At 43.6% G+C, this 288,358-nt stretch overlaps 2 protein-coding genes across 2 annotated transcripts in view; both read left to right on the forward strand.

Annotated features, from left to right (window-relative positions):
- Positions 1–39,148: 39,148 nt before the first annotated feature.
- LOC309552534 (uncharacterized protein) lies at positions 39,149–195,585 on the forward strand (the record flags this gene model as incomplete). The annotated part of the gene is made up of 7 exons (XM_082253490.1): positions 39,149–39,244; positions 73,761–74,024; positions 104,728–105,126; positions 152,461–152,724; positions 163,454–163,840; positions 195,383–195,475; positions 195,557–195,585. The coding sequence occupies exons 1-7, from the start codon at positions 39,175–39,177 to the stop codon at positions 195,583–195,585; spliced, it is 1,506 nt and encodes a 501-aa protein (XP_082109616.1). The 5' UTR covers positions 39,149–39,174.
- An 86,126-nt stretch (positions 195,586–281,711) lies between these two features.
- LOC309555125 (neuronal acetylcholine receptor subunit alpha-7) overlaps positions 281,712–288,358 on the forward strand; it is a 361,838-nt gene continuing 355,191 nt past the window's right edge. Inside the window, exons 1-2 of the mRNA XM_082256959.1 lie at positions 281,712–282,273; positions 282,492–282,631. Coding sequence (XP_082113085.1) covers positions 282,219–282,273; positions 282,492–282,631 — 195 coding nt within the window. The 5' untranslated portion in view covers positions 281,712–282,218. The remainder of the gene's footprint in view (positions 282,274–282,491; positions 282,632–288,358) is intronic.

Here is a 288,358-nt window from a genome sequence, read left to right on the forward strand (position 1 = left end):
TTCTGAGGTGCTGGCGGTGCCCTGGTTGAGTTGGCGACCTCCTCCTCCTCCTCCTCTGCCTTGTGCTTCCACTGCGGCCCCGCTGTCAGATGGGAATGCCAGCAGCATCGCGTCTACCAGCGTGCGCTTGTACTCGCGCATCTTGCGATCGCGCTCCAGTGAGTGAATTAAGGACGGTACGTTGTCCTTGTAATGGGGATCCAGCAGCGTGGCCACCCAGTAATCAGCACAAGTTAGAATGTGGGCAACTCGGCGGTCGTTGTGGAGACACTGCAGCATGTAATCGCTCATGTGTGCCAGGCTGCCCAGAGGCGACGAAAGGCTGTCCTCTGTGGGAGGTGTATCGTCCGTGTCCTCTGTATCCCCCCAGCCACGCACCAGTGATGGCCATGAGCTGGCCTGGGTGCCACCCTGCTGTGAACATGGTTCCATCTCCTCCTCCAGCTCCCCCTCCTCCTCATCCTCCTCATCCTCCAGAACTGTGCCCCTGCTGGACAATTGTGTCCCTGGCGTTTGTGTGTGCAGGAACCCACCCTCGGAGCCCCTTGCGAATGACTGCCCTGAAAGCCTTTGAAATGTTACCTCTTCATCCTCCTCCTCCTCCTCCTCCTCCTCCTCATCCTGTGCCACATCCTCTTCCATCATCGCCCGAATTGTTTTTTCAAGGAGGCATAGAAGTGGGATAGTTAAGCTGAGAACGGCGTCATTGCCACTGGCCATGTTGGTGGAGTACTCAAAACAGCGCAACAAGGCACACAGGTCTCGCATGGAGGCCCAGTTATTGGTGGTGAAGTGGTGCTGTTCCGCAGAGCGACTCACGCGTGCGTGCTGCAGCTGAAACTCCACTATGGCCTGCTGCTGCTCGCACAGTCTTTCCAGCATGTGCAAGGTGGAGTTCCACCTTGTGGGCACGTCACATATGAGGCGGTGACCGGGAAGGCCGAAGTTACGCTGCAGCGCTGCCAGGCGAGCAGCAGCAGGGTGAGAACGCCGAAAGTGCGCACAAACGGCCCGCACTTTCTGCAGTAGCTCTGACATATCGGGGTAGTTTTTAAGGAACCTCTGCACCACCAAATTCAGCACATGCAACAGGCAAGGGATGTGCGTCAAACCGGCTAGGTCCAATGCTATGAGATTTCTCCCGTTATCGCACACCACCAGGCCGGGCTTGAGGCTCGCTGGCAGCAACCACTCATTTGTTTGCTGTTCCATGCTCCTCCACAACTCCTGCGCGGTGTGTGGTTTGTCCCCCAAACAGGCAAGTTGTAAAACTGCCTGCTGTCGTTTACCCCTGGCCGTGCTGAAGTTGGTGGTGAAGGTGTTACGCTGTCCGGATGAGGAGGCGGTAGAGGATGAGGAAGCGGAGTAGGAGGAGTTAGGAACAGGAGGCAAACTGAAGCGCCCTGCAATCCTCGGTGGTGGAAGGACATGCGCCAAATTGCTATCCGCCTCAGGCCCATCCGCCACTGCATTTACCCAGTGTGCCGTTAGGGAGATATAACGCCCCTGACCGTGCTTACTGGTCCACGTATCGGTAGTTAGGTGGACCTTGGCACAGATGGCGTTGCGCAGTGCACACCTGATTTTTTCCCCCACTTGGTTGTGTAGGGAAGGGATGGCTTGCCTGGAAAAGTAGTGGCGGCTGGGCACGACGTACTGTGGGACAGCCACCGACATAAGGTTTTTAAAACTGTGCGTCTCCACCAGACGGAATGACAGCATTTCAAAGGCCAATAATTTTGAAATGCTGGCATTCAGGGCCAGGGATCGCGGGTGGGTAGGGGGGTACTTCCTCTTCCTCTCAAGTGTTTGGGAGATGGAAATCTGAACGCTTCCACGGGACATTGTGGAGATGGTTGTTGGTGACCCAGGTGGTGGTGTTGCTGACAGATCGTCTGTTTGCGGGGTGGCAGGTGCCGGTATCACTACAGATGTGGCTGGAGCGGCCGAGACTGCAGCAGAAGAGGAAGCAGGATGAGCCAGAGACGTTTCTTGGTTTTGAAGGTGTGTACTCCACTGCAGCTCATGCTTTGCACTTAGATGCCTGATCATGCAGGTTGTGCTCAGGTTGAGAAGGTTTATGCCTCGCTTCAAGCTCTGATTGCACAGGGTGCAAACCACTCGTGTCCTGTCATCAGCACATTTTCTAAAGAACTTCCACGCTAGAGAACTCCTTTGAGCTGACTTTGGTGCGCTCGTTCCCTTGCTGCGTTGGGCAGTAGCGGGCGTAGTGTCTAGGGCACGGCCGCTCCGCTTCTGCACCCTGCTCCCTCTTCTGCTGTGCTGGTGGCTCTGTGCGACCACCGCCTCTTCCTCCAAACTACTCAGGTCACCTGCATGACGTTCATTCCATGTGGGGTCAAGGACCTCATCGTCCTCCACATCATCTTCCACCCAGTCTTCACCCCTGCCCTCCTTGTCGGTCTCCACAATGCTGAACGCCGCAGCAGTTGGCACCTGCGTTTCGTCATCATCGGAGACGTGCTGCGATGATCCTTGCATGTACTCATCTTGAGAAATAAGTGGTTGGGCATCGCTGCACTCAATCTCTTCCACTTCTGGGGCAGGGCTAGGTGGATGGCCCTGGGAAACCCTGCTGACAGAGTCATCAAAAAGAAGAAGAGCCTGCTGTATGGCTTGGGGCTCAGACTGCCTGCCTGATTTGCAAGGGGGTGAGGTGAAAGACGGTTGGACATCGGCTGCAGGTGCCAACTGTGACCTTTCTGCAGTAGACTGGGTGGGAGACAATGTGAAGGAACTGGAGGCACTGTCAGCAGCAAACCAATCTACTATCGCCTCCACTTGTTCTGGCCTCATCACTTCTAGGGGCGTATGATGCCCTACCAAATACTGATGCAGGTTCTGTCGCCTACTCACACTTGAGGAAGGTGTTTCACTTGTGCGTGTAGCTGGCACAGATCGACCACGTCCTCTCCTTGCAACAGGAGCTCTAGCAGCAGCACCACCACGACCCAGGCCACGGCCCCTATTTGACGCTCTCCTCATATTTCTGAAATTTAAGATCTTGCCCTAGAAAGGTCTTTATTGAATAGCGGAACAAAAGAACAACAGTATCGCACGGGTGTATCTCACAGTCAAATATGCAAACTATGCCGCAATGTAATGTTTTTTACACCAAAAGGGTGTGTATTGAATAGCGGAATAGGATAAAAAACTGTGTATCTCACACGTACAAACACAGACTAGGCCCGATTAAATTTTTTCCTACCCTAAAGGGAGGATGAGGAAGAGGAGTATGGAACAGGCAGCACCCTCAAATCTTCAGAAGTATGAGATGAACCCCAAAAACTTGGAAAGGTGGATCTCACACGTACCGACACAGACTATTCCGCAATTTAATTGAGCCCCAAAGGTTTTTATTGAATAGCGGAATAGGAAATATGATCAAAAAAAAGTGTATGTTTTTCACACGTACAGAAGCACACTAGGCTCCAATTACTATTGTTTGTACACCTAAAAGGATGGATGAGGAGGAGGAGGAGGAGTATAGAACAGGCAGCACCCTCAAAGCTTCAGAAGTATGAGATGAACCCCAAAAACTTGGAAAGGTGGATCTCACACGTACTGACACAGACTATTCCGCAATTTAATTGAGCCCCAAAGGTTTTTATAGAATAGCGGAATAGGAAATATGATCAAAAAAAAGTGTATGTTTTTCACACGTACAGAAGCACACTAGGCCCCAATTACTATTGTTTGTACACCTAAAAGGATGGACGAGGAGGAGGAGGAGGAGTATAGAACAGGCAGCACCCTCAAAGCTTCAGAAGTATGAGATTGTGTTCACTGTACCCCACAAAGATTGTGTTCACTGTACCCCACAAAGATTGTGTTCACTGTACCCCACAAAGGTTTTGTTCACTGCACCCCACAAAGATTGTGTTCACTGCACTCCAAAAGGATTGTCTTCACTGCACCCCACAAAGATTGTGTTCACTGTACCCCACAAAGGTTTTGTTCACTGCACCCCACAAAGATTGTGTTCACTGTACCCCACAAAGGTTTTGTTCACTGCACCCCACAAAGATTGTGTTCACTGTACCCCCCAAAGATTTTGTTCACTGCACCCCACAAGGATTGTCTTCACTGCACCCCACAAGGATTGTCTTCACTGCACCCCACAAAGATTGTGTTCACTGTACCCCACAAAGATTTTGTTCACTGCACTCCAAAAGGATTGTCTTCACTGCACCCCACAAAGATTGTGTTCACTGTACCCCACAAAGGTTTTGTTCACTGCACCCCACCAAAATTGTGTTCACTGTACCCCCCAAAGATTTTGTTCACTGCACCCCACAAGGATTGTCTTCACTGCACCCCACAAGGATTGTCTTCACTGCACCCCACAAGGATTGTCTTCACTGCACCTCACAAAGATTGTGTTCACTGTACCCCACAAAGGTTTTGTTCACTGCACCCCACAAAGATTGTGTTCACTGTACCCCACAAAGGTTTTGTTCACTGCACCCCACAAAGATTTTGTTCACTGTACCCCCCAAAGATTTTGTTCACTGCACCCCACAAGGATTGTCTTCACTGCACCCCACAAGGATTGTCTTCACTGCACCCCACAAGGATTGTCTTCACTGCACCCCACAAAGATTGTGTTCACTGTACCCCACAAAGATTTTGTTCACTGCACTCCAAAAGGATTGTCTTCACTGCACCCCACAAAGATTGTGTTCACTGTACCCCACAAAGGTTTTGTTCACTGCACCCCACAAAGATTGTGTTCACTGTACCCCACAAAGGTTTTGTTCACTGCACCCCACAAAAATTGTGTTCACTGTACCCCCCAAAGATTTTGTTCACTGCACCCCACAAGGATTGTCTTCACTGCACCCCACAAGGATTGTCTTCACTGCACCTCACAAAGATTGTGTTCACTGTACCCCACAAAGGTTGTGTTCACTGCACCCCACAAAGGTTTTGTTCACTGCACCCCACAAAGATTGTGTTCACTGCACCCCACAAAGATTGTGTTCACTGTACCCCACAAAGGTTTTGTTCACTGCACCCCACAAAGATTGTGTTCACTGTACCCCACAAAGATTGTGTTCACTGTACCCCACAAAGGTTTTGTTCACTGCACCCCACAAAGATTGTGTTCACTGTACCCCACAAAGGTTGTGTTCACTGCACCCCACAAAGGTTTTGTTCACTGCACCCCACAAAGATTGTGTTCACTGCACCCCACAAAGATTGTGTTCACTGTACCCCACAAAGGTTTTGTTCACTGCACCCACAAAGATTGTGTTCACTGTACCCCACAAAGGTTGTGTTCACTGCACCCCACAAAGGTTTTGTTCACTGCACCCCACAAAGGTTTTGTTCACTGTACCCCACAAAGGTTTTGTTCACTGCACCCCACAAAGATTGTGTTCACTGTACCCCACAAAGGTTTTGTTCACTGCACCCCACAAAGATTGTGTTCACTGTACCCCCCAAAGATTTTGTTCACTGCACCCCACAAGGATTGTCTTCACTGCACCCCACAAGGATTGTCTTCACTGCACCCCACAAAGATTGTGTTCACTGTACCCCACAAAGATTTTGTTCACTGCACCCCACAAAGATTGTGTTCACTGTACCCCACAAAGATTTTGTTCACTGCACTCCAAAAGGATTGTCTTCACTGCACCCCACAAAGATTGTCTTCACTGTACCCCATAAAGGTTTTGTTCACTGCACCCCACAAAGATTGTGTTCACTGTACCCCACAAAGGTTTTGTTCACTGCACCCCACAAAGATTGTGTTCACTGTACCCCACAAAGATTGTGTTCACTGTACCCCACAAAAGTTTTGTTCACTGCACCCCACAAGGATTGTCTTCACTGCACCCCACAAGGATTGTCTTCACTGCACCCCACAAAGATTGTGTTCACTGTACCCCACAAAGATTTTGTTCACTGCACCCCACAAAGATTGTGTTCACTGTACCCCACAAAGATTTTGTTCACTGCACTCCAAAAGGATTGTCTTCACTGCACCCCACAAAGATTGTGTTCACTGTACCCCACAAAGGTTTTGTTCACTGCACCCCACAAAGATTGTGTTCACTGTACCCCACAAAGGTTTTGTTCACTGCACCCCACAAAGATTGTGTTCACTGTACCCCACAAAGATTGTGTTCACTGTACCCCACAAAGGTTTTGTTCACTGCACCCCACAAAGATTGTGTTCACTGTACCCCACAAAGGTTGTGTTCACTGCACCCCACAAAGGTTTTGTTCACTGCACCCCACAAAGATTGTGTTCACTGCACCCCACAAAGATTGTGTTCACTGTACCCCACAAAGGTTTTGTTCACTGCACCCCACAAAGATTGTGTTCACTGTACCCCACAAAGATTGTGTTCACTGCACTCCAAAAGGATTGTCTTCACTGCACCCCACAAAGATTGTGTTCACTGTACCCCACAAAGGTTTTGTTCACTGCACCCCACAAAGATTGTGTTCACTGTACCCCACAAAGGTTTTGTTCACTGCACCCCACAAAGATTGTGTTCACTGTTCCCCCCAAAGATTTTGTTCACTGCACCCCACAAGGATTGTCTTCACTGCACCCCACAAGGATTGTCTTCACTGCACCCCACAAAGATTGTGTTCACTGCACCCCACAAAGGTTTTGTTCACTGCACCCCACAAAGATTGTGTTCACTGTACCCCCCCCAAAGATTTTGTTCACTGCACCCCACAAGGATTGTCTTCTCTGCACCCCACAAAGATTGTGTTCACTGTACCCCCCAAAGATTTTGTTCACTGCACCCCACAAGGATTGTCTTCACTGCACCCCACAAGGATTGTCTTCACTGCACCCCACAAAGATTGTGTTCACTGTACCCCCACAAAGGTTTTGTTCACTGCACCCCACAAAGATTTTGTTCACTGCACTCCAAAAGGATTGTGTTCACTGCACCCCAAAAAGATAGTGTTCACTGCAGCCCACACACAGAAAAATGGATGTGGATCACTGACACCTGCCTATCTCCTATCCCACACCACACAGCAATATCGATTGTAGTTTGTAGAACACAGTTTCCCTAAAATTCAGCAGACTCTGTCCCTAACAGGATTGAGAAGAGATCGTAGATCAGGAGAACTAAGTGCAGACCCCACCGCATACAGCAATATCGATTGTAGTTTGTAGAACACTCTGACCCTAAAATTCAGCAGCAGCCTCTCCCTAACAGGCAGACTTGTATAAAGTATTCAAAATATCTACTTGAGTAAAAGTACAAGTGCTCGATCAAAAAGTGACTTGAGTAGAAGTGGAAGTGCTCGCAGAAAAAGTTACTTAAGTAGAAGTACTAAAGTATTCAACATTTTTTTTACTTAAGTATTGCAAGTAGTTTTTTCAAAAAATTTGCTACTTAAGTACTAAAAGTAAAAAGTACCAGTAGTTTTGAAAAAAAATTTCTACTCAAGTACTGAAAGTAGAAGTACAAGTACTGTGTTATGTAGTTATTAAAGAAAAAAGTTAAAAGTTTGAACATCATATTGTTTTTTATTATTTCAAATGATTTATTCAAATGATTAACCTAAAGGACAATCACAATTCCTTAGGCTGTAACTTTTTGTAAACAAAAAACAGATAAAGTATGTCCCTCCCTTTCCCTTTTAAAGCATCCACCTTTTAAAGCCAGGGGTGGTCTCCATCCTGAGCTTCCTCACTCTCACAGCCAGGCAGATCACTTGAAGTTGAAGGGCCAGGGGTGGAAGGTGGTGTTTTTGGTTCGTCCATCTTTTCAGCTGATCAAAAGGCAGAACAGGAGCATGCGCAGTCTTCTTAATCGCGGTTTGATTTGATTTGCTCAATTGATGATGATGTGCCAGACCAGCTTAATCAAACCTACAACGCTTAAAGTGAAAAATGCATCAAAAACTACTAACAATGTGGCTGTGCTAAAAATGCTAATAAAGTGCCTGCAATTATATATATATATATATATTCTTCTTGTATTCAAAATCATCGCCCACAGTATCAAAAATAAAGTGACATGTCTGTGCTAAATGCAGTGCAAATTATTCCCACAATGTAAATTTAATTCATATAAAATATATATGACAATACCACAATAAAATAAGTTGTGATTGTGAATAAGTTAGGTGCAAGTTTAAGTGTGTAAACTAAACTTTATAACGAAAAGTCCATAACTGAATTCCAGTGTGCAATCTAAGAAGTGCTTGTCACTTGCTGTCAGATGCTTCCACCTTTCCTCTGTGATCTGCTCAAGTAAAGTGGTGGACTGGATAGCCTCTCTCTCTGCCTCTCACCTTAGTAGCACTGGCACTGCACTGGTTCAAAAAGCTGTCTATATTATTTTCATTATAAGAACTTGTCAGAACATGCTTCCACCACCTGTCCTTCACACTAGTATTGCTCATTTGCTTTGCTCAAGTCAAGTGCCACTGCCAGTGGCCACTGCAGTGCAGGCACAGCCGCACAGGCAGAGGCAGGCCGCAGGAAGCACAAGCACCACCAACACAACACTTATGGTCCATGGACCATGGATGGTCGGATAATCATCATAGCCGTCAGTCTCACTCTTCTTGGTTCAAAAAAGCCACCCATGACCCGTGTGTATATAATATATTAATATTTTATATTAATTATTTTATTCTCAAATGGCACATTTGCCATGGCAAGGATTAGGCCCTCTCCACGGTCCACCTCACTCACCTCATAGAGAAGAAGATGAGATAATGAAGAAAATGCTCCAAGTCCCGCCGCCCGTGTCACAACTCCTCTCAGTAAGGGCCCTAAGGGGTGGAGTCTGAGTGACACACAACACGTCTAGAGGCAGAGACCTCGAGCGGGAAGATGGCAGCATGGCTCCTCCAGTGCGGTCTTAACTTGATGATCATGACAGTGATTCCGTGGACCGTGGCGCGAGCGAGGTTGTGGGATTGATTGAATTGAGTTGTGCTGCCTACTGCTACACGCTACCTACTACTACTTTTTAGTTTCATTTTATTTCATTTTTATATATAAAAGCGGTATTGTTGAGCACTACTAGCCACTAGATCTCCTGGCTGTCACTTTGTCACATGTTGGGGAATCACAGCGGCTCGGCTCCAGAAGTGGCGGGTGTCCCCGTCATCCTGCCAGGGCCGCCAAGAAGTTCATCATCTAATCTTAAGTTATTAATATCTTATGAGGAGAGGACCTATGAGATTGAGAATTGAAATAATTAAATATATATGGCTTTTTGAACCAGTGCAGTCAGTGCCAGTGCCACAGTGCCACCCAGACGCTATCCACCAGTGCCACCACCATTAAGTGTGTTGGTCGGTCACTCGAGCACTGAAGGAGGTGGAAGCATCTGACAAGTGAAGTGACACTTTAGATTTGCACACTGGAATTCATTTATGGACTTTTCGTTATAGATATGTTTACACACTTCAACTTGTTGCACGCACCTGACCTAACTTATTTCATAACTTATTTTATTGTGATTTATTGTCATATTTTATATGAATTGAATTTACTGTTACATTGTGGGAATAATTATTTTCACTGCATTTAGGCTTTAGCACATTCATGTCACTTTATTTTTGATACTGTGTGGAGTGTGGGCAGGGCACTGGGGGCAACAATATTATTATCGATTGCACAGGCACTTTATTCGCACAGCCAAGTTGTGTTTGTTAGTAGTTTCTTGATGCACTTTAAGCGCTGTAGCACCATTTATTTGTTTGTTTCATATTTTCTTTTTATTGGAAAGATTTGGTATAGCAGCTTTTATTATACACAACCTTTATTTTCGTATGCGCTGATTTACAAATGACATTATACAAATTATTTTGAGCTTTATGTAACCTGCCATCTACTGTTCTGGCAGTGGTAATTTTTTTAAAAGTAACGAGTAACTATGCAGCACAAAAAAAAAATACTTGAGTAGAAGTATTGAAATCATCGAAAAAATGTAGTGAAGTAAAAGTAGAAGTAGGAGAAAAAAATTCTACTCTAGGAAAGTACAGATACCGCATTTCGGTACTTAAGTACAGTACTTAAGTAGTTCTACTTCGTTACTATACATCTCTGCTAACAGGATTGAGAAGAGATCGTAGATCAGGATTGAGTGCAGACCCCACCCCCCACACAGCAATATCGATTGTAGTTTGCAGAAGACACTGACCCTATAATTCAGCAGACTCTATCCCTAAAATGCCTACAACTCGCCCTGCCTAAACACTCCGACCTGTCCCTCAATTCTATCCGGACACAAATGTTTTTTTCCTGCCTATCTTTCCCTAATCAGCAGCCAGCACGTTGATGTGTGCTCTGTCCCTGATCTAAGCAGCATAATGACGCCGCTGCGGCTGCCTCGAACTTATAAAGACTTGGTCACATGTTTCAGACGGCCAATCACAGCTACTGAGACATTTGCAGGCATGGCTGGGATGGCTTAAGGCACACCAGTTAAACGATTGTTGATTGGCTGTTGAAAGCCCGCCATGAAAAGAGCGCCAAAGCATGCAAAACCCGGAAATAAAACGACCGAACACGGATTTCTACCCGAATATACAGTAAAGTGTCCGTGTTCGTGTTCGGGTAACAAAAATCCAATTATTCGGTACGAACACGAATAATACAGTCCGTGTTTGCTCAACACTAGTCGTGACGTCATTGCGTATGTTGCGCCACGTGCCTCCCTGCATTGAGACAGCTTCTGCCTTCTTAGACCGCCTCCCTCAGCCTTATCTGGAGTCGGGGAGTCTCTGGACAGTGAGCGTACAGTGCAGTGTACAGTGCACACAGTGTGTTTAACACAGCCGCCATACTTACACCCACCCACAGCTGCCCGGTGCCAGCCAGCCACCCACACACTCACGGGCATGTGCCAGCCAGCAAGCCACAGGCCCAACCTGTACCAGCTAGCCAGCCACAGGCCCTGGGCCTGTACCAGCCAGCCACCCACCACACAGGGTGCCAGCCAGCCACCCACCCACCAAAGGGTGCCAGACAGCCACCCACCAAAGGGTGCCAGCCAGCCACCCACCAAAGGGTGCCAGCCACCCACCAAAGAGTGCCAGCCAGCCACCCAGCACATGGTGCCAGCCAGCCAGCCACCCACCAAAGAGTGACAGCCAGCCACCCACCACAGGGTGCCAACCAGCCACCCACCACAGGGTGCCAGCCAGGCACCCACCCACCCACCAAAGGGTGCTAGCCAGCCACCCACCAAAGGGTGCCAGCCACTCCTCACCACAGGGTGCCAGCCAGCCAGACAGTTTATTTTAAGCCTGTATTCAATTTCAGTAGTGTCTTTCAAATTTAAATGGAGATGGATGCAGATAGAAAAATGTAAAGCAGCAGCAGTGTGCAACACGTGTGGACATGGTACAGGAGGTGGTCATAGACTGTGTGGACATGGTACAGGAGGACATGTCAGAGGCTGCGGACATGGAACAGGAGATGCAGGGGCTGCAGGCATGGTACAGGAGATGTCAGAGGCTAAAGACATGGTACAGGAGATGGAGAGGCTGCGGACATGGTAAAGGAGATGGAGAGGCTGCTGAAATGATACAGGAGATGCAGAGGCTGCTGAAATGATACAGAAGATGCAGAGGCTGCGGGCAGGGTACAGGAGATGTCAGAGGCTGCGAGCATGGTACAGGAGACATCAGAGGCTGCAGGCATTGTACAGGAGATGCAGAGGCTGCGGGCATGGAACATGAGATGCAGGGGCTACATGGTACAGGAGATGCAGGGGCTGTGGGCATGGTACAGGAGATGCAGGGGCTGCAGACATGGTACTTGAGATGCAGGGGCTGCGGACAAGGTAAAGAAGATGTAGGGGCTGCAGACATGGTACAGGGGCTGCAGACATGGTACAGGAGATGCAGGGGCTGCGGAAATGGTACAGATGACGCAGGGGCTGCAGGCATGGTACAGGGGCTGCAGACATGGTAAAGGAGATGGAGAGGCTGCAGACATAGTACAGGAGATGCAGAGGCTGCTGGAATGGTACAGGAGATGCAGAGGCTGCGAGTATGGTGCAGGAGATGTCAGAGGCTGTTGGCATGGTACAGGAGATGTCAGAGGCTGTGGGCATGGTACAGGAGATGCAGAGGCTGTGGGCATGGTACAGGAGATGCAGGTACTGCGCGCATGGTACAGGAGATGCAGGGGCTCCGGGCTTGGTACAGGAGATGCAGGGACTGCAGGGATGGTACAGGAGATGCATGGTCTGTGAGCATGGTACAGCAGATGCCTGAGGTTGCGGGCATGGTACAGGAGATACAGAGGCTGTGGGCATGGTACAGAAGAGGAAGAGGCTTCAGGCATGGTACAGGAGATGCAGAGGCTGTGGAGGGGTCTTTCTTACCGATCTGTGAGGCGCCTTACATTTAAAAATGGCCCCGCCCAGCGTCATCACATCACTGCACATGCGTTGTCTGCCCGAGAATGGCCGCACGTGTACCGGCTTTCCAGACCGGTGGCGAAGCATGCACAGTTGACCTGTCGGTCCAGTAGCAGCCATTTTTTTTACATGCCACTGCCCTTCAAGCAGCCCCAGGGCAGGGGAACCTGCCGGCCTACCTTGAAATTTCCCGGTATCCCGGTAGGCCAGCCAGGCCCTGCACAAAGCAGGTTAAGTATAACATGTTTGTTATTTTTAAGAAATACAAATTTGATGCTAGAATCACTTTAGGGGTTAAAAGGGATAAATACTGTAGTTTGCAGTTAAAATCAACTACCACTAGCTATTTTTTTTTTTGTTAAACATCTATTTCTCTTACGTCCTCCGACAGTCGCCGCCTCTCCATATTCGTCACAATGGGGTAATTGACCTTTGCTCCGTAGGAGTAGCTAGGCAACAGAATATGTCAATATTAAAGCTTTTAGCATATCCCACCCCCAGGGGGTGGTCCCCTCAGTCAATACCCTCCTGCTTCCTGTATCCATACCTCAGTTTCATTGTCTAGCTTTCAGGAGTTAGCTGGCTTTTTCTGTGCTGGGGCATTTTGTCTCAGCCTTTATCTTCTTTTTGATTTTATTTGAGTTTTTTTCTCTCTCTTTACTTAGTTGTTACTTTTGTCAGCATTAGTTAGTTCTTCTGATGAAGAGGATCATGCGGGCTGGGTCTCGGGCTGGCCCCCCTGGTCGCAGGTTGTGGGTCAGTGGCTTCCCAGCCTGCCATCGAGCGTTCAGTCAGGTATTTTTTCCTGGCATATGTGAACGACCCATCCCTGTTCGCTGCAGGGATGCTGTGGTGAGGTGGCTACCTCACTGGACGCCATGCGGTTTCGCACCGCAGTTCCACTGCGTCCTGGCTGCGACTCTCCCTGTCCCATGTGCAGTGGCTTGATCGCTTGTGCGGGTTCCCCAAGCCATTCAGAAGGTAAGTGTACTCTGTGTGGGGACCTGTCTATTTAGTGGGTGTCAGTCTGGGACTGTGTAACCACTGCATGTCTGTTCACACTAATGGGTTCCCTGTCTGGATTGATGCTGCTGTGGGCTGCAAGGAGGGGGGCTGTTATACACTGTTCTGTTTTACAACCTGTGTGACTCTCTGTGTGACATGCTGTATGTTGTAGGGCATGCTGTGGATCATGTTTTGTGCAACATGCGGCGGCCACTGCTGCGGTCCGCCATTTTATTAATAGCTGCAGGCATGTGAGTACCATTTCTGTGTACTGGGAGCGTTTTTGGCGCCAAGCGTCGCCATTTTGGCGGCGATCGCTCCGGCCTCATGTTAGCACTGCAGGATCTCTGCCTTTACTTCCTCCCCCGGCGGCCATTTTTTTGTAGCCTTCCATGGGCTTTATAGGAGGGGCTTCTATTGCATCACTTCCTTTTCCCTGGGCACACCGATCGATACGGCAGCAGCAGTGTCTCTCCAGGTTTTTACCCTCTTTATTCCTGTTTTCCTTGCCTGAGTTTGTAATTTTCCCTGTGGGGGTCAGCTTGTGCTGGTGTGTGTGAGCGGTGGGCTGCGCTCGCCGCGCTTTTAAAGGGGCAGTTACCCTTTTTTTCTCCTACACACTTCTGGGGGCATGGATTCTCAGGAAAGCAAATTTCCTCCCACTTTAATGGGAGGCCAAGGGGCTGCTGCTGCTTCCCCCGAGGGGGGCAATTTGGCTACTATTGTGGCTAACCTGGCTGCTCAGGTACAGATGCTTGTGGCTGCTCAATCCACTAAACGGCCCAGAGTTTCAATCTCCTCTGATTCAGAGGGCGATGGTGATGGGGCTGTTATGGCTGGGGTCCCCTTATCGGGGTCCCTTTCGTCCCTGGACCTTGCAGGGTCGGAAGGAGAGGCAGAGGTTGAAGGGGTTGATGATTCTCCCCCTGGCTCGTCTGAAGAGCTTGCAATCATGGATGAATTGGTTGCTTCTATCAAACAAACGCTGCATTTTTAGGATGAACCATGTCCTCCTGCCGTCCTAGCCTCTTATGGGACGCAACGGAGATGCAAAATGTCGCAGGTTTTCCCTTGCACTGAGGATTTTCAGCGCGCTGTTAGTGAACAATGGCGCAATCTAAAAAAGCCTTTTGCTGTGCCCAGTAGGTTTAAGCTGCGTTATCCTTTCACGCCTGCCAATGACGAACGCTGGTGTGTACCACCTCCGGTGGATCACACAGTGGCGGTTTTGAATAAATCCACTGCGATTCCGGCAGAGGATACTCCGGTGTTCCGGGACCCTACGGACAGGAGACTGGAGTCTCTTGCCCGCCATACTTACTCGGTTACCGGTTCCATGCTGAAAGCTATTTTTGCTTCCCTTATGGCAGCTCAGGCTGTCGCGGATTGGACGCAGGTGCTCAGGTGCTGGTGGCTGATTCTGCCCCGCCGACAACGTTGGCTATGGTGGATCAGATTCATCAGGGTGTCATGTATTTGTGTGATGCGGAATTGGATGTAATTCCTTTGGCTGCACGTGTGCACAGCGTGGCGGTGTTGACACGCCGTTTGATTTGGCTAAAATGCTGGTCTGTGGACCAATCTTCTCGCAAAACTTTAGCTAATTTGCCATATACGGGATCTCGCCTTTTTGGCGACTCCCTGGATTCACTGATAAAAGGGATCTCTGGGGGTAAGAGCACGCTCTTGCCCCAATCTCACAAAGCTAAGGGTGCTCAAGGTAAGAAGCATGCTTTGTTTAGGCCCTCTCAGGGGTCCTTTCGTGCCTTTCGGTCGCACTATAAGGGCAAGCCCTTCAAAGGTCAGGGATCCCAAAAGAAGCCGTGGACAGGTAAGCAAAAGTCCGGCCAGTCCGGGTTCGCTGCCCATAACAACGCGGCCTGAAGGGACGCCCTCACCCAGTTCTGGGGTGGGGGGACGTTTGCTCGGTTTTCTTCAACCCTGGCTGGCCCGCGTTCGGGACAGGTGGGTTCAGGAGATCGTTCGGTCCGGGTACGAGATCGAGTTCCTATCTCGGCCGGCGAACAGGTTTTTTCCCTCAAACCTTCAACTGTCTCCGGAGCGTTTGCGGGATCTGCACCTGGCAGTGCGGGACCTGCGAGCTCAGGGAGTGGTGGTTCCGGTGCCTCATCGGGACAGATTTCGGGGGTTTTATTCAAATCTGTTCACTGTGCCCAGAAAGGAGGGCAAGGTACGTCCAATTCTGGACTTAAAAGCTCTGAACCGCTTTGTGCGGGTTCGCAAGTTCCGCATGGAATCCCTGCGCTCGGTGGTGGCTGCGCCAGTTCCGGGAGAATTCATGGCCTCCATCGACTTGAAGGATGCGTACCTACACATCCCCATTTCCGAGGGTCACCAAAGGTACCTTCGGTTCGCCATTGCGGAGGATCATTACCAATTCGTGGCGTTACCCTTCGGTCTCGCTTCGGCTCCGCGGGTTTTCACCAAGGTGCTTGCACCGGTTCTGGCCTTATTGAGAGCCCAGGGTATCTCAATCCTGGGGTATCTGGACGACATTCTGGTTCGGTCTGCGACCAGTCAGGGTCTGGTGAAGGACCTGTCCGTCACGATGCAAACTCTACAGGAGTTTGGTTGGACGATAAACTTCCCAAAAGCGACGCTGTGCCCGACGGTTCGTCTTCCCTATCTGGGTATGATCCTGGATTCTGTTCAGGCAAAAGTTTTCCTGCCGGAAGACAAGCTCAAAACACTTCAGGACGAAGTCAGGTCCCTTCGGGACGTTCCGTGCTCATCCCTCCGGACGGGCATGAGGTGTTTAGGTTTGATGGTCTCGGCCTTCGAGGCGATTCCCTTCGCCCAGTTTCACACAAGGGGTCTCCAGGCGGAGATCCTGTCCAGGTGGGACGGGCGACCACAGTCTCTGGATCTTCAGATCTCGTTGAGTCCTCACACCAGAAGGGATCTTCTCTGGTGGCTGCAGTCACCGACAGTGTCGGGGGGCAAGTCTTTTCGTCCGCTTTCATGGACGGTGATCACCACGGATGCCAGCCTGTCGGGCTGGGGTGGTGTTCTGGGCGTTCTGTCCGCCCAGGGGACTTGGTCGGAGGGGGAGTCCTCCCTTCCGATCAACATTCTGGAATTGCGGGCGATAAATCTCTGCCTTCAACGTTGGACGGACAACCTTCAGGGCCGTCCGGTTCGGGTGCAGACGGACAATGCCATGGCGGTGGCCTACATCAACCACCAAGGGGGCACCAGGAGTGCCCGAGCGGCTCGGGAAGTAGCCGACATTCTGTCTTGGGCCGACACGCACCTCCCGGTGATAACGGCAGTTCACATTCCGGGGGTGGAGAACTGGCAGGCGGATTATCTGAGCCGCCAGACTCTGGACCAGGGGGAATGGTCGCTCCACCCTGATGTCTTCCAGATGTTGTGCGCGAAGTGGGGTCTTCCGGATGTGGACCTGTTCGCGTCTCGTCTGAACAACAAGGTGGGAAGGTTCGTGGCAAGGACGCGCGATCCTCGGGCAGACGCGTCAGACGAGTTAGTGGCTCCGTGGCATCAGTATCGACTGATGTATGGATTTCCACCAATTCAGTTGCTATCCCGGTTCCTTCGCAGGTTGTCCTCGGAACCAAAAACGGTGATTCTGGTGCCGCCAGACTGGGCCCGCCGGTCTTGGTACGCAGACCTCGTGAATCTGGCGGTCGACGCTCCTTGGCGTCTGCCTCTTCGGGAAGATCTTCTGTCTCAAGGACCGATATTCCATCCTGCTTTACGGTCGCTGGCTTTGACGGCCTGGCTGTTGAAACCGAGGTCCTGAAGGATAGGGGTCTCTCTCCGGAGGTCATTCATACTTTGATCAATGCTAGAAAGGCCTCTTCGGGGAAGATTTACTACCGTACTTGGAAGGCCTATTTCGCCTGGTGTGAGTCCAGGGGGTATTCCCCTCGCTCATATTCGGTATCGCGAGTGTTGGCTTTCCTTCAAACGGACGTGGACCAGCGTTTGGCGTTGGCCACGATTAAGGGTCAGATTTCTGCGCTGGCCATTCTGTTTCAACGCCCTGTGGCGTCAAATTCTTTGGTTGGCACCTTTGTTCAAGGGGTGCGACACCTGGTCCCTCCTCGGAGGGAGCCTTTGCCTCCGTGGGACTTGAACCTCGTTCTGTCCGTGTTACAACATGCTCCTTTTGAAAAGATCAGGGAGATCTCATTGCCTCTGTTGTCTAAGAAGGTCGCCTTTTTGGTGGCGATCACTTCGGCTCGCAGGGTATCGGAGCTGGCAGCCTTGTCCTGCAGGTCTCCATATCTGGTGCTTCACTTGGATAAGGTGGTCTTGCGACCTAACCCTTCTTTTCTTCCGAAAAGGATCTCGGAATTTCACCTCAATGAGGACATTGTCTTGCCTTCACTTTGCGCGAAGCCTAAGCATTCCGAAGGAGGTGGCCTTACACTCCTTGGACGTTGTTCGGGCGATCAGGGCTTACCTGTCAGCTACTAAGTCTTTTCGCAAGACGGATTCTCTCTTTGTCCTTCCTGAGGGACCTCGGAAGGGCATGGCGGCGTCGGCCTCTACCATCGCCAAATGGATCAGACAGACTATTGAGCAGGCATATGCTTTGAAGGGAAAAGTTCCTCCTATGCCTGTGAAGGCGCACTCTACCAGATCTCTGAGTACGTTTTGGGCTTGTCATCATCGGGCTTCTGTGGCCCAGGTGTGTAAGGCGGCGACTTGGTCGTCCGTTCACACCTTCTCAAAGTTCTACAAAGTGAATGTGCAGGCATCGGCAGATGCTTCCTTTGGCCGCAAGGTTCTTAGTGCGGCAGTACCTTAGGGTCCCTTGTTTTTGGGCCCTTGGCTGTTTGGGATGTTTTTGTCCCTAGGTTATTTGTTCTTCCTGGGTTGTTGCTCCTGTTGAGCACAGTTTTTTTCATGCTGCCCAGCTGGTTTCCTTCCTTTGGTAAGGTTCCTTTCTCTGATGTGGGTCCGGCGTTGCCTTAGGCGCGGCTGCGTTTTCCCACCCCTCATGTATGCACTGCTTTGGGACGTCCCCATTGTGACGAATATGGAGAGGCGGCGACTGTCGGAGGACGTAAGAGAAAACGGAATTTTTGTAAAATCTTACCTGTAAAATTCCTTTCTCTGAGTCCTCCGACAGTCGCCGCCCCCGCCCCTCTTTTGGGGTTTGTTTATGTACTCTACTGCTATTCTACTGAAACTGAGGTATGAATACAGGAAGCAGGAGGGTATTGACTGAGGGGACCACCCCCTGGGGGTGGGATATGCTAAAAGCTTTAATATTGACATATTCTGTTGCCTAGCTACTCCTACGGAGCAAAGGTCAATTACCCCATTGTGACGAATATGGAGAGGCGGCGACTGTCGGAGGACTCAGAGAAAGGAATTTTACAGGTAAGATTTTACAAAAATTCCGTTATTGCTGCTATGCCCACAGAATGTGATGATTGTCACACTATTTTATTTCCAGAGAAAAAAATATTATTATACTCCTCTTTCCAAAAATTAGCACATCGCCTTGAAAGTTCCATTTTCTGAGAAGTACTTCCCTTTTCTGTATAATTGTTTTACTGATTTTTGTAATAAAGAAATAACAGCGGAAGATACGCCCATGCAGGGGCACGGTGATGAACAATAAAGTATACACCAAAAGGTGAACAATTTGTTACAGTAATGAAAAGCAGGATCACATAGCAACCTGTAAAAAATCAAACAGCCTAAGAGAGTAGGGCCAAAGACCCTAGGTGAAAAGAAACAGATGGCTGGGTCCTGCTGATCGGCTGCGTCCAATTACAGCCCGGAGCCCTGTGCTGACTATCAATACAGGGTTCTGTACAGAGGGAATGATCTATGTACAGAAAAAACAGCACACCTTACACATTGTTGGGCAGGCATTTAACCCCTCGATCACCTTAGATGTTAACCCCTTCCCAGCCAGTGTCACTAGTACAGTGACAGTGTATAGTATTATCACTCACCACTGCATTAGTGTCACTGGTGATGTCAATGTCAGTTGGTCAGTTAGTGTCAGATTACTCTTCGCACTATCGCAGTTCCATTATTAGTCGCTGATTACCGCCATTAGTAGTATAAAAAAATTCCAATATATATACCATAGTTTGTAGATGCTATAACTTTCACACAAACCAATCAATATAAACGTATTGAGATTTTTTTTAAGACATGTAGCAGAATACATTTTGGCTTATATTTATGAAGACTTTTTTTGTTTACCTAATAAAAAATAAAAAACACAGAGGTGATCAAATACCACCAAAATAAATCTCTATTTGTGTGAATTTTTTTTTTATAAATTTTGTTTGGGTACAGCGTAGCATGACTGTGCAATTACCAGGTTGATTACGGCAGTGTTAAATAAAAAAAAAAAATATCATGAAGGGGGTAACACCTTCCAGAGCTGAAGAGGTTAAAGTGCACCATTAAGCATAATTACAAGTATTCATAAATAAACTACTGACAAGTCACAAACTTCAGCAACCATATCATGTTTCAGTAAAGGTGCCACAGACCTGATAGGACTGAGATGATGAGGGCAGCTTCTCTTGTATCTTCTGCCCAAGCACCCCTGAAGAATGTAGTTTGCAGAACCCTGAACTTGGGATGCTGACCAGGAAGAACTAACAGAATGTGTGAGCAGGAGTGTCAGACGAGAAGTTACCAGGAGAATCAGCAGAAGTTAACCAGTTCAGCCCTGCCCACCGTACATTTACTGCGGCACTCAGCCGCTGCTGGCAAAGCGGCGCTGGTCTGATTGGGTTCAGAACCGATCAGTCATCAGGTCCAGGCCAATGATTTTTGGCCTGGACCTGTTGATCGGTTCTGCCCAATCAGAGACTGACCTGTGCCTGTGTAATGTAAACACAGGCACAGGAATGACCCGCTCTCTCCTCCCAAGATCCTTTTTGGATTCATCGAGAGGAGAGAGACGATCAAAACTTTGAGTACTGCACCAAGCACCCACACACACATAGATAGGCACATTTAAACCCCTATCACCCCCCCCAGTAAACCCCTACACCCCGTGTCACAACACACACTGTATACAGTATGTAGCTGTTTCCTATATTTCTGTATTAGTGTGACTTGTGACCAATAAAGAATTAACCCCTTGATCACCCCCAGTTTACCCCTTCCTCCCTGTCACATTGCACACTATATACAGGTAATATAGTGTTTTTTTTTTTTTTTTTCTTTTAAATCTTTTTTATTGTTTTAGCATAAACAACAACATACAAACAGTTGGTGCAAGAGAATCAGCAACAGCCCACTACCGGCGACCGGCAGCAGGGATAACAATCAGGAACTTGGGGTGCCCACGCAGGGGCGGATCAATATGACATCGAGATGTAAGCACAGATCAATAAACCATATCAGTCAGAGACGTTAACCGGGGCGGCAGCTCATCCAAGTCCAAGATGTTGCTAGGTGACCCCTGGACCTCCCCCACCCAGACACTCTGCAAGCAGCGGTACTGAAGAGTCCGCCAGCCATCTGGCCCAGACTCTGTCATGTTTCTTGGGGCATCTCCTATGAAAGTAGGTGTCTTTGTTTAACGGTATCACTGAGTCCACCAGTGCTCTCCACCGCTGCAGTGAGGGGGGGGGACCGCTGTCTCCAGTGGAGGGCTACATTCTTTCTAGCGAAGAATAAGAGGAGACCCATGAGGGTGCGATCCGCCACCCTAGGCAGCAGGTCATCCAGAAGACCCAGGAGAGCTATTTTAGGCGAGGGGTCGAGCGAAACCTGCAGAACCCCATTCGCAACCGCAAATATGCGTGACCAATAGTCTGCCAGACCCGGGCACGTCCAGAAGATGTGTATAAAGTCCCCGGGAGCGTGGCCGCACCGCCAGCACTCCGGTGAGTGGGAATTGTGCATCATGTGAAGGCGGTGAGGGGTGATGTATGCTCTGTGGGCAATTTTGTATTGGACCATGCAATCCCTGATGGAGATCAGTATCTTAAAGGGGGAATCCCACATCTGGCGCCAGTCCTCCTCGTCCATGTCCGGGATGTCCCGCCTCCATCGGGCCCGAAGGCCCGAGAGCTCCGGAGAGAACAGGAGATGGGCATGCAGGACGGAGGCAGCATGGTCGGAGCAGTCAAAGCGGAGGACTCTCTCCAGGTCCGACTGCACCGCCCCCACCCCCCCAGGCGGGAACTGAGCTCTGAAGGCATAGGACAACTGCAGGTAGCGGAATAGGTACGATGGCGGTATCCCATGAGAGTCTATGAGGCCCTGGAACGTGGGAAGGGAGAGGTCCACGGACAGATCCGAGATCCTCTTGATTCCAAATTTAGTCCAAGCTGCTGGGTCAGGGATATTATATAGGTGTGGCAGGGTAGGATTAATCCACAGTGGTGCATTGGGGGAGACCGCGGCGCTCGGGTACACTTCTAATGCCAGACCCTGACGCCAGGCTTTGAGCGTCGTCCTCATGGAAGAGGTCAAGGCGTATGGAGCCTTGGGGCCCCTAAATAACAGATGCGACAGTGCCTCCACGGACCCCAGCACCGCCGCCTCCGTCACCACTGCGGAGTTGTAAGCATCGGGAGATAACCACCATACCGCAGTGACCAGTTGGGAAGCCAAAAAGTACTTATGGCAGTCGGGGAAGGCCAGGCCCCCTTGAGACTGGGGTCTCATCAGCGTGGAGAATTTGTAGCGGGGGGGGGGGGGGGCGGGAGCCTCATAGAAAGGAGGAAAAGATCTTGTTCAAGTTGGTAAAGAAAGATTTGGGGATCCACTGGGGCGAGCGGCGGAAGAGGTAGGTCAATTTAGGGAGAATCTTCATTTTTACTAAGTTTACATGACCCAGTAGGGAGGGGGGAGGTTCTCCCATGCCTTCAGACACTCTCACACCCAAGTACATGAAATTCTCGACCCACTGTAGCGAGAGATCCGACGGAGCGCCACTCCTGGCCTCCCCGTCGATCGCGAGCAACTGGGATTTTGACCAATTCACCCTCAGTCCCGTCACCTTGGAGAAATCATCCAATATAGTAAGCGCCCCCCTAAGCGAGGGACCCGCATCTTGCAAAAACAGGAGGAGGTCGTCCGCGTACAGCGCCACCCTCTCCTCCAGCCATGCCACCCGAAGCCCCCGAACCTCCGGTGAGGTCCGGAGCGCCTCGGCCAGTGGCTCCATGGCTATAGCAAAAAGGGCCGGAGAGAGAGGACAGCCCTGCCGCGTGCCTCTGGATAGCGGGAATGAGGGGGACAGCCTGCCCCCCAGTCGAATGGCCGCCACCGGAGATCCATAGATAGTCCGTAGCCACTCAATGAACAAGAGAGGGAAACCCATTCGCTTGAGGACCTCCCACAGAAAGGGCCATTCCACAGAATCGAAAGCCTTCTCTATGTCTAGAGAGGCGACCACCCTCGTACCGGAGTTCAGGTGCTGCGTTTGTAAATTGGTAAAAAGCCTACACAGGTTGACATCAGTGGACCTATGGGTCATAAACCCGGTCTGGTCCTGATCTATCACGGAGGGGAGGACGGGGCGAAGTCTGGAGGCAAGTATTTTCGTAAGAATTTTGAGGTCGTTGTTGAGGAGTGCTATCGGTCGGTACGAGGCACACAGTTTAGGGTCCTTCGGAGGTTTATGAATCAGGATAATGTGCGCCTCCGCCATAGAGGGCGGTAGCGAGCCCATCGCCAGGCAGTCGTTGTACAGCGCCGCCAGGAGAGGGGCCAGGACACCAGAGTGAGTTTTGTAAAATTCGATGGGCAACCCATCCGGGCCGGGAGCCTTGCCTCCAGGGATAGAACGAATGACAACCTCCACCTCCTCCTCCGTGACCGGCCGAACCAGACCAGCGTGCTCAGAATCCGATATCCAGCCCAGGGCCACCGGGTCAAGTAGCTGCTGTAGGTCCTCCGGGCGGAGGTCTGCGGGAAGAGTAGTGGCATATAACTTGGAATAGAAGGCACAGAACGCCCCCAAGATCTCCGCCGGGGATGTGACAGCCTCCCAGTAGGGGAGGTGAGCTCCGGTACCAGGGCGAGGGGGGCATCATGGTGAGACATCACCGCCAACAACTTCCCGTTCCGGTCCCCATGTTCAAAAAACCTTTGCTTGGATTGGTACATGGATAGTCGGGTAACCTCAGACAGGTGGAGATGCAAATCTCGCTTGGCCGACTGCATCCCCCCGAAGTTGACGGCCGAGGGGTCCCGGGCATAACAGCCCGATGCCTCCTCAACCGCCGCCTCCAGGGCAGACACCGCCGCCTGCTGCACCCTAACTGCCTTAATAGCTGAAATACAATGGCCTCTGGTAACCGCCTTAAAGGCATCCCACACCAGCCCGGGAGAGGACGTACCCGCATTAATGTTCCAGAATTCCCGAATTACAGGCGGGGTCTGGGCCACTATCTCGGGTTGGTCTATCCACTGAGCCCCGAGTCGCCACATGGAACTACTACGGTCCCACCCCGCCCTGAGGACAACCTGCAGGGGACTATGGTCCGACAAGCCGCTGGGAAGGTACGAAACATCCTCCACATCAGTCAGCATGGACGGGTTGGCGAAACCATAGTCTATCCTGGAGGACGTCTTATGAGAAGCAGAGAAGCAGGAATAAACCCTCTCCTGTGGGTTTCTCCAATGCCATATCTCCTGAAGCCCAGCGGCCTCGGACCAGTGGAGTAAGTCCCCAGAGAAGGACCTGGGAGGCGCGGGCCTATCAAGGTCTGGGGAGAGAATGGCATTGAAGTCCCCCAGGAGAAGCAACTTGGCCGGACAATAAGTGGAAATCTTCTCCAGGACGGTGTACAAGACCTCAGCCCTGAACGGCGGGGGCACGTAGACACCCACCACCACATACCTCTGCTGCCACAAGGAGAGCACCAGTATAACATATCTACCAGAGGGGTCAGTATGCACCGCTTCCACCACACAGGGCAAGGACTTTCCTATCAAAATGGAGACGCCCCTGGCATATGTGGAATAGGAGGCATGGAAGGCCCTCTGCACCTATGGTTTTTTCAAAGACAGGAGCTTACTGCCCACCAGGTGAGTTTCTTGTAGGATCAGTATAGAGGGACTGTAACGCTGTATATATTGGAAGAGCAGAGCCCGCTTGAACCTGGAATTGAGACCCCACACATTCCAGGATAGCACCGAAAAGGTAGGAGATTTATGTGATGCCATCATGGAAGGTTATAAAAATAGACACCCCAGAAGAAGCATATGCGGTCACAGTCACCTGGGGAGCAGCAAGGCTGAGCGAACCCATGCACCAAATGAAGACATGTACAAACAGTGTAGGCTCTCCAACGGGGAGAGCACAATATCCCCAACACAGAAGTCTTACCCTACCATACCCCAGCACCCCCATCAACCGGAAGGGGGAGACCAGGGCCAGTTTTGTTTTTGTCCCAAAACGTGGAAAAAAGAGCACGAGCTGGCGCCAGCCATTCAACCGGCTGGGCCTATCGTGGGAGCGAGTCCTGTGGCGGGAACTCCGCCAGGGCACCAGAGGGGCCCTCGCCGCGACCAGTCCACTCCGCAGCGAGGGACCCCCAGACATCCCCAAAAAAAAAAAAACAAACAAAAAAAATGTAGGGTCCACAGTAGTCCGACCGATTACTAGCAGTCCATTGCACAGAGCAGTGGCTGAAGAGAAACAAAAAAAAAAGCAGCAAAACCACATTCCACCTGAGCTCCGTGGTAGGTCAGCTATGGCACAAGGGCTAAACCAGGATACACATGTGTTCGGCACCCATAGGCGAGCAGGGGTAAGGTCTCACGGTCCAGGAGGGACAATCCATGGAAAAAGAAAGGGAGGGTAGATAAAGGAAGGACAAGGAAATACAGGAGTCAGCACTGGAACCATCCTACCACCGTCAGGACATCGCACGACTGAGAGGACCCAAGGACGAAGCACCGATCAGGCAGCAGCACCCAGAGCATCAATCCAGTCACTGGCATCCAGAGGGGTCTCGAAGAAGCGCACAGAACCCTGATGGGCAACCCGCAAGCGGCTGGGGTACAGCATACTGTACTTGATGTTCCTCTCCCGCAGGCGACGTCTCACATCGTTAAAGGATCGGCGGCGTCTCTGTACCTCGGCAGAAAAATCCGGGAACAGCATTACTTTGGTGTTTTCATAAGGCAACTCCGCCAGTTTCCTAGCCGCAGCCAGGATCATATCCCTGTCTCGATAGTTCAGCAGCCTGACCAGGAACGGCCTAGGAGGGGCACCGGAGGGCCGCTTGCCCGTGGGCACCCGATGGGCCCGTTCGACCACGTATGTGGCGGGAAGGTTATCCAGGTGCAAGAGGGACTTAAAGAAGGTCTCCGCAAATGTCTCAGGGTGATCGCCCTCCGCACCCTCCGGCAGGCCCACCACTCGCACGTTATTGCGGCGATGCCTGTTTTCAGCATCGTCCATCTTGGATGTAAGCGTGGCAACCAGGGATTGCAGTTCAGAGATCCGAGCTGAGTGCGAGCCCTGGCGGTCTTCCACCTCTCCAATCCTCTGCTCCGCCTCAGACAGCCTGCCCCGGATCTTATCTAAGTCGTGGTGGATCAGTGTACATTCCAACGCCACGCTGTCTATTCGGATCATGAGGGACGCCTTACAACCCTCGATGGCGGCCAGGATGGGAGCCGTGATGGCCGCAGCCTCCATCGTCGCCTCCGCTGCAGCCAGGGAGCTCTTGTCCGGAGTCTGCGAGCCTGGGGGAGAAGACATCCCTGCCGATGCTCCGGAGCCGCGGCCCGCCCGTCCGTGACAGGCAAGATGGCGCCGGGAGCACATGTGACATGCCCCCGGCCCGAGCGCTGAGGCTTCAGATCCTTGGGTACCTTCCCCTTGGGCTTGGCTGATATCACGCTCGGATCGGGAGGATCCAGGGGAGGACAGCAATCCAAACAGCTGGGTCTCGGGGACAGGATCGCCCTGTAATCGGAGGATAAAGTCGGATGGACACGGGGCTCTGCAGCCGCACGTCTTGTCCCGCTCACATCCCGGCCACGCCCCTTACACCGGTAATATAGTGGTTTACTGTATTTCTGTGATAGTGTGATTGTGACTTCAGTTAGTGCTAGCGAGTTCGTTTCCGTCCCAAGTAGGTTTAGGGTCCCTGCCACCCCCCCAGTTCGTTTCTGTTCCAAGTAGGTTTAGGGTCCCTGCCACCCCCCCAATAAAAATGGAACCCCCTGATCACCCCCAGTTAACCCCTGCACCCCCTGTCACAACACACACTGTATACAGTATATAGCTGTTTCCTATATACCTGTATTAGTGTGACTTGTGACCTGGTTTAGCGCTTGCAGACGTTCCTTTTAGGGTTTGGATACCCGCCACCCCCCAATAAAGATTTAACCCCCTGATCCCCCTCTAATCACCCCAAGTTAACCCCTTCCCCCCTGTCAATTTTACTACCCTGAATTTTTTTGAGCTTTTTTTTTTCATGGAAGATCTTTATTATTATTATTGTGGACCAAAGCAATTTGTATGCTGGTCAATTCATTGCCGTCAACCCAAATTCGCCCCTTGCCAGACCATTTGGCTGGAAACCTATAACAGTTTCCGAGTTTAAAACCTTTCTTGGCCTTCTTTCAACATGGGCATAACCAAAAGGAGTGAGTTGGTCCACTATTCCAATTCACCATATGCAAGTGTGCTCTGCTTCCATGTCCAGGGCGAGATACAAGCAAATTCTGCGGTTTATGCACTTCAACGACAATGAAATTTGTTGTCCTCAGGAGACACTGAATATGACCGGCTCCACAAAATTCGGCCACTCGTAAACCACTTCAATCAGCGGTTTGCCGCCTTGTTTACCCCCCAACAAGTTGTCTGCATTGATGAGTCACTGATTACGTTTACTGGCCACCTTGCTATGAAACAGTATCTCCCCAGCAAGCGTGCCAGATACAGGGTCAAGCTGTATAAGCTGTGTGACAGGGCCACAGGCTATACAGTTAGTTTCCGGGATTACGAGGGGAAAGATAGCACTGTGGAGCCCCCCAACTGCCCAGACTACATAGGGAGCAGCGGCAAGATAGTTTGGGACTTGGTGTCACCCTTATTTGGAAAGGGGTACCATTTGTACGTAGACAATTTTTATACAAGCATGCCACGCTTGTATAAAGGGAGGGGTGGACCTTAACGACCAGCTTTTGGCGCCGTACTTAGTTGCCCGTAAAGCCAGACACTGGTACAAAAAGGTGTTTGTTTATTTATTCCAATTGTCTATGCTGAACGCCTTTGTGCTATACAAAGCTTCAGGACGCGCTGGATCCTTCCTAGAATTCCAGGAAGAGATCATCGGAGCCTCCCTGTATCCAGGAGGTGCTCCTGCCCAACTTCCCCAACCAGATGCAGTGAGACGGCTGCATAAGAGGCATTTTCCACATGTCCTCCCAAATACCCCTACCCAAAGACACCCCCAAATAACATGTCGTGTCTGTAGCAGGCGTGGGTTTAGGCTTGACACCCGCTATTATTGTCCCTTCTGTCCTGACCAACCTGGTCTCTGCATCGGGGAATGTTTCCAACGCTGCCACACACTAGTGGAGTATTAGCGTAGGGTACAGCACGACACAGTTTAGGGCACACTAACACAGGGTCTCGAAAGATGTTCGATGGCTATCGACATTTTGAGAGACCCTAACCTGGAAAGTTGCAGTTAAAAAAAAAAGTGTAAAAAAAAAAAAACTACAAAAAAAATTACAAAAAGTGTAAAAAAATTACAAAAAAAAAACATAAAAAATTGCAAAAAAAATATATAAACAAAAAAGCCAAAAATAGTTGTCGTTTGAGTTATTTTCCTGTTCTTCTAATCTTCCTACTGTACTTTTATTGTAATTTGTTATTGTTTTTCATTCTATTGTTAACCAGTTTGCCTTACAGGTACACTCATCGGCTGCCACACTGATTTTATATATTCTGACACAAACAGCGTTTGCGCTCAGCATATATGGAAATCTCTGATGGCAGCGCTGTAGGAGGTGATTTCACCCCTGCAGTTAAAAAACCATTAGGTATACATGGAATTTTGTCATGTATACCCATCATTAAGAAGTGGGTTTGGATGTTTGGGAGGTTAATGGTGGGTATACTACACAATTTTCTTGTGGACATTTCTGTTAGGTTCTCTTTTTTTTTGTTCAATCCCCAGGCTGCATTAAAAAAAAAAAACCTACACTATATGCCAAACAAGGACCAGCAATGTACTGGTACGTTGCTGGACTTTGAGTGGTTATATCAAGATGATGCCTGCAGATTTAGGCATCATCTTGGTATCGTTTTTTACAGCCAGCGGTCAGCTTACATGTAAAAGTAATCCTAGCAGATAATTAGCTGCTAGACTGCTTTTACAAGCAGTGGGAGGGAACTCCCCCCCCTCCCGCGATTTTTCTCGGGCTCTCCTGTCCCACCGGTTAACCCGAGAGTGCAGCCGGTGGTTCAGTTATCTAGCCATAGAGCTGATTGGAGACAAGAATGGCTCCAATCATCTCTATGGCCTAAGATACCGGAAGCTAAGAGCATTTAATGACTTCTGTTTCGCCAGAAATAAACAGCGCCATTAGGAAATTGGGAAAGCATCTTATCACACCAATCTTGGTGTGGTCAGATGCGTTATGGTCAGAGGAGTGATCTAGAGTCTAAATGACCCCAATTTTTTTTTAAAAAAAGTATCTGTCACTATAGATTGCTATCATAGGGGATATTTAAATTCACTGAGATAACAATAAAAATGATAAAAAAATAAATAAATAAAAGGAAAGGAAATGTGTCAATATAACATAAAAAAGCAAAAAAAAAAAAAAAAATCAAGCCCCCCCTGTCCCCCCGTGTTTGTGTGCAAAGGCGCACGCAACCTTTGGTCTAGTGTCATATGTAAACCACAATTGCAGCATGCATGTGAGGTATCGCCGCGAACGCCAGGTTGAGGGCAGTAAATCTTGCAGTAGACCTCCTCTGTAAGTCTAAAGTGGTAACTCGTAAAGACTTTTAAAGGCTTTTAAAAATGTACGTAGCTGCTGCACAGGCGTGCACAATTTTTAAAGCATGTCATGTTTGTATCTATGTACTCGGCATAAAATCATATTTTAAATTTTACCAAACAATTTGGAATTATATAGTGTATTTGTGCATTAAATTTAAAAAAATGTATTTTTTTCGCAGAAATTGTGTTTGGAAAATCTGTGCTTAACCACTTTACCACCGGAGGATTTTGCTGTCTTCCGTCCAGGCCACTTTTTGCGATTCGGCGCTGTGCGACTTCAACTGACAATTGCGCGGTCGTGCGACGCCGTACCCAAACGAAATTTACGTCCTTTTTTTCCCACAAACAGAGCTTTCTTTTGGTGGTATTTGATCACCTGTGCGATTTTTACTTTTTGCGCTATAAACAAAAAAAGAGCGTTTATTTTGAAAAAATAACAATATTTTTAACATTTTTTTATATGAAATTCCCCCCAAAAAAGATGTAAAAACCAATTTTTTAAGAAATTTTTGGCCAATTTGTTTTCTGCTACCTATGTTTGGAAAAAAAAATCGCAATAAGCGTATTTTGATTGGTTTGCGCAAAAGTTATTGCGTTTACTAACAAAGGGAAAGATTTCTGTCATTTTTGGTGTTTTTTTTTTTAACGCGTAATGGCGGCGATCTGCGATTTTTTTTGCGGGACTGCGACATTGCGGCGGACAGACCGGACCCCTGACTGACATTTTTGACACTTTTGGGGGTACCAGTGACATTACTGCAGTAATCAGTGCTATAAATATGCACTGTTACAATAAAAACCAAAAAGTGCAGCGCTGAAATCAGTATACAATTATATAGCTGAAAAGCTCATATAAAGAAAACAAAAAAGGAGAGGGGATAATGTCCAAATGAATAGTCCCAATATTAAGTGCAGAGATGTGAATCCACGTGCAAAATAACTTTCTTCCAGTGACACCAGGGAAAAGTGTAGGAAGGGGACACCCTTGTGCTCAGGTATAACAAGCAGCTTACCGAAATTCCGTGGCTGCTCAATTTAATGAGACAGCCTCTCCCAGCTAGTAGTAAACCAGTAGGTCAACCGATATCAAGCTCAGGTGCTTCGAAAGACTCCAAAAGCCGAAAGCCGTTTCCGGTGTGTTGTTAAACCGATCACATTAATATGTGGCACACTTGGAACTTCTCATATACTCCATTGAACGTAAAGCCATATGTAGAAAGAAACAGAGGCCCATAGCGTAATCCCGTAAACCAATAGGTAAATTTATTAAAAAAACTACTTACAATTTAAAAGACAAAAACAGGCATGTAGTATGTGCCGGTCATGGATCTAACCGCGGCGTCCCGCAAGTCTCCAGATCAGCATATGGATAAACGGCCGGCTTCGTTGGGGGGCGTGTGGACGTTTATGTCTGGGATCGCCAACGTTTCGTCATAAGAAAGACTTCTTCTGGGCGTGAAGACGCACCCCCCTTTTTACCTCTGCACTATCTGTCACAGTTTCAGAGGCCCAGAAATTTCAAGATGGCACAAACCCCCCCCCAAATGACACCATTTTGCAAAGTAAACACTCCAAGCTATTTGCTGAGAGGCATTGTGAGTCCATGGAATATTTTATATTTTGCCACAAGTTTCGGGAAAATTATTATTTTTTGTTTTCTTTTGTTTTTTTACACAAAGTTGTCACTAAATTATATATTGCTTACACATGCCATGGGTATATGTGAAATGACACCCCAAAATACATTCTGCTGCTTCTCCTGAGAACAGGGATACCCAATGTGTGAGACTTTTTGGCAGTCTAGCCGCGTACAGGACCTCGAAAACCAATCACCGCCTTCAGGCTTTCTAAGGGCGTAAATTGTTGATTTCACTCCTTACTACCTATCACAGTTTTGAAGGCCATGAAATGCCGAGATAGCACAAAACCCCCCCAAATGACCCCATTTTGCAAAGTAGACACTCCAAGCTATTTGCTGAGAGGCATGGTGAGTATTTTGCAGCTCTCGTTTATTTTGGAAAATGGAGAAAAAAAAGGAAAATGCATTTTTTTTCCTCTTTTTTCAATTTCCAAAACTTTGTGACAAAAAGTGACATCTGCAAAACACTCAACATGCCTCTCTGCAAATAGCTTGGGGTGTCTACTTTCTGAAAAGGGGTAATTTGGGGGGGGGGGGTGTGCTGTCTTGGCATTTTATGGCCTCCGAAACTGTGATAGGTAGTGAGGAGTGAAATCAACAATTTACGCCCTTGGAAAGCCTGAAGGTGGTGATTGGCTTTCGGGATCCTGTACGTGGCTAGACTGCAAAAAAGTCTCACACATGGGGTATCCCCATACTAAGAAGAAGCAGCAGAATGTATTTTGGGGTGTCATTTCACATATACCCATGGCATGTGTGAGCAATATATCATTTAGTGACAACTTTGTGTAAAAAACAAAAGAAATACATTTTTCAACACGTGTGGCAAAATATAAAATATTCAATGGACTCACCATGCCTCTCAGCAAACAGTTTGGGGTGACTACTTTCCAAAATTGGGTCATTTGGGGGGGTTTTGTGGTATCTTGACATTTCAGGGCATCCTAAACCGTGATAGGCAGTGAGAAAATGCAATGAAAAATGTACGCCCTTTGAAATTCTGAAGGTGGTGATAAGCTTTCGGGGTCCCGTACACAGCTAGGCTCCCAAAAAGTCCCACACATGTGGTATTCCTGTACTCAGGAGAAGCAGCAGAATATATTTTGGGGTGTAGTTACACATATACCCATGGCATGCGTGAACAATATATCATTTCAATGACAACTTTCTGTAAAAAATAAATATATATATTTTTTTAGTCATTTTTCAAACCCCTGTGAGAAAAAATTAAATATTCAATGAGCCCAATATGCCTCTCAGGACATTCCCTAGGATGTCTACTTTCCAAAAAGTGGTAATTTGGGGAGGGGGGGGGGGGGTTGTACTGCCCTGCCATTTTAGCACTTCATGAAATGAGATAGGCAGTCAGAAAGTAAAATCTGCATAAATTTCAGTATTTACACCATAGTTTGTAGACGTTATAACTTTTGCGCAAACAATAAAAATACGCTCATTGACATTTTGGCCAAAATATATGACATAAATTGAGTATATTGGATATTTTTTAAAAAGACAAAGTTGAAAATGTCATTTTTTTCACAAAATATTTTCCCTTTTTTTATTAATATCGCATAAAATAAAAAGCGCAGAGGTTATAAAATACAACCAAAAGAAAGCTCTGTTTGTGGGAAAAAAAGGAAGTAATTTTCGTTTGGGTACAGCATTGAATGACCGTGCAATTGTCAGTTAAAATCACGCAGTGCCAAGTTGAAAAAAGGGGCCTGGTCATAGAGCAGCCAAATCCTATGGGGTTAAAGTGGTTAAAAGGGAACTTTGGCTTGACTAAATGTTCAGCATGATGTTAGCAGGACTATGCACAGAAGCAGGTAGCTGCATCAACATGTAGGGCAAGCAGGCACTCAAAAATAGCACGAAGCAGAATTGGGATTGATTTATTAACCACTTAAGCCCCAGAGGATAACGGACAATTGCGCGGTCATGCGACGCTGTTCCCAAATTAAATTGACGTCCTTTTTTTCCCACAAACAGAGCTTTCTTTTGGTGGTATTTGATCACCTGTGCGATTTTTACTTTTTGCGCTATAAACAAATAAAGATCGACAATTTTGAAAAAATAACAATATTTTTCAAATTTTTTTATATGAAATTCGCTCGCCCCCAATACCCTCGTGGGCGAGCGACGTACCGGTACATCGCTTTTGCCCAGGAGGGGCTGACTGCCGCCATATATAGTCGTGCGGCGGTCGGCAAGTGGTTAAAGGCGAATAGACTGTGCACTTTGCAAGTATAGTTGCACACTGTGAGAACAGTTGCTCCAGAGCTTAGTAGATGAGCAGAAGCTCTGCTGATTTCCATCATCCAATCATGTGCAATCAAAAATGCTGTTTTTTTTAAAGTTTTCCTTGCATGTGATTGGGTATTCTTTGCCAAATTAAGCTTTACCTCATTTATTATGCTCTGGAGCAACTGCACTTGCAAAGTGCACAGTCTGTTTGCCTTTAATCAACCCAAAGTCTCAAAACAATCTGAGGTCGGTGCTGTTTTTTGGCCTACGCTGACAAGGCCCAGGCCTAGGGTGGCACTTTGCAGGGGGGTGGGAAAATAACCACCCCGCCTCCACCTGAGACCCTATTGGCCACTGGTTGCTAGAGCCGCCTGGGGGTCTTGCAACCAGTGACGTCACACCCGTAACTCCCTGGCCCTGCCCATAATTCAAAGTGGAGGAGGATTTAACTTCCTCCTCCTGGGGCCTAAAGAGTCCCGCCGGTCCTGCAATGGGGGGGGGGGGGGGGGTGTACGGCAATGGAGCATAATCTGCCGCCGACAGCAGCTACTGCTGCTGAGCTGTGGCATCTTCACACAGCGAGCGGGCAGCCAGCCAGCTGGCCCTGGAGACTGGCTAGAACTGAGAGCCTGGGAGGGAGAAGACCCCCACTGCAACCCTGTCCTGAACAGCAGTGGGTGCAGCATCCCTTGTGCCTCCCAGAGCCTGCACTCCTTCTCAAACCTCCTCTCCGGACCCAGCTTTGACATCAACAGGAAGACAGGCTGACCGAGGGCCCAGATGAGGATGGGCGGGAGGTAGGTGCATCACACATACACCTACACACAGACAGGAGGCATAGGAGAGACTGCAAGCAGGGCTAGGGGTCTCCCAACCCCCTCTCTCTCCCACTCCCCCTCTCTCTCTCTCCCCCACCCCCTCCCTCTCCCCCCCTCTCTCCCACGCCCCTCTCTCTCACCCCCCTCTCTATCTCACTCCCTCCCTCTCCCTCATCCCCCCTCTCTCTCTCTCTCATCTCCTCCTCCTCCTCTCTCTCTCTCTCATATACCCCGGTCTCTCTCTCATCGCCCCTGTCTCTTTCTCATCCCCCCTCTCTCTCATCCCCCCTCTCTCTCTCATTCCCCCTATCTCTCTCCCACCACCCTCTCTCTCTCTCCCCCACCACCCCCTCTCTCTCTCTCCCACCACCCTATCTGCCTCTCTCCCATCACCATATCTCTCTCTCCCATCTCCTTCTCTCTCTCTCACTCTGTCTCTCTCTCTCCCCACCACCTTCTCTCTCTCTTTCTCCATCCCTTTCTCTCCCTCATCCATCTCACCCTCCTTTACCCCCCTCTCTCTCCCACCCCCTCTCACGAGATCTCAGGAGTTTTTGCTGGGACTTGTAGTAGTTTTTCAATTTTGGAGAGAGTCACATCCGTTAAACAGGAAGGGGTGGGGCAAATTTACATAGAAGGGGGAGAAGACGCACAATTTTAGTCTGGCCTAGGGCAGCACAAAACCAAAATACAGTACACCACTGGCTGAAGTGGGATATGAAGTACCATATTGGGAGCCAGATCGAGGCCAGGGATGAAGACAAGGTCAGAAAGGGGTAGTACAGGAGCAAAGAGATCTGCCCATCCACACCCCGCTCTCCTTTCTTCTACACCCACCCCCTTCTTAGCTGCTGCGGCTGGACTGCAGGCATGAAGAATGAGCTTCATCTCTCTACTAGTAATGAATCAACCAATAATGCCATACTAAGGGGAAGAGTTTGAGTAGAGTACAGTAAAGTACAATCCACGGGTTACTGTAATAAGGCAGTGGAATGTTACTGTTCAAGTTCCATTTACCGCTGTGACATCTAGAGAGTGAGTTAGGAGCATCCCTCGTGTGCCCCCAACTGAAGGATAAACTGACTATCTCCGTACCCAGGAGACATATGTCCATACCAAAAGAAAAAAACATTGCAAAACTCCTTAACATTCCAAGCTGGTATTTTTGAGTTTGAGTAGAGTACAGTAAAGTACAATCCCATGGGTCATTGAAATTAGGCAGTGGGATGCTACTGTTACAATTCCATTCACCATTGTGACATCATTCATTTATTTATTACTAGGAGGGAGAAGGGAGACTACAGTTTAAAACACAACCCAGGAAACAGACATCACAGGACAACTAACTTAAATTCCAGGCAGCTGGTGAGTGTGCATTGAATTTGGAAATTCAACATTGTAATGTTTATTAAAATAACATTCCATCCTTACCTCTCAGCAGTGCCCTTTTCTGTGGAATATCACGTTCCTACACTTATCTCAGCCACATAATGACCCTTAAAATACATAATCACTTCCCCTTATCCATGAAACAACAGTGTGGCAAAAATAGCAATTATTACCTGATGCCAACATCAGCATCTCTGTGATTTTAGAAATACTGCTCTTTCCATAGCTGACAGTGACAAGTCTGCCAGGAATATTACTCTGCCGCAATGGAATGGCCCAGCAAATTCCACTGCCAATCCCCATTCTCAGCACATGCCCATGAAGACATCAATTGCTTCATCCTTGGCTCAGCAAGGGTGTCCCTGGATGAGAGGTGGCAGGGATGCCTAGAATTCTGCTTTAATGTAAAACAGTTGAGGCTGGGTTCACACATATGCAATTTGGATGCAATCCCTGCATTCAATAAGCATGACAAGAGAGTGCGACCAGCTCTCAAAAGAGCTTGTTCACACAGTTCCAGGACGGCCGCGGTCTGGACTAGAAAAGGGTCCTGTGCGTCTTCTGGTCCATTTCAGGTGCGAATTCAGCTAAAAATTTGGACCTGAATTACACCTGAATTGGAGAACAGGGATGCACCGGACCCTCTGCTGTGAGCTGTGGCCACAGCTAGTGTGAGCCCAGCCTAAATGTAAAAGGTTTGTGCAAGTTGCAAATGATGTGCCTAAAGGGATTGTAAAGTCAGAACTTTTCCTTATCTTAATGCATTCTATGCATTAAGATACAAAAACCTTCTGTGTGCAGCAGCCCCCCTCAGCCCCCCTAATACTTACCTGAGCCCATCTCTATCCAGCAATGTTGCAGGAGTTCCTCAGCTCCCTGGGACTCCCCTCCTCATTGGCTGAGACAGCAGCGCGGCGCGATTGGCTCCCACTGCAGTCAATCAAAGTCAGTCAGCTAATCAGGAGAGAGAGGGGGTGGGCCGGGTTGCCGCTCCGTGTCTAAATGGACACAGGGAGCTGGGATTCGGCTTGGGTGCCCCCATAGCAAGCTACTTGCTATGGGGGCACTCAACAGGAGGGAGGGGCCAGGAGGGCAGAAGAGGGACCCGAGAAGAGGAGGATCCAGGCTGCTCTGTGCAAAACCAACTGCATAGAGCAGGTAAGTATAACATGTTTGTTATTAAAAAAAAAAAAAAAATCAAGACTTTACAATGACTTTAAAAAAAATTGACAATGTCAACAGTTTGGAGAGAGAAGACTGAGGGAATCCTACCTGTTGCCTGTAGAAGACTGATGACATCAGTAGTGATGTTTAGGCAGAGTCAGGAGCAGCCGGTAGTAGGAGGTCAACACAGGATTGGGCAACAGGAATTTAGGAAATGTAGTAGACCAAACGGTGATGACTCAAGGCAATAGTGTAGCTTAAATAGCCCTGCAAGCGCACCTGCAAGTTGGCCGCGGACAGGGCATCTTGGTATTCTGCGCCTGAGCACAGGAATGCGCCTTTCCTAACACTTGACTCTATGTGACTCAGAATTCGCCACATTGTAATGCCTTCTAAGTAGTTTTATAGCACAGGATTTTTTCCACCTACAAAAACCTTCATTCCATCAGCAGCCACAACAGGTGTTGCAGTACTTAGTAGATATTTTATGGCAGATGTGTTTGTAGACAGGTGCAGATTTTCTTCGGTCCAGTAGGTGGCACTGTGCCACTGTAGAGATAAAGTGGAGTCTATAGCGAAATGTGAGATCCTGGACTCTGTTAATGTCTCAAAAGGATAAGCTGTCTCACTGGATGGTGCAACTTCTGGTGACCACTGGCAGCCATCTTGGCATGGGACCTTTTAAATAGAGGTACCCGCACAGATAGGTTGTGATTGGCCCAGTCTCTACCATGTGATCACTGCAACCAATAACTCCTAGCAAGACAATTTTACACAATGGATGGCTTAAAAGGAAGCCATCTATTGTTTATAAACTTCATGTGACCTGCTGCAATTGATTACAGCAGTCATATGGTACTGGCAGTGGGCTGGTATAGTGATCAGTCATCGGCTGTGTCCCGTGGACACAGCTGGTGACAGATCGTGCCGCAGCGTGGCCCCACGGGCACGCGCTAAGCACGATCCAGGAGGACGTCATATTATGTCCACCTGGATCAATGAGTACCTCTTGGCCTTCATTTTGCTTTAGGCTGGGCGGAAAGGTGTTAAATACATCAAGGGTGTAAATAAGGTTCAGGAAGGCAGTTTTTTCAATACAAAAACGAATGCAGCCCTCACACCTAAAAATTAGTAAGATGCAATATAAAAAAAAGTTTGCTTTTGGGTTAAAGCGGAGTTCCAGCCTAACACACTCACCTGTCCAACGGTCCAGCGATGCGGCCGCCCGAAGCCTCGCTCTTCTCCCTCTCTGCTCTCCAGCGCTGGCATCACTGGTGTGGGCACTCGGCTGTGACAGTTTGCGGCTTCACAGCTGGGTACGCACTGCGCATGCACGAGTTGCGCTACGCATCGTGATTGGCCGGCAATCTTCTGGGACCTCTGACATGTCCCAGAAGATTGCAGGGAGGGAGGGGGAGAGGAGAACTTCTGCTCAGGGCGCCGTGGCGCTCTGAGCGGAAGTTGGAACGGGTACCTGTCAAACCTAGATATCCGCTTCCCCCCCCAAAAATGACATGCCAAATGTGGCATGTCAGGGGGTTAGCACTACCTAAAGCGGAAGTTCCACTTTTGGGTGGAACTCCGCTTTAATTACAGCTTTAACTTCAATGTGGTGTGTCCCTTGTGCTAAAGTCTTCCAGTTCATAGTAATCTTTCTGCTCCAATGACCCCCACCCTTATCCCTTGTTGCTGTTATCTTCTGGTGTGTGGGGGTTATCCTGTGAATGGAGGAACATGTGATCACAATGTCCACCTGGATCGACAAGACTCCCGTCTGGCCGTCATTTTGCTATAGGCCAGGCAGGATGGGGTTAAATACATCAAGGGGGTGAATAAGGTTCAGGAGGGCAGTTTTTTCAAGACGTAACCAAAATCAAGAACACAGGGACATGACCTCACACTAACTGGAGGAAAGTTCAAAACGAGTCTTAGAAAGTATTATATTACTGAAAGGGTAGTTGATGATTGGAATAAACTTCCAGCAGAGGTAGTGAGACAGTCAACAGTAAATGGCTTCAAGCATGCTTGGGACAAACATAGATCTATACTTAGTCAAAAAAGTTAAGGAAAATAAAAAAACTAAAACAAACAAAAAAACCCAAAAAACAACAGGCAGACTCGATAGACTGCTCGGTCTTTTTTCTGCAGTCACTTATCTATGTTCCTGTAACTCCTCAGTTCTTTCAACCCCCCCCCCTCCGCACCAAAAGTTTATGGCAGCAAGGATAGGGGGCTTTGGAGTCGGAGGAGGAAGATTACTACTGTACTGAACTAGAAGACAGCAGCGCAAGGGACACATCACAGAGAAAATAAGTCTCTGTCCCTTGTGGTCATTTTGCAATTTTATTTATGTAAATTTTGGCTTTAATTGTAACATTTAGAAAACAATGCAAGAGTCCTGAGAAATAATTGTGCGCAATTTTCTTAGCAACTTTCATGGTTACTAAGCAAAATACAGAGGGAAGTGGTAAGTAGGAGGAAACAGATGTTATCATGTGTTGTGCCTTCCAACAGTTCCAAAATCGTTCCCCGTCCTGTAATTCTACAACTCCACCATGATGGCTTATATACAGAAGATCCTAATAACTATTTTGCTACTGCATGCCTTTGCAGATGGATGTAAAGGTAAGGATTATGAATAAATAATGTAACTTAGAATGTCAGTGAGTTTTACACACATACAGTATATATATATGACAAGTGGACTTGGTAAAGAAACCTTTGTAATTATGTCTGACAGAACTGGATGAGTCAAAAATAAAATTCAAATATCTAAAAATAAAAAAAGTATTTTTACATAATTGGGTTATAATTTTTATTGTTAAGGGAAATCTAAAGAATTCTAATAATGTAGAATATTAATAAACATGCATTGACATAATATGTGTTTAAACAAATTAACCCTTCCCCCCTAAAGGTAAAACAAATGATATTGCCGAAGCACAAATTAGCAACTTTGAGATGTGTTAATAAAACTATACATATTGTCACACGTACTGTGTGCATCCAGATGAATTATACCTTGTTTTTTTCAGGACAAATTTAGCTTTTTTTTGGGGGGTATATGGTAACGGATATCTCCTAACTCCTGATTTTTTTTTATCAAAGGAAAACTAGCCCATAATAGTAAAAAGAAAAATTGTTTTAAATTTAGCTGTATATTTCTTGGTATTACCATAATTTATCACCAAAAGACTACCTAAAATGAATTCTCCTGCTCCTGACAATTGCAGCAATTCCACATATGTGTATTTAGTTTTTTGTATTTTTTGTATTTTTTTTTGGTTTTTTTTGTTTTGTATGTTAGTTGTTTGTACCTGTAGTAGGGCCCAGAAACAATGGTGTGCATTTTGCATTTTTATATCCTGCCTTAACCACTTGCCGACCACCTCAAGTACATATTGCAGCGGTCAGCCCTGTGCAGGCAAAGTGACATATGGGTACATCACTCGCCCGCGAGCCAACAGGGGGCGAGCGCGCACCACCGGAGGCGCGCTCCCGCCCCCGCTTGTTCACGGGCATCCCCGCGCGAGTGACCGGCGGGGGCGGGAGCGCGACATTTTTGACACTTTTGGGGGGGACCAGTCACATTATTACTAGTATTAGTAATCAGTGCTAAAAATATGCACTGTTACTGTAATAATGACACTGGCAGGGAAGGGGTAAACCCAGGGGTGATCAAAGGGTTAAGTGTGAGCCTAGGGGAGTATTTTCTAACTGTATGGGGGAGGGACTTGTGGAATGAACACAGAGACCTGTGATTCTAAATAGGAGGATCACAGGCGCTCTGTGTTCATTCCAGAGAGAACAACGGTCAGCTGTGTTTACAACAGCAGACTGCTGTTCTCTCTCCACGGGGATGGGGGATGCAGAGCTAAGCAGCTGTAGAAGAAGGCTGAACTCTGCACTGTGTGTAGCCCACCCCTGAACTCTGCACTCTGTGTGTAGCACACCCCTGAACTCTGTGTTACGTGTGTTTGAGCCCTTCACAGTCTGAGCTGTTAACTGTGCATTAAGCATTTGTGATCCCTGCACTCAGTGTGTTTCTCACCACTGACCTCTGCTCTCTCTGTGTTTTGCTCTCCAGAGCTCTGGGCTCATACTCCTGAGTCCTGTACCTGGGGGAGGGGGGAGCGTGGGGAGAAATGTGCCACGGGCACTGTGTTGGGGGTAGGGGGGCGCACTGGCTATTTGGCACTTATGCCACTCCTCACTGACAGGAGTGACTGCAGTGTCACTTCTGTCAGACAGGGCATTTGGGGTTCTCCTCCCTCCAGCCTGCAGGGGGTGGAAGAGAGCCTGTGCTGACACTGACAGCACACCTCAGTCGCAGCATGGTGCTGAGGAATGGGGGCACACTGCCCTTCCTCTTTTCCCTTGTTTTGTGACATGTCATATGACTGGAGGGGGAAAGAAGAAGCTGCGTTGATTCCAGATTGTGTGATCTGTGAGTGCAGGGGGGGGGGGGGCACCTCTGATATATGGGGAACCTGATGTATAAGGGGCACTCTGATGGGGGAACCTGATGTATGGGGGCACTCTAATGGGGACACCTGATGTAAAGGGCATGCTGATGGGAGAACCTGATCTATGGAGTTACTCTGACCGGGGTACATGATGTAGGGGGGACTCTGATGGGAACACCTTATGTAAGGGAGTACTTTGATGGGATAACCTGATTTAGGGGGCACCCTGATAGGGGTACCTGATGTAAAGGGGCACTCTGATGGGGCAACTGATCTTTGGAAGTACTCTGATGGGGACACCGTATGTAAGGGGGCACTAAGATGGGGATACCGGATATAGGGGGGTACTATGATAAGAACACTTAATGTAAGGGGGTACTCAGATGGGGGCATCTGATGTAAAGGGGTACTCTGATGTGGATACCTTATGTAACGGGTACTCTGATGGGAACAACTGATCTAAGAGGTACTCTGATGGGGACAAACTTATGTAAGGTGGTTCAACTTTCTTTTATTTGAAATTTGGATTTGATTGGCCTACGTTTATGTTTTATTAGAGAGAGATTCAGGCCTTGGCTGGAAGAAAATTTTAGCGACTGGACTTTCTTGAATCTTAATTGATTACCTCTACTCTAGGTAGACATTTGTGCAATGCAGGAATGTGCACACAATTGCATGCATTCCTGCTATGCACAAAACACACATCACTTTTACAGGCATGCACTGGTGCGATCAATGCTGGTGCAAGCATTTTTGTCTACACAGGCAAGGGTGCATTTTGCTCCCCCCCAACCACCATCCCTCTCCCCTCCACAACGGCAGTGTGTAATGAGGGGGCAGGGTTATGCATTTCCTGCTTCCCCTCACTGGCTAAGGGCAGCTGACAGGTTAGGCAAACTAAAACCTCCATAGAAAATTTGGGCAGTTTTGGGACTTTAGATGAGACACCGGCGAGCACTGCTCAGCGTCTCCATCCCTGTATATAACAAAACTAAAGAGAAAAAGGGGATTAAAGAAGGTGTGTATGTGTGGAAACCAACCGGCCCTTAGTTTGCTATACTTACCCACCAGTCTGCTGACAAACCAATTAAACCTGTCTAACATAATAGGTTAAAAACAGGGGTTTAGTTAACACACATTTGCAAACGCATGTATAAGCTGCAGGCCACTTTCCACACACACACACCTTCTTTAATCCCCTTTTTCTATTTAGTTTTAACTAAAACCTCCATGCTGTGCGGAGAGAGGGCGCAGTGTTAGGGAATGAAAGACAGCAAATGGCGTGTGGTTCAGATTTTACCTCCCCCTGTCCTGGCATCCCTATGCAACTGCCTAAGCAGCCTTATTCTGGTGCTGGTGCTGACCGTGGAACTACTACATGCCTTGCTTTTGCGCTTATTTACTAGTAACAAAGAACCACAAGTTTTGGTGCAGCACGATTTTTAAAAAGGCTCTTTTGTGTGTTTTTTTTCCACACATAGGGCAGCTAATTAAAATGAATGGGCTGCCCTATATGTGCTTCAGAAAACGGCACACGCTATGTCACACCTGCAAAGGTGTGAATGAAGAGTTAGGGCTATTTTACACTGGCAGACACCCTCTGAAGAATGATTTCCATTGGATCTCTTTTCAGAGACCACTTGAAAGACTGTGAGGATGCATTATGTCGCCTCCTCCCTGCTTGTTTTAACCCCTTAAAATTTTGCAATCCTTGCCATCTTCTCTCTGTGCATAAATGTGTCCAAGAAAAAAGAGAAAATCCACCAGATATCCATGATTAGTTAATTATTTAAGTGCTCTGTTCTTTTGATCAGCCAGATTCACATCCCTAAGATAAATAACTGATTGAATCTAGGACAATACCTGCTTTGGGAACACATCTAACAGTATACCTGCAGGCAAGGGGGAGTAAAATCTAACTTCACTGTAATCATTTGCATTTACATTTCTTTACACATCATAGATGTTAACCCATTCCCCAAGAAAACCCGGTCAGATCTAATGGTGTACCATAAAACCCAGAGGATCTATGGAATGTTTCATATTCTGTGAAATCAAATGCAGACGCCAAGGCAAAATTGCAACAATGCAATGCAGATGCCAAGGCAAAATTAAAAGTATTTTTTAAAAAATTCTGCAAACACATTACATAGCTGAGAACCTGATATATATATATATATATATATATATATATATATATATATATATATATATATATATATATATATATATATATATATATATCGCAGCAACACCATCTCTTTTATTTAGCTCACTTAAAAAAAATTAATAAAAAAAAGAAAATGAATGCAGACACAACATCTAAGAGTCGATGAACTGCAATTTAATAATATATATGTGTAAAAAGGGTGCTCCCACAATCAAAACCTAATATGTGTGAACGGTAGCATAAACTCATATACTGTATATAGACACAATATCAAAGTTAAAAAATCAGTTATTATGAACTAGCTCAGAAGAAGGTAAATTAAAAAGGTACCACATCCCAATAATGACATATGGGAAGTAGAAAGAAGTGTGGGGCATGGGGCGGGATTTTAAAGTTACCGTCTGTGACCAATAATAGCCAATATTCAAAGACATACCATCATATTTTTTATATAAAATCATAAGTTTTATTACAAAGTCAAATATAAAAAACACCGACATACATTAAAGATTAAGGACATAGGACACTCCAGATAAACAATACATATATAGCGGGTAATCATTCCCGAGGAAGTTTTCCCAGATATGTGGGTGTCGCCTGGTCATCTGGGACCTCTGTATGGTCTGCTACAATCATCTTAATGTTATAGCCTTGCTGACTTGTATTGTTTATCTGGACTGTCCTATGTCCTTAATCTTTAATGTATGTCGTTGTTTTTTATATTTGACTTTGTAATAAAACTTATGATTTTATATAAATAATACGATGGTATATCTTTGAATATTGGCTATTAAATGCCCCACACTTCTTTCTACTTCCTAAAAGTTAAAAAATCTATAGAAGTCAAAATACGGATCAATAAAAGTCCATCATATAGGTGAGAATTATTGCAGTTCCATCATATTTAAAGTGCTGAGGTGCCAAATGCTATAAACAAATTTGGTGCTGTCTGTGCTCCCCTCCTGTGTGCCCACTCACCAGCTGCCATAGACATCCATAACAGAAGTCATGCGCGCTTTGCAAAACATCAGGGATTAGTAGTCCTCCAACGGAGCTCCTTCTTTGTGGGTGCTGATTCTCTTAATGCATATTCACTCAATATTGAACCCTGCTATTTAGAGGGGATTCCCTTTCTAGAAAATTAGCCAGAAATCTAATCAAAGTAATTGGAAACAGAATAACTACTTCAACCTGCATATAACATAAACCATTAGCATATAGACCATTATAAAAATAATACAACTTTATATAAGAAATAATAACAGTACATACATTCAATATACAAACAGATATTATCAGCAAAGGGCCTGAGAGGAGTCCTGTGGATTTGTGCACATATACCCGGGTATACACATTTATCAATAGAGATATCTCCAGATGAATGTTGCAGCAAAGTTCCATTGCAGGGGCCCCTGAGGATGATGTGGTGTCTGTGTTTGTGTTGGAGATCTGAAAACAACATCTGCCACGACGAGGAGACCCTTCAGCCGTTACTCAACCAGCCTGGAACACAGTCCTAGTTATCTGGCACTGTGCAGGTGAAAGAGTAATAGGACAGAGATACTCTGTTTGTCAAAAGGATTCAGCAATACACTCAAGAATCTATGGGCAGCTGCAGTTAAAGAGGAAGTAAACCCTCCTCTGACACTTGTACCTATAGGTAAGCCTAGGATAAGGCTTACCTATAGGCACTGTAAATATCTCCTAAACATGCACCGTTTAGGAGATATTTACCTTAGATGCATCCAGTGACGTCACTGGCGCATGCGCTCTGAAGGAACAGCCGCTGGCGCCGTTCCTTCAGAGCCCCATGCCGTGACCGTCGGCTCCCGTGCGCGGGAGTGACGTCACCGTGGCTCCGGCCAATCAGATGGCCGGATGCCGCAATCCCGGAAGACGGGCAACTGGACATGTCGCGCCCGTCATGCACGTAAGCGGACAGCACGGCGGGGGCTCGTTCTAAGGTAAGTATTGCATAATGAGCTAGTATGCGATGCATACTAGCTCATTATGTGTTTTTTTTTTGCAGGTGGCAAAAAGAAAAAAAAATGTTGGGGGTTTACAACCTCTTTAAACTATTAGAACATAGAAATACTTACATAATTGTCTCTTCTAATAAGGTATTAGTAGCATTGACCGGACATGTGGCTAAGACTTTTTCTTTCTCCACGTCCTCCTTCCAGGATCTTTTCCCAACAACCCCAGAGTCAGGAAGTGACAAACATAATTATACATTATAGTGTGATACTAGCAGCTGACAGTAGAGGGCAGTGAATCCCTACAGATTTAAAACCATTTGACCAACAACTGTTTCTCATGCAAAGCACACGCTTTCTCAAGGCACTTGAATCTACCTTCACTCAAGGAATGCCTTTTTATAATACATTCTACTGCATTCTTACTCACCCCCCCCCCCTTAAGTGAGGTTCCATTAACTTAACGTATACCTCCTGCATGTTTCTTACAAGACAAAAACAATTACAGACAGGATATACTGTAAAACAAATCACTCAGAATACTACCCAAGAAACACTGGTAATTCATTTTTGTCATTTTAGTATCAATGAACCTGTTGCATTTGTGAGTGAAATTAATTTGGACTCCTCCTGTAATATCTTCCCTTGATCACATCCTCCTTTGTTTCAACTTAACAGTTTTTAGTCTTCTAACTCTAACTGCTTTTACATTGCTACTATGGACATTCTGAATATGCTTGCACTCCTGAGCCCATCACTCTATATTTTTCATACTCCTGAGCCTTGCACTCTGCATGTTATACTCTCCTGAGCTCTACATTCTGTACGTTACACATTCCTGACCCCTGTACCCTGTTATGCACTCTTTAGCTCTGCACTATAGGCACTAAGTTGTTCTTTAAAGAAATTGTAAAACTGTAATTTTTTTTTTAATACCAAACATGTCATACTGATGTAGCACCATCCTAGTTAGGTGCTAGTCAGAGAGTGTCGTTTTGGCTCTGTCTGCTTATCAGAAGAGCAGCAGGCAAAACATATGTGCACTCTGCTTATCAGGGAGCAGGATTTGTAGTCAGTTCTACTCAGTGTGCCCAGTGTGTTTTCATTTGGTCTCAGGGAGTGTGCCCAGCTGATCCAAAGGGGAGGCACGTTGGATGCTGGAGGAAACCTGACCAATGGTACACAGGTTTTTTGTACTGTCCCAGTGGGTTGGCACAGCCAGTGGTGCATTATGGGACAGGGTATAAAAAGCCATGTGCACATGAGGTAGAGGTCTTTGGGCGGGAAGCCAGGTCCCAGAATGAGGGTGGCGGCTGCCTCCTCTTTTGCAACAGTTGGTGGTGGTCACAGGCAGTCGGCCTGGTGTTGCAAGGGTGTGAGACTGAACCCAGAGGTCCCAGGGAAGCTGACTACAGGAGTTGGGGCACAGCAGAATCTGGAAAAACAGTGTCTGTGAGTACAGAGGAACTTGCCCAGGGGTCTACCAAGGAAGGGGACCACTCCGAAATTTGTATAGTTAGTGGACAGGTGTCAGCTAGCCCACTGAGAAAGGGGGAACTAGGCGAGTACCCCGAAGAGAAATGTAATAGAAACACTTACCTCATCTTCATTCAAGTGGCAGGATGAAGCAGTGGCCTTACCGCATTCTCAAGTCAGAAGTCCCCAGCATTGTGAATAGTTAACAGTTGGAGTATCACACTCATCCCTTCTCCCATCCCAATTTCAATAAAACAACAACAACAACCCCTAGACTGATCATTGACTGAGCCAAGAACTTAAAGTGATACGTTTCTGCAACCATTTGCTACGGATAACCCAAGGGAATCCTTAAAGTGTAATACTCAGCAGTCCTCTAGGGGGCAGTGCTACACTTATCTGCTTTGTGCTGCTTGCTATGGGGGCCCTTGTGCGGGCTTGCACCTCAGTGTTGCTCAGCCCCATCCCTCACTCCCTCCTCATTGGCTGTGATTGACAGCAGTGGGAATCAATGATCCCCGCTGCTGTCTCTGTGCCTATGAGGAGGGACAGAGCCAAGAGAGCCACTGTTCTCGTTTACAGCACTGGAACTTTATTGGGCTCAGGTAAGTATAAGGGGGGCGGGGGGGGGGGAGTTGCACTAAGAAAGTAAGAGGATGCAGGTGTAGCACCCTACAGGTAGGTGCTAGGTAAAATATAGTGTGCTTTGTTTGCCTAACAGCAGAGCCATGATTTCTTTTGGGTCAGGTAGGTTGTCATGGTTCCCACTTGTGTCTGCTGAGAGGGGAGTCTTCCCACTGGCCTTGTGAAAGGTTTTTCATTGTGCAGTGGAGGAAACCCAATCAGAGATACATTCAGGCTTGTATCTACCCCAGAAGGCAGATTTCGCCGCAGAGGATTCTGGGAGTGGGTATAAGTTTGAGGGGAGTGCATGGCTCAGAGTCTTTGGCGGGAATCAGAGTCCCAGGAAGGGGAGTACAGCTGTCTCTCCTCCTGTCAGAGGAAGTGGCTGTCTCTGGGTGCTGCCTGAGAATCCAGAGGGTGCTGAGCTGAGCTGAAGGGGATCCGGTGTGCCGAGAACCAGCGGAGAGAGAGAGAGGGGTCAAGTCCAAGGAAAGCCTTCAAAAGTCATGAGTACTGTGGATTGCCCCTGGGGGACTACCTAGTGTTAGAGGGGACCACTCCGGGGAAGGTTCTGGGATCTAAGAGTCAGCTAGCTGTAAAGGGGGTGCCTGGTCGGAGGACCCTGAAGTGTTAGAGGGGGTTCCTAGGTTGAGGACCCTGAAAGTGTTAAAGGGGGCGCCTGCAGTTTGGGCCCTGAAGAGTCAGTGCACAGCGTGGAGTGTACAGGTTGAGAGTTGCAGCAGCACAGGAATTTATAAAGAGCTACCTCAAGCCAGGGCAGGGCTGGAGGGAGCTATTCAGTGACTTTTGAGCAAAGCATGTCAGAAGTCAAGTATTCTACAGTCCTGGATCTTCTGAATTAAAGTCGAGGTTCCAGCACAGTTTTCAGTGTTACGGTATATCCAAGCGCCAGGAAGCGTTGGCTAGCGTCGGCTGGCGTCAAGACAGCGCTAACAGGCATTTTTGCTAGAAGAGTCCTGAAACTGTACCTAGTTGAGCCAGAGGAGTATCCCACTCATTCCCTTCTCCTATCCCCAAAATATAATAAAACACACTAACCAAAGATGCCAGAATTGTCATTGTCTCAGTTCTCACACCTGGAGTTACAGCTCAAATGTGCTGGGAATGTTACCGGTAACAATGGCAGACCCACCTCAGGCCCAATGCCTGGAAAACCTGCTGCACAAGTAAAGAGAAGTAGAGAACGCATTAAGGTAAAAGCCTTCTGCCTTTGGAAACACTTTAAGGTAGGATGGGTGCACGCAGGTAACAGAAGCACATTTTTTTTTTCCACGGTACGGCTGGACAGTACATCCATCTGACATTGAAACTCTAATTGTCTAATGAATTTATGAGGTTTACTTCAACTTGCACTGCATGCAGAAACTCCTGGCCTGACCCATATGAATTAACCAGAAGTAATTCTAAGCACATAGCCAAAATAGGAAGTGAGAATCAATCTCTCCAAATTGAGGGAATTCATGGTTGTCATAAGAATCACCAAAAATTCTTCCAAATTTTTTTTTTTTTTTAACGTTCATTTTTGGTGATGATGGTAAAAACTAGTTAAATGAATCAACGGCATATTTCTTATTGGTGGAAGCTGAAAAAAAATGTGTTTTCTGTACCATTCCTCCCTATTTATTGTACAAATTACACATTATTTGCATGGGAACAATGAAAAGCTTCTTCATATGCAAGAAATGTGTCTTTTGTACTGCTAAAAAGGAGAAATAACAAGAAAAGTTCCTTATTTTCAGCTACCACCCATAAGGATGACACCATCAGTTCATTTATTTTGTGCATTTCTGAATGTGTGGTGTGTCTTTTGCAATGTCCTTGTGGTTTACAATATGTTGGCTGAACCACACAGACACTGCATACACCATTATGGGAGCATATTTATAATAATAAAAACATAGTATGTCTTCTCATTTTAACCAGTTCTGGACTGGAGGAATTTGCCGCCTTAATGACCAAGCCATTTTTTGCGATTCGGCACTGTGTTAATTTAACGGACAATTGCGTGTTTATATGATGCTGTACCGAAATAAATTGAAGGTCCTTTTTTTTCCCCACAAATTGAGCTTTCCTTTGGTGGTATTTGATCACCTGTGCAATTTTTATTTTTTGAGCTATAAACAAAAGAAGAGCGACAATTCTGAAAAAAAAAAAAAAAAAAAAAACCCCAATATATTTCCCTTTCTGCTATATAACATTCTCAAAAAAAAAAAAAAAAAAATCTATTTTTTTGATCCTCTTTGGCCAATTTGTATTCTGCTACATAGTTCATATTTTTGGTTAAAAAAATTGCTATAAGCGTATTTTGATTGGTTTGCGCAAAAGTTATCGGGTCTACAAACTAGGGGAACAATTTATGTCATTTTTATTTTTATTTTTTTTTACTAGTAATGGCAGCGATCTGTGATTTTATTGTGTGACTGCGACATTGCGGCGGACAGATCGGACCCCTAACTGACATTTTTGACACTTTTGGGGGGACCAGTGACATTACTACAGTAATCAGTGCTAAAAATATGCACTGTTACTGTAATAATGACTTTGGCAGGGAAGGGGTTAACTTAGGGGTGATCAAAGGGTTAATTGTGAGCCTAGGGGAGTGTTTTCTAACTGTGGGGGAGGGGCTTGTGAAATGACCACAGAGACCTGTGATTCTATATAGAAGGATCACAGGCGCTCTGTGATCATTCCAGAGAGAAGAGAGAGAAGAGCGGTCAGCTGGCAATCTGTGCCGCCGGTCCCATGGATCGGCATCCCTGCTGCCTAGTGGGGGCAGGAGCGCACCGCCGGCGGCGCCACTCACCCCCAGGAACGCTCCCGCGTATATATGCGGCGGGCCGTCGGCAAGTGGGTAAACTTTATCATAATAAAGATCCTAGGGGGATTAGGTTTGTTGGCAATGACAAGATGAATCCCCAATGGAGAGCTTATAATAGGAAAAGAGTCATTTCAAAGAGGGAGACTTGGTGGATTTATGAATTACAGACTTTTAACCCTCTCAATTTGAATATAGAGTGGGATATCATTTGCTTCATTGATAATAAATAATAGTAGGTTATAGGGTAGGTATAATATTTATGGGGAAATATCATACACATATTTATGAATATGAGTAGTATTATTGCACCTTTATACAATAAGATTGGGATGTCAATTGCCTTACTGGTAAAAAAAGTTATGGGGTAAGTACATTATTTGAGGTGAATATTATACATGAGATTAAATGTTTCATATTGATTAGTACAGCCCTCAAATATTTTGCTCGCCTGCTCGCATTTTGCGAGTGGAAAATTATTTAGGGCGAGTGTGGGGCTGCTCCAGGAGCCGCTCAGGGGAAGAGAGAGGAGAGGAAGAGGAAAGCCGGCCGGATAATCACAGAGCACGGATCATCCCACTGTAACAGCTTTATTTTGAATTGCCGGGCGCTCGCCGACACACACAGTCCCGCCTCCTAGCCTGGCTTCTTTGATACACAGAACACCTGGCCAACCTGGCCAAAGGAGTCGAGTCAGGAGGCGGGACTGTGTGTGTCGGCGAGCGCCCGGTAAATAAAATTAAAGCTGTTACAGCGGGATGATCCGCGCTCTGTGATTATCCGGCCAGCTTTCCTCTTCCTCTCTCTCTTCCCCTGCACTGGTCAGTGCATTGACAGGCACAGGTAAAGCTGCATTAACAGACTCAGGTAAAGCTGCATTGATGGGCACAGGTGAAGCTGCATTAACAGGCTCAGGTTAAGCTGCATTGTCGGGCACAGATAAAGCTGCATTGATGGGCACAGGTGAAGCTGCGTTAACAGGCTCAGGTAAGGCTGCATTGTTGAGCACAGATAAAGCTTCATTGATGGGCACAGGTGAAGCTGCATTAACAGGCTCAGGTAAAGCTGCATTGATGGGCACAGGTAAAACTGCAATGACAGGCTCAGGTAAAGCTGCATTGACTGGCACAGGTGAAGCTACATCGACACGCTCAGGTAAAGCTGCATTGACGGGCACAGGTAAAGCAGCAATGACGGGCTCAGGTTAAGCTGCATTGACGGCCATAAGTGAAACTGAATTGAGGGGTACGGGTGAGGTTGCATTGACGTGCACGGGTGAGGTTGCATTGATGGGCACAGCTGAGGCTGCATTGATGGGCACGGGTGAGGCTGCATTGATGGGCACGGGGGGGCTGCATTGATGGGCACAGGGGAGGCGCCATTGATGGGCATGGGTGAGATTGCATTGATGGGCACAGGGAAGGCGACATTAATGGGCACTGGTGATGCTGCATTGATGGGCACTGGTGATGCTACATTGATGGGCACAGGGAAGGCTGCATTGATGGGCATAGGGGAGGCTGCATTGATGGGCACTGATCAGGCTGCACTTATGGGCACTGCTGAGGTTTCACTGATGGGGAATGTTGAGGCCGCACTGATAAGCTTCATTGATGATTTTGCACTGATGGGCACTGATAGGCTGCATTGATGGGCACTGAAAACGTTGTTAATATTTATTTTTGTAACTTCTGCATTAATGCAAAAACATTTAACAGTGTAATTTTATGAGATAATTTATGAGGGCGTGTTTAGGGGAGGCAGGGTAGGAGTTGGGTGGGGCAACTGGTGGCAAGTAACCCTTAAGGCCTGCCTAGTAGCTCAGGACTTGAAATTTTGAGCCCTGGAGTAGTATCACTGCTCGCTTATGCACTTCTACTATCTATCTATTTTTTTTTTTTTTTATATTTTTACATCTGAGGGCCTTATAGAATAACCCCCTTTTTACCTTGTTTAATATATAGCTAAAGGCAAAACTTTTTTTTTTTTTTTTGGATGGCGTGGCGAGGGATTGGAACACCTGTCAGGTTGTTTTTCCGGCTGTGTCCCTATTAGCGAGATTCACCCTCTCTTTATTTGTCCTGTTTACCATTATCACCTAGAGTGAAAGTGAAAGAAAATTCAAATTTTGGGTTGTCCCCAGAATGGCAATAGAGGGGAAATCTTCCAAAGGGGATACTAGTTCTGGTGAAAACCATGGATTCCATCTTTTTGAGGGACAAAAGGATTTGACTATGGGACAAGAAGTTTTAAAGATTAAAAGTTTTACAGATTAAAAAAAAAAAAAAAAAAAAAAAAAGATGACAGAGGTTATAACCCACCCTTACTCTATCCAAAATGAAAAAAAAAAAAAAAAGCGTTTTGCTTTTAGTTCTGCTTTAAGGTTAATTCTCATTTAAGGTTGATTCTATTTAAGCGGTTGCATACCGCTTGACATTTCTTTTTTTTTTCTTACCCTGCAAGGTAATGTCATAATGTGCTAGTATGCATCGCATACTAGCACATTATGTTCAACCTACCCTAAAACAAAGTTTTTCCAGCACCGAGATGTCAGAGCTGCAGATGCTCCCATCTTCACCTGCCTTGCTTCGGGGTTCATGGACTCCGGTTCCGTGATTGGCCGGAAACCGCAATGCCGTCACTCCCGGGCATGCGTGCGGGAGCCGGCGTTTTTATAGGACAGGACTCTGAAGGAATGGCACAGGTGGCCGTTCAATCAGATCGCATGCGCCAGTGATGTCACTGTAAGATTTGAGGAAGATGGGTGCGCTGATATGTGAATAGCTGCTACTAGATGGTATAAAGGTGATATGTGAAAATAAATAGTGCGCTTATTCAATTGATGAGTGAAAAATCACTGAATAGTGATATAGTGAATTAACCTATAACAGGTTAGAAATTAATTACCACATAAATAATTGCTAAGGTTACAAAACTCAAAATCTTTATACACAAAAGCAATATATAGTGACATAAAAATATTCATACAAATAGTGAAATATATGGGAATTCCAATGATTCCATAAATGAAGAAAACACTTCCAACGGTGTTTTAGAAAATAAGGGTGGTAAAAGACAGGTGATGTGAAAAGTTCAATAATAATTCAAATGAAGTAAAAGTGACTGGAATGTCTCTCCACCTGGTGAAATTCCTCCTTACCCGGCGGAAAGAGGTAAGTGCAGTAAGTATAATCCTGCTGTTCCAACATATATATCCTGATATTGTTCACCTCCACCGGTGCAAAACAAGCAATCTAAACCTCTTACCAAATGTGGAAGAAAGACAAGCTCAACAATCGCTGATGTAAAGCTGAAGTGAAGCGTTGTTCCCTTCTCCCGTAATTCTGATGAATGGCTTTGGATTCCCACGATGTGTCTCCGATATACATAAAAAATATATGGAGGCTAATGGTGCATTACCTTTGGTGATGTTTATTCATGTAAAAGATTGCACTTACATGTAACAGGATAAACACAGACGATAGATATAGACTCAAGCGGAGAGAATTTCTGAAGTAACTCGCGTCCGGCTGCAGCGCGGACTGCGAGTGACGTATTGACGGCACGCCTCCCCTGCTGACGCGTTTCCTCCAATAGGACTTCAACTGAGAATGGGAGATAGGTGCGCGTCGTCATATCCGCCTATTTATACAGGAAGGGAGGTAATTCCCTTCCGGTGTTCCTCCTGCAGACCTGTCCGCACTTTGTACTGAACCTTCACCCCCTGGGACATATCAGGATATATATGTTGGAACAGCAGTATTATACTTACTGCACTTACCTTTTTCCGCCAGGTAAGGAGGAATTTCACCAGGTGGAGGGACATTCCAGTCCCTTTTACTTCATTTGAATTATTATAGAACTTTTCACATCACCTGTCTTTTACCACCCTTATTTTCTAAAACACCGTTGGAAGTGTTTTCTTCATTTATGGAATCATTGGAATTCCCATATATTTCACTATTTGTATGAATAGTTTTATCTCACTATATATTGCTTTTGTGTATAAAGATTTTGAGTTTTGTAACCTTAGCAATTATTTATGTGGTAATTAATTTCTAACCTGTTATAGGTTAATTCACTAGATCACTATTCAGTGATGTCACTGGCTGCATGTACAGCAAATATCTCCTAAACAGGCACCGTTTAGGAGATATTTACACTACCTATAGGTAATCCATAATATAGGCTTACCTGTAGGTAAAAGTTAGTGATGAAGGTTTACTTCCACTTTAAGTCATTCTGATCTGCCATTTGTGATTTGAGAGGCAGTGAATAAAGGAGCCAAACTCCTTGTGTCTTTTTAATGGGTTCACAGTGTCAGTTATTCTAGCCCCTAAAGACATCCCATAGGGTGAAATGTGTTGGATGAAGTAAAGCTTCCTCTGTAACTTGTACCTATAAGTAAGCCTATAAGGCTCACCTATAAGTACTGTAAATATCCCCTAAACATGCACCGTTTAGGAGATATTTACTTTGCATGCATTCAGTAACATCACTGGCACATGCGCTCTGAACGAATGGCAGCCCTGTTCCTTCAGAGCCCTGTGCCGTGAACAGCGTCGCTTGCGCACATGAGCGGGAGTGACATCATTGCGGCTTCTGCCAATCAGGTGGCCAGAGAACGCAAACCCAGAAGGAAGACAGGTGAACATGTCGGCTGTGTCAGCGATGAGAGGGCGCCACTGCGGGGGCTTGGTTCTAAGGTAAGTATTTCATAATGAGCTAGTATGCAATGCATAGTAGCTCATTATGCCTTTGTCTTTCAGGTTTTTATTTATTTATTTTTTTTGGAGGTTTACAACCTCTTTAAGCGCACTGACATCATGTGCTGCTGGACGGTTTGATCCGACAGTATTCTTATGTGAGTTTATGTCGGCTTTTTATGGATGTTTATTTTAAAGTATTATTTAAAAAAAGGTAAAGTCCCATTTGAGCTTCCTCACATTTATCTTTTAGTATGACTGGGAGTTCTTTAACTGCTTTGGAATGGGGAGGACTCAGGATTCAACAAGGTTGATGATAACCTTTTTCATGCTGTGATGTCCTACATTTTGGGGAGTATTCACCTGGAGGCTATGGTGTTGGTCCTTTCACATTGATTAGCGGAACCGGGCCACAATGTTGGAGATCACTCTCCTTCTAATGGGTGTGAATTCTGGAAGTTACAGTTTCATTCCTACTACTGCAGTTTATCTTTATGCTGGTATGTTAACTGGCACAACTGAGTGCACCTAAGATGGCTCCCTCACCTCCTAAGCATTTTGAGCTCCCACAGAGAAAAACACTATAGAAATGTATCGAAAACGATAAATTTAAATAAGATCATCACAATGCTTTCCCCACTAATAAACATGTTTAAAGTGTTAACTAACAGTGCTATGACAAACAAAGGAACCTTAAGTTTACACTTCTGGGCCCGCTCACCTGGTGTGAGTGGTGCTGTGCATGGGATTACAGGGTGCTGATATGAGACAGTTTACCACTTCTGGACCGGGCCTTTTTCTGCCACTTGTTGCTTACAAGTTAAAAGTGTCTTTTAGTGTCTTTTAGCAGAGACACTAGAGAATAAAATGGAGATCGTTGCAATATTTTTTTATCACACCGTATTTGCGCAACGGTCTTACAAACGCAATTTTTTTGGAAAAATTCACATTTTTAAATTAAAAAATAGGAAAAAAATGTAAAGTTAGCCTAATTTTTTTCTATAATGTGAAAGATAATGTTATACAGAGTAAATAGATACCCAACATGTCATGCTTCAAAATTGTGTACGCTCGTGGAATGGCGACAAACATTGGTACTTAAAAATCCCCATAGGAGACATTTAAAAAAATTCTACAGGTTCCAGTTTAGAGTTACAGAGGAAGTCTAGGGTTCAAATGATTGCTCTCGCTCTAACAATCGTGGTGATACCTCACATGTGTGATTTGAACACTGTTTACATATGTGGGCGCGACTTGCGTATGCGTTCGCTTCTGTGCGCAAGCTAACGGGGAAGGGGCACTTTAATTTTTTTTCCTATTTATTTTATCTTTTATTTTTACACAGTTTTTTGAAAACAAAATTTAGATCACTTTTATTCCTATTACAAGGAATTCCTTGTAATAGAAATAAGCATGACAGAACCTCTTTAATGTGAGATCTGGGGTCAAAAAGATCTCAAATCTACATTAAAAAAGAAAAAAAAAAAATTTTTATGATGAAAAAAATGGGCTCTTTAAATCTGCTGCTAGGAAGCGACGTATGCCCTCACTCGACTTCCTGCCTGAGGGTACAGCAGACCGGATCGTTTTCCCCGCTACCAACGGGTCCAGTAAGCGAGGAAAACGACCGGGAATTGGTAGGAGGGGGCACCTCTCCCGCCGTCCATAAGGGTAATCCCGTGGCAAATCCGCCGCTGGGACCACCCTTATGTTAAAAAACCCTCATGTTATGTTTAAAAAAATACGGAGGTTATGGCAGCTATCCGCTGTTATAACCTCGGTATTTAACGTCAAAGTACCGACGTAAGTACACGGTGGACGGTCCGTAAGTAGTTAAAAAATATGTTTTTTTTTTTAATCATACTTACCTAGGTGGATGCTGCATCTGTCCCCTGGTGTCTCTACACTGGGAACCGAGCGATCAAACACCACTGATCGTTCGATTCTCACAGCTCCATGAGCAGAGAGCTGCTGACTGTAAGTCACCAGCTCTCCGCTCTGCCTTCTCCTCGCTCACTGGAGCGCTGGGCTGTGGAGGGGGCGGAGCGGCCGACTCATCCTCTTAGCGGCTCGCTGAGAGGCAGAGCCGGGTGTCGGTCCAGGGATCTAATGGATCCCGACTCCGTGGTCGCGATGACACGGTGCCTGGACCAACTTCTGTGACATCAGCAGGAAGTTTACCCTTAGCTTAGTGAATGAGGTCAAGCTTTGGTGTCTTCCATCATCTGTATGTGTGCAAGCAAAAATATTGTTTTATTTTTTCATTATCTATGCACGTAATTGGGTATTCTTTGAAAGGTCAATTTTCACTACATTCTAAGAAAAGTTCCCTTGCAAAATGAACAGCCTATTTGCCTCTGGTAAATTAAACCCCTTGAATCACTGGACCAAAATGCAGCTAATAAGAGGAATCATGGGATTCGTGATTTACAGTATATACTTGTTCTAGGTCAGAAATTAAAACAAGTATTGAGGCTTTTGAAGCAGTAAAATGGCCAGACAACTAGAGTTTGGCAATGTGGCAGCTTTTATACTTTCTCTTTGTAGATTTCCTTCCTGAAAACTGGTAATTTATACCAACATTAACCACACACAGTCTTTTGTCAGCAGCTGTCATTTCTATGCAAGTTGTGTTAAAGTGATTGTAAAGTCTTTTTGTTTTTTTGTAGCACTGTTCCCATAGGGCTTGTTGTATAGTGACTTGTTGGGCCTCCTCTGGTTACTAGCAATAAACTGCTTAATAAACAGTCCAGGGGTGTTGTTTTTTTTGTATTTATTGTGGAACTTGGATGGGAGAAGGTAACAGTGGGATACTCCAAATGGAATGATGAAAACGAAATTATGCAGCGCTAGCTCAAAACAAAGTGTTAAGTGTTGTGATATAAATACAATAATCAGTATGATCAAATATACAAAAAAAGTGCTAAGTGCTTATAAATATCTGAGCAGTAACAGATAAATATATAATTAAATATGATAGTGCACAATAAATAAGTGATTGAAAATAGTCCAAATAAATATTCAGTGCTTGAAAAAGTCCTTATAGTGATCCAATTAAGGTGCCAAGGTGCCAAATAATTAAGGTGCTTGCAGAGTGATATGGTGCCCCTCAAGGTTCCCCACTCACCAGATTGCAGATAATCATAGACCTTCAAAGTTATTGCACATTGCCCGGGATCTTTACAGGACCAGAACTTCTCCTATGTAGCCTTGGAAATTGTTTTGGGTCAGCTTCCGCTTCCACCGTTAAATCCTCTGGTTACTAGCAATAAACTGCTTAATAAACAGTCCAGGGGTGTTGTTTTTTTTGTATTTATTGTGGAACTTGGATGGGAGAAGGTAACAGTGGGATACTCCAAATGGAACTATGTACATTGGATAAGGACAACTCTCACTTGGCTTCACCAGGTTTCTTGTGGAAACAGCTGCACTGCTTGAACCATACTGCCACATGCATGGAAAGGGTTAAGTCTCCTTTCTCTTTCTCCAGCAAAATAATTGATGATCTACATTATCTTCAGGATACTCACTAGCATCCCCTTTACTGACACCCATCCGCTGATTCTTCTAGCTGCAGGGGTGGCCCCCCTCAGGTCAGGCCTCTTTACACAGATCTGTACTCACTGTACTTCAGAATCTGATCCTTCAGTGTTTCCCCTTTCATTCAGCGTCACAGGACCTTCAGGTTAAGTTCCTCTCTAGCACTCTAGGTCCTTAGGTCGACTACCTGAGGCTGCATGGCACCTCTACAGAGGAGGGGGCAGTCACCCCCTCCCTCCAGGACTCCACTATCCAGATGAAAGACCCCGAGCACATGTGCTCCTGGCATTTATACAGTATACCAGCATGCAAGGAGGCACTTTCCTCTGCCAAATCACCAGTGCTGTATCAAACACATTTGCACTCATTTGTCAGGTTTCCTCCCACTGTCCAACATGCCTCCCTATTGGACCAGTGTGAAACATTCTGTAGAAAGACTGAGTTGCACCTGAGAACATTGAGCAGACTTCACTAACAGATTCTGCTCTCTGGTAGACAGAGAACTGTTGCAGAGTGCGATCACTGGGTGCAGCGGAGTCTATTCAGATCAGACATTGTGGAGTAACAGGAACTGGCTTCTTTATTGGAACATAACCACAGATAGCAAAGATGTCACTTTCTCATTGTAAGAAAAACACAGACAGGAAAAGGTAACCAACAAGTACAGTACAATGTACAGGAAATTACAACACATCATAGAAAATGCATAGCATATCACTGAGCATTAGCGACAACTAGTGTCCTATTTGTGAACTGCAGTTAATAGGCTAAGCTTTAAAGTTGTTGTATCTCCAACACCACTTTTCAACAGCTAAGGCTTAGTCTATTAAACCCATCTTCTTTGTAAGCCTTGAGTGTCTTTCAGCGGTCAGAGGCTTTGTAAGGATATCTGCTGTCATATCCTCGGTTGGGCAATAAAGTAACTCAAGAAGACCTTGCTCTTGAAGATCCCTAAGAAAGTGGAACTTCGCATCTATGTGCTTGGTTCTTGAATTAACTCCTTCCATGTGTGCAAGTGCAAGGCATCATTGATTGTCCTCATAGATTTCTGTTGGTCCCGACTGTGGGTGACCCAAGTTTGTTAATAGCTGTCTCAGCCATATAACTTCTTGGCTTGCCTGCGCTGCAGCAACGTATTCTGCTTCAGTAGACGACAGTGAAACAGAGAGTTGCTTTTTACTAGTCCAACTGATGGCACCTCCTGACAGAAAAAATAAGTATCCACTGGTAGATTTCCTGTCGCTGGTGTCTCCTGCCCAGTCAGCATCCACATGTCCTGTTAAGGTGCTTTCATCACTTGCTGGTAACTTTAGCTTGTAGTGCGAAGTCCCTTTAAGATAGCGAATGATTCACTTTACAGCATTCCAGTCCTTTTGACTTGGCATCGAAACCTTTCTGCATAGGATTCCAACAGTTGCTGCAATATCCGGCCTTGTAGCAGTGGTAAGATACAGTAATTTCCCTATTGCCTTCCTGTATTGAGTATTAGTAGGTAATGGGTTATCTTGACAATTCATCTCCTTTAGGTAGTTGGTTTCCATAGGAGACTTTACTAGTTTGGCGTCTTCCATTCCAAATGTTTCAATTATTTCTTGTATTTTGTGTCTTTGGTTCAGAAGAAAGTTGCCATCTTCCTCTCTCTCGATCTGGATGCTGAGGTAATTCTTTATGTTGCCAAGATTTTGGTGTTGAAGTTCTGATTTAATTTTTCTAGTTTTTCTGCTATATCCCCTTCTTTCTCAAAGCAAATCAGGATATCATCCACATAAATAAGCATATAGACCCATCTGTCTGCCAATTTCTTTGTGTATAAGCAGGGGTCCGCTTTACTCCTCAGAAAGTTTTGATGTGTAAGCACTTCATTTATTTTTATATTCCACGCTCTGGCTGCTTGCTTTAGACCATATATACTCCTGCGAAGCTTGCACACTAGGTCTGGCCTTTGTTCATTCTTGAACCCTGGCGGCTGTTCCATGTAAATTTCTTCTGTTAGCTCGCCATGTAGAAATGCGGTTTTCACATCAAAATGTTTCACTTGCATTTTCCTTGTGACGGCTACTGTCAGTAAAGTCCGTATTGTAGTGTGCTTGACTACTGGTGCAAATGTCTCGTCATAGTCCTCTCCGTATTTTTGAGAACAGCCCTTGGCTACTAGTCTTGCTTTGTATCGCTCAATTGTGCCATCTGCATTGTATTTCACTTTAAAAGTCCATTTACAGCCTATGGCTTTCCTTCCGGGTGGTAGTTCTGTAAGTGTCCATGTTTTAGTGTCATGCATGGATTTTATCTCTTCATCAGCAGCCTTTATCCATTTACTTGCTTCTTGTTCTGAAAGCTGAGATATTTCTTCCCAGGTTGCAGGTTCGTTGATACTGGCAGTACTTACTTTGTATGAGAGACGTACAGGTGGTTTACCTTTGTTTTCTCTTGTTGAACGTCTCGTTTTTGTGTCTAAGCCTTCTTGTTTCAGCGCTTCAGCACTGTCTGCACTCACTTCAACTGTTTGTTCAGAAGTTACAGGGATGGGCTGGTCAATGTCAGTTTTCCCTTCTATTCTTGCTTCTACTGTTGTTATTACATTGTCTCTTAAATCTTCAACAAAAGTTATGCTGTTGCTAATGGTAACCTTGTCTGTTTTGGGATTAAGGATTCTGTAACCTTTGACATTGTCACTGTATCCAACAAAGATACCTTCAAATGCTCTGTTTTGGAGTTTGGTGCATTTTTCTTCAGGTATGTAGATGAATGCTTTGCATCCAAAAACTCTTAGGTGTTTTACATTTGGCTTTTCATTGTGCCAAAGTTCATATGGAGTTTTCTCTATTGTTCTGGAAAGAAGTCTGTTCTGCAAATATGTAGCTGTCATTGCTGCTTCACCCCAGTATTTTTGTGGAAGTCCAGAGTCTGTCAGCATACATCTGATAATTTCAGTCAGATTTCTGTTCTTTCTTTCAGCTACTCCATTTTGCTCTGGTGTATATGGGACTGTCTTTTGATGTTCTATTCCATTCTGCTTTAAGTACTGTTGTATCTTATATCCTGTGAATTCACCTCCATTATCACTCCGAAGTATGAGAGGCTTCCTCTGAAACTTGTTACTGGTATTTATTACCGTATTTATCGGCTTATAACACGCACTTTTTCCTCCTAAAAATGGAGGAAAAAACAGCAGTGCGTGTTATACGCCGATATTAAAAAAAAAAAAAAGGCCAGGAAACATCGCCGAGAGCAGAAGGGGCGGGCCGGGCCGAGGAGAAGGAAGCACGAGCTGTCATAAGAGCAGAAGGGGGCGGGCTGGGCCGAGGAGAAGGGAGAACGAGCGAGCGCACTCTTCGTAAGTCCCGCCTATGACAGATGTCACACGTCTCGGCAGAGGAGGCGGGACTTCCCGGCCTTTTTTAAAACAGAGTTGGATAGTTCCAATGGCGCTTGCGAGGCTGCATATATGGACACTGCGCTTGTGAGGCTGCATATATTGACACTGCTGATGAGGCTGCATATATGAACACTGCTGATGAGGCTGCATATATGGACACTGCTGATGAGGATGCATACATGGACACTGCTGATGAGGATGCATACATGGACACTGCTGATGAGGCTGCATTTATGATTCATGGGCACTGGTGAGATGTCATTTGATTAAAAAAAAAAAATGTTCTGAGTTCAAAGCGGTTTATTTTAAAATTTAAGCTTTTTTCCTGAAATTTCTCTCCAAATATTGAGTTGCGTGTTATACGCCGATAAATACGGTATATAGTCTTGTAATTTTCAAAAACGTCACTCTTGTGTTGCATTGGGTAGGTGACTGTATATCTTGAATAGTCATCTATGAAAGTCACTATGTACCTTTTACCTCCAGGTGTATGTGGGTTTAGGGGACCACATACGTCACTGTGAACTAAGTCAAGTGGTCTTTAAGCTCTCTTCTGACTGACTTTGGGAAGTGTTGCCCTTGTAGCTTTGGATTTAATGCAACATTCATACTTAACAGTAACTGAACAAGGGGATATTGTTAGATCCCTTGTCATATTCCTCCTCTGTAGTTCCTGTATGCATTCTGGGTGTCTGTGACCTAGAAGTCTGTGCCATATATGTATACAGTCATTGTGCTTGTGTGTACATAGTCTCACCTTTTCCTTCACTGTGTCGAGGTGATATAGATGATCATCCAGCTTGGCACTTGCTATTGTCTGTTTGCCGTTTAGAATAGAACACTTGTCACCTTGGAATTTTACAGTGAGTCCTCTGGCTGTTAGACGCTTCACAGATAAGAGTCCTCCTTCTAGATTAGGAACGTAAAGCACATCTTTCACTGGTATGGCTAGAATGTGTCCCGCATCATCAGGGCATACAAGGGTTCCATGCCCATATCCTTCTGCATATATTTTGCTTCCATCTGCAAGATAAATAATTTCTCTGTTGTTCAGATCAAGTTCTGTGAAAAAACTTCTATCACTCGTCATGTGACTGGTTGCCCCCGAATCGATGCACCAGCCTTTACATTTATGGTTAGCTGTCGCTTTAAATGTGGCATTCCAGTTTACTTCCCATGTATCATTGATTGTGGCTTTGACCTTTTGTTTAGCATAAGATGGAGCTGTCTTCTTTGCTCTGCTTTCCATATAGTACAGTCTTTCTTTATGTGTCCCTATTTATGGCATCTGAAACACACTCTGGTCTCTTTCCTGTGTAACTGTCAGGGAACTAGCCGGAGAATAATCACTCATAGACCTGGCACATTAGCCAGTTCTCAACATGGCCGCACCCGCATGAATACGCACACACGTATTGCAAACGCACGTTCGCTAGGGCAAAGACGTGTGCGTGCTGGCGCACAAAGTGGACATCCAATCCCAGCACCCTCTGGCCTTTAAAAGGATATCTGTGGCACATGAACATTACTGACTGGTCTTCAGCTTCCTGTTTCCTGCTTCCTGTGTTTGCTGCTGCTTCTGATCACCTGTTGTCAACCCGGCTTGTTCTTGGATTCCTCTTGTCTCGCTCCCAGCTCTACCTCGGATTGTTCACGGATCTTCTCTTGTCATCTACCCTGTGTACCCCGGCTTGCCTAACCACGACTCTGCTATCTGATCTCCTGACCACTGGCTTACTGACCTCTGCTTCTGTTCCCGACTACGCCTTTCAGCTGTGCCTTGTCTGCGGTGATCTGCCTTGGTACCCACCTGCTGTACCAAGCCTGCAGAACCTGCCTCCAGTACTTACCTGTTGATCCTGCCAGCTGCACTCTCCATTACACACTACTTCCAGCCGTGTGCAGTCTGCAACTTCCACAGCACCCCTGGGTCCTAGTGCTCACCTCCTCTGGTGTTCACCTGCAGAGAGATCTACCTACCACCAACCCTCATCTGGGGCACAGCTGGCAATCCCTGCTACTTTGGGCTTCGTGCTTCCTGTTACCACCTTCAGGGACACCGAGCACTCAGCCGCAAGGAGAGCCCTCTCAGCATTTCAGCTTCAGGACCAGGTACGTGACAGTAACCTTGTGTCTGTAGATTTAAGAGTGGTTCTGGTGTCGGTTTCTGTGTCATGCACCAATTCCTTTCTTCTCTGATACTCATCTATGAGACTGGTTTTTATAAATGCTAGCGTCAGATCTGTCTCAGGCCGTGTCTCCAGTGCATTGATCAGTGCAGTATATGTTTCGGGTAAACTGCATAACAACGTGGCTGTCTGTTATATTGTCCCCGATTGATCTGAGTTGCGCAATCACTTCCAGCATTGCGTTTATATGCTCCTGCATGTCCTGTTCTCTGCTAAGTCTCATTTTGTAAAGTTTCCACAGTAGAAACAGCTTGCTGTTTAAACTGGATCTTTCATGCAGTCTTTTCAGTACGTCCCACGTGCCTTTTGCTGTGTCCTCATGCCATATATATATGAGCTGATCATCCTCCACTAGTAAGCTTATGGTGGCCCGTGCCTATCTGTTTTTCTTGTCCAAGTTCTGATTATTGTCCTGTGGCCTCTCTGTGGTGGTAACCTCCCACAAGTCGTCTCTAGATAATAGCATTTCCACTTTAAACTTCCATAGCTGATAATTGTCATTGTTCAGCTTGGCCACTGAGAGTTTAAGTTCTGAGTTTCCGGACATTTTCCCCTCCTTTATATATGAACAGTCTTAATTGTCTATAGGATATGTCACTGGAAACCTTCCTTATGTCGATCTCCGCATTAGTCACACTGTCTCCCATTCGAGGCTTTGTTCTACTTGGGCCGCACCTGGTCATAAGACTTTATTCGGATCCTGGGCCCATAACCTGTTGCAGAGTGCGATCACTGGGTGCAGCGGAGTCTATTCAGATCAGACATTGTGGAGTAACAGGAACTGGCTTCTTTATTGGAACATAACCACAGATAGCAGAGATGTCACTTTCTCATTGTAAGAAAAACACAGACAGGAAAAGGTAACCAACAAGTACAGTACAATGTACAGGAAATTACAACACATCATAGAAAATGCATAGCATATCACTGAGCATTAGAGACATCTAGTGTCCTATTTGTGAACTGCAGTTAATAGGCTAAGCTTTAAAGTTGTTGTATCTCCAACAAGAACAATATAGATTTACCAGCAATCCGTCTGGTAAGCAGGCAGGATTCAAAAGTATACTTTCTCTCTCTAGCACCTACCTAGGAGGGTGCTACATCAATAACAAACATGTTATAGTTACCTTCTCTGTGCAAACTAATTGCACAGAGCAGCCCAGAATCTGCTTTTTGGGGGTCCCCTGCCAACGCTCCTGGCTCCTGTTCTTGTGTGAGTGCCCCAAAGCAAGTTCCTTGCTATGGGGGCACTTGTTGTGAGCTTGATCCTAAGCCACACTGCCTGTGTCTATAGACATAGACAGTGGGGCTTGGCCCCGCCCCCTCGTTACAGGATTTGACAGACTGCAACACGAGCCAATGGCTCCTGCTGCCTCAGCACAGCCTGTGAGAGTGGGAAGAGCTGCTACAGATGTTCAATGCACTAATCCCTACGCAAAACATTCCTGTAGAAATGGCTGTGCATATAAACGGGTGCTATAGCGACCAACGGCTGGAACCGTGTCAAGTCAAGGAATACAAATGTCACCAGCACACACCAAGGATCTCCAGAGTGGGTCAAGAGCTTTAATCAGTGATCACATCGTTACAGCAGATTGCAACATTTCGGAGCCATGCAGAACCCCTTTCACCAGGCATGTGACAAACAAAAATATTTAATTTGCATTTTTATCTTTACTTTTTCTTTGACCATTAATATACTTTTTTCTTTTTGCAAAATCTTTCGGAGTACTTGATTTTCATTTTAAACCATTTTATTTTTTTTATTTTTTTTATTTTCCTAATAATTCTTAAATTTTTTTAAATTGTTTTTTTTTTTTTACATTTTCGACAATCTTCTTGGTTTCGGTGTACTTTCTTTTCTTTTTTTCATTTTTATTTTTTTCTCTTTTTTTTTCACAATTCCTTATTTTTCTGTTTTAGTTTCAATTTTTTTTTTTGTTTATTTCTTACTTCTATTTTTGACTCATTTTGAATGTTTGATTTTTTTTATATTCATTATTATTTTTTTCATCTCTCCATTTATTTTTCCTTTTTGCACTTTTCCTCTTCCTTTTATCTTTAATATAATATCTACTCCCCTTTTACTTTTTCTTTTTTGTGCATGTGGGCAGCGGGACAGAACATTGGAGACCATTGATGACCCTCCACTGTCGCCTAAGGCCTAAGCAATCAAGTTAAACTTTAATGCCATGAGTAGGGATAGGCTGTGTGTTCAATTCGATCGCAAACACACGAACAAATGGGATGCACGATGGGAAGTTTGCCCACCAATGAGCGCCCCATAATGCACTGCTCTCTTGCAGTGCATTGATTGCTGATGATTGGCCAAAGCCTGCACCTGACCTGTATGCTTTGGCCAATCATAATACATTGTACTGTCAGAGCCATGATTGGCAAAAGGCAGAGTGCCTTTGGCCAGTCATGGCTCAGGGGCTAAGTCCACGCCCCACACTATATAAGGCTTCTGCTTACACGGCAGCCGTGTATAGTGTGTGACAATGGAGATTAGGCAGGTAGTTAATAGATATTGTGTTCAGACAGTTTAGTGCAGTCAGTGTAGTGTACAGGCATACCCCACTTTTAAAATGTGTAGATATGTTGTAGTCCTGGGTCCCCTCTCAGTGCTCCCAGAGTTTGGTGTCTCTGTTACTTATAGTTCAGGAGCAGTGCTATGCCAAGCTGGCCAAGATTTCCCATAGATGCCAATGTTAAAGACAGGGGGCAGTGCCATGCCAAGTGGACCAATATTTCCCATAGATGCCTATGTTAAAGACATGGAGCAGTGCCATTTCAAGCTGACCAATATTTCCCATAGATGCCAATGGTAAAGACAGGGACCAGTGCCATGTCAAGCTTACCAAGATTTCCCATAGACGCCAATGAACACAGAATGCTGAAAATTGGTCTGGGCATTAAGGGGGGTGAAAGTGCACTGTGTGTAAGTGGTTAAGGGGAACCCTATGACAGAATTTTAAAAAAATGGCGTAGCCCCCCCCCCCAAAAAAAAAATCTATACTAGGCCCTTTAGGTCTGGTATAAATTTTAAGGGGAAATCCACGGCAAAAAGAAAAATGGCATGGGTTCCCCCCCAAAATCCCTACCAGGCCCTTTGGGTCTGGTATAGACTTTAGGGGAACTCCAGGCCAAAAAAAATTGCATGGGGTCCTCCCAAAGATCCATACCAGACCCTTCTCCGAGCATGCAGCCTGGCAGGCCAGGAAAGGGGGGACAAGCAAGCGCTCCCGAACCATACCAGCCGCTTTCTCTCAATATGGGGAGGGTGCTTTGGGGTGCCCCAAAGCACCTTGTCCCCATGTTGATGGGGACAGGGGCCTCTTCCTGACAACCCTGGGCTGTGGTTGTGGGGGTCTGCGGGTGGGAGGCTTATCGGAATCTGGAAGCCCCCTTTAACAAGGGGGCCCCCAGATCCTGCCCCCCCTATGTGAATGGGTATCTGGTAAATCGTACCTGTACCCATTCACCAAAAAAGTGTAAAAAAGTAAAAATCAAGGAAACTGTTTTTGACAAGTCCTTTATTACAAAGCCTCCTAAGAGGCTACCCACCGTATGGTTAAGCTAGATGGACTTGTGTTTTTCAATCTGACTAACTATGTAACTATATATGTAAGACCTGTAATAATCTCTGCATATGTGATCGATCAAACATCCTCCCTGCTGCACAGCCCACATTCCCCAATTTCCCTTTGGGATTAATAAAGTATTCTGTATTCATTATTTACCAGTATGTGGCCATTAAATGGATCTATATTGTTATAAATGTTATGTGTTTCCTGATTGCTATTATTATCTCATGATGCAAAATATGCTTTTTGTTATGACATGATCTTAAAGGTTTATTTAGATGGCGGGAATATGACGTCATTTGTTGTCAGGGGGCATGGTTTAAGTTGTTTCTTGTTCACTGATTGGTGGATGGTTCTTTAAATACTTTTCATTTTGTATCATACTTTGACACATGCCTGATGAAGGTGTCCTGCGTGGCTCCGAAATGTGGAAATTTGCTAACCCATACTCTGACTCTCCTACTTTAGCAGAGTGTGTGAGGCCTTAAATAGCAACTGCAGGGGAGGGACTGTTGACAAATATGTGCCCCCTCATGGGGTATTCAGTGATGTCTCCAGAGGGGTTGTTGTCCCTGAACCAAAGGAACCTCAGAAAGTTTTGGTGTTCTTCTTTAAAGCAGTAGTATACACATTTTTTTTACTTTTACCTACAGGTAAGCCTATAATAAGGTTTACCTGTAGGTACAATTAATATCTGCTGAAACTGCATGGTTTAGGAGATATTTGCCCTGCATGCAGCCGCTGACACTAGCAGCGCATGTGCACTGAAGGTCCTGCGGACCTTCAGAGTTCCTTGCCCTGCACCTGCTGGAAAGTGACGTAATCGTGGCTCCGGCCACTCACAGCGCCGGAGCCGCCAAACCCGGGAGAGACGCCGAGGGAGCATGTCAGCTCCCACAGTGGTGTCCGGGGGTCCGTGTCGGGGCTTTGTTTCAAGTTAAGTATTTCATAATGAGCTAGTATGCGATGCATACTAGCTCATTATGCCTTTGTCTTGCAGGGTTTGCTTTTTTTTTTGTTTTTTTAGGCAGTATACAACCGCTTTAACAAGAAAGCAATGGAACATTTGTTGTATGTCTGCCATGAATGCAACTGAATCTTTGCGGGAGTGGAGGAGTACTCCTAATAGTTTGCTGTTAAGGTCAGAGGGCCAGAGAGAAGGATATACAGTAATTTAGGGGGACACCCTTATGCTTGGCGCTGGAGTCGAACACTACTCTCATCTGCCCTGGCTTCTTAGGGTGATAGATTTCAAATATAGGTAAGTACCAGCATTCCTCTGAGTCTTTGAGGTTTGGGGCTATCTTTTCTCCATGAAGGAAAATAAGTGTTCTCGCATCTCTGGTTTTCTTTGAAGATTGTGCCTTAGGGAAGTGAAGGGTCCTTGGTGAAGTGTGTTGATGAAGAGCAGCACTTGTAACAGATGTTGTTCTCTTCGAGGAAGGCCTGGCGATCCTGGATGGTCTTTGCCCTGAATGTTCTGCATTTCAGAAGAGGATGTGGCATCTTATGCAGAGGGCAGACCTAAGCAGGGTCACTGTCTTGGTCCTCTGGTTGACACTCTGCAGATCTGTGGGAAGAAATGTTAGTTTTGTGCACTGCTAATGGAGCCGAGTTGCTTAGGGCTGGAAGAAGTTACATAAGACACTAGAAAAGTGAAGCTGGGGTCATCTTTCGTTCCCACTTGTATGTCTACAAAGTCCACAAACTCTCTCTAAAGGGTGGAAAAGGTACATTGTGTTTTTTGTTTGTAGTTACAGCCATGAGCGATCCATCTTTCATGCAACTCATAAGGGAGTTTTTGTGCTAAGGAGTTTATACCTCTAGCTGAGTCAAGATAAGAAATGCCAGATAAGTCTCCTTCTGCTTTAGCAACTTGTAACTCCATACACAGGTCTCTGAATTCTCTGAATCTTTGGTAACCTCCGCTAGGTATTTTTGGGAAGTCCTCTATCCTTTTAAATAGTGTACTCTCTAAAGCCTCTGGTGAGCATAACATCTATCCAGTCTGCTTCAGATGTTTGTAAGGCCTATCTCAGGGTGGTTTATATCAATGTCTCTGATCCTTTTGGCATGCTCAGCAGAATCATTGCCAAGCTACTTCACAAGGAGATCTATCTGTTCCCTGCAATATAGATCTAGACCTTTAATGGCACTCTGGAAAGAAGATCGCCATGCTCTGTAATGCTGGGGGCAATCACTAAATTTGACAAGTCCTTGGATAACTAACTCAAGTTTTGCAAGGAACTTGGCAAGGTCTACAGTAGAATCTAAAAAGTGCTGCACAGTGTATTATATAAATAAAAATTAATAAATCATGTTTGGGACAAAAACATATCAAACAATGCAAATTTGTGCGATAAATGCTTAATCGCTAAAGCATAAATTAAAACAATTGTGAAGGGTTCTTTCCAAAAATTGTGAACTAAGGGAAATATATAGATAAATAAATGAATAAATAAACGTAATTATTAAAACATAGATGGGACAATAGTAAATCAAACGATGCAACTTCATGCGATTAGGTGCTAAATCATTGAAGCATATGTAGCACTGCCCCCTAGAGAGCTGCTGAGAATTACACTTCTTGGGTCCCCTGGGTTACCATTAGCAACTGACAGTAGATAAAACGGCATTGAAAGTTCTTGGCTCAGTCAATAATCAGTCCAGGGGATGTTGGTTTGTGGTTTTATTTAGAACTGGGATAAGAGAAGGGATAAGTGGGATACTCCAACTAGTAACTATGCACAATTCTGAGGACAACTGACTGTAGGATGCCACTGAAGTGAAGATAAGATTACTGTTCCTGCTCGAATATTCTCTTCAGGGTTAATAATTTGGCACCCCCTTTACTATCACTGCCTGTGTGCTGACACCTGTCCGCTGACTCTAGCCACTGGAGCGGTCCCCTTCCTGAGCAGACCCTTTGGCAAGCTCCCCAGTACTCACGGACACTGTTTTTTCAGAGTTGCTCTGCCTTCACCTCCACAGTCAGTTTCCACTGGACCTCTGGGTTCAGCCACACTTGCTGGTCCACTAGGCCAACTGCCCGTGACAACCAGTCACAGCAAGCAGGAGGAGAGACAGCAGTCACCCTCCTCCTGGGACCTGGCTTCCTGCCCAAAGATGCCCTGTCACATGTGCCCTTGGCTTTTATAAGAAATCCCAGGATGCACCACTGTTTGTAGCAACCCACTGGGATAGTCATAAAAGCCTGTGTGTCACTGGCTGGGTTTACTCCACTGTCCAACAGGCTTCCCTATTGGATACAGTTGGGACACTCCCTCAGCCCAGATGAATCACACCCTGAGCACATGTAACAGGCCTAACTACTGATCAGGCTCCCCTGATAAGCAGATGGAGCAGACTGCTTTTTACCTGCTCGCACCTACCTAGGAGGGTGCTACACATATATGGAATCAAATCTCTATTTTCCAAAAATGAAAAGATGTCTATAGTGCTACTAGTATTTGATAAGGTGATTAGACTACAATACAATAGGGGATCCTGTGAGCAACTATGCCTAAAAGACTGCAGCTTGCACTAATCACTCCCTAATCACTGAGTGTGAAAAATAAAATATAATCCAAAAAGTGCCACACAGTGTGCTAAAAGGTGTACATGAAATTGTGAACTAAGTGAGATATATAAATATTTTATAATAAAATAATTAATAAATCATACATGGGACAAAAATATGTCAAACAATGCAAATTCGTGTGATAAGTGCTTAATCGCTAAAGCATATATGAAAACAATTGTGAAGGGTTCCTTCCAGACATTGTGAACTAAGTGAAATATATAGATAAATAAATGAATAAATAAACGTAATTAATAAAACATAGACAATAGTCTATGCCCCTTTCACACGAACGATCCGATCAGATCCGCCTGTCAGTTTTTTTTGGCGGACCTGATCGGATGCTCCATGCATCCCTATGGGGCAGCGGATGTCAGCAGAGACATCTCCGCTGACATCTGCTGCTATCCGATTCCGATCCTGTCCGTGAAATCCAGACGGTTGGAAACTCTATTTTCCATCCTTCCAGCGGATCAGATGGGATCGGATGAGAACGGACAGACGGTCCATTCTCATCCGATTCCCCCATAAAGGACAGCGGGGATCTGACAGCTCTGTCTCTGCACAGAGAGCGGAGACGGAGCTGTCATCCGCCTGCTCAGCGGGGATCGGCGGATCGATCCCCGCTGGGCAGCACGGAGGCGGACCGTGTGAAAGGAGCCTTAATCAAACAATGCAACTTCATGTGATTAGGTGCTAAATCACTGAAAGTATATATGGAATAAAATGTGAGGAGTCCTTTCCAAAAATGAATAATCAGACAGTCCCAATCACCAGTGATGGATTCAAAAATATAATAGCGGCTTGTCAGGTGCATCACCTCCACTCTCGTGACCCCCAAAGGGTGGGTGCTCACCTCACTGAATGTGACCTTGCAATTAAGCTTGGTCCAAATATGTAGATATACCCTCACAGGGTTGTGATGTACAATCTCCTTTGCTCCTTGTTCGAACCAGACTCCCAATATTAGGTGTATAACATCAGCTGTTCTCTCGTGTAAGAGAAATAACAGACATCCATCGTGCAAATAACATCTGATGAAAACAACTTTATTAAAATAAGGAATTCCACTCACATGCTATGGGTGTTAGAGTGCACCACTTTATTCATGCAGAGTATGTTCAAATGGCATGGGATGACGGATGGCCGAGTTTCTGTATTATGCGATGCAGCGTTTTAGCTGCTGTGGTAATCCTCCGATCACCGACACTCGTCTGGCTCCTCCCCTAGGGATCATAGTAAGTGCTCTGTGCTCATCCACCACCTGTGCTTTCCAGTCAGAATGTGAGGTGAGAGGCTGGAAAGCACAGGTGTTGGATGAGCACAGAGCACTTACTATGATCCCATATACACGCAATGGTGGATTTTATTGATTGATTTGATTAAATTTTCTGTTTATGGATTTTACATTTATATATTTTGCACATGACTCAATTTTGTCACTGAGACACTTTATATGAATGCTTTTCATTTATGACTTTTATATTTATTGTGTCACTGTCTATATCTGGCACAGCATTGTTTTGAATATTCCAATAATTTGCTTTTTTTTTTTTTTCACTGGGACACTTTATATGAATGTCTTTTATGTATTTTACATCATATCTCACTACTGTTTATATTTGGCGCAGCACTGTTTTTAAGATTTTCAATTCAAACTCAGTTAGCCAATCAGGAGAGAGGGGGGAGAGGGGGGGTGAGGGGGAGGCGAACCACAGCTCCGTGTCTGAATGGTTACACGGAGTTGCAGCTCGGCTCGGTGTCCCCATAGCAAGCTACTTGCTGTGGGGACACTTTACAGAAGGGAGGGGCCAGGAGCACTGAAGAAGGACCCGAGAAGAGGAGGAACGGGGCTGCCCTGTGCAAAACCACTACACGGGGCAGGTAAGTATAACATGTTTGGTATTTTAATAGAAAAAAAAAACTAGACTTTATAATCACTTTAAGGTAAAACATTTTTAGGCTCTAGAACCACTTTACTAAACTGATTAGGGGATTGGAGGACCTTAATTATGAAGAGCGCTTACAAGCACTTGATTTATTCTCCCTGGAAAGGAGACACCTGAGAGGGACATGATAGCAATTTACAAATACCTCAACGGTGATCTCAACATAGAAAAAAACTGTCCAGTCGCAATGAATGCATGAGGACATGAGGCCATACAATGTGATTAGAGGAGAAGAGATTTAACCTCAGGCTACGCAGGGTTTTTGTTTTTACAGTAAGGGCTACAAGACTGTGGAATTCTCTGCCACAAATGGTAGTAACTGCGGGGAGTATGGCTACTTTTAAAAGACTCTTGGACGTACATCTCAAGGATAAAAACATTCAGGGGTATGGGAAATAATTATGTCAACACACACCTACACAGGTTGAACTGGATGGACGATTGTCTTTATTCAACCTCAACTACTATGTAACTATGTATGTAAGTGTTGATGCATAGTAAGGGTTTAGGGTTTATTGTACCCAACATATAGTGTTTTTACATTCTGCCTGCAGTGTACCAAAAGGGGCTTAATACAGATGAGTCCAGAAACGCTATATATTTTCATATAAGTTCTGATCACAACAGAATCATTCACTGCAAAGTCACATTTATTCTATTTTACAGATCAGCCAGATGTTAGAATTGGAGGCACAGAGAAGATTGAAATTGAATGTGGAAATAAAAAGCAAGGAAGGGAGATTACCTGGTATACATATGGAAGTGTGGATTATGGATTAGATGTATTTACCTCCGTGGCATCTGGGATGAAATATACAGTTCCAAGCAGTGGTGGAATATTTACCTGTACAACAAAGACAAATCAAAGCTCTGTGAATTCTAAGGTTTTTTATAATTCTCACAAAACAATTATAATCCCCCCAGCAAATGGTATGTACCACATTATTGGTTAGCCGGAATTGTATGTAGGATTAGTCTTCTTTATTGATGAACTTTTAAGGAATGGATATTAATAATTATATTTTTGTTTGTCTATCTGTTTTACGTGATTGGAGTATACTTGTCATAAAAGAAATGTGTAGGATATCATTGTAATGCGGATTGACTGGCTGTCATGCTGACCTTCTTGTATTAATACTTTGAAGCACTAATTCAGCACTTGTACTTACTTTTCTAATATGTAGACTGGCTCCAGGTCAAACACTCCACAAATGATTGAAACCAGAAGGTTAACACAACACACAGCTTGCATTTTTAGAATGACGTTGGCAATCTTAGCCTCCATTTTTCTCAGAGGAAAGATTTACTGTAAATAAATCAGTTTCTTCATCTTGTTTATTGGGTCAATGACACACACATGAAAAAATAAGGAACATTTGGACTCATAACTGAATGCTTCACTGTAGTGAACTGAATGCTTCACCAGTCCTCCTGTAGGGGACACAGGGGGGCCCTAACAGCACGGGGAATCAGTGAATCGGTGCGGTTAGGCAGAGGGGCAGTTACAGAAGGAAGCCCTGTGCAGCTCACTGCAGCAGCTGAAAGCCAGTTTCTCCCCCTCCTGCCAGCTTTTAGCAGCTGCAGGGAGAGACACAGACACAGGGCATCATTCCTTTAATTACTTCTCTGAGCCTGATTCCATTCCCTGTTCTGTCTGATATTTAAACATTGTAATGAATCATTTTTGAAAATTGTAAAATAAAATGAAATAATTGTAACATTTTTTACCCTTTTTAAAAAATAATTCAAACAAACAATTAAAAAGGGATAATTTACACAGGTTTTCTGTTATGTTTGTGTCCGCTAATAATGATTGGGGCTGAGACATTGTGCTGCGTGGATCCAAGAATAAAATACTGCCCCCCCGCCTATCAGTGCCCAGCAGTGTCGCCTAGCAGTGCCCATCAGTGCCGCCTATCAGTGCCCACCAATGCTACATATAAGTGCCCATCAGTGCTGCAAAACAGTGCCCATCAGTACTGCATATTAGTGCCACCCGTCAGTGCCACCCCATCAGTGCCTCCTCATCAGTGCCTGTCACTGCGGCCTCATCAGCGCTCATCAGTGCAGGAAAAAACGTATCTAATTGCAAAATTTTATAACATAAACAAAAAAACTTTTTTTTTTTCCAACTTTTGGTTCTTTTTTCATTTGTGTAGCAAAAAAGAAAAAACCTTGTGGTGATCAAATACCACCAAAAGAAAGCTCTATTTGTGGGAAAAAAATTACATAAGTTTAGGTACAGTGTTGAATGACCGCGCAATTGTCATTCAAAATGCAACAGTGCTAAAAGTTGAAAATTGGCCTGGGCAGGAAGGGGGTTAACCATTGTAAAAATACGGCCGCAAAGTGGTTGTCTAGTTCTGAGAGGGCGTTCCTGAATGTCCTCCTAGAACCCGATGCATCACGGATCGTGGTAAAGGGCCAATGAGAGCGGTCCTTTACCACGTGATCGCTCCGTCCAATGACGGAGCGATCACGTCACAACAAACCGGCGCATGTCCGGTTCATTTCTCTCCTCGGACGCTGTACACAGCAATCGGTACAGCGTGCGAGGAGAGGAGAGAAACTGCAGCTGCACGCCTCCTCTGCCTCAACTGTGCCCAATCAGTGCCTCATTAGTGCCCCATCAGTGCCTCATTCGTGCCCCATCAGTGCCTTAGCCGTGCCCCACCCGTGCCTCATCCATGCATCATCCGTGCCTCATCCGTGTCACATCCGTGCCCACCCATGCCACCTCAGTGCTCATCAATGCCACATCCATGCCCACCCATGCCACCTCAGTGCTCATACGTGCTCATCCATGCCTCATCCGTGCTCATCCATGCCACATCCATGCTCATCCATCCCACATCTGTGCCTGCCCATGCTGTCTCAGTGCTCATCCATGCCACATCCATGCTCATCCATCCCACATCTGTGCCCGCCCATGCCACCTCAGTGCTCATCCATGCCACATCCATGCTCATCCATCCCACATCTGTGCTCATCCATGCCACGTCAGTGCTCATCTGTGCCACATCCATGCCATTTCAGTGCTCATCCGTGCCACATCAGTGCTCATCCGTGCCACATCAATGCCACGTCAGTGCTCATCCATGCCACATCAGTGCACATCCGTGCCACATCAAAGCCACGTCAGTGCTCATCTGTGCCACATCCATGCCATGTCACTGCTCATCCGTGCCACATCCATGCCACTTCAGTGCTCATCCGTGTCACGTCAGTGCTCATCTATGCCACATCCATGCCATGTCAGTGCTCATCCATGCCACATCAGTGCTCATCCGTGCCACATCAATGCCACGTCAGTGCTCATCCGTGCCACATCCATGCCACATCCGTGCCATATCAATGCCACGTCAGTGCTCATCCATGCCACATCCATGCTAATTCAGTGCTCATCCATGCCACATCCATGCCACGTCAGTGTTCATCCGTGCCACACCCATGCCACTTCAGTGCTCATTCGTGCCACGCCAGTGGTCATCCGTGCCACATCAATGTCACGTCAGTGCTCATCCATGCCACGTCAGTGCTCATCCGTGCCACATCCATGCCACGTCAGTGCTCATCCGTGCCACATCCATGCCACGTCAGTGCTCATTCGTGCCACATCAATGCCACGTCAGTGCTCATCTGTGCCACATCCATGCCACGCCAGTGCTCATCCGTGCCACATCAATGCCACATCCATGCCATGTCACTGCTCATCTGTGTCACATCCATGCCATGTCAGGGTGCTCATCTGTGCCTCATCCATGCCACGTCAGTGCTCATCCGTGCCACATCAATGCCACGTCAGGGCTAATCCATGCCACATCAGTGCTCATCAGTGCCACATCCATCCCACGTCAGTGCTCATCAGTGCCACATCCATGCCACGTCAGTGCTCATCCGTGCCACATCAGTGCTCATCAGTGCCAAATCCATGCCACGTCAGTGCTTATCAGTGCCGCATCCATGCCACATCAGTGCTCATCAGTGCCACATCCATTCCACGTCAGTTCTCATCAGTGCCACATCCATGCCACGTCAGTGCTCATCCGGGCCACATCCATGCCACATCAGTGCCACTACAATGCTTATCAGTGCCCTACAGTGTCTCACAAAATTGTAATGGGTAGTCAGGAAATGACTGTTCTCCCTGCATGTTGGGCCTCTGTATGTGGCCAGGCTGTGGAAAAGTGTCACATATTTGGTATCGCCATACTCAGGAGGAGTGGCAGAATGTATTTTGGGGTGTCATTTTTGCTATGTACATGCTATGTGTTAGAAATGTCTAATAAATGGACAACTTTGTGTAAAAGAAAAGTGCGTTTTGGTTTTCTTTCCACATTTTCCAAAAACTTGACAAAAATGACATCTTCAAAAGACTCATTATGCCTCCTAGATCATGTGTTGGGGTGTTTTCTTTCCAAAATGGAGTCATTTTGTGGGAAATTTAATTGTCCTGGTACTCCAGGACTTTCAAAAGTGTGATAAGTCGTCAGAAAATTATATGTGTAATTTTTGCTTCTAGAACGCCTGACGGTGATCCTTGCATGTTGGGCCTCTGTATGTGGTCAGGCTGTGGAAAAGTGTCACACATGTGGTATCGCCATACTCAGGAGGAGTAGCAGAATGTATTTTGGGGTGTAGTTGCAAGTCTGCCTATACAGTGTGTAAGAAATAACTTTGTAATATGACCATTTTGTGAAAAATAATTTTTTTTTAAAAAAAATCTTCATTTTGCAAAGAATTGTGGGAAAAAATTACAACTTCAAAAAACTCACCATGCCTCTTACTAAATACCCTGGAGTGTCTACTTTCCAAAAAGGGGTAATTTGGGGGGTATTTGTACTTTCCAGACTTTTTAGGGTCTCAAGAAATCCGTCAGTAGGTGTGATCAATTTTCAATGATTGGCACCTTAGCTTGTAGACTCTATACCCTTCACAAAGACCAAAAAATGTATACTTATTTGGGTTATTTTTACTAAAGATATGTAGCAGTATAAATTTTAGTCAAAATTTATGAAGAAAAATGACTAAATTTGCAAAATTTAAAACCAAAACGAAGAAAAATGCATTGTTTTACAAAATTTTCGGTCTTTTTTCATTTATAGCGCAAAAAATAAAAAAAAACAATTATGATTAAATACCACCACAAGAAAGCTCTGTTTGTGTGAAAAAAAAGGATGAAAATTTCATATGGGGACAGTGTTGCATGACTGAGTAATTGTCATTCAAAATGTGAGAGCACTGAAAGCTGAAAATTGGTCTGGTTAGGATGGGGGTTTAAGTGCCCAGTGGGTAAGTGGTTAACTGCCCTGTATTGAAGTGGTTAAACTGGATGTCTCACGCAGCGGGCGTAAGGATTCCCAATGAGATAAAACAAGAAAAGCTTCTATAGTGCATTAAAAGATGTCTGGATTATTGAATTAAAAGTTGGTATTGCTCTTACAATTTCCAGAAGCATACAGGCGAATAAACAGCAACAGAAGCTGATACAGCAAACAATCGGTGTTCTTGTGGGCTCCCTTTCAAACCTCCGGCTCTCGGATGCGACCAACCAATCAGAGCAGGTTAAGCGTGATGACATAGCTGTTGCGGACCCCTACGTGTTTCGTCACAGATAACGTCCACTCCGGTTGGTCCGAGTGGCATGACACAACGCAAGGCAGTATTTTTAGGCAAAGCAGTCATCTAAGGCACTGGCAATTGCCCAAACTACATCATAGATCAGATAAAGGAAGGATGGTGAAGGAAGCCCATACCGCAGGAACAATATAAAGGCCATCTAATGGTAGAATATCAATATGGCATATATAAATTGTTAAAAGCATTAATGTGGGATTATCAACATTAACACAGATATTGCAAAAAATTCTTCCTGAACGCCCTGTTGTAATTTTCAAAGGAGCTCTAGCTATACACCATGATGCACCCAATGTTATCGACCCCATAAAAACTATTTCATTCTTTCAGTCCTTGACAGGTTTTTTTCTTGTAGATCATGTAGTATTTGTCAAATTAATTATTTTAGGGGTAGGAGATGTGCCACGTTTCAGTCAACATGTACCCTTAAAAATATGATATCAATAAATGTATTACCTATTCTTCTAAGTTTGTTGTCTACATGACACAATGTCCATGTTCAAAACAATACATTGGACGTACTATGAGAGAACTACATATACAATCTTTCTGAACATGTGGGTGTCCTGTCGAATAATGCCTCCCGTCGAAAAATACATCCGACGAACTGCGCATGCTCAGTAAATTACGTCACTCCAGCTGAGATCAGCTGAGGTGGTGGTGATGACACTGGCATGCGCAGTTTGTCGGATGCATTATCCGACGAGAGACAGAGCGCGGAGGTACTAGAATCTAATGTCAGATTCTAGAGAATCGCTCTCTGTACTATCTGCGCATGCGCAGGACGGAACAGATTTTTATTATTTGAGATTCTTATTGACAAATGACGGGAATATTGTCTGATTACAGAACACACAGCTCTGATCGGAACACATTAAAGGAGCACTCTGACTGGGACACATTAAAGGGGAACTCTGACCGGAAAAATAAAGGGGAACTCTGATTGGGACACTGGATGTAAAGGGGCACTCTGACGGGGACACTGATGTAAAGGGGCAGTCTGATGGGGACACTGATGTAAAGGGGCATTCTGATGGGGACACACTGGATGTAAAGGGGCACTCTGATGGGGACACAGATGTAAAGGGGCACTCTGATGGGGACACACTAGATGTAACGGGACATTCTGATGGGGAAACTGGATGTAAAGGGGCACTCTGATGGGGACACACTGGATGTAAACGGGCACTCTGACGAGGACACTGATGTAAAAGGGCATTCTGACAGGGACACTGCTGTAAAGGGGAATTCTGACAGGGACACTGATGTAAAGGGGCACTCTGACAGGGACATTGATGTAAGGGAGGACTCTGATGATGACACTGGTGTAAAGGAGGACTCTGACGTGGACACTGGTGTAAAAGGGGGACTCTGATAGGGAAACTGATGAAAAGGGGGACTCTGATGGGGACACTGATGTAAGGGGGAGTCTGACGGGGACACTGATGTAAAGGGGGGACTCTGATGGGGACACTTTTGTAAAGAGAGTACTCTGATGGGGACGCTGATGTAACGGGGACTCTGATGGGGACACTAATGTAAAGGGGCATTCTGACGGGGACACTAATGTAAAGAGGTGACTCTGACAGGGACACTGGATGTAAAGGGGCACTCTGACGGGGACATGCTGGATGTCAAGGGGCACTCTGATGGGAACACAGGCTGCATAATTACAGTGAGGACACAGGCTGGATGATGAGGGACATACTGATGTTGCACAGATGAGGCACAAATGAGCACTGATGATGCAGAGATGAACATGAATGAGGCACAGGTGGGCATGAATGAGGCATAGGTGGGTATGAATGATGCAGCGATGGGCAGGGATGAGGCAGGGGTGGTGCAGATCAGTATGTACGGTGTGCGAGGAGAGAGCTGAACTTGACATGCAGCGGTTTGTTAACAAATGATCGCTCCATTATCGGATGAAGCGATCACGTGGTAAAGGGCCCCTGGTGTTGGCCCTTTACCACAATCTGGGGGAAGCACGGTTCTGGAAGGATGTCCCTGTATGCCCTCCCAGAATAAGCTGACCGCACTGTAGCCATCATTGGGCAAGTAGTTAATCCCCATAGTCTTAGCTATCCGATAGGACCCATGAAGCGGAGCTTTGCATTACCTATTGTGACAGGAAGTCAGGTAAATCTGGGAATGTAGTCACAGGCAGGAGATACATTTCCACCTGATTTAGAAAGTTCACCAATTACTATAGGGTAAAAACAGAAAATAATAGTAGCGCTTGAAACAATCTTTAAAAGTCTCTAAAAATAAACCATGAAGAATCCCCCAAAAAGCCAGTCTGGTTAATGACAAACTCCTCCCAGCATTTGGAAAATAGTCCTACAAGGTTATTCAATGTTGGTAAAAATGAACATCAGTCCCCTGAGACTCCAAAGCTTCAACAATTCACAGACCGCAAATAATCGTGTAGTTCAACAGGGTCACCGCTATTCCACCACCAAGTGCAGGGGGACAATAGGAAATGGCCACTCACCAGATCACGTTGCTCACTTACTCTCATAAATGAGCACACCTCGCATGTATATACTAGATGCCCACGTAAGTAGATATCACCAAGGATTGATTCCAAGATGGGTTCAGTGCCTCTCTTCCTCTCATAGTGATATCTACTATCTTGGAATCAATCCTTGGTGATATCTACTTACGTGGGCATCTAGTATATACATGCGAGGTGTGCTCATTTATGAGAGTAAGTTAGCAACGTGATCTGGTGAGTGGCCATTTCCTATTGTCCCCCTGCACTTGGTGGTGGAATAGCGGTGACCCTGTTGAACTACACGAATGATTTGCGGTCTGTGAATTGTTGAAGCTTTGGAGTCTCAGGGGACTGATGTTCATTTTTACCAACATTGAATAACCTTGTAGCACTATTTTCCAAATGCTGGGAGGAGTTTGTCATTAACCAGACTGGCTTTTTGGGGGATTCTTCATGGTTTATTTTTAGAGACTTTTAAAGATTGTTTCAAGCGCTACTATTATTTTCTGTTTTTTCTGTTATCAAATATATTCTATATTTGTCTAAGTAGCTGCTGCATTGGTTTTACCTTTACCAGCTTGTGGGCTGGTGCTTCCTGGAGCGCGGAGATTATTTCACAGTTTAGGCGTAAGGCTGAGGAATTTTTTATATATAATTACTATAGGGTGTTGGCTACAGAGCTAGCCAGCAGGAAGTTGAACAGACTTCAGCTGTTCAGAATGAGGAAATGAAGGCCTCTATAATTTGTCCAAAGGAAGTCCTATTGATTGCTGCCTCCGGAAGCTGTCTCCTGAAGCAGTGTGGGCTGGGGACAGGAGAGCAGTCAGATGAGTGCCTCCTGACAAGCTGTGTGGGCATGGGAGAAGACCCCCTGAAGTGATGTGTGCTAAGGAGGGTAACCAAGTGTGAAGACGTCTCAAAGGTGAGAAAACTAACTATTTCTATGTGAAAGAAATAAAGGAATGTTTGCCATGTGCAGAGACAAGCCAAGAGACATTCTCATTGTGATGAGTTAAGCGACATGTTCAATGGACATTTGTGCTGTGTGAAGAGATTATAAATGGACTATTGAGTGTCCGCTGTAGGACAAGAAAGTCTGCCCAACAGTAGGTTGGAGACAGACTCTTAGGTAGGTTCCAGAGTGAGAAGGTAGCCGCCCACAGAGGCAAGGATTTATTTTCTGTTTTATTTTATTTTGGATGTTTTTGCTGCCTGCAGTCTGGTGAAGAAAACACCATTAATAAACCAAACTGTTGTTTGCAAGCACTTGTCGGCTATCTCTCTGGGAAAACGCACCCCCCAAGGGGTCATCTACGACTACCACCGAGCTAATCCCTTACACTATGTTCCGCAGTATTTGGCCAAAGATGATCACCATACCAGTCCCTGTGAAAATTAGGCATTAAATACAATAAAATGGTGCAGCGCAAATAAAATAACTCCAAATAATAATAAAATACAACAATTAAAAGATGGGTAGAGTAACAGTCCATGTAGACAGGTAAAGTCCCAAACACCAGGGTGCAGCAAAACTTCCAGATCCAACTGCTTGAACATACACTCCAATCAATATATGAGAGGAAAGAAAAGACCTCTAAGTGTACAGTCAGGTTCATAAATATTGGGACATTGACTCTAATCTTCTTGGCTCTATACACCACCACAATGGATTTGAAATTAAACAAACAAGATGTGCTTTAACTGCAGACTTTGAGCTTTAATTTGAGGGTATTTAAATCCAAATCAGGTGAACGGTGTAGGAATTACAACAGTTTGTATATGTGCCTCCCACTTTTTAAGGGACCAAAAGTAATGGGACAGATTAACAATCATAAATCAAACTTTCACTTTTTAATACTTGGTTGCAAATCCTTTGCAGTCAATCACAGCCTGAAGTCTGGAACACATAGACCTCACCAGACGCTGGGTTTCATCCCTGGTGATGCTCTGCCAGGCCTCTACTGCAACTGTCTTCAGTTCCTGCTTGTTCATGGGGCATTTTCCCTTCAGTTTTGTCTTCAGCAAGTGAAATGCATGCTCAATCGGATTCAGGTCAGGTGATTGACTTGGCCATTGCATAACATTCCACTTCTTTCCCTTAAAAAACCTCCTTGGTTGCTTTTACAGTATGCTTCGGGTCATTGTCCATCTGCACTGTGAAGCGCCGTCCAATGAGTTCTGAAGCATTTGGCTGAATACGAGCAGATAATATTGCCCGAAACACTTCAGAATTCATCCTGCTGCTTTTGTCAGCAGTCACATCATCAATAAATACAAGAGAACCAGTTCCATACATGCCCAAACCATGACCATACCACCACCATGCTTCACTGATGAGGTGGTATGCTTTGGATGATGAGCAGTTCCTTTCCTTCTCCATACTCTTCTCTTCCCATCACTCTGATACAAGTTGATCTTGGTCTCATCTGTCCATAGGATGTTGTTCCAGAACTGTGAAGGCTTTTTTAGATGTTGTTTGGCAAACTCTTATCTGGCCTTCTTGTTTTTGAGGCTCACCAATGGTTTACATCTTGTGGTGAACCCTCTGTATTCACTTATGTGAAGTCTTCTCTTGATTGTTGACTTTGACACACATACACCTACCTCCTGGAGAGTGTTCTTGATCTGGCCAACTGTTGTGAAGGGTGTTTTCTTCACCAGGGAAAGAATTCTTCGGTCATCCACCACAGTTGTTTTCCGTGGTCTTCCGGGTCTTTTGGGTTTGTTTTGTTTTTTTCAGCCTAATGATGGCTTGCTTCACTGATAGTAACAGCTCTTTGGATCTCATATTGAGAGTTGACAGCAACAGATTCCAAATGCAAATAGCACACTTGAAATGAACTCTGGACCTTTTATCTGCTCCTTGTAAATGGAATAATGAGGGAATATTACACACCTGGTCATGGAACAGCTGAGCAGCCAATTGTCCCATTACTTTTGGTCCCTTAAAAAGTGGGAGGCACATATACAAACTGTTGTAATTCCTACACCATTCACCTGATTTGGATGTAAATACCCTCAAATTAAAGCCTGCAGTTAAAGCACATCTTTTTTGTTTCATTTCAAATTCATTGTGGTGGTGTATAGAACCAAAAAGATTAGAATTGTGTTGATGTCCCAATATAAATTGACCTGACTGTATACCATATGATAAGGTCAGTTTTAATAAAGGATCACACTTACATCAGATAAAAGATAAAGTGCAGATCAATCCATATACATAAGCTGCGCCGCGGTCTCCACTCAATAGCAGGAAGCCGCATGGACGCTTGGAACAGCAGCGGGTGACGTTATCGACAGGCGACTCCACCTCCCGTATGCGTTAAAATACAACAGCCTGCCTTTCAGCACCGCATGTGGATTTTATTTACTTTGATAGTGTTTGGGTCTTTACCTGTCTACATGGACTGTTACTCTACCCATCTTTTAATTGTTGTATTTTAATAGTATTTGGAGTTATTCTATTTGCGCTGCACCATTTTATTGTATTTATTTCTGTCTAGGTTTTTGCACTGTGTTCCCGGGTCGGTGTTCAGCATGCATATTCGTTTTTAGTTTAATTAATTTATTCTCTGTCTGCGCTGATTGTTTTGTGTTATTAGAAAACTAGGCATTGCCCCCCAAAAAATTGTGTGGCTACTGGAGGTCCTCTAGTATAAGTTTGCCAAGTATGGTGCTCTTAACCCCAGTAGTTTTGGCCCTACATTTACAGTAGCTTGGCCTGCTATGTTAAGGGCAGAGTCTTAGTCTGGAAATTTGAGGGGCTACAGCTTGGACCCCAAATGAGTCTATTGGGCCCAAATTTGTCACATAGGTGGGGGGGCTTCCTTTATCACCCCAAACATTTGGGGTTTGTTAGCCCAAAAAATTCCTGGTCAACTTTTTCTAGGGCCCCTTGAGAGTATGTGGCCCCGGGCCGTACGGCACAGCAGGGAGTGCTGGATACCGCAGGAATCCCTTGACTATTCTGCAGTGGTCAGCTAAAGTCTACCCCAATGCAGATCCCTGTGAAAATTAAGCATTGGCCCCAAAAAAATGTATGTGGCCCCTGGGGATCATATGGCATCTACAGTATGTCTGAAAACTTGGTGCCCCTGGGCACCGTGGTTCGGCTACCACAGGGCCCTACATTTAGGCTAGTCTGGCCCGCTATGTTAATCTATGGTGCAGCCGTGATCTGGAATTTGATGGGCCACAGATCGGGCCCTGAATGAGTTCAGGGGCCCACATTTGGCACAGAGGTAGGGAGGATCTTCCTATACCACCCCCACAATTTTGAGGTCACTAGCCTGAAATTTTATGGTCAAATTTTTAGGGGGCCCCTTGGGACTGTGTGGCTCTCTGGCACTACTGCGGAGCGGGAATTGGTGAGTGCTGCAGGAATCTCTGGACTCTTAGCTATTTAACAGTATTTGCAGAGCGGGGCTCTGCAGTTCCTGCGTCCTGCGGTGGTCGGGCAAATTCCACCCCCATGCAGGTCCCCATGAAAATTAAGCATTGGCCCCAAATACTTTTTGTGGTCCCTGGGGGTCCTCTAGTAACCCTGTACCAAGTTCGGTGCCCCTTGGCAAAATCGTTCTGCTACCGCGGGGCACTACATTTAGGCTAGCTTGGCCTAGCCTAAGTTAATATATGGCGCAGTAGGGAATTTTGAGGGACTACAGCTTGGGCCCCAAACATGTCCAGGGGCTCAAGCTGTAGGAGCCTGGACACTTTCGGGGTCCAAGCTGTGACCCCTCAAATTCCTAACCACGACCAAGCCATAGATTAACATAGCGGGCAAATGTACCATATATTTAGGGCCCTGTTGTACCCGAATCACGGGGGTTACGGGTACCAAATTTGGTACAGGTATACAATATGACCCTCAGGAGACACATATATTTTTTGTGGCCGATGCCTAATTTTCACTAGGACTGGCATGGGGATCCCTAGGAGTCCCTGCTCCATGGTACTGCCTAAGGGCCACACACTCTCAAGAGGCCCCTGAAAAAGTTGACCAGAAAATTTCAGGCTAGCTACTCCCAACATTTTAAGATTTTCCCTACCACTGTGCCAAATATGGGCCCCTGGACTTGTTTGGTGCCCGAGCTGGGGCCCTGCAACTGTGCCCACTCGAAGATTGCCATACAGGACCAAGCTGACTTAAATTATGGGCCCCGTGGTACCTGAACCGTGGTGGCTAGGGGCCTCAAACTTGGCTCAGAGATATAGGATACCCAGGGGCCACATGCATTTTTCGTGGCCAATGCCTAATTGTTACTGCATAGGGATCGATTTGGCTAACCACTATAGAATACAGGAACTGCAGAGCACCGCTCTACAGGTACTGTTGAATAACTAATGCCCCATACACACGTGCAGATTATCTGCAGACTTTTGTCTGCAGACTTACCAAAACCATATAATATGAGGTCAAACCTAAACACTTTCAATTTGTATGCAATCCGGCAGGCCCTTGCACTACATAGAAAAGGTAAGTCTGCAGACAAAAGTCTGCAGATAATCTGCACGTGTGTATGGGGCATAAGAGTCCAGGGATTCCTGCGATACCCAGCACTCCCCACTCCATGGTACGGGCCGAGGGCCACAAACTCTCAAGGGGCCCTGGAATTAGTTGACCAGGAAATCTTGGGCTAGCGACTCCAAAATGTTTGGTAAAGAGAGACCTCCCCTACCTCCGCGCCAAATATGGACCCCAAGACTCATTCGGGGCCTGAGCTGCAGTCCCCTCAAATGTCCAGACTACGACCGTTGCAAAGTTTAACATAGCGGGCAAGCTACTATAAATTTAGGGTGCTTAACCATGGGGGTTAAGGGCACCATACTTGGCAAACTAATACTAGAGGACTTCTAGGAGCCACACAATTTTTTTGCGGCCAATGCTTAATTTTTACACGGGCTGGTATGGGGATCGACTTTGGCCAAATCCTGCAGAACATAGGTAATGCATAGCGCCACTTCCGGGTAACTAAGACTATGGGGATTAATATGGCACCCAGCACTCCCCGCATTGTGGTATTGACTGGCAGCCATATACTCCTAAGTGACCACTGTGGCAGTGCAACTAGTGGTGAGCAGGTATTTCTCCCAGGATTATCAACAAGGCAGGTGGAAAGGCTCCAGGAGGACTGTTTTACTGGGAGAAGACTGGGTTTTCAGTTTCCCCTATGGTGGATAATGTCCAAATGGGCACCTGGAGTCTGGAGATTTCCAAGCGATCTGGGTGGGAGGAAATCTCCAATCCTGGGACCAGGTCTTAGGAACAGCCAAAACACTGATTGTGCAGGTGGATCTGGGCCTTTTAAGACAGACAGGACCAGGGTTCTGGGCTCCACCCTCCCTAGGAGTCCTGGCGGGCAAGGGAGGAGTGTGCATGCCTGCATGGTACGAGTAGATGGTGAGCCTTTGGGCTGGAACAGCAAGGAAGCTGGAGAAAGTGTGCTAACTGAGGTACAGTGTTTGTACAGGAACTCTGTTAAATGGCCAAGAGGGTCGAGGCTTAAAGCCTGAGCAGCGGTGCTTCTAGAGAGCCAGATGGCTTTGGATTGTTTCATTTACATTATTGCTGTGGGAAGCTGAAACCCCTGCATGGGCAACTGTTATGTTATTGGACTTGTGTTTCTTTATATTTTCCTTTTAATAAAAAAGGGGGCCAACAAGCCCTTAAATGACACAACTGCGTGGACTAAGCTCACTGGTAGGCTCTGCACTCAAGCTAAACACCCCAAAATATTACACCCCATAAAAATTTGACAAAGATATTTTTGGCTAATGACTCCAACATTTTTGGGATGGTAATGGTAAACCTCCCCTACCTCCCTGTCAAATTTGGACCCCCGGACATGTTCAGGGCCCGAGCTTTGGCCTTGCAAATGTACCAACTCCAAGCTTGCCATACTGCACCAAGCTCACATAACCCCCGGGGGCTAGGGGCATGAAATTTGGCACAGGGATACTAGAGGCCCCCAGAGGTAGACCTTCCCTATCTCGCTGCCAAATTTGGGACCCTGGCCCTCAAAGTTCGCCTACTGTGACTTCACCTATAGTAACATGATGGGCCCCCCGCTCCTCTAACCACTTATTCTCCCCCCCACTGACAGATCCCCATCTTCATGCTACAGTCACTGTGAAATCCCCCGGAATACTCACTGACTGTGTCCCCCCTCATCCAACCTGTATACTCCCGTCATTCAGCCTGTGTCCCCGCCGTCTTTCAGCCTGTGTCCCCCGCCGACTTTCAGCCTGTGTCCACTGCCGTCATTCAGCCTGTTTCCCCCACCGTCATTCAGCCCGTGTCCCCACTGTCATTTAGCCTGTGTCCCTGCCGTCATTTAGCCTGTGTCTGTGTCCCAGTCAGAGTCCTCCTTTACATCTAGTGTGTCCCTGTCAGAGTCCTCCTTTACATCCGTGTCCCCATCAGAGTGCCCCTTTACATCCAGGGTGTCCCTGTCAGAGTGCCCCTTTACATCCAGTGTGTCCCTGTCAGAGTGCCCCTTTACATGCAGTGTGTCCCCGTCAGAGTGCCCCTTTACATCCAGTGTGTCCCCTTCAGAGTGCCCCTTTACATCCAGTGTGTCCCGGTCAGAGTGCCCCTTTACATCAGTGTCCTGGTCAGAGTCCTCCTTTACATCAGTGTCTTTTTCAGAGTCCTCCTTAACATCCAGTGTCCCCGTCAGAGCCCCCACTTTACATCAGTGTTCCCGTCAGAGTCCTCCTTTACATCAGTGTCCCCGTCAGAGTCCTCCTTTACATCAGTGTCCTGGTCAGTCCTATTTTACATCAGTGTCTTTTTCAGAGTCCTCCTTTACATCAGTATTCCTGTCAGAGTCCTCCTTTACATCAGTGTCCTGGTCAGAGTCCTCCTTTACATCAGTGTTCCCGTCAGAGTCCTCCTTTACATCAGTGTCCTGGTCAGAGTCCTCCTTTACATCAGTATCCTGGTCAGAGTGCCTCTTTAATGTGTCCCGGTCAGAGTGCTCCTTTAATGTGACCCCGTCAGAATGCCCCATCAATGTGTCCCGGTCAGAGTGCTACTTTAATGTGGCCCCGTCAGAATGCCCCTTTAATGTGTCCCAGTCAGAGTGCCCCTTTAATGTGTCCCAGTCAGAGTGCCCCTTTAATGTGATCCCATCAGAATGCCCCTTTAATGTGTCCCGGTCAGAGTGCCCCTTTAACGTGTCCCGATCAGAGCTGTGTGTTCTGTAATCACACAATATTCCCGCCATTTGTCAATAATAATCTCAAATAAGAATTATCCCGTCTTGCGCATGCACAGATAGTATAGAGAGCGAGGCTACACGCTCTGTCTCTCCCCTCAAAAAAATGCATCTGACGGACTGCGCATGCACACCGATTACGTCAACCCAACCTGATCGCAGAAATCAGCTGGAGTGACGTCACTTACTGTGCATGCACAGTCCATCGGATACATTTTTTGATAGGAGGCATTATTCGACAGGACACCAATATAAAAAGAGGCTTTAAGGGACATAACTTGTCCAAACACTATGTTAGATATCACGACAAAAAGCTGTTGGGTGCTCAATTTTTTGCTTTGGATAAAGTAGTCCCCCACTGGAGAGGTACATTGTTAAGGCTAGCTCTCATCTTTAAATTTCATGGATTTATGATAATAAATCTTATGTCCCTTTCGGTTTAAATGTGGATTGGGACATAAATTGTTTTATTAATAATGCCTAGAGCAATTTAAATCTGTATGCTTTATGTCATCTTCTTTGGAGAGATTTTATGTATATTTTTTGAGTATTTTTATGAGTTATTTTTAGAAGTGTTCCTGTAGTCTCAGTTTCTGGCCTGTTTCAGTTTTTTATTATTTTTTTACAAGATTAGCAAGAATTGGTTTAGGGATTAATTATTTATATTTATGTGGAGAGTTGCATTGTTTTTAATATCTGTATTAACACTGATATTTCCATACTAATCCCTATTTGGGATTATCATTAATTATCTATATCTATATGGAGATTTTTTGCAATATCTGTGTTAATGTAGCTAATCCCACATTTATATATGCCATACTGATATTCTGCCATTAGATGGCGTTTATATTGTTCCTGCGGTATGGACTTCCTTCACCATCCTTCCTTTATCTGATTTATGGCTTAGTTTGGGCTTATGCTAGTGCCCAAGATGGCGGTTTTGCCTATAAATACTGCCTTGCATGGTGTCATGCCGCTCGGACCAACCCCAGTGGAGGTTATCTGTGACGAAACGTGTAGGGGGTCTGCGGCGGCTACGTCACTGCACTTAACTTGCTCTGATTTGTTGATCGCATCCAAGAGGCGGAGGTTTGAAACGGAGCCCACAGGAACACCGCTTGTTTGCTGTATCAGCTTCTGTTGCTGTTTATTCCCCTGTATGCTTTTGGAAATTGTAAGTACAATACCAACTTTTAATTCAATAAACCAGATATCTTTTAATGCACTATGGAAGCTTTTCTTGTTTTACCTTATTGGGAATCCTTATACGCCGACTGCATGAGACATTCAGTTTAAGAAAGCGCTGCCACTAAGCCCTCTTGACCAGCTATAATTTAGTGGTCTGGGTTATCTGGTAAGCAGATTTTGGTTATTCACCTTGGGTGTGAAGTCGAGGCCTTGAGTCACCCTCTTACCTTTATCTTCACTTATCTGTCTCCACTGGTGGTCTGGTTCCTGCTTTGACTACTTCTGTGGACGGATTTTTTAGGAATTTTTGTTCTAAGGACTTTTTAATATTATTATTCATTTAGCGCTGCACTTTTATTCTTATATGCATCTTTGGAGTTTGGTTGATTGCTCTTATTGCTGGCAGCTTCATTTGTTCTCTAGCGCAGTGTTGTTTTTGTCTTTTTATACATATTGCAGAGCTCAAGCTGAGTTCATTATAATGAATTTAATGCACAATTACAAGGCTTCGTTCACATGGGGCATACTGCAAGGGCCATGTTTACTTGCAAGGGGATGCACAGGTGCTCAGTACATCTATGTGCAGACTGTCCTATAGATGTCAAATAAGATGCAGCGGCCACATGGATACAGCCACTGCTACCAATTTGACAGCCCTGTGGGTGCGGGTGCACAGCTCCGACTGCACACTGCCTGCACTGCCCTCACATGGGCCTATACTGTAGTATGCCCATTTTGAATGAGGTCTAACAAATATTAGTATATATGTGATGTTTTTCTGAGATCTTCACTTATTTTGTTCTTCTATTACAACTCTTTGCTATGTTTAGCCATGTGGATGTGTTCTAATATAACAGGAGACTTGCACTGCAACATACCCTCCTCTTGCATGCCTAGTGACAGTGTCCAGTGTATCTCTTCCAGTCTTTAGCTGACATGACCCCTCCACCTGCATGACCGACTAGTGGCATAGTGTCTTGTGTATGTCTTCCAGACATTCTTGAGTTGACATGCCCCTTCCCTTGGATTATTAGTGACAGCGCTGGTCTCAGGCAGGTACCTGCTGTTGAAGACAAGCACTGTCAATCGCATCTAATTAGCTATTTACCTTCTACTGAGTAACATGGTTGGACAACTGCGGGGTGAGGGGGTTGCACTATCGTCCACGATAGCTCAGGATCCATAGCACTGATGAAAATTGGACAATGTGTTATATGTACTTTGTCCGCAAATAGACAGTAGGAATAGAAGAAATGCCTGGTAAGATTTCTTTAGAACCAAAACAATTCAGTGGGTCTCCATTCAGAATGGTGCATTACCCCACCTACAGGACAAAGCTTGCGTTTACTCACAGTGCTGAGAATTATTGTCATTGGGAATAAAATCCACAAAGAAATTAAAAAAAAGGAGGAAACTCCAACACAAATGAAATCACATCCAACTTCACATACTGTACATATTCATAAAACATTTCACAGAATAACACAAACATTCCTTAACCACTTTACCACCGGAGGATTTTGCTGTCTTTCGTCCAGGCCACTTTTTGTGCTTCGGCACTGTGCGAATTTAACTGACAATTGTGCGGTCATGCAATGTGGAACCCAAACGAAATTTTCGCCCTTTTTTTCCCACAAACAGAGCTTTCTTTTGGTGGTATTTGATCACCTCTGCACTTTTTATTTTTTGCGATATTAATAAAAAAAGAGCGAAAATTTTGCAAATAAATGAAATTTTCAACTTTGTCTTTTAAAAAATATCCAATGTACTCAATTTATGTCATTTTTTTGGGCCAAAATATATTTAGCTACATGTCTTTGACAAAAAAAATTCAATGAGCGTATTTTTATTGGTTTGCGCAAAAGTTATAGCGCCTACAAACTATGGTGTAAATACTGAAATTTTACGCAGCTTTAATTTCTGACTGCCTATCTCATTTCATGAAGTGCTAAAATGGCAGGGCAGTACAAGACCCCCCCCCCCCAAACTACCACTTTTTGGAAAGTAGACATCCTAAGGAATGTTCTGAGAGGCATGTTGAGCTCATTGAATATTTCATTTTTTAGTCACAGGTGTTTGAAAAATGACTAAAAAAAAAAAATTTTTTTTTACACAAAGTTGTCATTGAAATGATATATTGCTCACACATGCCATGGGTATATGTGTAATTACACCCCAAAATGTATTTTGCTGCTTCTCCTGAGTACAGGGATACTACATATGTGAGACTTTTTGGGAGCCTAGCGTTGTACGGGACCTCAAAAACCAATCCCCACCATCAGAATTTCAGAAGGGCGTACATTTTTCATTGCATTTTCTCACTACCTATAACGGTTTAGGAGGCCCTGAAATGTCAAGATACCACAAAACCCCCCCAAATGACCCCTTTTTGGAAAGTAGACACCCCAAGCTGTTTGCTGAGAGGCATGGTGAGTTCATGGAATATTTTATATTTTGCCACAAGTTTTGGGAAAATTACAATTTCTTTTTTTATTTTTTTTTTAACACAAAGTTTTCACTAAAAGATAAATTTCTCACACATGACATGGGTATATGTGCAATGACACCCCAAAATACATTCTGACGCTTCTCCTGAGTATGAGGATACCCCATGTGTGAGACTTTTTGAGAGCCTAGCTGTGTACGGGACCCGGAAAATCAATCTCCATCTTTAGGTTTTCTAATGGCGTAAATTTTTGATTTTACTCCTCACTACCCATCACAGTTTCGGAGGCCCTGAAATTTCAAGATAGCACAAAACCCCACCAAAATGACCCCATTTTGCAAAGTAGACACCCCAAGCTATTTGCTGAGAGGCATGGTGAGTCCATGGAATATTTTATATTTTGCCACAAGTTCCGGGAAATATATTATTATTATTTTTTTTTTTTGTTTTTTTACACAAAGTTGTCACTAAATTTCTCACACATGCCATGGGTATATGTGAAATGACACCCCAAAATACATTCTGCTACTTCTCCTGAGTACAGGGATACCCCATGTGTGAGACTTTTTTGCAGTCTAGCCGAGTACAGGCCCCCGTCACAATCACTCATCACTTTCAGGCTTTCCAAGGGCGTAAATTGTTGATTTCACTCCTGACTACCTATCATAGTTTCGGAGGCCATGAAATGCCAAGACAGCACAACCCCCCCCCCCCCCCCCCTCCAAATGACTCATTTTCGGAAAGTAGACACCCTAAGCTATTTGTAAAGAGGCATGTTGAGTGTTTTGCAGATCTCACTTTTTCACATATACCCATGACATGTGTGAGCATTATATCATTTACTGACAACTTTGTGTAAAAAAACAAAACAAAAAAAATAATAATTTCCCCGAAACTAATGGCAAAATATAAACTATTCCATGGACTCATCATGCCTCTCAGATAATAGCTTGGAGTGTCTACTTTGCAAAATGGGGTCATTTGGGGGGGTTTTGTGCTATCTTGAAATGTCAGGGCCTCTGAAACTGTGACAGGTAGTGCAGAGGTAAAATAAGCATTTTACGCCATTAGAAAACTTGAAGATGGGGATTGGTTTTCGGGGTCCTGTACGCGGCTAGACTGCCAAAAAGTCTCACACATGGGGTATCCCTGTACTCAGGAGAAGCAGCAGATTGTATTTTGGGGTGTCATTTCACATATACCCATGGCATGCATGAGCAATATATTATTTAGTGACAACTTTGTGTAAAAAAAACAAACAAAAAAACAAAAACAAATTGTCATTTTCCTGAAACTTAGGGCAAAAGGTAAAATACTCCATGGACTCAATATGCCTCTCAGCAAATAGCTTTGGGTGTCTACTTTCCAAAAAGGGGTCATTTGGGGGGTGTTTGAACAGTCCTGGCATTTTATGCTCAATTTTAGCAACACATCACCCACTCTTCTAATCACTTGAAAACCAAGCCTTTTCTGTGAGTTTTTGTTTACATGAAAAAATATTTTTTTTTCACAAGAAAATTACTTTGAACCCCCAAACATTATATATTTTTTTAAAGCAGAGGCCCTACAGAACAAAATGGTGGATGTTGCAATTTTTTTTGTCACACATTTTCCAAACACAATTTTTGCGTAAAAAAAACACTTTTTTTATATTTAATGCAGAAATACACTATATAATTGCAAATTGTTTGGTAAAATTTAAAAGATGATCTTATGCCGAGTTCATAGACACCTAACATGACATGCTTTAAAAATTGCGCACGCCCGTGCCGCGGCAACAAACTACGTATGGTTTTAAAAGCCTTTAAAAGTCTTTACAGGTTACCACTTTGGACTTACAGAGGAGGTCTACTGCAAGAATTACTGCCCTCGACCTGGCGTTCGCGTCGATACCTCACATGCATGGTGCAATAGCGGTTTACATTTACGATTGTGTGCACATTTGCGCGCAAGCACGGGGGGACAGGGGGTCTTGATTTTTTTTTTAATTAGCTTTTTTATGTTATTTTGACACCTTTTCTCTCATTTTTTTTTTCTTTAATCATTTTTATTGTTATCACGCTGAATTTAGATTTCCCCTATGATGGCAATCTGTAGTGACAGGTACTCTTTTTAAAAAAAATTGGGTCTTTTAGACTCTAGATCTTTCCTCTGACCTTAACGCATCTGACCACACAAAAATTGGTGTGATAAAATACTTTCCCAATTTCCCAATGGCGCTGTTTATTTCTGGCGAAACAGAAGTCATGAATTGCTCGTAACTTCCGATATCTTAGAGATGATTGGAGCCATTCTCATCTCCAATCAGCTCTATGGTTAGATAATTGAACCACCAGCTACACTCTCGGGTTAACCGGTGGGACAGGAGAGCCAGAGAAAAACCATGGAAGGCGGCGGAAGGCGGCAGGAGGGGGGGGGAGTTCCCTCCCACTGCATGTAAAAGCAGTCTAGCGGCCAATTATCCGCTAGGGTTGCTTTTACATGTAAGCCGACCGCTGGCTGTAAAAAACGATACCTAAATCTGCAGGCATCATCCTGGTATAACCACTCAAATTCCAGTAACGTACCAGTACATTGCTGGTCCTTGTTTGGCATATAGGTTTTTTTTTTTTTTTCATGCAGCCTGTGGGCTGAACGAACAAAAAGAGAACCAATCAGAAATCAGCACAGGAATAATGTGTAGTATTACTCATCATTAACCGCCCAAACAACCACCCACTGAATTTAATGATGGGTATACACGACACTATCCACGTATACCAAAATAGGATTTTAACTGCAGTGCTGAAATCAGAAAATCACCACAGCTGCTGCCAGCAAAGGTATCCATATATGCTGAGCGCAAACACTGTTTGTGTCAGAATATATAAAATCAATGCCGTGGCAGCCGACGAGTACCTGCAAGAGAAACAGGTCACAAAAGAATGAAAAAACAAACAAAGTACATTAAAAGTACAGTAGGAAGTGTAGAAGAACATAAAAAATGACTGAGACGACAGCTATTTTTGGCTTTTATGTATTTTTTTTTCTTAAAATGTTAGAGTTCCAGGATCTAGGTTCGGGTCTTTCAAAATGACGATAGCCATCGAACATCTTTTGAGACCCTGTGTAAATGTGCCCTAAACTGTGCCGTGCTGTACCCTATGCTAATACTCCACTAGTGTGTGATAGCGACGGAAACAGTCACTGTGGCAAAGACCAGGTCGGTCAGGACAGTCGGGACAATAATTCCGGGTGTCACGCCTAAATCCGCGCTTGCTGCAGACACGGCATCTTTTTTGGGGGTATCGTTGGGTAGGGGTACTCGGGAGGTATTGCGGAAAATGCCTCTCATGCAGCCGGCTCACTGCATCTGGTTGGGGAATTGGGGCAGGAGCACCAGCTGGATACAGAAGGGCTCTGATTATCTCTTCTTGGAATTGAAAGAAGGATAATGTTCCGGCAGACGCTTTGTATAAGACAAAAGCGTTGTAAATAGCCAATTGAAATAGGTATACAGACACTTTTTTGTACCAGCATCTGGCCTTACGGGCAATTAAGTACGGTCCCATCATCTGGTCGTTGAAGTCCACCCCTCCCATTTTATGGTTATAGTCGTGGACACAGAGGGGCTTCTCAACAACACCGGTGACCGTAGTAATTTGGACTGCCGTGTCTGGGTGAATGGAGGACAGAACGAAAACGTTCCGTTTGTCCCTCCACTTCACTGCAAGCAATTCCTCGCACCTCAAGCAGGCTCTCTCCCCCGAGCTCAGTGGGGCATTTACTAGCCGTTGGGGGAAGCCCCGGCGATTAGATCACACGGTGCCACAAGCGCCAATTTGAAATTGAAAGAGGTGTCTAAAAAGTGGCACGCTTGTATAGAAGTTGTCCACGTACAAGTGATACCCCTTTCCGAATAAGGGTGACACCAAGTCCCAAACTATCTTGCCGCTGCTCCCTATGTAGCCTGGGAAGTCGGGGGGCTCCACAGTGCTATCTTTTCCCTCGTAGACACGGAAATTAACTGTATTGCCTGTGGCCCTGTCACAAAGCTTATACAACTTGACCCCGTATCTGGCACGCTTGCTGGGGAGGTACTGTTTGATAGCAAGGCGACCAGTAAACTTAATCAGGGACTCGTCAATGCAGACATCTTGTTGGGGGGTAAACAAGGCTGCGAACCGCTGATTGAAGTGGTCTACGAGGGCCCGAATTTTGTGGAGCCGATCATATGCAGGGTCTCCCCGAGGACGACAGAGTTCATTGTCGTTGAAATGCATGAACCGAAATATTTGTTCGTATCGAGCCCTGGACATAGCAGCAGAGAACACGTACATTTGATGAATTGGGTCAGTGGACCAATATAACTGCAAATTCATACTTTTTTGTAATGCCCGTGTTGAAGGAAAGGCCCAGAAAGATTTTAAACTCGGGAATTGTAATAGGATTCCAGGCGAATGGTCTGGCAAGGGGTGAATTTGGGTTGGCGGCGATGAATTGTTGAGTGTACAAATTTGATTGGTCCACAATAGATCTGAAAAGATCTTCAGTGAAAAACAGCTCAAAAAAGTTTATGGGATTAAAACCAGCTGTTTCCACTTGGATTCCGGGTTGGGTGGTGAATGGGGAAAGTACTGGCGCTGTGGAATCTGTGGGCTGCCAATTAGGATATGCCAGTGCTTCAGGGAGGACACTATGGGCTCTATGGGCCTGTCTTCGGATACGCGGTGGCTGCGGGCCACGACTCGTGCTAGCCACCGCACCAGCTTCAACTGCACTTAGGTGACTCGCCACGTCACCAGGTGATACTGCAGTGCTGGTTGAAGGTCAAGGGTGTACTAGGCCGCTCGTGCTTGCCAGATCACGAGAAGTGTGAGCGGCACTAGTACTGGCACTCTGCTGCATACGAGAAACTCCCGGTTCTTGTAAGTCAGCAACTCCAGAATGGGGTCGGGTACGCCTGACCTTAGCAGGGACCCCTCTGTCGTCTGAGCTATCTGTCAGGGAGCCGCTGCTGTCATCTGGTTCGTATACTGACCCTGATTCTGCCAGTGAGGCTTCCCCATCTCTCCCACTTGACATGGTCAGCATACTGTAGATCTCTTCACCACTGTACCAACGTTTTGTCATTTTAGTAACTAAATTTACCGGTACAGTAGTGCGACTACTAGGTAATAAAAGCACCTGGTTGTCGAGGACTATTTGGTCGCTACAAAAAAAAACCTGCTAGTGCTAACAGAGATCAGGCCTGACTCTGCTAACGCAGCGGTTTTGTGTGATTTGTGTTTTTTTGGAAGTGTCAGTAATCTATTGATTACTACACTTGCCTGGGTAAGGTGGTCTGGGCAAGGGGGCTAAACGCAGGTGCTAGCAGGAATCAGTGCTGATTGTGCAAACACTGCGTTTTGGGAACACTAAACTATGGGGAAGCTAGTATAGTTCTGATCAGATCAGATATTGATCTGTTGAAACACTATACTAGTAATGGAGGTGTGTGTGTGTGTATGTGTGTTAGTGTACTTGACTCTAACTGACGCTAAGTAACGGTGGTGTAGTGGGACCCTGACGCTAACTAGCCTAAGTTGTGTCACCCGTGACGCTAATACAGTGATCGGTAATCACTGTATATAGTGAACACTGTGACAGGGCAGTGAAGGGGTTAACTGGGGAAGATCAAGGGGTTAAACCTTTATAGGGGATAGATGGCGGGTGGCCTAAACCTATTTGGGCTTAGCGCAAGCGCAAATTTAGGGTCACAAGTGACACTAAATACAGTAATCAGTAGTTATCTGATATACTGTATATATTAGTGCACTGTGTGATAGGAAGTGAAGGCGTTAACTGGGGGAGATCAAGGGGTTAAACCTTTATAAGTGATAGATGGCGGGTGGCCTAAACCTATTTGGGCTTAGTGCAAGCGCAAATTAGGGTCACAAGTGACACTAAATACAGTGATCAGTAGTTATCTGATTTACTGTATATATTAGTGCACTGTGTTATAGGGAGTGAAGGGGTTAACTGGGGGAGATCAAGGGGTTAAAAGTTTATTAGGGGATAGGTGGCGGGTGCCCTAACCCTATCTGGGCTTAGCGCAAGCGCAAATTAGGGTCACTAGTGACACTAAATACAGTGATCAGTATTTACCTATCTACTGTATTTAGTGCACAGAGTAATAGGGAGTGAAGGGGTTAACTGGGGCTGATCAAGGGGTTAAAACTTTATTAGGGGATAGGTGGCGGGTGCCCTAACCCTATTTGGGCCTAACGCAGGCGGAAACTGGGCTCACAAGTGACACTTATACAGTGATCAGTAAAATATCTGTATACCACTGTATATAGTCTTCACTGTGAGGGGTTTGGGGGTGATCAGGGGGTGATCAGAGGTGATCAAGGGGTTAAATGTGCCTATGTGAGGTGTGTCAGTGTGCTGTTTGGTGGAAGTCACGTTTTTGCTGTGTCTCTGTCTTCTCCTGGAACCGAAAGGACTCCAGGAGGGATAGTGACATCACTTCCCCTGCCTGTGTTTACATTACACAGACAGGGGACAGATTTCCATTGGCTGGGACCGATCGCCAGACACTGACCAAAAATTATTGGTCAGTATCTGGTGACTGATCGGTTCCCTACCGAATCCGATCGGAATCGGCACCCGCAGCGAGCGGGAGCACGCTATGGGAGCCGAGATCGCGCCCGACGTAGGTCTATGTCGCTGAACGGGATCGTGCCACACTGCCACAGTAGTATCAACATAAGCGGTCGTAAAGTGGTTAAAATAGCAAAAACAAAAACATTACCCATTTATTACCTAAAAGGAGTTTCCCATTTCCTGCCTTTATTGCCCATGGAAAAAAGCTCTCCCTATATCTATTTGTTCTGGATTTAAAGGGACACTTAAGTCCTGAGTCCCCTCTCTGTCCAGTGATGTCCATGAGTCCCTCGGCCACCCGGGACTCTCCCTCCTGATTGGCTGAGACATAGCAGTTGGGCCGTTGGCTACCACTGCTGTCAATCAAAGTCAGTTAGCCAATCAGCAGAGTGAGCTGCAGAGGATCCAGAGTAGCTGATAGTGGAGCTGCTGGCAGAGTCTTTCAGGGAAAAACAGTGTCCGTGAGTACCAGGAGATTTGTCTAAGGGTCTGCCCAGGAAGGGGGACCACTCCAATGAAGTCAGGGGATCAAGGAGCTAGCTCACACAGAGAGTGTTACAGTAAACAGGGTGCAGTGTAGAAAACCTTGAAGAATAGGGACAAAGGGGGTGCCAGGAAGGGCCCTGAAGAGTGTTCTGCAGCACGGTACAGCTTATCTACAAGTTCTTTAATGTCATCTTCACTACTAATGACAAGGTGAAGCAGCGGTCTTGCCGCACTCAGCAATATTTAGTCGTCCCAGAAAAGTTGTGCATAGTTTATTCAAGTTGGAGTATCCCACTCATTCACTTCTCCTATCCAAGTTCTCAATAAAACCACAAAAACCAAAGCTCCTAGATTGTTTCCTGACTGAGCCAAAGCACTTTGAAAATGCTGAACTGTTATGCTGTTGCTAAGGGTAACCCAGGGGAACCTGTAACCAGCAGCTCCCAAGGGAGTAGTGCTACATTATTTAAAAAAAACAAGAAAAAAATTTGACTTTTCACTTTTACAGTACACCAATCTGGAACAGACTGACCATTAGGGCACTTGGGCACTGCTTGAGGGAATGGGACCAGTAGGGGGTCCCATGAGAGGCTTCTGGTACCTCTGTCCTATCAAATCTGCACTGAAACCTGCAGCCAAGTGCGCTGAGCTTCCGTAACTGGCCTGATAGGGGCGCGCTAGCGTGGGCACCTGGGACACTTTCGCCACATCTCTTGCGGGGTGCCTGGGCTCCCATGTGCAGTGATCACCCCTCTGTTGCAACCAACACCAGCATCTCTCCCCACTGAAAACCTGAACACCATACAGAGCTTACAGAAGAACCTCCTTCTCAGCTCTGATGTTCTCATGTAAACAGACAGAAGGAGGAGTAGCTGGGTAGGGGGGACATTACACTGCAATTGCCACACTGGCTATCTGAGGTCTGCACATATTTTTTTTATAAATGTATACAGAGGAGGGGGACACAGAAGGGGGGGGGGGTGTCAGGTAACAAGCATCAAGCATGCACACATGAAGGAGTGGTGGGTAGGGGGTAAGAGGACATGTGCTGGGGGTGGTTTTGGAGGGAAGAGGACTTGTGCTGGAAGGTGGGATGGGGGAATTCAAATCCGACCCCCCCATTCCAACACAAGTCCTCTCCCCTCCAAAAGCACCCCCCCAGCACATATCTTGTTAACCCCCTCTCCCCCAAATCAAAGATAGGCCGTCTGCCACACAGGGGAAATGGGCATGGGAAATATGTCCTCATACCAGGGCCCCTCCCTGTCTTCATCCTAGGAGCTCCTCTCAGTTCTCACTCCAGGACCCCTCTCTGTTCTCATCTCAAGGACTCCTCTCTGTCCTCATCTCAGAGGCCCCTCGCTGTCCTCATCTCAGGAGCCCCTCTCTGTCCTTATCTCAAGGGCCCCTCTCTGTCCTCATCCCAGGGCCCCTTCTTGTCTTAATCCTAGGGGCTCCTCTCTGTCCTCATCCAGGGGCCCCTCTCTGTCCTTATTTCAGGGGCCCCTTTCTGTCCTCATCTCAGGGGCCTCTCTCTATCCTCATCTAAGGGGCCCTTCTCTATCCTCTTCTCAGGGGCCCCTCTCTGTCATCCCGGGGTCCTTCTCTGTCCTCATCCCGGGGTCCCCTCTCTGTCCTCATCCCCAAGCGCACCCCCTTTTTACTGTAGTGGTGAGCACACATGTAGCAGCTTTTGCTTTTGGTGGGTGATCGTGACCCATTCAAGTGAATGGGGCTGCTCCGTAAAGGCCCTGCAACCTTGTGCAGTACAGCGACCAAGGGATTAAAGCAGGCAGAGCTTTAACCCTTTGGATCCCACACTAGCATGCAACTGCGTGCATTGCACATGGTTGCAGGACGTTTACAGAGTGGCCTCATTCACTTGAATGGGTCTGAATCACCCACCAGTTGTGAAAGGGGTATAATTCCTTCCGCAGCATGTGCACACCCTCGCCTGCTGCCTCTGCAGCTAAAGGGGTAAGGACGAATACATGTAATGTGGGCAGTGCAATATGTAGGTGGGGCATTGTATGGGTGTGGCTTGAGTGTGGGCAGAGACACAGGGAGCTCCATGATCTCCTTTTGCCCAGGGGCCCCATGAGTTGTCAGTCCGCCCCTGAGACCAATACACTCTCAATTGAAGAGCAGTAAAATGTCTACATTTTTTGTCCTAAACCATTCTTCCTGAGCAGTCTAAAAAAATAAAATTGTTAAAAGACTTTTTTTTTTTATAATGTTGTGTATATTAACTGACCATACAAGATTCTTAGAAATATATATCCAGAGAAACTTGAAAGCAGAAACTTTTCCCTCACATTCACTTTCTATGAAGAGTGGAGCTATTTCAGTCTTGTTCTTACTGAAATCCGCAACTAGCTCTTTAGTTTTTTCCAAATTGAATGCTCAATTATTTACTGCACTCCACTATCTTTTCTACCTCTGTTCTTTAACGTACATTTACTGTGGGCCGGCGGCTCCTGTGCGCAGAATCACGTACCTGTGCTTTAATCTAGCGTTTCTGGGTCTGGAACAGGCACGCACGCCGCCGGTGACCTGCTCCTGCTGTGATTGGACACAGCTGGAGCCCATCAGCGGGTTCGTCGGACTTGATGTTCTCCCGCCCGCTGCGATCATTCAGGAGAGAAGCAGAACGGCGGTCTGCCTATGTAAACAAGGTCGTTCTGCTGGTAAGGAAGGTAGTGATCTTGTGTTTCAGCTAAGCAGAAACACGGATCTCTGCCTTCCCACAGTACAAGCACCTCCCACATAGTTAGTAAACACTCCCTAGGCACACAGTTAACCCTTTGATTGCCTCTGATGTTAACCTCTTCCCTGCCAGTGTCATTAGTACAGTGACAGTGCATATTTTTAGCACTGATCACTGTATTAGTGTCATTGGTCCCCAAAAAATGATTACCCAGTGTCCGATTTGTCCGCGGTAATATTGCATAATATTGCAATAATCCTGCTGGTTACTAGTAAAAAAAAAAAAAATATTTCATAAATATATTCCATCATTTGTAGACGCTATAACTTTTTGCGCAAACCAATCAATATATGCTTTTTGGGATTTTTTTTACCAAAAATATGTAGCAGAATACATATTGGCCTAAACTGATGAAGAAATTAGATTTTTTAAAAATTTTTATTGGATATGTTTTAAAGCAAAAAGTAAAACATATTGTTTTTTTTTCAAAATTGTCTGTCTTTTTTTGTTTAAAGCGCAAAAAATAAAAACCCCAGAGGTGATCAAACACCACCAAAAGAAAGCTCTATTTGTGAAAAAAAAGAGACATACATTTTTTTGGGTACAGCTTTGCACGACTGCACGATTGTCAGTTAAAGTAACGCAGTGCCTTATCACAAAAAAAGGGCCTGTTCAGGAAGGGGGGTAAATTTTCCGGAGCTGAAGTGGTTGACATTCCTCATCCCCACCAGTGATACAACTGACTACCGTAGTATCATCAGCAATAATAATGTTTGTGCGATAGCATGGTGTACAGTCGTAGGTAGTGTATAAAGAAGAGGGCTTAGTACACAGCTCTGTGGAGATTTTACATTTAATTGTTGTTCAGAAGAGGATTGTCGACCCATTTTGACCACTTGAGATCTATTTACCAAGAAATTCTTAACCCAGAGACAGATGGACGCCTACAGACCCAGCTTCAACTAATTCTTGAACAATAAGTCTGGCATAGGCGTGCACACAGGATGTGCCGGGTGTATACTAATCACCTAGTTAGTACACATTAGCATTATCGCTCTGTGTACCAGCAGGGAGATGGGAAAGATCTCCCTCTTACCTGCTTTGCATAAGAGGTGCCTACGTACTTCACTTTCCCTGTGCTAGCAGGGAGATTAATGTACCGGAGCCATGTACATGTAGGCACACACATGCATGAGTATTTGAGCTTTAGGTTGCACACCCTAATGCAATAGGGTGTGCACACCTATGAAGTCTGGAATAATGGTGTTAAAATCTGAGTTGCAGTCTATAAAAAGGATCTTCACATAACTACTCGGGCTTTCCATATAGCTCACTGCCGTGTGCAATGTCATCGCAATGGCATCCTCTGTACTTCTGTTTGCTCCGTATGCAAACTGATGGGGGTCATGACTGCCTGGTAACCTACGTTTAACAAACTTTACAACTAATCTTTCTAAATATTTAATTTGTAGCATCAGTTGTAGCTCAAAAAGAACCATTGACTGTGACTGTACTGACAGGCCCTGTGTTGTCACATGGGTAAGCCACATGATTCCCTGTACCCAGAAGTACCAGGGATTTCCAAATCAGCGAGGGAGGGAGCCATAAAAATAAATGATATACTGGTGGGGATGGGCAGGTAGAGGTTGAAGCAAGTAAATAAAGAACAGGGGGAAAAGTACGCCATAATCCACCTACTGTATAATATCACCTTTATATAGACTGAAACATATTAACCACTTTATTGTTAACTAGGTTATTGTTCAAAAGAGCAAATTGTAAAAATAGGATTTGGCACTTTCTGACACTTTTTTTTCTTGCAGATACCGATGAAAATAAACATAATACAACAACTTCTGTGAAAGATGAAAAGGTCACCCTTCAGTGTCATGTTAACCTAAATGTTTCACATGCTTTGCTCTGGATAGCTACATATCGTAATGGAACTTCTAAGTGCTTATCTTCAGTGGAAGTAATAAAGGATACAGATACATTCAACATTTCAAATAATAATCTGTGTTGTTCTATTGAGGGAATTTATCAAAGATATAACCATACACATTCACTTAATTCTGTTTATTATCTGGACATTGAAAATATTACAACCTCTCAAAGTGGAGAATATCTTTGTATTATATTTTTCTTTGATAATGGTGCCTATAAATGGAAAAGAGTGAAGACAACATTTATTCAAGTTACCAATGAAGACACAGAGCGTTCTGGTATGTTACCTTCTAATTCTGTATTATGCATTAATATTATATTATTTATTAATATAAAAAAATATATACATATAAATATTTTTTTTTATTATTTATTATAATGATAATGACAGTACAGGATATTGATATATATCACATACAAGTTCTTCACTTCTCATACAATGTGATTATGGTTTGCAAGTCAAAGTTTGGTAAACACCAGTAATGCAACTATCTCCAGACAAATAAATGCCTCTTCCTGTGGGCTATGCCCATGCTACACAGGTTCATTGCTTGTTTAGGTCTAGATGTGTCAAACATAAGGCCGTTGGCCGAATCTGGCCCTCCAGGCCATTTCATTTGGCCCTCACACCTCTCCTGCAGCTGCGGTACCCCCCTTATGCAGCCATGGAGAGGCTCATATCTGCCCTCCTGCCTCAGCAGTCAGAAACAGATAGGAGGAAAGAACTTTTCCTACAGATCCTGTGCCTCTCTGTGCAGCCACAGCACCACTTTGTCTGTGGTCTCTTCTTTTCTCAGCATTCAGCAGACTTCAGCCCTCTTCTGGTCCTCCTCCAGACCCTGCACTTTCTGCTTCCCAGATCTGCCCCCAGCTTCTTTCCAACAGCAGCACAAGGTAAGGGGGGTGCACTGTGATGTAAGGGAGGGTCAGGACCATTGACTTCTGATGGTGGTGGTGGGGGGGCGTGCTCTCGACATCTAGCCTCACAGGTACAACTGGCCTTTTGAGGGCAACCATAATGCTGATGTGGCCCACAATGACATTGTGTGTGACATCCCTGGTCTAGAGGAACAATAAGAGAAGATTTATTTACCTGATGATCGTCTCCTTCTTGCTGTAAGACCGGTGCTATGCAGCGACTTCTTTCCCACGCTCCAGCATTTTAGGATATTGACATCATCAAGATAAGTACAGGGTCCATAGCCCTGCATTGTATGAGTTGATGCCAAGGGACAGTCCATTGCAGAAGTGTGGGGGAGCACTATATGCCAGGGGAGCAGAGGATCAGGTAAGAGAAATGGTTTCTCCTAACCCTTGCAGTGGGGACACAGCTTTAATGCTGTCTGTGTCCTTCTTGGGGACATTCACCAATTTGAAATCTCCCTGTTTGGGCACACACAGCAATAAAAGTCTGACAAACTCTAAAAGCTCGTACACACTATAAGAAAATTGGGTGAACATTTTCGTTCAAAGGCTTTTATATGATTTTTGTATAGTGTGTACACAACTTTCGACAGCCGATTTCAAATTTTCGTACTTAAATTCTTGAAGGGACAATCTCCAAAATTTTTCTTGTACGGGAACAAAACTAGAGATTTTAGTTTAATGTGTACCGTTTTCGTATGATTTTTGTACAAGAACAATCAGAAAAGAAAGACTGCACATGATCAGAAACAATAAACAACAAAAAAAAAAAAAAGCCTTTGTCATACGAAAATTTTCAGACGAGTTTCCCTTCATCAGTTCTGATTTGCTGTGAAACAACGAGGAAAATCAGATCGTCGTTTGCCCGATTTTCTTAGTGTGTACCACACTTAACACTTTCTGTACTAAAAAGTAGTGATCGACCGATTATTGGCAACACCGATATATCAGTGGCCGATATGCACTTTCCCAATATTTTGGGAAAGTGTATGTACCGGAGTGATGCCTGCAGCTAGAGGCATCACCCGGTACCGGCATCCATAGCCGACGGTCGGCTGTCTTGTAATGACAACCGATGCGCTGAGAAGCCACTCAGCTGTCATTCCAAGGAGCGGGATTGGACGTACCCCCCTCCCGCCGCCTTCCGTGGCTTGCCCGGGTCTCCCGTCCCACCGGGCATCCTACCTGCACGGCCGCCGAAGAGAAGACCCGATCAAAGCCACATTTGGCACTGACCAGGTCTCCATTTTTTTAATTTGGCGCCGAGTACCTGGAAGTGATGTCATGACATGACATCACTTCCGGGTACTGGTGGCACCGAATTAAAAAAACTTACAGCATTCAAAACAGCCAAACAAAGTTTTGAATGCTTTTAAGTGCCAAGGAGGGGTTTGGGGTCTTTTAGACCCCCATATCCCTCCACCACAGTACCTGTAGACATTTAAAAAAAAAAGTAATTTTTTTTTTTAATGTCCGAAAAGATCGGTCAATATCAGCCGATGCCGATATCCGATGACCAAAAAATCGGTATCGACGTTAAAAAAACGATATCGTTCGATCAATACTAGAAAGGTGTTTTTTTTAGAAAGAATTCTTCTCACGTGGAAGGAAATCTCTCCATCAGGGACACGACAGTGGAAAACTGCCATCTTTTCACTAATCTGGAGAAAACTAATCTAGCAAACAGACATCTAATGCTCTCTACTAATGCTCTGACTAATGCCCTGGTTAGGTCGACTTAAAGTGATTGTAAACCTCAGACATCAAATATGAACAAAGCATATCCCTCTATAGTAGACATGTGTAGACATGTTAGTTTCGTTCCGCATTAAAATTGGGATACATCCCCATCCGAATTTCAGAATTACACCATTGGTGAATTTAAATGAATCCGAAATAACGATAAGTTTTTGATTAGAATTCAAACTTGAATCAATTTCAAATCGAATCCAAATTTCTGAAGAGAATAAAATAGAATAGAAAATAAAGGAATATAATAGAAAATAATACAATAGAGTAGAAAAGAAAAGAACAGAATATAATAGAGTAAAACAGAACAAAATATAAAATAGAATAGAATAGAATAGAATAGAATAGAATAGAATAGAATAGAATAGAAAAAATAGATTAGAAAATAAAGGGATAGAATAGAAAATAAAAGAATAGAGTGAAACAGAACAAAATAGAATAGAAAATTAAATAACAGAATAACAGAATAAAAAAGAATAGAAAATAAACGAAGAGAATAAAATAGAAGGAAAAATAGAATAATATCAAATAGAAAGCGTATAACCATCTTATGAAATTCAAATTTCAAATAGAATACATTTGAATTTGAATACAATAGAAAAGAACAGAATAGAAAAAAGAATAGAATAGAAGAAAATATAATAAAAGAAAATAGAATAGAAAAAAAGGAAAATTATAGAATAAAATAGAAAGAAAAAACCTTCTTCCGGAATTCGAATTTTGATTAGAATAAATTCAAATTCTAATAGAATAAAATAGAATATATTAGAATAGAAGAGAAAAAAAAAGAATAGAATTGACTAGAAAAGAAAGGACTAGAACGAATATAACCATCTTCCAAAATTTAAATTTAAATTTAAAATTTCAAAAATAAATTCAAATTGCTGTAGAAAAGAATAGAATAGTAAATAAAAGAATATAATAGAAAATAATAGAACAGAAAAGAACAGAAAAATCGTTAGAAAATAATAGAAAAAATATAGCAATATAACCATTTTACAAAATTGAAATTTTGAATAGACTAAATTGAAATTTGAATAGAATAGAAAAGAATAGAATATAAAATATAATAAAATAATAGAATAGAAAATAAAAGAATAGAATAGAAAAAAAAATTGAATAGAATGGAATTAGAAGAATATACAAAATTCAAATGTTTCAAAAAAATAACCTTGATTTTAAATGGAATTCAATTCAAATGGAATTTGATTCAAATTCCAATGCAATTGGAATGGAACTCGAATCGATTAACATTTTCTGAACTTGGTCGAATTGAGTTAAATTTGACCTAATTTGTAAAATTCAAATTGATTCAAATTCAAATAAATGAAACGAATTCCGAAAACGAATTAAACCATTTTAATGAATTTAACTGAATGAATTTATGTAAATAACGAATCAAAACAAAACACATTTTTTCGTTCTGCACATGTCTACTCTATAGTGTGTGCTTGTCTCAAGGGGACTAAGTATAATTTCTGTCTGCTGCATTGTTCCTCTGCTTTCAGCATGAATTTTTTCTAACAAATTTTCCTGACACCAAGAGAAAAAAGGTGACAGGGGAGGGACCTCTCAGCTGATTGACAGCCTCAGCTCTGTTCCTGTGTGCTCTGTGAATGGGGGCGTGTCCCTTCCCTCCAATCAGCTCTCAGAGCTCTCCTCTCTGAGCTCTGGAGAGTGTCAATTCAGCTCTCTGCCCCCTTTTTTCTGAACTTTCAGACAAGCTTTATAAGTTCACTACATTAAATGGATGTAGAGAAGAGAAGGGGGCTTAAAAAAGTTGAGGCAATGTCACAGGACATGTGACCGTCTTTGGCTAAGCTCCACCCCCAAACTGGGCTGCGCTGCAGGGGAAGGAAACAAAACAGGTTACCACTACTTTAGAATAGAAAAAGTTTTTTTAATACTACATTAATAAAGAATTTGCATTATAAATCAATGACTGCTAGTGTGCCCTATCATTTAGATGTGGGTGCACTAGTGGCTTTTAGATCCACTTTTAGTGAAGTTTAAACTGATATATTTATTTAAATGAGTAAATACCTAAGAATTTTCTAATAACATAGGTAATGAAGAATCTACTGCTGGTGGATCTTGTTGTCAGCAACCCGGAAGTGAGTAAGGCCCCGTTCACACTGGGGCGACGCTACTTCCCGGGGCGACCTCAATGCAGGTCGCTCCAGGTCGCCCCAAAGAAGCTCCGGACCCTTTTTCTAAGTCGGAGCGACTTGTGTCGCTCCTATTAGAACGGGTCCACAGCTTCTCTATGCCAGGCGACCTACGGCAACCTGTCAGGCGACCAGGTCGCCTGACAGGTCGCCCCAGTGTGAACGGGGGCTAAGACTTTTGTGTGTTTATTATTATATCAGACTCTGAAACTTGCAATTTCATTGTGGGATTAGCATTTTATTAATTCTTTTTGCAGTCTAGAGAGATACTACTTTTTATTATTATTACTCAAAAATCATACAGGATAGCTGCGCTAAAAAATATAAATTACAAATGAGCAGCCGCTTAAGCAATCTGTGACAATTTTTTAGAAGAGAAAAAAAAAAGGTTTTAATACTACATTTAAAAAGAATTTGCATTGTAAATAAGTGGCTGCTAGTGTGCCCTATCATTTAGATGTGGGTGCACTAGTGGCTTTTAGGTCCACTTTTAGAGAAGTTTAAACTGATATATTTATTTAAATTAGGAAATACCTAAGAATTTTTTAATAACATAGGTAATGAAGAATCTACTGCTGGTGGATCTTGTTGTCAGGAACCCGGAAGTGAGTAAGACTGTTGTGAGTTTATTATTATATCAGACTCTGCATTTTCATTGTGGGATTAGCATTTTGTGCAAATTTTTTTCCCCAGTTTAGAGAGATACTACTTATTAGTATTATTATACAGGATTTATATAGCGTCAACAGTTTGCACATCGCTTTACAACGTGAGGATAGACAGCATAGTTACAATACATTTCAATACAGGAGGAATCAGAGGGCCCTGCTCCTTAGAGCTTACAACCTAATAGAAAAGAATAGAAAAAAAAAAAAGAATAGAATAAAATAGAAAGAATATAACCTTCTTCCAGAATCCAAATTTCGAATAGAATAAATTCAAATTCGAATAGAATAGGAAAGAATAGAACAGAATTTAAAAGAATAGAGTAGAATAGAATAGAAAGAATATATAACCAGTCCCCAAAATTTGACTAGAAACAAATAGAATAGAACAGAACAAACAATAGAAAAGAATAAAAAAGAAAAAACAAATAGAATACGAAAGAATAGAAAGAATGTAACTAACTTCTGAAATTCAAATTTTGAATAGAATAAATTTGAATTTAAATAGACTAGAACATAATAGAATAGTAAAGAATAGAATAGAGAACAAAAGAATGGAATAGTAAAAAATATAATAAAACAGAACAAACAATAGAGAATAATCAAATAGAAGGATTTTAACAATACAACCAATTTTGGAAATTCAAACTTCGAATAGAATAAATTCAAATTTGAATAGAATAGGAAAGAATAAAATAGAAAATAAAAGAATAGAGTAGAATATAATAGAATAGAATAGAATAGAAAGAATATAGCCATTCCCCAAAAGTTGCATAAAATGAAAAAGAATATATATTAGAATAGAATAGAAAATAAAAGAATAGAATTGACTAGAATAGAAAAGAATAGAACAGAAAAAAAACAATAGAATATGGTATAATGAAAAGAATATAGGTATCTTCCTAAATTAGAATTTCCAAAAGAATACATTTGAATTAAAAAATAAACAAAACGAATAGAATAGAACAGAACAAACAATAGAAAAGAATAGAATAGAAAAAACAATAGAATAGAAAAGAATAGATGAGAACAGAAAGAAAATTTACCATCTTTCGAAATTCGAATTTCAAATAAAATACATTTGCATTTTATTATAATAGAAAAGAATAGAATAGTAAAGAATAGACTAGCAAATAAAAAAATAAAATAGAAAATAATAGAATTGAATAAAACAGAACAATAGAAAAGAATAGAATAGAATAGAACAAACAATAGAAAAGAACAGAAAGAATATAACAATATAAGCATTTTCCAAAATTCGAATAGAATACATTTGAATTTGAATGCAATAAAAAATAATAGAATATAATAGAACAGAAAATAAAGGATTAGAGAAAAAACAATAGAATAGAATGGAATAAAAAGAATATAACCATCTTCCAAAATTCCAATTTCGATTAGAATAAATTTGACTTTGAATGGAACGCAATTCAAATGGTTTGAAAAAGTTGAGGCGGGATGTCACAGGCTAAGCTTAACGCCCAAACTGGGCTGCACTGCAGGGAAAAGGAAAAAAAAATGCCTTATCACCACTTTAGAAGAGGAAAAAAAAAGGTTTTTAATACTACATTAATAAAGAATTTGCATTATAAATCAGTGACTGCTAGTGTGCCCTATCATTTAGATGTGGGTGCACTAGTGGCTTTTAGATCCACTTTTAGTGAAGTTTAAACTGATATATTTATTTAAATGAGTAAATACCTAAGAATTTTCTAATAACATAGGTAATGAAGAATCTACTGCTGGTGGATCTTGTTGTCAGCAACCCGGAAGTGAGTAAGGCCCCGTTCACACTGGGGCGACGCTACTTCCCGGGGCGACCTCAATGCAGGTCGCTCCAGGTCGCCCCAAAGAAGCTCCGGACCCTTTTTCTAAGTCGGAGCGACTTGTGTCGTTCCTATTAGAACGGGTCCACAGCTTCTCTATGCCAGGCGACCTACGGCAACCTGTCAGGCGACCAGGTCGCCTGACAGGTCGCCCCAGTGTGAACGGGGGCTAAGACTTTTGTGTGTTTATTATTATATCAGACTCTGAAACTTGCAATTTCATTGTGGGATTAGCATTTTATTAATTCTTTTTGCAGTCTAGAGAGATACTACTTTTTATTATTATTACTCAAAAATCATACAGGATAGCTGCGCTAAAAAATATAAATTACAAATGAGCAGCCGCTTAAGCAATCTGTGACAATTTTTTAGAAGAGAAAAAAAAAAGGTTTTAATACTACATTTAAAAAGAATTTGCATTGTAAATAAGTGGCTGCTAGTGTGCCCTATCATTTAGATGTGGGTGCACTAGTGGCTTTTAGGTCCACTTTTAGAGAAGTTTAAACTGATATATTTATTTAAATTAGGAAATACCTAAGAATTTTTTAATAACATAGGTAATGAAGAATCTACTGCTGGTGGATCTTGTTGTCAGGAACCCGGAAGTGAGTAAGACTGTTGTGAGTTTATTATTATATCAGACTCTGCATTTTCATTGTGGGATTAGCATTTTGTGCAAATTTTTTTCCCCAGTTTAGAGAGATACTACTTATTAGTATTATTATACAGGATTTATATAGCGTCAACAGTTTGCACATCGCTTTACAACGTGAGGATAGACAGCATAGTTACAATACATTTCAATACAGGAGGAATCAGAGGGCCCTGCTCCTTAGAGCTTACAACCTAATAGAAAAGAATAGAAAAAAAAAAGAATAGAATAAAATAGAAAGAATATAACCTTCTTCCAGAATCCAAATTTCGAATAGAATAAATTCAAATTCGAATAGAATAGGAAAGAATAGAACAGAATTTAAAAGAATAGAGTAGAATAGAATAGAAAGAATATATAACCAGTCCCCAAAATTTGACTAGAAACAAATAGAATAGAACAGAACAAACAATAGAAAAGAATAAAAAAGAAAAAACAAATAGAATACGAAAGAATAGAAAGAATGTAACTAACTTCTGAAATTCAAATTTTGAATAGAATAAATTTGAATTTAAATAGACTAGAACATAATAGAATAGTAAAGAATAGAATAGAGAACAAAAGAATGGAATAGTAAAAAATATAATAAAACAGAACAAACAATAGAGAATAATCAAATAGAAGGATTTTAACAATACAACCAATTTTGGAAATTCAAACTTCGAATAGAATAAATTCAAATTTGAATAGAATAGGAAAGAATAAAATAGAAAATAAAAGAATAGAGTAGAATATAATAGAATAGAATAGAAAGAATATAGCCATTCCCCAAAAGTTGCATAAAATGAAAAAGAATATATATTAGAATAGAATAGAAAATAAAAGAATAGAATTAACTAGAATAGAAAAGAATAGAACAGAAAAAAAACAATAGAATATGGTATAATGAAAAGAATATAGGTATCTTCCTAAATTAGAATTTCCAAAAGAATACATTTGAATTAAAAAATAAACAAAACGAATAGAATAGAACAGAACAAACAATAGAAAAGAATAGAATAGAAAAAACAATAGAATAGAAAAGAATAGATGAGAACAGAAAGAAAATTTACCATCTTTCGAAATTCGAATTTCAAATAAAATACATTTGCATTTTATTATAATAGAAAAAAATAGAATAGTAAAGAATAGACTAGCAAATAAAAAAATAAAATAGAAAATAATAGAATTGAATAAAACAGAACAATAGAAAAGAATAGAATAGAATAGAACAAACAATAGAAAAGAACAGAAAGAATATAACAATATAAGCATTTTCCAAAATTCGAATAGAATACATTTGAATTTGAATGCAATAAAAAATAATAGAATATAATAGAACAGAAAATAAAGGATTAGAGAAAAAACAATAGAATAGAATGGAATAAAAAGAATATAACCATCTTCCAAAATTCCAATTTCGATTAGAATAAATTTGACTTTGAATGGAACGCAATTCAAATGGTTTGAAAAAGTTGAGGCGGGATGTCACAGGCTAAGCTTAACGCCCAAACTGGGCTGCACTGCAGGGAAAAGGAAAAAAAAATGCCTTATCACCACTTTAGAAGAGGAAAAAAAAAGGTTTTTAATACTACATTAATAAAGAATTTGCATTATAAATCAGTGACTGCTAGTGTGCCCTATCATTTAGATGTGGGTGCACTAGTGGCTTTTAGATCCACTTTTAGTGAAGTTTAAACTGATATATTTATTTAAATGAGGAAATACCTAAGAATTTTCTAATAACATAGGTAATGAAGAATCTCCTTTTGATCGATCTTGTTGAAGTAAACCCGAACCTTAGGGGGCGACCTGTGAAGTCACGTGCAGCGCGACTTCGGTGCGACTTGCACAGACTTCATAAAATTAATGTCAATGCAAGTCGCCTCCAGGTCGCCCCGAAGTAGTACAGGACCCTTTTTCTAAGTCGGAGTGACTTGTGTCGCTCCGACTTAGAACCGGTCCTGTACTACTCAATGACCGCAACGGTGCACGACTTGCACGACTTGAACCGGCACTAAGACTTTTGTGTGTTTATTATTATATCAGACTCTGAAACTTGCAATTTCATTGTGGGATTAGCATTTTAGGCAAAATTCTTTTCGCAGTTTATATAGATACTTCTTCTTCTTATTATTACTCAAAAATCATATAGGATATCCGCGCTAAAACATATGAATTACAAATGAGCAGCCGTTTAAGCAATCTGTGACAATTTTTTAGCACTGCCATTGGAAGTGTCAGGGATCGCAAGCGCGTCCTGCGATTTATGGCGATTTGGGATCGCAGGGAGAATTATAGCGATTCCACCCGCAATCCGGGACACCTAGATGTGAACGGTGTTGCAGAGTGCGATCACTGGGTGCAGCGGAGTCCATTCAGATCAGACATTGTAGAGTAAACAGGAACTGGCTTCTTTATTGGAACATAACACAGAAAGCAAAAATGTCACCTCATTGTAATAAGAACACAGACAGGAAAAGATAACCAACAAGTTCAGTACACTGTACAGGATATTACAACACATCATAGATAATGCATAGCATATCACTGAGCATTAGCGACATCTAGTGTCCTATTTGTGAACTGCAGTTAATCTGCTAAGCTGAAAGCTGTTGTATCTCCAACACTCCTTCTCAACAGCTAAGGCTTAGTCTATTAAACCCATCTTCTTTGTAAGCCTTGAGTGTCTTTCAGCGGTCAGAGGCTTTGTAAGGATATCTGCTGTCATATCCTCGGTTGGACAATAAAGTAACTCAAGAAGACCTTGCTCTTGAAGATCCCTAAGAAAGTGGAACTTCACGTTAAAGTGCTTGGTTCTTGAATTAACTCCTTCCATGCGTGCAAGTGCAAGGCATCCTTGATTGTCCTCATAGATTTCTGTTGGTCCCAACTGTGGTAGACCCAAATCTGTTAATAGCTGTCTCAGCTTGCTTGCGCTGCAGCAACGTATTCTGCTTCAGTAGACAGTGAAACAGAGAGTTGCTTTTTACTAGTCCAACTGATGGCACCTCCTGACAGAAAAAATAAGTAGCCACTGGTAGATTTCCTGTCGCTGGTGTCTCCTGCCCAGTCAGCATCCACATATTCTGTTAAGGTGCTTTCATCGCTTGCTGGTAACTTTAACTTGTAGTGCAAAGTCCCTTTTAGATAGCGAAGGATTCGCTTTACAGCATTCCAGTCCTTTTGACTTGGCATTGAAAACTTTCTGCATAGGATTCAAACAGTTGCTGCATGTCCGGCCTTGTAGCAGTGGTAAGATATAGCAATTTCCCTATTGCCTTCCTGTATTGAGTATTAGTAGCTAATGGGTTATCTTGGCAATTCATCTCCTTTAGGTAGTTGGTTTCCATAGGAGACTTTACTGGTTTGGCGTCTTTCATTCCAAATGTTTCAATTATTTCTTGTATTTTGTGTCTTTGGTTCAGAAGAAAGCTGCCATCTTCCTCTCTCTCGATCTGGATGCTGAGGTAATTCTTTATGTTGCCAAGATCTTTGGTGTTGAAGTTCTGATTTAATTTTTCTAGTATTTCTGCTTCATCCCCTACTTGCTCAAAGCAAATCAGGATACCATCCACATAAATAAGCATATAGACCCATCTGTCTGCCAATTCCTTTGTGTATAAGCAGGGGTCTGCTTTACTCCTCAAAAAGTTTTGATGTGTAAGCACTTCATTTATTTTTATATTCCACGCTCTGGCTGCTTGCTTTAGACCATATATACTCCTGCGAAGTTTGCATACTAGGTCTGGCCTTTGTTCATCTTTGAACCCTGGCGGCTGTTCCATGTAAATTTCTTCTGTTAGCTCGCCATGTAGAAACGCGTTTTCACATCAAAATGTTTCACTTGCATTTTCCTTGTGACGGCTACTGTCAGTAAAGTCTTTATTGTAGTGTGCTTGACTACTGGTGCAAATGTCTCGTCATAGTCCTCTCCGTATTTTTGAGAATAGCCCTTGGCTACTAGTCTTGCTTTGTATCGCTCAATTGTACCATCTGCATTGTATTTCACTTTAAAAGTCCATTTACAGCCTATGGCTTTCCTTCTGGGTGGTAGTTCTGTAAGTGTCCATGTTTTAGTGTCATGCATAGATTTTATCTCTTCATCAGCAGCCTTTATCCATTTACTTGCTTCTTTTTCTGAAAGCTGAGATATTTCTTCCCAGGTTGCAGGTTCGTTGATACTGGCAGTACTTGCATTGTATGAGAGACGTACAGGTGGTTTACCTTTGTTTTCTCTTGTTGAATGTCTCGGTTTTGTGTCTGAGCCTTCTTGTGTCTGCTCTTCAGTACTGGTAGAGTCTGCACTCACTTCAACTATTTGTTCAGAAGTTACAGAGATAGGCTGGTCAACGTCAGTTTTCTCTTCTATTCTTTCTTCTACTGTAGTCATTACATTGTCTCTTAAATCTTCAACAAAAGTTATGCTGTTGCTAATGGTAACCTTGTCTGTTTTGGGATTTAGGATTCTGTAACCTTTGACATTGTCACTGTATCCAACAAAGATACCTTCAAATGCTCTGTTTTGGAGTTTGGTGCGTTTTTCTTCAGGTATGTAGATGAATGCTTTGCATCCAAAAACTCTTAGGTGTTTTACATTTGGCTTCTCATTGTGCCAAAGTTCATATGGAGTTTTTTCTATTGTTCTGGAAAGAAGTCTGTTGTGCAAATATGTAGCTGTCATTGCTGCTTAACCCAAGTATTTTTGTGGTAGTCCAGAGTCTGTCAGCATACATCTGATCATTTCAGTCAGAGTTCTGTTCTTTCTTTCAGCTACTCCATTTTGTTCTGGTGTATATGGGACTGTCTTTTGATGTTCTATTCCATTCTGTTTTAAGTACTCTTGTATCTTATATCCTGTGATTTCACCTCCATTATTGCTCCGAAGTATGAGAGGCTTCCTCTGAAACTTATTACTGGTCTTTATTATATAGTCTTGTAATTTGTCAAAAACTTCACTCTTGTGTTGCATTAGGTAGGTGACTGTATATCTTGAATAGTCGTCTATGAAAGTCACTAAGTACCTTTTACCTCCAGGTGTAGGTGGGTTTAGGGGACCACACACGTCACTGTGAACTAAGTCAAGTGGTCTTGAAGCTCTCTTATGACTGACTTTGGGAAGTGTTGCTCTTGTAGCTTTGGATTTAATGCAACATTCACACTCAACAGTAACTGGGCAAGGGGATATTGTTAGATCCCTTGTCAGATTCCTCCTCTGTAGTTCCTGTATGCATTCTGGGTGTCTGTGACCTAGACATCTGTGCCATATATGTATACAGTCATTGTGCTTGTTTGTACATAGTCTCACCTTTTCCTTCACTGTGTTGAGGTGATATAGATGATCATCCAGCTTGGCACTTGCTATTGTCTGTTTGCTGTTTAGAATAGAACACTTGTCACCTTGGAATTTTACAGAGAGTCCTCTGGCTGTTAGACACTTCACAGATAAGAGTCCTCCTTCTAGATTAGGAATATAAAGCACATCTTTCACTGGTATGGCTAGATTGTGTACCGCATCATCAGGGCATACAAGGGTTCCATGCCCATATCCTTCTGCATGTATTTTGCTTCCATCTGCAAGATAAATAATTTCTCTGTTGTTCAGATCAAGTTCTGTGAAAAAACTTCTATCACTCGTCATGTGACTGGTTGCCCCCGAATCGATGCACCAGCCTTGACATTTATGGTTACCTGTCGCTTTAAATGTGGCATTCCAGTTTACTTCCCATGGATCATTGATTGTGGCTCTTACCTTTTGTTTAGCATAAGATGGACGCTGTCTTATTTGCTCTGCTTTCCATATAGTACAGTCTTTCTTTATGTGTCCCTGTTTATGGCATCTGAAACACACTTTGGTCTCTTTCCTGTTTAACCTTGTGTCTGTAGCTTTAAGAGCGGTTCTGGTGTCGGTTTCTGTGGAGTCATGCACTAATTCCTTTCTTCTCTGATACTCGTCTATGAGTCTGGGTTTTACAAATGCTAGCATCAGATCTGTCTCAGGCCGTGTCTCCAGTGCATTGATCAGTGCAGTATAGGTTTCGGGCAAACTGCATAACAACATGGCTGCAGCGTGGCTGTCTGTTATATTCTGTCTGTTATATTCTCCCCCATTGATCTGAGTTGCGCAATCGCTTCCAGCATTGCGTTTATATGTTCCTGCATGTCCTGTTCTCTGCTAAGTCTCATTTTGTAAAGTTTCCGCAGTAGAAACAGCTTGCTGTTTAAACTGGATCTTTCATGCAGTAACTTCAGTACCTCCTACATGCCTTTTGCTGTGTCCTCATGGCGTATATGTATGAGCTGATCATCCTCCACTAGTAAGCTTATGGTTACATAGTTACATAGTTACATAGTAGGTGAGGTTGAATAAAGACAATAGTCCATCCAATTCAACCTGTGTAGGTGTGTGTGGCTGTAATCATCTCACATAGCCCTTAATGTCCTGATCCTTGAGATGTAAGTCTAAGAGTCTTTTGAAAGCCACTATACTTCCCGCAGTAACCACCTATTGTGGTAGAGAATTCCACAATCTTGTAGCCCTAACAGTAAAGAACCCCCCACGTTGCCTGAGGTTAAAACGCTTCTCCTCTAATCGCATTGTATGCCCTCTTGTCCTCATGCAATCCCTTAGAATGAACAGCTTTTTTTCTAAGCTGAGATCCCTATTGAGATATTTATAAATTGCTATCATGTCCCCCCTCAGGCGTCTCTTCTCCAGGGAGAATAAATCGAGTGATTGCAGCCGCTCTTCATAGTTAAGGTCCTCCAATCCCCTAATCAGTTTAGTTGCCCTTCTCTGGACTCTCTCCAGCTCCAACACATCCCTCCTGAGGACTGGCGACCAGAACTGGACAGAAGATGCGGTCGGACCAGAGTTTTATAAAGTGGAAGGATTATAGTCTTATCTCTGGAGTACATCCCTTTCTTTATGCATGCTAATATTCTGCTGGCTTTGGCAGCTGCCGCTTGACATTGCATGCTGTTGCCTAATCTATCATCAACCAAGACTCCCAGATCCTTCTCCATTTTTGATTCCCCCAAGGGTTCCCCTCCTAACGTGTATTGTGTTTTTATGTTTTTAGTCCCCAAGTGCAAAACCTTACACTTCTCCACATTAAACCTCATTTGCCATGTCATTGCCCACTCCGTTATTTTGTCCAGGTCATTCTGTAGGATATCTGCTTCATGCTATGCAGTTATTGCCCTGGCCAATTTTGTGTCATCTGCAAAAACTGATAACGAACTACTGATCCCGTCCTCAATGCTGTTTATGAATAAATTGAACAAGGTTGGTCCCAGGACTGAGCCCTGGGGCACCCCGCTTACTACCTCAGACCAGTCTGAGTATGCGCTGTTTATTACCACCCTTTGGACACGCCCTTTTAGCCAGTTTCGTATCCAAGAGCAAACCCTGCTGTCGATACCTGCAGACCTTATTTTATAAATTAAGCGCTTGTTGGGAACTGTATCAAATGCCTTAGCGAAATCCAAGTACACCACATCTACTGGTCTGCCCCTATCTAGCTCACAGCTCACCTCCTCGTAGAATGTTAAGAGATTGGTTTGACAAGAACGCCCATTTGTAAACCTGTGCTGATTACTGCTGATGTTGTTGTTGTCTTTAGCATACTCTATGATATAGTCCCTTATCATCCCCTCCAGAAGTTTACATACTATTGATGTTAAACTGACAGGCCTATAATTTCCCGGGATATGCCTCTGGCCCTTTTTGAATATCGGAATCACGTTAGCCTTCCTCCAATCCCCTGGTACATCTCCTGTCCTAATACAAAGATCAGGAACAGAGGTCTAGATATAACCTTACTGAGTTCCTTGAGTACTCTCGGATGTACGCCATCCGGGCCTGGTGATTTGTTTGTGTTAAGTTTATCCAGCCTTTCCCTGATTTCACCCTCTGTTAGCCATAGTGGCAAGTCCTGTGTATTACTACTAACCATACAGTCATGGTCAGTGTACCCCTCCTTTTCCTGTGTAAAGACTGACGAGAAAAAAGCAATCAGCACGGTTGCTTTTTCAGTGTCCTCTGTAACCATTCTCCCATCATTGTTAATTATGTGTGCAATATGCTCTGCCCTAGTTTTTTTTTGCTGTTGATATATTTAAAGAATTTCTTTGGGTTTTTTTTACTATCCTCCGCTATTTGTCTCTCAAAGTTGATTTTAGCCATCTTGATTTCTTGTTTACTTTTCTTATTTGCCTCCTTGTATTGCTCAAAAGCCGATACTGTACCCTCTGATTTATATTTCTTGAAGGCCAATTTTTTTCCCCTAATACGTTTTTTAACGCTATGATTTAGCCAGCCCGGTTTGGCTTTGTCTCTTCTAAATTTATTTCCCATAGGAATGCACTGCAAGATGCATTTGCTTAATATGTTCCTAAAGCATTCCCATTTTTCCTCTGTGGTCAGTGCTCCCAGGGTTTAGTCCCAGTTTACCCTTTCCATTAATGAGTACAATTTTGGAAAGTTTGCCCTTCTGAAGTTTAGGGTTCTTATGTTCCCCACTTGCCTTGTTATATTGTTATTTACACTAAATGTGATCATCCTGTGATCGCTAGAGCCCAGGTAGTCCTGGACTCCTACCTCCGAGATTAGGTCTGGGTCATTAGTGATCAATAGATCCAGGACTGCGTTTTCTCTAGTCGGAGAATCCACCAACTCTGACATGTAATTATCCAGGTAGGTTTCCGTGAATAGACGGGCCTTCTGTGAGTGTGCAGTCCCCTCATCCCAGTCAATGTCGGGATAATTGAAGTCCCCCAATATGATGACTGATCCCAATTTTGCCACTTTACTCATTAGTGCTAAAAATTCCAGCCCTACCTCTTCCTCTTGTTTAGGTGGCCTATAGCAAACCCCCACAATTACTTTTCCCTTTTCTCCTTCCCTATGGAGTTCTACCCACACAGATTCTAAATCCATGCTCATCCCATCCGTAATGTCACTCCTCTCTATCACCTTTACATTGTTCTTGACATAGAGACATACCCCTCCCCCTCTTTTTCCTACCCTGTCCTTCCGGTACACCGAATACCCTTGGATATTGGCCAGCCAGTCATGTGAGGGGTCGAACCAAGTCTCTGTTATTCCCACAAGGTCTATGTCATCCTCATGTACTAACATTTCCAACTCATCCATTTTATTAGCTAGGCTCCTGGCATTAGCATATACCTCTCTTAGTTTTACAGAAGTTAACGTGATTGGCGGATATGGTGGCCCGTGCCTGTCTGTTTTTCTTGTCCCAGTCCTGATTATTGTCCTGTGGCCTCTCTCTGGTGGTAACTTCCCACAAGTCATCTCTAGATAATAGCATTTCCAGGGACATACTAAAACATTTAATGTGAAAATGGCTTAATGTAGCTTAATGTGTAATAAAGTGCCTAAACCATATTCAATTGACCTCAATCTTTGCGCAGACTAAGTTTTTAACTTTCCTAATATATCCTAGAAGTTTCATGTATTTTGGTCTTCCAGGAGGCAAACAAGGGACATTAAGCTTGTTTTTTGGGGAGCTTAATGTGGCTTAATGTACAAAAAAAGAGCTTAGATGTTAACCAATTTCCCCCAAACTGCACACGATAGAAGACTCTATTGATGCTAAGATAGTCTGAAAATTTTAGCTCATTTGGTATATCCCACCAAAAGTTATTCACATTAAGCTATTTTTTTACAATACTAAAACGTCCACAGCTTAATGTGAAAAGAGCTTAAAGCGGAGTTCCGGGCACAAAAACTATATATTTTTTTTTGTGCCCCTCCGCTAGGTAGACCTGACCTGAAAAGGAATTGGATAGTTATTTTTTTTTTGTTCACTCACCTTTTAATTGAAGATCGTAAATACTCACCTCAGAGTACTTCCTCCCTCGGAGCCGCGGCTCACCCCGTCACTTCCTGTCTCGCTATGATTCCTGGGAGCTGAACGTCATAGCTCCCAGGAATCAATGCGACGGCACCGGCCCCGCTCGTCATTTCCGGGCGATGCCGCACCGGAAGTGACGAGAGGGGCCGGTGCAGGCGCATTCTGGGACAAGAAGACGCAGAAGAAGACACAGAAGAGGACCGCGCCAGCTTCAGCTGCCCACAAGAGAGATGGAAACGCTGTGGAAGAAATTTTATAAGTAAGTATTTCTTCTAAAAGGTAAGTGCGAACCGGGACAGATCAGAGGCTAGCCATTGTGGAATGTGCTAGCCCTGACTGTCCCGGGGGTATGCTTATTGAAAATTGACTTTTGTGCCCGGAACTCCGCTTTAACGTACCAAAATGTGCCTAAACCTCAACCAATTGTCTTGAAAATTTGCAGAGCCCAAGTTCTGCACTTCCTTAAGCTATCCTGGAGGTTTCATCGATTTTGATCTCCCACATGGAAAACTGGGGACATTAAGCTCTTTTTTTGGGGAGCTTAATGTGGCTTAACGTACAAAATCGAGCTTAGATGTAAACCAATTTCCCCCAAACTTGGCACAAGAGAAGAGTCTATCTATTCCAACATATTCTGAAGATTTCAAATCATTTGGATAATCACACCAAAAGTTATTCACAGTAAGCTATTTTTTACAATACTAACACGTTTAATGTCTCCAGCTTAATGTGAAAAGAGCTTAATGTACCAAAATTTGCCTAAACCTCAACCAATTTGTTTTGAAACTTTGCAAAGCCCAAGTTCTGCACTTCTCTAAGCTATCCTGGAGGTTTCACCGATTTTGGTCTCCCACATGGAAAGCTGGGGACATTAAGCTCTTTTTTTGGGAGCTTAATGTGGCTTAACGTACAAAAAAGAGCTTAGATGTGAACCAATTTCCCCCAAACTTGGCACAATAGAAGAGTCCATCTATTCCAACATTTTCTGAAAATTTTAGCTCATTTGGTAAATCTCACCAAAAGTTATTCACATTAAGCTATTTTTTTACAATACTAAAACATTTAATGTAAACAGCTGTCACGGAACCATGAACCAGACGTACAACAACAGATAAGTGAAAATAAGAAGGCTTTATTGAAAATCAAGCTGTAAAGCAAAAGTCCAAATGGATGGCGAAACCGAGGCAGAGTCCTTGCGAAGCCAGAGGTCAGGAACCAGGAGGGTAGTCAGACAAAGCCGGGATCAGGAACCAGCAGGGTAGTCAGACGAAGCCAGGATCAGGAACCAGCAGGGTAGTCAGACGAAGCCAGGATCAGGAACCAGCAGGGTAGTCAGACGAAGCCAGGATCAGGGACCAGAAGCAGCAGCAGTCTTAGAAGCATGTGCACACAGGAGGACCAAGCAAGGAACTGAAGCCACAGACCTCCTATATATATGAGCTAGGCATCCAGCTCCTCCCAGTGGGAAGGAGGAGCCGCAGGGTGGGAGGCTACAAGAAACCCAGAAACCAAGATGGCCACCAGCACATGTCAAACAAAGGAGAACAGCAAGAAGGTAAGACCATGACAGTACCTCCCCCTCAAGGGCCCCTCCTCCGCGGAGTAAAGAACGGTTTCTGAGGGAAGCGTGCGTGGAAGGCTCGGAGCAAGGCAGGAGCATGGACATCTGCGGAGGGAACCCAGGAACGCTCCTCTGGACCATAACCACGCCAATGAACCAAAAACTGCACCCGACCGCGGACCAGGCGTGAGTCCAGGATATTGCTCACCTCATACTCCTCACGATTGCCCACTTGGACCGGACGAGGCCGAGGAACCGAGGAAGTGAAACGATTACACACCAGTGGCTTCAACAGGGAGACATGAAACACGTTGGAGATCCGCATGCCAGGAGGAAGCGCAAGGGCATAGGCTACCGGGTTTACCCTGCGAAGCACTCGGAAGGGACCAACAAAGCGAGGCGCCAGCTTGGGAGTGGGCACTCGAAGGTTGAGGTTGCGGGTGGACAACCATACACGGTCTCCGACCTGGTAGGAAGGAGCAGGCGCTCCTCTGCGATCAGCCTGGAGTCTCTGGCGCTGCGCAGAGACCTCAAGGGACTTCTGGATCTGTACCCAAGAAGCACGTAGGACGGAAAGGTGATCCTCCACAGCCGGAATATCCTGGGGAGAGAATACCTCCGGTAACACGGCAGGTTGGAACCCATAATTGGCCATGAAGGGAGACGTCCCAGAGGAAGAGTTCACCGCCGTGTTCCTGGCAAACTCTGCCCAAGGCAGGAGGTCAACCCAATTGTCTTGGTGATCGGAGACATAGCAACGAAGGAATTGCTCTGATTGGATCGTTCTGCGGCCCCATTGGACTGAGGGTGGTAGGCCGAGGAGAAGGAGAGATGAATCCCCAACTGGGAGCAAAAGGCGCGCCAGAACCTGGACACAAACTGACTCCCCCAATCCGACACAATCTCCTTGGGCAAACCGTGCAACCGGAAGACCTCCCTGGCAAAAATCGTGGCCAACTCCTGTGCAGAGGGTAACTTCTTGAGAGGAACACAGTGGCACATTTTGGAAAATCAATCCACAATCATGAGAATGACCGTATGGCCTCGGGATGCAGGGAGGTCCACAATAAAATACATCCCCAGGTGTGACCATGGGCGCTCCCCGGTGGCTATGGGTTGCAGAAGGCCCAACGGAAGGTGCCGAGGGGACTTACTCTGGGCACAAACGGAGCATGCCGCTACATATGCGGCGATGTCGGAACGTAGGGAAGGCCACCAGAACAGACGTGAAACAGCCCAGGACAGCTGATTCTTTCCAGGATGCCCCGCGGTCTTGGAGTTATGGTAGGTTCGCAACAACCGAGTGCGCAACTCCTTAGGCACAAAACATCTGCCGTTGGGTCTCCCAGAGGGAGCACCAGATTGAGCCGCCAAAATCTGCTCACCCAGGGGAGAGGTCAGGCTGGTGCGAATGGCGGCCAGGATCTGATTCAGAGGTATGACCGAAGTCGGAATCGACTCCTCCCTGGACAGGTCGGAGTACTGCCGTGATAAGGCATCCGCCCTGATGTTCTTGGAACCGGGTAGGTAGGAGACCACGTAATTAAAACGTGACAAGAACAGAGCCCATCTGGCCTGATGTGGTGTCAATCTCTTGGCCTCAGAAAGGTAGGTCAGATTCTTGTGGTCCGTCAGGATGAGGACCGGAACCACCGAACCCTCGAGCAAGTGCCTCCATTCTTTAAGGGCCTGCACGATGGCCAATAACTCCCTGTCACCAATCTGATAGTTGCACTCCGCGGAAGACAGTTTCCGGGAGTAAAACCCACAAGGAAGCAGAGGACCCTCTGGTGTTCTACGCTGAGACAGAAGGGCGCCTACTCCCGTCTCAGACGCGTCCACCTCGAGGACAAAGGGCAACCCAGGGTTAGGATGCGACAGAATCGGAGCCGACACAAAAGCGGACTTTAGAGCCTCAAAAGCTCGGATGGCCTCGAGCGGCTAGACCTGGGAATTACTGCCCTTCCTGGTCAGATCCGTGAGAGGCTTGGCTAGCATGGAAAAGTCCCTGATGAACTTCCGATAATAATTGGCGAAGCCCAAAAAGCGCTGCAGGGAGCGAAGACCACTGGGCTGGGGCCACTGTAAGACAGCCGAAACCTTCTCAGGATCCATGGAGAACCCCTCAGCGGAAATGGTGTAACCTAAGAAGGTTACCTGGGATCGGTGAAATTCGCATTTCTCAAGCTTACCGAACAGCTTGTTCTCTCGTAACCGTTGCAACACTCGTCTGACATCCAGAATGTGGGTCTCCATGGATTCAGAATATACCAAGATGTCATCCAAATAGACCACCACACACTGCTGCAACAGGTCACGGAAAACATCGTTAATGAATTCCTGAAAGACTGCGGGCGCATTGCACAACCCAAAGGGCATAACCAAGGATTCATAATGACCGGTCCTGGTGTTAAACGCGGTACTCCACTCATCGCCCGCCTTGATCCTTACGAGGTTATATGCCGCCCTCAGGTCGAGTTTGGTAAAGACCGTGGCCCCTTTAATGCGATCGAACAGCTCGGAAATCAAGGGTATCGGGTAAGCGTTCTTGATCGTGATGCGATTGAGACCCCTGTAATCGATGCAAGGCCTGAACTCACCGCCCCTCTTTTTCACAAAGAAAAATCCAGCCCCTGCCAGGGACGAGGATTTGCGAATGTGTCCGCGTGAAAGCGCCTCCTTCACGTACTCCTCCATGGCCTCATTCTCCGCTACCGACAGTGGATAGACCTTGCCACGAGGAGGAACGGCACCAGGTTGTAACTCGATGGCACAATCGTATGGGCGGTGCGGAGGTAGGGCAACCGCGCGCACCTTATCGAATACATCCCGGTACTCCTCGTATTCAGGAGGCAACAGAGAGTCCGAGGAAGTACACAGCAACTTGACAGGCCCATGGATGCAACTAGCCCCACACTGCGGTGACCACGAGAGGATCTCGGCCGATCTCCAATCGAAAGTCAGATTATGCTTCTGGAGCCAGGGGTACCCCAAGACCACCGAGTAGTGTGGAGACGAAATAACCTGGAAGCAGACCGACTCTCTGTGAACGGCACCAATGGCTATCCCCACTGGAAGGGTCTCATGAGTCACGTGTGGCGGCAGAAGGGGTCTGCCGTCTATCGCCTCAAGAGCCAGTGGAGAACCTCGGGCCTGCAGAGGAATGGAATTGGCGGCAGCGAACACACTATCAATGAACAAACCACCAGCACCAGAGTCCACCAACGCCTGGGTCGTCACTGAGCCCCCGACCCAGGAGAGGACAACAGTGATCAGTGGTTTGTCAACACGGGAAACCGAGGACGAGGAGACTCCACCCAAGATCTGCCCCCGACAGGATCTCAGGTGCGAGCGTTTCCCGGACGGTTCGGACATGCCAACCGAAAATGCCCACCGAGACCACAGTACATGCATCGACCCTCGCGTCTTCGGAGTACCCTCTCCCCCTCGGACAGGCGAGCAAAGCCCAGCTGCATGGGTTCACCCCCAGCCAAGTCATCCCCAGGAGGCGTGGGAGGAGAGGGAGGCACGGGTGGGACAGCAAAGGTAGGCGCCAATCTGTTAGGAGGCCTCTTCAGACTCTCCTTAAAGGAAGGTCTCTCCCTGAGTCTGGTGTCAATCAAAATCAAGAAAGGAATAAGAGACTCGAGCTCCACTGGTAGGTCCTTAGCTGCAACCTCATCCTTCAAGGCATCCGAGAGACCATGAGAGAAAGCAGTGACCAGAGCCTCATTATTGCAGCCCACCTCTGCTGCCAGGGTACGAAACTCAATGGCGTATTCAGCTACGGATCGTGAACCCTGTCTGATAGACATAAGGAGCTTCGCAGCAGAGGCAGCATGAGCCGGCACATCGAATACCCTCCGAAGAGAAGCAACAAAACCGGAAAACTCGGCAACCACCGGATTGTTGTTCTCCCATAAAGGGCTGGCCCAGGCCAAGGCCTTGTCCGAGAGCAGCGAAATTAAGAAGCCCACCTTTGATCTCTCAGTAGGAAAGGCATGTGGCAGCAACTCGAAATAAATGCCCACCTGGTTAAGGAAACCTCGGCACTGAGTTGGCTCTCCCCCAAAGCGCTGTGGAAGGGGGGCAGAACCGGTCATACCCCGAAACACCGCAGGCGCAACAACAGGTGTCGGGGTAGACTCTGGCGCAACAACCGGAGCGGCAGTAGGAGCGGGTCCAGGAGCGACAACCGACCCATCGGCAACGGGAGCGAAATGAGCCGTGCGTTCAAGCAGGGTTTGCAACGCCACGGCGAACCGACCCAACAGGTGATCCTGCTGATCAAGTCTGGCAACCAGCGTGGGTAGCGAGGATGGCCCTGTACCGTCAGAATTCATGGCTTGGTCCTAATGTCACGGAACCATGAACCAGACGTACAACAACAGATAAGTGAAAATAAGAAGGCTTTATTGAAAATCAAGCTGTAAAGCAAAAGTCCAAACGGATGGCGAAACCGAGGCAGAGTCCTTGCGAAGCCAGAGGTCAGGAACCAGGAGGGTAGTCAGACGAAGCCGGGATCAGGAACCAGCAGGGTAGTCAGACGAAGCCAGGATCAGGAACCAGCAGGGTAGTCAGACGAAGCCAGGATCAGGAACCAGCAGGGTAGTCAGACGAAGCCAGGATCAGGGACCAGAAGCAGCAGCAGTCTTAGAAGCATGTGCACACAGGAGGACCAAGCAAGGAACTGAAGCCACAGACCTCCTATATATATGAGCTAGGCATCCAGCTCCTCCCAGTGGGAAGGAGGAGCCGCAGGGTGGGAGGCTACAAGAAACCCAGAAACCAAGATGGCCGCCAGCACATGTCAAACGAAGTAGAACAGCAAGAAGGTAAGACCATGACAACAGCTTAATGTGAAAAGAGCTTAACATACCATAATGTGCCTAAACCTCAATCAATTGTCTTGAAACTTTGCACAGCCCAAGTTCTGCAACTCCCAAAGCAATCCTGGAGGTTTCATCGATTTTGGTCTCCCACGTGGAAAACTGGGGACATTAAGCTTTTCTTTTGGGGAGCTTAATGTGGCTTAACGTACAAAAGAGATTAGATGTGAACCAATTTTCCCCAAACTTGGCACAATAGAAGAGTCTGTCTATTCCAACATATTCTGAAAATTTTAGCTCATTTGGTAAATCTCACCAAAAGTTATTCACATTAAGCTATTTTTTTACAATACTAAAACGTTTAATGTAAACAGCTTAATGTGAAAAGAGCTTAACATACCATAATGTGCCTAAACCTCAATCAATTGTCTTGAAACTTTGCACAGCCCAAGTTCTGCACTTCCCAAAGCTATCCTGGAGGTTTCATCGATTTTGGTCCCCCACGTAGAAAACTGGGGACATTAAGCTCTTTTTTTGGGAGCTTAATGTGGCTTAACGTACAAAAAAGAGCTTAGATGGGAACCAATTTCCCCCAAACTTGGCACAATAGAAGAGTCTATCAATTCCAACATATTCTGAAGATTTCAGATCATTTGGTAAATCACACCAAAAGTTATTCACATTAAGCTATTTTTTTACAATACTAAAACTTTTAATGTAAACAGCTTAATGTGAAAAGAGCTTAACGTACCATAATGTACCTAAACCTCAATCAATTCTCTTGAAACTTTGCACAGCCCAAGTTCTGCAACTCCCAAAGCTATCCTGGAGGTTTCATCGATTTTTGTCTCCCACGTGGAAAACTGGGGACATTAAGCTCTTCTTTTGGGGAGCTAAATGTGGCTTAACGTACAAAAAAGAGCTTAGATGTGAACCAATTTTCCCCAAACTTGGCACAATAGAAGAGTCTGTCTATTCTAACATATTCTGAAAATTTCAGATTATTTGGTAAGTCACACCAAAAGCAGTGGCGGCCGGCCGATAGGGGGGCGCAGGGGCGCCGCCCCCCCCCCCAAAAAAAAAAAGAGAAGGAAAAAAAGATTAAATAAAAAAAAAATTGTCTATTTTTCGCCCACTAGGGGCGCCGGACATAGTGCTGGGTATGGGGGGGTGGGGTTTTTGACCCCACCCTCGGCTGGCAGAGACACCGATTGGCGCTCTTCTGGGGGTCATCGGGGTGCAGAGCAATGCGCCCTGACACTCCCCACTTTCAGGATGTCCTGGCTGTGATTGGTCCAATCTCCAGCCTGGACCAATCATAGCGGACATCCCGGGTGACGTCGCGTGGGGGGGGGGCGGTGCGTCACCTTCTTCAGAGAAGAGGCAGCGGGCGGCACCATTGGCATAGCGTGGGGGGGGGGGTGCAGCCGGTCATCTCGCACTGGGCGCAACATTTAGGGTGGCCGTGGCACAAAATTATTCCCTTGCCATCCTGTCCCGAGGGTCTGTGCTGCAGCATGTTGCCTCCACCGAACCCCTACACCTCCGGTGAGGCATTAGGGCATTCCTCTCAGCTGCACCCTATTCCAGCTCCCCCTGCCCCAGGGCTCCTTTGGTCCAGTCCAGTCTGTCCCTCTGGCGCGGGCTGCCTGTGAAACAGCGGAGGGGGAGGGGCAGTGCTCTGAACAGTTATGGCCATGGGAGAGGTGCATTGACTGCTAGCTGACCTCCGGATAGGCGCCGGCAGGGATACCAAGGAGTGGCTGGATGGTGGGGGCTCCTACAATACTTCCCGCCCGATGCTGGGGAGAGCTCTGATCAAATGGATGAGGAGGCAGTGGAGAGGTAAGGAGAATGAAGGATCCACCGGCACCATCTGCATCGTACTGTGTGTGGAGGATTGGGGGTGAGTAGTGCAGGAAGTAGGTATGTAACTGTAAGGTAGGTCAGTGTATGGGCGAGGTAGGTTAGTGTATGGTCAGGTAGGTTAGTGTATGGGTCAGGTAGGTTGGTGTAGGGGTCAGGTAGGTAAGTGTAGGGGTCAGGTAGGTTAGTGTATGGGTCAGGTAGGTCAGTGTATGGGTCAGGTAGGTTAGTGCATGGGTCAGGTAGGTTAGTGTATGGGTCAGGTAGGTTAGTGTAGGGGTCAGGTCGGTTAGTGTAGGGGTCAGGTAGGTTAGTGTATGGGTCAGGTAGGTTAGTGCAAGGGTCAGGTAGGTTAGTGTAGGGGTCAGGTAGGTTAGTGCATGGGTCCGGTAGGTTAGTGTATGGGTCAGGTAGGTTAGTGTATGGGTCAGGTAGGTCAGTGTAGGGGTCAGGTAGGTTAGTGTAGGGGTCAGGTAGGTTAGTGTAGTGGTCATTGTAGGCATCAGGTGGGTCAGTGTAGGGGTCAGGTAGGTCAGTGTAGGTAAGTCAGTGTAGATAGGTTGGTGTAGGGGTCAGGTAGGTCAGTGTAATGGTCAGGTAGGTTAGTGTAGGGGGCAGGTATGTTAGTGTAGGGGTCAGTGTAGGTAGGTTAGTGTAGGTAGGTCAGTCTATGGGTCAGGTAGGTCAGCGCAGGAGTCAGGAATGTCAGTGTAGGAATCAAGTAGGTCAGAACTACTATACTAGTGGAAGGGAGTGCTAAAAGTCCCCGGGTTAGGGGGCGCAGATGACTTACTTGCCCCGGGTGTCCGGTCGGAGGACACCGGTCCGACCGAGTTGCGGCGCCATGGAGGAGGAAGAAGTCGACTCGACTCCCGAGCAGCACGGTCGCCAGGGAGACCAAGTCCCGAGCAGCACGCCAGGCACCAGAGGTATGAGGTAAGTGAATAAGTGAAGTCTGAGGGGGGCACGCATTGAATGGGGACATGCTGGTCAGGTCACTGTGCATTAATGGGGACATGCTGGTCAGGTGGTCACTGTGCATTGATGGGGACATGCTGGTCAGGTGGTCACTGTGCATTAATGGGGACATGCTGGTCAGGTGGTCACTGTGCATTAATGGGGACATGCTGGTCAGGTGGTCACTGTGCATTAATGGGGACATGCTGGTCAGGTGGTCACTGTGCATTGAATGGGGACATGCTGGTCAGGTCACTGTGCATGGATGGGGGACATGCTGGTCAGGTGGTCGCTGTGCATTAATGGGGACATGCTGGTCAGGTCACTGTGCATTGATGGGGACATGCTGGTCAGGTGGTCACTGTGCATTGATGGGGACATGCTGGTCAGGTGGTCACTGTGCATTAATGGGGACATGCTGGTCAGGTGGTCACTGTGCATTAATGGGGACATGCTGGTCAGGTGGTCACTGTGCATTGATGGGGACATGCTGGTCAGGTGGTCACTGTGCATTGATGGGAACATGCTGGTCAGGTGGTCACTGTGCATTAATGGGGACATGCTGGTCAGGTGGTCACTGTGCATTAATGGGGACATGCTGGTCAGGTGGTCACTTTGCATTAATGGGGACATGCTGGTCAGGTGGTCACTGTGCATTTAATGGGGACATGCTGGTCAGGTCACTGTGCATTGATGGGGACATGCTGACAGGTCACTGTGCATTAATGGGGACATGCTGGCTAGGTCACTGTGCATTGATGGGGGACATGCTGGTCACTGTGCATTGAATGGGGACACGCTGGTCAATCTTGAACCAACCTAATGATTGTTTGTTAAGTCACGCAATTTTTTTACAGCGAAGCAATACCTATTACATTTTTTTTTTGCGCCCCCCCCCCAAAATTTTGAGCACCAGCCGCCACTGACCAAAAGTTATTCACATTAAGCTCTATTTTGCAATCATAAAAACACGTGGCTTAATATTAGTGTTGAGCGAACACGGACTGTATTATTCGTGTTCGTACCGAATAATTGGATTTTTGTTACCCGAACACGAACACGGACACTTTACTGTATATTCGGGTAAAAATCCGTGTTCGGTCGTTTTATTTCCGGGTTTTGCATGCTTTGCGCTCTTTTCATGGCGGGCTTTCAACAGCCAATCAACAATCGTTTAACTGGTGTGCCTTAAGCCATCCCAGCCATGCCTGCAAATGTCTCAGTAGCTGTGATTGGCCGTCTGAAGCATGTGACCAAGTCTTTATAAGTTCGAGGCAGCCGCAGCGGCGTCATTATGCTGCTTAGATCAGGGACAGAGCACACATCAACGTGCTGGCTGCTGATTAGGGAAAGATAGGCAGGAAAAAACCATTTGTGTCTGGATAGAATTGAGGGACAGGTCGGAGTGTTTAGGCAGGGCGAGTTGTAGGCATTTTAGGGATAGAGTCTGCTGAATTATAGGGTCAGTGTCTTCTGCAAACTACAATCGATATTGCTGTGTGGGGGGTGGGGTCTGCACTCAATCCTGATCTACAATCTCTTCTCAATCCTGTTAGGGATAGGCTGCTGCTGAATTTTAGGGTCAGAGTGTTCTACAAACTACAATCGATATTGCTGTGTGGGGTGGGGTCTGCACTTAGTTCTCCTGATCTACGATCTCTTCTCAATCCTGTTAGGGACAGAGTCTGCTGAATTTTAGGGAAACTGTGTTCTACAAACTACAATCGATATTGCTGTGTGGTGTGGGATAGGAGATAGGCAGGTGTCAGTGATCCACATCCATTTTTCTGTGTGTGGGCTGCAGTGAACACAATCTTTTTGGGGTGCAGTGAACACAATCCTTTTGGAGTGCAGTGAACAAAATCTTTGTGGGGTGCAGTGAACAAAACCTTTGTGGGGGTACAGTGAACACAATCTTTGTGGGGTGCAGTGAAGACAATCCTTGTGGGGTGCAGTGAAGACAATCCTTGTGGGGTGCAGTGAACAAAATCTTTGGGGGGTACAGTGAACACAATCTTTGTGGGGTGCAGAGAAGACAATCCTTGTGGGGTGCAGTGAACAAAATCTTTGGGGGGGGTACAGTGAACACAATCTTTGTGGGGTGCAGTGAACCGAACCTTTGTGGGGTGCAGTGAACACAATCTTTGTGGGGTGCAGTGAAGACAATCCTTGTGGGGTGCAGTGAAGACAATCCTTGTGGGGTGCAGTGAACAAAATCTTTGTGGGGTACAGTGAACACAATCTTTGTGGGGTGCAGTGAACAAAACCTTTGTGGGGTACAGTGAACACAATCTTTGTGGGGTGCAGTGAACAAAACCTTTGTGGGGTACAGTGAACACAATCATTGTGGGGTGCAGTGAACAAAACCTTTGTGGGGTACAGTGAACACAATCTTTGTGGGGTGCAGTGAAGACAATCCTTTTGGAGTGCAGTGAACAAAATCTTTGTGGGGTGCAGTGAACAAAATCTTTGTGGGGTACAGTGAACACAATCTTTGTGGGGTGCAGTGAAGACAATCCTTGTGGGGTGCAGTGAAGACAATCCTTGTGGGGTGCAGTGAACAAAACCTTTGTGGGGTACAGTGAACACAATCTTTGTGGGGTACAGTGAACACAATCTTTGTGGGGTGCAGTGAACAAAACCTTTGTGGGGTACAGTGAACACAATCTTTGTGGGGTGCAGTGAACAAAACCTTTATGGGGTACAGTGAAGACAATCTTTGTGGGGTGCAGTGAAGACAATCCTTTTGGAGTGCAGTGAACAAAATCTTTGTGGGGTACAGTGAACACAATCTTTGTGGGGTGCAGTGAACAAAATCTTTGTGGGGTACAGTGAACACAATCTTTGTGGGGTGCAGTGAAGACAATCCTTGTGGGGTGCAGTGAAGACAATCCCTGTGGGGTGCAGTGAACAAAATCTTTGGGGGGTACAGTGAACACAATCTTTGTGGGGTGCAGTGAACAAAACCTTTGTGGGGTACAGTGAACACAATCTTTGTGGGGTGCAGTGAACAAAACCTTTGTGGGGTACAGTGAACAAAACCTTTGTGGGGTGCAGTGAACAAAACCTTTGTGGGGTACAGTGAACACAATCTTTGTGGGGTGCAGTGAACAAAACCTTTGTGGGGTACAGTGAACACAATCTTTGTGGGGTGCAGTGAACACAATCTTTGTGGGGTGCAGTGAACAAAACCTTTGTGGGGTGCAGTGAACACAACCTTTGTGGGGTACAGTGAACACAATCTTTGTGGGGTGCAGTGAACAAAACCTTTGTGGGGTACAGTGAACACAATCTTTGTGGGGTACAGTGAACACAATCTTTGTGGGGTGCAGTGAACAAAACCTTTGTGGGGTACAGTGAACACAATCTTTGTGGGGTGCAGTGAACACAATCTTTGTGGGGTGCAGTGAACAAAACCTTTGTGGGGTGCAGTGAACACAACCTTTGTGGGGTACAGTGAACACAATCTTTGTGAGGTGCAGTGAAGACAATCCTTGTAGGGTGCAGTGAAGACAATCCTTGTGGGGTGCAGTGAACAAAATCTTTGGGGGGTACAGTGAACACAATTTTTGTGGGGTGCAGTGAACAAAACCTTTGTGGGGTACAGTGAACACAATCTGTGTGGGGTGCAGTGAACAAAACCTTTGTGGGGTACAGTGAACACAATCTTTGTGGGGTGCAGTGAACAAAACCTTTGTGGGGTACAGTGAACACAATCTTTGTGGGGTGCAGTGAAGACAATCCTTTTGGAGTGCAGTGAACAAAATCTTTGTGGGGTACAGTGAACACAATCTTTGTGGGGTGCAGTGAAGACAATCCTTGTGGGGTGCAGTGAAGACAATCCTTGTGGGGTGCAGTGAACAAAATCTTTGGGGGGTACAGTGAACACAATCTTTGTGGGGTGCAGTGAACAAAACCTTTGTGGGGTACAGTGAACACAATCTTTGTGGGGTGCAGTGAAGACAATCCTTTTGGAGTGCAGTGAACAAAATCTTTGTGGGGTACAGTGAACACAATCTTTGTGGGGTGCAGTGAAGACAATCCTTGTGGGGTGCAGTGAAGAAAATCCTTGTGGGGTGCAGTGAACAAAATCTTTGGGGGGTACAGTGAACACAATCTTTGTGGGGTGCAGTGAACAAAACCTTTGTGGGGTACAGTGAACACAATCTTTGTGGGGTGCAGTGAACAAAACCTTTGTGGGGTATAGTGAACACAATCTTTGTGGGGTGCAGTGAAGACAATCCTTTTGGAGTGCAGTGAACACAATCTTTGTGGGGTGCAGTGAACAAAACCTTTGTGGGGTACAGTGAACACAATCTTTGTGGGGTACAGTGAACACAATCTTTGTGGGGTACAGTGAACACAATCTCATACTTCTGAAGCTTTGAGGGTGCTGCCTGTTCTATACTCCTCCTCCTCCTCCTCCTCCTCCTCATCCATCCTTTTAGGTGTACAAACAATAGTAATTGGGGCCTAGTGTGCTTCTGTACGTGTGACAAACATACACTTTTTTTTGATCATATTTCCTATTCCGCTATTCAATAAAAACCTTTGGGGCTCAATTAAATTGCGGAATAGTCTGTGTCGGTACGTGTGAGATCCACCTTTCCAAGTTTTTGGGGTTCATCTCATACTTCTGAAGCTTTGAGGGTGCTGCCTGTTTTATACTCCTCCTCCTCCTCTTCCTCATCCATCCTTTTAGGTGTACAAACAATAGTAATTGGGGCCTAGTGTGCTTCTGTACGTGTGAAAAACATACACTTTTTTTTGATCATATTTCCTATTCCGCTATTCAATAAAAACCTTTGGGGCTCAATTAAATTGCGGAATAGTCTGTGTCGGTACGTGTGAGATCCACCTTTCCAAGTTTTTGGGGTTCATCTCATACTTCTGAAGATTTGAGGGTGCTGCCTGTTCCATACTCCTCTTCCTCATCCTCCCTTTAGGGTAGGAAAAAATTTAATCGGGCCTAGTCTGTGTTTGTACGTGTGAGATACACAGTTTTTTATCCTATTCCGCTATTCAATACACACCCTTTTGGTTTAAAAAACATTAAATTGCGGCATAGTTTGCATATTTGACTGTGAGATACACCCGTGCGATACTGTTGTTCTTTTGTTCCGCTATTCAATAAAGACCTTTCTAGGGCAAGATCTTAAATTTCAGAAATATGAGGAGAGCGTCAAATAGGGGCCGTGGCCTGGGTCGTGGTGGTGCTGCTGCTAGAGCTCCTGTTGCAAGGAGAGGACGTGGTCGATCTGTGCCAGCTACACGCACAAGTGAAACACCTTCCTCAAGTGTGAGTAGGCGACAGAACCTGCATCAGTATTTGGTAGGGCATCATACGCCCCTAGAAGTGATGAGGCCAGAACAAGTGGAGGCGATAGTAGATTGGTTTGCTGCTGACAGTGCCTCCAGTTCCTTCACATTGTCTCCCACCCAGTCTACTGCAGAAAGGTCACAGTTGGCACCTGCAGCCGATGTCCAACCGTCTTTCACCTCACCCCCTTGCAAATCAGGCAAGCAGTCTGAGCCCCAAGCCATACAGCAGTCTCTTCTTCTTTTTGATGACTCTGTCAGCAGGGTTTCCCAGGGCCATCCACCTAGCCCTGCCCCAGAAGTGGAAGAGATTGAGTGCAGCGATGCCCAACCACTTATTTCTCAAGATGAGTACATGCAAGGATCATCGCAGCACGTCTCCGATGATGACGAAACGCAGGTGCCAACTGCTGCGGCGTTCAGCATTGTGGAGACCGACAAGGAGGGCAGGGGTGAAGACTGGGTGGAAGATGATGTGGAGGACGATGAGGTCCTCGACCCCACATGGAATGAAGGTCATGCAGGTGACCTGAGTAGTTTGGAGGAAGAGGCGGTGGTCGCACAGAGCCACCAGCACAGCAGAAGAGGGAGCAGGGTGCAGAAACAGAGCGACCGTGCCCTAGACACTACGCCTGCTACTGCCCAATGCAGCAAGGGACCGAGCGCACCAAAGCCAGCTCAAAGGAGTTCTCTAGCGTGGAAGTTCTTCAGAAAATGTGCTGATGACAGGACACGAGTGGTTTGCACCCTGTGCAATCAGAGCCTGAAGTGAGGCATAAACCTTCTCAAGCTGAGCACAACCTGCATGATCAGGCATCTAAGTGCAAAGCACGAGCTGCAGTGGAGTAGACACCTTCAAAACCAAGAAAGGTCTCTGGCTCCTCCTGCTTCCTCTTCTGCTGCAGTCTCGGCCTCTCCATCCACCTCTGTAGTGATACCGGCACCTGCCACCCCGCAAACAGACGATTCGGGCGATGATGGAAGAGGATGTGGCACAGGATGAGGAGGAGGAGGATGAAGCGGTAACATTTCCAAGGCTTTCAGGGCAGTCATTCGCAAGTGGCTCCGAGGGTGGGTTCCTGCACCCACAAACACCAGGGACACAATTGTCCAGCAGGGGCACAGTTCTGGAGGATGAGGAGGATGAGGAGGAGGAGATGGAGGAGGAGATGGAACCATGTTCATGGCAGGGTGGCACCCAGGCCAGCTCATGGCCATCACTGGTGCGTGGCTGAGGGGATACAGAGGACACAGACGATACACCTCCCACAGAGGACAGCCTTTCGTTGCCTCTGGGCAGCCTGGCACACATGAGCGATTACATGCTGCAGTGTCTCCACAACGACCGCCGAGTTGCCCACATTCTAACTTGTGCTGATTACTGGGTGGCCACGCTGCTGGATCCCCGTTACAAGGACAACGTACCGTCCTTAATTCACTCACTGGGGCGCGATCGCAAGATGCGCGAGTACAAGCGCACGCTGGTAGACGCGATGCTGCTGGCATTCCCACCTGACAGCGGGGCCACAGTGGAAGCACAAGGCCAAGGCAGAGGAGGAGGAGGAAGAGGTCGCCAACGCAACCAGGGCACCGCCAGCACCTCAGAAGGCAGGGTTAGCATGGCTGAAATGTGGAAAAGCTTTGTCAGCATGCCACAACAAACAGCAGCACCAGCAGCTCATATGGAACGTCTTAGCAGGAGGCAGCATTTCAGCAACATGGTGGAGCAGCATGTGTGCACACGCCTACATGTAGTGAATGACGGGTCTGCCCCCTTCAACTTTTGGGTCTCCAAATTGGGCTCATGGCCTGAGCTTGCCCTTTACGCCTTGGAGGTGCTGGCGTGCCCTGCAGCCAGTGTATTATCTGAACGTGTATTTAGCACGGCTGGGGGCGTTGTCACAGACAAGCGCAGCCGCCTGTCCAGAGACAATGTGGACAAGCTCACGTTCATTAAAATGAACCAGGCATGGATCCCACAGGACTTTTCCGTACCTTGTGCAGAATAGAGATGGATACCGACCTTACCCAGCCATTGTTCTATTTTTGATCTTTCTCACTCTTTTGGGGTGTACCCTCATTTAAAATGACTGAAAAAAAGCAGTGTTGGCTACCTCGTCCTCCTCCACCGCCGCTTCCACCTACACCGACCATAGGTGTGCGCAGCCTATTGCATTAGGGTGTGCACCCCAAAGTTTAAATACACATGCATGTGTTTGCCTACATGTATATGGCCCCGGTACATTACTCCCTGCTGGCAAAGTGAAATAGAAGTGTGTGGCACTTCTCTTATGGCAGAGCAGGTCCGAGGGAGATCTTTCCCATCTCCTCACTGGCAAACAGAGCGATAATGCTAATGTGCCCTAGGTGATTAGGGTGTGCCCAGGCACACCCGGCACACCCTGTGCACACGCCTATGACACCGCCACATCCACCACCACCTCAACCTCCCTCCTACTCCATATGGGCCTCGTCCTTCACAGATGAAGAACATTGTTTTATTTTTCTGTTTTTTTTGATGTTTTAAGTTATTTCCCTATCCACATTTGTTTGTAGAGCACTTGCCATGCTCTTACCTACGTTTTGCTGCCATTTGCAGCACTCTAGCCCTTTCCATTGGTGTTTTAGAGCCATTTTAGTGCCTGAAAGTTCGGGTCCCCATTGACTTCAATGGGGTTCGGTGTCCGGGTAAAGTTCGGAAAAAGTCCGTGACACGGTGTAACGCTCCTGCGTTTTACGTATGATGTGGATTTTCAGCTGCAGAAATATTCCACTTCAGTAGTCATGTAGAGAAACGCTGAGACACCATTCCCAACTCTCAATGACTCATCATGTGTGGATGATCTCAATTCAGCAAGTAAATACACACACTCAATAAGATGTTTCCTAGAGTGACTTATGTATATAGTAACACAGTGATGATAGGCTGAAGAGACAGGTTGGGTAGAGATGGTAGATGACAGACACTTGAAAGGAAATGTTCTTGAAAGTAAGATAGTAGCAGATGGGATGCAGATAGGTTTAGCAATCATGTATGGTAGTAGATGACAGAGTAGCAGGTGGACATACAAGAGAGATCAACCCAGTGCAAGAACAGGTGGTAGTAGGCTCAAGAGCTAGCAATCTTAGATAATGCAGATGTAGTAATAGTCCTTAGTATGCAGAGCTAGATAGTGTAAGCTTTAGTATAAAGGTTATAGAGGTTTCCCCTGTGGGGTACTTATCACTAATAGCAATGTAGCAGAGGAGAGGTTCGGCAAGAGCGGATGATCCGGTAGCGGGATACAGGGATCAGCGCAGCGTGGTTCCGACAGCGAGGTATGCTTGCAAGCATGTGAGCTTCAAGACAGGTTAGCATCAAGGCACAAAGCAGTTTGAACGAACACATGTGAGTGAGAGCCGGCGATCTAAATAGCCATCCAGTCCGGCGCTCAGTGATGACAGCATCAGTCTTAAAGGTGTATGCGCACCTTACCAAAAGAGAATGGTGGGGCGCATACACTTATGAAAGAGTAATTAGGGTACCCAAGGTACCAGAACATTACACACGGACCCGGACTTTTTTTTCAAGCTCGGCCGAACCCGCCGAACACGGACATCCAGGTGTCCGCTCAACTCTACCCATGAGGAAGATCAAGAAATGATATGCAAGTGTCATAAGTCATAACATGGCACGGAGGTGGTGAAAGCAGTGATGACTGAAGCAACTGGAATCGGGTGTTACCTGATGGTGACATACTAAAAAAGGTGTGATGCGTGCATGATGATGCGAGATAGAAAGGGACCAAGACAACCGGTACATAGCATACCGAGGTGACTTTTAGGACGTATGTGGAGGGCCAGTGGTGATAAATGTAATGACTGGCCAATAGTGCCTATGGGCAAAGCTGGAGTGGCGTCTGTGATGACTACATGAATGGCGGAGCCGTGGAGTAAAACACATGGAAGAACCTGCAACCTGGCAGTAGTACCTGATACCGGTATTGAAGGACATGTCATGATCCTGGAGAAATGAGGCAATCAGTAAATGGAAAAAAAAAAAAACAGAGGCAGCAACAATGACCCCCTAAGTATTGAAACAGCATGCCATGGGTGCCAGGGAGCAGGAAACACATATACCAGAGTGATATGCTTAGTGAGCCCCCCCCCGGTACCCTCCCCCCCACCTTTCCCTCCTGAACCCCAGACACCAACCCCCCCCTCCTGACAGAGGGGGTAGATTTAAATTTTGATAATGAAGATAATGCCTGTGATGAGAGCCATGTCCTGAATGAGAGGCAGGCAGGCGGGTAGGAAGGCAGACCAACCCCCCCCCGAAGGAGTCCATGCCCAATGACTGGTGCCCCCAGTGAGGGAGAGAGCCGTGGCCTTAATTGAGAGGCAGGCAAGGTAGTGCATCAAGCCCCCCCCCCTCGAGCCCCGAAGGTACCTGACTCAGCTGACGCAGCCTGCCCGTCTGCACGAGCAGGAGAAAAGGAGAGATGCGGCGGCGGAGGTGCTGGCGATGTCTCGGCGTTCTCCGGCTCGACCACAAGTTCGGTACACGAGGCGGAAGTTCCGGGCGGGTGTCAGGTGAAGGACTGAGACACTTGACTGAGCGAGCAGCAGTCCGGTGTAGGGGAGGGGCTATAAAGCCCGCTAGCTCCTCCCACAAATACCGGCCTGCGGCCGAACACTTATTAGACCGATGGCTGCTATGCCTCCTATTCCCCCAGCCGCCGTTCTTGGTACATCCGATCTATAGTTCTGTTTTCCAGCCAGCAGGGGTGTATTTTCATCCCTGCTTGATGCAGTGGACTGACCAGGAATACCAGACTTAGTTTTAGTATTATAAAAAAATAGCTTAATGTGAATAACTTTTGGTGTGATTTACCAAATGATCCTAAATTTTCAGAATATGTTGGAATAGACAGACTCTTTTATTGTGCCAAGTTTGGGGGGAAATTGGTTCACATCTAAGCTCTTTTTTGTATGTTAAGCCACATTAAGCTTCCCAAAAAAAGAGCTTAATGTCCCCAGTTTTCCACGTGGGAGATCAAAATCGATGAAACCTCCAGGATAGCTTGGGGAAGTGCAGAACTTGGGCTGTGCAAAGTTTCAAGAGAATTGATTGAGGTTTAGGTACATTATGATACGTTAAGCTCTTTTCACATTAAGCTGTTTACATTAAAACTTTTAGTATTGTAAAAAAATAGCTTAATGTGAATAACTTTTGGTGTGATTTACCAAATGATCTGAAATCTTCAGAATATGTTGGAATTGATAGACTCTTCTATTGTGCCAAGTTTGGGGGAAATTGGTTCACATCTAAGCTCTTTTTTGTACATTTAGCCACATTAAGCTCCCAAAAAAAGAGCTTAATGTCCCCAGTTTTCTACGTGGGAGACCAAAATCGATGAAACCTCCAGGATAGCTTAGGGAAGTGCAGAACTTAGGCTGTACAAATTTTGAAGACAATTGGTTGAGGTATAGGCACATTTTAGTATGTTAAGCTCTTTTCACATTAAGCTGTGGACATTAAACGTTTTAGTATTGTAAAAAAAACATAGCTTAATGTGAATAACTTTTGGTGGGATTTACCAAATGAGTTAAAATTTTCAGACTATCTTAGCATCAATAGAGTCTTCTATCGTGTGAAGTTTGGGGGAAATTGGTTAACATCTAAGCTCTTTTTTGTACGTTAAGCCACATTAAGCTCCCCAAAAAACAAGCTTAATGTCCCTTGTTTGCCTCCTGGAAGACCAAAATACATGAAACTTCTAGGATATATTAGGAAAGTTAAAAACTTAGTCTGTGCAAAGATTCAGGTCAATTGAATATGGTTTAGGCACTTTATTACACATTAAGCTACATTAAGCCATTTTCACATTAAATGTTTTAGTATTTCCTCTTACAAACTTCCATAGCTGATAATTGTCATTGTTCAGCTTGGCCACTGAGAGTTTAAGTTTGGAGTTTCTGGCCATTTTTCTCTCCTTTATATATGAACAGTCTTAATTGTCTATAGGAGATGCCACTGGAAACCTTCCTTATGTCGATCTCCACATCAGTTACACTGTCTCCCATTGGAGGCTTTGTTCTGCCTGGGCCACACCTGGTCATAAGACTTTATCCTGATCCTGGGCCCACAACCTGTTGCAGAGTGCGATCACTGGGTGCAGTGGAGTCTATTCAGATCAGACATTGTGGAGTAACAGGAACTGGCTTCTTTATTGGAACATAACCACAGATAGCAAAGATGTCACTTTCTCATTGTAAGAAAAACACAGACAGGAAAAGGTAACCAACAAGTACAGTACAATGTACAGGAAATTACAACACATCATAGAAAATGCATAGCATATCACTGAGCATTAGCGACATCTAGTCCTGCGTGGCTCCGAAATGTGGAAATTTGCTGTAACTATGTGATCACTGGTTAAAGCTGCTACACATGGACACAATGCTGGATAGAGTGAGGAAAGTATAAAGGGGGGTGAGGTGGCAATACTGCTACCTAAACATTTTTTACCTTAATGCAGGGAATGCATTAAAGTGGTTGTAAAGGCATTCTATGCACTAACATAAAAAGCCTACTGAAAGCAGCTCCCCCCTCAGCCCCCCTAATAGTTACTATTCTGTCTCTAGGACAGAGAGCTAAAACCTCCTGCTCCAAAAACTTCAGATATCATATTTCTTTGATCTCAAATTTATTAGAACATGCCAGGTGAAACCTACAAATTGATAAAACAGACATCAATCAGTACAAAATTGCAATAGACACGGAGGAGGAGGAAGTTAAATCCTCTTCCACTTTGAATTATGGGCAGGGCCAGGGAGTCACAGTCGTGACATCACTGGTTGCTAGACGCCAGGCAGTTCTAGCAACCAGTGGCCAATAGAGTCTCGGGTGGAGGTGGGGGTGGCTATTTTGCCGCCCCCCCCCCTGCAAAAGTGCCACCCTAGGCCTGGGCCTTGTCAGCCTAGGCCAAAATACAGCACTGGTTGTGACTGAGGTAGAAACCTAAAGGCGGATTTCCTGATCCTTGTCTATCAATTAAATCAAATGTGGCAATGTCATTAGTGTTGCAGTTGGGACTGCGCAGAAAGGTGGGACCTGTGAACCATGAAGTACTTTCAAGACTGCAACAGATCTGGTTGCTAGGTCTGCATGATTGCAGTCTGTAGGCACAAATTGCCATTGTTCTTGGCGGGTGGACCTCCTTATCCTTAACACTCTGTTATTGACATAGACATAGAAATGCCTAGTTTCATTGTAGATATAACCCAGAACTACTTTACTGTCTGTGTAAAACTCAGCTTCTTGAATTTCTATGTTTGTCTCTGTTGCAATTAGTTGCAATTAGCTCTATAGCCAATACTGCAGCACAAAGTTCCAATCTAGGTATGGTGTGTTCGGGGAGTGGCGCAAGTTTTGCTTTACCCATTACAAACCCTATGTGGCATTGTCCTTTATTGTCTATGGTTTTGAGGTAAGCAGCAATTTTATTTACCAGAAGCATCGGAAAACACACAAAGTCTTTGCATCTGAACTTCTGTAGATGACACGGGGGCATATGGGCATGGAACTTTGAGGCTAGATAGAGCTGTTAAACAAAGAAAAATAGGTGTGCTAAGTAAATTGGAAAATGGACTGCTGTAACAAAATAAACCCCGAACACTGGGTGCAAGAAAAAAAGTGTATAAGAAATAAGTGCGCTGTCAAAACAAATGAAGATAAAGTCTTCACCTGTGTGAACAAAAACAAAGTAGCTACATAACCCAAAACATTCAAAAACAAATAACACAAGATAATGTGCCAATATAATCTCTTCACATAGATATATGTAACAAAAATACAAACTCTTCAAACAGTGAGTGAAAGTTGAAAAACCAAAATTACACTTATTAAAAAACCGAGGTATCTAGTTATTGTAACATGGGGGGCCATTAGCTCAGTGGCAGATGCGTTTCTCTAATGATTCACTGTAGTCAGGACTGTAGTTTAAGGGCATGGCAGCCCATTTTTATTAAAAGGCAAACATAAATAGTCTGTAACATAGGTTTTCTTACGCAGGGGTTCTTCTCCAGTCAATACAAAACTGAAAATACCAGCCCACCTGGCTCTCTCACTCTCATGCATTTTTGCTTAGCAGTACCTCTGCACTTTATGCTGGTCTCCAGATCATGGACTTTATGAAGCAGACAGCTTCACTGTGGTCTTTGTCCTCAGGCCGTCTCCTGTCTCCTCAGACACACACACACACACATGCTCTGGCTACCACCGGCAGCCACTGACTCCCGGAGAGTATTGGAGTCCTCCTGACTCCCCACGAACAGACCTCCTGTCTTTTGGATGAAGCAGTCTCCAACTGGGAGTCCTGATGTCTTCCTAAACCTTCATTATAAGGGCTGTGTGCACCTGAGCACACACCCTGCTGGTCATCAACAAAACATGGACACAGAGTTGGAGATTCCATCCCTCCCAAGACACTATGAAATCTCCAAACTACAGAGCCCCATCCAGGTATACCAAAACCTGGAGAAAGCTGCAAAAGCAGTTTTATCCACTGAACATCTATGCTCTGTAGTCCTGCACAGAGCAAATGTGCACACTCTGTGTCCTTTAAATCAGTGGTTCTCAACCCTGGCCTACAGGGCCCACTAACAGGCCAGGTTTGCAAGATAACTGAAATACATCCCAGGTGATATCATTTGCTGCTCAGTGATTGCAGTACTCTAGTCTGCATCTCCCCAAGGTAATACTTAAAATCTGGCCTGTTAGTGGGCCCTGAGGACCGGAGTTGAGGACCACTGCTTTAAATGACCATTTTCACCATGACAGAGTCTTGACCTGTCACATTATATTCTCTAATATTGTAGGGGTGATAAAAAAAACCCCACAGATGTTCATAAAAAATGAATCTGAATAATAATAATGAATAAAAATAATAAAAATTGTCCCTCCCTCAAGCTTGTAAATCACCCAAAGTCTGATTGTGAATCCAAAGGAAAAAATTCCTCCTTTCCAACCAAATCCAACTTAATAGTGACACCCACTATAGCAATTCACTGAGGAGCTTCATGACAATCCCATCCAGCAAGAAGAATGCATCCCGCTTACCAGATAGTAGTAGCGGGATAGCTTGTAACAATGCACGCTGGTCTCACACGGTTTTCCGACTAATGACAGCTCAACACCTGCTGATTGCTCCTTCGTGTCTCCTGGGACCAGCTGTCAGAACTCAGGACTGGACGGCTGAACACAAATTCAACACTCCCCAACTGCTGCAATCTTAATGATGAACGGCTGTGTCTCCTACTTCCTCTCGAATATTAACATCCCAGCGGGATGGATGTGACACATGTAGGAGGAAAAAAAAGGGACTGGATGGTGCATTATCCTTAAGATAAAACTTTTATTGGACAAAAAGGATCATAGTGAATGTAGACAAAAAGTCAAATGTATTAAAAAACACGGCCGCCTGCAGAACGGACCGTGTGGAGTCATGGTTGGGCTATAGCTATAGCTAGAGTTCTTTACCTCAGATGGTAACAGGTGCTGCAAAGCCTAAAGAATCATAAGGCTGTTTATGGTAGACAGGACACCTCTACGGGTGAAGGGCTTTTCTTCTGCATTTACTTGGAAGGTTAAAGTGTCAGATTTTAAATCCCAAAGCAAACCAAGGCTGCGTTGCATGGGAAGTAAGTCTGTGCCTAAATCTAAGTCCTTTAACTAGCTAGAATGTTCTTGGGCAGGAAAGGCTTCTCTAACTTCCCTACTGTTGAAAGCAATCTTATGGACTCTTAAGTTGGAGCAAGCAGGCATTGCCTGAGCTCTTTTGAGGAGACAGATTGCGGCTTCATTTTTGGGTAGTGATTTCAAGCAGTCATCCACATAAAAATCCTTGTCCACAAATTGTCTTACATCTAACCCACACAGTGACTCTCCAACTTTACCAGAGTGTCTGAGGCCATAAATAGCAACTGCAGGGGAAGGACTGTTGCCAAATATTTGCACCCTCATGCGGTATTCTGTGATGTCTCCAGAGGGGTTCTTGTCCCTGAACCAAAGGAACCTCAGAAAGTTTTGGTGTTCTTCTTTAACAAGAAAGCAATGAAACATTTGTTGTATGTCTGCCATGAATGCAACTGAATCTTTGCGGAAGCGGAGGAGTACTCCTAACAGTCTGTTGTTAAGGTCAGGGCCAAAGAGAGGAATATCATTTAGGGAGACACTCTTATGCTTGGCGCTGGAGTCGAACAGTACTCTGATCTGCCCTGGCTTCTTAGGGTGATAGACTCCAAATAAAGGTAAGTACCCGCATTCCTCTGAGTCTTTGAGGTTTGGGGCTATCTCAGCATGACCATTCTGGAATATTTTCTACATGAAGGAAAAGAAGTGTTCTCTCATCTCTGGATTTCTTTGAAGATTGTGCCTTAGGGAAGTGAAGTGTTTATATACTTGCTCCTTGTTTTAGGCAAACATCGTTTTTGTGGCCTAAAGGGAAGAGGTGCAACCCAGCTGTTAGACTCGTCTTTCTCCAATGCTCTTTTCCATAATTTCCTGGAAGAGCCTATCCTCAATGGGCATTGCTACCTGATTTTCCTCCTTTGCTCTCCTGGACACAGTGCATCCTAAGTCGTCTTGGTCACCGTCATAGGTATTGCTGCCACAGAGGGAACTTAGGAAAGGAGGAGATACAGGGTTGCTGTGTAGTAGCTCCTTTATGAGGATGTGATTTTTACAGGGCTGGAAAAGAGAAGAAGGGCGACCATTCTCTAGTTTACTAGTGAGCAGGTTTTTAACAGATGTCGGTTTATCTGCGCCCCTCCAGGCAAACATCACCTATAATGACCCATCCAAGATCAAGTTTTTGGGCATATGGGGCGTTGTGAGGACCATTGATCTGCTTTCTTGCAAGATATCCCTCCCTAGGAGTAAGATTATCTGAGCCTGATCATCTAGTTCTGGTATAAGATCTGCTATGTGATTCAGGTGAGTCTGGTGAACTGCTGCATCTGGTGTGGGGATATCAAATCTGTTGTCTGGGATCTGATTGCACTCTATTATGGTCGGTAAGGGTAGGCATGTCTTACCATCTATAGATTTGATTTGTAGGTCATCAGCTCTTCTCCCCGCCGTCTCCACTGTACCTGCACAGGTCCTAAGGGAGTAGGGACTGCTGGGGCCCTTAATGTTTAGAATGTCAAAAAACACAGATCTAGCTAGTGACTTATTACTCTCATCATCCAAGATGATGTAGAGCTTGACTGCTTTGTCTTTGAGTCCTTTTGGGTAAACTCTTACTAGACAGATTTTGTAACAGGATCTGCCACCTGTAATTCCTTTGCAGACTTCAGTGCACTGTGATGGGACAAAAATATATTAAACAATGCATATTTGTGCGATAAGTGCTTAATCGCTAAAGCATACATGAAAACAATTGTGAAGGGTTCCTTCCAAAAATTGTGAACTAAGTGAAATCTATAGATAAATAATTGAATAAATAAACGTAATTAATAAAACATAGATGGGACAATAGTAAATCAAACAATGCAATTTCATGCGATTAGGTGCTAAATCACTGAAGCATATGTAGCACTGCCCCCTCGAGAGCTGCTGAGAATTACACTTCTTGGGTCCCCTGGGTTACCATTACCAAATGACAATAGATAAAACGGCATTGAAAGTTCTTGGCTCGGTCAATAATCAGTCCAGGGCATGTTGTTTTGTGGTTTTATTTAGAACTGGGATAGGAGAAGGGATGAGTGGGATACTCCAACTAGTGACTATGCACAATTCTAAGGACAACTGACTGTAGGATGCGGCAAGGCAGCTGCTTCATCTTGCCACTGAAGTGAAGATAAGATTACTGCTCCTGCTTGAATACTCTCTTCAGGGTCAATAACTTGGCACCCCCTTTACTCTCACTACCTGTGTGCTGACACCCGTCCACTGACTCTAGCCACTAGAGTGGTCCCCTTCCTGGGCAGACCCTTTGGCAAGCTCCCCAGTGTACTCACGGACACTGTTTTTCCAGAGTCGCTCTGCCTTCACCTCCACAGTCAGCTTCCACTGGACCTCTGGGTTCAGCCACACTTCCTGGTCCACTAGACCAACTGCCTGTGACCACCAGCCACAGCAAACAGGAGGAGAGACAGCCGTCACCCTCCTCCTGGGACCTGGCTTCCCGCCCAAAGATGCCCTATTGCATTTGCCCTTTTAGAAGATATCCCAGGATGCACCACTGTTTGTGCCAACCCACTGGGGTAGTCATAAAAGCCTGTGTGTCACTGGCTGGGTTTCTTCCACTGTCCAACATGCTTCTCTATTGGATACAGTGGGGACACTCCCTCAGCCCAGATGAATCACACCCTGAGCACATGTAACAGGCATAACTACTGATCAGGCTCCCCTGATAAGCAGATGGAGCAGACTGCTTTTTACCTGCTAGCACCGACCTAGGAGGGTGCTACACATATATGGAATCAAATCTTTATTTTCCAAAAATGCAAAGACGTCCATAGTGCTACTAATAGGTGATAAGGTGATTTGACTACAATACAATAGGGGATCCTGTGAGCAACTATGCCTAAAAGACTGCAGCTTGCACTAATCACTCCCTAATCACTGAGTGTGAAAAATGAAATATAATCCAAAAAGTGCTGCACAGTGTGCTAAAAGGTGTACATGAAATTGTGAACTAAGTGAGATATATATATATATATATATATATATATTTTTTTTTTATAAATAAAATAATGAATAAATCATAGATGGGACAAAAATATGTCAAACAATGCAAATTCATGCGACAAGTGCTTAATTGCTAAAGCATATATGAAAACAATTGTGAAGGGTTCCCTCCAGAAACTGTGAACTAAGTAAAATATATAGATAAATAAATGAATAAATAAACGTAATTAATAAAACATAGATGGGACAATAGTAAGGCACCTTTCACACGAACGATTCGATCAGATCCGCCTGTCAGTTTTATAGGTGGACCTGATCGGATCCTCCATGCATCCCTATGGGGCAGCGGATGTCAGCAGAGACATCTCCGCTGACACCCGCTGCTATCCGGTTCCGATCCTGTCTGTGAAATCCAGACGGTTGGAAACCCTATTTTCTATCCGTCCAGCGGATCGGATGAGAACAGACAGGCGGTCCGTTCTCATCCGATTCCCCCATAGAGGACAGCGGGGCTCTGACAGCTCCGTCTCTGCACACGCTCCGTCATCCACCTGCTCAGCGGGGATCGGCGGATCGATCCCTGCTGAGCAGCACGGAGTGCGCTGGCGGAGGCGGACCGTGTGAAAGGAGCCTTAATCAAACAATGCAACTTCATGCGATTTGGTGGTAAATCACTGAAAGCATATATGGAATCAAATGTGAAGAGTCCTTTCCAAAAATGAATAATCAGACAGTCCCAATCACCAGTGATGGATTCAAAAATATAATAGTGGCTTGTCAGGTGCGTCACCTCCACTCTCGTGACTCCCAAAGGGTGGGTGCTCACCTCACTGAATGTGACCTTGCAATTAAGCTTGGTCCAAATTTGCAGATATACCCTCACAGGGTTGCGATGTGCAATCTCCTTTGTTCCATGTTGGAACCAGACTCCCAATATTAGGTGTATAACATCTGTTCTCTCGTGTAAGAGAAATAACAGACATCCATCGTGCAAATAACATCTGATGAAAACAACTTTATTAAAATAAGGAATTCCACTCACATGCTATGGGTGCTGGAGTGCACCACTCTATTTATGCAGAGTATGTTCAAATGGCATGGGATGACGGATGGCCGAGTTTCTGTATTATGCGATGCAGCGTTTTAGTCGCTGTGGTAAGCCTCCGATCACCGACACTCGCCTGGTCCCTCCCCTAGGGATCATAGTAAGTGCTCTGTGCTCATCCACCACCTGTGCTTTCCAGTCAGAATGTGAGGTGAGAGGCTGGAAAGCACAGGTGGTGGATGAGCACAGAGCACTTACTATGATCCCATATACACGCAATGGTGGATTTTATTGATTGATTTGATTGGATTTTCTGTTTATGGACTTTTACATTTATATATTTTGCACATGACTCAATTTTGTCACTGAGACACTTTATATGAATGCTTTTCATTTATGAATTTTATATCTATTGTGTCACTGTCTATATCCGGTGCAGCATTGTTTTGAATATTGAAATTTGAATAATTTGCACATTTTTTTATTTCACTGGGACACTTTATATGAATATCTTTTATGTATTTTACATCATATCGCGCTACTGTTTATATCTGGTGCAGCACTGTTTTTAAGATTTTCAATTCAAACTCAGTTAGCCAATCAGGAGAGAGGGGGGCGAGGGGGGACAAACTGCAGCTCTGTGTCTGAATGGTTACAAGGAGTTGCAGCTCGGCTCCGGTGTCCCCATAGCAAGCTACTTGCTGTGGGGACACTTTACAGAGGGGAGGGGCCAGGAGCACTGAAGAATGACCCGAGAAGAGGAGGATCGGGGCTGCCCTGTGCAAAACCACTACACGGGGCAGGTAAGTATAACATGTTTGTTACTTTAATAGAAAAAAAACTAGACTTTACAATCACTTTAAGGTAAACAATGTTAGGCTCTAGAACCCCTTTACTAAACTGATTAGGGGATTGGAGGACCTTAATTATGAAGAGCGCTTACAAGCACTTGATTTATTCTCCCTAGAAAGGAGACACCTGAGAGGGGACATGATAGCAATTTACAAATACCTCAACGGTGATCTCAAAATAGGAAAAAAACTGTTCAGTCACAATGAATGCATGGGGACACGAGGCCATACAATGTAATTAGAGGGGAAGAGATTTAACCTCAAGCTGCGCAGGGTTTTTTTTACAGTAAGGGCTACAAAACTGTGGAATTTTCTGCCACAAATGGTAGTAACTGTGGTGAGTATGGCTACTCTTAAAAGACTCTTGGACGTACATCTTAAGGATCAAAACATTCAGGTATATGGGAAATAATTACGTCAACACACACCTACACAGGTTGAACTGGATGGACTATAGTCTTTATTCAACCTTAACTACTATGTAACTATGTATGTAAGCATTTAGGGTTTATTGTACCCAACATATAGTGTTTTTACATTCTGCCTGAGGTGTATCAAAAGGAGCTTATCACAGATGAGTCCAGAAACGCTATATATATTTTCATATAAGTTCTGATCACAACAGAATCATTCACTGCAAAGTCACATTTATTCTATTTTACAGATCAGCCAGATGTTAGAATTGGAGGCACAGAGAAGTATGAAATTGAATGTGGAAATAAAAAGCAAGGAAGGGAGATTACCTGGTATACATATGGAAGTGTGGAGTATGGATTAGATGTATTTACCTCCGTGGCATCTGGGATGAAATATACAGTTCCAAGCAGTGGTGGAATATTTACCTGTACAACAAAGACAAATCAAAGCTCTGTGAATTCTAAGGATTTTTCTAATTCTCACAAAACAATTATAATCCCCCCAGCAAATGGTATGTACCACATTATTGGTTAGCCGGAATTGTATGTAGGATTAGTCTTCTTTATTGATGAACTTTTAAGGAATGGATATTAATAATTATATTTTTGTCTGTCTATCTGTTTTACGTGATTGGAGTATACTTGTCATAAAAGAAATGTATAGGATATCATTGTAATGCGGGTTGAATGGCTGTCATGCTGACCTTCTTGTATTAATACTTTGAAGCACTAATTCAGCATTCGTACTGACTTTTATAATATGTAGACTGGCTCCAGGTCAGACACTCCACAAATGATTGAAACCAGAAGGTTAACACAACACACAGCTTGCATTTTTAGAATGACGTTGGCAATCTTAGCCTCCATTTTTCTCAGAGGAAAGATTTACTGTAAATAAATCAGTTTCTCCTTCTTGTTTATGGGTCAATGACACACACATGAAAAAATAAGGAACATGTGGACTCATAACTGAATGCTTCACTGTAGTCATACCCAGTGCCGCTAATAAGGGGGGACCACCAGTCCTTCTGTAGGGGGCCCCGGGCACACAGGGGGGCCCTAACAGCACGGGGAATCGGTGCGGTTAGGCAGAGGGGCAGTTACAGAAGGAAGCCCTGTGCAGCTCCCTGCAGCAGCTGAAAGCCAGTTTCTTCCCCTCCTGCCAGCTTTCAGCTGCTGCAGGGAGAGACACAGACACAGGGCATCATTTCTGTAATTACTTCTCCAAACCCGATCCCCCTCCCTGTTCTGCCTGCTTTTGATGCCCCCCCCTCCGTGTGTCCTCCTTTTACTGTGCCACCCCCCCTCCTGCAGCGCTGCAGGCTTCCCTGTCCTGTAAAAAAAATACACATTTTTAAAAAATTATATTTAATCATTGTAATGAATCATTTTTAAAAATTGTAAATAAATTTAACATTTTTTTATCATTTTTAAAAAAAATTATAATTGTTTTTTTTTTTTTATGTAACAAACAATTAAAAAGGGATAATTCACAGGGCTGGCCTAAAGCTGCATTCACACTTGAGCGTAGCATTTTACCGTGATTTTTACTGCGATTTTACCGCGATTTTCAGGCTGTTTTTTCAGGCATTTTTGGAGGCAGGCATTGACATCTATCAAAAACGCTGGTAATCAGCCCAAAAAGAAGCTCATGTGCTTTTTTTAAGCTACAGGCATTTTGCAAAACGCTCAGATGTGAACAGTGGCCATTTAAATTAATGGGGTTGTACTTGTTGGGCGTTTTGGAATGTTTTTTTTTAGCGTTTTTGGAGCTGAAAAACACTCAAAAATGCCCAGGTGTGAATGGAGCCTTAGTCATTGTGCTGCCTGGGTCCAGGAATAAAATGCTGCCCCCCCAAATATAAATATAACAGTTAGAAAATATTTTATATACTGTTATCTTCTTCCATAACTCACCACCGGACCGATCCACCAAACACCTGCTTTCTGTCCTCAGTCCTCCTGTCACTCCTGTGTCTTGGGCGCCCACTGCCCTAGAAAATCCAGCCTGCCCTGCATGAGATGGAGTGTGCTAATGTCTGAGGTCATTGTGCACACCACGATCACGTGAGGGACGTTCCCCAGAAGAGACGCTCTGCCTCCTCTATACTCCTCAGTTTGCACTATGGGCACCAGTATGAGATGAAGAAATGCCACCCGTAACACACCTCAAACTGATGACACACAAATAAACACTGGAAAAAAAATCATAGGAATCAACTTGCTGCCCTTCTCCAAGTTCTGCCCAGATGCAATAGACCCAGCGGGACCCATGGTAGGGCCGGCCCTGTCAGTGATTTTAGTGTATTTTTTGTGAAAATATTGACATATTCAGGGGACTCTACCAGGTAGGCTGTTCGGGGTCCTGTGATTTCTAACAGCAGACCTGGTCATACCTGAATACATCTTCAACAAGAGAAGAAAGCTCTGCTTATATGAACCAAAAGTAGCTTCTTGCTGGGCTTCATACACTATTCATGATGGGGAAAGGGTTGGTAAGTTCCAGACATAATGTAGCTCCAACTGATTGCCAAAAAAATGTTAAAGGTTGGGCACATACAACAAAACATTTTTTGTGAATGACTTGGAAGAGCAAATAATCAGAAATACAACTTTAAAAAAAATATCACATGAGATATAAACAATTACCTGCTAGTCTTTTGATCAATTTGTAAATAATATTCTCCACTTTAGATAAACTCCAAAATGGTTCTTTTATAAAATGCCATATTGTTAAGAATAAATGTGCAGCACTAAATGAATCATAATATTAAAAAGCCCTTAGAATAAAAATTCTTAAAAATCAGTCCACAGAAGTAGTCAAAGCAGGAACCAGACCACCAGTGGAGACAGATGACTGAAGATAAAGGTAAGAGGGTGACTCAAGGCCTCGACTTCACACCCAAGGTGATTAACCAAAATCCGCTTACCAGATAATCCAGACCACTAAATTATAGGTGGTCAAGAGGACTTAGTGGCAGAGGTTTCTTAAACTGGATGTCCCATGCAGCGGGCGTATAAGGATTCCCAATATGATAAAACAAGAAAAGCTTCCACAGTGCATTAAAAGATATCTGGTTTATTGAATTAAAAGTTGGTATTGCACTTACAATTTCCAGAAGCATACAGACAAATAAACAACAATATAAGCTGATACAGTAAACAAGCAGTGTTCATGTGGGCTCAGTTTCAAACCTCTGGCTCTCGGAGGATGCGATCAGCCAATCAGAGCAGGTTAAGCATGATGACATAGCTGCTGCGGACCCCCTACGTGTTTCGTCACAGATAAAGTCCACTGGGGTTGGTCAGAGCGGCATGACACCACGCAAGGCCGTATTTTACAGATATTAAAAATAATGCAACTCTCCACATAAAAATAAATAAATAGTTCCCTAAACCAATTCTTGGTAATCTAGTAAAAAACAAATAAAAAACTAAAACAGTTCAGAAACTGAGACTACAGGAACACTGCTTAAAATAATTCATAAAAATACTCAAAAAATATACATAAAATCTCTCCAAAGAAGATTACATAAAGCATACAGATTTAAATTGCTTTAGGCATTATTAATAAAACAATTTATGTCCCAATCCACATTTAAACCGAAAGGGACATAAGATTTAATATCATAAATCCATTGAGTTTAAAGCTGAGAGATAGCCGTAACAATGTTAGTACCTCTCCAGTGGGGGACTACTTTATCCAAAGCAAACAATTGAGTGCCTAACAGCTTTTTGTCGTGATATCTAGCATAGTGTTTGGACAAGTTATGTCCCTTAAAGCCTCTTTTTATATTGCCCACGTGTTCAGAGAGACGTATATGTAGTTCTCTCTTAGTACGTTCAATGTATTGTTTTGAACATGGACATTGTATCATGTAGACAACATACTTAGAAGAACAGGTAATAAATGTATTAATATCATATTTTTTAAGGGTACATGTTGACTGAAACGTGGTACATCTCCTACCCCTAAAATAATGAATTCAACAAATACTACATGATCTGCAAGGAAAAAAAACTGTCAAGGACTGAAAGAATGAAATAGTTTTTGGGGGGTCGATAACATTGGGTGCTTCATAGCGTATAGCTAGAGCTCATTTGAAAATTACAACAAGGCGTTCAGGAAGAACAGAGTTCCTTAGAATTCCCCAATGTTTACATTCCCCTATCTAGCTGTCATTATTGACCTTGGTTAAATGGAGTGCCTAAGAGTCAATTTCAACGGATTAGACACAATTGCACCAACCTTAAGGATTTCTATTTACAACCTGATATCCTTAAAACAAGGTTTTTGGAGAAGGAATATTCAATTCAGGATATTGATAACACCATTGGGATAGTAGCTAATATGGATAGAAAGAATATGCTTTGCAAAAGGGCTGTTAAGGATAGGAATATTGGAGATAGTACCTTTGGATTCTCCATGATTACTAGGTACTCTAATCAACATTATCATATTAAAAAAAAAAATGGTTAACATGGTTAAGGTTATCTCTTAGCTTTAAACTCAAAGGATTTATGATATTAAATCTTATGTCCCTTTCGGTTTAAATATGGATTGGGATATAAATTGTTTTATTAATAATGCCTAGAGCAATTTAAATCTGTATGCTTTATGTCACCTTCTTTGGAGAGATTTTATGTATATTTTTTGAGTATTTTTAGGAATTATATTTAGCGGTGTTCCTGTAGTCTCAGTTTCTGGCCTGTTTTAGTTTTTTATTAGTTTTTTACTAGATTACCAAGAATTGGTTAAGGGAACTATTTATTTATTTTTATGTAGAGAGTTGCATTATTTTTAATATCTGTATTAACACTGATATTTCCATACTAATCCCTATTTGGGATCCTCATTAATTACCTATATCAATATGGAGATTTTTCGCAATATCTGTGTTAATGTTGATAACCCCACATTAAAGCTTTAAATTAGCAATTTATACTGTATATGCCATACTGATATTCTGCCATTATATGGTGTTTATATTGTTCCTGCGGTATGGGCTTCCTTCACCATCCTTCTTTATCTGATTTATGGTGTAGCTTGGGCAATTGCCAGTGCCTAAGGTGGTGGCTTTGCCTATAAATACTGCCTTGCATGGTGTCATTCCGCTCGGACCAACCCCAGTGGACATTATCTGTGACGAAACACGTAGGGGGTCTGCAGCGGCTACGTCATCACGCTTAACCTGCTCTGATTGGTTGATCGCATCCGAGAGCCGGAACTCTGTGCTATGTGTTCTAATATAACAGGAGACTTACACTGACACACACCCTCGTTTTGCATGCCTAGTGACAGTGTCCAGCATATGTCTTCCAGTCTTTAGCTGACATGACCCCTCCTCTGGAAGACTGCCCCCCTCCCCCTGCATGACCAACTAGTGGCATAGTGTCTTGTATATGTCTTCCAGACATTCTTGAGTTGACATGCCCCTTCCCTTGGATTATTAGTGACAGCGCTGGTCTCAGGCAGGTACCTGCTGTCGAATACAAACACTGTCAATCGCATCTAATTAGCTATTTACCTTCTACTAAGTAACATGGTTGGACAACTGCGGGGTGCGGGGGGTGCACTGTCACCCGCGATAGCTCAGGATCCATAGCACTGATGAAAATTGGACAATGTGTTATATCTACTTTCTCCCCGAAGAGACAGTAGGAATAGAAGAAATGCCTGGTAAGATTTCTTTAGAACCAAAACAATTCACTGGTCTCCATTCAGAATGGTGCATTACCCCACCTACAGGACAAAGCTTGCGCTTACTCACAGTGCTGAGACTTATTGTCATTGTGAATAAAATCCACAAAAAATTACAAAAAAAAGGAGGAAATTCCAACACAAATGAAATCACATCCAACTTAACACACTGTAAATATTCATAAAACATTTCACAGAATAACACAAACATTCCTTAAAATAGCAAAAACAAAAACATTACCCATTTATTACCTAAAATAAGTTTCCCATTGACTGCCTTTACTGCCCATGGAAAAAAGCTCTCCCTATATCTATTTGTTCTAGATTTAAAGGCACCCACTAATACTTACCCGAGTCCCCTCTCTTTCCAGTGATGTCCATGAGTCCCTCGGCCACCCGGGACTCTCCCTCCTGATTGGCTGGGACATAGTAGTTGGACCGTTGGCTACCGCTGCTGTCAATCAAAGCAGTTAGCAAATCAGGAGAGTGAGAGGGTGGGGCCAAATCACAGCTCTGTGTCGGAATGGATACACTGAGCTGCAGCTTGGCTCGGGTGCCCCCATAGCAAGCTGCTGGAGAGAGGGGCCAGGAGCTCCAGCCAAGTCAAGGACCCAAAAAGGGGAGGATCTGAGCCAAATCCACTGCACAGAGGAGGTAAGTAGAACATGTTTGTTATTGTAGCACCCTCCTAGTTAGGTAGATGCTAGGTAAAGCATCTATTGCTCTTCCTGATTATCAGGGGAGTCTGATCTATTTTGTTGCCTGTCACATGTTTCCAGGTGTGATTCCCTGGGTCTGAGGGAGTGTCCCCACTGCATCCAATGAAGGAGCTTGTTGGACAGGGGAGGAAACTCAGCACATTGGGTTTTATGGCAGTCCCAGTGGGAGGGCACCACCGCAGTGCATCCTGGGATTGATCATAAATACTGAGGGGACATGTGACAGGGTGTCTTTGGCGGAAAGCAGAGTCCCAGGAGGAGGCTGGCGGCTGTCTCGCTGTGTGTGAGGAAGGTGGTCTTAGGCAGTCAGCCTAGTAAACCAGGTGTGGAGCTGAGCTGCAGAGGATCCAGAGTAGCTGACAGCGGAGCTGCTGGCAGAGTCTCTCAGGGAAAAACAGTGTCCGTGAGTACCAGGAGATTTGCCTAAGGGTCTGCCCAGGAAGGTGCACCACTCCAATGAAGTCAGGGGATCAAGGAGCTAGCTCACACAGAGAGTGTTACAGTAAAGGGGGTGCCGTGTAGAAAACCCTAAAGAATAGGGACAAAGGGGGTGCCAGGAAGGGCCCTGAACAGTGTTCTGCAGTACAGTACAGCTTATCTACTTTAATGTCTTCTTCACTACTAATGACAAGGTGAAGCAGCGGCCTTGACGCACTCAGCAATATTTTGTCGCCACAGCAAAGTTGTGCATAGTTTATTCAAGTTCGAGTATCCCACTCATTCCGATCCAAGTTCTCAATAAAACCACAAAAACCAAAGCTCCTAGACTGTTTCCTGACTGAGTCAAAGCACTTTGAAAAAGAACTGTTATGTTGTTGCTAGGGGTAACCCAGGGGAACCTGTAACCAGCAGCTCCCAAGGGAGTAGTGCTACATTATTTTAAAAAAAGTAGACTTTTCACTTTTACAGTACACCAATCAGGGGCAGCCTGACCGTTAGGGCACTCGGGCACTGCTTAAGGGCGTGGGACCAGTAGGGGGTCCCATGAGAGGCTCCTGGTGCCTCTGCCCCATCAAATCTTCACTGAAACCTGCAGCCAAGTGCACTGAGCTTCCGTAACTGGCCTGATAGGGGCGTGCTAGGGTGGGCACCTGGGACACCTTCGCCACATCTCTTACAGGGTGCCTGGGCTCCCATGTGCACCGATCACCCCTCTGTGGCAGCCGACACCAGCACCTCTCCCCACTGACAACCTGCACACCATACAGAGCTCACAAAAGAACCTCCTCCTCAGCTCTGATGTTCTCATATATACAGACAGAAGGAGGAGTAGCTGGGTAGGAGGGACATTACACTGCAAGTGCCACACTGGCTATCTGAGGTCTTCACATTTTTTTAAATGTATACAGAGGAGGGGGACACAGAAGGGGGGGCAGGTAACAAGCATCAAGCATGCACACATAAAGGAGTGGTGGGTAGGGGGTAAGAGGATATATGCTCGGGGGTGCTTTGGGAGTGAAGAGGACTTGTGCTGGAAGGTGGGATGGGAGAATTCAAATCCGACCCCCCCTTCCAACACAAGTCCTCTCCCCTCCAAAAGCACCCCCAGCACATATCTTGTTAACCCCCTCTCCCCCAAATCAAAGATAGGCTGTCTGCCACAGAGGGGAAATGGGCATGGGAAATATGTCCTCATACCAGGGCCCCTCTCTGTCTTCATCCTAGGAGCTCCTCTCTGTCCTCACTCAAGGACCCCTCTCTGTTCTCATCTCATGGACTCCTCTCTGTCCTCATCTCAAAGGCTCCTCTCTATCCTCATCCAGGGGCCCCTCTCTGTCCTTATTTCAGGGGCCCCTTTCTGTCATCTCAGGGACCTCTCTCTATCCTCATCTAAGGGGCCCTTCTCTATCCTCTTCTCAGGGGCCCCTCTCTGTCCTCATCCCGGGGTCCTTCTCTGTCCTCATCCCGAGGTCCCCTCTCTGTCCTTATATCCAACAGCACCCCCTTTTTACTGTAGTGGCCAGTACACATGAAGCAACTGTTGCTTTCGGTGGGTGATCGTGACCCATTCAAGTGAATGGGGCTGCTCTGCAAAGGCCCTGCAACCTTGTGCAGTACAGCGACCAAGGGGTTAAAGCAGGCAGTGCTTTAACCCCTTGATTCCCACAGTAGCATGCTACAACTGCGTGCATTGCACATGGTTGCAGGATATTTACAGAGTAGGCTCATTCACTTGAATGGGTCGGAATCACCCACCAATAGTGAAAGGCGGTATAATTCCTTCCACAGCATGTGCACACCCTCGGCTGCTGCCTCTGCAGCTAAAGGGGGTAAGGACGAATACATGTAATGTGGGCAGTGCAATATGTAGGTGGGACTTTGTGTGGGTGTGGCTTGAGTGTGGGCAGGGACACAGGGAGTTCCATGATCTCCTTTTGCCCAGGGGCCCAATGAGTTGTCAGTCCGACCCTGAGACCAATACACTCTCAATTGTAGAGAAGTAAAATGTCTTTACCATTTTTTTGTCCTAAACCATTCTTCCTGAGCAGTCGAAACAATAAAATTATTGCTGAGTTTGTTTTTATTTATAATGGTGTGTACATTAACTGACCATACAAGATTCTTAGAAATATATATCCCGAGAAACTTGAGACTTTTCCCACACATTCACTTTCTATGAAGAGTGAAGCTATTTCAGTCTTGTTCTTTCTGAAATCCACAAATAGCTCTTTCGTTTTTCCCAAATTGAATGCTCAATTATTTACTGCAAGCCACTCCAATATCTTTTCTACCTCTGTTCTTTAACGTCTTGCCGACTGCCCCACGTACATTTACTGCGGGGCGGCAGCTCCTCTGTGCAGAATCACATACCTGTGCTTTAATCTAGCATTTCTGGGTCTGGGGCACGCACGCACACCGCCTGTGACCTGCTGTGATTGGACACAGCTAGAGCCCATCAGCGGGTCCGGCGGACTTGATGTCCTTCCGGACTCGGCAATCATTCGGGAGAGAAGCAGAACGGCGGTCTGACTATGTAAACAAGGTAGATTGTCGTTCTGCCAGTAGGGAAGGTAGTGATCTTGTGTTTCTGCTAAGCAGGAACACAGATCTCCGACCTTCCCACAGTACAAGCACCTCCCACATAGTTAGTAAACACTCCCTAGGCACACAGTTAGCCCTTTGATTGCCTCAAATGTTAACCCCTTTCCTTACCAGTGTCATTAGTACAGTGACAGTGCATATTTTTAGCACTGATCACTGTGGTCGGTCCCCAAAAAATTATCACCCAGTGTCTGATTTGTCCGTGGTAGTATTACTAATAATTATTATAAGACGCTGATCGCCGCCATTACTAGTAAAAAAAAAGAAAAAATAAAAATTTCATAAATATATCTCATCGTTTGTAGACGCTATAACTTTTTGTGCAAACCAATCAATATATGCTTTTTGGGATTTTTTTTAACCAAAAATATGTAGCAGAATACATATTGGCCTAAACTGATGAAGAAATTAGATTTTTTACATTTTTTTTTATTGGATATGTTTTATAGCAAAAAGTAAAACATATTGTTTTTTTTCAAAATTGTCTGTCTTTTTTTGTTTATAGCGCAAAAAAAAAAAAAAAAACGCTAAGGTGATCAAACACCACCAAAAGAAAGCTCTATTTGTGAGAAAAAAGAGACATACATTTTTTTTTGGGTACAGCTTTGCAATTGTCAGTTAAAGTAAGGCCAAGCAGTATCACAAAAATAGGCCCAGTTCAGGAAGGGGGGTAAATCTTCCGGAGCTGAAGTGGTTGACATTCCTCATCCCCACCAGTGATTCAACTGACCGTAGTATCATCAGCAAATCTAATAATGCTGTTTGTACGATAGCACAGTGTACAGTGGTAGGTATAGAGTGCATAAAGAAGGGCTTAGTACACAGCCCTGTGAAGATTTTACATTTAATTGTTGTTTAGAAGAGTAATGTCGACCCATTTTGACCACTTGAGATCGATTTACCAAGAAATTCTTAACCCAGAGACAGATGGACGCCTACAGACCCAGCTTCAACAAATTCTTGAACAATAAGTCTGGCATAGGCGTGCACACAGGATGTGCCGGGTGTATACTAATCACCTAGTTAGTACACATTAGCATTATCGCTCTGTGTACCAGCAGGGAGATGGGAAAGATCTCCCTCTTACCTGCTTTGCATAAGAGGTGCCTACGTACTTCACTTTCCCTGTGCTAGCAGGGAGATTAATGTACCGGAGCCATGTACATGTAGGCACACACATGCATGAGTATTTGAGCTTTAGGCTGCACACCCTAATGCAATAGGGTGTGCACACCTATGAAGTCTGGAATAATGGTGTTAAGCTGAGTTGCAGTCTATAAAAAGGATCTTCACATAACTACTCGGGCTTTCCATATAGCTCACTGCCGTGTGCAATGTCATCGCAATGGCATCCTCTGTACTTCTGTTTGCTCCGTATGCAAACTGATGGGGGTCATGACTGCCTGGTAACCTACGTTTAACAAACTTTACAACTAATCTTTCTAAATATTTAATTTGTAGCATCAGTTGTAGCTCAAAAAGAACCATTGACTGTGACTGTACTGACAGGCCCTGTGTTGAAACATGGGTAAGCCACATGATTCTGCTCCTGGTACTGAGCAAAGCAGCGAGGGAGGGAGCCATAAAAATAAATGATATACTGGTGGGGATGGGCAGGTAGGGGTTGAAGCAAGTAAATAAAGAACAGGGGGTAAGGTACGCCAGATGACCATAGTCCACCTATAATATCACCTTTATATAGACTGAAACATATTAATATTGTTGTAAAGCACAAATCGTAAAAATAGGATTTGACAACCCGTGACTTTTTTCTTACAGGCACTGAAGAAAATAAAGATAATACAGCAACTTATATGAAAGATGAAAAGGTCACTCTTCAGTGTCATGTTAACCTACCTGTTTCATATGCTTTGCTCTGGATAGCTACATATAATGGAACCTCTAAGTGCTTATCTTCAATAGAAGTAATAAGGGTTGGAGATACATTCAACATTTCAAATAATAATCTGTGTTGTCCTTTTGAGGGAATTAATCAAAGATACAACAGAACACATTCACTTCATTATCTGGACATTGAAAATATTACAACCTCTCAAAGTGGAGAATATCTTTGCATTGTGTTTTTCTTTGATAATGGTGCCCATAAATGGAAAAGAGTGAAGACAACATTTATTCAAGTCACCAATGGAGACACAGAGCATCCTGGTATGTTACCTTCTAATTCTGTATTATACGTTAATATTATATTATTATACACTCAGTGAAATAATAATGACAGTACAGTGTATTGATATACTACATACCAGTTCTACACTTGTCATGCAATATGATTATGGTTTCCAAGTCAAAGTATTGCAACTAGGGTTGAGCGGACACCTAGATGTCCGTGTTCGACGGGTTCGGCCGAACTTTAAAAAAAAGTCCGGGTCCGTGTCCCGGACTTTTACCGAACTTTTCCCGGACACCGAACCCCATTGAAGTCAATGGGGACCCGAACTTTAAGGCACTAAAATGGCTCTAAAACACCAAAGGAAAGGGCTAGAGTGCTGCAAATGGCAGCAAAACGTAATTAAGAGCATGGCAAGTGCTCTGCAAACAAATGTGGATAGGGAAATAACTTAAAACAACAAAAAAAAACAGAAAAATAAAACAATGTTCTTCTTCATCTCTGAAGGACGAGGCCCATATGGAGTAGGAGGGAGGTTGAGGTGGTGGTGGATGTGGCGGTGACATAGGCGTGCGCACAGGGTGTGCTGGGTGTGCCTGGGCACACCCTAATCACCTAGGGCACATAGCATTGCCAGTGAGGAGATGGGAAAGATCTCCCTGGGACCTGCTCTGCTCTATTTCTCCTTGCCTACAGGTACATGGCCCCGATACATTACTCTCCCTGCTGGCAAACACATGCATGTGTATTTCAACTTTGGGGTGCACACCTTAATGCAATAGGCTGCGCACACCTATGAGCGGTGTAGGTGGAAGCGGCGGTGGAGGAGGACCAGGGCCGGATTAACAGCATCATGGGCTTGGTGCTGAGGATTTTGAAGGGCCTTAGGGCCGTGCCTTGCCATGCACCCAGAGGAGGAAGGGTGCAGCCATGCATGCCTAATTCAACATGGGATGCTGTCTCTGAAGCCCATAAACACATCCATGCATCGCCAACTGTCCCTCCTTGTCCGGCCTTCACGCTGTGTGGGGAGGTTCTGAGGGTGCTGCCTGGGGAAGCGAGCATAGAAGCCAGACTTCTGTGTTTACAAGTGACAGAAGAGCGGTAACAGTGAATATGGCCAACCCGGGGCCTATATAAAAGGTAGGGGCCTGGAGCTGCAGCTCCAATAGACCCTACATTAATCTGGCCCTGAGGAGGAGGACGAGGTAGCCAACACTGCTTCTTTTCACAAATTTTAAATGAGGGTACACCCCAAAAGAGTGAGAAAGAGCAAAAATGGAACAATGGGTGGGTAAGGTCGGTATCCATTGCTATTCTGCATAAGGTACGGAAAAGTCCCGTGGGATCCATGCCTGGTTCATTTTAATGAACGTGAGCTTGTCCACATTGTCTCTGGACAGGCGGCTGCGCTTGTCTGTTATAACGCCCCCAGCCGTGCTAAATACCCGTTCAGATAATACACTGGCTGCAGGGCACGCCAGCACCTCCAAGGCGTAAAGGGCAAGCTCAGGCCATGTGCCCAATTTGGAGACCCAGAAGTTGAAGGGGGCAGACCCGTCATTCACTACATGTAGGCGTGTGCACACATACTGCTCCACCATGTTGGTAAAATGCTGCCTCCTGCTAAGACGTTCCATCTGAGCTGCTGGTGCTGCTGTTTGTTGTGGCGTGCTGACAAAGCTTTTCCACATTTCGGCCATGCTAACCCTGCCTTCTGAGGTGCTGGCGGTGCCCTGGTTGCGTTGGCGACCTCCTCCTCCTCCTCCTCTGCCTTGTGCTTCCACTGTGGCCCCGCTGTCAGATGGGAATGCCAGCAGCATGGCGTCTACCAGCGTGCGCTTGTACTCGCGCATCTTGCGATCGCGCTCCAGTGAGTGAATTAAGGACGGTACGTTGTCCTTGTAACGGGGATCCAGCAGCGTGGCCACCCAGTAATCAGCACAAGTTAGAATGTGGGCAACTCGGCGGTCGTTGTGGAGACACTGCAGCATGTAATCGCTCATGTGTGCCAGGCTGCCCAGAGGCAACGAAAGGCTGTCCTCTGTGGGAGGTGTATGGTCCGTGTCCTCTGTATCCCCCCAGCCACGCACCAGTGATGGCCATGAGCTGGCCTGGGTGCCACCCTGCTGTGAACATGGTTCCATCTCCTCCTCCAGCTCCTCCTCCTCCTCATCCTCCTCATCCTCCAGAACTGTGCCCCTGCTGGACAATTGCGTCCCTGGCGTTTGCGTGTGCAGGAACCCACCCTCGGAGCCCCTTGCGAATGACTGCCCTGAAAGCCTTGGAAATGTTACCTCTTCATCCTCCTCCTCCTCCTCATCCTGTGCCACATCCTCTTCCATCATCGCCCGAATTGTTTTTTCAAGGAGGCATAGAAGTGGGATAGTTAAGCTGAGAACGGCGTCATTGCCACTGGCCATGTTGGTGGAGTACTCAAAACAGCGCAACAAGGCACACAGGTCTCGCATGGAGGCCCAGTTATTGGTGGTGAAGTGGTGCTGTTCCGCAGAGCGACTCACGCGTGCGTGCTGCAGCTGAAACTCCACTATGGCCTGCTGCTGCTCGCACAGTCTTTCCAGCATGTGCAAGGTGGAGTTCCACCTTGTGGGCACGTCACATATGAGGCGGTGAGCGGGAAGGCCGAAGTTACGCTGCAGCGCTGCCAGGCGAGCAGCAGCAGGGTGAGAACGCCGAAAGTGCGCACAAACGGCCCGCACTTTCTGCAGCAGCTCTGACATATCGGGGTAGTTTTTAAGGAACCTCTGCACCACCAAATTCAGCACATGCGCCAGGCAAGGGATGTGCGTCAAACCGGCTAGGCCCAGAGCTGCTATGAGATTTCGCCCGTTATCGCACACCACCAGGCCGGGCTTGAGGCTCGCTGGCAGCAACCACTCATTTGTCTGCTGTTCCATGCTCCTCCACAACTCCTGCGCGGTGTGTGGTTTGTCCCCCAAACAGGCAAGTTGTAAAACTGCCTGCTGTCGTTTACCCCTGGCCGTGCTGAAGTTGGTGGTGAAGGTGTTACGCTGTCCGGATGAGGAGGCGGTAGAGGATGAGGAAGCGGAGTAGGAGGAGTTAGGAACAGGAGGCAAACTGAAGCGCCCTGCAATCCTCGGTGGTGGAAGGACATGCGCCAAATTGCTATCCGCCTCAGGCCCATCCGCCACTGCATTTACCCAGTGTGCCGTTAGGGAGATATAACGCCCCTGACCGTGCTTACTGGTCCACGTATCCGTAGTTAGGTGGACCTTGGCACAGATGGCGTTGCGCAGTGCACACCTGATTTTTTCCCCCACTTGGTTGTGCAGGGAAGGGATGGCTTGCCTGGAAAAGTAGTGGCGGCTGGGCACGACGTACTGTGGGACAGCCACCGACATAAGGTTTTTAAAACTGTGCGTCTCCACCAGACGGAATGACAGCATTTCAAAGGCCAATAATTTTGAAATGCTGGCATTCAGGGCCAGGGATCGCGGGTGGGTAGGGGGGTACTTCCTCTTCCTCTCAAGTGTTTGGGAGATGGAAAGCTGAACGCTTCCACGGGACATTGTGGAGATGGTTGTTGGTGACCCAGGTGGTGGTGTTGCTGACAGATCGTCTGTTTGCGGGGTGGCAGGTGCCGGTATCACTACAGATGTGGCTGGAGCGGCCGAGACTGCAGCAGAAGAGGAAGCAGGATGAGCCAGAGACGTTTCTTGGTTTTGAAGGTGTGTACTCCACTGCAGCTCGTGCTTTGCACTTAGATGCCTGATCATGCAGGTTGTGCTCAGGTTGAGAAGGTTCATGCCTCGCTTCAAGCTCTGATTGCACAGGGTGCAAACCACTCGTGTCCTGTCATCAGCACATTTTCTAAAGAACTTCCACGCTAGAGAACTCCTTTGAGCTGACTTTGGTGCGCTCGTTCCCTTGCTGCGTTGGGCAGTAGCGGGCGTAGTGTCTAGGGCACGGCCGCTCCGCTTCTGCACCCTGCTCCCTCTTCTGCTGTGCTGGTGGCTCTGTGCGACCACCGCCTCTTCCTCCAAACTACTCAGTTCACCTGCATGACGTTCATTCCATGTGGGGTCGAGGACCTCATCGTCCTCCACATCATCTTCCACCCAGTCTTCACCCCTGCCCTCCTTGTCGGTCTCCACAATGCTGAACGCCGCAGCAGTTGGCACCTGCGTTTCGTCATCATCGGAGACGTGCTGCGATGATCCTTGCATGTACTCATCTTGAGGAATAAGTGGTTGGGCATCGCTGCACTCAATCTCTTCCACTTCTGGGGCAGGGCTAGGTGGATGGCCCTGGGAAACCCTGCTGACAGAGTCCTCAAAAAGAATAAGAGACTGCTGTATGGCTTGGGGCTCAGACTGCTGGCCTGATTTGCAAGGGGGTGAGGTGAAAGACGGTTGGACATTGGCTGCAGGTGCCAACTCTGACCTTTCTGCAGTAGACTGGGTGGGAGACAATGTGAAGGAACTGGAGGCACTGTCAGCAGCAAACCAATCTACTATCGCCTCAACTTGTTCTGGCCTCATCACTTCTAGGGGCGTTTGATGCCCTACCAAATACTGATGCAGGTTCTGTCGCCTACTCACACTTGAGGAAGGTGTTTCACTTGTGCGTGTAGCTGGCACAGATCGACCATGTCCTCTCCTTGCAACAGGAGCTCTACCAGCAGCACCACGACCCAGGCCACGGCCCTTATTTGACGGTCTCCTCATATTTCTGTAATTTAAGATCTTGCCCTAGAAAGGTTTTTATTGAATAGCGGAATAGAAAATATGATCCAAAAAAAGTGTATGTATATCACACGTACACAACCACACTAGGCCCCAATTACTATTGTTTGTACCCCTAAAAGGCTAGATGAGGAGTAGGGGGAGTATGGAACAGGCAGCACCCTCAAACCTTCAGAAGTATGAGATGAACCCCAACAACTTGGAAAGGTGGATCTCTCTCACACGTACCGACACAGACTATCCCGCAATTCAATTGATCCTCAAAGGTTTTTATTGAATAGCGGAATAGGAAATATGATCAAAAAATGTGTATGTATCTCACACGTACAGAAGCACACTAGGCCCCAATTACTATTGTTTGTACACCTAAAAGGATGGATGAGGAGGAGGAGGAGTATGGAACAGGCAGCACCCTCAAAGCTTCAGAAGTATGAGATGAACCCCAAAAACTTGGAAAGGTGGATCTCACACGTACCGACACAGACTATCCCGCAATTTAATTGATCCCCAAAGGTTTTTATTGAATAGCGGAATAGGAAATATGATCAAAAAATGTGTATGTATCTCACACGTACAGAAGCACACTAGGCCCCAATTACTATTGTTTGTACACCTAAAAGGATGGATGAGGAGGAGGAGGAGTATGGAACAGGCAGCACCCTCAAAGCTTCAGAAGTATGAGATGAACCCCAAAAACTTGGAAAGGTGGATCTCACACGTACCGACACAGACTATCCCGCAATTTAATTGATCCCCAAAGGTTTTTATTGAATAGCGGAATAGGAAATATGATCAAAAAATGTGTATGTATCTCACACGTACAGAAGCACACTAGGCCCCAATTACTATTGTTTGTACACCTAAAAGGATGGATGAGGAGGAGGAGGAGTATGGAACAGGCAGCACCCTCAAAGCTTCAGAAGTATGAGATGAACCCCAAAAACTTGGAAAGGTGGATCTCACACGTACCGACACAGACTATCCCGCAATTTAATTGATCCCCAAAGGTTTTTATTGAATAGCGGAATAGGAAATATGATCAAAAAAAGTGTATGTATCTCGCACGTACAGAAACACACTAGGCCCCAATTACTATTGTTTGTACACCTAAAAGGATGGATGAGGAGGAGGAGGAGTATGGAACAGGCAGCACCCTCAAAGCTTCAGAAGTATGAGATGAACCCCAAAAACTTGGAAAGGTGGATCTCACACGTACCGACACAGACTATTCCGCAATTTAATTGATCCCCAAAGGTTTTTATTGAATAGCGGAATAGGAAATATGATCAAAAAATGTGTATGTATCTCACACGTACAGAAGCACACTAGGCCCCAATTACTATTGTTTGTACACCTAAAAGGATGGATGAGGAGGAGGAGGAGTATGGAACAGGCAGCACCCTCAAAGCTTCAGAAGTATGAGATGAACCCCAAAAACTTGGAAAGGTGGATCTCACACGTACCGACACAGACTATTCCGCAATTTAATTGATCCCCAAAGGTTTTTATTGAATAGCGGAATAGGAAATATGATCAAAAAATGTGTATGTATCTCACACGTACAGAAGCACACTAGGCCCCAATTACTATTGTTTGTACACCTAAAAGGATGGATGAGGAGGAGGAGGAGTATGGAACAGGCAGCACCCTCAAAGCTTCAGAAGTATGAGATGAACCCCAAAAACTTGGAAAGGTGGATCTCACACGTACCGACACAGACTATCCTGCAATTTAATTGATCCCCAAAGGTTTTTATTGAATAGCGGAATAGGAAATATGATCAAAAAAAGTGTATGTATCTCGCACGTACACAACCACACTAGGCCCCAATTACTATTGTTTGTACCCCTAAAAGGCTAGATGAGGAGTAGGGGGGGTATGGAACAGGCAGCACCCTCAAACCTTCAGAAGTATGAGATGAACCCCAACAACTTGGAAAGGTGGATCTCTCTCACACGTACCGACACAGACTATCCCGCAATTCAATTGATCCTCAAAGGTTTTTATTGAATAGCGGAATAGGAAATATGATCAAAAAAAGTGTATGTATCTCGCACGTACACAACCACACTAGGCACCAATTACTATTGTTTGTACCCCTAAAAGGCTAGATGAGGAGTAGGGGGGGTATGGAACAGGCAGCACCCTCAAACCTTCAGAAGTATGAGATGAACCCCAACAACTTGGAAAGGTGGATCTCTCTCACACGTACCAACACAGACTATCCCCCAATTTAACTGATCCCCAAAGGTTTTTGATTAAATAGCGGAATAGAAAATATGATCCCAAAAAAGTGTATGTATATCACACGTACACAACCACACTAGGCCCCAATTACTATTGTTTGTACCCCTAAAAGGCTAGGAGTAGGGGGAGTATGGAACAGGCAGCACCCTCAAACCTTCAGAAGTATGAGATGAACCCCAACAACTTGGAAAGGTGGATCTCTCTCACACGTACCAACACAGACTATCCCCCAATTTAACTGATCCCCAGAGGTTTTTGATTAAATAGCGGAATAGAAAATATGATCCCAAAAAAGTGTATGTATATCACACGTACACAACCACACTAGGCCCCAATTACTATTGTTTGTACCCCTAAAAGGCTAGGAGTAGGGGGGAGTATGGAACAGGCAGCACCCTCAAACCTTCAGAAGTATGAGATGAACCCCAACAACTTGGAAAGGTGGATCTCTCTCACACGTACCAACACAGACTATCCCCCAATTTAACTGATCCCCAGAGGTTTTTGATTAAATAGCGGAATAGAAAATATGATCCCAAAAAAGTGTATGTATATCACACGTACACAACCACACTAGGCCCCAATTACTATTGTTTGTACCCCTAAAAGGCTAGGAGTAGGGGGGAGTATGGAACAGGCAGCACCCTCAAACCTTCAGAAGTATGAGATGAACCCCAACAACTTGGAAAGGTGGATCTCTCTCACACGTACCAACACAGACTATCCCCCAATTTAACTGATCCCCAGAGGTTTTTGATTAAATAGCGGAATAGAAAATATGATCCCAAAAAAGTGTATGTATATCACACGTACACAACCACACTAGGCCCCAATTACTATTGTTTGTACCCCTAAAAGGCTAGGAGTAGGGGGAGTATGGAACAGGCAGCACCCTCAAACCTTCAGAAGTATGAGATGAACCCCAACAACTTGGAAAGGTGGATCTCTCTCACACGTACCAACACAGACTATCCCCCAATTTAACTGATTCCCAGAGGTTTTTGATTAAATAGCGGAATAGAAAATATGATCCCAAAAAAGTGTATGTATATCACACGTACACAACCACACTAGGCCCCAATTACTATTGTTTGTACCCCTAAAAGGCTAGGAGTAGGGGGAGTATGGAACAGGCAGCACCCTCAAACCTTCAGAAGTATGAGATGAACCCCAACAACTTGGAAAGGTGGATCTCTCTCACACGTACCAACACAGACTATCCCCCAATTTAACTGATCCCCAGAGGTTTTTGATTAAATAGCGGAATAGAAAATATGATCCCAAAAAAGTGTATGTATATCACACGTACACAACCACACTAGGCCCCAATTACTATTGTTTGTACCCCTAAAAGGCTAGGAGTAGGGGGAGTATGGAACAGGCAGCACCCTCAAACCTTCAGAAGTATGAGATGAACCCCAACAACTTGGAAAGGTGGATCTCTCTCACACGTACCAACACAGACTATCCCCCAATTTAACTGATCCCCAGAGGTTTTTGATTAAATAGGGGAATAGAAAATATGATCCCAAAAAAGTGTATGTATATCACACGTACACAACCACACTAGGCCCCAATTACTATTGTTTGTACCCCTAAAAGGCTAGGAGTAGGGGGGAGTATGGAACAGGCAGCACCCTCAAACCTTCAGAAGTATGAGATGAACCCCAACAACTTGGAAAGGTGGATCTCTCTCACACGTACCAACACAGACTATCCCCCAATTTAACTGATCCCCAGAGGTTTTTGATTAAATAGCGGAATAGAAAATATGATCCCAAAAAAGTGTATGTATATCACACGTACACAACCACACTAGGCCCCAATTACTATTGTTTGTACCCCTAAAAGGCTAGGAGTAGGGGGGAGTATGGAACAGGCAGCACCCTCAAACCTTCAGAAGTATGAGATGAACCCCAACAACTTGGAAAGGTGGATCTCTCTCACACGTACCAACACAGACTATCCCCCAATTTAACTGATCCCCAGAGGTTTTTGATTAAATAGCGGAATAGAAAATATGATCCCAAAAAAGTGTATGTATATCACACGTACACAACCACACTAGGCCCCAATTACTATTGTTTGTACCCCTAAAAGGCTAGGAGTAGGGGGAGTATGGAACAGGCAGCACCCTCAAACCTTCAGAAGTATGAGATGAACCCCAACAACTTGGAAAGGTGGATCTCTCTCACACGTACCAACACAGACTATCCCCCAATTTAACTGATCCCCAAAGGTTTTTGATTAAATAGCGGAATAGAAAATATGATCCCAAAAAAGTGTATGTATATCACACGTACACAACCACACTAGGCCCCAATTACTATTGTTTGTACCCCTAAAAGGCTAGGAGTAGGGGGAGTATGGAACAGGCAGCACCCTCAAACCTTCAGAAGTATGAGATGAACCCCAACAACTTGGAAAGGTGGATCTCTCTCACACGTACCAACACAGACTATCCCCCAATTTAACTGATCCCCAGAGGTTTTTGATTAAATAGCGGAATAGAAAATATGATCCCAAAAAAGTGTATGTATATCACACGTACACAACCACACTAGGCCCCAATTACTATTGTTTGTACCCCTAAAAGGCTAGATGAGGAGTAGGGGGAGTATGGAACAGGCAGCACCCTCAAACCTTCAGTATGAGATTGTGTTCACTGTACCCCACAAAGATTGAGTTCACTGCACCCCACAATGATTGTGTTCACTGCACCCCACAAAGATTGTGTTCACTGCACCTCACAAAGATTGTGTTCACTGTACCCCCCAAAGATTGTGTTCACTGCACCCCACAAAGATTCTGTTCACTGTACCCCACAAAGATTGTGTTCACTGCACCCCAAAAAGATTGTGTTCACTGCACCCCAAAAAGGATGTTGTTCACTGCACCCCAAAAAGGATGTTGTTCACTCCACCCCAAAAAGATTGTGTTCACTGCACCCCACAAAGATTGTGTTCACTGCACCCCAAAAAGATTGTGTTCACTGCACCCCAAAAATGATTTTGTTCACTGCACCCCAAAAAGGATTTTGTTCACTGCACCCCAAAAAGGATGTTGTTCACTCCACCCCAAAAAGATTGTGTTCACTGCACCCCAAAAAGATTGTGTTCACTGCACCCCACAAAGGATTTTGTTCACTGCACCCCAAAAAGATTGTGTTCACTGCACCCCAAAAAGGATGTTGTTCACTGCACCCCAAAAAGGATTTTGTTCACTGCACCCCAAAAAGATTGTGTTCACTGCACCCCACAAAGGATTTTGTTCACTGCACCCCACAAAGATTGTGTTCACTGCACACCAAAAAGGATTGTGTTCACTGCACCCCAAAAAGATTTTGTTCACTGCACCCCAAAAAGATTGTGTTCACTGCAGCCCAAAAAGATTGTGTTCACTGCAGCCCAAAAAGATTGTGTTCACTGCAGCCCAAAAAGATTGTGTTCACTGCAGCCCAAAAAGATTGTGTTCACTGCAGCCCAAAAAGATTGTGTTCACTGCAGCTCACACACAGAAAAATGGATGTGGATCACTGACACCTGCCTATCTCCAATCCCACACCACACAGCAATATCGATTGTAGTTTGTAGAACACAGTTTCCCTAAAATTCAGCAGACTCTGTCCCTAACAGGATTGAGAAGAGATCGTAGATCAGGATTGAGTGCAGATTCACCCCACCCCCCACACAGCAATATCGATTGTAGTTTGTAGAACACAGTTTCCCTAAAATTCAGCAGACTCTGTCCCTAACAGGATTGAGAAGAGATCGTAGATCAGGATTGAGTGCAGATTCACCACACCCCCCACACAGCAATATCGATTGTAGTTTGTAGAACACAGTTTCCCTAAAATTCAGCAGACTCTGTCCCTAACAGGATTGAGAAGAGATCGTAGATCAGGATTGAGTGCAGATTCACCCCACCCCCCACACAGCAATATCGATTGTAGTTTGTAGAAGACACTGACCCTATATAATTCAGCAGACTCTATCCCTAAAATGCCTACAACTCGCCCTGCCTAAACACTCCGACCTGTCCCTCAATTCTATCCGGACACAAATGGTTTTTTCCTGCCTATCTTTCCCTAATCAGCAGCCAGCACGTTGATGTGTGCTCTCTGTCCCTGAATCTAAGCAGCATAATGACGCCGCTGCGGCTGCCTCGAACTTATAAAGACTTGGTCACATGCTTCAGACGGCCAATCACAGCTACTGAGACATTTGCAGGCATGGCTGGGATGGCTTAAGGCACACCAGTTAAACGATTGTTGATTGGCTGTTGAAAGCCCGCCATGAAAAGAGCGCCAAAGCATGCAAAACCCGGAAATAAAACGACCGAACACGGATTTTTACCCGAACATACAGTAAAGTGTCCGTGTCCGTGTTCGGGTACAAAAAATCCAATTATTCGGTACGAACACGAATAATACAGTCCGTGTTCGCTCAACACTAATTGCAACTATCTCCAGACAAATAAATATCTCTTGTAGTGGGCTATGCTGCAAAGGTTAATTGCTTGTTTGGGTCTAGAGCATATGTGTCAAACACAAGGCCGGTGGGCTGAATCTGGCTCTCCGGGCCATTTCATATGGCCCTCGCACCTCTCCCGCAGCTGCGGTACCCCCCTTATGCAGCCATGGAGAGGCTCATCTCTGCCCTCCTGTCTCAGCAGTCAGCAACAGAGAGGAGGACAGAACTTATCCTACAGATCCTGTGCCTCTCTGTGAAGCCACAGCACCACTTTGTCTCTGCCTCCCCTGGTTTCAGCATTCAGCAGACTTCAGCCCTCTTCTGGTCCTCCTCCAGACCATGCACTTTCTGCTTCCCAGATCTGCCCCCAGCTTCTTTTCAACAGCAGCACAAGGTAAAGGGGTGCACTGTGATGTAAGGGAGGGTCAGGACCATTGACTTCTGATGGTGGGGGGGGGGGGAACCTGCTCTTGACATCTAGCCTTACAAGTGCAACTGGTCCTTTGAGGGTAACCATAATGCTGATGTGGCCCACAATGACATTGTGTGTGACATCCCTGGTCATCCCTGGAACAATAAGAGAAGATTTATTTACCTGATTTACCTCTCCTTCTTGCTGTAAGACCGGTCCTATGCAGCGACTTCTTTCCCACGATCCAGAATTTTAGGATATTGACATCATCAAGATAAGTACAGGGTCCATAGCCCTGCATTGTATGTGTTGATGCCAAGGGACAGTCCATTGCCAAAGTGTGAGGGAGCACTATATGCCAGGGGAGCAGAGGATCAGGTAAGAGAAATGCTTTCGCCTAACCCTTGCAGTGTGGACACAACTTTAATGCTGTCTGTGTCCTTCTTGGGGACATTCACCACATTGAAATCTCCCTGTTTGGGCACACACAGCAATAAAAGTCTGACAAACTCTAAAAGCTCGTACACACTATAACAAAATTGGGTGAACATTTTAGTTCAAAGAATTTTTATCTGATTTTTGTATAGTATGTACACAACTTTCGACAGCCGATTCCAAATCTTTGTACCGTACTTAAATTGTTGAAGGGACAAACTCCAAAATTTTTCTTGTAAGGGAACAAAACCAACGATTTTCGTTTAATGTGTACCATTTTCGTATGATTTTTGTACAAGAAAAATCAGAAAAGAAAGACTGCACATGATCAGAAACAATAAAGAACAAAAAAAAAGCCTTTGTCATACGAGAATTTTCAGACGAGTTTCCCTCCATCGGTTCTGATTTGCTGTGAAACAATGAGGAAAATCAGATTGTCCTTCGCCCGATTTTCTTATAGTGTGTACCCCACTTAACACTTTCTGTACTAGAAAGTAGTAATCAACCGATTATGGGCAACACCAATATATATCGGTGGCCAATATGCACTTTCCCCGATATATCGGAATCGGCCCTGGAGGTTACCGAAATTGCCGATATTTCAGGAAAGTGCTGTACCGGAGTGATGCCTGCAGCTAGAGGCATCACCCCGGTACCGGCGTCCATAGCCGACGGCTGACTGTCTTGTAATGACAACCGATGTGGCTGAGAAGCGGGAGGGGACGTCCCCGCCTCCCACTGCATTCCGCGGCTCGCCCGCATTCGGCTCTGACCGGGTCTCCATTTTTTTTAATTCTTTGCCGAGTACCCGGAAGTGATGTCATGGTGATCATCAGTGATGTTTTTAACCCCACCTTTGGCTGGCAGAGGCGCCGATTGGCGCTCTTCTGGGGGTCATCGGGGCGCAGACCAATGCGCCCTGACACTCCCCACTTCACTGATGTCCAGTCTGTGATTGGTCCAGACTCCAGCCTGGACCAATCACAGGAGGACATGGACCTGGTGACATGACGCGTGGGGACGGTGCACCGCCCCGGCATTACGATCACCTTCCGTTCCCGCCAGAGAGAGGACACAGGACAGGAGAGCGAGAGCCGCCGCCACCTCGTGACACTTGAGTGAGTCGGATGGATCGGATCAGAACTAGCTGACCAACCCGATGCCATTGGCTGGGGGACTCTGGGGAGGACGAAGGCGGGAGCCAGGAGCCTGGAGGACCGAGGAGTCGCCAGTCGCTGCCACGCCGAAGAAGCCACCGCTGAAAGGGAGCCCGGAGCAGTACCAGAGCAGAGCAAAGAGAATAAAATAGAATAGAAAATAAAGGAATAAAACAGAAAATAATACAATAGGATAGAAAAGAAAGAACAGAAAATAATAGAGTAAAACAGAACAAAATATAAAATAATAGAAAAAATGTATTAGAAAATAAAAGGATAGAATAGAAAATAAAAGAATAGAGTGAAACAGAACAAAATAGAATAGAAAATTAAATAAAGGAATAACAGAATAAAAAAGAATAGAAAATAAAGGAAGAGAATAAAATAGAAGGAAAAATAGAATAATATCAAATAGAAAGCGTATAACCATCTTATGAAATTCAAATTTCAAATAGAATACATTTGAATTTGAATACAATAGGAAAGAACAGAATAGAAAAAAAGAATAGAATAGAGGATATATAATAAAAGAAAATAGAATAGAAAAAAAGGAAAATTATAGAATAAAGAAAAAACCTTCAGCAATTCAAATTTTGATTAGAATAAATTCAAATTAGAATAGAATAAAATAGAATATATTAGAATAGAAAAGAAAAAAAAAGAATAGAATTGACTAGAAAAGAAAGGACTAGAAAGAATATAACCACCTTCCGAAATTTAAATTTTTGGAAAAAAATAAATTCAAATTGCAGTAGAAAATTATAGAATAGTAAATAAAAGAATATAATAGAAAAGAATAGAACAGAAAAGAACAGAACAAACAATAAAAAATAATAGAAAAAATATAGCAATATAACCATTTTACGAAATTCAAATTTTGAATAGACTAAATTGAAATTTGAATAGAATAGAAAATAATAGAATATAAAATAAAATAAAATAATAGAATAGAAAGTAAAAGAATAGAATAGAAAAAAATTGAATAGAATGGAACTGGAAGAATATACAAAATTCAAATGTTTAAAAAAAATAACCTTGATTTTAAATGGAACTCAATTCAAATGGAATTTGATTCAAATTCCAATGCAATCGAATTGATTAAAATTTTCTGAACTTGGTCGAATTTAGTTAAATTTGACCTAATTTGTAAAATTCTAATCTATTCAAATTCAAATAAATGAAACAAATTCCGAAAACGAATTAAACCATTTTAATAAATTTCACTGAATGAATTTATGTAAATAGCGAATAAAAACAAAACCAATTTTTTCGTTCTGCACATGTCTACTCCATAGTGTGTGTGTCTCAAGGGGACTAATGCCTCGTACACACGTACCGATCGTCGGCCGACCGATCGGGCGTCTTTTGTCCAGGGATGTCCTATCCGCTGAAAAGTGCAAAAGACTGCACATGAATTTTGTCGGCCAACAACAGACTGCAGAAGTGATGTCATGTGATGGTTAACTATCCGTGTGTTTTTTCTTCTCTGAGCATGCCCAGTCTTGCAAATCTGCTGATTGTCGGCCGAATTCTGTACTGACTGAGGAACAATCGGCCGTTCTGGTGTTGGCCAACAAAAATTTTAATGCCTGCACAACAGATTCTGTTCGGCCGAAAATGCGCTGTCGGAAGCATCATACTAACAAGCCTACAATCGGCCGATCGGTCGTCGGCCAAATATTTACGGCGGACTATCGGTACGTGTGTACGGGGCTTAAGTATCATTTCTGTCTGCTGCATTGTTTCTCTGCTTTCAGCATTAATTATTTCTAACAAATTTTCCTGACACCAAGAGAAAAAAGGTGACAGGGGAGGGACCTCTCAGCTGATTGACAGCCTCAGCTCTGTTCCGGTGTGCTCTGAGAAATGGGGGCGTGTCCCTACCCTCCAATCAGCTCTCAGAGCTCTCCTCTCTGAGCTCTGGAGAGTGTCAATTCAGCTCTCTGCCCCCTTTTTTCTGAACTTTCAGACAAGTTCACTACATTAAATGGATGTAGAGAAGAGAAGGGGGCTTAAAAAAAGTTGAGGCAATGTCACAGGACATGTGACAGTCTTTGGCTTAGCTCCACCCCCAAACTGGGCTGCGCTGCAGAGGAAGGAAACAAAAACAGGTTACCACTAGGGTCGAGCGAACCCGGACTGTATTGTTCGTACCAGCTTTTTGGGTATTCGGTACCCGGACTCGAACCCGGACATTTCACTGTATGTTCGGGTACTGTCCATTGTTCGTTAATGTTATTTCAATGTTTTGGCGTGGTTTTAATGGCGCGCTTTCAACAGCCAATCAGCAAGAGTTTAACTAGTGTGCCCTAGAAGCCATCACAGCCATGTCTAGTAATGGCATGGCTGTGATAGACCAGTGCAGCATGTGACCCAGACTCTATATAAGCTGGAGTCACACAGCGCTGCGCATCACTCCTGCTAATACTACTGTAGGGAGAGGTTCCTGACTGCTGCTGCTGAGGGACAGATAGGACTTTACTATAGGGTGAGGCTGGAGAGATTGCTTGTAGGGAAAGCATAGGAGGAACAATCTGCTTTATCATACAGCGATCTACATTGATTTTATTTTGTGGGGTGCAGTGAACGATGTTTTTGCCCGGAGGGAGAGATAGCAGTTTACTGTAGGGCCAGGCTGGAGAGATTGCTTTAAGGGAAAGCATAGATAGGAACAATCTGCTTTAATCAGACAGCGATCTACATTGATTGTATTGTGTGGGGGTGCAGTAGAACGATCTTTATGCCCTGACCTGAGCCAAGTGAGGAGAAGGGAGAAACAAAAAAATGTTATCAGTCTGTTAGGCGTGCGGTGCTGCACATTTCGTGCATATGTGTGTGCTTAATCTGCATTTTAAAAAGAAAAAACATTTTTTCCTTCATATTTAACTTTAAAGACTGTATGTCGGACAGATATTGCTTTTCTACCCTGCTCTTCAAAAAGCACCAATGTGAGGGGAAAATAATTTTTTTACAGTATTTAGGGTAAAAAAATTATTTTTCAGTTTTTCATTCAAATGGGTTTTTTTTTTTTTTATTCAATAGCGCAATAGAACCACAGTATTCAACCTGGCTGTTAGGCGTGCGGTGCTGCAGATTTCATGCAACCTCAGTGCATATGTGTGTGCTTAATCTGCATTTAAAAAAGAAAAAACATGTTTTCCTTAATATTTAACTTTAAAGACTGTATGTCAGACAGACATTGCTTTTCTAACCTCCTCTTCAAAAAGCACCAATGTGAGGGGAAAATAATTATTTTACAGTATTTAGGGTAAAAAATTTTTTTTTCAGTTTTTCATTCATACATTACAGTGAGATACACCCATCGCATACTGTTGTATTGCGCCGTGCAATAAAAAAAAACTATTTAGGGGACAAAAGAGTTTATTGCTGCCCTGTTCGCATATGTTACAGTGACATACACCCATTGCGTACTGTTGAATTGCACCTTGCAATAAAAAAAACTATTTAGGGGACCAAAAAAGTTTATTGCGGCCCTGTCCGCATATGTTACAGTGACATACACCCATTGCGTACTGTTGTATTGCGCCATGCAATAAAAAAAAAACGATTTAGGAGACAAAAGAGTTTACTGCTGCCCTGTCTGCATATGTTACAGTGACATACACCCATTGCATACTGTTCTATTGCGCCGTGTAATAAAAAAAACATTTAGGGGACAAAAGAGTTTATTGCAGCCCTGTCCGCATATGTTACAGTGACATACACCCATTGCATAAACCATCTGTTTTTAGCGCTGCCATTGGAAGTGACAGGGATCACAAGCGTGTCCTGCGATTTGCGGCGATTTGGGATCGCAGACAGAATTGCAGCAATTCCACCCACAATCCGGGATGCCTAGATGTGAATGGAGCCTTACAACATGAGGGCAGACAGTACAGTTACAATACAAATAAATACAGGAGGAATCAGAGGGCCCTGCTTTTTAGAGCTTACAATCTAAGAGAGAGGGTAAAGTGATACAAAAGGTAATAAATGTGGGGTATGATCTGATGGAGAAAATAAAAGTACAGTTGTTAGGTGGGGTCTGAATAGGCTTCTTTGAAGAGGAGGGTTTTTTAGGGATTGTCTAAAAGCGAACAGAGTAGGAAACAGTCAGGCAGATTGGGTAGGGAGATCCATAGGATAGGAGAGGCTCAGGAAAAGTCCTGGAGGCAAGCATGGGAGGAAGTAACAAGGGCACTAGAGAGCAGGAGGTCTTGGGAGGAACAAAGAGAATGAGTGGGTTGGTATTTTGAGACTAGGTTAGTAATGTAGCTGGACAACTGATTGGTGATGGCACAGGATGTGCCAGAGGGTGTGGAGACTCCCTGGTTGACGATGGGGGGATTGATCTCGAGTCGGGGGGATCGGTACGGTGGGGGAATGGCTCCCAGAGCTAGGACACTGGAGCAGTCTCAAAGATATAGGATGCACAGCTCGGTAAGTGTGACTACGGATACCCCAGTGACTTGATTGCCATATATCTGTAGCACCCTCCTAGATAGGTACTACAAAAAAAGCATTGTTATGCTCCATCTACTTATCAGGGAGCAGGATTGTTAGTTAGGCCTGTTACATGTGTCCAGGTGTGATTCACTTGGTCTGAGGGAGTGTCCCCCACTGGATCCAATAGGTGAGCCTGTTGGAAAGTGGAGGAAACCCAGCCAGTGACACACAGGCTTTTGTGGCAGTCCCAGTGGGAAGGCACAACCGCAGTGCATCCTGGGATTGACCATAAAAGCTGAGGGCACATGTGACAGGGCGTCTTTGGCGGGAAGCAGAGTCCCAGGAGGAGGGCAATGGCTGTCTCCCCTTCTGCAGTCTGAGGAAAGTGGTCACAGGCAGTCGGCCTAGTGAGCCAGGTGTGGAGCGGAGCCTTGAGGGTCCTGGAGAAGCTGACGGTGGAGAGTCACCTGGGAAAAACAGTGTCCGTGAGTACCAGGGGGCTTGCCAAGGGGTCTGCCCAGGAAGGGGGACCACTCCAGTGAGGTCAGTGAACAGAAGGTCAGCTCACATAGTTAGTGAGTAAAGGAGGTGCCAAGTAGAACCCTGAAGAGTGTAAAGGGGACATCCAGTAGAAACCTAAAGAGTAATTAACTAAGTAGTTTGCCTTTCAAGCACTTCACTTCAGTGGCAAGGTGAAGCAGCGGCCTTGCCGTACTCAACATAGTTAGAATTCCTCAAGTTTGTGCATAGTTACCAAGTTGGAGTATCCCACTTATCCCCTCTCCCATCCCAAGTTCTAAAATAAAAACAGCAAAAAACAAATCCCCTGTACTGTTTACTGACTGAGCCAAGCACCTAAATTTACCCAGTTGTTGCTATGGGTAACCCAGGGGAATCCACTTCAAGCAGCTCCCAAGGGAGTAGTGCTACATATCATTGGTTAATTCTAATCTTTTTTCATTCATTTTTTGCATTTGACTACATGCCACTAGCATACGGCAGTAGAAGCATTTGGAATTCATGAAGGCGGCTGGTTGGTTTAGATACCAGTTGGTCCCACCCATCGCCCACAGGAAAGGGGAGGAACCTGTTTAAGCGTTTAAGTGATTTTAGTATATATTTGGGTCTGCTGAAAGTAAGAGCAGCTCCGAGGAAGGGAGCTTGACTCCTGAAACACGTCAGAAGTCTCAATACAGGGACATGTTCCATTCCACATGTGGTAGACTCTCTATATGCGATTTTTCTCTTCATGTCTGTGAGTATGTCTTTGGCATTTAAATAAAACTTTTTAAAGGTGTCCACGGGTAATGCACTAGGTGTTTGCGCCTCCTTTTCTCTTTCCTGTACATAGTAATGTAGCTGGGAACCGAGTTGTGGATGAAGGGGGGATAGTCTATGTAAAGGTAAGCCAATGAGGAGGAAGTTTCAGTAGTCGAGGAGAGAGATGACCAGGGAGTGAACTAAGAATGAACTAGGAGCTTTGTGGTGTCATTGGTTAGGAAGGGACATATTTTAAAGATGTTGCAGAGGTTAAGGCGGTAAGATTTGGACAGTGTTTGGACGTGGGGCTGAAAGGATAGTTCAAAGTCCAGGATTACACGTAGAACCTTGGCATGTGGGACGGGCTGATAGTCGTGCTATTGATCTATAAAGAGAGATCAGGAGAAGGGGCACATGGGAAGGTAAAACGATGAGCTCGGTTTTGGACAGGTTGAGTGTGAGGAAGTGGTGTGACATCCACGCTGTTGCTTAAAGGGGGACACCACTCTCTCAGTCAAAACTGACTATTTTTAACCCTTATGCTGCTAGCATTGGTAAATAGATAGGAAAGTATATATTCTATATTATATTTCTTCTGTTACTTCCTGATTTCCAGGCCGATGCAAATTATGTCATACATCCTAGGAGTCTTTAGGAGGGGGAGACGGGATTTTCTTAACTAAGCACACCCTCCTGCCTGCATGCCTGAGCTAAGAGCGGATGGATTCCAGGAAGTAAATGCTACATTAATCATCTGCCTTTCAAGATGCCCATGGCTAGAAATGCTAGGCGGTGTTTTTCAACGTGATTTCTTAGCAAAATAAAGTATGTTGACATGGATGGATGGATGGGGGAGTTTGCTTCGAATACTAAAAATAAATGAAATATTGTTTTGGTTTGTGGTGGTGATCAGATGCAGTGAAGTTCTGATTTAAGTTACTATATTCACAAAAGAATATCCCATGCGATATGTGGGCCATGTGAGACACTTAAGCCCAATATTGCAGACGATAATGAAAATGTAAATTCACGACAGGTTTAATGCGTTATTTACCTCAAAAATAAAAAATACTCACTAAACACAGCATAAACCCATCTAAAAGTCAATTCACTAAAAAAAAAAAAAAAAAAAAAAAAAAAAAAAGCAAACAAGAACATTTGTTAAATAAATCTGGTTCAGCCAAAATGAAAATACTAGCTGGTTGTTAAGGAGCTGCCACCCGCTGGCTTCCTTAAAAAACAGAGAACAGCTGGTTGTTAAGGAGCTGGAACCTGCTACTTCTTTAACAACCTTGAGACATAATTAACCAAACATGGATGTGTCTATATATAGGCAATGACATCATATTGTGGCCCCCACCCACCCATGACATTCCTAACCCCACCCCCTTGTTTACTTAAGCGGCTGGGGGAAGTGGCATGTCAGTGGTGTGAGCAAAGCCTTGGGAGTGGACATGTTGGCGACTTGGCGGGCAGAGTTTTTTATTTTTTGTGTGGGCGGTGGCCGGCGTTCATTAAGATTGACGATGGCTCTACATTGGGGGACAGTTTTTATTTATTGTTTTTAAAAAGGACTTAACAAAAACAGTGTGCTGTTTTTATTTACCCTTGTCAAATTTTTAGTGAATAAGTAGGGGTACTATGTACCCATTACTCATTCTCTTGTTAAAGGGGGCTTCCAGATTCCTATAAGTCATCCCCCCCTCGAACTCCCACAACCCCTGGGCCAGGGTTGTGGGGAAGAGGCCCTTGTTCTCATCAACATGACGACAAGGTGCTTTGCCAGGCCCCCTACCTTTACAAAACATCCCATGTTAAGGGCATGTGGTCTGGTATGGATCAAGGCATGCTCAGATAAGGGTCTGGTATGGTTTTTGGAAGGACGGATTACCTGGTGCCATTTTTTTAATTACCTTTGTTGTGAGGTCCCCCTCAAAATCTACACTAGCCTCAAAGTGCCTGGTATGGACTGGGAGGGTAAGCCGCATGCCATTTGGAAAAATAAAATAAAATGACGGTCGGCTCCTTTGTTTACATTCTGCAATGAGTCTCTATATCAAAATCGCTCAGTTCTCAAACTTCATTGAGCAGAGAGTGGTAACCGTCAGTCACCAGCTCTCTGCTCTGCCCCCCCAGCACTCACTGGAGCACCAGGCTGTAAGGGGGCAGGAGCAGCTGACTCAGGCTCTCAGCAGCCTGCTGAGAGATTGAGCTAGCTGCTGGTCCAAGCATCCGGACATTAAAGTCAGGAACTCTCCGGAGTTGGACTAGCTGAGTGACTCTAAGGCTGAGTTCACACTGGCATTAAAAACAGGCATTTGAGGGGCGTTAAAAATGCCCCTATAACGGAACCGCGACCCACACTGTGCTTGTGGGCTTCCATCAGAATACCGCTTCCTCCAGTCTGAACATAGATATCAGATATTACAGCCGCTCTACATACAAAACTAGACGGAACTTAGCTTGTATAGATCTGGAACAACTTTTATTGAACAGACTCACACACAATATATACGACACAGGAGGACATCCCCCTCCTGTTCAAATTACCCCACCAGGTCAGGTGCCTGATTACATTATCATATGCAGATTAAGTTGTGTACAGAAATGTAATTAACACATCTAAGGAACAACCAACACAAACAGTATTCTACTTTCCCCTCAGCAATCTTTAGATGACAGTGAGTTAATTAACTTGAGTTGATTAACTAGGCAGCTAGGCCTTTAACATGGATCCTAGGCCTAGAATCCCAGAGTCTTCATATATTCCTTCAGGTATATTGTTGATAAATATTACTGTCCCATTTGAAGTAATCCAAACCATATTCTCAGGGTCCATTAAGTAGCTGTCCATCATTTTCCCGGTCATCCTGTGCCCCTAATAGACACAGGGTGACTTACACATAAGAGGGGCCTAGGGAGCCGAGAGATGGATTTCTCAACCTCTCGAAGGTCAGCTGGGTTCCACGGGCCCCCCAACCAAATGACTCCCGTCACAGCCCCTTAAACACCTATGCAAATGGTACAAAAGACAGCACATAGCGCTGTTCACATTATAAATACATGAAGCGTTAGCGTCACGTCGCTTCAAAATTGGAGCCTTCGATTCAAGTCTATGGTAATGCTCAGCAAACGCTCTGACAGGTGTTTGCAGCACAGTTGCAGTTGTGGGCCATTAAAATGTCTTTATTTCTGTCACTTTCCATTGTGGAGTGGTTTTAACGCACCTTAATGCTAATTGAACACTTGAAAACCACTCATAGGGCATTTACCCACTTCAGCTCCGGAAGGTTTTACCCCGTTAATTACCAGCCCATTTTTTCTGATATGACACTGCATAGCTTTCACTGACAGTTGCACGGTCGTGCGACAATGTACCCAAATACAATTGATGCACTTTTTTTCCCACAAATAGAGCTTTCTTTTGGTTGTACTTGATCCCCTCTGCGTTTTTTTTTCTTTGCACTATAAACAAAAAAGAACCACAATTTTGAAAAAAAAAAAAAACAATATTTTTTTACTTTCTGCTATAAAAAATACCAACATTTTTAAAAATCTATTTTTTACATTAATTTAGGCCAATATGTATTCTACTACATATTCTTGGTAAAAAAAATTCCTAATAAGTGTATATTGATTATTGTATATTGTCTGCCGTTCTGTTAGTCCGCCGAACGATTGGCCGGTCCCACTGATTGGCTCCTGCTGTGTCCAATCACGGAGGGAGCAGTGCTCCTGCGGCGTTCGCGCGTGCCTGACATCTCTTGCACAAAATCACGTAATTTTGCACAGCCGGGCCACCCTGCCGACCTGCCGTAAATGTACATATACAGCAGGCGGTACGAAAATGGTTAAGGAACGTTTTTAGCGATTGTAACGCCTTACGAGCATTTGTTAAGCATTAAAAAATTTAGTTAAGTGCAAACAAGCTCTAAAGCCCGCTGCTGGCTGAATACAGGTCACAGAAGTGCAGAACAAATCGCAGAGTTGCAGAGCTTTAGCCCTACCTCTCCTTTATAAAAAGCAAAATAAAAAATGTAACTCGTGGTCATTAACGTGTTTTTTTGTGGATAGCACATTCATGAGTTAAATACCCTGTCACTGCGATTATTATATGTTATTTTAACTCAAAAATGAATGCGGTATTTAACTCTTAGTGAACTGACCCCTCAAATTGAAAGCGTAACTCCACTTTTGTTGACAAAAAACATTCCCCTCTGGATGTACATTGCATGAATTTTTAACAAACTTTGTTGAAGATTCCTACCTTTTGATATTCAGAAGAAATTATTGTTTGTTCCTCTGTGCCCTCTGTGCTGAGTGGGTCTGATCCCTTTAGACGTGTTCCTATTGGGAGTATCTCACCAAAAATTACACTTTTGCTTCAGGGGATGCCAGAAATCTGACTTGTATCTTAGGCAGACTTCTGGGAAAATTGGTGAGCCAATCACACAAGCAGGAAATTATGTTTCTGGGGTGTGATCAGTAAACATTCTGTGTACAGAACAGCTCCAGGTAGCCATATTGTATTGCATTTTTAGAAAATTACAACAGCTGCAGATTGAAAGGAAAGGTCATTTTTAATAACATTCAATTACAATATGATTTGTGTCGCAATTGTATACGCTATATTGTTTTTTCTTTATTTGCTATTTTTTTCCCCACAAAAGTGGAGGTACCCTTTAAATCTGAGCTCCAGGCATACAGCTAAATAAAGAGTTGAAACACCTGCGCATAAAAATAGTCTTACTTGCAAAAGAATTTGTTATTGTGTTCAGCTATTTTTGAGATATTTAAAACTCTGCGGATGGGTACCGTATCCTTAAAGTGGCAGTAAAGACTATACTTTTGTTTTTTAACAAATGGGCCATATTGTACTAGCATGCACTGCATACTAGAACATTAGGACAGACTTATCTACAAACGCAGCCCTCCAGCGCTGCACTCCCACTGTCCCCAGCAGCTCCCGTCTTTGCCTGGTTTTTCTACCAGGTTTACGATCTTCGGCCGATTGATTGGCTATGCTGGGGCAACTTCACATTGCAGTGGCACATAGAGCGGGCCGTAAACGTGGTCTGAACTGCTCATGTGCGAATGTGTCAGTGAGTTTTGTCATAGCTGACTTTACTACCACTCAGTGACCTAACTTTTCTGAGCTGTAGTTAAGTAGGACAGCTTGAGCAGCCTGCACCTAGCATGTAACTAGAAAAGAAAGCAGGAGAAGCACTCTGATGAGATATGCAGTTTGCATGTTCCCTCGGTGCTTATGTATTTTTCCTCTAGGTGGGTTACTCTCACACTCCTAAGACATGCTGGTAGTATAATTGGCTCAACTGTGTACACCCAAATGGCTTCCTCACCTCTTATGTTCTTTGAGTCCACAGGGAGAAAAATGCTATAGAAATTAACGACTTTAAGACTGGAAGGATTTGCCCCCTTAATGACCAGGCCCTATATTGCGATTTGGCACTGCGTATTTAACGGACAAATGCGTGGGTCATAAGACGCTGTACCCAAATAAAATTGATGTCCTTTTTTCCCCACAAATAGAGCTTTCTTTTGGTGGTATTTGAACACCTGTGCGTTTTTTTTTTTTTTTTGCGCTATAAATGAAAAAAAGCGGCAATATTAAAAAACAAAAAAAAAAAAACAATATTTTTCACATTCTGCTATATAACATTCTCAAAAAAAAAAAAAATTAAAAATCAAAACTTTTTAACATTTTAGGGCAATTTGTTTTCTGCTACATATTTTTGGTAAAAAAAAAATTATGTCATTTTTATTGTTTTTTTTTTTCTTACTAGTAATGGCGGCGATCTGCGATTTTGCGGGACTACGACATTGTGGCGGACAGATCGGACCCCTAACTAACATTTTTGACACTTTTGGGGATACCAGTGACATTACTGCAGTAATCAGTGCTAACAATATGCACTGTTACTGTAATAATGACACTAGCAGGGAAGGGGTTAACAGTATAGGTGATCAAGGGGTTTAATTTGACCCTAGGGGAGTGATTCTAACTATGGGGAGGCGTGGCTTCTGAGATGACCATAGAGACATGTGATCCTATATAGCAGGATCACATGAGCTCTGTGATTATTTCAGGGAGAAGGACGGTCGGCTGTGTTTACAACAGCTGACTGTCCTTCTCTCTCTGCGGGGAGCGATCGCGGGTGTCAGGCGGCAATCGGAGCCGCCTGACCCGTGCATCGGCTTCCCCACTCCCTAGCTTCCCACGAGCGACCAACGTAGAGCCACCCTACCGCAGTAAAAAGGTGGCGGGTGGTCGGGAAGTGGTTAAATTAAATAAAAAGACTAAATGAATAAGATCATCACAATGGTCTCTCCTTAAATAAGCATGTTTAAAATGTTAACTGACTACTTTGAAAAACAAAAGAGCCCTAAGTTGGCACTTTTGGCCTCCTTTCACCTGGTATGAATTTTATTATTCAAATGAAACTCCCCCATCCATCAATGTCTCTTATTTTGGTAAGAAATCTCTTTGAAAAACACCCCCTAGGGCATTGATTGGAAACCTTGGCACCCCAGATGTTTTGGAACTACATTTCCCATGATGCTCAACTACACTGCAGAGTGCATGAGCATCATGGGAAATGTAGTTCCAAAACATCTGGGGTGCCAAGGTTCGCCATCACTGCCCTAGGATTTCTGGCCGTGGCCATCTTGAGTAAGGGCACATGATTCATGTAGCATTTACTTCCTGCCCTTAGCTCGAGTATGCATGCAGGAGAGTGTGCTTAGCTGAGAAAGTCCCTCCTCCTCTCCTCCCCTCCCGAAGACTCCTGAGATGTATGACATAATTTGCCTAGGCAGGAAACCACGAAGTAACTGAGGAAATGTAAAATAAAAAAGTTTAAAACAAGTAAATATAATATCCTTTCCTATCTATTTACTAATGCTAGCAGCATGAGGATTAAAAATAATCAATTCTGATTGAGTAAGTGAAGTTCCACTTTAACCAAATGCTACCCGCCCGCCGTCAAATGACAGCGGAGCGGTGCATCCATTGTTCTGGGACGCCATCATATGACAGCGCACCAGAACAGCATCTCTCGCACGGCCGCGGGGGCACGCAGAGTGAGACAAGGACATGTAATCAGGGCACTGATTACAGAAAACTGCTATAGAGTGCCAATCAGTGCCCAACATTAATGCCCACAGTGCCCACCATCAGTGCCCACAATCAGTGCCCAAAGTGCTGCCAGTCAGTGCTCATCAGTGCCTGTTCATCTAGGCACTGATGGGCACTGACTAGCAGCACTATGGGCACCAATTGTGGGCACTAATGGTGCTGCCCATCAGTGCCCATCAGTGTCATCTGTCAGTGATCATCAGTGCCCATCAGTGCCATCCGTCAGTGCCCATAAGTGCCACCCATCAGTGCCGCCTCTCAGTGCCCATCAATGCCACCTCTCAGAGCCCATCAGTGCCACCTCTCAGTGCCCATCAGTGCCACCTATCAGTGCTCATCAGTGCCGCCTATCAGTGCCACCTATCAGTGCCCATCAGTGTGACATATTAGTACCTCCTCATTAGTGCCACCTCATCAGTGCCCATAAGTGCCACCTCATCAGTGCCCATCAGTGCAGCCTCATCAGCGCACATCAGGGAAGGAGAAAAATGATATATTTTCACAATTTACTCACAGAAAATAAGAAAAACTTTTTTTTCAAAATTGTCTTTTTTCTTTTTTTTTTTTTGTAAAAAATAAAAAACCCAGCAGGGATTAAATACCACCAAAAGAAAGCTCTATTTGTGTGAAAAAAATGATAAAAAATTTCATATGGGTACAGTGTAGCATGACCGCGCAGTTGTCATTCAAAATGTGAGAGCGCTGAAAGCTGAACATTGGCCTGGGTAGGAAGGGGGTGAAAGTGCACTGTATTGAAGTGGTTAAATATTGTTTTATAGGTCTGTCCAGTGTTCAGCTTTAAATGCATAATTGGTTGTTTTTAACCTTCCTAACGGTATTCCCGAGTGTGGCTCGGGGTTAAATTTCAGTGCCAAAAGCGGTAACCGCCGGAAGCATCGCTGGATCCTGGTAGAGGGGTTACTTACCTTGTCACCGGGATCCAGTGATGTATGCGGGTGGTGTGCGGCGGCAGATCTTCCTCCCGATGCTCTCTGTGCCCCGGCTTCCGTCTCCTGTGACGTGACACTCGCAGGGGGGTGAAACCGGCGGCAAATTCAAAAGTAAAACACACCAAACACACTGATACCATTCAAAATAAAATAAATTCACATTAGATTGCGGAATAGACAAATTTACAAATCTCATAAACTTCTATTTTATTCACAATATAATATAGATAACATATCAAATATTGAAAGTGAGACATTTTGAAATGTCATGCCAAATATTGTCTCATTTTGGATTTCATGAAAGCTACAGATTCCAAAAAAGTTGGGACAGGTAGCAATAAGAGGACGGAACAGTTAAATGTACATATAAGGAACAGCTGGAGGACCAATTTGCAACTTATTAGGTCATTTGGCAACATGATTGGGTATAAAAAGAGCCTCTCAGAGTGGCAGCTGTGAGAGAGGAGACCGGAGTGAAAAAACCTGGAGGGACGGGAGGAGCGAGGAGCTTCTGTTATTATGCCGATATGCTTTTGCAACAAGTATGAAAATGTGAGTGCATTTTAAATGTACTGTTTGTCCCCTAATAAAGCGATATTGCCCGAGGTCTGCGTGCGCTTCCCTCTATTACAGTTTGGAACCTGCTTTTTATACGCCCCCCAGTGGAGTGTGAAAGGAGCTGCAGTGACCAGGACATACCTGCTTAAAGGCATACAACAAGTAGGAAGTGGACACACGATCAGCGCCATAGGCTGGTGAAGTATATCCCTATGTATATGTTGTAATCCAGCATGTGCAGGGGTTCTTTATTGATCCCATCTAGACGTCGTCTTTCAGGGAAGACCTTGCATTTTCCAACATGACAATGCCAGACCACATACTGCATCAATTACAACATCATGGCTGCGTAGAAGAAGGATCCGGGTACTAAAATGGCCAGCCTGCAGTCCAGATCTTTCACCCATAGAAAACATTTGGTGCATCATAAAGAGGAAGATGCGACAAAGAAGACCTAAGACAGTTGAGCAACTAGAAGCCTGTATTAGACAAGAATGGGACAACATTCCTATTCCTAAACTTGAGCAACTTGTCTCCTCAGTCCCCAGACGTTTGCAGACTGTTATAAAAAGAAGAGGGGATGCCACACAGTGGTAAACATGGCCTTGTCCCAACTTTTTTGAGATGTGTTGATGCCATGAAATTTAAAATCAACATATTTTTCCCTTAAAATTATACATTTTCTCAGTTTAAATATTTGATATGTCACCTATGTTGTATTCTGAATAAAATATTGAAATTTGGAACTTCCACATCATTGCATTCTGTTTTTTTTTTCACAATTTGTACAGTGTCCCAACTTTTTTGGAATCGGGTTTGTATATATATACACAGTATATATATATATATATATATATATATATATATATATATATATATATATATATATATACATACATACATACTTTAACTTATTTATAGTTTTTTATTATATTATAATTTATGATTTTGTGTTTCAATCTTTATCATACCCGAGATGTTATAAAGAAGAACGCACAGTAAAAAAAAAAATCATATGTAAATAGTTGGTTTGGGCTGCTCATGTTTAAGAATTATATGCAAAATAATGGTACCGCTTTCAGCACCTAAAATCGGAAAGAATTATACCGCCAGGGAGGTTAATGGATGCTGCAGAGAAAGTCATGCTGCATGATTCACAGAAGCCATGGAACCACGGTTATACACACAGGGGGTTGATTTACTAAATACAAATAGACCCTTTACTTTGCAAGGGAAATTGTACTCTGCAAGGAAGTTTAACCTTTGCTTAGTGAATGAGGTGAAGCTTCGCTGTCTTCCATTATCTATACATGTGCAAACAAAAACACAGCGTTTTTTTCCCCCCATTTTCTATGCATGTGATTGGGTATTCTTTGAAAAGTGAAGGTACACCCCGTTCTCTCAGCTAGGAGAAAGTTTCCTTGAAAAATAAACAGCCTAGAACAAAAAATGTAGCTAGTAAATGGAAATTCATAACTCCTCATCTATGTTCTAGGTCAAGCATTAAGGCTCTTTTTTTACACTTGTTTGGCCCTCTAAGGAACAATATGTCTTGGGTTATTCTTCAGAGGACATTTGACAGGCAGTGAGGAGGCACTATAGTGCCTCGCATGCATGCTGGGTTTAGGGGGTTAAAATAGGCATTGCATGTGGTTTCAGGGTACAACATAGATATACCAGTAAACACCAGTAATGTACATTGATGAAAACTGTGGTACACTTTCACTTCTAGAAGTGGTAACCACCAAGAATGCCCCCCCCCCCCCACTGTGGTACACTTTCACTTCTAGAAGTGGTAACCACCAAGAATGCCCCCCCTACTGTGGTACACTTTCACTTCTAGAAGTGGTAACCCTCCAAGAATGCCCCCCCCCACTGTGGTACACTTTCACTTCTAGAATCGGTAACCACCAAGAATGCCCCCCCCCCCCACTGTGGTACACTTTCACTTCTTGAAGTGGTAACCACCAAGAATGCCCCCCCCCTGTGGTACACTTTCACTTCTTGAAGTGGTAACCACCAAGAATGCCCCCCCCTCACCCTCGAGCCGTTGAATTCTCAGTTCTTTAGCCACTTGTGTACGTCAATAGCTTTAAATGCTTTAAGCCAATAGCAGATATATACCACTCATGGCCCCAGTTTAAGCCCCGTTATGTTTTTCTGAACCAATGCATGCCATTGCTTTTAGCTCCTGCTGCAGAAGTAACCAGGATTTACTTCTGCAGCAGGAGCTATGGTGGAGGGGTAATAAGAGGATGGTATATACTGATTTAACCATTATTTTAAACTAAATTTTTTTTAAATTAGATGTGATCAATTTTGATGCCAACATCAAATTATGTTTTATCAATAATCTTTATATTGTGGTACCGTTAATGTCCGGGGTCTGTTTTTGCAAATAATGTATGTCATTGCTTGGATGATGTACCAGGATAAGCCATTTGTTTATTAACACATCACATTGGGTAGAAAATAATGTGAAATGTATTTTGTTTTGGTTAAAATGTGGATTTTGTTATTTATTAAAGGTTAATTCTGGGTAAAACCATAAGTTACCATTGAAGTGGGGCTACCTCTGCACTGCAAGGGTTAAATGTTAAGTTTTGTATAGGGGTAACAAAACAAACAGTTTTACTTCCCTTATCCCTTGCTTCCTCCCAGTTGCACAACCTGTTCCTCAGAGCCGCTTCTTTTTGCCACTCCTGTGTGCTCCATCAGTCACAGGCACTCTGACATCATCATTTACGATGCAGGACCAGCAGTCCCGCATTGTAAGTTGGGGTGGTCGAGGGCCCACCAAAACCAGGAGGGTCAGAGAGAAGTGGAGAGCACTGACTGCCAGAGATAAGTTAGAAAACTGTTGTTTATGTTCCTCTAGACCAAGGGTCTCAAACTGGTGGCCCTCCAGCTGTTGCAGAACTACAATTCCCATGAGGCTATGCAAGGCTGACAGTTACAAGCACGACTCCCATAAAATTAAAAAACAAACACAAGGGCACACCGGCCTAGTGCATTATCCTCCACAAAGGTTTTATTTGATAAAAGGTATAAAAATACTGCCAAACAAGTTCTTGGTACAAGCATATCAAATGGATGCATTGCCATCAGCATCGGAACCAAAGGGTGCACATGCATTAATTTGATATGCTTGTACCAAGAACTTGTTTTGGAGTATTTTTATACCTTTTATCAAATAAAACCTTTGTGGAGGATAATGCACTAGGCCGGTGTGCCCCTGTGTTTGTTTTTCAATTTTAGTGGTCTCAGACTACCCTGGTCTTGTAAGGGGCTGCAAGGCCGAAGCATTCAAGAGCAGCCAAGTAGAAGGTCTTCGTTAGCCACAGGTATGTGGCTGGATGTGGTTAGATTACCTCTCAGAGCGCAGGAGATAGGTGCTTTGCACCATTTTTTTGGTTTGGTCTACAAGACTCCCATAGGCAGAGGCATGATGGGACTTGTAGTTCCGCAACAGCTGGAGGGCCGCCAGTTTGAGACCCCTGCTCTAGACCGAATTGCGTATTTAACCTTAGCAGTGTGTAGGAAGGCCCACTGCAAAGGTTACTTTTAATTTTAGCCAGACTAGAACTTTAAAAACTTGCACAATGAAAAATTGAGTTTTCTGTGGATTTTTTGTTCGTGATCACGGAATCTGCAATCCTCTGGTTAATACAATTATGTATACATTACATATTTCATCAGGAAAGACAGGAAATCGTTCTTATAATCTCTGATTTGACTATCTTGATGTTTTATTTCTCAGACAGTGTTCTTCCTATTGTTTTTGGAACCATAGGAGGACTTGCTGCAATTGGTGTAATTCTTTGTCTGGTGATACTTTACATAAAATATAAAGGTAAGATCATTATTTTTCATAAAAAACCTTGTATCTAATTAAGTCAAATTGTCATCATTTTTTTTTTTTTTTTCTCAACAGGGAAACAGAGAAAAGTGGATCACAGGTGAAGTACTGTTTGCACAATTCATATGAAAATTTTAGTGTGAATTTGCATATGCAATTCTTAAAGGAGAATCAACGACACAATGCTTCATTTATAATAATATACATAAACAAAATGACAAACTTACAGATTTACTAAAAATACTGTTCTGAAAAATCTCTAAATTTAACAATCCAATTGTATCTAATGATCCACCTAATGATTGGGCTTCCAGCTAATGTAGAAAGTTAACTATTTTTTTGGACATATTGTATCTTGAAACCTTTTTCCCATAACATAGAGAGAATATGTCATGCTGGTCTAGGATCACATTGGAATATATTATTATAATCATGTGTCCACATCATGTCGTAAAGAATTCAGAGCTGGCCTGCTTAGTCTGCTGCCTCTGCAATCCCACCTCCACATTCTATCAGTAATTAAAAAATATGCTAAAACTCCAAACTGCCTGTAGTGTCCAGTGAATGCATTTTAGTCCATAACTTTTGGAGAGTTTTTGTTTATTACCATGTTAATTGCTATATTCAGAGCCCAAAGTCTGTATTATAAAAGTCATTTTTAGATTTATAGAAAACTCTGAATTCTAAATAGGCACTAGGCACTGGCCTAGTGCATTATCCAACATAAGTTTATTGAAGATAAAATAACATAAAATAAAATAAAATATAACTACTCGCAAATGTAGGTAATATGTTTGCTCATCAGGCCACTGCAAGTGGCTACAATATCCCAGCTTTGCAAAAGCCTCTAGCCCAAGAAGGAACTTACCAGGGCACAGCCGGCAGAGACAATGGGGAGGTCCTCCTTGGGCTAGATGCTTTGGCAAAGCCGGGAGATTGTAGCCATTTGCAGTGGCCTGATGAGCGAATATACTACCTACGCTTGTGAGTAGTTATATTTTATTTTATTTCATTTGACCTTCAATAAACTTATGTTGGATAATGCACTAGGCCAGTGTGCCCTCTGTTTTTATCTATTTTCTGCAGTGTTCTGAGGACAACCCCAGTCCTGGAGGGCAAGACTGTGCAATAACATCCACCTGCGATCGCAAAGTTCTCTTCCGATTTGCACCATCACACCAATAGGCAGAAGAATATAATTACTGTTGCCCCTGATTTTAAACATATAGCAGCCTCCTAGGTAGGTGCTAGAGAGAGAGTATAGGTTTTGTCTCTGCCTATCAGAGGAGCAGCAGGCAAATTCTATTTTGCTTTTTGCTTAACAGAGAGCATGATGTGTGAGTTAGGTCTGCTTATGGTGCTCAGTGTGTGATTCATCTGGTCTTGGGAATATTTCACACTGGTCCAATAGGGAGGCACATTGGACAGTGGAGGAAACTAGGCCAATGGGTACACAGGTTTTTATACAGCCTCAATGGTTGGCACAGACTGGTTGTCTCGGTGCATTCTGGGGTGTGGTATAAAAGCCAGGAGCACATGTGCTCAGGGTCTTTGGCTGGTGAGCAGAGTCCCAGAAGGAGGGTGGCGGCTGCCTCCTCTTATGTAGCAGTTGGTGTGTGGTGGCAAGCGGTTGACCTGGTGGACAAGATTGAAGGGGCTGAACCCAGAGGTCCAGGAGAACTGACTGGAGGGGTTGAGACACTGGAGACCCTGGAAAAACAGTATCGTGAGTACAGGGGATCATGTCTAGGGGCCTGACCTGAGAGGGGGCCACCCCAGAGTAGTGTAGTCAGAGGACAGGTGTCAGCTGGTGGAATGAAAGGGGGTGCTAGGGGAGTACCCTGAAGATAGTTACTCAATCAAGTCTTAATCTTAACGTTCATCTAGTGGCAAGGTGAACCAGCAGCCTGGCTGCATCTACAGACAGGAGTCCTCATCTTTTGTGAATAGTTCAATTCTGGAGTATCCCACTCTTTCCTTGTCCTATCCCTATTTAAAATAAAACCACAAAAACAACTACAACCCTTAGACTGTTTATTGACTGAGCCAGGAAGAAAATAGTTAAATTGTGCATTCTGCAGAAACTTTAAAATCAAATTCTAATTTATTTTTCTTTCTTTTCAATGGGACCTGTAGTGATAGAAATATAAGGGGTTGCCATTGCCGACTTCGAAGAATTCAAATTGTCTGGCTTATTATACTTCAAGAAGTGACTGCTCGCCTATGTCTTTTTTTTTTTCCTCCCCTCCTTTCCCATGTTTTTTCCTTCCCTTTCCCTTTAATTTTCCCCCTCTCCCTCTCCCTACCCTACTGTCTTTTCCTTTTCTTCCTTTCTTCCCTTTCCTATCAGCTTCCATTTCCCCCTTCAATTTCCTTTACTGCTCCCTCCTTTCTGTCCCTCTTTCCATTTTAAACCAAAATCTAAAATAGTAAAGTGTAACACATTTATTTTTTCTTAACATTTTAGCTATTCCAACACAGTTCCCACAGAATATGAATGTAAGTATTTCACCAAAAGGTTGACTCTAACTAAATATGAATAATAGGAAGACATTGTACTTATAGATTATACAAGGTATGGCAATATCAATGTTTTTCCTCTATTGTGTATAAATATAATCCATAGCATCATCCACAGGATCTGTTATCACAATCAGTTATCTACAATACTGATGCTCTTCTTGCTTACTGCTAGTGAGCTAGTTTGAACTAATATCTTACAACCAATATATTGGCATTAAAATAATATAAAATATCTCACCTCTTATACTACTTTCTATACCTTTGCAGCAAATAAACATCCTGGTCAGACCCAATTTACCGAAAGAGAGCTAGATAGCATTGCATTATATGTCTTTTTTTTTTTTTTTTACAGTTTTAGATGTCCCACAATTCTTTGCTGCACAGATAAATTTGTATCACAGGGTTTTATTTACTACAATTGAAAAATGCAAAACTAGGTGCAGCTCTTCATAGAAACCAACCAGCTTCCAATGTTTTTTTTTGGTCGAAACTTAACTGAACAAGCTGAAGTTAGAAGCTGATTGGCTACCATGCACATCTGCACCAGACTTTGCACTCTCCAGTTGTAGCAAATGCAAATTAACTCCATAGTGCTCAGCCTGAAAGAAACTTACCCAACATGCAGCTGATATTGTCTTAATCAGACAAAAATATCTTATTATGAGTCTTATCATTTAAAGAATACATGATCACAATTCTGCAAATATGTCTAGCCTAACACTTCGGCTGTACACAAAAGTATGTTTATTATTATGTTCTTAATGAAATGTATGTGTGTGTTTAAAGGTACACCCTACGCAGTTGGTGTAGGCCGAGAGAATATACTTCAAGTTGAACCCAATGCAGAATATTCAGAAATTGGCATGGGATCTGAAGCTAAACCCATCCCAGTATATTCAAAAGTTGACATGCAACCTCCAATTGAACCCAGCTCAGAATATGCAGAAGTTGGCATTGATCCCCACAATGTATATTCCAAGATTTCAAAAGAATCAAACAATGAATGCTCTGAAACAGAAGTCATGCAAGCAGAAAATGAGTCATGTGAAGCTTACTCTGTAGTAAAACTGAAGAACTAATTGATATAACCCAAAAGTAATTTTTAAAATGGAAGTCTCTAGTATTGTTGTAACATTAATGTGTAAAATTGGATTGGTACTGTATGTGGGAATAGGTGGAGGATGCTCCCTCCAGGTTCCCCTCCTCATTGGGCACCAAGCAAGGGTCATGTGAGAGGCCTACCCCAGGGTGGGTTCTTCTTGGCTACACTGGGCACTTTCTTTAGGGTCACAGCCCTACACCTGGGGTACCCTAACTTAAGCCACACTCATGACCCAAACACAGATGACTAAACATGAACAAATTCTAGGAAACTCTCTAGATGCCATATACACCAACACAGTTGCTTGTGCATTTAGGAGGGACATGCAGAGGCCTTGTCTTCTTTACCTGTACAGCGGATCACTGCTACCTCACTCCCAGTAACAGTTTGGGGTCCTGTCTTGCACCTAGCACAGACTTCATGCATTCACTGACTTAACTCTTATGTACCTGTGTACAGGATGAGGGCACTGGCAATGCAGATCTGCTCCCTTTGCTATGGGAGATGAACCAGTGTCGAAGGAGTGCTGGCAACATCTTCCTAGCTGCAAGAGGCTATCTCACCTGCCACATGTACAGGCTTAACGACAGGATGCTAAAGAAACCTTTGTTTCCCTTGACAACCACCTGTATCTTCACACTGTATTAACCTCCCTGGCGGTATGATTCTGTCAGGAATTCTGTACCAAAAGCGGTACAATTGTTTTCATGGAAATTTGGCGTTATGTATTATAGGCCTACAATTCTTAGTAATTACTGACTTAAACCTGACCAAAACAACACTCTAGTAGACATCCCAGATGTGATAAATTTGAAACACAAACGCATGAATTATAATCCGCTGACATCCGTTGCCCCATAGGGATGCATGGAGCATCCAATCAGGTCCGCCTGAAAAACTGACAGGCAGATCTGATCGGATCGTTCCTGTGAAAGGACCCTTACACCTAGTAGCTGATTGATTACTATGCATAGCTGCTCCAGATTCTCTGTGCTCCAGTTTTAGTAAATCCCCCCCTACTGTACCCCTTACAATGCAAGTTTGCTCAACCTGCGAGTAGACCTGCCAGTACATGTGATCTTTCTTGAGTTGTGAAAATAAATAAATAATTAAAAGAAAGAAAGAGAGCACCCCCAATACTCATGTACAGCATTTGTGGTAACATACATACATCATTTTGATGCTGCCCTCATTTTTTTTTAATGTATTAGGGTTTTGGAATATTATGTACTTTAATAAAATATATAGTTAATTGTTTGTGTAGTAGAGCAGTCTGTGTTACATCAACCCTTTTGTTTTTCTTTTTCCAAGTTAGAATAACCCTGTGAAGATTTTACCCTGTGGGCAACTATTTGTTAGCTGAATGTGTCTGTGCCTATTGAAGCTAAAGTGATATTTATAAAGAAAAAAACCCAAAACATTTACATTTCTGGTAAATGACAGTTTCCAGACGCTTTATTCTGTTTGTAAACAAGCAGCTGGGGATTACCTTCAAAATCTCTATTTCACACTTGTGTGACTTGTCCTACGACTTGGGACTGCAAAGTCGCATGACAAGTCATACCCCATGATTTCCAATGAGTACAGCTCATATCAGTATGACTTCAAGTCGCAGCGACTTCAAAGTAGTCCCTGCACTACTTTGATGCAACTTGAGGTCCATAGACCTCAAGATTACACAGGCATTGCTTCAAGTCACGCCGAAGTCACGTGCCAAAGTCGCGTCAAAGTCGTGCGACTTTCAGGTTGCAAAAGTGTAAAAAGGGGCCTAAAAGACCCTTAACCATGATAAAGATCTAGTATAGATTGTAAGGCAAAAAATAATTTCCTAGTAGATTGTACGCTCCCTGAGGGCAGTGACTGATGTGGATGTAAAATATGTAAAGTGCTGTATAAATTGTCAGTGCTATATAAAAATACATGTAATAAATAATAATAGCAATCATAATAAATTAATAGATACTGGCTGTATGAATAGATGGAGTGAATTCGGTACCAAGGATTTTGTCTGGTAGAATGATCACTTACTTGTTACGTTATAGCTAGTAATCTTACATGAGTGTATTATACTGGATTACAATAGACATTAAAGCTTGCTTAACTTTGTATCAGGCCTCAAATGTTACTATTAAATAAGATCACCTAGGTTTTCAATTTTAGATTTTAAGGTTTTTAGATTCTCTGGTGTGTGCAAATTGTAATGACTTTCTCACTTGTAATAATGGAGCTGTGAATGGTCATGAAAATCTAAAAGAAAACAAAAAAGAGCTCTGCAAACTGAAAAAGACATCAATTTCTTGAGAATATGACTTTATGATAAAAATCTGCTGACAATAGGTCAACTGTTCTTGGAAAGCCGCAAAGAATCCCACAGATTTTGATATACACAATAAGAAAGTTCCTCAAGGAAAAATGTTATTTTACTGCATTCAGGAGGAATTGGGCACTCTGCACTATTCACCTTTCAGCAGATGAAGTTTCACCTCTGGTGCTCTAATCACGGGGGACACCTGTCTGCTCCATGTCCCCCAGAGATATCCTCCAGCAGGATAGCTGGAAGCTGCAGGGCACTGAGCTTGGCCCCTCTTTATCGCAGGATACCCTCCTAAGGCAGCAAGTCTGGGAGGACAAGAGAACTTTGAAAGGAAATCCCAAATATTTATATCTTTCCCCTACATGCACCTCTGGCAATAAACCTCCTTGTAGTTGACCAGGCAGAAATAAATATTTTTAACTCAGGTATTGAATTCTTATACACTTTTTCCAGGGACACAACCCAACAGCAGGGAGGAGCAAACAATACCACTAAGTTTAAGGAAAAATCTGGAGAAAGCAGAACTGTCAGGCTGGCTACAGCTCAGCACAAAATATAGGCTAAGGCACCTATGCCTATTAAAAAGTGGTTCAGCAATTTTTTGGATCACATACCGACCTTACAAGCTAATAATTATCTCAAAGCAAGAAACAAAATTGACATCTTCGAAAACTGGAACTGATGGCTCAACCTCCATTGGTGTACCTAAAGGATTTGTTTCCATTGGCTGTCGGGTGCTTCCGCCGCCATTGCCGGTCAGGGAACCCAGCAGTTAGGGGTCCTCACTTGGCCGCGGCGCCGTTCCCGGAAGTAAGGAAGGGTATGTTATATTCTCCGTGTTGTGAGAGACACAGGACTCTGGTCTGGAACAACGGATGTTTATTTAGTACTCTCTGTACAGCATTACAGGACAGCTCTGTATATCAATACATCTCTACATGTGTCTAAGATGGCCACTCTGCCCCTTGACCCTTGTCATCACTCCTGGTTGGAGCCAGCCTTAAAGTGACAGTACATGTGAAACCCTTCAGGTATAACACCTTCCACCCATCCCTAAAAAAAAAAAAAAAAAACACAACAAAACGAGAACAGGCATAAAGCAGTAACTCATAATTGTCCAATACAGTTCTCCAACTCAGGAGATTTACATGGCTTCTTTCGCGTCCGGATGTGAGAACAACTTCCAGGGATGCTACGGGGAGAACATGGCAGCGGATCACTTTCGGTGGGCCCGTCGAAAGTCTCGTAACCGCTCTTACATTTGAAACCGGTCAGGAGGGCGACAGCGTAGTTGAGGACGGACACCCAGGGCCTCGGGGCCGGAGGAAGCAGGGCTGGCCGGAATGGACACCGGCGGGGCCAAGAGGGGATCTCCTAGCTCAGAGGGTGAACAGACCTCTGGACCAGGGCTGGAGGGCTCTGTTGGAGCTGAGTTCAAAAGTTCAGAGTCCCCCCAAGCATCAGTCTCAATGCCTCCTGATCCAGTAGGAGCAGATCCTTGAGACACTGGAGGTGCAGCCGATGTCAGTGATTCGGGCAGCTGAGAACGAGGACGCAATTGGTCCGCATGCCCTCTGCAAATGGAACCATCTTCCAGGCAGACCCTATACATTTTGGGTCCCAAAGTCTCTGCGACAATAGCAGGAAGCCAACGAGTGTTGGAAGCGCCATAAGATCGAGCCCATACCTTTTGCTGGGCTGTAAACCGGGGAATCTCGTCGTGTTTGACCCTCTTGTCTTGGGACTGCCGTACATGTTCCTGGACCGTTTGAGGGCGGAGCATATCCAAAACAGTCCATGGCTGCCGACCCAAAAGAAGTTCAGCTGGAGTTTTCCCAGTGGTTGCATGTGGCGTGGTTCTGTAAGCAGAAAGGAAGGAGTCCAGCTGCTGGGGTGACAGGGACTGTTGTTTACTTGTAGCCACAGTAGCTTTGAAATAGCGTTTGAAGGTCTGTACAAATCTTTCTGCTTGACCATTTGTAGCCGGGTGGTAAGGTGCGGTCAACTTGTGTTTGATGTTGTGGGCAGTCAGGAAACCCTGAAACTCCTGGCTTGTGAATTGTGCACCGTTGTCTGTGACAATTTCTCTGGGGTATCCAAACGTAGCAGCGAGATGTAACAGTATGGAAATCGTTGCCTTAGTCGTCGGCTGGGTAACAGGAATGACCTCAGGCCACTTTGAATGGGCATCAATGATGATCAAAAAGGTGTGTCCTCTGATCGGGCCTGCAAAGTCCAAGTGTAGGTGAAACCAGGGAACCATGGGCCAAGTCCAGGGCTGGACGCACCCTCGAGGAGGGTCTCTTGCAGTTTGTGCACATCCAGCACACGCATTCACATATGTTGTGATATCTGAGTCTAGGTTCGGCCACCACACATAACCTCGGGCCTTTTGTTTCATACGTGTGCCCCCGGGATGACCAGTATGTAGCAAGTCCAGAATGTGTCTCCGGAGGGTCTGTGGAACGATCACTCGGTCTCCCCATAAAACACAGTTGCCAGCCACAGTTAATTGCAGGCGCCTACGGAAGTAAGGTTCATAATCCTGTGTGACAGTTGCAGGCCAACCGTACCGTACCCAGGAGAGTATTGTCTTAAGGAAGGTATCCTTGGCTGTATGGGCTGCTACTTCCCCGGAAGACAGAAAGGACAGGCTGGTGTAACGACAACTCTTGACAGGTGGAGAAGAGTCTGTTAATGTCCTTGTCAGACGGGACATGGCGTCTGCATTAGCATTGGCATCATGGCTGCAATACTGGATTTTGTAGCTATATGCTCCCAAGAATAGGGCATAGCGTTGAAGACGGGCCGCAGTCCTCTGGGAGATGCCTTTGTCAGGGCTAAAGATCTGAAGGAATGGTTTATGATCAGTCAGTATGGTGAATTCCCTACCATACAGGTAAAGATGAAACTTCTTAATTGCCCATATGAGCGCCAGAGCCTCTTTGTCAATGTGAGAGTAATTGCTTTCTGCTTTTGTCAAGGACCTGGAGGCGAATGCTACAGGTTTCTCTGACCCATCTGGTAAAACGTGAGATAGTACAGCCCCTAGACCATAGGGTGAGGCATCACAAGCCAAGGTGAGAGGCCTTTGGAGGTCATAGTGCACGAGCATGCGTGACGCCAACAGCTTTCGCTTAGAAACTTCAAAAGCACGTTGGCATGCAGCTGACCAGTTCCATCTGGAGTGTTTCTCCAAAAGTTTGTTTAATGGAAACAAAGTGTGTGCTAGATCCGTCAGGAATTTGTGGTAGTAGTTCAGCAAGCCCAGGTATGATCACAGCTGTTGAACGTTGGTTGGGGCTGGAGCTTTTACTAAAGCATCAACTTCGGCTTCCGTGGTGTGTATACCCTCTGCATCCACAAGGTGGCCACAAAACTCCAATTTAGGTACCATGAATTGGCATTTCGCTAAGTTCACTTTTAGACCCTGCTCTTGGAGTCTGGCCAACACAAGCTCCACGTTACGCTTGTGTTCCTGGTCCATCAGGCCCGTGATGAGCATGTCATCTAACAGGCACTGTGTGAAAGGAATGTCCACCAAAATCTCATCCATTTTGCATTGCCAAATGGCTGGGGCGGAGGCTACCCCAAACACCATCCGATTGTATTCATACAGTCTCTTGTGATTGTTGATGGTTAGAAACTTGTGGGAAGAAGGGTGGACCTCAAACTGTAAATAAGCTTGCCTGAGATCAAGCTTGGTGAACTTTTGACCTCCTGCAAGAGAGGCAAAAATGTCATCTACTCTGGGTAGGGGATACTGGTCTATCTCCAGTTGAGAATTTATTGCCATGCGGAAATCACCACAAATACATAATTCCCCATTCGCTTTCTTTACTGGTACAACTGGTGATGCCCACTCGCTGTGCTCTACCTTTGAGATGACACCTTGTTCCTCCAGCCGGCTTAGTTCAGCTTCCACACCTGCTCGGAGTGCGAAAGGTACCGTCCGAGCTTTGAAGAACCTAGGCTGGGCATTGGGTTTCAGCCTGAGTCTCACACAGTCATGTTTTATTTTTCCCAAATGGTGATCAAAGACTTGTGGGAATCGCTGTTTCAGGGATTCCACCCATCCCACTTCATCCCCTGATGGGATGGTCACGGTGTTGCAGGGGTTAATGGCGATGTCTGGCATGCCGAAGTAAGCAATCCAGTCTCTCCCAAAGAGAGGGGGTCCCCCATGTTCTAGGATATACAATGGCATTCTCTTTGTCTGACCCTTGTAGGATACCTGTACTTTCACGTAACCCAGTGGGTGGAGTATCTGCTTTGAGTATGTCTGCAGTTTGATTGGTGTTGGATGGAGAGTTGTTCGGATCAGAAGTTTTCTCCATTGTTTCTGGGTGATAACTGAAACTGCTGCTCCTGTGTCTACATCCATCTTGAGTTTCTTTCCTTCCACGGTTACCTCTACAGTCATTGCAGAGGGTGCTGAATGCATATGATGTATGTCTAATCTGTGGAGCACTTCCTCATCCTCTGATTCAGATGACGATGTATATCTTCCCACCATATATGCCTTTGTCCTGGTGTTCAGAGGTTGTTTATTTCACACCTTCTTACTACGGCAGACTTGTTTCAGATGGCCTGCCTTACCACAATTATGACAGAGCTGATCCTTAAACCGGCAGACTTTGTGATCATGGTCTGTATTCCCACAACGGTAGCAAGCTGACGTCCGGGTTGGTGAGGTTCTATATTTACAGTTAGCTGCAGTTGGCTTGACTGCTGTTCTGAAAACTTCCTCTTCAACCTCTTCCCTTCTGCTCTGGGGGTTCAAAGCCTCTGTATCTTTCACAGCCATTTCCATCACTGAAGCTATCTCAATTGCCTTTGTAAGGGTAAGGTCTTTCTCTGTTAACAGTCTCTTTTGGCTAGACTCACTATTTAGTCCCATGACAAACTTATCCCTCAGTGCAGTTGGTAAGTACTCCCCAAAAGAACAGGTTGAGGCTAGTCTGCGAAGGGCGAGCACATAAGCCTTAATATCTTCACCCGGCTGTTGCTGCCGCTGATAGAACCGGAATCTCTCTGCAATCTCTAGTGGTTTAGGCTGGAAGTGATTCCCTAACAGTGTCAGGAGCTCTGCCAAAGTCTTAGTTGCTGGTTTTTCAGGGAAAAGGAGATCCCTAAGAGGTCATATGTCCTAGCACCAACCAGTGTCAGAAATACTGCTACTTGCCTGTCGCCTGGGATGGCATTTGCAGCAAAATATTGTTCTAGTCTCTCAACCCAGGAGCTCCACATTGTCTATTCTCTATCAAATTCACTTAATGTCCCGATCAATGACATTTTCCTGCTGGGCTCTGTGGGTGTTTGTATTCAACTGACAATCCAGAGTTTGTTTTTATTTTTTTTTTTCTTCTTTTCCTTTCTCACACGGATAGTAACCTTGCAAATCCCATCCTCGTCGCCACTGTTATATTCTCTGTGTTGTGAGAGACACAGGACTCTGGTCTGGAACAACGGATTTTTATTTAGTACTCTCTGTACAGCATTACAGGACAGCTCTGTATATCAATACATCTCTACATGTGTCTAAGATGGCCACTCTGCCCCATGACCCTTGTCATCACTCCTGGGTGGAGCCAGCCTTAAAGTGACAGTACATGAGAAACCCTTCAGGTATAACAGGGTACCTGTCAAAAACAGGTACCCGTTCCCCCATCCCCCCTGAAAGGTGCGCCAAATGTGGCACCGGAGGGGGGGGGGGAGCAAATGAGCAGAAGTTCCACATTTGGGTGGAACTCCGCTTTAAGTATACATCACATAAATATTCTTTATCGGTGGCTCAAGCATATATCAGGACTTCTCAAAAAACACGTATTCACTAAGTTTGTAAAACCTTCCTGGGAAGAAACATGCTTTCCACGTACCTAGAAAGGATAACTATTATAGGGATTCTTCCACAAAGAAAAAAGAAAGGGAAAATATCTGCGCTCAGAACCATAACCATGCTTTGCCTGATACAGGTGGTGTTATGTCCTGCTGAGAGTACAGAGAGGTCCTCTATTTACATTACCTTCCTGGATTTTGGAGTCCCACTTAGCAGGAGAAGCCGAGTGTGATTCTACAATTCACACTGAGTGTATCCTCATTTTGCTGGCGACTGTTTGACAACTCTGTAACAGGAGGGTCAGACCATCTGGTAAGGAGTTCTGACTGTCACCACGAGGTGGAAATAGGTTTTCCTTACTGTACACACCGGTGATTGGATAATCTGGATTGATTTCCTCCCTCTTCTCTGTTTGTTTTTTTCTGGTTATAAAGACTTTGGGACTTTCTATATATATATATAACTTGATGCATATATATGTATTCAGTATTAGCGCTGCTCCTATTTTGATCATTATTCTTCCACAAAGCACAAGGAACTATTCAATTCCTTTATGTTGAGGACTTATGTGGTAACATGCCCTGGGTGCCAGAGTCTACCAGGGCCCCCTGTCCCCAAAGTGCCCTTGTCCCCAATGCTTTTTGCCCTTGTCAAAGAAGCACAAACAGCCCTTGGTAGATAAGTTTTAGATATTTTGGGGTAAAAAATTGGCATAGCAGAATTTACAGTGTCTTTATATGAGGATGACTGGCTTTTAATGTTGAAAAAAATAACTCATCTCATTGATAAAACGATTTGCATCACTATTTGACCCCATTTTCTGGATAACATCTTCTCTGTACACTTCCAGAAAATCTTAAGAGCTTGCATCACTTCAGGTTCAATTTGATGTGGAAAACTTTATATTTATCGTATTTGAGGAATAACCATCAGTCATTTTAATTATACAAACTGAACTATTCCCCATTGTATGCATCACTTACCAAATCTCTATAGTAATATTCCATATACAGTATAGTATAATGATAATAAAATGGTAATTTTACTAATTTGCAATAATTAATAGCCCTGTATTGCTGGAGTAGTAATACATTGCTCATCAGCCTTAGCAAGATGGAGGATGGAGTGGGATGAACAGCCAACATTTTTTGTAGAGAGGCCCTCAACAGCTGCATCCGTATAGGGAGGAAGTGCACTATTTAACCACTTGTCGACCAGCCGCTGTAGTTTTGCTGCAGCAGGTCAGTTCTGTCGTGCGAAACGATGTACCTGTACCACAGGGGGAGCCAATTAGTGGGCCAGGCGGGTGCAATATCTGCTGGGCACCCACAATCGCTCCCCATGGAGACAGCACCTCCTATTTAAGAAGAATGTCTCTATGTTCATTTAGCAAGCCCATCCCGCACACAATTAGAAAGCACCCCCTAGGGCAGCGTCTGAAGATGTTTGATTACGAAACCCGTACAGCGCTGTCGCATCACTTCCGGTTCCGGTTTTGGCGTGGAACGCATTGCGTTCCAACGATCTGTATACCGCTTGTTTGTACTGCTTTCATGTGAGTACCCATTCTATCTATACTTCTTAATAAACTACTTGTTATACAGAGTCACACTATGTGCCCTTTTCTTATCCTACATGGCCTATATGTATACTACTTGTCCCGCTGAGACTGGTTGACTGCTTCCTGGATCATTGGAGCCACTACCCCCTATATAAGGACCCGATCCCGGCCATCCTCTTTTAGGAACCCCTGTATATTCCGGAACCCTATAGGGACCTTCTGGTATATCCACTATAGGACCAATAGAGGGAACCAGGATCCATCTGAGGGACCACCATCCATATTCTTATACCTGCTCTATACCCCTGTGTGGGGTGGATATTTCTGGCGAGTGGGCTACCTATCATAGGGGTCACGGAGCACCTCACCCTACTACCCACCACGGGGCCACCACCAGTGTGTATATTATACACGAAGATTTGTGTCACTCTATCCACCTGTTGGACTTTTTAGCCACTTAGTCACCTTTTTGAATCATTATCTGGTCACTTTATCCACTTGTTGGATTTTTCAGCCACTTAGTCACCTTTTTGGAACATAACCCTGTCACTTATTATCCTGTCACCTAGTCACTTTATTTTTGGTTCACTGAATATCAGTTATTTGCCTATTTACTAGCACCTGGTCACTTTAACACATTCATCATTTATGTGCACAGGTCACTTTATAGGCACCTTATGCACAATGTCATTTCATTGAATATTTTATTGATTATTGAATATAATATTTATTTATATATTCTTTGTATATTTCTTGGTATACACTACTATTTATATATTTCTATATTATTGGATGCTTTGTACCAGGTATTATTTTACACATTAATTCATCACCATTTACACCACATATTATTTTTATATACTATCATCCTCATCATATTTTATTTTAGTACACTGCGCCTATTCCCTTATCCATCTCATACACTTTTGTATAGTCCTTTGACTATATCTAAGGGAGGCAGCAGCCTACTTATTTATTTTCCATTTATTTTTACCACATACCTACAAGCGCGGAGTTTACTATTTCTATAGGTGTCCAATCTGTCCACCGCAATGTCGCAGTCCTGCTAAAAATCGCTGATCGCCGCCATTACTAGTAAAAAAATAAAAACAAAAATAAAAAGGACATAAATCTTTCCCCTCGTTTGTAGACACAATAACTTTTGTGCAAACCAATCAATATACACTCATTGGGATTTTTTTTTTACCAAAAATATGTTGCAGAATACATATTGGCCTAAAATGATGAATAAAATTAGATTTTTTAATTTTATTTTGTGAGAATGTTTTATAGCAGAAAGTAAAAAATATTGTTTTTTTTCAGAATTGTTGCTATTTTTTCGTTTTTAGAGCAAAAAATAAAAAATCGCAGATGTGATCAAATACCACCAAAAGAAATCTCTATTTGTGGTAAAAAAAAGGACATACATTTTATTTGGGTACAGTATTGCACGACCGCACAATCGTCAGTTAAAGTAACGCAGTGCCGTATTGCAAAAAAAAAAAAAAGCCTGGTCATTAAGACACCTAAAACCTTCCGGTCCAGAAGTTGTTAAAGCAGGAGTAGTTTGTAATTATATTTTAAATGGTGACCCTATTTCTACACATTTTTCTGTTTTAATAATGGTTGATGGGATCTTAAAATGAATGAAAGATTATTTTCAAATCTTAAAGCAGAGGTTAACTTTATCTGAGAACCACAACCTGGAATTGCTATTTAATTCATTTTTATTATTGAAATCAAAACCCAGTTCTGTCCATGCTTTAATTTGTTGAGAAATCACTTTGAACCCCCCCCCCCACAGTATTCTAGCTGCTGCCATCTTGAGTAAGGGCAAATGATTTATGTAGCATTTACTTTCTGGAATCAATCTAATTTTTAGCTCAGGAATGCAGTCAGGAGGGTGTACTTAGCTGATAAAACCCCATCTCCCCTACTCCAAAAGAAAAAAGAAATGTCCTTAAAGACTCCTGGGATATATGACTTCATTATTGCCTATGCCAGAGGCCAAGAAGCAACTAAAGAAATGTGAAAAAAAAAAGTTTAAACAAGTAAATATATTATATTTTCCGATCTATGTACTAATGCTAGCAGCATAAGGGTTAAAAATAGTTCATGTTAATTGAGAGAGTTTAGTTCCACTTTTCCATTTCCAGCGCCAGTAAAAAATGTGCAATTCCTAAAATTGGCACAAGATGTCAGTATTGGGTTATGTATAGACCTAAAGCTGAACTGGTATACAATAAATAGAAGATTTTAAATAAAACTTTCACTTCACCAGACTTTTCTTTAAACATATTCATAAAAACGTGTTCTGCTACTCATCATATGACTCGTTGTCTTGGGCTGAATTTGTTATTTTTCTATAAACATTTTGTAAAACCCCCTCCTTGTTTACCTGGTATAAACAATGACACTTGAAATTCATAGAACAAAATCACCCTGGCTGTTTTTCACTGACTTCTGAACCCAAGCAGTATTTTTGTGTGGAGGGAGATCAATATGGTTGCCAGAAATTGCAGGTGCGGCAGGTCAGCAGGAAGCAATACTGCCATACTGTTATTATTTAAATAACCATCAATTTCAACAGGGAACTAAAGCTGTAATTATCCAAAGAACAGTGCTCAAAAGAATATAATTCAGCCGCAGTGAGTATCCAGGCTTTTTTTTTGCTAGCAGAAAGCTAATAAAATCAGATCTACAACATCTCAGAGATTAGGATTCTTCATGTCGCCGTAAAAAGTCAGAGGAGAAGAAAAACCGTATCATGAATCAGTATGAATTAAAGCAGAAGTCCATGGAGCATGATTAAGAACTTCAGTGAAGCAGCAACAACCTGGCTCACATACTAAGAATTATCAGACATCCAGGGAACGCCAGGAAGCTCTTAGATTGCTGTACATCCCAACTTTGCTTGGATTTATAAGGTCCTGACTATGGGGTCAATCAACCACGGCAGCATTTTGGTTCACATGTATTATATGCTCATTCTTGCATTAAAGTAATTCTCAAAGCCTAAAGGTTTTTTTTTAATCTTAATGCATTCTCTGCACATCATGTCAGAAGGGGGCGGTGCCACCGGGTGACGTCACCAGGTGGCCTTGCCCCGTACCTATATAAAAAATGTAAATTCACAGAGTGGGCATACGGTGGGAGGCAAGAGAATTTTAATTTTTTTTTCTTTTTCGGGTTCGGCGGGGGCAGCTTGATTGATGATGGGTTTACATCGAGGGACATTTTTTTTTTTTTATTTTTAATAAAGGATTCGTCTCTTGTTTTTATTACTTTTGTACACTTTTTTGGTGAATGGGTAGAAGTACTATGTACCCGATACCAATTCACGGGGGGGGGATCTGGGGGAGTAGGGATCTGGGGGCCCTCTTGTTAAAGGGGGCTTCTAGGTTCCAATAAGCCCCCCTCCCACAGACCCCGACAACCACAGCCCAGGGTTGTCGGGAAGAGGCCCTCGTCCCCATCAACATGAGGACAAGGTGCTTTGGAGTAGGGGGGCAGAGCCCCCCCTGCCCCATAACACCCGCCCCCCATGTTGAGGGCATGTGGCCTGGTCTGGTTTTCTGGCCTTCCAGGTTGCATGCCCCGATAAGGGTCTGGTATGAATTTTGGGGGGGGGGGGGACCCAGGCCTTTTTTTTAAATCAAATTTTGGCATGGGGTTTCCCTCCAAATCCATACCAGATCTGAAACATGCTCAATATATCTCTAAGGCCAACACCTACTGCCCTCCCAGCTTATAAAATATTATACTGGATTAGATACAGAAAGGGCAGATTTAACCACGCATCACCTGGCTACACTATATTACCAAAAGTTTTGGGACGCCTGCCTTTACATGCACATGAAATTTAACAGCATCCCAGTCTTAGTCCGTAGGATTCCATATTGAGTTGGCCCACCCCTTGCAGCTATAACAGCTTCAACTTTTCTGGCAAAGCTGTCCACAAGGTTTAGGAGTTTGTCTATGGCAGTGATCCTCAAACTACTGTTGCGGAACTACACATGCCATGAGGCACTGTAAAACGCTGACATGCCCAGCCATGACTAGGCATGATGGGAATTGTAATTCCTGAACAACTGGAGGGCCATACTTTGAAGACCCCTGGTCTATGGGAATGTTTGACCATTCTTCCAGAAGCACATTTTTGAGGTCAGGGACTGATGTGGACGAGAAGATCTGGCTTACAGTCTCCGCTCTAATTCATCCCAAAGGTGCTCTATCAGGTTGAGGTCAGAACTCTGTAAAGGCCAGTCAAGTTCCTCCACCCCAAGCTCACTCACCCATGTCTTTATGGATCTTGTTTGTGCACTGGTCTGCAGTCATGTTGGAACAAGAAGAGGCCATCCCCAAACTTTTCTTACAGAGTTGGAAGCAAGAAATTGTCCAAAATGTCTTGATATGCTGATGCCTTAAAAGTTCCTTTCACTGAAACTAAGGGGCCAAGCCCAACCCCTGAAGGACAACCCCGCACCAAACTCACCCCTCCACCAAATTAATTGGACCAATGCACAAAGCAAGGTCCATAGAGACATGGATGAGTAAGTTTGGAGTGGAGCAACTTGAATGGCCTGCTCTCCAACCCGAAAGAACACCTTTGGGATGAATTAAAGCAGAGACTGTGAGCCAGGCCTTCTCGTCCACATCAATGCCTGACTTCACAAATGCACTTCTGGTAGAATGGTCAAACATTCCCATAAACACTCTCCTAAACCTTGTGGACAGCTTTCCCAGAAGAGTTGAAGCTGTTATAGCTGCAAAGGGTGGGCCAGCTCAATATTGAACTCTATGGACTAAGACTGGGATGCCATTAAAGTTCATGTGCGTGTAAAGGCAGGCGTCCCAATACTTTTGGTAATATAGTGTATGTGCTTCTTTTCACATTTCAGCAGACAATACAGGCAATACTAGTATCAGACAGAGTTAAAATTTAGTGCTGGAAGGTGATATGGATTTTATCTAATGTGATTATGCATAGCAAAAGATAAAATTAGTTTTGCATTTCCGTGAATTTCTCTGCTCTAGATGAAGATTTCCTATTTTGACGAGAATTCTTGATTAAAATCCCAGTGGACGTCAGAAAAATTAGATGTTCAGAAGGTTGAGGTATTTGTCTATCAACTGGACTGTATGCTAAAAGAAATGACTTTTTGCAGCTAGAAGCAGAATAGATTAATGAACCCTCCAACAACATTGCTTACTTCTAGTTGCTCTGCACAAGATCATTAAGGGCTAATATTAATGCCAAATCCAGTGAAAATATATAGAAGTTAGAGACAGAACGAAGTATAGGTTAACCACTTCAATACAGGACAGTTACACCCCCTTCCTGCCCAGGCCAATTTTCAGCTTTTAGCGCATTTTGAATGACAATTGCGCGGTCATGCAACACTGTACCTAAACCAAATTTATGTCATTTTTTCCCCACAAATAGAGCTTTCTTTTGGTGGTATTTGATCACCGCAAGTATTTTTCTTTTTTGGTACACAAATATAAAAATACTGAAAAGTTTGAAAAAAATTATGATTATTTTGATTATGTTATAAAATTTTGTAAATATTTTTTTTTTCCTGCACTGATGACCACTGATGAGGCCACACTGATAGGCACTGATGAGGAGACACTGATGGGGTAGCACTGATGGGCACTGATAAGCAGCACTGATATGCAGCACTGATGGGCACTGATATGTGGCACTGATAGGTAGCACTGAAATGCAGCATTGGTGGGCACTGATAGGCAGTACACATGGGCACTGATAGGCGGCACTGATAGGCAGCACTGATGGGCACTGATAGGTGGCACTGATGGGCACTGATAGACGGCACTGATCGGCACTGATAGGTGGTACTGATGGGCACTGATGGGCGGCACTGATGGGCACTGATAGGCAGCACTGGTGGGCAATAATGGGCGGCACTGATAGATGGCAATGATGGGCACTGGTGGGCAGCACTGATAGATGGCAATGGTGGGCAGAACTGATAGGGAGGGCACCACTGGCAGGCTCCCTGAGCCCTGATTGCCATCCCTGGTGGTCATGGGTGGGCATCCCTGGTAGTCATGGGTGAACATCCCTGGTGGCTCTAGTGGCACCCCCCCCAGGGTCTGCACTGGTAATCAATGTTCTGATTACCAGCACAGACCCCCCCCCCTGTGATCAGTGAGTACATATGCATTCGCTTCTGCACATGAGCACAGAGGGAAGGGGAGGCGCTTAAAAAAAAACAATGTATTATTATTATTCATTTTACTTTTTATTATTTATTTTACACTGTCCCCAGATCTCTTCATAAAGAGGACCCCTCATCCTTATGAAGAGATCTGGGGTCAAAAAGACCCTAGATCTCTTCTTTACCTTTAAAAGCAAAAGATCAAAAAAATAAAAAATGTTTGATCTTACGCTTTAAAAAAGATATATGACGTTGCTCCAGCATGCTAAAGCCATGTTAACTCTTTGATCGTCTATGGGAGCAGCCGACCGCACCCTAGGATCGTTTCTTGGGTGAACTGGTGGAAACTGTAAGCCCGAGAAACACCACCTTCAGAAAATTTTCCAGCAGCTCATGAGCCGCTCGGACTGATTTTATGAGAAAGCCAGTTGCCTGTAGAAAAAAATAGTCCCAGGTTGTGGCTGATACCTTCAGCCATAAACCTGGTAAACCACTTACAAACTGCAACATATATACGTATTGCGGTCAGCAGGTGGCTAACGGGATGCAAGGATGAATCAAAGTATCATTAAACTCAAAAATTATTTTTTATCCTTTTACTCCAAAAATATTTTTCCTACCTATGTGTGTTGGACATTTGTTTCAAAAATAAATCAGTAGAGTGTAAATACCTGTTGATCCTGACAGTGCATATTACTTCCCTGTTCAGGGTGGCAACGCTATGCTGGTTGATTCACAGTTTTCTGTGTTGCCACTCTGGCTTATTTTTTAAAATATTGCTATTGATATTTAGATTTTTTTTTCTCACAAATAATCACGTGACCACCAGAGTGTCAATTGGATCTGTGCAGTCCAGGCCAAACGATAAAAACATCCAGCAGTGATGCATGCAGAACGTCACAATCCTCAAATTAGCTTCTCCTACATATTGCCATTGCCTTGCAGTGGAACTGGAAAAAGATCTTGTAACCAAGTTACAGAAGGTTTAAAAAAAAAAAAAAGATATTTGCAATCATTGAAATGCTGTTATATGTGGACCATAATGCAATGCTGCTATACATTCCACATTTGTCAAAGCATGTACGATTGGCAGTGGCGGCTGGTGCTCCATCAGTCGAGGGGTGGCAGACAGACCCCCCCCCAATCACTCATGCCCTCACCCCCTTATCCCCTCCGTGCCAGTTTGCTTACCTTGCTCTGCGGGACTAACAGGCAACGACGGCTTTCCCCTCAGTCTCCATGTTCCCTCTCGGCGGCCGTCTCCTCCCTCCTTCTTGGCCAATAAGATGCCTTCTCCTTTTGGCCAATCGGGAAACAGATCTCAGGACTCGCTTCCTGATTGGCCGGGAGGAGAATCAGTGTGGCAATAGCGAATATTAATTCGCTATTGTCACACAACTGGGTGCTCCGCACCCTGAGCCCGCCCTTTTTTTAAGCCTATTAGAGCCTTTGGCTCTAATCACGTGCTTAAAAAAAATTCCCTTATGGGAATCCATGCATCCTGGCGCCCTGAATGTAGATTAGGGGGCCGGATGGATAGGGGGGGGGCGGTGCCCCTGCGCCCCTAATGGACGGGTCGCCATTGGGTTTAATTCTACTTCAACAACCGGAATATAAGTCTTCTTTCAGAAAAGTAGAACTCTTCACCATGGCATCCAAAATTATTATTCTATGAAAACAATGAGAGGATGTGAAATAGGAAGTGATATAGGTACTGTACATCATGATGTGTACACCGCAATGAAGTGCACGCCATATTTAACGAGAAGCAGTCCATTCCTGAAACTGGAAGTGATGTTATTCTGGGGTAAGACTGGATGGGGTTGAAAAGGACGGGATGCAGATTGGTGGGGGATCAAAGTCCCCAAACTGCACAGACCGTTTAATGGACCACACGGTCCAAGATAGAGTAAAGACAGACAGGGTGGGGGGACATGATAGCTATTTATAAATATCTCAATGGTGATCCAGGATTAGAAAAAAAGCTATTCAGTTGAAGGGAATGCATGAGGACTCAAGGGCATACATTGCGATTAGAGGAGAAACGTTTTAACCTCAGGCAACGTGGGGGGTTCTTTACTGTTAGGGCTACAAGATTGTGGAATTCTCTACCACAAGAGGTGGTTTCTGCGGGAAGTATGGTGGCTTTCAAAAGACTCTTAGACGTACATCTCAAGGATCAGAACATTCAGGGCTATGTGAGATGATTACAGCCACACACACCTACACAGGTTGAACTGGATGGACTATTGTCTTTATTCAACCTCACCTACTATGTAACTATGTAAGGGTGTCTGTCATCTGGTGGTGCTACTCCTAGGTATAACCTCAGCCTCATGTGTGCAGTCTGGGTTGGTTCTCTGCGTCCTGCTACCTCTTTTTTTTATTTATTTTAGCCTTTCTGCTACTAGTATCTGGTCCAATTATCTGTGACCCTTCTTTTCTGGCTGCCAAAGGGCATGCACCCAACATCTGGGATCTTTATGGTCATTTTTGTCACACACTTGTTGTGTGTGCTTTTGTATCAGATAACCACTTACATATATAATTAACAGCTTATGTTGTGCTGATTTAGTGATTGTTAAAATATATTGATAGATTTGTGTTGTAAGCCATCCAACAAATATTCATCCAGTTTGTGACAAGTGAAGCCATGATTTTCACTATCCGTGAGACATTGTTGTCCTAAAGAAGTGGAAACGTTCTGCGAAACATGTTGACCTGTGGATTTCCAAACAAGTATTTGAATTGTAAAAATCCATATGGAAATATAAAAAATTCACAGATGTGTGTTTTTCTGTAGAGTGTGTATTTTATCATATATAATAAAAATCATAAACACAATTGATCATATAAGTCCATAAAGAGTCCATGGAAAAAAGAAAAAAGTGTGTTGATTAAATTCCAGTACTAAGATAGCATGTTCCAACCACTTTAGCCCTGCTCACATTGCTGCTACTGCAGCAATGTGGCTCGTTATCGTCCAGCGACGTAGACCTACATCGCTGGACCCCGCCCCTTGTGGGCAGCGCACGCGCGCCGCCGGAGGCTCGCTCCCGCTGTTTTCAGTAACAGCGGGAGTCGGGCCAGGGGAGGAGCGGCGGTGATCACCGCCGCTCTTCCCCGATCGTCGGGGAATCGAGTGTGGAGATCTGCCCGCTGGTGTAAACAAAGCGGGAGGATCTCCTAAGTGACAGGCAGGGTCAGATTGCAGGATTCAGCATAGCTGAACCTGCGATCTGTCCCTGTGTCACTCATTCACCTCCCCCCACACACGTCAGTAAGCACCAGGCATACATTAACCCCTCCCTCTCCAATAAAATTAACCCCTTCCCTGCCAGTGTCATTTTTACAGTAACAGTGCATATTTATAGCACTAATTACTGTAGTAATGTCACTGGTACCCCCAAAAGTGTCAAAAATGTCATTTAGGGGTCCGATCTGTCCGCCGCAATGTCGCAGTCCCGCAAAAAAAATCGCAGATCGCCGCCATTACTCGTTAAAAAAAACCCACAAAAAATGACAGAAATCTTTCCCTTAGTTAGTAAACGCAATAACTTTTGCGAAAACCAATCAAAATACGCTTATTGCAATTTTTTTTACCAAAAATATGTAGCAGAAAACAAATTGGCCAAAAATGATAAAAAAATTAGATTTTTTACATTTTTTGGGGGGGAATTTTGTATAAAAATATTTGAAAAATATTGTTATTTTTTCAAAATTTTCGCTCTTTTTTTGTTTATAGCGCAAAAAGTAAAAATCGCACAGGTGATCAAATACCACCAAAAGAAAGCTCTGTTTGTGGGAAAAATAGGACATAAATTTAGTTTGGGTACGGCGTTGCATGACCGCGCAATTGTCAGGTAAATTCGCACAGTGCCGAATCACAAAAAGTGGCCTGGACGTAAGACAGCAAAATCCTCCGGTGGTAAAGTGGATAAGAAAGGCACCACAGGTCCCAGCATGCGTAGGAGAGCCAGTCTTCCCAAATCCTTTGTGTGTAGACATCAACACTGAAAAAGGGGAATGGCCCTTTACCAGAATCAAATGGCTTCCAATTTAATGGAAAAGCCTAAAGCGCTTTGGGGAGATGTAATTCCCAAAAGAGACAAGACCCCCATCGAGACAAGACCCCATCGAGACAAGACCCCATCAGTGTTAAAAATATAACTAAAATGTATATCATGGTGGAAAGTAGGATAGTTATGTAACTAGGTAAAAATATTTTTTTCAGATATGTAATTACAACTGTTTAACTCAATTTAATAGTATCAGTCTAACTTCTATTTCCTTCAAGAGCTGCTTCCCACTGTGCCGTTATTTGCTGTTATACAGAAAAAAATATTTTCAACTTAAAAGAAAACTTAATTAAACTGATATAACCTATTGTAGGTGATTGCTACACAAGTCATGATGTAATTTCATTTTATCAAATAATACCTTTCCATTTTAGTGTGCAGCCATGTCTGATTTTCTATATCTGACAAAAAATAAATAAATGTTGCCTCATCTTAACTGTTACAACTGTACTCTGCATAGAGAATGTTCTAGAATTTGAATTCCTCTTCTCGTGCTACTGGCTTAGTAGTTTTCTTCCGGTTGTCTAGACATCTGCACATAGGTATAATTTCAGTCATTCCCTGTAAAGACAGAAGCTTTACAGCACAAATCTGTCCATCTTTGATGAAATACAGTATTTGTCAGTATGGATATCAGGGGGCTGCAGTATTTCTAATTACAACACTGAGACTGTTCTGGGGTGGGCAACTAGGGCATGTGCATCTTCTGGTTCTGCATTGCCTGGCTGTCACCTGCTTTCAAACTGACAACTGCAGTTTACACTGGCAGAGCATGACTTTCCCGGTGTAATCAGAGGTGTTCTGCTATCAGTGGGACAGCTGACCACTCTGTGAGGGCTGCTGGTAGAAATTACGGGGCCCCGTACAGCTTACCTGCCAGGACCCCCCTCCCCCCCAAATTTATCAAGACAATATTTTCACAAAAAATACACTAAAATCATTATTAGCGGACACAAACAACAAAAAACCTGTTTGAATTATCCCTTTTTAATGTTTTTTTTTTACATTTGCTTTAAAAAAAAAAAAATATATATATATATATATATATATATATATATAATTCTTTTTTAAAATGTTAAAAATGTTTTAAATTATTTTATTTAATTTTTTTATTATTTATTACAATATTGCAATTTTTTCCCCCAATTTGTTATTTTTTTCACAGGACAGGGAAGCCTGCAGCACTGCGGGAGGGGCACAGTGAAAGGGGTGCAAAATGGGGGGGGGGGTTGGATAAGAAGCAGGCAGAACAGGGAGGGGGAATCAGTGTTGGAGAAGCTATTACAGGAACTATGCCCTGTGCCTGTGTCTCTCCCTGCAGCAGTTGAAAGCTGGCAGAAGGAGGAGAAACTGGCTTTTAGCTGCTGCAGAGAGCGGCACAGGGCTTTCTTCTTTAATTGCCCCTCTGCCCAGTCGCATCGATTCCCCATGCTGTTGGGGCCCCTGTGCGCCCGGACCCCCTACAGGGGGACTGGTGGTCCCCCCCTATCAGCGGCCCTGCACTCTCTGCTCTGGGCTCTCCCAATAAAAAGCAGAACGGTTATTAAAGTGACAGCTGAGCCCCATTACACCCAGAGATCTGCACTGTCCCAGTGTAAGCCACAGGACTGAGCTGTCAATGTGACAGCTCAGTTCTCTACATTTATCCATGCATTTCATTTATGAAAGAAGATTAATACTGTAGCCTTTATTCATAAATTACTGTTATATGCAAAATGTACAGTTCACTAAGATTGGGGACTTTTTAGGCACTTACACACAATATATTATAAAAGTGCACATTTTTAAACATGCAAATTAATTTAAACCATCATATAAAATCAGCAGCTGATCAACCACATGAATGTTTACAAAGACCATCCTCGCATCTATAGGTCATAATAACTACATGTGAATAGATGAAAATCTAACGCATTTCAATTTTTCCAGAAAGTCTTCATCGGGGGAAATGTTGACAGTTGTCAGGAAAGTTCCACAGGCTAATCCCGGCTCCACCCTTCTCATTAAGAAACAGCACTATTTAAGCTGGATCAGCACACAGGTTCAGTGCTGTCTCCTCTTCAGCTTCCCATGTTGTTCCTGCCTCTGCTACCTGTCTCCACCTGTGAAATACCATCGATTTCATCTGATCTGCTCTTCCTGTGTATGACCCGGCTTGTTTAACTCTGCTTATTTTCAGTTGCTGGAAGCTCCCAGTCACACCCGCTGCCTTCTCCCCACTGGAGTTTTGTGGCCGCCTGACGTCCTACTCTGCCATCAACCAGCACCAGCACGCCATCAGGCACTCGTGTGACTCTGTACTCCCGCGCCTTCTGTTTACACTACCAGGGGCCCCGAGTCAGAGGTGTAAGAGAGGCATATTCAGGCTCCACCCGCCTGGTACGTGACAACAGTATCATTACAGTGAGTATCTTAAGTTTATTCATAAAAAAACAACAAATCACCTGCGCTTGCTAACTATTTTAAGGGAACCCAGATATGAGATAGGGGGTGCTGTAGTCCGGCCTGTGGAGTAGCTGGGGATGGAAAAAATAGGGCCCTGTCTCATGTCAGGATTCAAATTTCAGTATTTAGGCTACAAAAAAAGTACAATATGCAATTAGCAATGTGATTTAAAAGAGGAGTTTCGCCCCAAATACTGTAGCTGCTGACTTTTAATATTTAGAACTTACCTGTCCAGGGTTCCCGCGATGTCAGCACCCGAAGCTGATTTTCGTATTGGCTCTCAGGTGCTGCCACCGCCATTCAGGATAAGTGAACCCGGCAGTGAAGCCTTTTCGGTTCTACAGCTGGTTACCTACTGCGCATGCGCAAAATGTGCTATGCTTTGTAATTGGCCCGGCGGCGGAGGAAAAAGGAGGGGCCAAACTTCCGTGGCACTGTCTCCCGAAAGTGGGGAAGGTTACCTGTCAAAAACAGGCACCCATTCCCCTCTCCCCCCTGAAAGGTGACAAATGTGGCACAGGAGGGGGGGGGGGAGGAAGCAAATAAGTGGAAGTTTCACTTTTGGGTGGAAATCCGCTTTAAGGTGGATATTAAGGCAAAAACATATTTCCTATTATATTTTCGATACAGTAAGTAAGTAGATCAGGGACAGGACTCAGAAGGGCAAGAAATTAGAATGGGTGGCACACACACATGAAATTGACTCTCAGAGTGACACTGACAGCAGTGTGCAGCAGCACATATGATGACACCTAACTGACACGACACGTTCCCTCCTGAGTCACAGTGACAGTCTCTCCACATCAGGTGGTCCCTTCAGTTCACTCCAGTACAAACAGCACTGACAGTCCTGCTCCTGGCTTGCCTTTCTCCCGTCCCCCAGACCTGCACAGGCTCCAGGCACTCCGCTCAGCTTCCTTGCACCATGACATCACATGACACACTTAGGCACCGCCTCCACCAGACCTGCCCCCCGCTGGCGCCACCAGAACGCACTGTAGCAGGCACTCGGATGTGGTCTCGGCATGCGCAGATCCGAGCGTCACAGCCATATTTTTTACTGGTAACCTTTTCCTCTCACTGGCATTTACTGGCAGGAGAAAAGTGCCCGTTTTTTACTGGCTGTCAGTAAAAATACTGACAGTTGTCAATGCTGATTCCTACATACAGTGGGACCATATGGAATGAACGTAGCCACCTTCTAAGTTGGATCTCAATAGCAAATAAAAAAAAACTTGAATACTTTTTTTAAAATCAGAGTTTAGTGCCACTTTAAATATTGTACAGTAAAACTCTACTTTTGTTGGACTCAATTGACAAAGCTTCAACACAAGGAAAAGTATCTTTATTTTCAGCCATGTGACTGCAACTTCACATCTTATTAGACTCGGCTGAAAATAACACAATAAGAATTCCAAACACAGAGAGATAATAAAAAAAAGTTATGACTTGGACTCCTAGGTATGCTGGTGTGATAATAATTGGTCCAAACCATCTGTAAATATATTGTACAGGTCACGTAGCCTCATACGGGGGGGAGGAAGATTCATAAATCTAAATTGAACAAATAAACACTACGGTTGCTGTGCCTTGTCCTTGTATTTATTTGTTCTATCAGTAAGGGATTCCTATTCTTGTGTGTTAGCTTTTTTGAATTGAGTCTAATGCCCAGTTACATACATTGCAAAGTTTTTAGCAATCTCAATTTCAGACTTTTATCACCTCCTGCTCTCTCGTAACTGACAAATACGTTCCACAATACTAAGTGGGAGCTTCTGCCTGCTATAATCACTCATCACTATGAATAATCTAAATTTTTTAGTAAGAGAAATTTACTGTGCCAATAACATGAGCAGGAAATGATTTACTGTGCATTAACAGTGTGTAAAATGTCCCCAGTTGCTGTGGTTACAAAGAAAAGACTGTTTTAATATTTTTGGCAGTTTAGAAAATAATAGCTGGTTGGTGTTTGAAATGGTAATGGCCAAGATGACTGATAAGGGGGTACAGGCAATACTCCTGTAGCGGACCCCTATTGGGTCAGCATGAATGCCTTACCTCCCAGCATACCTCACCCTCCCTTTGTGTTCGATGGGCGGTGGAGGAGAGGGTAGAAAAGAGGTATGTGCTGTGGTGTGTTTTATCTGGACATATCACAGCATGATTAGATCAATCAGGCAATATCTGATCAGTTGGGTTCCTCCACGTTGCCTTTACAACTGCAACTCCAGACACAAAAATTGAATAATGTCCTATTACTGATAACATTGTCATTTTTCTGAATGCATTGTAGAGTTTGGCAAAAATAACTAATTTTTTTGTAAATAGACGAATTGCTCATTGCTCATTGCGTATTAGTGAATGTCATTTTTAAAGGGGGCAGGAAAATAATTAAATTCATAGTAACACTTTGGGGTTGATTAACTAAAACTGGAGAGTACAGGATCTGGTGCAGCTGTGCATGGTAGCCAATCAGAATCCAACTTCAGATTGTTCAATTAAGCTTTGACAAAAAAAAACCTGGAAACTGATTGATTTCTATGCAGAGCTGCACCAGATTTTGCACTCTCCAGTTTAAGAAAATCAACCCCATTATGGTTTTATCTTCCAATCTGAACTGATCTGTAATTAGAATCTCATTGATAAAGCCCCGTACACATGCACCGATTGTCGATCGGCCGTCTTTTGTCCAGTGTTGTTTTGTTGGTTGAAAAGTGCTCTAGACTGCACACGAATTTTGTTGGCCAACAACAACGAACTTCAGAAGTGATGTCATGTGATGGTTAACTTTCCGTGTGTTTTTTCTTCTCTGAGCATGCCCAGTCTTGCTCATTTGATTTTTGTTGGCCGAAATCTGTACTGACTGAGGAACAATCGGCCGTTCTGTTGTTGGCCAACAAAAATTTTATAGCATGCACACCAGATTTTGTTCGGCCGAAAAATCGCAGTCGGTTGTCAGAAGCATCATACTAACAAGCCGACAATTGGCCGATCGGACGTTGGCCGAATATTTACGGCCAACAACCGGTACGTGTGTACGAGGCTTTAGAGCATTGTCTTCTTTCCTAGTCTTGAATTGGCACACACGTCTCTTTCCTGTTGACGTGCAATGGATGCTTTACTATAGAAGTACATTTTTCCTTCTAAGTGCATGATAGGTATTTGCTTACTTTAGAGGTCAAGGGAAAATTAAGATAAAAACATTTTCTTGAAATACTGTTTATGATGGATTTTCCATTTTTTTTTTATGGGTACTGGTTAGGTATTGGATGCTTTATAGAGGGGGCTAAAAACCTTTGACTTGTGGGAAAAAAAAACAGTTAAAATAGTTGTAAAGGCTCAAGGTTTTTTTTTTTTTTTTAACTTCATGCATTGTATGCATGAAGGTAAAAAACCTTCTGTGTTCCTCAGCGCCCCCAGCCCCCTCAAAACGTACCTGAGCCCCATCCTGATCTGGTGATGTGCACAAGAGCCTCTGCTCTCCCAGATCTCTCTCTCCTCATTGGCTTAGGCTACTGTCAATCACAGCCGGTGAGCCAATGAGGAAAGAACAGGTGCTACGCTCTGTGTGTGAGTAGACAAACAGAACAGTGGCTCAAGAGTGAGCCTGCTTGGGTGCCCCCAGAGCAAACTGCTTACTCTGGGGGCACTTGGAAGGAGGGAGGAGCCAGGAGACCCAGACAGGGACCAGAGAAGAGGAGGATCTGGGCTGCTCTGTGCAATACCACTGCACAGAGCAGGTAAGTAAAACACGTTTGTTATTAAAAAAAACAAAAAACAAAAGAAAAAGAAACAAGTCTTTAATATCACTTTAGCTAGCTCTCTCATGGTAGGTAGAGACAGATTTATGTTGATTTAAATGTGAGTGACATTGATTGGTTGGCATGGAAAAAGGTGGGTGTTACTGAAGGACATAGATTTTGTGACACACCTTTTCACATCTTTCAGCATTCCTTAATACTTTTGGCATTCAGTAATATAACATCTCAGTGCCATGTACATAGTTACAGGTTTGGACAAGGAGCAGGTAATTGTATAATGCTCAGCATGTGTCTCAGACTGCAAATCCTGCCTTGATTGAATTCGGAATGGTGAAGGATCTCAACTCAGGGCCATCAGCACAACATATCTTATTACTACTGGCCTGGGGCAAATTCTCCCCTGCCTAGTCCTCCCTTGATAAATATATATATATATATTAGAGATCGACCGATTATCGGCAACACTGATATATCGGGGGGCGATATGCACTTTCCCCGATATATCGGAATCGGCCCCTGAGGTTACCAATATTGCCGATATTTAGGGAAAGTCCATGTACTGGGGTGATGCCTGCAGTTAGAGGCATCACCCCGGTGTCCATAGCCGATGGTCGGCTGACTTGTAATGACAACCGATGCGGCTGAGAAGCCGCTCGGCTGTCATTACAAGGAGCTGGAGGGGACGTCCTCCCCCTCCCACTGCCTTCCGCAGCTCGCCCGGATCTCCCGTCCCACCAGGGTCTCCCTGTAAAAAACCCAGAAGTGATGTCATGACATCACTTCCGGGTACTCGGCGCCAAATTAAAAAAAATGATAGCATTCTAAACAGCCAAACTTGGCGTTTTGAATGCTTTTCAGTGCCGAGGAGGGGTTTGGGGTCTTTTAGACCCCCAGATCCCTCCACAAGGAGTACCTAAAAAAGATTAAATAAAAAAAAAAATAAAACAATTTTTAATGTCTGAAAATATCGGCTGATATCGGCCGATACGATATCCGATGCCCAAAATATCGGTAGCAGTATCGGCATTAAAAAAAACTATATCGGTCGATCACTAATATATATATACTAGACTATATTACCAAAAGTATTGGGACACCTGCCTTTAAGCCCACGTGAACTTTATTGGCATCCCAGTCTTTGTCCTTAGGATTCAATATTGAGTTGGCCCACCCTTTTGCAGCTATTAAATCTTCTGGGAAGGCTGTCCACAAGGTTTAGGAGTGTGTCTATCGGAATGTATGACCATTCTTCCAGATGTGGATTTGTGGGGTTAGGCACTGATTTTGGAGAGAAGGCCTGGCTTGCAGTCTGCACTCCAGTTCATCCAAAGGTGTTCTATCGGGTTGAGGTCAGGACTCTGTGAAGGTTCTTCAAGTTCCTCCACCCCAAACTGGTCGAAATCATTTGGTGGAGGGGGGATTATGGTGTGGGGTTATTTTTCAGGGGTTGTACTTGGCCCCTTAGTTTCAGTGAAGGGAACTCTTAAGGCTTCGGCATACCAAGACATTTTGGACAATTTCAAGGTAACAAAGGAGTGGCTCAAGAAGAAGCACATTAAGGTCGTGAAGTGGCCTAGTCTCCTGGCCTTAATCCTATAGAAAATTTATGGAGGGAGCTAAAACGTTGAGTTGCCAAGCAACAGCCAAGAAACCTTAAGGATTTAGAGAAGATCTGTAAAGAACAGTGGACCAAAATCGCTCCTGAGATGTGTGCAAACCTGATCACTAACTACAAGAAACATCTTACTTCTGTGCTTGCCAACCCAGGCTTTCTCCACCAAGTACTAAGTCATGTTTTGCTTGGGGATCAAATATTTATTTTACTCACTGAACTGCAACTTAATTTATAACATTTGTATCATGTGTTTTTTCTGGATATTTTGGTTGATATTCTGTCTCTATCATTTAAAATACACCTATGATAAAAATTATAGACCCTTCATTTCTTTATAATTGGGCACACTTACAAAATCTGCAGGGGATCAAATAATTGTTTTTCCCACTGTATTGATTGATATAATGCTGCCCCCATTGGAGAGATTTTTCTCACTTCCAGAGCCAATAACACAACAAGGACTGGAGGAAAATTTCCAAATTAGGATAAAAACAGAAATAACAATTTGCTTGGGGATCTAGCCCTTTCTATTGTATGCAAAACAAAAAAATGTCTGGAATTTTACTTAATAAATTGTCAAGCTGTAAGGTAAACCAGATTTCTACCACCAAAAGGCCAGTGTAGACTTATGCTCATGCACATTGCATACGTGCTAATATTTATAAGCGAAAGACCAATGTCACTTCTACATTTCCAATTCATCGCGTGCATATTTGTGCACATGCACGAACGAGAACATGTGCGCAAACACGTGCACATGCCAATTAGCACTTGGTGCCCAGTGGCTTATTTAAACTGCTCTATTACTGTGAGCAGTTGCTGAATGGTCTTCAGCTTGTTCCTGTGTTCCTGAGACCTGATCTGTTGTTTCTGCTTACCCGTGTATGACCCGGCTTGCCTTTGGACTTTGCCTCTGCCCGTGCTCCCGCTCTGTTACCTACTACTCCAACCTTGGCTTGCTTAATGGATCTGATCTGCCTGCTGACCTTGTACTGCATTGCCCGGCTGTTAATAACCTTGGCCTATCTTCTACTTGCTTGCTTGCTGATTCGGTACCTCACTGCCCGGTTGCCGCTGACTTCTGCTTGTCTCCCGGTTTTACTCCCGTCCCACGCTCTGGTGCCAAGCTGCTACTGCATCCAGTTCCGAGGACTGCGACTAACAGCTCTACCCACCTACAGAGTGAACATCACCAGCTAGCTGCTATGGCCACCTTCAGGAGTGTTAGGTGGGAGGTGCAAGAGAGGCCTCCACAACATTCCAGTCTTCACCAAGTACGTACAAGCTTACAGTACATACCTTCTAAACACCAACCCCAAAGGTAAAATAAAATCCTCAGCTTTAAATCCCTCAGCTTTGTATATCCTCAAAACAAAGCAACAGAACAGAACACAGCTCTGAAATTTACAAAGGAAGTAAAAAATAGAGAAAAAACAAACAAAATCAGTAAAAACCAACATCCTGACACTCATTGGTTGTATAAAAAAACATTTAAGCCAAATAAAATCACTTTTACTTCCACAGCAAATGATAAACAGCCTGCATTGGAAGTGTGATTAAATGATGTCCTATCCTTGATTTAGAGTCGTTATAATTAGATGTTTTTCGGAACTTGAAATGCACAAACTGCTACAACAAAGTGAACGCCAGCACTTTTATCATTCCAAAGTGCAATTGCTAAATTTATCGTCTGTCTTGATCAGTTTTGAAACATATAACGTGTAGATGTTGCCAACACCACATAAACATTGTCAACATTCATTAGGAGAGGTAACTGCTTCCGATTAGGATCAGCATGTTTTTCTCTTGCCAGTTGAGATGCCCCCGTATTTAACACACGAGTGCATGAAAATCAATATATACATAAAAAAATGTGGACTATATAGATATAGTTTGGTGGGTACCAAAAACAGTAAGTTACAAAAGCTTTCTTATCTATTGTGATTGTTTCAGTGTACAGTGGTAACAAGGGTTTTCTTTGGGTCATTGCTATTACTTGCATGTTTCCGGTGTGCTGAATGTCCTAAAGCTGCATGCAGCCAACCATAGACATGAATGGATGAAGGCAGATAAATGCAGCTATTTGTAAAGTAGTGCATGCATATAGATGTAATTGCACCTTGGGTATATTTGGTGTATTACGTCTATGCACGTATGCTTTTGTAAGCAAATAGCTGCATACTGCTGCCTTCACCAATTAATGGGTGGTTGTAGACAGCTGTAGGACATCTGGGAAAACCAACATAAACTGTCTTTACACTGCACAGGCAAATGTGTCCATATGTATAAAGCTTTAAAGTGGACCTTTTGCTAAAATGCAGGGTTCGCTTATTACATATTAGCCCCTTTGTCCATCTAAAATAACTGCATTATAACTGTAAAAGAAGAAAAACAACTTAAAAGGTTAGAAAATATACTTACATTACCCCTTAGCTTCCATTCTTGGCTCCTAGGCAAGGGTGAAAATCCTTCTCGCAAGATCATGGAAACACACTGTGGTTGATTAACTAAAACTGGATAGTGCAAAATCTAGTTCAGCTCTGCCTAGAAACCAATCAGCTTCCAGGTTTTATTGTCAAAGCCTTATTAAAAAGCTGAAGTTAGAAGCTGATTGGCTACTAGGCACAGCTGCACCAGATTCTGAGTGCTCCAGTTTTAGTAACTCTCCCCCACTGAGTTTCATTTCATGAGATTTGAGATACGTAGTGTTACCAGAATACTGATCAATGATGGTGTCCCCAGTATGGAAGTATGTATAAGAGTATAAGATAAGCACATTTTTTAACTTTTTTCAAAACTTTTCTTTTTTTCTTTACTTTTCTCTTTTCCAGTTGCTTTCTGGTTTCTGTCCGAGGCCAAAATTATGTTCTACATCCCAGGAGTCTTCATGGGCATTTTCTTCTTTTATCTGGAAGAGGGGTAGAGGAGTTTTCTCAGCCAAGCACACCCTTCTGCCTGCTTGCTTGAGCTAAGGACAGATGGAAGTAAATGCTACATGAATTATCTGCCCCTACTCAAGATGGCTGCAGCTAGAAATGCTGGGGAAGATGGGGATGGGTTGTTTTTCAAAGTAATTTTTCAACAAAATAAAGCATGAAGATGTGGATGGATAGTGAGTTTGATATAAATAATTAAATGAATTAAAAAGCATTTTCAGTTTGTGGCGCTCTGATACAGTTAAGTTCTAATTTAAAGGAGTGTAGAATACATGAACAGGGAGAGCTTTTTTATTTATATGGAAATAAGTATATATCAATGATTTAACTTTAGTCTGTTAAGCACAGTAAATATTTAAATTCAGTCAAAAGTGTAAAACTCCTCATGCTGTATGCAAGAAGGTTTTGAAAAGTGAGTATCCCTCTAAAATACCTTCACTAAGGAGTGCAATCAGATTTATTTTTGTTAGGTTTTCCAGTTTATCCAAACTATAACATTGTGGGACAATAATTGCCTCATCTGATATAAGATAAAAGATATTACAGTTTACATTATTATCACTATGAATAACAATATATTTAAAGGGTAACTCAACTTTCGTGGGGAAAAAAATATTAAATAAAGAAAAAATAATATCACGTATACAATTGTGACACAAATCCTATTATAATTAAATGTTATTAAAAATTACCGTTCCTTTTCAATCTGCAGCTGTAATTTTCTGAAAATGCAATGCAATATGCAGAGGGGTAACTAGAACCTTCAGGGCCCCGCAAGAAACCATGAAGGGCTCCCTGGACCCCTGACCGGGGCCCTTCCCTTCAAGCCTTGGGCTCTTCCCACTGATCCTGGGGCCCTTTACTCTCGTTGCTGGGCCCTTTATTACGGTCCCGCAGCGGGACCCTTTCACAAGTTCTGCAGTGGGCCCCCTTCCTGCCATCTTGGGGCCTCCCCACGGTGGTGGAATGCCAGGGCCGGTTGCAAGTGTGACCCACTGGTGTAAGTAGTTTTTATTTTTTGGTATTTTAATTGCATTATTTTTTATCATTTTATTTTGTTTTTTTTACAATGTTACTGACTATGACTCTGTCCATTCAGAAAAGGAAGGATCTGGTAAATTACATATTTACCGACCCCCTTCCTGGTTCTCTATTGTGACACATCCCCTGCAGCAGCCAGCAGGAGAGGGGAGAGAGTACAGCAGTGGGGGGGGGGGCAGCACAGTGGGGAGGGGGGGGGAACAAGGGAGCACACAGGGGCCCAGAGACAGCACAACACAAGTGAACTGGATAGTAGGAGTGGCGAGGGCAGCATACAGAGGGACCAATCTCCTCCGTTTTCATCCTGCAGCTACAAGAGGAAAAAGGAGGACAGCGATTTCTCTACAAGCTGCCCCCGCCGCCCCTCCTATCCAGGTGTACAGGGGAGCTGCACAGACCCCCTAGAGCATGGGGCCCGGTTGCAATTGCAACCCCTGTAGTTACGCCCCTGGCAATAGGGCTACCTGGAGTTCTTCTGTACACAGAATGTGTACTGACCAAACCCCAGAAACATAATTTCCTGCTTCAAAGACTTTCACACTTGTGCGACTTCAAAGTCGCATGATTTTACCGCGATTTTGCAGTGACTTTGTTGCCGTGATTTTGACGCAATTTTAATGCGAGTTTGACTGGGCTTGAATATGTTTGGACCTCAAAACACATTAAAATTGTGCCTTTGTAGTGCAAGGACTACTTTGAAGTCGGTGCAACTTCAAGTCACACAGATATAAAGGGTACTGGAAATAATGGAGGACGACTTGTCATACGATTTTGCAGTCCCAAATCGCATTACAAGTCACACAAGTGTGAAAGGGGCCTAAGATACAAGTCAGATTTTTGGCATCCCCTGCAACAAAAATGTCATTTTTGGTGAGATACTCTAAACACATCTAAAGGGATGCAGGCCCAGCAGATTTCCTCATTAGTGCTCTGCAGCTGCACAGCTGATTGATAATTATGAAACCACTCACATTAGAACCACTCAGCACAGAGGCACAGAGGAACAAACAATGATTTCTTCAGAATAACAAAAGGTAGGAATATGCAACAAAGTTTGTTAAAATCCTTGTAATGTACATAGATCACCCAGAGGGGAATGTTTTTTTCTTAACAAAAGTGGAGTTACGCTTTAAGCTTAATGTAGATATAAACCCTAACATTTAGTTTGCTAAAGCATTGTGTATCCTTGCCTTTTAAAATATAATTAATGTTTTCATCCTTTATTGCATCTCAGTGTTGCTGATCTCCTGCAGCTTCATTACAGATGTGTTTCTGAATACTGTAGATACATGCACTACAGCAATGGCAGGGCAAGTTTCCCAGGTGGACCATGTCTGCATAGTCTGTGTTTAAATGGCCCCTAGAAGCCTCCATGGGAAGCCCACAATGCAGGAGCACTATTGGTAGAAAAGGAATATCGTTGTCATTCTATAAGTGTCTGAGTGTCTTAACAAGGACCTTCATGACAGAATCACAAGGTATTATGTAAGGCAAATATAAAAAATGAATTTTAAAATTATATTAACATGGTAAAGCTTATACAAGATTTTAAGTTATTGGGGTTAAACATGCTTTAATAGTATCCTGTTAATATTGTGTGTAATGAAAATAACATTGGCAATAACATGACTACATACAGTAATTCACAGTTGAGTAGGTTGAAAAAGACACTGGGGTATCAAGTTTAATGTGTGTGTGTGTGTTTGAGTTTTATGTGTTTCATTCAGAGAAAAAAAAAAAAAACTCCTACAAGCCAATTTGCTGGTAAAAAAAATTCCTTTCTGACTTCATACTGACAATTGGATAAATCCCTGGATCAACCTTGAATTTAGGAATTCCAGTACCACCTGGCTGCTTCTTTACCAGTCTACCCAACTGATTCACTTCACCAGTCTATGGACTGACTCCTCTGAAGATCTCCCAGGGCAAGGTTGGGGAAGATTTAAGCTCACCGCTATCTTCCAGAGAGACCTGTTACATAAGGCAGTCTCCTTGGTAAGTCCCTGCACCGTTCTGTAGTACTCACACTTAGTGATGGGCTGAACACCCCCCCTGTTTGGTAGAAATACATCGCTTTGCCCAGGAGCCTCTGCCTGCCGCAGTAAAACTGCGGTGGGCGGTCGCTACGTGGTTAATAGCTGTGGATAAGCTATAGATTGCTAGCAGCAGCCATAATACTTGTTTATTGGAATACATGCATATTGATAGTGCGAGAATAACATACCTTATACACAGATAACCCGAGCCAGTGAGTTCTCCAAATGTTTTAGCCCTCTTACTACTTTGTATGAACTCACATCAAAGTCACCCCACCTCTTGGATGTTTTTTTCTTCATTGACATCATCACCAGTCAGCCTAAATGTTAAACTAGACACAGAAATTGAATCCAAAACAATTTTGTTTCAGATAATTGCAGTGTTTTTTACCAGTCTTTTGAGCTGTAAGAAGACAATTACTTTCTTAAACTCTGCCTCTGTGATATACTAACAGTGACTAAAGGAACATGGAAGACAATTGGAGGATCTAGCTAGGACAGAACTAACTAGAAATAAACGGGAGGGGACAACAGAGGGAGATATCAAATCACATAAGTAAACAAGATGTAGTGACCTAAAACTGCCACTAGATGTCAGCATGCATCAAACAATAGTAAGTGGATATAGATCAAAACAACAACAGAAAAAAAAATCAAATAAGTGGGACGGAACAAAAACAGAATAAATTCTTGATGATTTTGATAATTTATTACAGATGTGTTGAATTTGATTTAATTTAAAACAAAAGGTTGAGTGCTATTTGATTTAGATGATCAATAAGCAATTCATGTTTGACTGAATTATTTTTAATGCAAAAATGCTTTCTTTAAATGCATGTCAGTTTGAACTATGTGTCACAGCTTGATGAACTTCAATACTAAATAATGAGTTTTTTTTTTTTTTTTACTGTAGTATAATTAAATGCTGATTCCTTTGCTTCAAGCCTTTCTATTCATTACTTACCATGGCGTTTAGGACTAAAGCTGGACTACACTTCATAAGGTAACAGACATTGGACATGCAATTTTTATAATTTATTTATGAGTATGCTAAAGAATGTTCATTAAGTAGAATAATATTGCGTTTTTGCTTCATTTAAGGTTTGAATGAGTTTGACACAGCCTAAATTACTATAATTACTCAAACAGAAGGATATTTGATTAGCACTACTGTGTTTCTCACTCTTTTCCTCTGCATTCTTATTTCATCTTTTCTGTTTCCTATTGTTTTTCTTTGATTATTTTTAACCCGGTCTTCCCGATTTGCATTGCAGTACTTGATTCTGATAGTTACACTGTACTATTTTTCTTTTTAACTTCTCTGTCCTTTTATGGATGACAGGTCATTCTGATCCTGCCTGCTCACAATCTGAGTATTAATGACTGTAATTGTAAATACTTCAACTGTCTTCAACTCCAAACAGTTTAAGCGCCGGTTCACACTACTGCGACGCTACTTCCCGGGGCGACCTCCGAGATCGCGGTGCGAGCAGCGCGCCGCTACCTTGGAGCAGCCGCCACGGACTTCATAACATTGAAGTCTATGGCGGTCGCCTCCTGGTGGCCCCAAAGAAGCTCCGGACCCTTTTTCTAAGTCGAAGCGACTTGTGTCGCTCCTATTAGAACGGGTCCGCAGCTTCCCTATGGGAGGCGACCTGCGGCGACCTGTGAGGCGACCAGGTCGCCTCACAGGTCGCTTTAGTGTGAACGGGGGCTTAGCGATCTGGTGAAACATTATGGAGGCAGGTCTGGTCTATGCACTTTGAAGACAAACATTTAAAGTGTCATCAAAGTGATATTAAAGTGTTACCAAACCCAGGACCCTGTATTCACTATATCTGGTCTCCCACAGTACACAGAACATGGAAATGCAATTATTTTATTAAAGATATTCAGCTAAATACCTTTTCTCATCAGCAGTACATATATACAGTATCTCACAAAAGCGAGTACACCCCTCACATTTTTGTAAATATTTTATCTTTTCATGTGACAACACTGAAGAAATGACACTTTGCTACAATGTAAAGTAGTAAATGTACAGCTTGTATAACAGTGCAAATTTGCTGTCCCCTCAAAATAACTCAACACACAGTCATTAATGTCTAAACCGCTGGCAACAAAAGTGAGTACACCCCTAAGTTAAAATGTCCAAATTGGGCGCAATTAGCCATTTTCCCTCCCCAGGGTCACGTGACTCCTTAGTGTTACAAGGTCTCAGGTGTGAATGAGGAGCAGGTGTGTTAAATTTGGTGTTATCGCTTTCACTCTCTCATACTGGTCACTGGAAGTTCTACATGGCACCTCATGGTAAGGAAATTTCTGAGGGTCTGAAAAAAAGAATTGTTGCTCTACATAAAGATGGCCTAGGCTATAGGAAGATTACCAAGACCCTGAAACTGAGCTGCAGCACGTTGGCCAAGACCATACAGTGGTTTAACAGGACAGGTTTCATTTAGTACAGGCCTTGCCATGGTTGACCAAAGAAGTTGAGTGCACATGCTCATTGTCATATCCAGAGGTTATATTTGGGAAATAGACGTGTGAGTGCTGCAATCAGTGCTGCAGAGATTGAAGGGGTGGGGTGGTCAATCTGTCAGTGCTTAGACCATACGCCACACACTACATCAAATTGGATCGCATGGCTGTCATCCCAGAAGGAAGCCTCTTCTAAAGATGATGCACAAGAAAGCCCGCAAACAGTTTGCTGAAGACAAGCAGACTAAGAACATGGATTACTGGAACAATGTCTTGTGGTCTGATGAGACCAAGATAAACTTTTTTGGTTCAGATGGTGTCAAGCTTGTGTGGCGGGAACCAGGTGAGGAGTATAAAGACAAGTGTGTCCTGCCTACAGCCAAGCATGGTGGTGGGAGTGTCATGGTCTTGGGCTGCATGAGTGCTGCTGGCACTGGGGAGCTACAGTTCATTGAGGGAACCATGAATGCCAACATGTACTGTGACATACTGAAGCAGAGCATGATCCCCTCCCTTCAGAGACACAAAACTTAAACTTACATTTGTGATGATCCCCACACATTTCCTTCCTGGGCCCTGCTGTGTCCCACATTTCACAGAGCCTGCCTTCTGAACTACAGAGGTGTGCGGAGGAGGAGCTTCAGGAGGTGGAGTCAGTACAGGAATCACTGTTTGCAAGGCAAGGCAAGGCAAGCAAGGCATCATGGGATATTGAAAGTAAACAGCAGAGGAGAAGCTGCAAAGCATGCTGGGAATCCAGGAAGTTGTGGAAGGAGAAGGCCAGCAGACAGGCAGAACTCACAACATGAAAGGAGATTTTTCAAGTCCGCTACGTGATCCGAGCTGTTCTCTAAAAAGGCTTGCCATATAATTATGCACTGTGGAGCTGAGGAGCTGAGGATCGTATATTGAGTGGATTACATGCTTGTGTGACCCCCTATAATCAAGGGGTCATATATTTCCGGTAAGGAGTACCTTACTTGATCACTGGGTGAAGTGTGGAGGTGAAGGCTTATTCTGCACCAAGTCTCTGCTATATTTAGTGACACCAATGCTATATGGACTTTTTGTTCTTTATTGCTGCATATGGACTTTTGCACTATTTAGCCTAGATTGATGATTTTCCACAATTGTTATGTACAATTTTTTATGATCAATTTATTGTTTTATTGATTTATATGAATTCATGTGAAATTTAAATATCTGCACAAGCACTTTAAACACGTGTTTGAGCGCAACACTCCCTTTCATATACAAATCATACAGCACCACTGCTTTTTTGTTTGCTGCTCACAAGAAGGAAGAAATTCCTCATAAAGTCAGAGAAAGATTTATTTATACACGTATATAATTTTTTCACAATATCACGGTATTAACCATTTGCGCAGTTTTTTGGTTTTCACCAAAACCTTTTTTTACTTATGCACGATGGTGACCTCAATGGAAGATTGCTCAAATCCAGGATCGATCCAATGCATATATAGAGAGATAAAAAACAGATCTAGTGCTCTCCTTATAGTAGATAAAGCTAGGTGTTTATTCAAGTTGCACTTACATGACAAAAGTTAAAATCAGCCAAAAGAGGTATGATATACAACAATCCAGGACGCTAGTATCGAGGGGATGTGACGTCAGGCGTGCAGGCTCCGCCCCCTATACGCGTTTACGTCAGCACGTAAGCATCGACTTCCTTGGTAGGGCACATCGAGAAGGGGAGGAGCCAGGAGTGACGGTGGAGAACCTAAGAAGAAGAGGTTTGGGCCCACTCTGTGCAATGTCTTTGCACAAAGCAGACAAATATAAACCTGTTTGTTATTTAAAAAAAGAAAAAAAAAACGATTTTGAGTTTTAAATCACTTTAAGGCTTCATTCAAATGGGCGCTGACACACATTCTTTGTGCAGACTCCCTTTGTTATTTCGCCTACATCCACCCCAGGCTATGTGCAGGCAGCCTATAGAGATGAATGCAGATGCAATGGTTGCAGAGAAACAGCTGTGCACCCATCACACAAATGTCGATTTGCTCTCACTAATTTCTTCACATGATAGGGCGGTTCATTTTTTCTAGCTATACCCTTGATCACTAACCCTGGGTAGACAGAATAGGTGGTTGTATCTGTCTCTGTTTAAAAATAGATCTAAACTTGAATGGGAAGAATGATCTTGTTGAAGGAAAATGTGATGGTGATTAAGCATTATGGGTACACATCTGGTATCCATGCTGCCAAGGTTGTTATTGGCATATGTTACAGGCCTCCCAGTATTTGATATGAGATAGAGACTTGGCTCTTGAAAATAAATTGAGCTGAACAATCTAGGACAATGGTGATAGTGAGGGATTTTATTTACCCTGTATTTGATTGAAAGAAGGGTCAGGAGATAACTGTCACACTGACTGTTCTTTGCAGGATTATTCAAACAAGGCTATGAAAGACACCGTGGGCTCCACATTGTACTCTGCCTTTTATTATTTAACCACTTCCATACTCAACTAATTCTGGCACTCCGCTCCTACATGTAAAAAAACATGATGTTGCGCCGAGTAAATAGATTCCTAACATGTCACGCTTTAAAATTGCGTACACTCGTGGAATGGTGCCAAGCATCGGTACTTTTAAATCTCCATAGGAACAATTAATTTTTTTTTTCAGGTTACCTGTTTAGAGTTTCAGAGGAGTTCATTGTAACGTATGTGGCACTACCTCACATGTGTGGATTAAACACTGTTTTCATATGTGGGTGCGACTAACTTATGCATTCACTTCTGCGTGCGAGCACGCGGGGACGGGGGCACTTTAAAATTATTATTTCTTTATTGTTTATTTTATTTTTATTTTTTATTTTTACACTTTAATTTTTTATTTTTTTTGATCATCTTTATTTCTATTACAAGGAATGTAAACATCCCTTGTAATAGGAATAGTGCATGACAGGTCCTCTTTATGGAGAGATCTGGGGTCAATAAGACCTCAGATCTCTCCTACAGGCTGGAAAGCCTGAGATAAAAAAAAACAAAAAAACAATCTCGGCTATCCGGCTGAGATCACAGCAGTATTTACAACTGCCAGGCTGTTGTGACGTCACGCCCGGGCCTCCGAGAGTCATAGAGACTGAGGACCATCTGGTCCTCACACATTCTCTATGGTGTACCTCCAGCACTTCCTAGAGGCTCCTAGAAGCTTCCTGGAAGTACCAGAGGGCCGCAGGAGGAGGAGGGACAATCAAGAAGCTGAACAGCCACCATGATTGTTCCCATAGTGAAGAGAATTTTGGCTAAAAAATGATATCTGAATGATGCCTGCAGGTGCAGGCATCTTTCAGATATCCCCACTCAAAGCCCAGGACATCATATGACGTCCAGTGGTATGCAAGTGGTCAAACCTTAGATGCAGGTGCAGTGATGGTCTTTTATTGCTGTGCCCTGCAGAAAGCACATAGTTGTATCCACTCTTCTTTATCAATCAGTCCCTTGTTTTATGAGAATGAGTTTGCCTGAAAAGAAGTCTGCTCTCCAAAATATAGATTGGGAAGAAATATAGTGGGAGGAGATGGGAGAAATTATATTGGGAGGGGGTCTATGAAGTAGGTAGGCTGTAATGCTATTGCAGACATTTTTTTGTACTGCTCTTGGACTGTTGTTTTTTTTACATTTCACACCAGTATCACTCTTTCACACTCTCCTAGTGCATGTTTTTGCACTGGACAGCTCCTAGGCGGCCATAATGAATGATCAGGGTCACCCTGTATTGTATTTAACAAGTCACCTGCATTGCAGTGCTATTGTAAACTGTTATCTAACTAACTTATTGCTTTTTTAAGGCTTTGCCTTTAAATAAAGTCCAGTTAAACAGTTTAAGGTGTGTCCTTGTTCTTGGGTCCAGGTAGGGGAAGGTCATCACAAGTACAGGGCAGAAGGGGCCCATTACATCAAGCAGTTGCTTTGGAGCTGAGCCCTACACCAGCAATTAGTTAGGAGGGGTTAGGATGTGTGTGCATGTGTGTGTGTGCATGTGTGTTAGGGAGGGGAACAGCATATAGAAAAGCTTTCATTCTCCTCTAAATTAGCTAAAAAAAATAAGAATTGTGCATTTTAAATATGAAACTAAAGGAACCCTTGCTTCATTTGGGAGTTACAAAGTAAAAGCTACAAAAAAAGAATTCAGGTTGGTAAAAATTTTAAACGAACAATTCCGCCTAAAAATTAAAATATATCAATAATAAAAAGACCAGGCTTAAGACTATGGTCACGTAGGCAACATGTGTCAAACACAAGGTCCACAGGCTGAATTTGGCCCCCAGGTAATTTAATGTGGCCCTCACACCTCTCCTGCAGCTGCGGCATCCCCTCAGCAATTGGTAACAAAGAGGATAACAGAACTCCTCCTACAGATCCTGTGCCTCTCTGTGCAGTCACAGCACTCTCTGGTCTCTGCCTTCCTGGTCTCAGCATTCAGCAGACTTTAGCAGCTGACTCCAGCCCTCCTCCAGACCCTACACTTTCTGCTTCCCAGCTCTGTCCCCAGCTTCTTTCCAGCAGCAGCACCACAAGGAAGGGGGTGCAAGGAGAGGGAGGGTGGGGGACTCTTGACTTCTGATGTAAGGGGGGTGGGATGCTCTGGACATCTAGCCTTACAGATACAACCAGTCTTTTGAGGGCAACCATAATACTGACGCCGTCTGTGATAGAATTGAGTTTGACAACCCTGACATAGGTCTATAAGAGAATAGCATAAACTTGGTCACTAGGAGAAAAGAAACAACAAACTTAATACATATTTTAATATGAGCGACCTAAGAAAGTCAGTGCCTCTTTGCAATATTTGCACATTTACACATGTTTTACCCCATTAAAAACACTGTAAGCAAAAAAAAAACCCTTTCAATCTGCTACAAATCCAATGAGCTTCTAACTTTCTGTTTGATCTCACATCGCAATGCCTCTGCTGCACTGTAATTACAAACTCTGTTTTTAGCCCTTTTTTAACTCACAAGAGAATAATTCCATAAGTTATACTGTAACTAAGCATATGATAAAACATTAATTAGCCTAGGTCACCATCAATGAAAACAGCCTGTCAGAATGATCAGTAGGAGGCCTTTTATCACACAAAAGGAGCAGTTGGGAGGTGGTAGGGGGTAATGCCAAGGTCGGCTTCCACAGGATAAGTCAAGATTTTATTAACCTTACTCTGTCTGCCAATAGCTCTGGATCTACTGATCATTTTGACACCCCTGAACCTCTGCTTATGTGTTTTTGATCATGTAATTGTTTGCATTGCCCGTGATTTTGACAATAGAGCAAAATTAAAGGATGATGTGTGATACTGCTTAGAGCAATTAGAAGATTTATTGAAGGTAATGGCCACACAGTCAACAAGGATCAGATGACGCCTTCACGTTTCACACTCAGAAGTGCTTAATCATAAGGTTGGTTAACTTTAAGTGGAAAAAAAAAATGAAATTTACATACAATATCATTTTTTCGGCTCCGACATTCAGCAAAAGACATTCCTATAGTTCGTTGTCATGGATGATTTATAGCAACTTATTCAAAGCACATTGTAGCAGGTATTGAGCTAGAAATCCTGTAATTATTTGTATGATATGGAGTCCTGGGTGTTACATTCAAGGTTGTAAATTAAAACCCTTTAATATGATCATTATTGTCAATATTTTGTGTTAAACACAAATAAATGCCAAACACTGATAAGAGCAACAGCTATGGGACAAAGTGCAATCAGCCTTCAAATGTATACTGTATATTACCAGCAACTGTGTTAGGTCACTACTGAACAATACACTAGAGCAGGGGTCGGGAACCTTTTTGGCTGAGAGAGCCATGAACACCACATATTTTCAAATGTAATTCCGTGAGAGCCATACACTATATTTCAGGGGTCAAGAACCTTTATTCAATATTCATATTCATGGGCCGCAGCTATACAGTGAGTAGATGGAGCCGTGTGAAAGTGCCTGGAGTCTGGTCGAGAAGAGAGCAGAGCAGGCAGATATGCAATGAGGCCAGGGTGGTGAAGCGCTTGCAGGCCTGCGAGTAATGGAGGTGAGTATAGGCTCTCAGAAAATGGCGGCCGGCCGCTGAAGGCCTCAGAAATGGATGTGAGAGGCAGCTCCCGCGGGTCCCCGGGTGTCAGAGGGGAAGGAGATTGTATCTGTCGGGGCACAGGGAACGGATGGCAGGTCTCCTTACCGGGCAGTGATTGCCAAGGCCCTGAGATGCACAGCACATGAGCCGGCGGCAGTACCGCGAGTAGGTCGCGGGGTCCGTAGCGCAGCAATTCGGTCACCCGGAGATGAACTGAGGGTAGCGGTGGGTAGCCCACAAAGTGTACCGTCGATGAGTGCAGAAATCTTCTTGGCACCGGGCACAGCTATGCGGATGGCACTGGATTGATCGGTAGACACGGCGGAGCTCTGGGCCTACACATCCAGCGTGGCTCACGTCCGGACACGCCCCCTTTATTAAAGATTTGTCTGCGAGCCAGATGCTGCCATCAAAAGAGCCACGTCTGGCTCGCGAGCCATAGGTTCCTGACCCCTGCACTAGAGACTCTAAAGTGACATTTTAAGAAAGAAACTAAAAAAAAAAAATACACAAGAGGTAATGAGAGAACGCGAGAAATCACAATAAAGGATAATTTCAATTGTGTGTGATATACAGTATAACTGTTGCCTACCACTTCTACTGTTTCTCTTACCTTATTTTAGAGTTATGCACATACTGTATATGACTATATGTATTACAGAACCACCTGCAATATGTGTTCTTGTAGTTTCTCAAAAGACGTTTTGCAATCTTGAAGGCTACATATTATCTTGGTGCAAATATTTACGTTGTTCATGAATGTTCTGGGAACATTTGTATGGAGGTTTATATATATACCATTAAGGTAGGGGTGTCAAACTCAATATTATCATGGGCCCTCAAAGTTCCGGTTGCATCTGTAAGACTACATACATGTATTACTCTTTATCATATTAATTAATTGCCTCTGCATTCGATTATTACTGGTTTTAGTAACAACTGAAGACTTAAGTTAAGAAGGGCAGGGGCAGACCGGCATGGACCCCACTCACACACCTGTAGCAGATGATGCTGTCTGAAAAGGAGGGAAATACACCGCGTGTATCATGCGAAAGAAACTTTACTGAAGACTGCCCAATCAAAACATGGCTCTGCCATGGTGTTTTATCCAAGCAGTCTCCAATAAAGTTTCTTGTGGAAGATACAAGCAGTGTGTGACCCTCATTTTCATCTTCAAACCAAAACCAAAGAATTTCCCAGCTCAACTTACCAACCAACCTGCAACCAACCGAATTATCCTATCTAACAGTATGCGTTAAAAAACAAGGGGTTTCGTTTGCACACATTTGCAAATACATGCGGAAACTACAGAGCCCCTTCAAGGCACCCCAGTATTTTCTGCAGTCCTAACTCCAAATTTTGAAAGCCTCCACAGTGGAAGCAAATGCATATTAATGGATAGACAGAGGGCAGGTGACTTTTCAATTGGCACAAAATTGTATCGTTCTCATAATAATTATAAGCAGATGTCCTGAGCACCCCACCCTGCTTAAATCAGATGTCAAGTGACCCCCCCCCCCACACACACACCATCAGAAGTCAAGAGTCCTCCTCTCTCCCTTATATCACAGTGCATCTCCATTCTGATGCTGCTGGAAAGGAGCTGGGGGAGGAGCTATGAAACAGAGAGTGCAGGGTCTGGGTCTGGAGAAGGACCAGAGGAGGGCTAGAGTCAGCTGCAGAACTGTGCTAAATATTGAGATCAGGGGAGGCAGAGATGAGGCACAAGATCGTAATAGGAGTGTTCTCTTACTCTCTGCTGTTGACTTTTGAGAATGGGGAGGGGTTGGCTGCAGAAGTCTCTTCCTTCAGGAAAAGTTATTTTTCCTTCTATCAAGTTTTTTTTACCATCTGTGGGAGATTTACATTTGCTTCCTTTCCTATAGACACATCTAAAAGTAAGAGGAAATCTTAAAGTGAAGAAAACATCACAATGGGGAATCATCACAAAGGGGACAGAAAGCAACAATAATCAAAATGACAAGAAATAGCCAACACACCACCCATGTATCTAAAAAATATACTCATGTCAAAATGCAAAGGTGGAAATGTACTTACTGATGCTTGATTCACGTAGCACCAAAAAGAAGAACAAATTCAGCACACAACAAAGTAAATGATTAAGTACTGACTGGATAGAATGCCTAATGATTGCTCTGGACACTCCATACCCCTGCATCAGAAGGTCTGTCACCTTGCTATCGCTCTGAAAAAGGAATCCCTCATGGGGACTCATTTTGGCCTTAATATATTTTCAAATTACATAAACAGTGTGCTGGCTGTTTCTTCTATTAGAGCTTTAACATGATGACCTTAAGCCAAGTACCAGAGCATTGGGTGTATTTATATGGTGTTTTCCCCACTCTATCAAAAACTGAAAAAATAAGCTGTGGCTTTAAATACACTTAAAAATCATGTTTTAACATGCAGTATTAATTCTCTTATTAAAACTTTGTAAAATCTGACATTTCATCAAATAAGTCTGATCACAACACTATTTTCTGTATACAGTAGGGGTAGCCCTACCAACTTAGAACAGAGCTTACTGTTTTTATCATCATTTCTACTCTGCACATCTGAAATCTACAGAATTGTGTACGCAAAGCAGAGTTATTTGCATGGTTAGATTGTTAAAAACAAAGCATTAAAAGGAGCTAAAAATGAAAATTACAAAGTGACCTGTCAATTAATTTGTAGACTCTTTTTTCTCCCTACAAAAGTATCAGGTTGTCAGATCAAAGACTGAATATTTATATTGTTTTTTTGGCCTAAGGCTGGGAACATTTGCAACTTGTTACCCTGTTGCATGTGGTAAGAGAAAAAAACTCTCTCAGCTTCTGCTGGCCACACTTCAATGTTTGTAGTTTCTCCCAAATGACAAATCTATTTACTGTCAGAGTTTTTTTGGCCTGAGGCATAGAGTGTTTTCAGCTTTTAGTCTATTATATTTGGCAAAAACACCCGTCATAACCTCTGAATGCCAACAATGCAGTGCCTGCAGTTCTCCCTACTGATAAACATGGTTACTGTATTAGATAAATTGAATGTATTGCTTATTTTTGGCCTGAAGTCAAGTAACCCATTTATAAAGAACAGTAGAAATGTAAAAGTGAGTTGCTGCCCACAATCACCAAATAACATATCTCTTCTATAAAGAAAACAAAGAATATAATCTCCATATGCAAATTTTTTTATTTTCCTTTTCACTATTTTCATTAATTAGTTAGCCCCCAAAGATTGTTTGTGGTTTCTTATTTTGATGTATATGTCAAAAAAATATTTTTATAATTTTTGTAGACCATACTGCAATTCATGTGCATTAAAATACTGTAAGTCTTCATGCATGCCCCCCAAGCTAAAGTTTCCCCTACCATCAATACAAGGGTTATCTATTGGGACCATTATTATTTATGGTCAAGCTCCAATAATACAAATGGCATATAGGTGGGCAACTTATTGTTGTTTTTGAAGAAATTTGCACTAATGGTTATGTCTGGCAGGTTGATGTGTAACTCTCGCGACATAATCAGTTTCGACATTCACCAGTGACTATATTTACAATCTGTTCAGATAGTATCAAATAAGGTAGGTCATCCTCTAGTTGTTGGTAAATTTTTATAATCTAATAGGTCAAATCAATATATGAGAATGTCTGGCTAGAGTCTTTAATTTTATATAGAGTGGGGAAGAGTTGAAATTGATTGGCTTTTATTTTTCCTGTAACTTCATTAAGGAGGTCGGCTGTCCCTGTGAAGCTCGTATAGGGTCCTGCCCCAGTTCAGCTAAATAAAATTTTTGCCTCCGCTGTACTTAGTTTAGTGGTGATCTGGGCTTCTGGAAGGTGCTTCCAGAGAGTAGAGTAGGAGGATCAACCCCTAAGTTATGAATATTTATCAGACCACAGCCAATCCCTTGGAAGAAGTCCCCAGAAGGTGGCTCGGGAAATGGTAAATGTTTGTAAGGCCTGTTCAGCAGGGTTCATATCCTGGGGCTGCTGTCCCTGGGATGCAGCCTGCGTACTGGAGTTGTTGTTTGGGCTTCAGCATGTTCTTGACTGTGAGCCAGATGGAGATCTGTTTTACAGACATTAGCTGGAAGGTATCATCTGAAGAGACTGGTATGGAAAGGGACCCTTTTCTTCCGCACTGGAGAGTGTCACATTGAGGCTTGTAAATAAGACTGCGGTTATTGATCCCAGGTGTGCATGTGCTTGGAGATGTACATGCCAGAGGTTGCTGTAAGGACTGGGATGGCTTGCATAGATTTCCAGATTAGCAAAGGCTGTTACAAAAGGATTTTATCTAAAGTTTGTCCTCCTTCTAATTTCACGTGACATTTTGTAGTATCCTGTACCCTATCCCTCTCTTCTGTTGATTTCTGCAATTAATCTACAAAAAGACAAGCCCTTGATTGAGCCTGTGTTGTTGATGTGCATGGAACTATGTCTGGGTCTGGCAGCCTCTGAACTAACAAGGTATGTTCATTAACAGTCCAGGGGGTGGTGATACTCCTACACCAGAAATGTAAAGTTGTCACTGGAATAGGAAGGCACTTCCAGCAATAAATAAATTACTGGGGATAAAAGTCCTCCCAACTCAGCTAAAAATGTGTTTTTGTATTTATCTATGTCCTTGTTTTGTCCAAGCAAAAAGCAAGGTGAAATTTCCTTAACAGGACACAAGTGGCAATACAAACCTGACTGGGGCTCTAGCCTTTCTATGTTCTGTCCAAAATGAAATAAAAATCTTTGGCTGGACTTAAATACCAATATGTAACTTTTAAGGAGCTGTTTTATAAACTTAGGACATTGGTATTACAAATGATCATTACAGATTCATGAACGGAATAGGAAAACCTTGCTTATCTTTAATTAAAAAATGTAACTGTGTGAAATTGTTTTGCTTGAGCAATTATTTAAAAGGGTGAGTTAACCTAAAACTTTAAAAAATTAACAGAATTTCATGGTGTAACCTCCTGGATGATAATTGTGACCTTAAACTACGAGCTTAATAATGAATGATACCGTTATGATACAATGATTATTAATTTTTTATATTTTGCAGAGGTTCCTTGATTTAATGCATATTCAAGTACTATAAAATAATATTAATTATACATACTATGTTGGTCATTAAAAAAATGTTCCCTAAACATTTACAAATGTTTGTTACCTTTCAAAGTGACATTGTTGTATTCATAATGTAAGGACTTCAATTAATAATACCAGAAAATGCATTTATATATTCTTTACAACCCAATTTTTAGCTTAGGTAGGCTGTAGGCACAGGGCATCTAGAACCCTTCTTGCTGACCCCAGACCATAAACATAAAAAAACACATCAGAAAGCTTTAATTGTTGACACGTTACCAGGCAGACCATGTCATCAAAGAAGCTGTTACTAGAACAGTTTCTTTGATAATGTGGACTGTCTGGTCATTTTACAAAGACCCCATATTACAGATCAATTTATTACAGAGGCTATGCCTACCACATACAGTACACACATTAATAGTAAGAAGCAGTGGCGGCCCATCCATTGGGGGCACATGGGCGCCACTCCCCCCATCCATACATCTGGCCCCCTAATCTACATGCAGGGCGCCGGATGCATGGATTCCAATAGGGTTTTTTTTTTTAAGCACCAATTAGAGCCAGAGGCTCTAATAGGCTTCAAAAAAGGCTGGACACTGCGCCCTGAGCCCACCCAGTTGTATGACAATAGCAAATGAATATTGACTATTAACAAACTGATTCTCCTTCCAGCCAATCAGGAAGCGGGTCGTGGGACCCCTTTCCTGATTGGCTGAAAAGAGAAGAGATTTTAATGGCTATTGGCTAGGAAGAGGGAGGAGACGCACGGCTGGAGGAGGTAAGAATGCTGGCTGTCCGGCTGGCCGTCCGTCCCGCTGGCCATCCCTCCTGCTGGGGGGAGTGGTGTAGTTGCCTGCCGGCCGGCCGGCCGTCCCGCTGGGGGGGGGGAGTGTATCGGCCTGCCTGCCAGCATAATTTGGGGGGGAGGCAAATCCACCACCCCCCCAGCGGGACAGACGGAAGGTTCGGCCGGCTGGCAGGCAGGCCGATACACTCCCCCCCCCAGCGGGACGGCCGGCCTGCCAGCCGGCCGAACCTTCCATCTGTCCCGCTGGGGGAGTGGTGGATTTGCCCCCCCCCAAATTATCATGCACCAACTGCCACTGGTAAGAAGCTTGGTGATGGGTAATCAACAGATCTCTGCTTTTCTTTGGTGGAGCAGTATAGGAGTCTTAGATTCTTTAGACTTTAGTTTCTCTTTAATACAGTGGAGAATGGTGATGTCAATTTTAACCATAGTCTTTGCAGGGATGTAAGGAAGGTTGGGCTCACTGCAGTATAAGGAAACCAGTATGGGCCATGAGCATAAGGTTACTGTAAGACATACAGCACTGTGCAAAGGTTTTAGATCGTGTCAAGAAATGCTGTAAAGTAAGAATGATTTCAAAAAGATATATTTTATTTGTTTATTTTTATCAATTGGCAAAATGCCAAGTGAGGGAAAAAAAAAGAAAAATCTAAATCAAATCAATATTTGGTGTGACTACCCTTTGGCTTCAATCCACCATCAATTTTGCTAGGTACACAGTTTTTGAAAGAACTCGGCAAATAGGTTGTTCCAAACATCTTGGAGAAGTAACCACGGATCTTCTGTGGAAGTAGACTGCCTCAAATCCTTCTGTCTCTTCATGTAATCTCAGACAGACTCGATGCTGTTGAGATCAGGGCTTTGTGGGGGTCTAACCATCACTTCCAGGACACCTTGTTCTTCTTTACACTGAATATACAGTAGTTCCTAATCACATTGGATGTATGTTTGAGATCGTTGTCCTGCTACAGAATATCTTTGGAGGCAATCACACTCCTCCCTAATGGTATGGCGTGGTTTCTGCCTTGTACATGGTCTGTTCTGCTGTTACTGACCTTAGCTTTTTTCCTGGAGACTGTCTTGCTTCCTGATCTGGTTTCATACTGCTTGGCTTTTTCTGACTCTGGTTTGTGCCCCAACTCTGCTTCTGTCGCCTGAACTGGGACCTCTCTACCCACCCAGGTCCACCCCTGGCTTATGCCTTGACCTTGTTCCTATCACCTGCTCTGGAGACTTGCTGTTCCAGCGTATGGTCAACAGTCCTTTGTTCCATGCTCCTAGCAGCCACATAGATCTGATACTGCATGCAATTCCATGCTACTCCACACCCTCCAATTCTCTGGCATCACTTTCTTGTTGGGCAGGAGGTACAAGATTGGCCCCCTTATCAAGTCATTTATTTTAGCAACAGAGGACTCTGTCAATTGCAAACTCTGGAAATTAGTTTATTTGGACTGTGTCTCTGTGGCGTTCAATGCTGCCTGTGTTTGCTGTTAGTGAAACAAACATGTTGCAGTAAAATTTGTATAAAGGGATGGATTCACAACTGCAAGTTATTGTGGCAAGTTGAAAACAGCACACAGTGATGGAAATAACATGATAAATGTAAGCTTTAATTATTTCTAAATTCATTTGTCTGGACTACACTCAGGTGTTAATGTATCATGAAAAATTAAGAGAAGCATTAAGCCATCAGTACAAGAGATGAATAACACAAATTCCCAGACACGGCTCCAGAAACCGTAGCAGATTTGGCAGAGCCGCACAGAACAGAGACAGGCCAAAAACAAAAACAAGCAGGTGATGGTTTTGCTAATTATTATAGTGAACTTATAAAAATAAAAATGTAACCTCTTTATTAACATTCTTCTATAATTTGTCTATTTAGCCTATAATGCTCTTCCTCCGAGTACCTTTATTACTTTTCTTTAGACATCTCTGAGTATAAGTCAAATGTTAAAAAAGACACACACACACCAGCTTTTAAAACATTTGTGGTATATACAAACCCAGTATCTGACACTTTCAGAAGCTATGGCTTTTTCATGAAACACATCATGCTGATTGACAAATGAGGAGCTTTTCAAACCTATTTTGTCATAACATGAGGAGGAAGAGTGGCAACATCAAAACTTGAGATGTGCAATTGTACTCAGGTACCTAGCAGTTATAGGCACAGGGACACCAAAAACCATAATTTTCTTTTGAAAATCATACTATGTGATTTCTAATATTGCATTGAAGTTATGTTATGTTTAAAGCTGTTATCTGCAAAGTTAGTATTATTGCAGTTCTTCAACCACATATTGTATACACCTTGGGGAGTGCATGGCCTAGAAAGCTTTACTTAACCACTTGCCTACCGGACACTTTCACCCCCCTCCTGCCCAGGCCAATTTTAAGCTTTCAGCGCTCTCACGCTTTGAATGACAATTGCGCGGTCATGCTACACTGTACCTATATTAAATTTTTATCATTTTTTTCACACAAATAGAGCTTTCTTTTGGTGGTATTTAATCACCTCTGGGTTTTTTATTTCTTACAAAAAAAAAAAAGAAAAAGACAGAAAATTTTGAAAAAAAAAGTTTTTCTTATTTTCTGCGAGTAAATTTTGAAAATAAATAAATTTTTCTCCTTCACTGATGTGCGCTGATGAGGCGGCACTGATGGGCACTGATAGGCTGCACTGATGGGCACTGATGAGGTGGCACTTATGGGCACTGATGAGGTGGCACTTATGGGCACTGATGAGGTGGCACTGATGAGGAGGTACTAATATGCCGCACTGATGAGCACTAATAGGCGGCACTGATAGGCGGCACTGATGAGCACTGATAGGCGGCACTGATGAGCACTAATAGGTGGCACTGATGGGCACTGATAGGTGGCACTGCTGGGCACTGAGAGGTGACACTGCCGGGCACTGAGAGGTGACACTGCTGGGCACTGAGAGGTGGCACTGACGGGCGGCACTGATGGGCACTGAGAGGCAGCACTGCTGGGCACTGATGGGTGGCACTCATGGACACTGACAGGTGGCACTGATGAGCACTGATGGGCGGCACTGATGGGCAGCACCATCAATGCCCACACTCAGTGCCCATAGTGCCGCTAGTCAGTGCCCATCAGTGCCTAGATGAGCAGGCACTGATGGGCACTGACTGGCAGCACTATGGGCACTGATTGTGGGCACTGATGGGGGGCACTGATGGCGGGCACTGTGGGCAGTGATGGTGGGCACTTATTGTACTTTATTTACCTTTTTTGTAATCAGGGCACTGGTGATCGGTGCCCTGATTACATGTCTCTGTGTCCCCTAATCGCTGTTCAGCTCTGCTCTTCCTCACACGCAGTCTCTGTGTGAGGAAGGAGAGCTGGCGATGAGAGATGATCTCATATGTTTACATATGAGATCATCTCTCATTGCATGGTCCGATCACGTGGTAAATGGCCGCTGTGATTGGCCATTTACCACGATCCGTGATTGGCTGTGTCCAAGGGACACGGCCGACACAGATTTTCCCTGATGCGCGCTCGGGGGAGCGCACGGGGAGTCTGTTACTGGGAGGCCGTATAAAGACGGCCTCCCGGAAATTAGAGCCCGCGCTGTAGCCGTACTTCGGCTATAGCGCGGGCGGCAACAAGTTAATCTGTAAGGTCAGTTTTACAACAAAGCATACTATGCTGTCTTGTTTAGGTATAGCAGCATAAACCTACCTTTCAGCCAGGGCTCCCTTTCTGTTTAAAGAATAAAGTCAACTTAACAGACTGTCCACATCCATGAGACGCTTCCTGTGGCAGGGAAAGCGGGCCAGATGTGCTGCAAAATACCTCTCTCTCCATAGGAGAGTGGGTGGCCTTGGCCTCCCTGATATTGAGGACTACTATAAAGCCTCTATACTCACCCAACTCTCATGCTGGTTTACAGACCCGAATCACTCCTGTTGGGCTTCACTGGAGGCATCCTGCTCACATACCCCCGATCTTTCCCTCCTACTGTTGGCGGACTCATGGATCCCGATTAACCTCTCCAACCTCCCACCCCCCACCAAAGCCTCCATCCTTGCCTGGAGGTCGTTGATCTCCTACTCACAATCAGACTCTAATACCACCAAGGTTAGAATACCTATCACAACCCTGGAAATACTAATCCCTCACCTATCCCTCAACCATCTCAAGACAGGGGACATTCTTTGGGTTGATCAACTTTATACAGGCACACAATTAATGACCTTTGAATCCCTCTCCACCAAATATGGTCTCCCGGCCAAGGCCAGGTTCTCTCATTCCCGTATCTCTTCCTTCTTACTGAGGCACCCCCCCCCCCGACTATCACTGTTAATTTTCAAGCTTGGAACCACCTCACTCAACCAAAGCCACACACGAGGGGCATTTCCCTCTTTTACTCCCTGTTCCACCATAAAACGCAACTCTGTAAGACCCCCTTCTTGGATCACTGGGAAGCAGATTTAGGTAGGGAATTTTCCCTTGCCACATGGGCTCAGGCCTTTAAATTTGCCTACTCCTCCTCCCACTGCATTAATCACTGGGAAACATTCCAGAAAATCCTGACAAGATGGTATAGGACCCCTCAACTACTGGCCAGGTTCTACCCTTCCCTGTCTCCTCTTTGTTGGAGAGGTTGTGGACAACATGGGACCATATTCCATATCTTCTGGTCTTGTAAATTGCTGACTAGCTACTGGAAGAAAATCTTCTCCATTGTCTCCCAAATCACAGGCACGACGGTGGACCCCGACCCAGCCTTAGCACTTCTCCTGTTGGGTTTTGACGCCATCCCACCTAAGGCAAGAACACTGACCTCACACATATTGTTAGCCTCAACGCTAGCTATTGCGCGTCACTGGCGCAGTTTGTCACCTTCCAATCCTTCGGAGGTGATCGCCCAAATCCACCTTAATGGTCACTACGAACACCTATTAGCCTTGCGAACCTCCTCCCTCAAAACCTTTGACACCACCTGGAGCCCCTGGTGGCAGTGGCGGACTGGATCCCCCCGCTGCCGCTTCCACCTCAGGTTCCCCTCCTGGGAAGCCTCAGTCTTCCCCCTTCTGGAACTCCCATCCACTGAGCAGAGCCCCCCCCCTCTCCCCCCCCCTTTTTCCCCTCATTCCATCTACACATCCCTCCACCTTTCAGACTGGTATGAGTACTTAACCCCCTCTCCTTTGGTATTTGTGGTACAAATGTTTCTTACTCACCTGTTGATTACCGCTGTCCTGCCTACGTTGGTATATAGCTGTAACCCATGACCGCTTGTATGTACGTTTGTTGATCGTGTTATTCATGATTATTCTTTTGTTCCAAACATTGTTCATTCTGGCTCTGCGGCTGCGTCCGAGAGCGTGTTTTCTAATTCATGTTTTTTGAAAAACCCAATAAAAACTATTTGAAATAAAGAATAAAGTCCTCAATCGTATTTAGGAAAAGCTTTTTAAATTTCTATGCAGTCAACAAGGGCTCTGTTCCAATGGCCACAGTGTATTGTCTTTGATGGGCTCAACAGCTGACGGGAGAGAGTAAACACTGTCCAAAAGTACAGGCTAGTGCTCTGAGGTGGAAAAGATGTCTGATTGTATACAAAATGTCTGATTGTATTCAAAATGTCTGCACAGTATTAATCTCTTGTCTCTCTTGATTTGTATTTCATGTTTCATGAGCTTTCAAAAGCTAAAAATATATCTGATAAGCTGAGATATTCTGCATCTTTCAAAATTCCCTATCTCTCATAAAGAGGAACTCTGTCTGGATATCTTGACCACAGAACATTAATATCTTCTACAAAAGTCCCTTGAAAAATTCCCTGATGAACATTACAGAAAATTCCCTGATGACAGAAAATCACAATATAGATTAACCCTATGCTTACCATAATGAATTGCTAACCTTGATTGGACAAAAGATGTTGATACAACCTACTTTGTTACGTCATATAGTATATTTAAACTCCAACACGCTGTAATAAATTAGGTCATTTTGATTCAACCATTTTGAGTCTGTCTGATCTCATAATATATGTAATTACTGTGACAGGAAGTCAGGTAAATCTGGGAATGTAGTCACTGAGAGGAGACACATTCCCACCTGCTTTGAAAAGTTCACTGATACTATAGGGTGTTGGCTGCAAAAAGAGCCAGCAGGAAGTTGAAAACCATTCAGCTGTTCAGAATGAGGAGATCAAGGCCTCTATAATTTGTCCAGAGAAAATCTATTGAGTGCTGCCTCCTGTCGCCGTGTGGGCTGGGAGAGGAAGGCAGACATACGTGTACCTCCCGACGCCGTGTGGGCATGGGAGAAGGACTGCTGCCTCCTGTCGCCGTGTGGGCTGGGAGAGGGGGACAGTCGGATGTGTGCCTCCCGACAAGCTGGTGAGCATGGGAGAAGACCCCCTACAGCGATGTGAAGCTAAGGAGGGTAACCACGAGTGAAGACGTCTCAAAGGTGAGAAGACAAAGTGTTCCATGTGAAGAGTGTGAAGAGTAAAGGGACCTGTTAAATGAACTGTGTTCAATGTGAAGAATCTGAAGAGTAAAGGATCCTGTTATAAATGAACATGTGCTGTGTGAAAGAAAACAAAGGGACATGTTCAATGGACAATGTTTGTGCTGTGTGAAAAGCAAACAAATGGACATTTGAGTGTCTGCTGTAGGATCAGCAGTGTCGGCCCAACAGTAGGTTGGAAAGACTTCTTAGGTAGGTTCCAGCGTGAGAAGGTAGCCGCCCACAGAGGCAAGGATTTATTTTGTCTTTTATTTTATTTTGGCTGTTTTGACGCTTGCAATTGTGTGAGGTAAATTGCATGAATAAATCAGTCTTGTTTTCAACCTCTGCTCGGCTATCTCTCTGTGAAAACGCACCCCCAAAGGGGTCATCCACGCCTACCACCGAGCTAATCCCTTACATATGGTGGAGGTATGCAGTGGGCAGAAGCAGCAAGATCCCTGCAAGGAAGTGCAAATGTTTGATGAACTTTATCTGGTGCATGAGATTGCACAATCTAGGTGTGCAGGAGAGAAGATCCTGACAGAAAAAAAAAAAAAAGTGTTTTAAAGAGACAGCGGTCTCAAAATTATTTGATGAACTTTGTTGTGTCTGGTGCAAGTGACTGCACAAACTGTGTGTGCAGGAAAAGAGATCTTGCAAGAGAGAGAAAAACTACATGTGTTAAAGAGACAGTGGTCTGAAAATTTTTTGCTGGACTGTGAAAAATTTGTGGAGTTATTGAAGATGGGGCGATCCAAACGCCTGAAAAATGCAAAGATAGATGAAATGAGAGACCGGATTCTATGGATGGAGGGGATGTTACCGTCTGAACCAGCCCCATCCATGCCTAAAGAGAGTCTACTAAAGAGGAAGGTTGTTGTCCCTAGCAACACTGATGAAACTGCTATGGAGACGCAGTGTGCTCAGATGAAAAGTAAACCCAAAATGGGGGAGATGCTGAAACAACGGAGCTTTGCAGCTCAACAAAAGGCTCATCAAGAGAGCATGGCAGGCTGGAAACAGAGACGCCAGCAGCCAATGGAGGCCATCGGTTTGGAGGAAACCGAGTATGTGTGCAGGGCTGAGTTGGATGCCTTGCAACGGAAAATGGAAGAAAAGGAACAAGCCTTGGAATTGCTTAAAATGGAGCATAGAAACTTGCAGGAAATGAATGAACTACTCAAGTCTCATGTGTCACAGTGGGAAGAATCCACTGCTCTTCTTTTGGTCGAGTTGCAAAAACGCAGAGAGACTATAATGGAGAAAGATACCATCCTCATGGAAAAGGAAAGTGAAATTCAGACTTTGCAGAAGCAAAGTATGGCTGATATGTTGGAGTTGCGTAATCAGCTGGAAAAAAGTCTTCAGTCTTTGGGAGCTACAAAAATAGACCTGCAGGAGTCGCAGGAACAGAATGTTGCTCTGGAAGCGACATTGTCTCTCAGCGACAAAGAGAAAAGGGAAAGAGAGGCTAAATTACTGAGTACTGTGTATGAGCTCACTACTTTAAGCAATGTGGTAGATGAATGGCGTGCGGACTGTGAAAGTTGGAAAGGGGAAGCCCAACGTGTCCAGCAGCAGTTAAAGGAGAAAGAAGCCTGTGTGGCAGAATTACATTCTTATTCCCAGATGCTAGCCAATGAGGTGAAGGCTCTTATGCAGGGAAAAGGAGATTCTGAACACAAAAGAAAAACCTATCAGAGCAAGTCGCAACATTGCAAGCTCAAATAGCGGATATGAAAAAACGCATGGAAGAAAGCGTTGGTTCATTACAGTGTGTTGAAGATGTGAAAAAGAAGTTTGATCAGATGCTTGGTGAAGAGAAGACTGTGTCTGCAAAATATGCAGAAGAACGCGCACGTGCAGAAACGGAGGTGCGTGATAACGAGAGCAAAGCCCTGTTCTTGGCTCGCTCTTTGGAGGAAGCTCTAGAGTGTAAGGCTGAACTAGAAAGTGTTAACAAACAGCTGCGTACAAAAATGGAAGAATTGGTCAGCTCCAAGGATGATGTTGTGAAAAGCGTTCAGGAGCTAGAAGAGTCTAAGCGAGTCTTAGAACAGCAAGTAGAAGAGATGAAGATTCCGTTGCAGGAACTGGAAGAGGAATTCCAGGCAACAGAGGATCTGTCCCAAAGAGGGGATAGTGTGCCTGATGCAGTTTTTAAAAGGATCAGTGTTTTGGGGTCTGTCCTGAGTGAGCCTCAGAAATGTGATGACATGTGGCTTGAATCACCCCTTTGGAATAAACCGTTCCTTCAAAAACTTCAAGCATTGGAAAATGTATCATTAGAACTTCAGCAAACAAAGGAGCTGAGTAAGAAATGTGATGATTTCTCAGTTCAGGCTGAAAACCTAGTGGGGAAAACTAAGGCTGTTGGTGAAAACGTGAAGCAAATGAATAAGTGCCTTTCAGGGAGTGTTTCCAAAATGGAACTGGTGAAAGACGGGTGGCAGAAGTTTGATCGTGATCTTGAGATGCATTCCATGTGGAATTCAGATAGAGAAAAAGAACTAGGTGACCTTGAGCGGTCAAATAGTTCAGCAGAAAGTGCATTGAAGAAACCTGTAAAAGAATGTGTTGCAGTTCCATGCTTCTTCACTGATGCAGAGAGGAGGTCTATAATGGATACCACCCAGATCGCTGGGTTCAACTGTGTTGTTGCCTTTAACCCCTATGTTGGTGGAAGGAAAGTTGATGATGTTCTGATTGGCTACTTCTGTGAAGAGTTTGGCAAGAAATATAAACTGAATATCAAATCAAATAGTAGGCCTTTACTGCGACTCGCTCAGGAGGGCGAAAAGTTTAAGAAGTTGATGAGTGCAAATGCTTCAGATCTGCCTATGAATATGAAATGTTTGAATGATATTGATATCTCTGGGAAAAGGAACAGGGGTCACTTTGAAGAAATGTGTGACAGCCTGTTGTCTCAATTGGAAAATCCTCTGCACAGCATCTTAGAGCAAGCAAAGCTCAAGAAGGAAGATCATTCCCTTTTACAACAAAAAGTCAATGATTGTGTACAGCTGTATGGAGAGGCAACTCAAGTCACAGAGGGATGTCAAGAGTCCCTACTTGGAACAAAGCTTAGTGAAGCAAAGGTTCTCAAAGTTTTGTGGAAAACATTTATGGATTGCAGAGAGAGGCGTCTTAAGAATGTTGAAGACATTAAGACTAGCCCAATTGAGTTGCCTATGGATCACGGTCCTCCATGGTGGATTGGACAGACGGTTATGAGGGACAAGCTGTCTGACATTTATGAGAAAGCTGTCAATGAAGATGACAGAAACGAGAAGGAGCAAAATTATGCCAAAAATGCAGTTGAAGAATGTGTATATGAGATGAGAGACAAACTGTGTGGCATTTATGAGAAATCTGTCAGTGAAGATGACAGAAACAGTTTCATCCGGAAGCTTGAGGATAATAGGAGGCTTATCAGTGAGTCAGCAGTGCCTGACACATGCGTGCCTGGAAATATGTGTCCCAACCCTAGGGTTGAAACAAGAGGGGGGGGTATGTGACAGGAAGTCAGGTAAATCTGGGAATGTAGTCACTGAGAGGAGACACATTCCCACCTGCTTTGAAAAGTTCACTGATACTATAGGGTGTTGGCTGCAAAAAGAGCCAGCAGGAAGTTGAAAACCATTCAGCTGTTCAGAATGAGGAGATCAAGGCCTCTATAATTTGTCCAGAGAAAATCTATTGAGTGCTGCCTCCTGTCGCCGTGTGGGCTGGGAGAGGAAGGCAGACATACGTGTACCTCCCGACGCCGTGTGGGCATGGGAGAAGGACTGCTGCCTCCTGTCGCCGTGTGGGCTGGGAGAGGGGGACAGTCGGATGTGTGCCTCCCGACAAGCTGGTGAGCATGGGAGAAGACCCCCTACAGCGATGTGAAGCTAAGGAGGGTAACCACGAGTGAAGACGTCTCAAAGGTGAGAAGACAAAGTGTTCCATGTGAAGAGTGTGAAGAGTAAAGGGACCTGTTAAATGAACTGTGTTCAATGTGAAGAATCTGAAGAGTAAAGGATCCTGTTATAAATGAACATGTGCTGTGTGAAAGAAAACAAAGGGACATGTTCAATGGACAATGTTTGTGCTGTGTGAAAAGCAAACAAATGGACATTTGAGTGTCTGCTGTAGGATCAGCAGTGTCGGCCCAACAGTAGGTTGGAAAGACTTCTTAGGTAGGTTCCAGCGTGAGAAGGTAGCCGCCCACAGAGGCAAGGATTTATTTTGTCTTTTATTTTATTTTGGCTGTTTTGACGCTTGCAATTGTGTGAGGTAAATTGCATGAATAAATCAGTCTTGTTTTCAACCTCTGCTCGGCTATCTCTCTGTGAAAACGCACCCCCAAAGGGGTCATCCACGCCTACCACCGAGCTAATACCTTACATTACATATTGTCTGATTTGGTATCACTGACTAACAGGTAACAGGTATTTTGTACCCAGAGATGTATAGTAACTAAGTAGAACTACTTCATTACTGTACTTAAGTACCAAAAGGCGGTATCTGTACTTTCCTAGAGTAGAATTTTTTTCTCCTACTTCCACTTTTACTTCACTACATTTTTTCGATGATTTCAATACTTCTACTCCAATATTTTTTTTTTTGTGCTGCATAGTTACTCGTTACTATTATAAAAATTACCACTGCCAGAACAGTAGATGGCAGGTTTCATGAAGCTCAAAACATGTGTATTATCAGCGCATACGAAAATAAATGCTACTGTATGTATAAATAAAAGCTGCATTTGAAATAATAAAAAAAAAATACGATGTTCAAACTTTTGACTTCTTTCTTTAATAACTACATAGCACAGTACTTGTACTTTTACTTTCAGTACTTGAGTAGCAATTTTTTTTTCAAAACTACTGGTACTTTTACTTTCAGTACTTGAGTAGCAAAATTTTTAAAAAAACTACTTGCAATACTTAAGTACAAAAAATGTTGAATACTTTAGTACTTCTACTCAAGTCACTTTTTGATTGAGCACTTCCACTTCTACTCAAGTCACTTTTTGATCGAGCACTTGTACTTTTACTCAAGTATGGGTTTCGAGTACTTTATACAACTCTGTTTGTACCTGAGGAAAATTCCACAACAGCTTGGCAAGCTTGAGCCCAGGAGAGGTGACGTCATCTGCGGATGGAGTGAGACACCTGGACGGCACTGGGGACTCTGGAAAGAAACTGGCCAGGTAAGCCCATTGTCTGCTTACAATGTATTTCCAGTCCTCTCAGTCATCCAGGTAACTGTTTATTTTTGACGTAATACCCTCTTAAAGGAACCTAATCCTTAGTCGGTGTATATATTGTTGCTACTAACACTTATTGCGAAAGGTGAGGTTGGGTCAACCCTCACAGCTGTGGGTGTCTTGGACACGCAGAAACGTGACCCACGGTTGTGTTATGGTAAAGCTGTCTCATTTTGGAGTGTCCATTTGAGACGGCAGCTAGCATTGAAACTATATGACTAATTAACCTGTGATTCTATATACTCCTGAGTTTTCTGTCTCTTTGCTCTAGTATATATATATATATATATATATATATATATATATATATATATATATGTATGTATGTAGTAATAGTTTGATTTCAAGTAAGGGAACCTGTCATAATTAATTGTCCAGTAATTGTGTTGGCTGTCCAAATACAAACTACAGACCCAGGTCAGGGACCTGGGAGGTTTTAAGGCAGTTTTCTATTACAGTGTAATAGTGAAATAAATGGGAAATTAGATTTCCGCGGATACTGACCAGGGGTCAATGTCGAGGGTCATTAGGACCACTGCCTTAGATTATATGCTCCGGGAGCATAGTTTTTTGTGTGACAACCTATTGTGGTTTTTGTTATAAAAGGATCTTTTGATATATGACAGATTCCTTGCAGAATGTATGAAGCAGACTTAGCGGAAGCTGATGTGTTAGCAGCAGTATTATAAGAAAGGTAAAATACAGCAGGCTCTGTGTCTTTTGTATAAAAAGAGGAAGTGATCCTCGGGTTTCTTCTCCGTAACACGGAGAAGTGAGAGAAGATTGTTTCTCTATCTGATAAACAAACAGCATAGGATATTTTGAGGTTATTTTCTATAAAATTATAACTAAATGAAAAATAATATTCCGCCCGTGAAAAAGGGAATCTTGGTACAAAAGTTTTGAAAATTGGCTGCTTGCCATGGGGGTTCAAATGTAAATATCTTTGTTCCTATAATAGTTATAGAATTGATTTTTGGACATTAAGGGTTACCACAATTAATGTGACCATTGAACCCTATTGACACTGAGCCAAAAGTTTTAAATTAGATTAGCATTTATCTGAGTATAGTATTTAAGTGGTATCTTAGGGGCACCCTCCATAACCAAAGGGGAACCTCTGATCAGATTTTTGTAAAATTGGGACAAAGTCTTTAGAGGATATTTGTTTGAAAGATAAAAGTACGTTAGTTCCTGTCATTATGGGTGTATAAAAGAAAGTGACCTACTACAAATTGTGTAAAGACAGGACATTAAAGCAAAGAATTGCAACCCCCCCAGAAGAGAGACAGTGAATAAGGGATTCAGCCAACCTGTGTCTGCATGTCCCATCAGAAGCAATCTAAATGGTTACTGAATAACATAAACAGTAGCAGGGGTGGGGCTGGGAGGGACCTTCTGCCCGCTTTAAAGAGAAAAGGGAAGTCATTTTACAGAAAAAAAACAAAACATTAAGTTAAGTTTCAGTTTTAAATTCCATGACCATTAATTTATTAGGAGCTGACATTCTGACTGTAATAGGAGCTAATATAAAATATTATGATGCAGAGATGGCATTAATCCAGTGTGTAGATGACTTGCAGTATTTGCCGTCTCTGACAACCAAAAGGTCTGTCTCTTTAAATCAGGAAGAGATAGTCTGTCTGGGTGAACTGAAGGAGGGGTTACAGGTTGCTCCCGCCCTTTCTCTCCCAAACTAGGTGAAACCTTTTACTTTGTTTTGTCACAAGTTGAATGGACACACATCCGGGGTTCTCACACATGAACATGGGGGCAAACAGAGGCCACTAGCATATGTTTCTTGCCAGCTTGACCCAGTAATAAAAGGATCCTCAACTGTGTGCGGGCTGTAGTAGCCTGCAAGGAGCTGCTGGATAAAACCAAACAACTGATATAGTTTTTGGACATCCTCTGATTATAATGGTCCCACATGTTGAGTAGTGACCATATCACAAAAAAACGGTGCAATGCGTTGAAGCCAGTTTACTTCCAGTACAGGAGCATTCACTAGAGGGGGAGGAGAAAGTGTTTGTTTAATACCCCTCATGACTGCTTTGAGCTGATGATGGCAGAGTCCGAATCTTTGAGCCCAGACAAAAAGGCTCCTCTCTAAAGCCCTGATGAGACCCTTTATGTAGATGGATCATGTTTCTACACAAAAGAGGGTAAGCCTGTACCTGGGTATGCAGTAGTAACAACAGTAGTAAAATTATAAATAAATAAATAAACAAAATGGAAAAAAGGAATGCAGAGGCATTAAATCTAAAGTTTTAAGCACAATCAGCTGATGGCTTTGGCAAAGGCCTGTGAAGTTTAAAGTGTTAACATTTACATTGACATGATTTTGGTTCTATTTTTGAAAGCTTGTAACTTTTTGACCTCAGCTGGTAAGCCAATAAAGCATGCAGATATAATAGAGACTGTTCTTAGTCTTCCAGTGTCCCACCAAGGCACATGCGAGAGAAGACGCAGAAGAAGCTGCAGGAAATGCAAGGGCTGACAGGACAGCAAAAGAGGCTGCACTGGAACAAGTCCCTATAGTCCCTATATGGGAACTGACACTCGCAGGAAAGCAACCAACTCTGGTAAGTATGGCAATCTTGATATCATTGCAGAAAAAGCCCCCTCACAGGAGCGTGAGAAGTGGCAGAAGAAAAGTGCAATACAGGATGTAACTGGTTGCTGGAGGATGGAGGAGCATTTCTGTCTGATCTCAGGCCCTATACCCGAGGGTGGCAGCCGCAGCTCACAGACCGTGTCATAACTCAAACACTCTAATGACCACCTTGGTAATTGAACACTGGTTAGCACCAGGTTTTCCTGGAGTAGCTGCAAAATATACTGCTTCTTGTCTTACCTGTGCTAGGTACAATGCTGGTAGAACTGTAAGCACCACCTAAGCCAAACTGTCCTTTCCAGGGAACTCTAATATATTACATTGATTTCCCACAGTCTGGTCCTTATGCACATGCTTTGGTTTGTATAGACATTTTTGCAGGATGGCCTGAGGCCTGGCCAGTTTCTAGGAGTACAGTACAAAACACAGAAAAAAGCTCTTGTCCGAGGTAGTGTGCAGGTATGGAATTCCAGAAACTATCGAAAGTGACAGGGGTACTCACTTTACAGGAAGGGTTCTACAAGAGGTCCTATCCGCAATAAATATTGAGAAAGCCTTTTACACTCCATATCGCTCACAGAGTAGTGGAAAGGTAGAACGGTTGAATGGTAAAAAAAACAAAATAAAACAAGTTGAGTAAAATAATAACAGAAACAGGTAGGGTTGTTGCTATTGTTTTACGTTTTTCCCTTTGTCAGGAAATCTCCCAAGAGAGATGTAGGTACTCTTTGGGTGCGCTCCTGAAGCAGGTCTCTATTTACCACAGCAATTGCAAGCCACACACTCAGATCTCAGTAGATGTGTAGCGGCGCTTCAAAAGCAATTGACAAAAATGCATAACAGTGTGTTTTCATCCCTACCAGATCCAAATGAGGATACTAAAAGTCATTAAGTAAGGCTTGGTGATTGGGTAGTAATCAGGAGACACGTCAGAAGGAGCCTCGACTCTCGGTTTGACAGGCTACTAAGAGTGCAATTGGTTACACCAACACCCCTCAAGGTAGAAGGGATACATGGATTCACGCCAGTCATTGCAAAAAGGTGGTACAATGATTTACTTCCAATTTTTTTATATGTATGGGAATGTTGGGTATAATGAAGGGGCAGGACGATAAAGAGACAAGCAACCCAAGGCCTAATGCGATGTTAAAGTTTAAATACCTGTGCTAGTAAACCCACTTGCATTAGAGGATCGAAATCAGACAGAGTTTTCAAAATCCTATAGCAACATTACCAGTGCATGAAAGGATATGTTAGTTCCCCTGAAAGTTGCAGGTTTAATCAAGAATCCTACAGTGTGTATAGCGTTCTATGGAAGTAAAACTGCCTTATCCTAAGTATCTCCTAAAATGATGAAAGTGGTGTATTCATATTGATGTTTATGATAATTATGATCTCTAGTTACCTGTTGAATTAAAATAATTATGTGTTTGGTTGATAAGGTTACCGAGGCCAAAGATACAACCTATTTCAACTCTATACGGAAATAAGAAGTGATTGATGATGCTGAGCATGCTGTTGTGAGACATCTGTCACCTTAACCCCCCATGTATGAAGTAATTTCCGCCTCAGAACCTTATCAAGACCTTATCAAGACTCGGACACCCCCCACTGAGGTTTGCCCTCTGGGCCAGTGTTCCAAGCGTAAGGGGCTGCTCCTTTGGTGGGATCTGATGAGTGGATAGGTAGTTAGGGTGATCAGTAAATTCCCAAGAGGGGGAAGATGAGGTGGAAAAGATTTCTTATTGTATACAAAATGTCTGATTGTATACAAAATGTCTGCACAGTATTAATCTCTTGTCTCTCTTGATTTTTATTTCATGTTTCATGAGCTTTCAAAAGCTAAAAATATATCTGATAAGCTGAGATATTCTGCATCTTTCAAAATTCCCTATCTCTCATAAAGAGGAACTCTGTCTGGATATCTTGACGACAGAACATTATTATCTTCTACAAAAGTCCCTTGGAAAATTCCCTGATGACAGAAAATCACAATATAGATTAACCCTATGCTTACCATAATGAATTGCTAACCTTGATTGGACAAAAGATGTTGATGCAACCTACTTTTGTATGTCATATAGTATATTTAACCACTTGCCTTCTGTGCACTTATACCCCCTTCCCATCCAGACCAATTTTTAGCTTTCAGTGCTCTCACACTTTGAATGACAATTGCGCGGTCATGCTACACTGTACCCATATGAAATTTTTATCATTTTTTTCACACAAATAGAGCTTTCTTTTGGTGGTATTTAATCATCTCTGGGTTTTTTATTTTTTACAAAAAAAAAGAAAAAAGTCAGAAAATTTTGAAAAAAAAAAGTTTTTCTTATTTTCTGCGAGTAAATTTTGAAAATAAATAAATTTTTCTCCTTCACTGATGTGCGCTGATGAGGCGGCACTGATGGGCACTGATAGGCTGCACTGATTGGCACTGATGAGGTGGCACTTATGGGCACTGATGAGGTGGCACTTATGGGCACTGATGAGGTGGCACTGATGAGGAGGTACTAATATGCGGCACTGATGAGCACTGATAGGCGGCACTGATGAGCACTGATAGGCGGCACTGCTGGGCACTGAGAGGTGGCACTGCTGGGCACTGAGAGGTGGCACTGCTGGGCACTGAGAGGCGGCACTGATGGGCACTGATGGGCGGCACTGATGGGCACTGGCGGGCGGCACTGATGGGCACTGGCGGGCGGCACTGATGGGCACTGGTGGGTGGCACTGATTGACACTGACGGGTGGCACTGATGAGCACTGATGGGCGGCACTGATGAGCACTAATGGGCAGCACCATCAGTGCCCACACTCAGTGCCCATAGTTCTGCCAGTCAGTGCTCATCAGTGCCTAGATGAGCAGGCACTGATGGGCACTGACTGACAGCACTATGGGCACTGATTGTGTGCACTGATGGGGGGCACTGATGGCGGGCACTGTGGGCATTCATGGTGGGCACCAGTGTGTTTTATGTACATTGTGTAATCAGGGCACTGGTGATCAGTGCCCTGATTACTTTTTTCTTTGTCCCCGACGGCTGATCTGCTCTCTCCTTCCTCACATTGCAGTCTCAGTGTGAGGAAGGAGCGCTGGAGATGAGAGATGATCTCATATGTTTACATATGAGATCATCTCTCATTGGACGGTCCGATCACGTGGTGAATGGCCGCTGTGATAGGCCATTCACCACGATCTGTGATCGCCTGTGTCCAAGGGACACGGCCGACACAGATTTTCCCCCGATGCGTGCTCGCGGGAGCGCGCGGGGAACATGTGTCTGGGAGGCCGTTTAAAGACGGCCTCCCGAAAATGTGAGTCCGCGCTGCAGCCGCACTTTGGCTGTAGCGCGGATGGGAGGAGGTTAAACTCCAACACGCTGTAATAAATTAGGTCATTTTGATTCAACCATTTTGAGTCTGTCTGATCCCATAATATATGTAATTACATATTGTCTGATTTGGTATCACTGACCAACAGGTAACAGGTATTTTGTACCTGAGGAAAATTCCACAACAAAGTTCTGCAAAGTTAGTATTATTGCAGTTCTTCAACCAGATATTGTATACACCTTGGGGAGTACATGGCCTAGAAAGCTTTACTTAATGTGTAAGGTCAGTTTTACAACAAAGCATACTATGCTGTCTTATTTGGGTGTAGCAGCATAAACCTACCTTTCAGCCAGGGCTCCCTTTCTGTTTAAAGAATAAATTCCTCAATCGTATTTAGGAAAAGCTTTTTAAATTTCTAGGCAGTCAACAATGGCTCTGTTCCAATGGCCACAGTGTATTGTCTTTGATCGGCTCAACAGCTGACGGGAGAGAGTAAACACTGTCCAAAAGAACAGGGTAGTGCTCCTTCCCATGCACTATGGGGCACTGGTCCCGAAGGATGCCCTGTCCCTACAATAACTAGGGACAGAGTTATCGCTGACTGTAAAGGATTTTTGTTATTAATGACTTCATTGAACAGAAAGAGAGCCCTGCCTGGTAAGCAGGTTTAACACACTATGCTTTTTTGTAAGATTAAACTTACAATTTAAGGGCTCAAGCACACGGGGCTATAAAAATTGCATTTGACTTTTTTTAACATCAGGAGAGGAGCTTTAGGGCAGAAAAAAGGCAGATGTGTCTAGTGTGCAATACAGGACTTAAGGATTTTTAAGCTGCTTTTTCCTGCCAGGAGTAAAAGGAGAAATTCAATCATCCAATGTGCATGAGCCCTAGGTCTCCAGGGCTTTCTAGAAAGACCTCTACCTGATGCACATGCTCACTCCAGGAACACTATGTCAGTCAAAATCCTGATCTGTAGGGCTAGTTTCACACTGCTGCACTGCGGTTTGAACGTAGTGCTGGTGTACCTGCGGTTTTCGTGTGATTAACCCACAATTTCCCATACACTTTCTATTATTATGCAGGTTTTAATATTATGCAGGATTTATAAAGCACCAACAGTTTTTGCAGCACTTGAGGGAAGGCAGTACAGCTAAAATACAATTTAACACAAGGGAATCAGAGAGCCCTGCTCATTATAGCTTAGGTCGTGCATTTTTGGTGCATTTGTTGAAAGAGTACTAAATGTCCTGCATGCTGCATCTTTGATGTGCTTTTAGAAAACGTGCCAATAATGCATGACTTAGCAGAAAATCTATTGGAAGCCATGGGTATACCTGCCAAAAACCACAGGTTTATCTGCACTGTAGCCAAACAGCAGTGCAGCAGTGTGAAACCAGCCTAGGCTGAAGATATTCAAAATGTCTTCTTTTTTAAAACACTGTAACAACTTGCAACACAGGTCATACAATGTAACAACATTTTTAGACAACAAATTTTAGAATAGACCAAAGGTTCACATTTTGAATAGATGAAGGAATAATTAAAAGGCCTGTCAAAGATTGTTTTGCATTTGTTTCTCTTTGTGAGGATTGCCTTATATATATGCCCTGCAGATAAAACAGGAAAATGCCCCTTTAGACAGTTGTTAATGCAACAGGTGCCCCAATTGATCCATTTATACATTTTCCTTTCCATTCATTCTCAATACCCATGGTTGCCAGGACAAATAGAGATAGTAAATCTACCTAACAGGGACAAAAACAGCAATAAAAACTTGACAAGGGTACTCACCCATAATCAATCTATCCAAATAAAAAAAAAAGTTTGGATTTAGATACACTTTAACTTCAGAATATTTCATTACTATCCCTAATTAGTTCCTAATTGATTCCTAACGCCTCTTTCCTTTGTGACTGAACAGGTATATTTTTATCTTATATAATATACACATTTTTGATATTTATTGAAATTTAAATATGTAAAATTTACCTTTAAAACATAAAACAAGGTCTTTAGAGTCATTCAATAAATTTCTATCTGTACATTACAGAACTGAGTATGGTTAAACGTAGACTTCATTAATGAGTTATTTATGTTCTTTTTAGAGAATAATATTATTATAAGACACAATTTTTCCGGAGAATGTGTACCCAAAAATGACTCATCCATGAGTAATTTGATGAATTTCAAATAAATGCAGTATGTAGAAACTAGGCCATTTTAATATTATTATGACATGCCCTCAAATTAATGAGACATAAGTGCCAAATTCTCCAAGACTAGCTATTTTAAAACCCTTAAGTAATACCCCAGCAAATTAGCTCAAGACATCCATGAGTTTCTTTGAAGGATTTTTCGTCCAGTAACTTATCAGGCATCCAGCTGATAAGACTTAAGTCGTCTGTGAATGGACATATTCCCAATGGCAATCTAGATATTCTGTTCAAATTTAACTTATGCGTGACACCTTTACCCAACCATGAATTCCTTTTTCCAAAAAAAAATTAATAATGTCAAACTATTTTCAAGAAAATCTTTAAGTCATTTAGCTTTATAAACGTACTAAACATATGCTAAAGACAGAATTGTCCAGATATCTTACTTTCTGAATATAATTATTTTAGTTCACAAGGTTATAAAATACTAACGTAAAAAAAAGATCTAGTCTTTTTCAATAAAAAGTTCTTATTTTAAAGCCTGATTTGAAAGAGAATTATTTATTTTATTTATTTTTTTAGTTTTGGATAATGTAAGGTTAAAAGTTTGTCAAAATCTATGCATGTTTTTGCATTGTTTCTTTGAAATATTTATTTTATTTTTTTGTTATGTCCTGCATTTTTCTGCTTTTTTGGACCATTTAATCTGTACATGTGAGATGCTCCATTGTTTCTTTTAAATATTTTTTTTTATTATATCCTGCATTTTTTCAGCTTTTTATAGACCATTTTATCTATATGTGAGAAACTGACATAATATTTTACAACTGTGTGACAAAAGAGTTATACAGTGAAATTATCTCCTCTAGGTTACACCTTGTAATTTCTCTCCTGATACATTTCCAGAATTTCTGAAGTCCTTCCCAACCCAAACTGTGAAGACACTGTGATTCATTGTTTAAACCTGGATATGCTGTCACCCCATCCAAACTTTGCACCTGTAAAACTCTAATTTGCAGTGCTGGTCCAATACTATTGGTATTAATAAAAGATCTGCAAGCTTTCAACTGAAAAGTACAGTATAATCGGCTATAAAAATTACCATATTGGTGCATTACTTGGGTGATTTGCTTCGGTTTTAGACAATACAATACCAATATTGTAAATATGTATTTCAAATACAGGACTGGACAATACATTGCCCTGGAAGGCAAATGCATTCAACATGGTAAAGAAAAGCCAGTTTCCTATTGGCTCTGATTACAAGTCAGAATGGGCAACCGATCGATAACTCAGCAGCTGTCACTGACTGCAGATCTGACTGTGACTGAGCTCTAAAATGGGCAAATATCTCCTTTCACAGCTGCTAGATTAACATATATTATTAGTATTGGCCCAGGAAACAAATGCCCAACCCAAGCCTCCCTGTTGTCAAGATCTGCACCAAAATACATTGATAGATGGAGGGATAGATACACAGGACTTTTTGTTAGGGTAGATCTATTGTACATGGCATCCAGTTAACTATTGCAATCATTTTCTTCAAATACTATTCTGAATAATTATTTTAGCTTTTCATAGTGAACTTGTTTTGGCCTAAAAAGTTTCTAAAATAACACTATTGAACTGCAGGTTTTTCTATTTTGTTCATACTGAAGAATGCACAGCGCTTGTTTACGCGCCTGTATGCAAGGCACATTACAATTAATGGGGTGTATTTTAGCTCAGATAAACTGTACTGAGCTTTTTCAAGCTGCAAGATGCTCAAACAGGAGTATTGTGTGCAAGAGGCCTAAAAGTATGGACAACCTGTGGTGTTTGCAAGTATTGTAATTAATGTGTCAGTATTTGTATATATTCCTGTGTCTCTGTACACAAGACCTTAATTTCTCCTGTTCAGTCCAGCAGAAATCTTCATCCCCTGGCAATGATAAGTTCACTCCCATCATTCATTTGTTAAATTCTAGGGGATTTACTGGTCAATGAGGCTTAGCACTTGAAGGAGTTGGGGGTCTGTTGCCAGTTTATACAGTAATCTAGAACCTCTGCCTGGTCTTTCTGTAGGTCAAGTTCATGTGCTGTACTGAGAATTATAGGGATGAGGTGCCAGCAGTGATGTATTTTGTTTTTGTGCTTCCCTAGGCAAAACTTAATTTGGATGCTGACATCTACATTTTCCACACCCCTTCCTGTATAATATCCACCTCTTCATCTGTAAACCCTACACCTTCCTCTTGAGGCTCCACCTCTTCTTAAAAAAGTGAAGCACTACAAGTCCCAGCATTAACCCCTCAGATCTAAGGATGTGACTCTCTCCAGAATTGAAAGACTGCAAGTCCCAGCATCAACTCCTGAGATCTAAGGATATTACCCCTTAGATCTCAGGGGTTTATGCTGGGACTTGTAGTCCTTTACTAGTTGGGGGAGTCATGTCAGTCAAAAGTGAAGGACTACAAGTCCCAGCATGAACCCCTCCTCTGTCTATGGGTCTCTGCAGTGTCTGGCTCCCTCATGACACGCACAATTTCAATCCATCTCTGATGCCCAACCTTGCCTCAGAGTTTTGAGAGTTGCTCTTAACTGAGTCCAGGCAGTTCCCTTTCCCTTTTCTTCCCTCTGAGCATGCCTGAGAAGACACAGGAGGTGGGTGGAGCTAAAGCACTAGGCGCGGAGCAGCAGAAGAGGAGGAAGTTAAATCCTCTTCCGCTTTGAATGCTAGGGCCTTGCAACCAGTGGGCAGTAGAGTGGTGGAGGTGGAGCAAGCTACAGGTCTCGGCTAGCTGGCATTAATACTGCAAAGCAGTGCAGCTTTACAATACATTACTGTACAGTAAAACTGCACTGTCTTCAGGTGGTCTTTTTTTTGGGCATCAGATGGGCTGCCCAGTTTGCCTCTGTTCTCTGCAGTCCTCGCTAGTGTTCCTTCTGCCTGGTGGTGCCACCTCCCCCCTGTATAATGCCGCCCAAGGCAAACACCTTGTGCCCAGTGGTAGATACGTCCCTGGGTGCCAGAACTCGAAAATGCTAAATACTATGTACTGTAGATGTTTAACTCCAGGGTTTAATATTTCTTGGGTCACACAGAGAAATATTTTGGAGAACAAAATACTACATGCTAGCAGCAGGGCTCAAGTCCTGCAGGAACGATATGGAAATGGAGTTCCTGTACTTTTTCCACAGCAGAAACGCCGTTCCCATTAGCAGCCGCGTCCTGCAGGACTGACTGTTATCGGTCTTTGTATGCGAGCTGTGTGTGTGAAGAATAGAGCTGCTCAGCCGTCACTAGAGAAAGCAGAGCCGATGCTTCCTGTATAGTGCCAGCTCCTGTCACAGGTGGAGTGATACCAAATGTACATCGCCTCCGCCTGTGACAGGAGCGTTGCAAGAAGCATCTGCTCTGCTCTCTACTGCAGCCGCATGCTTCCTCCAGCGCCACGCCTGTCACAGATTTACACTGATGATCGGGGATGAACGGTGGGTCGGGAACCATCCAGCAGTACCCACCAGCCATACCAGCCAGTAAAACCAGCCAGCAGTACCAGCCAGTAAAATCAGCCAACAGTACCAGCCAGCATTGCCCACCAACAGTACCAGCCAGCAGTACCCACCAGCAGTACCAGCCAGCAGTAACAGCCAGTAAAACCAGCCAGCAGTACTAGCCAGCATTGCCCACCAACAGTACCAGCCAGCAGTACCCACCAGCAGTACCAGTCAGCAGTACCAGCCAGCAGTACCCACCAAAAGTACCAGTCAGCAGTACCAGCCAGCAGTACCCACCAGCAGTACCAACCACTAGCAGTACCTGCCAGCAGTACCCATCAACAGTACCAGGCAGTAGTACTCACAAGCAGTACCGGGCAGTAGTACCAGCCAGCATTACCCACCAGAAGTACCCACCAATAGTAACAGCCAGTAGTACCCACCAGCAGTACCATGCAGTAGTACCAGCCAGCATTACCCACCAACAGTACCAGTCAGCAGTACCAGCCAGTAGTACCCACCAGCAGTACAGGTCAGCAGTACCCACCAACAGTACCAGCCAGCAGTACTCACCAACAGTACCAATCAGCAGTACCCACCAGCAGTACCAGCCAGCATTACCCACCAGCAGCACCTGCCAGCAGTACCCACCAACAGTACCAGCCCGCAGTACCAACCAGCAGTACCAGCCAGCAGTACCCACCAACAGTACCATCCAGCAGTACTCGCCAGCACTACCAGCCAGCAGCACCAACCCTGGAGGATAGCCAGAAGCAGCCATCAGCCATACCCACCTGGGGGACAGCAGCAGCTAGAGATACCTGCAGGATTCCTGAGGAAGAAGTGAAGATTTAGGTCAGTTGAGTTGCAGGTAAACCGCAGTACATCCATGTGAAAGAAGCTTTAGGCCCCTTTCACACGGTCGGTCCGATCGATTCCGTCTGTCTGTTTTTTTAGGTGGATTTTAGGTGGACCCTTCATTCACCACTATAGAGTGTCAGATGTGTCCGTTTACACCCTCCTATCTCCAATTCGATCCACTTAAAAAAAAGAAGGGAATCCGTCCCTATCTGTATGGGTGGATCGGTGGGCCCATAGAGTAGAGCGGGCTGTGTCCGTGTCTGCTCTGCACAGAGATGTATAGTAACTAAGTAGAACTACTTCACTACTGTACTTAAGTACCGAAAGGCGGTATCTGTACTTTCCTGGAGTAGAATTTTTTACTCCTACTTCCACTTTTACTTCACTACATTTTTTCAATGATTTCAATACTTCTACTCCGATATTTTTTTTTTTTGTGCTACATAGTTACTCGTTACAATTATAAAAATTACCACTGCCAGAACAGTAGATGGCAGGTTTCATGAAGCTCAAAACATGTGTATTATCAGCGCATACGAAAATAAATGCTACTGTATGTATAAATAAAAGCTGCATTTAAAATAATAAAAAACAATATGATGTTCAAACTTTTGACTTCTTTCTACATAACACAGTAACTACATAACTACATAACTACACATAACTACATAACACAGTACTTGTACTTTTACTTTCAGTACTTGAGTAGCAATTTTTTTTTTCAAAACTACTGGTACTTTTACTTTAAGTACTTGAGTAGCAAAATTAAAAAAAAAACTACTTGCAATACTTAAGTACAAAAAATGTTCAATACTTTAGTACTTCTACTCAAGTCACTTTTTAATCGAGCACTTCCACTTCTACTCAAGTCACTTTTTGATCGAGCACTTGTACTTTTACTCAAGTATGGGTTTCAAGTACTTTATACAACTCTGGCTCTGCATATGCTGAGTGGACACATACCTGTCATCTGCCTGCTCCGCTCATTGTGGCCTGCAACCGGTTACCAATTCTCTAAAAGTCCTGGATGGAGAGGTGCGCTGTAACAACCTTCCCTCTTAGTTTCGCCACGGTGTGTGGTGGAGGGAAGGAGTCCCAAATGGAGAGGTGTGCAGTACTAAAGCAGGAGAAAAATGGGGAAATCACAAAGATCTCCTGTGAAGTTAATAAAAGTATTAAGACCGCAGCCACTGTTGTGGCTGGCCTTTACACTTTTATCACTGTGGTTGGCAGGTCTCACTATTCTTCCCTACCTCCTCTGCGCTGAGAGCATGGCATCAATACTAGGCTTTATTACTGCGTAAACTGGCACCAATACTAGGTTTTATTACTGCGTAAACTGGCACCAATACTAGGCTTTGTTACTGTGTAAACTGGCACCAATACTAGGGGTTATTACTGTGTACACTGACACCAATACTAGGGGTTATTACTGCGTAAACTGGTACCAATACTGGGCTTTATTACTGCATAAACTGGCATCAATGCCAGGCTTTATTAATGCGTAAACTGGCATCAATACTAGGCTTTATTACTGTGTAAACTTGCATCAATACTAGGCTTTGTTACTGCGTAAACTGGCACCAATACTAGGAGTCATTACTGCGTAAACTGGCATCAATACTAGGGGTTATTACTGTGTACACTGGTACCAATACTAGGCTTTTTTTACTGCATAAATTTGCACCAATACTAGGGATTATTACTGCGTAAACTGGCACCAATACTAAACTATTTTACCGGGTAAACTGGCACCAATGCCAGGGATTATTACTGTATAAACTGGCACCAATACTAGGGGTTATTTCCAGTGTAAGCTGGCACCAATACTAGGCTTTATTACTGTGTAAACTGGCACCAATACTAGGCTTTATTACTGTGTAAACTGGCACTAATACTTGAGGCTATTACTGCATAAACTGGCACCAATGCTAAGTGCTATTACTGCGTAAACTGTTTGCTGAATTTGCTTTAAGCTATAAAGAAAAGCTTTTGAGAGTTTTCCTCTTTCTAGGGTCTGAAGCAATACTTGAGGAAGAAAGGGAAACTCTTGAAAGCTTGTCTTTTAAGTGTTCAGTTAGTACAATAAAAAGGTATCTTTGCATACTTCATTACTCTTGTATTTTTTAACCTTATTTATATATATTTATTTCATTTTTTTCAGTGGTATGATTGAGTGGTTAAAATTAAGTGTGCCCCCCCCCCCCAGTTTTGATTGTGGTATCATATGTACCCCCCCATATATTGTTCCTAGAGTCGCCATTGTTTGACAGGCGTTACACCAGCAGCCGCTGACACCGCTCGCAATAGTAAGTGCCGCACACTGATTGAGGCTGAGCAGAGGCAGAGCCTCTGCAAAGGATAAAGATGCAGCCACAGTAAGCTGCCAGTAGTCCTCCTTTAGCGTCCATCGAAATGATTCACAGCAACTATGTGCAGCTGATTGCGGAGGAAGTGACATCATGGATCAAAGTGCAGTGGGAGCCGCCCAGAGCTGCTCTGTGAAGTGTAAGGAACAGGCAGCCTACTACATTACACACACCCCAGCCAACTCCATAGTGAGGCACTCAAGCAGCAGGTACAGCCAGGGGAAAGAAAGCATCAGAAATAATTGGGGGAACCTACATTTATTCATTTAAATTAAAATATTTATTGTAAATGCTATAAACTAAAATGAGAGATTCACCCAAAAAAAAGGGTGATGTGCAAGAAGTTGTTTTCAAGATTAATGGAAAAAAAAATACATTTTTAAGACATTTTTTGATTACCATTTTGGCTTCAAAGGTTTTTGCCATCTTTTAGATTTACAGAACCCAATGTGTTTTCCACACTTTCCACCCACTCTTTCCGTAAATTTTTTTTTTTATTGTTTTTATTTGTACAGAAATGAGCAAACGGGCAGCATTATATATTTCTTCTCAAAGACTTCCAGTAAAAAATCACATACTGAGTCTGCAAGTTGCTCATCTCAGTCTCAGCCTCCGCTTTAGTAGGATGACCCAGTGTCCTCTGCAGAAACTACACCAGTCAATAACTCAGCTGTAGTTGACTTAGTTACTGAAGATACAGCTGCTGATGTTAGTGAGAGAAGTCTTCTACCAGAATGTCAGGACCAGAATCAGTGGCTAGAATATAAAATAATGTACCCTTGGCTGTTTGTAGAAAATGGCCTTTTAGGATGCAATGTGTTTCGTGAGGTTAAACACCCTGGAATGTCTGTTTCTCAGGGTGTATCTATTTCAAAAGAATGGAGCACTTGTATGATTACTCCATATGGCAAAACAAAAAAAGATATGTTGACCTCACTGTGTAAAGAAATCTATATACATAAGATTTTAGAAGCACATGTAAAGGCAGGAGATAGTCAAGCTGTATCTAGAAAGGGGATTTTGCAATCCAACATTGCAGAACAGCAGAAGCATAAGTTTGCATCCACCTCTTAAGTATTTTGCACTGCCTACTTTTGTGCAGAACAAAATCCCCCATTCACAGATTTTGGAAATCTTATCAGCTTGCAAGTTGCAAATAGTGCAGACTTAGAAAGTATTCTCCATAGTGAGTATACAGCTGCACAAATAATAGATTGCATTGCCAGTGAAATGAGAAAAAAAGCTTTGCAAGCAAATTGCTGAACAGGCTGCAAAAAATTCTGTATATATTGAGGAATCTACTACAGTTTCTTCACATTCAGTGTTCATTGTTTATATTCGTGCCTCTGTTAACCACTTGCCGACCGCCGCAAGTACATAAACTGCGGCGGTCAGCCCCTCACAGGCAAAATGACGTACCGATACGTCGCTCACTCACGATCGTCCGTGACAGCGGGAGAAAGGCAGGCGGCTAGTGTAAACAAGCCGCCTGTCATTCTCCCTTGTGTAGGAACAGTGATCATACGGTTCTACTATGTAGGACCGTTGATCATTGCTCCTACACCTCAAGCCACAGCCAATCACAGTTAGAATCACGCCCCTAGGGACACACATAACCCCTCCCTCTCAAAAAAGTTAACCCCTTCACTACCAGTGTCATTTTACAGTAACAGTGCATATGTATAGCACTGATTACTGTAGTAATGTCACTGGTACCCCCAAAAGTGTCAAAAATGTCAGTCAAGGGTCTGATCTGTCCGCCCCAATGTCGCAGTCCCGCAAAAAAATCGCAGATCGCCGCCATTACGCGTTAAAAAAAAAACAACAAAAATGACAAAAATCTTTCCCTTTGTTAGTAAACGCGATAACTTTTGCGCAAACCAATCAAAATACGCTTTTTGCGATTTTTTTTACCAAACATATGTAGCATAAAACAAATTGGCCGAAAATGTTAAAAAAATGTAGATTTTTACATTTTTTTGGGGGAATTTCATGTAAAAAAATGTGAAAAATATTGTTATTTTTGCAAAATTGACGCACTTTTTTTGTTTATAGCGCATGATAAAAAAATTGCACAGGTGATCAAATACCACCAAAAGAAAGCTCTGTTTGTGGGAAAAAAAGGACGTCAAATTTGTTTAGGTACAGCGTCGCACGACCGCGCAATTGTCCGTTAAATTCACGCAGTGCCGAATCGCAAAATACCCCCTGGTCGGAATGGGGGTAAAATCTTCCGGGGCTTAAGTGGTTAATGGAAAAGACCCAGTCACTTTCTTTCTCAATTTGCTTGATTTGCCTAAAGCAGATGTACAGTCTATTGAAGGTTATCTTCTAGCTTGTCTCTCTAAGCAATGGTTCAGTAATGACTTTCTTGTTAAAAACTTGATTGGGATTTGTAGTGATGGTGCAAGTGTAATGCTTGGAAGAAAGTCAGGTGTTCTGGAATGACTTAGGGAAAAATATCCACAGCTTGTGAAATGGCACTGCTTATGTCATAGGCTTGAATTGTGCTTTTCAGATACAATTGATTCTATTCCTGGTCTTCATCATGTAACATCATACACATACACACATATAGGTGTGATAGGAGTGGAACCCCATCCCTGCAAATAATTTCATTAGCGCAGGGATGGGGTTCCGCTACTTTTTACACCTATATGTGTGTATGTTTATATATATATATGTGTGTGTGTGTGTATATATACCCCTATACAGAAGTTCAGATGTCATGCCTGCCTCCAAAGACGTCCACAAAAAAGCCCAATAAAATAGAAACGCCCAGGTGTGAAAGGAGCGGAGCCCCATCCCTGCGCTACTGCAATTCTAAGACAAATTATATTTTTTCTCTGGCGGTCACCCTGACATGGAAAAGTTTGGTCACCCTGGCATAGCAGTCAGAGTCAGTTCACTCTAAACTACACTACGGTCACCCTGACACTTAACACTTTCCCTACAGAAACTAGATTATTGAATCAAACTATAGTGGTATATAGTACCCTAACTACACTAGATATCCCTTTCCTCGCACTAATAATTGCTAAATGACACTTTTGCATCAGGAGTAACAGAACTGAATCCACTCTCTTCCACAGCCCCTGTATTACAGTGCTATTGATTTGGCAGGGCTATGTTATATACTGGGGGGCATATTCACTACTGATTGGCCTCTGTACCCCCTAGTCACTCCAATCACATTCCTAGCATCCTCCTGCCCCCTCAATTGGCTTTTACTGATGTTTCTGGTCCAATCACGGGCTTTTAAAGCCCAGTTCCTGTCCCATTGCATTTTGGGTGGTTCTGGTTGCCGAATTCCGAACTTTTACCACAAAAAGTTTGGAATTCGGCCAAATTTCGAACAGTCAATGTTCGGGTCGAACCGATGGTTGACCCGAACCGTTCGATCATCCCTAGTTGTAACAGCAGTTAACAGTATTCCGTGACATCCGGTGATTGTGAGAGGAGCTTCAGCACAATGAATTTGGTGATGTCACCAATTAGGAGTGGGCATGGCATTGAACGCCTCTTCTCTTTTGTTTGTCAGTCTCATTAGCCCTCCTGTGCATTTATGGATCTTTTACCATATGTCTCAAAATGGCTGACCACACATTGCAGTGCAGATGATACAAAATCTCGAAAAGTTGTTCATCTTGAACAGCAAGGGAAAAATTATTCCTGTTTGTGGGATATTTTCTAATAGACTGTTATATATATTTTTTTTTAATACACTATTTGTTTTAGAAATTCCTTTGAGGGAACCATTATCACACATTGTGGTGGTATTTTAGTTAGTACAGCATACAGGTTGAATTATTTTTTTGTTTCATCTGTTCTTTATTTATTTGTTAAATGCATGTGAATTTTGGAAGTGTCCTTGTTGACTGTCACTTTACAATGTTGCACTGTTAAAAAGGAGTACATATTATATATATATATATATACACACACACACACACACACACACTTTTTAATTTCTGAGGTGGGGGGGGGGGAGTCTTGCGTAAGTTTCCACACTTTTTTCTGAGGACTTGACCCCTGGCCAGCAGGTTGTAATTTCTGCTTTGAACTTGTTATCTTGCCTTTACTAGTTTACCTGCATGACATGTTGACAGGTTTACCTTACAAATAGAGTCTGTGATGTAAGCTACTATACTTTTTTAAGTCCAGTTGGAGTAACAGAATTAGATGTCTGCAAAGGTTCTTATTTATCCAGGTCATAGCATATCATAGCATATTTAGTCCCATCAATCGGACTTGTTCTGTAATACTTAAGACATTTTGTATCTTGCCCAAGCTAGTGAACTGAAGAAGTGGTTTGGAGAGGCTAAAAAACATCTTTAACATTATAAAACAAGTGCAATTGAATGGGACTAACTACCAATATACGTAACAGAGGTCGAAATGGTTTATGATATGGGGTGAATAAGCTATTGTGGTAGATAAACTTTTATTGAATCATTTCAGTCAGAACAGCTTTAAGGGCATGGCAGCCAACTTTTATTTGAAAGGAAAAGTAAAGTCCTTACATTCGTTTTTTTCCACGCAGGGGTTTCAGTTCCACACTTCAAAACAGGTACCAGAAAGTGTTCCCTTTTCTTTAGCACCAATGCTCTTGCACCGGTCTCTCAGACTGTCTAACCAACTCTCCTGGCTCTAAATACTTTCTTGACTGAGCTCTCTTGACAGCCCAGGCTCTCTCACTCCTCTGAGACTCACAGACTCCTTTGATCCCCTGGACTCTAGTTGTCTGGGCTCTCTCTTACTTACTCTTACCACCCCAAATCTCTCAGTCTGATGAACATCGAATCCCTCCAACATGGAGTGCAGTCTCTAAAGAAGTACTATATAGTACTAAAAATCCCCATTTTTACAGTCTTACCTCCACTTTACTGTTGCAGCTATTTTGCAGGTTGTTTAAATACGACTGTAAAGTCCAATAGGCACCAGAATTACACCCTCTGTAATCAGTAACCAGCTCTCTTTAACAGAAATTGTCATACATGTCCCACCCCAACTCTGTAGGTTTTTATGATGACTATTGTTTTGAAGGGTATGGCTGTTACTTAGCTATGCCAGCAGAGAGCACTGCACAGGGAGTGCAGGAAGCAGCATTTTCCCAGCAAAAGTCAGTCACAAACCATGCAGGGGTATAAGTCTATAAAGAGTAAAAAATGGTAAAACTTCACTTTGGCTTTACCTATCTTTTTAACCAGGGTGATTAATACCTTTTTAAAAGTCTTATTAAAATGATGGAATTTCTAATTAGTGGCCCTCTAAACCTCATGGGTACTTTACCAGCCTGAATTGCCCATTGTTACTTCCACTAAACTGTACTAGCCAGCTAAACAAACACTTTCAAATTCAGCATACTCTACCCATGTTGAGATTACCTATACATGTTCAATCTGCTATAATCTTTGTTGAATTACAGTGGAAATGTTAAGGAAATAAACATGATTTAAGTAAGACAAGGAAACTGCAAGTGGAAAATAAGCTGAAATAAAGGCACCAGATCTGCGTCTCATGGGTGAAATTTGTCAAGTTAGAACGTAGGAAATACAAAATAAATGAACCTTTGTCATTCTGACAGATATGATTACAGCTAGCAGCAAACTGATGTCAGGCAAAACTTCCTATTCACAGCAGAGAAGGGATATCTGGCCCATGGGACCCATTAATGCTTGAAGGACTTAACACAGTCCCACCCAGCTATTCTACTGTGAGTCCTGACAAATTGTGGAAGACGCTCTAGGGGCACTGCTTCATATAAACCTGGGGACCATAATGCATACTAGTGTGGTCCCCAGAAGTAGATTTGATTCTTTAAACTGAAAGGTGTAATTAAATCTGTCCAATTTATTATGTGCAGCCTGTCACATTACCATTAGCGGCATTTGTAAAGCATGTCTTTTGTGTGGCCCTGCATCTCTGCTGCTAATAAATAATTTTTACCGCAGGAGTAAACAGCGTAGACTTTATTGGACGAGCATAGATTGTGTTGTTTTCAGCAGTCATTACACAAAACCAAATATTGCTTATTGACTGGTTAAATAAATTAAGCAAAATTTATATACGTTCTCATAGATAAATATAAATAAATACATTTAGTTCACATGAACAAATCTAAATAAATACAAAAATGAATGTATACATTTACAGAGTAATAGTCATTTATAAGCTGTATTTATACACATACATGTATGTATATACAGTATATATATATATATATATATATATATATATATATACAGTATATAATCAAGCATACATTTTTAAATAAATATATAAATAAACTATAAATAAATATTGTTATTTATTTAGTTTTCTAAATATGTATTATTAAATGCTACAAGACCTGTGAATGTCTCACCCTTCACCTGCATATATATATATATATATGACAAGGCACATACAGGTCTTGTGGTCTCGAGCAGGAGCTTGAGGTACATATTTATATCTCTAAATATATATATATATATATATATATATATATATATATATATATATATATATATATATATATTTTTTTTTATATATATATATATATATTTTTTTTATATATATATATATATTTTTTTTTTTCAATATCCTGCTACAAGGTCTGTGAGATATATATACAGGTGAAGGGTGCTCACAAATCTAAAGGCTAAATACATATTTAGAGATAAAAAAAATACAAATATATATATATATACACACACATATATATATATATATATATATATATATATATATATATATATATATATATATGATGAAGCAGTCGCAAACATTATTATTGTGGCCAACACTTTGATAGCTTTATTAAGATATGCAAAACTACTAGAGTATACAAATGTGTGAGCATGTATATTTTTAAGGATATATGCCATAAATACATAAAATATACATGTATGACATAATCATGACATAATACTATACTATTATATATGACATTATAGGGGAGATTTACTAAAACTGGTGCACAAAAAATTTGTTACCAATCATCTTTTAACTTCAGCTTATTCAATTAAGAGTTGAGAATAAAACCTAGAAGCTAATTGGTTACCATGCACAGTTACATGAAATTCTGTGTACACCAGTTTTAGTAAATCACCCCCATCGGGTGACATAATCATGACTTCAGAAACCCTATAATATTCCCCTGTAATATCCCCCTGGAATATGTGCATTGCAATTATATCTATTATTATATCTACAGAAAATATTTAGCTATACCATCAATACTAAATTATTAATATTTTTAAAACATGATATAATAGGATGATATATACATAAGCATGACTGTTTTTTCTAATTTAAGCAGAAGCGATATAACATCATGTAAAAATGTTGTTTGCGAATATATAACATATATAGCGATACCATAATTACATAAATTATAAACAATGATGTAATGGGATGAGATATACCATATGCATGACTTGTTTCCTAAATAATCCGAAAATATATAGTATCCTCATGTAAAGATATATGTGCTGCACGTTTATAACTATACCATTAATACAACATTTTTTATTAGGTATGAACTATTTTATAACAGGATGATGTATACCATAAGCCTGCCTGCTGCCTGGATCCATTTAGAGATGTTATATAATCCATGCATGTCTGAACTCTGCCAACTTGCTGCATTGCTATGTACACACTGTAGCACAGGCTATTCTCTACACTCTGGCAGTGCACAGGTCGGGAAGGTTTTGTTCAGCAGTGAAGGGGTTAGGCAGGCACCATCCAGCAGATCGGGCTTTGCTCTGCCTCCTCCTCGCCTGGCTTGCTCTGAGATGCTATAAAATACAGTATAGCATGCACAGAGCTCAGACTGAGACAGGCAGGGAATCACAAGTCAGCTTCACGTGGAGAGGATCTGTATGGAGCCATTTACCTTATTACAAGTGCCAGGACTGAGCTCATGTCTCTCTGCCAGGGGGGAGTGATCAGCTGCAACATGAGACTACAGGGATCCCCCCTATAAAAAATATTCATCACCACAACAGTAAACTATAAAGAGAATCCCCTGATCCCTGGTATTGACAGGCTGCGATCCCTTTCACTTTATTAGCTGTCACCATCCATTGACTTGCTCCATCTCAGCCTGCCTGACTCTGCTTCTGCCAGGGGAGCAGCTCTCTTCCTCTGCACTCATCTCAGCCTTCCTATCACCCAGGACTCTGTTTATTCTCATCGGATCATAAACTTTTCCCCTCCTAGCTGAAAATCTCCTTGTGCCAGCCTTGTACAATGGGAGCTGGGGAGTTCAGGATGTGGATGGTTTTAGCAGTCAGCTTGATCAAAGGTAAATTGATCTCACCATCAGCCTGCATTCCATCCCATTCATCTAAATCAGCTGTTCCATAACACTTCCATCCTATCTGCATGTTGTAGACATTGGCTTTGTATGTAGTGCCCTGGTAAAGCACTTGCTGTATCCCTAGGAATTATTGATACCCTGTTACATGTTACTATATATTGACAGATTGCAGAGTGAGTGCTGATCATGCTTTTCTCTTGAAGTGTCCTTGCAAGGAGAGTACCAGAGAAAGCTCTACAAGGAATTACTGAAGAATTATAATCCTCTGGAGAGACCGGTAGCCAATGATTCCCATCCTCTAACTGTCTACTTTGGAATGAGTCTAATGCAGATCATGGATGTTGTAAGTAAAATGATTCTGATGCCAATGTTCAATACAATCTGCTTTATATTCAGAAAGGTTCTTGGGATATGGGTCATGGGAGGACAGTCATCCACTTATCATCTCTTTTTAGAATAACGTTTGGGCTATAATCCTGTACCATTAATGATACACAGGTTGTTAAAAAGCAGGATTGTTTCGCTGAGCTCGGAAAAGAGATGGCAAAAATGCTGAGGGATCCTAAGTGAGATTTACTGTAAGCTTGCTTAATGTAGAATTTAGTAAGCAATATGCAACACAGCTTATAAATAACAGACTTTTACCCTGTGAAGCTAGATCCTATTGATATGTGTAGAGTTTATGTTTAATGGTAAAAGTTGGTCAGGTGGAGAAGAGTATGGAACATATTTTCAACTGCCATTATTTAAACGTCAGTTATATTGTGAAACATAACTTAAATCTTCAAACCACTTCTATAATGTTATGCCTAAGCATGTATCATTATAATTTCTATGAATGTGTATATTCTGTAATGTTTAAACACCAGGCAGAAAACATATCCATGGCTTGTGATAAGTATACTGGAAAACATTACCCAACTATATAAAGAAATACATTTGATAGAATGATCTACAACATCCTTGAAAATTGCAGGGCAATCCAAATCAATGAGCCAGTAAAGTTATCTCACCTTGATTCACTTACACAGTGGCTATACAGGTGGCCTCATGCTGTTCAGAAAATGTTCACTTTTCGGGAACGTTAAGTAGAAAATCTGTGTTCATCAGGCATCTGGTCTTAGAATATATTATAACTTCTAGGAATGTGTATATTTTGTAATGATTAAACACTTGACAGAGAACATGCCAATTGCTTGTGATGAGTATAATGAAAAACACTATCCAACTATATAATGAAATTTGGCAGAATGATCTACAACATCCCAAAAGTTAGCAGGTCAATCCAAATCAATAAGTCAATAAAGTTGTTTCAAACCTTGATTCACTTACATAGTAGCTATGCAGGTGGACTCATGCTGTTTGGTAAGAGTGTGCCAGTATTTTTAATGTATATTTCAGCAAGTTAAGTAGTAAATCTTTGTTCATCTGGCATCAGGACACTGAATTTCTTGCATTATTTAGAATGTATAGAATGACAGAACAGTATATCCAAAGGTTTATGGAATCTAATCTATTTATATAGTTTTATTTGTCATTTGGGACATTCTGACACTGTGTTGTGGGTACCGGCAGTAAACCAAAAATTAAATAAAAATAAAACTTGTAAGTCTGACTTTTCATATTTAAAAGAAAAATGGGCGGGCAATTTAAATGAACTGTTTTAGGTGTTATATTCAAACATAGTGCACATTTTCTTTGAAGTGTCAAGAACCCAATTGTATGAATACGTTTAAATATATTTTTGAATATACACCTTTCTACTTTTTAAACAATTGCTTGCTACTGAATTCATTCTTATTTGCCTGCAATTAGGTTTCCCTAAAGATAAGATAGTTGCATAAACCAAACATGAAGTAGAAGCCTGGCTGAGAAAGAGAGTAGTCCCATTTATACTGTATGCAGTGAGATGATCATTGATACCTGTTCTGCTTCATGAGTAGAAGCAGTTCAGTGATTCACATTAATATCATAGGCTGACTGTCATTATCATGTGATAAAAATGAGGAAACTAGCCTAATTACAGGTCTTTCTCATAAGGTCAGTCCAGCCACATGGGATTCTCTTGGGGACTCCAGTATGGTTCATAGGTCTTCACATCTGCTGTAGCATGTACAAGGTCTCATTCTCCCTGGACTTTTGATGTTTTATAAAAGTTGAGCAGGAGGAATGGGAATGTCCATTTCGTAGCAGTATGAATCATTTTCTGAAGGAATTGGCAACTGTACCATCAGGCTCTGATCTGTGCCTGCTTGCTTGCCATTATTCTGCTTATAAGCTCTCGCTATCATACCAGACTAGGAGCTGCTTTATACTCATGCTTGGTTGTCTATAAGGGATTACTTCCTTACCTGGGAAACAGGATTTTTGCTGATGGTCCAGGGGGTATATTTTATAGGTACCCTACCCAGAGTATATTTGAAGCACCTTATGGTACTTTATTTGATGATCTGGGAATATGTGCCCTAGAGCTTGTGGTCAGTTTTGGGTACAATGTTTATGTATCATTTCTATCCCGCTATTGGGGTACATCTTTATGAGAATGAATAAGGGGTAAATCCTTGTGGTGCTGAAACTTGTGTACTGCCATATCTATATGACCGGTCACTGGACTGTGTTTAATGCCTATGTTTGAGCGCTGTTTGCCTGGATGTGTGGCTGGGAGTTCAGACTATTTGTTTCATATGACAACGTTGTCATTATTTTAATGGTGTAAGGTGGAGGTTTATTTCTCAGCTTTGATATGTCATTATATTTGTAATAAAGTACATCTTTGGGTTACACTGTGTTTCTTCTCACTTGACAACTTTTTTTGGTGGGCTTCCTATGCCCTAACCTCCCTTTTTGTGGCATTGGAATTGGGAACAGAGCCAGGAATTATGGCTGTATGAAATTGTTAAAGACTTAGCCCTCCAGATTCATCCCATGGCTAAAAAAAATAGCTTTTGGGTAGATTGATCATTCAATTCAAGATAAACACTTTTCAGAATGGATTGGGGGCTTCAACTGTAAAGTACTTCTGGCTTACATGCATTTATAGTTTATGCAGTTTAGATAGAATGTTAAAATTCATTCCTCATTAGTTAAACCATAACATTTAGTGGGTAAAGGTTTCAACACATGTCAGAGATCCTTATCACGATAAAAGTTCTTGTTTCAAAGTGTCAGTCATTTGAACTATTAAGTAAAAGTTATGGTGTACCCAACTGAGAAATGCCACTAAATATTCTTCAAAAGCTTTTTAACATTTTGATCCTTGTCAGGTGTTACTATCAAACTCAAGATACAACTATTTGATGTGTACGGAAGATATGTTATTTTAGCTAGGGGATAAAAGTTATGTTTTTACAAAGAATGAGTTCCTAAAATGTGCCATTAAGTCCTAAAATATCTGTAAATTCAACTGCATTTGTTTTGAAATGCAACTCTTCTCAGCTTGTGGCTTTCTTGAAACTCTACACTTGACATTGCCTGTGTGGTAGCATTGGGATGATTATTCGAAATTGCAGTAACCTCGACATGGTTTGTTTGATCTAAAAACCTTTTGTATATCATAGAATATAAATGTGAAAATACTTGGGCAATTTTTTAACCACTTGTCGACTGCCTACCACATATTTACTGTGGCAGGTCAGCCCAGCTCTATTGCACAAAATCACATACCTGTACATCATTTCATGCAATAGCCTCTGGGTGGTGCGCGCGTGCCACCGTAGGTGCGATCGTACTCTGATTAGACACAGGTGATCCTGATCAGCAGGTCATGCAGACCCGATGTTCGCAGGTCACCCCAGAGAAGAAGAACGGCGATCTGCCAATGTAAACAAGGCAGATCGCCATTCTGACAGGGAAGAAGATGGAGATCTTGTGTTCCTGCTATGTCTTCATCCAGACATAATAATCCCCACACAGTTAGCTAGCACCCCTTAAGGAGACACTTAACCCTTTGATTGCCCCTTATGTTAACCCCTTCCCTGCCAATGTCATTAGTACAGTGACAGTGCATATTTTTAGCACTGATCATTGTATTGGTGTCACTGTTCCCCAAAAAAGTATCAAAAGTGTCAGTAAGCTGTCTGATTTCTCCGCCGCAATGTAGCAGTTCTGCTAAAAATTACTGATCACCGCCATTTCTAGTAAAAAAACAAATAATAATAAAAATGCCATAAATATATCCCAGTTTGTAGATGCTTTACCTGTTGCGCAAACCAATCAATATATGCTTATTGGGATTTTTTTTACCAAAAATATGTAGCTGAATACATATTGGCCAAAATTGATAAAGAAATTAGATATTTTACATTTTTTATTGGATATGTTTTATAGCAGAATGTAAAAAAAATATTGTTTTTTTTTACAAAATGGCTGCTCTTTTTTTGTTTATAGCGCAAAAAAATAAAATTCTCAGAGGTGATCAAATACCACCAAAAGAAAGCTCTATTTGTGGGGAAAAAAAGAGCATCAGTTTTGTGTGGGTACAGCACTGAAGTGGTTAAAAATAAAACTTCACACAAAGGGATGCTGTAAAATAACTCTATAGCCTAACTTTTTGTCTTAAAAGTTGAGACAGATTCACTGTAGGCTCATAAATGATCTATTAGTCAAAAGTAGTACTGTTAGTCTCCATTCACACTAGTACGACTTGTCACAATAAGTCACAATAAGCGTATTTTGATTAGTTTGTGCAAAAGTTATTGTGTTTACTAACTAAGGGAAAGATTTCTGTCATTTTTGGTGTTTTTTTTTTTAACGCATAATGGCGGCGATCTGTGATTTTTTTGCGGGACTGCGACATTGCGGCGGACAGATCGGACCCTTGACTGACATTTTTGACACTTTTGGGGGTACCAGTGACATTACTGCAGTAATCAGTGCTATAAATATGCACTGTTACTGTAAAAATGACACTGGCAGGGAAGGGGTTAATTTTATTGGAGAGGGAGGGGTTAATGTATGCCTGGTGCTTACTAACGTGTGGGGGGGGGGGGGGTGGGAGGTGACTGAGTGACATAAGGACAGATCGCATGTTCAGCTATACTGAACACTGCAATCTGTCGCTCTTTGTCACTGAGGAGATCCGCCCTCTCTGTTTACACAAGCGGGCGGATCTCCAAAGTAGATTCACCGACGATCGGGGAAGAGCAGTGGCGATCGCCGCCGCTCCTCCCCTGGCCCTAATCCCACTGTGACTGAAAACAGCGGGAGCGAGCCTCCGGCGGCGCACGCGCACCACCGACAAGGGGCGGAGTCCAGCGACGTAGGTCTACGTCGCTGGACGATAACGAGCCACATTGCTGCAGTAGCAGCAATGTGAGCAGTGTTAAAGTGGTTAAAAGAAAAAAAAAAAAAAAACATTAACTTAAGTTATTTTCACACAACATTTGCATTTGACAGCATTCATGCTATGGCGAGTTTACCCAATTGTTTTGTTCATCAATCTTTTGTTGCTAGAAATAAAACTTCCGCTGCTGTAGATTATGGTTGCAGACTTTAATCACATCATATCATAGGTACAGCAATAGTTCCTCGATCTTTTTTCGTAGTGTGGAACTTCCATTCCTTTAGGTACTTTTTTCTAAGGCCAGAAAAGCCCTTTAGTATCTGTACTATACACCAAATACACTTATTTGGTGCTATTATTTTTCATACTAATGAGCATGAACCTCTGATTCCTCCTGTATTGAATTGTATTGTAACTGTATTGTCTGCCCTCTTGATGTAAAGTGCTGTGCAAACTGTTGGTGCTATATAAATCCTGTATAATAATAATAATATTATACATTAGGGAAGCTTGTTATGTAAGCTTTCCTGCTTGCCCAAGTTTTTATCATCTAAATATGAAAACAACATAAAAGGAGCCATGGGATGCCACAGAACTATCACAGACATCCTGTTTTCATGATATTAGGTACAGTAGTGATAGGCCATGTTCATTTGCTAATGTTTTTTCTTTCCTATTATAAGCTGACATTCGGGATGACTTTGTGTTCTCCCTTTTCTCCTCTACTACAAAAAAACATGCCTGCTCAGGCCATCTAAATGTGTTTTCTTGGAAAAATCTTTTAGAAAA

The sequence above is a fragment of the Pelophylax lessonae genome (assembly GCF_965119305.1).
Source record: "Pelophylax lessonae genome assembly, chromosome: 4".
Taxonomy (NCBI): Eukaryota; Metazoa; Chordata; class Amphibia; order Anura; family Ranidae; genus Pelophylax; species Pelophylax lessonae.